Source organism: Homo sapiens, chromosome 20 (assembly GCF_000001405.40).
Source record: "Homo sapiens chromosome 20, GRCh38.p14 Primary Assembly".
Lineage (NCBI taxonomy): Eukaryota > Metazoa > Chordata > Mammalia > Primates > Hominidae > Homo > Homo sapiens.
Genome location: NC_000020.11, coordinates 5,055,455 through 5,339,476, shown reverse-complemented (window position 1 = coordinate 5,339,476; position 284,022 = coordinate 5,055,455). Strand labels below are relative to the sequence as shown.

Genomic DNA, 284,022 nt, shown 5'->3' with positions numbered 1-284,022 from the left:
ATTTCCTTTTATGTACATTCTTTAGCTCTTTTCTTTGAGGATATATTGCCATGGGGATAACATTTAACATCCTAAAGTTATAACACTGTAATTTGAATTTATACTGATTTATCTTCAATAACATACAAAACTCTGCTTCTTTAACAGCTCCATCTTCACCTTTTTCAGTTATCACAATATCTTTATTCATTATGTGTCCAAAAATATAAACTGATAATGTTTTTGATTCATTAGTCTCTTAAATCATGTACACAACAAAATGTGGAGTTACACACCAAAGTTACAATGATATTAACTTTTAAACTAAGGATTTTTTTAAAGTGTTGATGTCTTAAATCATGTAGAAAATAAAATGTGAAGTTACAAGCCAAAGTTACTATATTAGCTCTTAGACTAATAACTTTTAATGTATTAGTATCTTAAATCATGTCAAAAACAAAAAGTATAGCTGGGCATGGTAACTCATGTCTGTAATCTCAGTACTTTGGGAGATTGAGATGGGCAGATTGCTTGAGTACAGAAGTTGGAAACCAGTCTGGGCAACATGGTGAAACCTCGTCTCTACAAAAAATACAAAAATTAGCCAGGCATGGGGGCCATGTCTGTAGTCCCAGCTACTCAGGGTGCTGAGGCAAGAGGATAGCTTGAGCTCAGGAGGTTGAGGCTGCAGTGAGCCAATATCACACCACTGCACTCCAGCCTGAGTGACAGAGTGAGACCCTGTCTCAAAAAAAAAAAAAAAAAAAAAAAAAAGTGGAGTTATATACACCATTGTTACAATAATACTAGCTCTTATAATTACTCATGTTTTCACCTTTACTGAGATCCTTATTACTTCATACAGCTTTCAGTTACTGTCTAGTGTCCCTTTGTTTCATCTTGTAGGACTCCCTTTAACATTTTCTGTAGGGCAGGTCTAGTAGCAATGAATTCCCTCAGCTTTACTTTTTCTATCAATGTCTTAATTTCTCCATTAATATTGAAAGTCAATTTTGTCAGATATGGAATTCTTGGTTTATAGTGGTTTTTTAAAAAAAGCATTTTGAATATATAAGCCCAGTGCCTTTTGGCCTCCAAAGTTTCTGATGAGAAATCTGTTAATAATCTTATTGAGAATCTCTTCTGTGTGATGAATTGCTTCTCTCTTGCTGTTTTCAAGATTCTCTCTTTGTCTTTGTCTTTCAACAGTTTGATTATAATGTATCTCAGTGTAGGTTTCTTTGAGTTCATCTACTTGGAGTTTGTTGAGCTTCTTGGATATTTATATTCATGTCTCTCACCAAACATGGGAATTTTTCAGCCATTATTTCTTCAAATGTTCTATCTGCCCTTTCTCTCTCTGTTCTCCTCTGGAACTCCCATAATACGTATTTGGTCCTCTTAATGATGTCCCACAGGCCCCTTGGACTCTGTTCACTTTTCCTTAATCCTTTTTCTTTCTGTTGTTCATACTCAATAATTTCTATCGTCATATCTTCAAGTTCACTAATCCCTTCTTCTGCCTTTAAAAACTTGCTTTTGAATCCCTCTAGTGAATTTTAAATTTCAGTTATTGTACTTTTCAATGCCAGAATTTCTTCTTGGTTTCTTTTTAGGTTCTCTCTCTCTTTACTGATGTTTCCATTTGGTTCATACGTCAGTTTCTTGACTTTATCCATGTCTTTCTTTGGTTTTTTGAGCATCTTTAAGACAGCTGTTTTAAAGACTTTGCCATCAGGTATTTTTCAGGGATAACTCCTGTTGGTTTGGTTTTTAATCTTTAAATGAACCCTACTTTCCTGTTCCTTTGTATGCCTTGTAATTTGTTGTTGTTTTTGTTGTTGAAAACAGGACATTTGAATCTAATAATGTAATTCAGGAAATCAGATTCTCCCTTTTCCTTAGCATTTCTATTTTTATTTCTGTTTCTTATTTGCATTGTGGTAGCTGTCTCTGGGTTAAAGATCAGCCTGAGGTATAAACTTAAAGTCTTCTCAGATCGTCTCTGAGCCTATGCCTTTCCCTGAACCTGTGTGGTGACTTTCTATTCCCCCCATATATGCAGTTGCTTCTGAATGTCCTAGTCCTCAGACTAGGTTCTAGTGTCTGGTTCCCAAAAGGGGGAAAACAAGAAAAATGAAAGGGTAAAAATAAAGGATGCTGGCTCTTTAAACCCTCAGGAAGTTGCTTCAGCCAGAGAAGGCAGGGCTTGCAGCAATGGGGGAAGGTGCAACAATAATGGGTGCCACCTCTTTGTCTACATCTCTGTGATTGGAAGCAGCAATCAGCAATGAGAGCATGGATCCCCAATATTTAGAGAACAAGGTCCTTTTTGTCCACTCCAACTTCCAAAGGCTGCATGCAACCTGCTCCAGGAACATATGCATGGCTGCCTGCCATGGGGCTTAGGGGTGGATGATGGGTAGCTACTGTGCTAAGAGCTAAAATTGGCCAAAATTAACTGCAATTTATCATCTAAAACCTTCCCCTGGAAGTGGAAAGCCTTCAGTAGACTCCAGAGTTCCAAAATAGTTATACCAGATAGATTCTGCCAATGTAATTGTTACCTAGGTAGGAAGACAGATTTCTGGTGCTTCCTATTCTGCCATCTTCCAGAAATTTTTTAATTGGAAATTTCAGATCTTGCTTTGGAATAATTTTTGTAAGAAACGCATGCCTTCACTTCGTGAAATAATATGTGGACCTTGAGTTGATCCGTGGAGCCAGCCAGAGTTTCACCAAACAGCATCCACTTCCTGTTGGATACTGACTCTAGGATGAGTGGTTTGAGAAGCAGAGGGATTGAGGAGAGATAATGACAGTTCCTGTGTTCCCTGTGGTTTCATGGAGGATGGCACAAAGCACCAAAGCAACATGACCCCAAGACATTCCCAGAAAGGGCAATAGAAGGAAGCACAGAACAGCTTCTGAGGTAAAACTCAAAACCCAAAATGAGCTCAGGCGTAGTGGTCTGCACACGGCAGAGAAGTCCTGACTTTAAACAGAAAGATGCCCCTGGGAGGGATGGAGCAAGTCTTTTGGGGGTGGCCTTTCCCCAGCCTCCTAGGAGAGTTGTGCACAAAGACATCCTGACATGTGATACTTCTTCACTTCCTCAGAGGAAAACTCTGAGGTGTTTGCTCTTGTTCTTGTTTGTTGTTGTTGTTGTTGTTTTGCCTAAAGGCAAACTCAGAAAACTCAGACCCTGATCAATAATGAAAGTCTATCATTTAAGCCTTAGTGCAAATATCCAAAATATTTTCCCCAGTTTTATCTTAGAATGTTAAACCATTAGAATTAAAAGAATAGTATAATGAACACCCATATACCATTTACCTAGACTCACCAATCACTTTCATTTTGTCATATTGACTTGTTTTTCATGCTGAAACTCATTGAATGTAAATTGCAGACATCATGACAGTTAACTTTTAAATATTTAAGTATGTATCTTCAAATGGCACTGTCCTACACAACCACAATATCATTAGTACACCTTAGAAAATTAATATCAATTTAACAATATTGAATATACGGTTTATATTTAAATTTTACCCAGATATTCCCAACAATATCCTTAAAGTTTCTTTTTAAATCCAGAATCCACTCACATATTTTATCTGATTTTCATCATGTCTTTTTAATCTAGAATAGTTCTTCCATCTAGAATAGTTCTCTATTAATTTTTGTCTTTCATCATATGGGCATTTTGAAGGGTCCAAACCAGTTTTTGCATAATGTACTCAACTGTATTTGTGTGGCTTTTTCCTCATGACAAGATTCAGTGTATGTGTTTTTGGCAGGACCTGCAATTGTACCCTTCTCAGTGCATTACATCAGAGGCCACATGATGCCATGTTCCACAGCCTTGGGAATGCAAAGTTTGACCCCTCAGCTAAAGCGATGGCCTCTAGATAACACCCATATAAAGCTACCTTTCCTCCTTTATAATTAGCAAGTAATCTGAGGGCTGATACTTCAAGGCTGAAGCCTGGAAGGAGAAGAGCAATTACTGGTGGTGGAGTGAAACCCATGATTCATTGACAATTCTGTGAAAGAAGAAAATTAATGCAAGAATATTGAGGAGAAAAATAAGTGTTCCAGCAAAAGAAAAGATCATCGGAGTAAACAGACATTCTACAGAATAGGAGAAACTTTGCAATCTATCCACCTGACAAAGGTCTAATATCCAGAATCTACAAGGAACTTAAAAAAATTTACAAGAGAAAAGCAAAGAACCCCATTAAAAAGTAGGCAAAGGATATAAACAGACACTTCTCAAAAGAAGACATACATGCGGCCAACAAACATATTTTTAAAAAAGCTCAACATCACTGATCATTAGAGAAATGCAAATCAAAACCACAATGAGATATCATCTTATGCCAGTCAGAACGGTGATTATTAAAAAGTCAAGAAACAACAGATGCTGGCGAGGTTGTGGAGAAATAGGAATGCTTTTACACTGTAGGTGGGAATGTAAATCAGTTCAACCATTGTAGAAGACAGTATGGTGATTCCTCAAAGACCTAGTACCGGAAATACCATTTGACCCAGCAATCCCATTACTGGTTATACACCCAGAGGAATATAAACCATTCTATTATAAATAAAGATATATGCACACATATGTTCATTGCAGCACTATTTACAATAGCAAAGACACAGAATCAACCCAAATGCCCAATTATAGACTGGATAAAGAAAATGTGGTACATATACACCATGGAATACTATGCATCCATAAAAAGGAATGAGATCATGTCCTTTGCAGGGACATAGATGGAGTCGAAAACCATTATCCTCAGCAAACTAACGCAGGAACAGAAAACCAAACACCACATGTTCTCACTTATAAGTGGGAGCTGAACAATGAGAACACATGGACACAGGGAGGGGAACAACACACACTGGGGCCTGTGGGGGGTGTGGCGGGAGGGAGAACATCAGGATAAATAGCTAATGCATGTGGGGCTTAATACCTAGGTGATGGGTTGATAGGTGCAGCAAATCACCATGGCACATGTTAACCTGTGTAACAAACCTGCATGTCCTGCACATGAATCTGGAACTTAAAATATTAAAAATAAAAATAAAAAGAAGTGCCCCCTATCCTGCATCACTTCCTTTACACACCACACACACACACACACACACACACACACACACACACACCATGGACCTTTGGAGATACCAGGAAGGGGAATAAAGGGATACCCAGAGTTTATGAGATGAAGGCTTGAGCCATTCTATTCTCATATTAAAATAAAAGGTAATGCAGAAGCTGGGAGAATTGGTGGCATCAAGGTGGCAGACCCCCTTGGCAGGCTGTTTGCAATAACGAATCTAATTTGTTTAGGCCTCCAGTACCCCTCGTTCTTTGGCAGTGCGTTCTAACATGGACCCTGAACTTGGCCATATGGCTCGCTTTGGCGGATGGGACAATATCAAAGGATGCAAGCGGAGACTGAAGAAGTGCTCGTACATTGGGGCTGCCTTCTTGCTGCTCTTGAAACCTTAAGACCACCACGTGAGTGAACCCAGGCTAGCCTGCTCAAGGATGAGACTACATGCCCAGTGGTGTTTGGATCATAATCCCCAAAAAACACAATCCCAAATGTCATAATCCCAAATGTTAAAATGCTGCAATATCAAAGTTCCTAAAATCTTAATCCCTAAAGTCTAAAATCCTTAACGTCTAAAATCCCAAAAAATCACAATCATGGGATAGTTGCACCATCTTAGATGAAACTATTACCCTACTATTGTTTTCATTTGGAAATTAAGTGTGGTTTAAGAAGATACATATGGGTGCCAATTTGCAAGGGATGGATTTTTGGAATTAATTTTGGGTGCCAACTTGATCATAGAAGTGAAAATACAGGCGAAAAATATAAGAAATCTCCCCTGCCAAATTATTTAATCATGTATGATTTCTGCCCCTTCACGCATAGCCTTTTTAAAAAATGCCCTTCATCAGAAAATGAAAAAGAATTCAACAAGCTCAGTGACCTTCTGAACCAAAGACACTTCCTGATATTGCGGTTCCTCCAGAGTTAACATGTTAAATGGTAATCTATTCTTGATTAGGGATTTGACTGTTGAAGAATCTAGACTTCTTATATTTACCACTAAATGTAACATAGAAAAACTAGCACATAGTTCATTTTGGTGAATGAATGGCACTTTCAAAACTCTCCTCACTGTTTTTTTTTATCAACTGTATACAATTCATGCTCTTTTGGATTCAATAACTCTAGAACTTGTTTGCTTGTTTATATATTAAGGACTGGGAAAAGTGAAGTACTTTATAAGTATATATTTGAAGATTTGAAATTTGCAGAAGAAAATGGATTTAGAATTAGATCTGATCAAGGCTTCTAAAAGTGAATTTCAAGGTGTTACCAAAAAGTTTGTCTTTTCCATTCAGCACAATTCAATCAGCAGAAAGTTCAGATGAGTGGATTGGCCACGAGATACAGCAATGACAAAATATTTTACATTTTATTAAGATAAGTTCCTATTTAGTCTTTCTGTTTTTTAAGACAGAGTCATGCTCCGTCACCCAGGCTGGAGTACAGTGGCACAGTTACAGCTCACTGTAGCCTTGAACTCCTGGGCTCAGGGGATCCTCCTGCCTCAGCACCCCAGAGTGTTGGGATTATAGGCATGAGCCACCATGCCCAATCCTGTGTTGCCTTTATCAGGTTTTTTGTTGCTTAGGAAAACTAAGCTTTAAAAAGGCTAAGGTTTACATCCATGTAGTTTTCTGTATTGTCTTTGAGGTCTTTTGATTATCATTCTTGGTTAAATGAATAACTATTATTTTACAATGACCTGTGATTCTGTTTTGATGAAATGTTTTGAGGCTTTTAACATCTTTGACAAATGTCCTCAAAATTAAATCCTAAATTAAGTCTCTAACTTACACTTATTGCTGGGAGCTGAAAACGTTTAGAACCTTTTTTCAGTTTCTAGTCAGGTCATGAACTCCAGTATCACCACCTCCAGCCCGATGACTACATATACTGTAAGAGACATCAGTTAAAGCACTCCCTCCAGTACCACCAAAAGGATCCTCACCAGGTGCTATTAACTAATCCTAGTGCTGCTAAGTTACAGGGAGTCGACTCCTGGGTACACATATCTTATCTGAAAGTGTACTGACTCCTACCTAATCTCAAATATTAATACCGGTATCTGACACCAAACTCAAGTGAACCAAAACCTCATCTTCAGACTCGGAAGAAGGCAACAATCAAAATGAACTGCTGTTATGAGACACGGGGCCAGGCCTGGATTCAAAGATATTAAGACTTATTTAATAATTTTGCCTCTTTCTAAATTATTACAATTTGTTCTATGTTTTGATGTTACATAATTCAAATGCTTAGCTAGCTGTGAGCTTCCTTTTCTTGTCACTGTCAAAACTAGACAAAGCTTATAACTTTTTGTTGGAAATGTTGCTGATTCTTTATGTTTTGTTTCCCAGAGTCAAGAAAACCTTTTTTAGCCAGGTGCAGTGGCTAACACCTGTAATCCCAGTACCCTGGGAGGCTGAGACAGGATGACCACCTGAGCCCAGGAGTTCGAGACTAGCCTGGGCAACATAGCAAGACCCCATCTCTAAGAAAATAATAATTTTTTTTTAAAAAAACACCTTTTTTCTTTTGAGCTAAACAGAGCTTACAGCAAGGATCCCCAAGCCTTAGGCCACCAACTGATACCAGTCTGTGGTCTGTTATGAACCGGGCTGCATAGCCAGCAAGCGAGCATTACCACCTGAGCTTTGCCTCCTGTCAGATCAGCCCAGCCTAGATTCTTACAGGAGTGTCAACCCTATTGTGAACTGTGCATGCCAGGGATCTAGGTTACATGCTCCTTATGAGCACCTAATGCCTGCCTGATGATCTGAGGTGGAACAGTTTCATCCCCAAACCATCCTCCCCACCCCACTGCCCGTGGAAAAATTGTCTTCCATGAAATCAGTCCCTGGTACCAAAAAGGTGGGAGACCACTGGCTTACAGCAAGTAGATAAAGTAACAAAGTTTACTTTTGTCTCTCTACCTGTCTCCAAAATTTGAAAACTATTCAATCACGCTGGACCCAATATGTTATCCATTGCCAACACACTGCTATTAATGCTATACAATACCAAGTACCCTCCCTCTAGGCCCAGGGACTATCATGAAAGAGATGGACACATGAGACTCCAGTTTTGAGGGGTAAAATTAGTTCAGACCCTCCAAATCAAAAACAGGCACACCGACGCCTAAATAGCTGACAAATTGAAGGACTTTGCCTCCTGGGCCACTATGTGGCCTCTTTCCATCCATCCTGACCATAAAGAATTTCCTGCTTCCCATAGACTTAAAGAAGAGTTACCAAGACGACATTGAGATACCTGGTGACAAAGCCTACTGGTGTAGGTGTTCCTGGTTATGGGGTTTATACAAATAGAGATATGATAAAAAAAATTTTATCAGTCACTTAGAACAAATTACTAAAAAGATCACAGAAGGCATTACGGCACAACAAAAAATCTCTAAATTCCTTAGCTCAAATGGTTTTAACAAAATGCTTCTGTTTTATAAAGCTAATTGCTACAAGTCTGGCTCGATGAATAAAACTTATAGATAAGTTAATTTTATAAGTTTGCTTTTTTGACTTTTAGTTTTCGGCTCTTACGCTGCTTAGAAAATTTAAGGGTTTAAAATTTAAAAATTTTAATAAGTGCCTGCTCACCTCTATTCCCATATGGCCTGGAATGTGAATTGGCTGTACATCTTTGGCTGTAAGTCTTTTGAACATAGGGGTCCCACCAACAGAATGGATGGATTCAGAGCAGGTGGCCACACCATCCGGGCAATGATATGGAACAAAAATAAAAGTTTGGCAATCAATCTGCTTCTGAAAAATCTCAGCCAAAAGGGGGAAATAAGAAACAAAAATAAAATCTAAAGCCCCCCCAACCAACTAAATGGACCCCTTTTGGCCAAGGGAACCCCAAAGAAACCTTAAAACCTGAGTTCCCAGCTGTGATGGGATGGGAAGTCAGTCACTCCTCATTCTATTCCCTCCCTTTTGTGGTTTGGAAACAACAATTGACCAGCATTAATATTCAAATAGGTATCATGAAACTGACAGAATGGACTTTTTGTGGCAATAAGATACAAATTATTAAGAAGACCTGAGGCCATGCCAGGCAAAGGTTACATCATGGACCTCTCCCTACACTTAAAGAATAAGCAATTTCTAACTGCCACGAGGTTTTTCTTTTTCTCTAGCAGCTAAACGATCACTGGCCTTGAGATAAGCAATATTAAAACAATTTGCAGCTCATCCACCACCAGACGCTGACTAACTAACCCCCTATTCCACAAGCCATAACTACAGCTTTGATGAGACAAGAGACTGGTTTCAGTAACCTCGCCCTGCAAGAGACCACTGACTACGGACTGGTTCTGGCCGGTTTACAGAGGCTGCACACGTGAGTGCCTTCATGCCTCTGTTTCACCCTTTGATGGATAGTGCCTAATTATAATGCACTTATATGTTAAGTCTCCACCTCAAAGTGAACATGGGATGCATGTAACACATATGTTTGCTTATCATGCATGAGTTACGACCACCTTCGTGTATATCCATAGTGCCTCCTATAACCTGTTGAATGTGTATACTTGGCCAGCCCATTCAGCATAAATTTCTTTCTCATCTTTCTTTCCCTCCCATGAATTGCCCGCCTTTGCTTTCTGCTGGAGGCTGTGCTTCCCAGCCTGTCAGAATGGCCACCCTGCAGGCTGTAACCCTTTATAAGAAATAAAGTCTCCTCTCCAAATTTAAGACCACCTTGTGATTTTTCAGTTAACATATCAAACTTAAAATCAACATCTTGTGAATTTCTATATACATACTTATTTTCATACAAGAGGCATATGTGCAGCTGAAAGATACATTGGAACTTCTAAATCTTCTTTAGTTGGGTTAACATAGACACACTGTTCAGTAGAAACACCAGGTTTCGGCCAGGCGCAGTGGCTCATGCCTGTAATCCCAGCACTTTGGGAGGCTGAGGTGGGTGGATCACTTGAGGTCAGGAGTTCGAGACCAGCCTGGCCAACATGGTGAAACCCCATATCCACTAAAAATACAAAAAATTAGCTGGGCGTGGTAGCACACACCTGTCATCCCAGCTACTCAGGAGGCTGAGGCACGAGAATCACTTGAACCTGGAAGATGGAGGGTGCAGTGAGCTGAGATCACATCACTGCACTCCAGCCTGAGACAGCAAGACTGTCTCCAAAAAGAAAAGAAAAGAAAAAAAGAAACACCAGGTTTCAATGAAGACCAATCAAGCCAACCTCAAACACATTTGTTGAAAAAAGTTGTAAGAAAATCTCATAATAGGAGAACTCAAATTTTGCTCCATATTAGAATCATTTGGAGAAGCTTTTAAAAATCCCCAAATCCAGGCCACACTCCAGACCAATTAAGTCAGAATCCCTGGGATTACGCTCCAGATATCAGTGTTTCTTTCACTGCTCCCTGGGTGACTGCAATGTACAGCTAAGGCAGAGAACCAGAGCCACCAAGCGTGCCTGTTTGTAAGCGTGTTTTCAGGTGTAAGATGTAAGTCATTTTGCAGCCTGAGTAATTGAGAGAAATAAGAATAGAGAAGCATAAGAAGACATGTTCACTCATCTCCAGTTTCTACTCACAGCAATTTCACGTCCTAGTGAGGGTAATATAAAATGAGTGCTCTGATGACCAACCTTCACAATTGTTCAATAATGCTTCATTAGATTATTTTTTCTCTGCCAGCGTGCCTCCTAAACTCTGGACACTTACCAAAACACTCCAGAAGATTTCCAACTGTGTAATTAGAAGATTAAATGACTGAACCATTTTCTCAATAACTCTCTCCAGTCTGAGGATTCTCTATTCCATCACTTCCTGCCTGGCAAAAAGCATTTTTAAATCTCTTCATGAATGTTATTCTTGGCTTGCTATTCTGAGTTCCTTGGACTCTACATCCCAACAATTTTATGGCTCAACGAAAAAACTCCTAAACTGTGTGTACGAAAGTCATTGCGTCTACATTGTGACTTTCCCATAAGTGTCTTTTGTTGCTCAGGGATTTCATCTGCATTTTACAACCTGGCTCCTACAAATTCTCCACAGCTTTTAAAACCAAACATCTCTAAAATAGGCCAAACTATTTTTCTCTCTAGACTTTTACAACCTTCCAAGGCACCACTGAATAGTTAGATGCCTAAGTCACATCACACCTACAGTGTAAGACATGACGTATAGCCCGATATTCTCTGAGAAAGAAAATAACACACTAGGGTGGGAAGTTAGAAGAAATTTCGAACCTTTGCAGACGCTTTGCTCCAAATAAGATTGATTCGACCAATTTCGCCCAAGTTGCTAGTGTGACTATAGATATTCCCTGCCAGGAGTGTCCTATCCAGCCCAGAGGTGAGCCTTAAACTGAATCAAGTTAGTTATTTTTGTAGCAGTAAACACACAATACAATCTGAAATAGAAAACCTAGGAGCATCCATAATATCTCAAAAAATAGTCTAAGGTCAATTATAAGTATGTTGACCTCCAACTATAAGAAGAGAAAATGCCTTGTCATTTCACAAAGGCTAATAGGATGACATTTTGAAATACGTGCCCAGCAATATTGGGTCTAAAGGAATGGTGAGGAGAGGAGGGAAGGGCAGTCAGTGGCAATGGAAGTTCCATGTCACCAGAACAGCGGAGAAAAGAAGCCCAGTCACTGGTCATTGTGTTTCTGCTCCATCCTTCTCTTTCCCTGCCTCAAACCCAGCTTGGCCAGTCTTCCTAGTTTTAAAGTGAATAATGACCCATCAGGCAAGCCTGCTCTTGCAGGGAGAGACGAAAAGAGAATCAGGGGCCCTTGACACAGCCTGGAGTCTCATCAAGCACAGGAGGGGGAAGTGAGGCCTGGGTGATGCAGAGGACACCAGCGGATTTCTGGAAAAATGCAGATGGGTTTTTATGTCTGATATGGGAACAAGGCTGAAAATTACAAACAGATTTCAGAAAGCCATGTGCCACTTTATAGGGAAGGGCTTCTAACAGAGTTCAAAGACAAATAGTCTTTCTCTGAGCTGGATATCCTCATTCAGGGTAGGGAGTGGGGGCTGGAGAAGCCATCTAGACATGCCTCCACCTACCCCTGCCCCTCTCCTGGCAGACAGGACCCTGTGCCTTCCTAGGTGTTTCAAGTTTCTGAAATGAAATTTCTCAAAGAAGAATGTCTATTCCTTCCTATAATAAACCACTTGTTTTTCAATGGTAAGTCCCAAAAAATTACCTTTGATTTCACTCATTTATTTGATGGTACAGATTGAGCCCACACGAGCTCTGTTTTTTCCTTTAGCTATACATAGTAACACATTTATCTATGATTCTATTCAATCATATCCTCCACACTTACAAAAAAGGTTTGCAGTTTCTTAATGGAATATGCCAGGACAGAATACCTCCAGCCCCACAGTAGCATGCTCTGCCTGAGAAGGGTAGGGGGGAAAGTTCTAGAGCTGTTTCTGTTCACGGGAATGGAGGAGAGAAGTGCTGCCCTCCCCACCCACCTGCATAGAAGACACTATGTGAATCTGCCAGCCTCTACCCCAATTAGCCACAGCTAATTGGATCGACAATGGACAAGCGTTGTCATGGGCTGTTGCCTGGGTTGTGCTCTGCACAAGGAGAGGAGTGGGTAGGTGCAAGAGAAGCCTAGGTTGTGAGCACTGGCTCAGGGCTGCATCTGCCTGGTGAAAGGGTGCCCTTTTCAAGTAACACAAATGCACCCTGTGGGCTACTGGCTACCCGGGTAAATGCTTGACCCAGCTGGGTCAGTTAAATTCTCTCTCTCTCTTAGGCATGTCAGATTCCTGGGCTTTAAAACTAGGAAGTCTGTCCAAATTGGGTCTGGCACAGGGAAAGAGAAGGACGGAGCAGACACAAAATTAAGATGTAGAGAACCAGGCAGAGCCCCCAGAGAGGGGAGACACAAGCAGCTAGGATGACCCTCAAGCTGTGATTCTGGGTCCCCAAGAGTCCTGACTTGGGTTCTGTGACACACACCACAGCTATCTACCCCAGATTCCTCTCCCCAGCTTGGATTTAAGTGCATTTCTGGTGGTTGCAAAGAAGGATGCTTCCTTGAGGCAAAGGCTTTGTGAAAAGCTACTTCCCGGGCATCTTTGAGATGGACTGCCTGCATCCTATGCCTGGTCAGTATAACCCCACTGATGGGGCCCCCTGACTTATGGAGGGTTCACCAGTATACTCAGCTGTTTCTTCAAGGAGACTTTACACCGGTTAACCATTTGACAAGATGGCTCTTAACCAGTTGTTTGGCTATTAGAAAATATTTGTTCCAAACTACCTGGGGTTTGATCATTCCCCAGTTAAATTTTCAAAGGCACTGAATGTGTCAAAATGAAATGCGTTGTTTACAAGGTCTCACATATCTAACTTTTGTTTTTGTTTTTTATGTATGCAATCTTTGTTACACAAGTAATTCATGACTTCTGTGCATCAGTTTAAAAACAGGAACATTAAAAATTCCTCCATAACTCCACCACCTAGAAGCAATCACTGCTAACACATTGCAGTTTCTCATTCCAAGGTATTTTTCACTTGTCTGAGTATCTAGATTTTAACCACCTTTCTGTTACAAGAATTGCCTTCTTGGAGAGCCTGCCTGCCTTGATGTGCCATTTTCATTAGTAACAGTTTTTAAGGTGAGGCTAAAAGAGCTTAGGGGGAAAAATAATAACTACAGTAGCCTATTTGAGCGACCATCAGGCACAGATGACAGACTCTATCATTTAGTTCTGGGAGTTGCCAGACTTTTGTCTAAACCAATCCAATTGCCAAATTATCCCCCTTAGAGTGTTAAAGTGCTGCCTGCAAAGGAAAACGTGGAATTAATAGCTGTTCCTTTCTTTATTTTTTTATTTTATTATTATTATACTTTAAGTTTTAGGGTACATGTGCACAATGTCCCTTTCAAGAGCTGTTCCTGTCTGCTTTAAGAAAAATAGCAACAATCACTACCTCAAGACATAAAATAGAAGTCAGCCCCCAGCCTGTAAAACTTGAACCCACCAGACAGGCCTCAGAAAGGTTGTGATATTAACTAGCCTGGGAAGGTGCACAGAAGTAAATGGGGAGATGCTGACTTCAGAACTCTCTGAAATTCAATATCCAGAGACTCAGATTTAGTTAGTTGGCATTAAATAACAAGGAAGTTGCAGTCTAAACTCTAGCTTTGCACGTCATGATGCCAAGAGCATTCTGTGGGAATGAACGTGCCATGGGGAAAACAGTGAATATCAGGGAGGGCTTTTGCTGTTTAAAAAAAAAACCAAAAAACTAACAAACAGGCCGGGCGCGGTGGCTCACGCCTGTAATCCCAGCACTTTGGGAGGCCGAGGCGGGTGGATCACGAAGTAAGAAGATTGAGACCATCCTGGCTAACACGGTGAAACCCCGTCTCTACTAAATGTACAAAAAATTAGCCGGGCGTGGTGGCGGGCGCCTGTAGTCCCAGCTACTCGGGAGGCTGAGGCAGGAGAATGGTGTGAACCCGGGAGACGGAGCTTGCAGTGAGCCGAGATCGTGCCACTGCACTCCAGCCTGGGCGACAGAGCGAGACTCCGTCCAAACAAACAAACAAACAAACATTGAGGAGGTGGTAGCATGGAATAGAACCAGAAGAAGGGGCAATCTCGTGGGGCAATCCAACGTGGACAATGTCAGTGGAGGGCTCACTTCTTCACTTCCTACCTTTTGAGGTTTTATAACATGGTTATTTATAAAGTTTCACCTCAGCCATCTCTCATCTACATTTTCCCCTCCTTTCACTCCACCCTCATCTCTAGCTGGGTCTCTCCGTTACGAGGCTGGGGCTCAGCAAATAAAAATGTATGTCTGTGGAATCAACCTAAATGCTCATTAATGTCAGACTAGATAAAGAAAATGTGGTACATATACACCATGGGGTACTATGCAGCCATAAAAAAGAATGAGATCATGCCCTTTGCAGGGACATGGATAGAGCTGGAGGCCACTATCCTAAGCAAACTAACACAGGAACAGAAAACCAAATACCATGTGTTGTCACTTATCAGTGAGAGCTAAACAATGAGAACACATGGATACTAGGAGGGGAACAGCAGATACTGGGGCCTACCTGAGGATAGAGGGTGGGAGGAGGGAGAGGCTCAGAAAAGACACCTATCGGATACTTATGCATATTACAAAATTATCTTTACACCAAACCCGCGTGACATGCAGTTTAGCTATATAACAAACCTGCACATGTACCCCTGAACCTACAAGTTAAAAAAGACGTTTGCCTGTGTGGGGCCTCCTTCTGTCCCCAGTCCTGCTTTTGCTGTACAGAAACCCAGTGGCCCCCGCTGGTCCTACCCATAACATATCCTCATCCTCCCTCCTAAAGAGTCCCCTTGGGTCACGGATGGTGTTGTGTGGTGAAGCGGGTGCATGTATCATAAGATGTGGCTGGAAGCAGGTGTGCAATTCTGGTTCACACACCCTCTCCCCAACTCTCATTTACCATTTCCCTCAAAGGATAGCACAGCACCAATGTCCCATGGCCCTGGATGCCTTTGTCTAGGGATATCTTTTATCTCTTCCACTGAGGATGTCTGCGATGGGAACAGTAAGGTTTTGGAGCTATAGGCTTTATTCCCAGTTCAAACTCAAATGATACAGAGGCCAAAAATGTGCCACCAGCTGCACAATGTGAACTCCTGAGGCTGCAAGCCACCCCAGCACCTCCCAGCTCTCATCCCTACCAAAGGATTTCTGAACTTAAATGCTAGATACCTTCTGTTTTAAAAGACTTGCATGTGTGTGATTCAGGCCATTTATTGGGCATGTAGTTTCTCAAAATCTACTCCCAGTTCCCTGAACAAGCTACGCCTTTGGATAACCTGGCATCTCTCATCTCCCCATCCTTGCCCCAGATCAGCTACACCCCAGCCTTCACTTTTCAAAGTCTTGCAAGCCACGTGTGTTACACAGAGCTGGTCCTCAAAAACAGCATGATGAACTTGTCACTGCTTTTAACTTTCTCTTCCCAGCTTGTGTGTGTTTTTAGTGATGTTTTCAACTGGTAGAGCTTCAAAAAATGTACAAACTGAATTAAATGTAGGAGAAAAGCCCCAAAACCGAATGTTTTACTTTTAAAATGAAAGAAAAGCAGTCACACAATCTTGGCTGATACACAATATTACAAGAGAGAAAACAAAATGCCCCTCTGTTGGGAAGATGTTCTGCTGTTTCTAGGCAGGATTCATTAAGGCCCATTTCTTCTAGTCAATGATTTCCATCAGAGTGTTTTTAGTTTTCCTTTTTTTTCTTTTTGATAGGAAACTTGGTAAAGAATGAATACTCAAAGAAGCCAAGAAAGTGTTATTGATAAGTGGAATAAGAATCTCCCGGCATGGGGCCAATGCATGTGTATTTTGAAAAAGGTCTCAAAACACACACCAGTTTGAGAGCCGCCATTACAGTCTGTCAATACCAGGCCATCTGGGCTGGAATGCCCTTGGCCCCAGGGGCAAGTGTGGGTCTTGGGAAGCTTATTCATTCCTCTCCCATTTTTTTCCAGTTCTTACTTCAATACCACACTCCTCCTGAGGCAGGAAGATTTCATTCAAGTCAGTGCAGTAGAAGAAGCCTAGATTTTGGAGTCTGGTTTGAATCCCAACTCTGCCACCCACCAGCTAGCTGTGTGACATTTAAAACTTAACCTGTCTGAATCTGAATCTGTTAGGATTCCTTGATAGTAAGCAACAGAATTCAGCTCTGAGCAAATGAAGTTAAAAAGAGAAATTACTGAAGCAATAAGGTGGCTCACAGAATCAAAGCAATGCTGAAGGAGCAAGGCAGGCAGCTCTGGGATCCAAGACGGGGGAGCTAAGTGGGGGGATTGCATCATTTGGACCCATTCTTCACCTCTCCCCACATCCATGCCCTTTGCAGGTCACTTTGCAGCACGCACCCATCATGCGTGGGGTGAATTGCCCCAACTCGTGACTCTAGACTCAGGATGTAAACCCTAACCCTACTCCCCGCCCCACAACAATAAACATCATCACTCAAATCTTTGTCTCAAGATCTGCTTTTAGGGAAATCCAACCCAAGACACCTCAGGGCACAAGCCAAAGTCACGTTTTTCAAAATATTCAAGTTAATTAACTCAGAGCTCTATGTTGCTCATAGTGAAAATGGCTTTCTCTCTCTCCTGACTCCTCCCATAATGAGCCCAAGCATACCCAAAGCCCGTTTTGTTTGCGTTGGAACTTATGTAGTAAAGTCCAGGTAACTGGGTCACCTCTCAGGGGCTGCATTGTGGAAAGCGGGCAAAGAGTTTGACTTTTTACTTTCCAAATGTCTACACTATGTGAATTTTTCCCACCTGAGTGTTCCCAAACGCCCCTGCCCCTGACCTCAGGCGAAGGAGGGGGTTCTCATCCTTTCCTGAGCTCAGGGCAAGACAGCATGTGAACACCTGGAGAGAGGGGCTTCAGCTGGAAGAGGACAAGCCAGAGAAGATGAGGCTTAACATAAACTGACACCCAAGTGCCTCCTTATAAAACTAAACCCTTTCTGGCCGGGCGCGGTGGCTCACACCTGTAATCCCAGCACTTTAGGAGGCTGCGGCAGGCGAATCACAAGGTCAGGAGATCGAGACCATCCTGGCTAACACGGTGAAACCCCATCTCTACTAAAAATACAAAAAATTAGCCGGGCGTGGTGGTAGGCGCCTGTAGTCCCAGCTACTCGGAAGGCTGAGAGGCAGGAGAATGGCGTGAACCTGGAGGCGGAGTTTGCAGTGAGCCGAGATCACAGCACTGCACTCCAGCCTGGACGACAGAGCGAGACTCCATCTCAAAAAAGAAAACAAAAAACAAACAAAAAAACCAAACCCTTTCTATAATCTACCAAACATGGATCTGAACTTGGAAGCCTCAGTCTTTCTTATTAGTTAAAGCACCGTCCTGTCCTTCATCTGCCCTGCCAGTGAACAAGGTCGTTTCCACGAAGGGATTTCATTAACCAAACTCGCCATCATAGAATCCAGTTTTGAATGCATCGAGGAGCTGCTTCTTGCAAGAACTTTGCTCTCTCAACCCACCTTCCTCCCACCACCGCCTCTCTCTGAGGGCTCGGAAAACTTCCTGAAACAGTTTTAACAGCAATTACAAATTTCTGACCAAAAGCTCTCTAGCTTTCATGTAAGCTTACCTTTTTCTTGGGTCTTTCTCCATAGACAGGGAGCATGGCTGGCGGGCACTGACCCTGATACCTTGTCTCAGTCTTGACTATCACCTTCCTCCCCTAGAGGCAGATGGAAGCCGAAGAGGGAAAAATACCTGGGCCAGGTGAGTCAGCAGGTGTATCCTACAGAGTCACTCTGCAGAACCCCATGAAAGCCAGCTGGATGGAAGGAAAGGTAGTGCCAGGGTCAATGCACCTTGAACCATTAATTAAGCTTCTCCTTTTCCACCTAGGATTCGTAGAGTTTAATTACATTTACTTTCAAAGTTAAAAAGTTTACCTAACGATATATCTGCAGTCAATAACAAGGGCACATTCTTGATTTGCTGATTAATTACTCCTGGAGAGACACACAGACACGCACAAAAATCACTTGAGGTCATTTTCTTGAGAATAGTGTTGTTTTCAATTTCTTGTTATCCTAAACAATACTACTATCAATATCCTTGTAGAGAAATCTTTACCTGCTTCATTCGTTATCTCCATAGAATAAAGTCATAAAAATAGAATTTCTGGATTAAAGATTAAGAGAGGTATATTTTTAAGACCTTTTTTTTTTTGAGACAGGATCTTACTCTGTTGCCCAGGCTGGAGTGCAGTGACACGATCATAGCTCATTGCAGCCTCAAACTTCTGGGCTCAAGTGATTCCACCTCTGCCTCCCAAGTAGTTGAGACCACAGGCATTTACCACCATGCCCAGCTAATTTAAAAAAAAATTTTGTGGAAACGGGGTCTCACTAGGTTGCCCAGGCTGGTCTCAAACTCCTGGCCCCAAACCATCTTTCCACCTTGGCCTCCTAAAGTGCTGGAATTACAAGCATGAGCCACTCTGCCTAGCCTCAAGGCTTTTTAATATGTATTGGAAAATCAAGCTCCAGAGAATCTGTATTCATTTCTTTACAATTAAGAAAGTTTACATATAAAACCTTTATAAACCTGAAGATCCATGTGGCTTTGTCTTAGAAAGGAGTCACTTTCAAGAAACATAAATCAAATGTCAAAAGTAATTTAGGGGCCAGGTGCTGTGATTCACACCTGTAATCTCAGCATTTTGGTAGGCTGAGGCAGGAAGATCGCTTGAGCCCAGGAGTTCAAGACCAGCCTGGGCAACATGGCAAGACTTCGTTTCTTGTTTTTGTTTTTGTTTTGTTTTGTTTTCTAAAAATTAAAAAAAAAAATGCTGGGCGTGGTTTTGGGCGCCTGTATTTCCAACTGTTAGGGAGGCCAAAGCTGAAAGACTGCTTGAGTCTGGAAAGTCCAGGATGCAGTGAGCCACAATCACACTAGGGCACTCCAGCCTAGGTGACAGAGAGAGACCCTGTTCCCAAAAAGTAAAAATAAAAATAAAAAAAAAATCTGGGGTCAAGCGCAGTGGCTCGAGACTGTAGTCTCAGCTACTCAGGAGCCTGAAGTGGGAGGATCACTTGAGCCTGAGAGTTTGAGGCTGCAGTGAGCTATGATTGTTCTATTGCACTCCAGCTTGGGTGACAGATTGACACCCTGTCTCTAAAAAATAAATAAGTAAATAAATAAATAGTAAAAGTAATTTAAAAGAAATTACCTGAAAATCAAATTTACCTGACACACCCTGAGTTCTCTGTCCCCTTTATACACACGCTGACACATATTCTGAGTAGTGCAGTGGGAGAGGGGATCCTAAATGTGGTTCCATCTGGCAATCTCAGGCTGACCCAACAATTCAACCCTCCCTTTTAGGGAGTATCTTTGAGAGATGTTATTCTGAGGCGGTGTTAACCCACTCCAATCTCCTGGATTTATACTAGTGGAGTGGCTGCCATGGAATAGGATTCGTGGGGGAAATAACAAAAAACATTCAGATTTAATGTTGTCGAAATATTATACCTGTTAAATTTTTATTATTCGTGTCTCTTGAGTGGATTCAAACATATAATCTTCTGGCTCTGTATCAAAGTATCCTTACCTCATCCATTTTCCTCACATCCAGTTGTTTGTAGATAATGCCTCCCCTGAGGCTCTGCAGCAACTCCTGCCTGCATGGATTTTCTTTCCTCCCCTTTCCCTTTTCCCCTCCCTCAGCACTTTATCATGTAGTTCAGCTAAGCCTCCCTCACCCAGAAAGACTTCAGACAGAAAACTCTTTCAGAGACAAGAAGAGACTTTGGACTTGCAATTAGAGAAATCTCTTTGACTAGAAGGGGAAGTCATCTCCATTTCCCCAGTTCTTGCCAGCTTTGTGAGCCCAAGTGGGGATGTAAGTTGCCTCCAAGTATATAATGCAAAGTCTCCAGCCCCTCTCAAAATCCCACTCAGCCCACCCAGTTTCTCTGGGTTCACACCCAGTTCAGTCTATGAACTCCAGCAGAAGTATGGCTCCTGCCCGCCTCATCAAAGGCAATGTCCCCTCTGCTGCCCTCCTGTAGCAGATGTGAGAGTGACGGCCTGCCCAGAATCTCCTCTGCTCACCTGCAGATGCAGTTCCAGGCACCATGACACCTCCCATCCAAGGCCTGAAGCTCTCTTCTTTTCAGCCTTGGGCTTTCTGCACCACACCGGGACACAACTCAAAAGTGAGGGAAATTCTGGCTCTCAGGGAATCTGTCCATCAGTAGGGGGTAGGAATCGATGGCTGAATGTCCAGCCTCCCCGCGCTGCTGTGAACAACCATGAGGCATGTTCTACACGGTCTGCAGGTCAACTGGAGTGAGCCGCAGTGGCACCCTGCTCGTTAGCATATCGTGTATGGGCCCTTCTCCCTTCCCTGCCTCACTTCCCCTCCCCCTGTGTGTGCTTCCCGGGATCTGCTCCCAATAAACTACCTGCACTCAGGTCTTTGTCTGGGAGTCTCCTTGGGGGAAACCTAAACTAAGACAACTCCCCGTAGCACTCTGTTGCACTGTTTTCTAAGCACCCACTGTCTCCCTGGGGACCACATGTCCATCCCCAGAAAAAGCTCCTACTCTGCTGAGGGTGGTCAGGACTTGGAGTTACTACAGCGACATCTGTGGGTCGCCAGATCTGTGTGGAAGCAACCATGCCTTAACTCATCTCAGAGGATTCCATGAAAGCACCAGCGGGCAGATGGTCCCAGGGGTCTGTTTGCCCCCATTGAATAGGGCAGGCATGGTCCATGAGCGAAGAAGCCTCTAGCTGAAGTTGGTAAGTATGCACTATTGCAAAGAATGTGTCCAGGGCGTACAACTGGCCACCCCATCATCTCCCCCACTCAAGCAACAGAGCTTTTTTGCCTCCATATCTGGAAGTTGCCCTGAGCATGTAGAACACCTGCCCAATCGCAGCCCCTCCCCAGGAGGAAAGCAAACAGCTGGCTCTCTTGCCTTTGATCATGCGGGAGAGATGCTAAGAGGTAGGGAGAGTGGGGTCAGGTTCCAGGTAAGGTGGGAAAAGCAGAATCACAGAATGTCACAACCTGAAGGAGTTTGAAGTTCATTTATCCAAAAATTTTTAATTGGCAGCCTTGTGGACTGTGTTCAGTCTGAGACAGGTTCTCTTTGACCAAAACAAGATTTTTGCTTTAACGAACCCAAAGACTATTTTTAAAGTTCTCGAATTCCAGATTCTCTTGAAAACAATGGGAAGCTCTGACAAAGTGGAGTCCATGTTCCCACCTGCCAATAATCCGCTGGCTGGGGTTTAACGATGGGGAACACCTTTTTAGACCTTCAGGGTCCTGCCACAGGTTCAATCCTGTATGCCCAGAGCTTCCTGGGCACCAGTCATTTGAATGGGCAGTTCCTGTGTTTAACCAGGAAGGTCGTGGGAGGATTTCGAACCTGTCAGAAGCAAAGTGAAGGGCTCCAGACTCTCCGGACAGATGGGCTGAGGCACTCCTGGGATTGTCTTTATACGGCCATGGAATCTGATAGTGGTGGTCATCGCAAAGTTTGGGTGAGGACTTCAGGGGCTTTGAGCAGAGCAAACTGTCCCCATCCCCAGCTTCCTCCTGGGGGCCTCCTCCTTCACCGCCATCTCCAAAGGCCCACACCGCACTCGTCGGAGCCGGGCTTTCCTTGAAAGGGTCACCTTCTAGTGGGCGCGGACGCTGGCACTGGGCACCTCCGGAAGACAGGACTCTCCCCTCCTGCGCGCGCGACCCGGGTGCGGTGCCACGACTGGCGGCAGAGGGCGGTGCTCACTGTTCCCAAGCGCACGGTAGAAACCCGGCTACTGTGTGGTCCGATTCAGACGGGATGCGAAGGCGCTGAAATCCGTGCGAGAGGCTGCCCCCGCTGCCGGGGACTCGCGTCAGCGCGGCCGGAGCTACGGTGCCCGCGCCCTGGACGCACCAGCCCGAGAGCACGCGGTGGGGTGGGGGAGCTGGGCATCCACCCTTGGCCTGGACTAGGAGGCAGGCGGGGACCCCGGGGCGGAGTCCAGCGCGGGGCGGGGCGCACAGGTCCGAGACGCTGGAAAGAGCTGTGGGGCCGGAGCGCCAACTCCAGCTGGAACCCAGAGACCCTGACACGCCGGAGGAGCCCGCCGGGGCGAGGAAAAAAGAGGGACATCCCCCACGCAGCGGCTCTGCAAGTGCAAGTCCGGGTCCTCGAGGTGAAAACCGAGCGGCCCGCCTGCGCCCAACCACACTGTGACTCTCGATCCGGCTTCCGGAGCAGCAGAGCGCACAGAAAGGAGGCGCCGAGACAGGTAAGGGCTTAGATCCCTGCAGTCCCGGGACTCAGTCGGTGCGGTGGGGGAGTCGCTAGGACAAGGGCCTCTGACGCCCACTTTTTTCTCGGGCATTCCGGCTGCTTTGCCTCCCGCCACTCTCGAGATATGCGTCGGGGCTGGCTCCAAGCAGGCGAGTTGGTTTCAGGAGATCCCCTCTGGGCCCTCTAGGACCGGGTAGGGTACGGTAAGCGGAGTCTGTGGTGTGCGGGCGCGGGCAGAGGGAGCCAGCGGGTAGCTGAGCTCGCGGACGAGCTCCAAATTGCAGGGGAGGGTGCAGGTAGAGGGGCACCTTCCTGAAAGGTGAGCAGGAAACAGCAAGCGTCCGTGGGGAAATTCCCGCGCACCGCATCCTCCACCCACCCGCCGTTTTCTTCCAGCCAGGAGGCACCGCAGCCTTTGCTTCTAGAGCCTGAATTTCTGACTTGATTCCTGTCTTTGCCAGGATGTCGCCTCTAGACGCCGACAGTGCGGCCGCGTTGATGGGGCGGGAAGGGGGCTGCTGGAACGGGTCGCTCCCGGGCGGGGAGTGCAATCTACGAAAATGCGGCTGGGACCTGTCCCAGCCCGGGCGCGCGCCCTCTTGTCTTGGGTTAGGGGGCTGGAAAGCCGAGGAGGGGTAGGACTCCCCATTCTTGGTCCCACGCTGAGCAGAGGCTGCGGGGATTGGGGTGTCGCATGAGACGGAGGGGCGACCTGGAGAGAAGACACCTCCGGGTGTGGACGCCACTGGGATTTGCATCTCGCCTCTTGGAGGTTTTCACCTTGGGAAAGCAGCTGGCGGGCGCACCCCAGGTTAGGGTGTCTTTTGCTGGCGCGCAGTTCCTGTCCCTCGGCGTTCTCCTCCCCTCGCAGGAGTGGACCAAATGCATTGTTCAGCTGGGTCATCTCCTTGCTACCCAGCATCCCGCGGCGCCCACATGTGGAGTCGTTTCCAGGTGTGCTGAGAGGCGAGGGGAAGGCCACTCACAGCTGGACAGCCAGGGCCCCTTTCTATAGGTGTTGGGATCTGGGCTCTTTTTCCAGCCCCTCGGTGAAGCCTTGTACCCTGGGGTGCCCTATCTCCTGCGGGCTGAGGGCTTCAGAGACTATTTTCCCTATTTTGAGACCTTGGTGACAGGACATGGTGCCTTTCAGGCAGGGTTGACTCTGGGTGGAGAACTAGGGCCAAGTGAAGGAGGTCAGAGAGCAGATCCAAAGTTGGAGTAGGGTGGGAAGGGCGGCAGAGGATTTCTTTCTGGAGCTGGTTCCCACAGAACGGGGAGCAGCAGGGGAATTCCCCTCCCCCACCCCACCACCACCTCCTCCACCTACAGCGCCCTGGTCATGCACTCAACAGATGTCTGTCTAGCCCCCACTATGCACCAGGCACTGGACTGGGCAGCAGGAATTTGGTTTACAGGAAGATTAGGACTCAGAGAGCATAAATCACTGGCCCAGGGTGACTCAGTCTGTCCATGTGAAAGTGAACTTGGTGATTTCCAAGTCTATGGCTTGGTCAGTACAGAAGGAGTGGTGTCCTGCTTTGGAGAGAAGACCCCGCAGCATCCTGGCCCTCCTGCTTCATTGTCCCTGGCCAACAGGTGCCACAACGTTGTGACAGCTGTAGGAGCCTGGCCAGCTCATGGGAGCATCCTTGGAAATGTTCCAGAAGCCCCTGTGGGAGCTGATGTGTTGGGGGCTGGAGGATGTGACTGGGCAGACAAAGAGGCCCTGGCCCCTGGGCAAAGGGCAAAGGTGCACATTCTTCTTGAGAGTTCTGGACAGTCTGATCCATCCTATGCTGTCCTTCCTGACAGCTGGGCAGCCACGGAGGGTTTCCCAACTTACAGATCTCAGGTCTCCTCTCCCCGCATCCCGGGTAGTTCCATCTGGTTAGGCAGTGGGTCTGGTTGGCCTATACTTGGGGAACTCAGGGAATGTGACCAGATGTTCTCCTGCATGTTGCCCACTGGTTGTGCCTCCTTCCAGGATCCAGGACGGTGAGTCAACTCTCCCCAAGGATGTGGGCAGGGTGCTAGGCTCACTGACCCTGAAAGAGCAGAAGGTCTGGACCCTCACCCCTCGCACCTCCCTCACACCACTTTTCTTGCAGACATCACCATGGCAGCCCAGAATGGAAACACCAGTTTCACACCCAACTTTAATCCACCCCAAGACCATGCCTCCTCCCTCTCCTTTAACTTCAGTTATGGTGATTATGACCTCCCTATGGATGAGGATGAGGACATGACCAAGACCCGGACCTTCTTCGCAGCCAAGATCGTCATTGGCATTGCACTGGCAGGCATCATGCTGGTCTGCGGCATCGGTAACTTTGTCTTTATCGCTGCCCTCACCCGCTATAAGAAGTTGCGCAACCTCACCAATCTGCTCATTGCCAACCTGGCCATCTCCGACTTCCTGGTGGCCATCATCTGCTGCCCCTTCGAGATGGACTACTACGTGGTACGGCAGCTCTCCTGGGAGCATGGCCACGTGCTCTGTGCCTCCGTCAACTACCTGCGCACCGTCTCCCTCTACGTCTCCACCAATGCCTTGCTGGCCATTGCCATTGACAGGTGAGGATGGTGGGTGGGGTGAGTGGTGGGGCTGGGCCAGGCTGTCTCTTTCCTCATTTAGGCTCTGACAGGCTGACATTGCTCCAGATAGGAATGCTCACCAATCTTTGGAGGGCAAGAGGAGGTCTTGTTTCTCCAGTTGAGTTCTGTTCCCCCAGATGTGAGCAAGACTGGGGCTGCTGAGTGGCCCATCTCTGGGCCATGCCCCCAGATACCACATGTGCTTCAGATACAGGCATGCCACATGACAGTATGTGGCACCAACACAAAGGGAAAGCAGAAAGGGCAGGCAGCTACTACCTAGAAGCCACATGAGAGTTAACTAGGGCAGCTTCCAGTCAGGAAAACATGTACTAGGCTTTTCCTGTAGCCACCCTCCAGGTGGAGATGTGAAACATTTCCATCAGCTAGAGAACCTTCTGTGCTCCTCACCAGTCAATCCTCCCCCACCAGGCAACCACCAATCTGATTTCTATCATTACAGTTCAGTTTCACCTGTTCTTTAATGTCATAAAAAAACATAACGTATGTGCTGTTGTTTCTGATAGACTTTGTTGCAGAGCTCATTTTAAAATAAGATAACAGGGTTTGTTTGTGCAAAAGAGGAAAGGACACGCTTGCTTTTGCTTTTCTGCATATGTTGGTGTGCTCATTTGCATACATTTGCATGAGATATTTCCAGAAGTCCTTGCTCTATTTTATTTTTTCCTTTCCTTTATGTATTTATTATTTTATTTTTTGCTTTTATTATTTTTAATTGACACATAATAATTGTAAATACTTAATGGCATACAGAGTGATATTTCTATGCATGTATGTATACAATGTGTAATGATCAACCAAGGTAATTAGCATATCCATCACCTCAAATGTTTATCATTTCTTTGTGTTGGAAACATTCAAAATCCACTCTTCTGGCTATTTGGAAATTATATAATAAATTGTGGTAATTATATTCACCCTATAGACCTGTAGAACACTAGAACTTATTCCTCGTCACCAGCCCTTGCTCTATTTTAAATTTATAAAGTAAAATGTATAATAGCAGTTTATGACAAATCTTACACACATTTTGTTTATGTGAACAGTTGCAGGCCAGCATCGGGCCATCACTGGCTCTGTTCGAGGGGGCAGTGGTCACCTTCTCTTGGTTGCTGTCCACCATTGTAAGCTGTGCTCATTAGGATGATCTGCTTAGTCATCTTTTTTCCTTTCATCTTTTCAACTCTTAAATTTTTCCCCTGTTCTCAGTGCTGCTTAGATTTTTTCTCTTTATTCAGCCAGTTTAATATTTTTCATTTTAGTAATAAAATACACAGACGGGTGTAGGAAGCATCCTCCTTCCTTTGTATAACATAATTTCTGCAGGAAAAACGATTTTGCTACAACTCAGGCTCACCAGCCCTGAAACCATCCCTTATGAAATGTGTACCTATCAACCAACTGCACACAATTCTCCAGGGAAAATGGTGCAAAGTATCATTTGATGGAAAGACACAAAGTCAGCCCGGGTGCGGTGGCTCACGTCTGTAATCCCAGCACTTTGGGAGGCTGAGACGGGCAGATCACCTGAGGTCAGGAATTTGAGACCAGCCTGGCCAGCATGGTGAAACCCCTTCTCTACTAAAAATACAAAAATTAGTTGGGCGTGGTGGCGGGTGCCTGTAATCCCAGCTACTTGGGAGGCTGAGGCAGGAGAATCACTTGAACCTGGGAGGCGGAGGTTGCCGTGAGCCAAGACTGCACCATTGCACTCCAGCCTGGGTAACAAGAGCGAAACTCTGTCTCAAAAGATACAAAGTCAGATTCCTGGGCTCCACCCCACCCTCTTGAGTGGGAATCCCTTGGGCAAGGTCCCAGGAATCTGCATTTTTATCTAATTCCTTGAGTGATTCTGATGCTCACTAAAGTGAGAGTATATTAGTCAGGGTTCTCTAGAGGGACAGAACTAATGGAATATAAATATATATAAAAGGAAGTTTAGTAAGTATTAACTCACATGATCACAAGATCCCACAATAGGCCATATGCAGGCTGAGAAGAAAGGAGAGCCAGTCCGAGTTCCAAAACTGAAGAACTTGAAGTCCAATGTTTGAGGGCAGGAAGCATCCAGCATGGGAGAAAGATGTAGCCTGGGAGGCTAGGTCAGTCTCTCTTTTCACATTTTTCTGCCTGCTTATATTCTAGCCAAGCTGGCGGCTGATTAGATTATGCCCACCCAGATTAAGGGCAGGTCTGCCTTTCCCAGCCCACTGACTCAAATGTTAATCTCCTTTGGCAATGCCCTCACAGACACACCCAGGATCAATACTTTGTATCCTTCAATCCAATCAAGTTGACAATCAATATTAACCGTCACAGAAAGTAAGCACTGTTCCCATTCCCCTTGTCCCACTGAAACCTTTGTCTTTATAATGCTGGTTTGGTTTGGTTTCATTTTTTGTAGCACTGGAGTTTCTTGGGAAGCAATCACCTTGTTACAACACCACAGACAACAGAGTGGGTCCTTTTCCACCCCAAACCAACTCTGCCCCAACCAGCTTCCCAGCTCCATCAGCAGTTCCATCATTCTCTCAGCCGTCCAAGCAGGGAAAAGTTACCATCATCCTTACCCTTTCTCCCTATCCTGCCTCCACTCACCCCACCCCATGTGTTCAGCAATACACCAAGTCATGGCAGCTCTCCTTCCAGCTTTATCTCTTAGCAAGTCATAGCTGGGCCATCATAATGCTCTTCTAACCTGTCTTTTCACTCCCCGGGGGCTCCTGACTGTCCCCTGAAATCCATACTCATCCATATTAAGCATAGGAATATCATCATTGATGGATCTTCCTGAAACATTTCATTGCTTACAAAATATCTAGAAATTCAAGTGCTTACGGAATACATGTCAAATCCTGAGCCTAGCATTCCAGGGCGCTTGTAATCTGATATCAATCTTTAATTTGCTGTCTTTCTAAATTCATGCTATGTATGGAGATACTGATAGTATTTTCCAGAAGACAATGTGTTTTAAGCACAATAACGATGTTTTCTATCTTTCTCCACAGTGCCTAGCACAGGGACTTATATCTGAGTCTTAGCTTGGGTTACTCCCAAATCAGACTCTGAGACTAAGATTTATGTGCAGGTAACACCCAAGAAGTAATTAAGCAAGCTTTCACTGTGGCAACTAGAGCATATTCCTGCTGAGGGACTAGTGGAGCCAGCATAGATCACAGCTCTACAGAGAGTTCTTCCAGAGGTGGGAGGTCATTGATGAGGGCTGCTCTGGAAATGCTGTACAGGTGGCAGGTGGTAGGATAGGGAGAAAGAGTAAGGATCCTCTTCTCTGATCAGGTTCTAAACTAATTGAAAAAAATAAAGCAAAATGCTAAGAAAGATGGATGGCCAAACTCTCACCTTTGCCCCAATTATGCTGATTTTGGAGAAGGGAGCTTTTATCACTGGGCACAGTCAATCCCAGAATTAGATAGGCTTGTGTTCCCTAACACATGTAGGGTGGGAGAAGCACAGTCCTCCCTGTCCTACTACAGAGAAATATCAGAAGGGCCACCCAATGCTGTTTCCATGTGCCACAGCCAGGTCCATCCAGAGAGAAGCCCAGAGGAGGTACTATTTCAAGTCATAGAGACCCTAGAAGGAAAGGATTGGCCCAAAGAAACACATCCAAGCAGACAGATGAAAACAAAGACCTTGCCGGTGTCCCTCTTGCAAATGAATGAGTCATAGGAAATGATTAGCTTAAACAATGTGCAATAGCTTTCAACATCCCTTATGTATGTTTACCTTCTCAGAACATGACAAAAAGCCTTAGAGGTTGTCAGTGATCTTATTAATTATCCCCACTTCACAGATGAAGAAACTGAGTCCCCCAACCAAAAGTGATTTATCCAAGTACACAGTTTGAGTCCAGGTACACAGCTGGAATCCAGGTCTTCTGAATAACTCCTAGGCCAGTGTTATTGCTTTCTGATTTATTTGATGACAACTCTGAATTTTGGAACATCATACAATGAGAAAGATGTTATTGGAGGAAAAAGAATGAGAATTTAAGAATTGACAACAGAATAAGGAGAAATGTGGAAATTCCCTTTGGCATGGGTTATTGAAATACTTTTTATGGTGGAACCAGATTGAGAGAGAGCTATAAAGTTGTGAATTTGTTCTGCATTATCTAAGCCCTTTGGATTCAGTATGGGAGGCAGAATAATGTCCCTCACCCAAGGATAACCACATCCTAATCCCCAGGATCTATAAACACATTACATTACATGCCAAAGGGGAATTGAGGTAGCAGATGGAATTAAGGTTGCTAATCAGCTGATCTTAAAATATAGAAATTATACTGGATTATCTGGGTGGACCCAATGAAATCACAAAGATCTTTAACTGTGAAAGAGGGAGGCCAAAGAGTTTGTGTCAGTGATACAATGCAAGAAACTCGATTGACCCTTGCTGGCTTTGGAAAGGGAAAAAGTCATCAGCCCTGGAATGCTGGCATCCCTAGAAAAGGCAACAAAAATAGATTCTCCCCATCAGCACCTCCAGAAAGAAATGCTGCCTTGCCAACATCTTGATTTTAGCACAGTGAAAACCATGTCAAACTTCTGACCTCCAAAACCGTAACATAATACATTTGGGTTGTTTCAAGCCACTATGTTTGCGGTAATTTGTTACAAGCAGCAATAGGAGACTAATTCACTCAGTCATCATGAAGAGTCAGTGACTGTGAGATGTCCCTGCCCCCAACAAGAATGAGCCTGCCCATTTGTTCCACTCTCCAGCCCTGTGAGCCTTGTACCATGCAGGCAGGTCATGCAGGTTAATTTGGCAAGGTCAGGTCACATGCATGGCTGAAGAACCCCAGCAACCACTGTGCATATTAATATACCTAGCTAGGGTGCAGCCAGCGGTTGGGGTAGGATCCAGCTTCATCCTAGATCTTCAGAAAGTCAAAAGCTGGGGAGAGCCATGCTGCTTTGGTATCTCCTCTAATGCAATTCAATGATCAGAGCCACTGGCAGGCAGGGGGCAGGCAAGAGAAGATAAAACAACTTTGTGGCAGAAATATTGACAGGGACAGGAAGAAATAACATGACAGAAGGCCTTCTTAGTCCAGTCAGAGACTTGGAAAGAGTGACTGAAGGGTCTGGTCACAAAGGAAAGGTAAGTGGGATAGAATTTTCTATAGGCAGCTGCTGAGACCAGCTCGGTCGGGGAGACCCTACCCCAGCAGCGCTAGAGGAATTAAAGACACACACACAGAAATATAGAGGTGTGAAGTGGGAAATCAGGGGTTTCACAGCCTTCAGAGCTGAGAGCCCCGAACAGAGATTTACCCATGTATTTATTAACAACAAGCCAGTCATTAGCATTGTTTCTATAGATATTAGATTTAAAGTAGCCCTTATGGGAAATGAAGGGATGGGCCGAAATGAAGGGATGGGCCGAAATAAAGGGATGGGTTGGGCTAGTTATCTGCAGCAGGAGCATGTCCTTAAGGCACAGATCACTCATGCTATTGTTTGTGGTTTAAGAACGCCTTTAAGCGGTTTTCTGCCCTGGGCGGGCCAGGTGTTCCTTGCCCTCATTCTGGTAAACCCACAACCTTCCAGCGTGGGCATTATGGCCATTATGAACATGTCATGGTGCTGCAGAGATTTTGTTTATGGCCAGTTTGGGGGCCAGTTTATGGCCAGGTTTTGAGGGGGGGGGGCCTGTTCCCAACATGTCCCCCTTATTTGATTTGCAAATCGATAAAAGCAAAGGCAGCTTTGTCACAGTGAGCTACTTCTCACAGGAGTCAGGATCCACATCTGCAGACTATACAAAGACAAACAGCACAGATTAAAAGCACAATCATTGAAATCACAGAGCTTCCAAGTGTTTTTATCCATTTTAATGGGTTACTAGCTGCTAACCTGTCTGCAGCTCCTTTAAGCACTCCAGTTCCTGGCATTAAGGTCAGGTGTGGGATGCTTTAAATATTTGTTCTTTAATTTTGCAATATCCAAAGACAAGTTTGTAGAGTGTCTTTCTAGATGCTTTTTTATTATTTCCCAAATTTTGATCTTATTAAGAGCTATTAATAGTTTCCACAAATCTTTATGTTTAGCTTCTACAGCAGGCCATATTATTTGAGGTTGAGGTGCCACTATACCACCAAGGTTCCAGATAATAGGAACTCTTGCCATACTTCTTGCCATTTCTACCATCTGACCATTTTGTTCAGACCAGCTGAACATAGTGTGGCCATGGCACGCAGACTGAGAGGTGCAATTCAAGCTAAACATCCCCTAAGGGGACCAATCAATAATGATTCCATAGGATTCGTTGCGCAGCACCTCTGCCCGTTCTGCAATGCAATCTTCCTAAACAAGTATGTTCATTATTTCTGGCCAGGTTCTATTTTGTTTACAAGTAGTTTTTTGAGGGTGGTATGCCTCAATTATAGGAGCAGATTTATTACGGTAAATACTGAGATCAGAAAGCATGTGTAACTGCATCATAGAGTGATTATATCCAGGCATTATTGCCAGCCAAGATTGATAAATATGCCCAAGAAGTATAATTGTTCTCTGTGTCAGCCGTTGTTGAAGGAATACTCATGGCAATGGTGATCACCGCTATCATAGCTACCATTAAATTACTCATTGTAACTGGTTGTCCTGCTTTCCTCAGGTTTTCTTCCACCATCTATGACAGCTTCTTGATCTGTCCCCAGGTGGGTGGCTGTGTTCAACGGGTGTTGCTTGTGACAGTTGGGGTCCTCCTCAGCATCAGTCTCGACATGACTGCAAATGGGGGGTCCTCGGGATCCTCCTGGAATCTCTTCCTCAGCATCTGGCTCATGATAAGGTTTCAGGTGTCTTGATGGTATCCAAATTGGCTGTTGATTTTGGCCTGGAGAAACACAAGCATAACCTCTACCCCAAGTTATTATTTTACCTATTTCCCAACTTTTTGTTATTGGATCTCTCCACCAAATCAGTTATTCTGCTTTTGTCTTTGCAGCTGGTTTCTGTAGGTGCTGTTCAGCTGCTGATAACATCTGGCCTTTGGGCAGGCTCAAAAAATGTAAAGTTAATAATGCTAGATTCAGTTGTGTATGGGCTGTCCTGTAATCCCTATTTCTCCCCCTTTTTTGTTTTTGTCATCAGTTGTTTATCTCTATGAAACAGTAACTGAGCATTTTTAATTAACGGTGTGGAATGAACCATGTATGAAGAATCAGAAATCACATTAATAGGCATATCAAAAGCAGTCAATACCTCAATTACAGCTACAAGCTCCGCTTTTTGAGCTGAAGTATAGGGCGTCTGGAAAACTTTACTTTTCGAGCCAGAATAAGAAGCTTTACCATTACTAAACCCATCTATAAAACAATGAAAACACTTAACAGGCTGCAGGTTGTTTACTGCAGGAATTGTAAATGCAAACCATTCACAGTCTTGCTCAGCTAAAGGGATAGTAAAGAAACAGTCTTTTAAATCTATGACTATCAAAGGCCAATTTTTGGGGATTATAGCAGGAGAAAGCAATCCTGGCTGTAATGCTCCCATAGGTTGTGTAACTGAATTGATGGCTCTTAAATCAGTTAACATTCTCCATTTACCTGATTTTTTTCTTAATTACAAAAACTGGAGAATTCCAATGGGAAAATGTTGGAGCTATGTGCCCATTTTCTAATTGTTCAGTAACTAATTTCTCTAAAACCTCCAGTTTCTTTTTACTTAGTGGCCATTGTTCTATTCAAATTGGTTTATCTGTTAACCATTTTAAAGGTATAGGTTCTGGAGGCTTAACATTGGCCGCCATCAAAAATGTTATCCTAGTCTTTGGTGGGAACTTTGTCTTTCCAATTAAGTGGTTCTTTCAAATCTTGCAAATTTTTTCCTAGTCTCATACCAGGGACATACCCCATTTCATGCATCATATGTTGATTCTGAGGGCTATATAATTGTTCTGGAATTAGAACTTGTTGTAATAAATCTCTCCCCCATAAATTTATAGGTACAGAAGTTATAATTGGTTGAATAGTCCCAGGTTGTCCATTGGGCCCTTCACAATGCAAAATATAACTACTTTTATATACTTCAGGGGCTTTACCAACTCTAACTATGTTAAATTGAGTGGGTTGAATTGGCCATGCAGACAGCCAGTGCTGTAGAGAAATGATTGAAATATCCGCTCCTGTACCTACCAAACCTTTAAATTTTTTTTTCCTGAATAGTTATTTCACAGGTAGGACGTTTATCAGTAATTTGATTTACCCAATAAGCTGCTTTGCCTTGTTTATTTGTGCTTCCAAATCCTCCTGTTCATTTAATTTCACTTTTCCCCATTTCCACATACGGCACAATCAGGAGCTGTGCCAGACGCTCTCCTGGCTCTGCTTTGCAGGGAACAGAAGCAGATATAACCATTTGAATTTCCCTATTGTAATCTGAATCAACGACTCCTGTATGTATTTGTACCCCTTTTAAATTTAAGCTAGACCTTCCTAGAAGTAATCCTATCGTCCCCGCTGGCAAGGGTCCACAGACTCCTGTTGGGACCTTTTGCGGGGGTTCCCCAGGCAGAAGACTCACAGCTTTTGTGCAGCATAAATCTACTGCAGCACTACCAGCTGTGTCAGGGGACAGACATTGTACAGGGGTCAGGGAATGGCCTGAGCTGGAAATGCCCCAGTTTAGAATGGGGCCCGGGACGGGCCGCTCATGGTGTTTTCCGAAATCAGGTTCCCATCTTTCTCAAACTTAGAGTGAACTGATTAGCCCAATGTTTTCCTTTTTTACATTTTGGACATATTTTGGGCTCAGCAGTTTTCTTTTTTCCCCTATCTGGTGGCCTGACTCACTGATTTTTTCTACATTCTTTTTTAGTATGACCATGCTTCCCACAGTTAAAACAAACTCCAGGAAATAGAGTATTTCCTTTATCCACTCTCAGTCCTGCCACTGCCTGTGCTAGCAGAGTAGCCTTATGCAGATTACCTCCGATACCATCACAGGCCTTGATATAATCAACTAAATGTGCTTTCCCTCTGATAGGTCGCAGAGCAGCCTGGCAATCGGGATTAGCATTGTCGAAAGCTAATAACTGCAACACTCTATCCTGAACAGCCGAATCTGCAATCATCTTTTTAAGAGACTACTGTAACTGAGCTATAAAATCCACGTATGGTTCTTTTGGTCCCTGTTTTATAGCACTAAAGGAAGGGTATTGTTCTCCACATGAAGTGATTTTTCCCCAAGCTCTAATGCACACTCCTCTAAGCTGTTCTATGGCATCATCCTGCATGACCACTTGTGCATCTAAACCAGCCCAGTCGCCAACCCCCAAAAGTTGGTCTGCAGTTATATTAATTTGAGGATGGGCCTGGGCATTGCAAGCAGCCTGAATGGAAGCTTCATCTGCCCACCAAGTTTTAAATTGTAAGAACTGAGCAGGAGTTAGACGAGCTCGAGTAAGAGCATCTCAGTCAGTAGGAATTCATCATCCGACTGGAAAGAGCAGCATTCTTTAACAGTCCCACTACAAAAGGAGAACCTGGTCCATACTGATTTATAGCTTGTTTAAATTATTTGAGTAATTTAAAAGGAAAAGGCTCAAATGTAGCTATAATATTTCCCTGTTGATCTGGGGCGGTGTATTCTAACAGGGAACTGCCAAGCCTCTAAATCACCCTCTCATCTAGGTTGCTGAATTCCTGCCTGAATAGAACTAAGAGCAGTCGCTTGAAGTGCTGCTCGAATAGTCACTGGGGCAACTACTTTTCACCCAGTGTCCTCCAGAAAAGAAAGATCTGGAGGGTCTTTTTCTTCAAAATAATAAGGAGGGGGTGCAGAAGAGTAGGGATGAACCTCTCCCTCCTTTGCCGCTTTAGCTTTAGCTGGCAAATAAACCTGCTCTGTAACCTCTTCTGTTACTTCGTTATACTCTCCTTCCTCCTCATCATCAGTGTGAAAAAGTTCCAAGGTGGAACGAACCAGAGCCCACACTTGTCCCATTGTTACGCTGACGCCAGTTTATGGCCAGGTTTTGGGGGGCCTGTTTACCAGCAGGCGGCATCCTGCTCTTGTTCTCACCTGACTCAAGCTCCAGGTATGAAGTACACGTTCATTTCCAGGGTTGATTTGTTTCCTCCCTGTCCTTCATGCCTCTTATCTTCATCTACCATATCCCAAAGCATTCCTCCCCTACCCCCTACCCCAACCATAAGATGCATAGAAATGATGCCAGGGCACCAGGTGTCTAAATAGGTGTCATTAGGTCTCTCTGGAAAGAAAGTATTCAATCCACACAAATGAGCTCATTTCCCACAAAGGGCTCCAATCTGTCTCCAAGACAGTGTGGCTCATTGGAAAGGGCAAGGATAAAGACTTCACACACCTTCTCATTTGAGCACAAGATGGCCCAGGGAGGTGGGAGCATAAGCTTTGTATCAAGAGCCTGGATTCTGGTCCCTGCATGATGTGAGCTTGGGCAAGGCATTTACTTTTCATTAGAGTCCTTAGATTTCACTACAAGCTTACCTTGACTCTCCTGCCTCTGAAATGCAGGATGACAGCTCATGGGAGGGGAAGCAAATTCTTGCCAACTGCCCTGAGAAAGGCTCCCACCTCTGTCTGGGGGCCATAAGCCCTTCCTTCACCTAAACCGTGAGCTATTTGGAATGAAGAGCTCTGAGAGTATTGTATGTTCTTGGGCAGAATGACAAGATGGAAACCCAAGGTGGTATAATAGGATGCTTAAGAATAATAACAGGACACAAGTATTTATTGAACGCCTACTATACACAAAGCATTTTACAAAAATTGCCATATTTAGTGTTCACAGTAGCCCTGCAAAGTAAGTATCATCTTATTCCAGGTTGCATTTGAGGAAATAAATCTCAGGGAGATTGAATAATTCATCTCAGACCCCAAAGCCAATCCAGGGAAAACCCAGGATTTATTCAGCCTGTTTGACCCAAAGCCTGTGCTGTTTTCACTAAAACACTTCACTATGCCAAATGATGTTGCTAAAATAAGATGAAGCTTGTTAAAGCTGGATAACAAGTACATGAGGATTCACTGTGCCACTGCTTTAGTGTATGTTTGGGGTTAGTTACAAACTAACGTTTCCACGTATTCATCATTACTACTGTTGGCTTCCCTCCCCCACCAGATATCTCGCCATCGTTCACCCCTTGAAACCACGGATGAATTATCAAACGGCCTCCTTCCTGATCGCCTTGGTCTGGATGGTGTCCATTCTCATTGCCATCCCATCGGCTTACTTTGCAACAGAAACGGTCCTCTTTATTGTCAAGAGCCAGGAGAAGATCTTCTGTGGCCAGATCTGGCCTGTGGATCAGCAGCTCTACTACAAGTCCTACTTCCTCTTCATCTTTGGTGTCGAGTTCGTGGGCCCTGTGGTCACCATGACCCTGTGCTATGCCAGGATCTCCCGGGAGCTCTGGTTCAAGGCAGTCCCTGGGTTCCAGACGGAGCAGATTCGCAAGCGGCTGCGCTGCCGCAGGAAGACGGTCCTGGTGCTCATGTGCATTCTCACGGCCTATGTGCTGTGCTGGGCACCCTTCTACGGTTTCACCATCGTTCGTGACTTCTTCCCCACTGTGTTCGTGAAGGAAAAGCACTACCTCACTGCCTTCTACGTGGTCGAGTGCATCGCCATGAGCAACAGCATGATCAACACCGTGTGCTTCGTGACGGTCAAGAACAACACCATGAAGTACTTCAAGAAGATGATGCTGCTGCACTGGCGTCCCTCCCAGCGGGGGAGCAAGTCCAGTGCTGACCTTGACCTCAGAACCAACGGGGTGCCCACCACAGAAGAGGTGGACTGTATCAGGCTGAAGTGACCCACTGGTGTCACACAATTGAAAACCCCAGTCCAGTACTCAGAGCATCACCCACCATCAACCAAGTTCATAGGCTGCATGGGAAATGACATCTGTGTTCATGCCTCCCCCGTGCCCTCAAGAAGCTGAATGCTGCAAAGTCGTAACATACAATGAGACTAGACATGAACCAAATCAGCTGACATTTACTGATATCCGCTCGACACCTACTGTGTCCACAATCCCAACAAGGAGATTAGACACAAGGAGCAGCAACTGACATGGACTGAACATGTACTGTGTGCAAACCACACCAATGAGATTAGACAGGGACAGCAGGAGCTGACATTTACTCTTCACCTACTGTAATAAAAAACACTTGATTTGATTACAATCAAAAACATATAAAAAACATAACAAAGTAGCAGAAGCTATTGGAGTTTCCAAGCTATCTCCAGATATATAGATAGTTCACCCTCCATCTTCCCTAATTCTGTATCTTACCAGTGCAGGAATATCAAAAGGCTATAGGCCAGGCATGATGGCTCATGCCTGTAATCCCAGCACTTGGGGAGGCTGAGGCACGTGGAACACTTGAGGTCAGGAGTTCAACCCAGGCTGGCCAACATGGTGAAACCCTGTCTCTACTAAAAATACAAAATTAGCTAGGCGTGGTGGCGGGCGCCTGTAATCCCAGTTACTCAGGAGGCTGAAGCAGGAGAATAGCTTGAACCTGGGAGTTGGAGTTTGCAGTGAGCTGAGATTGCTCCACTGCACTCCAGCCTGAGTGACAGAGTGAGACTCTGTCTCAGGAAAAAAACAAACAAACAAACAACAAAACAACAACAACAACAACCAACGGCTATAGAAGAAGACTCTTAGACACAATGGAAATGTAACGATAAGTTTGTCAGTGCGTGGTTTACAGCATCATGGGAGGTGTGTTACAGCCATCATACTGAACTTTCCCACCCACCTCCTACTGCCTCCCAGGGCATTCTCTAGGATTTTGGCTTCAAGAAAAAAAAAATTCTTATAGTCAGCCCAGCCTTATGTGGTTATCCACAATGGTGTAATTTCAAAGGAAAGAACCTAAAAATCACTTTCCCACTGATGCTTGAAAGCTTATCATTTTATTTGGGTGGAGATGGGTAATCCTGAGGTGTCAATTTTTGCCTCCTCAGTGCAAAGGATTTCAGTGGCTCTGGGGTCAGGGGGAAAGAGGACAGAGAAAAAAGTGGAGGTTGCCACTGGCAATGAACATAATCTCTGTGGGCATTTTGCTAAGGACTGGACCACTTTCTAGAACACTCCCTCTTTTACAAAAGGAACTCTACCTAGAATCCAAAGACCTGGGTTCAGGTCCTAACTCTAAGACTCAAGTCCTAAATTCATGATGTTTTCTCTCTGTGTCTCAGTTTTGCTTTAATGAAATGGCGATGATGAAAATATCCGCTCTTCATACCTTGCAAGACTGTTGGGAGAGCCCATTGAGGCCATGGTTTGTGAATGTGCTTTTCAACTGTGCACACGATAAGAATGGAGAAGTGATATTGAACAGTTTATTTGGAGGGAGTTTATTTGGAAACCCCATCCACTGTGATTTATTAGAGAAATACCCACACTTTTTCATCCCTGTTCTTTGGATGAAAGACTCCTGAAGACTTCACAGTGTACCTTGTCTACAGTGGGCCAAAAAGGGATCCCTGTTCTTGGTTATAATCTGGGAAATTTAACCTCAGATTCTCAGTGACCCCAAGACTCTCAGCATCCCTGCGGTCTTAGAAGTGTTGACAGTCCTCCCTGCATGTTGCAAAATAGCACCCTAGTGCTGCATAAATATCACTTCTGAATCTGTTTGTATTATACATTTGTGGTAACTGTAGGTACACGTCTTCATTTCTTCTTGATTCATTTTGATGTGGTAGCTATGCAAATGGTACCTGGTTTGGGACTGACCCAACCATATTTGACCAATTCCTAATTTTTTATAGACAAGGAATTAATTGTTTGCTTGTTTGATTGTTTCTATTATTTGTTGATTTGTTTCTCTGACTGAAGTTTCAACCAATATTTCTTTCTATCACCACCCAGCAGACTCACCTTCAGCCCAATCATTGTACTCTCAGAAAATGCAGGCCGGCATGGTGGCTCACATCTGTAATCCCAGCACTTCGGGAGGCCAAGATGGGCAGATCACCTGAGGTCAGGAGTTCAAGACCAGCCTGGCCAACATGGCCAAAAACCCCATCTCTAGAAAAATACAGAAATTAGCTGGCGTGGTGGCACATGCCTGTGGTCCCAGCTCCTCAGGAGGCTGAGGCATGAGAATTGCTTGAACCCCAGAGGCAGAGGTTGCAGTGAATTGAGATCACACCACTGCACTCCAGCCTGGGTGATAGAGCAAGATTCCATCTCAAAAGGAAAATAAAAGAAAATGCAAACACACTATAATATTAGCCTAAGCAAAACTGTTAATTCTGATTTACAAAAATTCTTACTTGCTTGGCTTTGAAATGCATTGTGTAATAATGCATTTCAAAGCCAAGCAAGTAACAATTTTAGGTTATGTACATTTCTATAAATATAATAATTGTATTTTTATTTATTATTCTATCCTGGCTCTTAGCCGAATCAGGAGATTCTTTAGGAATGGACCATGTACCAGTCAAGTCTGTCAGCAGGATTCATCACCCTGTTCCTTTTTGTCCTAGAATATACCAACTTCCTTTCATTGAAATTTAACTGAAAAAACTTTTGTAAATATCAGTGTGTATTTGTGATTTTCCAGTGATTAAAGTGTAATGTTGTTATCCAATTAAATAATTAACATGTGGAATTTAGTCACAGGTTTCAAGTGCTTTCTCTGCTGATCTTTTAAGCATGTTAGTATATTTAGATATGAGTGAAGTAATAGCTACCTAAACAGTCCCACCTTGAAACAGAGAAGGAACTTATTGAAGGCATTTTTAGAACAGTGGTAGCTCATAGCATCAATCAGCCTCCTCTCGGTTATGTCCTTCAAGCTAATGGCCCCGGAGTGTATTCATGCATGCAAATAAGCAAGGAATCACGGTCCTGGACTGATGCGATGCCTTCATTCTAAAACAGTCTTGTTTGTTCCAATGAAAGCTGCTGATTGCACCGTGACTATTCATCCCTCCAACTGGTAATAAATTCATTACACTTGTATTTAGTCTTTTCTTCTCAAGACTAATTAATGGTAAGCTTAAGACACTTTTAATATGCTAAGATGTACACATTTATGCCTATTATTATATACATTGAAAAATTAATCTCATTTAGCAAAACAGATCCATTTCCTCAGCCAGAATAAGAAAAAAGATGGCTCTGTAATGAAGCTATTAAAGCCTTTTCTATCAGCATTCAAAATTTAAAATAAGTTGCTTTACAGATTGAAGAAATCAAAAGATGGCTTCAGGCCCTCAGTCATGAGAAGCAATCCAGACTTAAAGAGGAAGAAAGAATGTGACATGTAGGAGGTAATTAGAAAACTTAAAGTGAGTTCTATTTCTACAGGAAAAATGATGGCTTTGAAACATATCCTTCCAATTTAACAGCTGTCTCTCCTTTGGCTCAAGAGGATGGGTGCGCGCGCATGCGCACACACACACACGCGCGCGCGCACACACACACACACACACACACACACACACACACACCACAGACCACAGACCAGGAAAGGCCTTATAGGGGCATATAATTCAACTCACTCCTTTCTTAGGTGAGGAGATCGGAGTTTCAAAAGGAAATGCCTTGCTTAAGGGTACAGCTAATGCTTGCTGGAGCCAAGATATTGCCCCAAGATTTTCACTCTGATGCAGCGAACTGCACTCGGGGACTGCACTCCTGACTCCTAAGGAGTGGACCCTCAGCTGGTTTCTGGCCTCCCGGCAGAATCTTAAACTGCAGAAAAGATACTGTTCCTCCCTCTGGCAGGCCAAGAGCACATCCAATCCAAGGGACCATAATTGAGACTCCAGGATTCCAGGGAAACCAGAGAGAATCACCCCAGAATCATCCTAGTGCTCCTGCCTTTCTTTTCTCCTATTGAGATAAATGGGCGTGGAGGGGCTCTTAACGCATTAGACTCGAATGCACATGGAGCTGTTTGCAAGTGATTCAGGAGCCAAATGGGAAAGCAGGTTGTGCTGAGAGGTAACCCGGCCCCAGGAAAAGCAGGTGGAGGGGAGGGGGTTTGCTCGCACTCCAAAACAAGGCAAGTACAGGGCCACCCACAACACAACGTGCAGTCTTCACCCAAGCCACTGCTGGCTGACTTAGCTGTGGTTGTGCTTTGTGTCTCCTAGCAGCCAAATGCCTTCTAAAGAAATAAACATCAAACTTTTAAAGAGTTCAAGTTGGTTTTATTCAGAAGTCTGACTGAGGACTATAGCCCAAGAGGAGTCTTTCAGAGAGGTTCTGTCAGACACCTCCAAAGCTATGTTTTAGTTCACAGTTTATATGCGGGTGATGAAGGTTTAGCACGTGTACAATCACATCAAAGCTTGGGTGCAAGAGTACATCTGGTTATAATTACAGAAGCATAATCATTAACCCTGTCAGATGTTATCTTACGTGCAGAAAAAGGCAAGGGCTAGGATCATTCATCTTTCGAGAAATATAGTGACTCAGGCAAGAAGCTTTGTGAAATTTTGCTGGCAAACAGAAATGAGCACACGTGGCTTCTTACATTTGCTACTTTATCTCACATGGTGATGTGAGGCAAATGCAGCAACTCCTGAGGTACACCAACCAGGGACACATCACCTCCTGGGATTGCTGATGCCGTCTTTTTATAATTTTAATTTTTGTGGGTACACAGTAGATGTTTGGCGCCCTTTTTTTTTTTGAGATGAAGTCTCGCTCTGTCACCTGGGCTGGAGTGCAGCGGCACGATCTTGACTCACTGCAACCTCAGCCTCCTGGGTTCAAGAGATTCTCCTGCCTCAGGCTTCCTAGTAGCTGGTATTACAGGCATACACCATCACGCCTAGCTAATTTTTGTATTTTTAGTAGAGGCGGGGTTTCACCATGTTGGCCAAGCTGGTCTCAAACTCCTGACCTCAAGTGATCCACCTGCCTTGGCCTCCCAAATTGCTGGGATTATAGGCATGAGCCACCACACCCAGCCTCATGCCCCACTAAATAGCAGCACAAACACAACTTTTATCTGTTTCTTTCCTGGCAGAAGTTTGGATAGCTGTACCCTAGGACATGGATACAGAAACCCTGAGTGTCCAGTGGCGGAACTACTATGTGAGGAACACATTTATTTAATCAACATACCTTTTGCTAAGCAAGGTCTTCACTTTCAGCCCTCGGCTGGGAGAAACCTCGCTGCTACATGGAGCAATTCATTAGCAAGGCAGCCTGGATTCCCATAGTAAATGTCTTTATTTCCTTCAAGCACAATTTAATCTGACTCCTCCAATGGTAGGAATATGACCACATTAATTGGCAAAGATCCCTACCCTGATCCTGCAAATGACTGCCTCAGAGGCTCTCTAGATCCATCTGCCTTCAATGTTTTACTGTTGAGTCCCTTTATCATTAGGCTATGGGTCATGCCAATAACTTCAAATGCAATATCAATAACAATAATAAATCTTGAGGTGGGGCATGGTAGCTCACACCTATAATCCCAGCACTTTGGGAGGCTGAGGCAGGAGAATCGCTTGAGGCCAGGAACCTTGGCAACATAGCAAGACCTGATCTCTACAAATAAAAAAATGAAAAAATTAGCCAGGTATAGTGACACATACCTCTAGCTCTAACTACTCAAAAGGCTGAGGTGAGAGGATTGCTTGCCCAGGATTTCGAGCCTGTAATGAGCTATAATCACACCACTGCATTCCAGCCTGAACAACAGAGTGAGACCCTGTATCTAAAAAGAAGGAAATAAACAATCTTGAAATCTTGAACCATGTACTACTATACAGATGTTCAAAGAGCTCATGAAACAGGACAATATTTTTCATTTTCCAATAATGGGTTTGGCACTTTCTTCAGATAAAACAAATTGAGGAGCGGGGGTTGTTTTACTGGAACTTAGAAAAAGTTATCACTAAATAGGGAAATAGGCAGAAGGCTTTGCCTCCAAGAAGCAGGGAGGAAACCCAGAGATGCCCTTAGAACAGAAAGCCATGCAGACTCAAGGTCGTTGTATCCCTTTGGTGACTTCTTAGACTGAATTTCCACATGTGAGTCACAGACTGAGACGAAAGAATTAGTCTCTGGAGTCTCACTTCATGCCAACCTCGGATTCCCAGCTCTGGAACCAGCTCCTAGGCAAGGTCCTAACATAAGCCTTTGCTAAACTCTGCTGCAGGCATGGCCCAGTGTGCAGAGAAAAGGGTCTTCTACTCACTCATGCAGCTTCTGCCCCAGATGCTGTGGAGAAACAAAGAGGATGGAGATGCAAGCCTGAATCTCAAGGTGGTTCCCGAGATAATGTGTGACTAATTCCACGTGAAAGTTGAGACACTGGAGAGACACTGCAAAGATAGAGTGAATTTAGACACAAATACCTTCTGGCTGTGGGGATCAGAGAAGGTTTGGGGCCATGGGGAATGGTGACAGGAGGGTACCCCGGGAAAAGGGAACAGAAGCAACAAAGACCTAGAGGAGGGAAAATTAGACGGACTGTAAGTGGAACAGCACGTAGCTTGGTTCGACAGGCACATCAGATTCAGAGTGTTTAGGGGAGAGCCGACTGGGCAGCTGATGAGCTGAATGAAGAAAGAGGCTGATGAGCTGAATGAAGAAAGAGGGGTGGGGACAGGCAGGATGGAAGGGCCTGGGGTCCCAGCCAGCCAGAATTGTGGTCAAATAATAATTCTTTATTTAACCATGTGAACTTGAACAGATTCTTTACCTCCTATCCAGACCTTACTTCCTCATGTGTAAAATAGGAATCGTAATAGCACTGACATCATAGGATTGCATGTGGATTAAATTATCTTAGAAAATGCCTAGCATATCATAAGCAGACAATAGTTATTTTTGTTATTTGTAATAGTTATTTTGTTATGTTTGAAATGATTACTTCCAGGAACAGAATTTCTCCTAGATGAATTCAGAACATTGTGTCACATGTAGTGGATATGTTTTGGGATTATCAAACCAGGGTATTTTTATCTCCTGTGGTCTCAAGTCCCTAGTCATCTTGGACTTCCTATCATACCTGGTCAACTCAAATCACAGAGTTTCTTCCATCATGTAAGAGAAGATGCTCTTCCACCATTAACACTGAACCAGGAAGCTTAATGGCCCTCCAAAGGAGGCTATGATGTAGAGGAAGTCCTTTCGATAGAGGAAGAAGAAAACAGAGCCCATCCCTTCTAGCCTCAGTGGATGGTGGAAAAGAAAGAAACAGAAAATACTTGAAGGCTGAATGCATTTGTCCTTGCTTTCTCCTTCAGGAGCTAAATCTAGGTGGTGGAGGTGGGGAAGCTATAGAAACATCTAAGTGTAGAGAAGCCTGAGATCATGGGGCAGGAAGGCAGCAATGGGATGCTTCCCTGGGCTCACTGAGGAAGGCCCCAGACCTCTAAGAGGAGCCCTGCAGGTGTTCTAGAGAAATGGTGATGCAGCCACGGGAGGAGGCAGGGAGATGGAGGAGTCTGACCAATGCCCTAATATGCCACAGCAAACGGTGAGGTGCAGGGATCCATAAATTCCTGTATGCCCTACTTAGGGGTGGCAGATGGGCAGAGGCCCAGAGTAAGGTCAAAGTGATCATTATGTGTGGTGCCTTTGCTATCAAGGACAAGTGGCCAGGACCACAGACTCCAAAAGACCAGATGGGGCACATTATTCCTCAGCAATCCATCCTGAAATCCATCCTGCAGCAGAGCCAGCAAGGATCCAGAATTCTAGAACAGTATATGATTCTGATCTTCCTCCTCCCCTCCTCCAACATGCAGTCCCTGGAAGCTCAACCATATTAGAAAGTAGCAAGGGCAGGGACTGAAACCCAAAAGATTTCACATGTCCAGAAATGAATGATTTCAACTGAAGGGAGTCTATGTACATTCAAAAAGACTGTATATCATGAATAGCTTCCCCACCTCCCATGAGATGGGGGCTCCTGAAGATTCAATCAATGGTAGAAAAATCAAGAAGGTACAGTTTCCCTGTACATCCAAGTATAGCGTCAGCCAACATTACACATAATTATGATGAGAGGCAGCCGGAGACTGGGGACTGGATTAGGGAGAAAAGAGGAAGAAAAGCTGTCACTCTGGAGATGTATGATAGAAACTGGAATTGTCACACAGGAATTCAGTCCTTCTAGATTCAGTCCTTCTAGAATGGTGCTTGAAACAAAAAGAAGTTGGTATGTCCTCACTGTGGACAGTACAGAGACGTGTCATTGATATAACATATGGTAGCCCTTTATATCAGCAGCTTTGCTATTTGTGACTTTGTGAGCAATCTCAAAGATCCATGATGTGGTCGGTCATTCGTTATTTTGCGAAGTGTAAGTTTCCATCTTGCACCCCAGCAGCTAAGCCTACCCAACAACAAAGCAGCCCCATTTCAATGAGGCTTTCTTGTTCTTTACTCAATATTGTATTTCATGCTCTCATGAAATAATAAAAAACTATATTCCTTTGTGGGGGAATATGCCCCTCAAAGAAAGCCAAGGGTTTTCTCGGAATGGAAGCTGGTGCTGGTTTTGAAAGTAAAGAAAGAAATGAAAATGTTATTAGGTGAAGAGTTAAGGACTCTCTAAGAAAAGGATAGATTTTAGCCCATCTAAAGTTTGGATAACTTTAAAGAATATAATGAATATTAAGAATCTCTAGTTCCAGTCCATGGCATGAGTGAATTTAATATAATACAATTTATAAATTATAAAAATGTAATTTAACATAAATAAGAAGTGATTCATACATTCATGCTCCAGCCTATAGAGGAAAAAAATACATCTTCTGGAAGAAATTGTGTGCCATGGTGGTGGTTATATAACTAGGGGTTTCCAGGGGAATTCTAAGTTCCAGGATGAGTCTTTCATGAATGTCAAGGCTCTATCTTTTCTAGAGTTCTGTTAAACTTTGGATATCTTCCCTCAAGAGAGCCCCGTGGGCAGAGCTGGTGTGAGACGAGACAATCCTGCCCCGCCGCCAGGATAATCAAGAGTTTTGGCCGGACCTTTGAGCATACACTGAGAGAGTGAGGAGCCAGACGACAAGCACACACTATGGCGCTGAAACGGATTAATAAGGAACTTAGTGATTTGGCCCGTGACCCTCCAGCACAATGTTCTGCAGGTCCAGTTGGGGATGATATGTTTCACTGGCAAGCCACAATTATGGGACCTCATGACAGACCATATCAAGGCGGTGTATTCTTTTGGACAATTCGTTTTCCTACAGACTACCCCTTCAAACCATCTAAGGTTGCATTTACAACAAGAATTTATCACCCAAATATTAACAGTAATGGCAGCATTTTTCTTGACATTCTAAGATCACAGTGGTCGCCTGCTTTAACACTTTCTAAAGTTCTTTTATCCATTTGTTCACTGCTATGTGATCCAAACCCAGATGATCCCCTAGTGCCAGAGATTGCACGGATCTATAAAACAGACAGAGATAAGTACAACAGAATATCTCGGGAATGGACTCAGAAGTATGCCATGTGATGTTACCTTAAAGTCAGAATAACCTGCATTATAGCTGGAATAAACTTTAAATTACTGTTTCTTTTTTGATTTTCTTATCCGGCTGCTCCCCTATCAGACCTCACCTTTTTTAATTTTATTTTTTTTTACCTCCCTCCATTCATTCACATGCTTATCTGAGAAGACTTAAGTTCTTCCAGCTTTGGACAATAACTGCTTTTAGAAACTGTAAAGTAGTTACAAGAGAACAGTTGCTGCCCAAGACTCAGAATTTAAAAAAAAAAAAATGGAGCATGTGTATTATGTAGCCAATGTCTTCACTCTAACTTGGTTATGAGACTAAAACCATTCCTCATTGCTCTAACATGCTGAAGAAATCATCTGAGGGGGAGGGAGAAGGATGCTCAGTTGTCACATCAAAGGATACAGCATTATTCCAGCAGCATCCATTCTTGTTTAAGCCTTCCACTGTTACAGATTTGAGGTTACATGATATACTTTATGCTCATAACTGATGTGGCTAGAGAACTGGTATTGAATTTATAGCATCAGCAGAACAGAAAATGTGATGTATTTTATGCATGTCAATAAAGGAATGACCTGTTCTTGTTCTACAGAGAATGGAAATTGGAAGTCAAACACCCTTTGTATTCCAAAATAGGGTCTCAAACATTTTGTAATTTTCATTTAAATTGTTAGGAGGCTCGGAGCTATTAGTTAATCTATCTTCCAATACACTGTTTGATATAGCACTGAATAAATGATGCAAGTTGTCAATGGATGAGTGATCAACTAACAGCTCTGCTAGTAATTGATTTATTTTTCTTCAATAAAGTTAAATAAACCAATGAGTTAGCTGCCTGGATTAGTCAGTATGGGAAATGATCTTTTATAAATGCAAAGCTGTTTTTTGTATATACTGTTGGGATTTGCTTCATTGTTTGACATCAAATGATGATGTAAAGTTCAAAAGAGTGAATATTTTGCCATGTTCAGTTAAAGCGCACAGTCTGTTACAGGTTGACACATTGCTTGACCTGATTTATGCAGAATTAATAAGCTATTTAGATAGCGTAGCTTTAAAGTGCTGCACATGATACTGGCAGCCCTAGAGTTCATAGACGGACTTTTGGGACCCAGCAGTTTTGAAACGTGTTTATGGAGTTTAAGAAATTTATTTTCCAGGTGCAGCCCCTGTCTAACTGAAATTTCTCTTCATCTTGTACATTTGACAGCTGAAAAAAAATAACATGGGAGTAATAATCGGTCAAAATTTGCAAAATAAAGTACTGTTTTGGTGTGGGGAAAAAGAAAAAAAAGAGAGCCCCGTGGGAAGATAGAAACGTACAGACCAGGTCATATTTTGATTAGATAGATTATAGCTGGTTGTAAGAATATTGATTGAAGAAACTGTGTTGATCTTAAGATTTTATCCATTACTTGACTAAACATAAAGAAGGGAAGCTTATCAAAGGTCTGGGTCCCCAAAGGGGACACAAGTCTACAGCAAACACTTCGATGATTTCCTCATCATTTAAGCTGTTAGCGCTACATCAGCTAGCAGGAAAGTTCACAGGAGGCTTCAAGCATGGTCTGGCAAACTCCCCCAAATGATAAGCTGAGGTCCTGCAGTTTGATTTTATTTCAGCAAATGGTCTTTGTGTTATGAAGAGCGAACTGTAGTTGAACTCTGGGAATTAGTCTTCCTCCTTCCTTTCATTATTATCCTCCCCGATGGTGAGGATCAACTCCACCATCGGCAGAGTTGTGGGAATGTCAAGGGAAAGAAGCAGGTGGGGAAGTCGGTGTTGACCCTGGAAGGCATCGCCATCCACAGTCACATTGTCTTTACAACAACATCTTTAAGAATTAACTAATTTATTTTTTAATTGGCTAATAAAAATTGCATATATTTATGGTGTACGGCATGATGTTTTGAAATGTGTATGCATTGTGGAATGGCCAAAGCAAGCTAATGAACATATGAATCCCATCACATGCTTGTCATTTTTTGTGGTGAGAAAACATAAAATCTACCCTTAGCAATTTCCAAAAATACAGTAAATTGTTATCAGCTCTAGACACCATGTTGTACCATCGATCTCTTGAACTTACTCTGCCTGTCTAATTGAAATTTTGTGCACTTTGACCATCATCTCCCCAACCATCACCTTTCTCCTCCCACTACCAGCACCACCTAGCTGCTAGTAACCATCATTCTATTCTCCATTTCTAAGAGTTTAACCTTTTTTTTTTTTTTTTTTTTTTGAGATGGGGTCTTCCTCTGTCACCCAGGCTGAAGTCCGATGGCACAATCACAGCTCACTGCAGCCTCAACCTCCCAGGCTCAAACGATCCTCCCACCTCGGCCTCCCAAGTAGCTGGGACCACAGGCCCATGCCCAGCCCATTTTTGTATTTTTGGTTGAGATGGGGCTTCACTATATTTCTCAGGCTGGTCTCGAACTCCTAGGCCCAAGCAACCCTCTCACCTCGGCCTCCCAAAGTGCTGGGATTATAGGCGTGAGCCCAGCTGAGTGTTTAGATTGCACATATTCACAACAGCATTTTTGTTCATGGTTAGGCCACTGCTTTCCAGGTCTCTGAGCATTTAATGAAGAGGCAGTCCCAGTTTCAGCTCCAAGGTTATTCTTATTATAGCACCATAAACACATATCATGCTTATGTTTCTGGTTCGCAGATTACTCTACCTGAGCCTGACTCCTTTGCTCCAAGCAGGGTTTAGCTAAGAACCTCTCTTAATATCAGGTACACAATTCTACTGAAGTGGCTCTGACTGAGTGAAGCTTCTATACCCCAGTGTGAAGGCTAAATAGTGACACCCTCCACAAATATGTCCACATCCTAATCCCCAGAACCTGTCAATATGTTACCTATGGCAAAAGGGACTTTACATGTGTGATTAAGGTAAGCATCTGAAGATGGGGAGATAATTCTGCATTATCTGGGTGCACCCATTGTACTCACAAGGGTCCTAATAAGAAGAAGGCAAGAATAATAGAGTTATTAAAAAAGAGAGAGAGCGATTGAGTGATAGGCTGGGTGCAGTGGCCCACACTTGTAATCCCAACCCTTTGGGAGGCCAAAGTGGGAGAATTACTTGAGGCTGGGAGTTTGAAGCCAGCCTGCTCAACATAGTGAGACCTCATCTCTATTTTTAAAATAAATAAATAAATAAATAGAAATGTTTAAAATATGATGAGATGTGATGGAAATGTGATGGCAGAAGCGGAAGTTGGAATGTTATGCTTTGAAAGAGCCACAAGCCAGGGAATGCACACAACTTCTAAAAGCTGAAAATCAAGGTAATCTCCAGAAAGAATTCAGCCCTGCGGACACCTTGATTTTATTTTATTTTTGAGACATTTCTATTTTTATTTTACCAATAACTTTTTTTAACCTTGAACTTAATTTTTTTCCATAGGTTACTCGGGTACAAGTGGTGTTCGGTTACATGAGTAAGTTCTTTAGTGGTGATTTGTGAGATTTTGGTGCACCCATCACCTGAGCAGTATACACTGCACCCTATTTGCAGTCTTTTAATCCCTTGCCCCCTTCCACCTTTCCCCCCACGTCCCCAAAGTCCATTGTATCATTCTTATGCCTTTGCATCTTCATAGCTTAGCTCCCACATATCAGTGAGAACATACAACGTTTGGTTGGCTTTCCATGCCAGAGTTACTTCACTTAGACTTCACTTAGAATAATAGTCTCCAATCTCATCCAGGTCGCTGCAAATGCCATTAATTCATTCCTTTTTATGGCTGAGTGGTATTCCATCATATATATATGTGGTATGTATATACGCATATAATCACACATACATATGTATATACCACAGTTTCTTTATCTACTTGCTGATTGATGGGCATTTGGGTTGGTTCCATATTTTTGCAATTGTGATTTTTGCTGTTATAAACATCCTCTGGGTAGATATCCAATAGTGAGGTTCCTGGATCAAATGGTAGTTCTACTTTTAGCTCTTTAAGGAATCTCCACACTGTTTTCCATAGTAGCTGTACTAGTTTACATTCCCACCAGCAGTGTAGAAGTGTTTCCTGATCGCTGCATTCATGCCAACATCTACTGTTTTTTGATTTTTTTTATTATGGCCATTCTTGCAGGAGTAAGGTGGTATAGAATTATGGTTTTGATTTGCATTTCCCTGATCATTAGTGATGTTGAGCATTTTTTCATATGTTTGTTGGCCATTTGTATATCTTCTTTTGAGAACTGTATATTCATGTCCTTAGTCTACTTTTTGATGTGATTGTTTTCTCTTGCTTATTTGTTTGAGTTCATTGTAGATTCTGGATATTAGTCCTTTGTCAGATGTAGAGATTGTGAAGATTTTCTCCCACTCTGTGGGTTGTCTGTTTACTCTGCTGACTGCTCCTTTTGCTGTGCAAAAGCTCTTTAGTTTAATTAAGTCCCAGCTATTTATCTTTGTTTTTATTGCATTTGCTTTTGGGTTCTTGGTCATGAAATCCTTGCCTAAGCCAATGTCTAGAAGGGTTTTTCCAATGTTATCTTCTAGAATTTTTACAGTTTCAGGTCTTAGGTTTAAGTCCTTAATCCATCTTGAGTAGATTTTTGTATAAGGTGAGAGATAAGAATCCAGTGTCATTCTCCTACATGTGGCTAGCCAATTATCCCAGCACCATTTGTTGAAAAGGGTGTCCTTTCCCCTCTTTATGTTTTTGTTTGCTTTGTTGAAGATCAGTTGGCTGTATGTATCTGGGTTTATTTCTGGGTTCTCTATTCTGTTTCATTGGTCTATGTGCCTATTTTTATACCAATACCATGCTGTTTTGGTGACTATGGCCTTACAATATAGTTTGAAATCAGGTAGTGTGATGCCTCCAAATTCGTTCTTTTTGCTTAGTCTTGCTTTGGCTATGTGGGCTATTTTTTGGCTCCATATGAATTTTAGAATTGTTTTCTAATTCTGTGAAGAATGATGGTGGTATTTTTATGGGGATTGTGTTGAATTTATAGATTGCTTTTTGCAGCATGGTCATTTTCACAATATTGATTCTACCCACCCATGAGCCTGGGATGTGTTTCCATTTGTTTGTGTTGTCTGTGATTTCTTTCAGCAGTGCTTTGTAGTTTTCCTTGTAGAGGTCTTTCACCTCCTTGATTAAGTATATTCCTAAGTATTTCCATTTTTTTGCAGCTATTGTAAAAGGAATGAGTTCCTGATTTGATTATCCGCTTGGTCGCTGTTGGTGTATAGAAGAGCTACTGATTTGTGTACATTAATCTTGTATCCGGAAGCTTTGCTGAATTCTTTTATCAGGTTTAGGAGATTTCTGGAGGAGTTTTTAGGGTTTTCGAGGTAAATGATCATATCGTCAGCAAAAAATGACAGTTTGACTTCCTCTTTACCAATTTGGATGCCCTTTATTTCTTTCTCTTGTCTGATTACTCTGGCTAGGACTTCCAGTACTATGTTGAAGAGGAGTAGCGAGAGTGGGCATCCTTGTCTTGTTCCCATTCTCAAAGGGAAAGCTTTCAACTTTTCCCCCATTAGTATTATGTTGGCTGTGGGTTTGTCATAGATGGCTTTTATTACATTGAGGTATGTCCCTTGTATGCCGATTTTGCTGAGAGTTTTAATCATAAAGCGATGCTGGATTTTGTTGAATGCTTTGTCTGCATCTATTGAGATGATCATGAGATTTTTGTTTCTAATTCTATTTATGTGGTGTATCACATCTATTGACTTGCATATGTTAAACCATCCCTGAATCCCTTGTATAAAACCCACTTGGTCATTGTGGATTATCTTTTTGATATGTTGTTGGATTAAGTTAACTAGTATTTTGTTAAGGATTTTACCATCCATGTTCATTAGTGATATCAGTCTGTAATTTTCTTTTTTGGTTATGTTCTTTTCTGGTTTTGGTATTAGGGTGATGCCAGCTTCATAGGATGAATTAGGGAGGGTTCCTTGTTTCTCTCTCTTGTGGAATAGTGTCAATAGGATTGATACCAATTCTTCTTTGAATGTCTAGTAGAATTCTGCTGTGAATCCCTCTGGTCCTGGACTTTTTTTGTTGGTAATGTTTTAATTACCATTTCAATCTTGCGGCTTGTTATTGGCCTGTTCAGGGTATCTAACTCTTCCTGATTTAAGCTAGGAGGGTTGTATTTTCCAGGAATTTATCCATCTTTTCTAGGTTTTCTTTTTTTCTTTCTTTTTTTTTTTTTTTGACAGAGTCTCGCTCTGTCACACAGGCTGGAGTGCAGTGGCGCAAGCTCCACTCACTGCAAGCTCTACCTCCTGGGTTCACGCCATTCTCCTGCCTCAGCCTCCTGAGTAGCTGGGACTACAGGCACCTGCCACCACACCAGGCTAATTTTTTGTATTTTTAGTAGAGACGGGGTTTCATCGTGTTAGCCAGGATGGTGTCAATCTGCTGACCTCTTGATCCGCCCGCCTAGGCCTCCCAACATCTTTTCTAGGTTTTCTAGTTTATGTGTACAAAGGTGTTCATAGTAGCCTTGAATGATCTTTTGTATTTCAGTGGTGTCAGTTGTAATATCTCCTGTTTCATTTCTTAGTGAGGTTATTTGGATTTTCTCTCTTCTTTTCTTGGTTAATTTTGCTAATGGTCTATCAATTTTATGTATCTTTTCAAAGAACCAGCCTTTTCGTTTCATTTATCTTTTGTATTTTTTTGTTTGTTTGTTTCAATTTCATTTAGTTCTTCTTTAATGTTGGTTATTTCCTTTCTTCTGCTGGGTTTGGGTTTGGTTTGTTCTTGTTTCTCTAGTTCCTTGAGGTGTAACCTTAGAATGTCAGTTTGTGCTGTCAGTCTTTTTGATGTAGATATTTTAGGGCTATGAACTTTCCTCTTAGCACCACCGTTGCTCTATCCCAGGGGTTTTGATAGGTTGTGTCACTATTGTCATTCAGTCTGAAGAATTTTTTAATTTCCATCTTGATTTTGTTTTTGACCCAGTGATCATTCAGGAGCAGATTATTTAATTTCCATATATTCGCATGGTTTTGAAGGTTCCTTTTGGAGTTAATTTTTAGTTTTATTCCACTGTGGTCTAAGAGAGTACTTGATATAATTTTAATTTTCTTAAATTTATTGAGGCTCGTTTTGTGGCCTATCATATGGTCCATCTTGGAGAAAATTCCATGCACTGTTGAATATAATGTGTATTCTGGGGTTGTTGGATGGAATGTTCTGTATGTATCTGTTAAATCCATTTGTTCCAAGGTATAGTTTAAATCCATTTTTCTTTGTTGACTTTCTGTCTTGATGATCTGTCTATCATTGTCAGTGGAGTATTGAAGTCTCTCACTATTATTATGTTGCTGTCTATCTCATTTCTTAGGTCTATTAGTAATTGTTTTATAATTTTGGGAGCTCCAGTTTTAGGTGCATATGTGTTTAGGATTGTGATATTTTCCTGTTGGACAAGGCCTTTAACCATTATATAATGTCCCTCTTTGTCTTTTTTAACTGCTGTTGCTTTAAAGTTTGTTTTGTCTGATACAAGAATAGCTACCTCTGCTTGCTTTTGGTGTCCGTTTGCATGAAATGCCTTTTTCCATCCCTTTCCTTTAAGTTTATGTGAGTCCTTTTGTGTTAGGTGAGTCTCCTGAAGGCAGCAGATAGTTGGTTAGTGAATTCTTATCTATTCTGAAGTTCTGTATCTTTTAAGTGGAGCATTTAGGCCATTTACATTCAATGTTAGTGTAGAGATGTGAGGTACCATTCCAATCATCATACTATTTGTTGCCTGTGTACCTTGGTTTTTTGTTTTTGCTTTTTAAATTGTATTTTTGTTTTATATGTCCTGTGAGATTTATGCTTTAAAGAGGTTCTGTTTTGATGTGTTTCCAGAATTTGTTTCAAGATTTAGGGCTCCTTTTAGCAGTTCTTGTAATGGTGGCTCGGTAGTGGCAAATTCTCTCAGTATTTGTTAGTCTGGAAAAGACTGTATCTTTCCTTCATATATGATGCTTAGTTTCACTGGGTACAAAATTCTTGGCTGATAATTGTTTCATTTGAGGAGGTTGAAGATAGGGCCCTAATCCCTTCTAGCTTGTAGGGTTTCTGCTGAGAAATCTGCTGTTAATCTGATAGATTTTCCCTTATACGTTACTGGTACTTTTGTCTCACAGCTCTTAAGATTCTTTCCTTCATCTTAACTTTAGATAACCTGATGACCTAGGAGATGTGCCTAGGAGATGATCCTTTTATGATGAATTTCCCAGGTGTTCTTTGTGCTTCTTATATTTCGATGTCTAGGTATCTAGCAAGGCCAGGGAAGTTTTCCTCAATTATTCCCCCAAATATGTTTTCCAAACTTTTAGATTTCTGTTCTTCCTCAGGAACACCAATTATTCTTAAGTTTGGTCATTTAACATAATCCCAAACTTCTTAGAGGCTTTGTTCATATTTTCTTATTCTTTTTTCTTTGTCTTTGTTGGATTGGGTTAATTCAAAGACCTTGTCTCCGAGCTCTGAATTTCTTTCTTCTATTTGTTCAATTCTATTGCTGGAGCTTTCCAGAGCATTTCACATTTCTAAAAGTGTGTCCGAAGTTTCCTGAATTTTTTATTGTTTGTTCTTTATGCTATCTATTTCCTTGAGTATTTCTCCCTTCACTTCTTGTAACGTTTTTTGGATTTCCTTGCATTGGGCTTCACCTTTCTCTGGTGCTTCCTTGATTAGCTTAATAACTAACCTCCTGAATTGTTTTTCAGGCAAATCAGGGATTTATTCTTGGTTTGGATCCATTGCTGGTGAGCTAGTGTGATTTTTGCGGGGGTGTAAAAGAGCCTCATTTTTTCATATTACCAGAGTTGGCTTTCTGGTTCCTTCTCATTTGGGTAGGCTCTGTCAGAAAGAGGGTCTAGGGCTGAAGGCTGTTGTTCAGATTCTTTTGTCCCATGGGCTGTTCCCCTGATGTAGTACTCTCTCCCTTTCCCTATGGATGTGGCTTCCTGAGAGCTGAGCTGTAGTGACTGTTATTTCTCTTCTGGGTCTAGCCATCCAGCAAGTCTGCCAGGCTCTGGGCTGGTACTGGTGGTTGTCTGCACAGAGTCCTATGATGTGAACCATCTGTGGGTCTCTCAGTTGTGGATACCAGCACCTGTTCTGGTGGAGGTGGCAGGGGGGTGAAATGGACTCTGTGAGGGTTCTTAGCTTTGGTGGTTTAATGCTCTATTTCTGTGCTGGTTGACCTCCTGCTGGGAGGTGGCGCTTTCCAGAGAGCATCAGCTGTGGTAGTATGGAGAGGAACTGGCAGTGGGCAGGACTCTAGAACACCCAAGAGTATATGCCCTTTGTCTTCAGCTACCAGGGTGGGTAGGGAAGGACCATCAGTTGGGGGCAGGGCTAGGCATGTCTGAGCTTAGACTCTCCTTAGGTGGGTCTTGCTGCGGCTGATGTGGGAGACGGGGGTGAGCTTCCCAGGTCAATGGAGTTGTGTTCCTAGGAGGATTATGGCTGCCTCTGCTGAGTCATGGAGATTGTCAGAGAAGTGAGGGAAAGTAACCAGTCACAGGCCTCACCCAGCTCCCATGCAATCAGAAGGGCCAGTCTCACTCCTAACATGCATCACCTAACAGCACCAAGTCTGTTTCCAGGCTGTGGGCAAGCAGGGCTGAGAACGTGCCCCAGGCTACCTGCCTCCCAGCTGCAAAAGAAAAGAGCTTTAGTTCTTCCCTCACCTGTGGAGTCTGCATGCCAGACTCACGCTCTCCCTGGGTTCTGGCCAGAAGGCTTTTCCACTGGTTCGAATTGTTACAAAGTTCAGCTGGAGGCTTCCTTCTCTCTGTGGCATTTTCCCCACACCTCTGGCCGTACTACTGAAGGATCCCTGTGATGCCAGGCAGGAATGGCCTGCTTGGGAACCCAGCAAGCTCCCAGGGCCTTTCCCGCTGCTTCCTCTACCCCTGTATTTCGCTCAGCTCTCTAAATTGATTCAGCTCCAGGAAATGTTGGAATCTTCTCCAGGAAACTGGACCTTCAGTTTCCCCAGTGGGGGGTGTGTGTTCAAGGGTAGAGGAACTCCCTTTCCCAATTCCATGGTTTGGGCACTCACAGTATTTGGGGTGTCTCCTGGGTCCTGCAGGAGCAGTCTGCTTCCTTCAGAGGGTCTGTGCGTCCTCTTGGGATTCCTTATTTATTCCTGCAGTCATTCTGGAGCTAAAAATTCACAATGCAAGCCTCCACACCCTGCTCTGTCCATCCGAGTTGGAGCTGCAATCTAGTCCTGCCTCCCGTCCACCATGATGATTGACACCTTGATTTTATCCTCATAAACTCATTTTGAACTTCTGACCTCCAGGACTGTAAGAGAATAAATTTGTGTTGTTTTAATCCACTAAGCTTGTGGTGATTTGTTACAGTAGCAATAGGAAACTAATACACCTGGGTACCAATTTCCTTGCTACCTTTGAGGGTGAATAGTCAGAAAGCACTTTGGTCCTCCCCAAACTACATCCCTCTGGCTGGACATATATGCTCCTGTCTTAACATCAGTGAGGACAGAGATAGAATGAAGTTGGTGTGGAGGGCACATAACAGGTGGTCCAGAAAAGAACAGGGTGATTCTCCCAGGCAAGGGTTGAATCTACAGACAGCAAAAACTAAAAGCAGGGAGGAACTCACAGAGTGCAGGAGGTCAGATCACAAACTCAACACTGAGGAACAAGACTGACATGCTCAGCTCCTAAGCCAGCAATGGCTCCCTCCTCTGTCTCTGTTTTGCAGGTCAATGGGGAATTGTTCACAATACTTATTTGCCACAGAAAGAGGTTAAAACCCCGCAGGAAAAACTTTGTATTAGGCTGAAATCAAAATAGAACAAAATGGCTGCATTCCCTTCCACCTGGACACGCTCATTAGACTTCTGAGGCCATGAAGATGTCAAAAAACACATTTGGGACCAAGTATTTGCCTCCGTGGCCTTCCCAAGATCTGCTCTTATGTACTAAACCTAGGACGCACTAAACTCTTCTTTGGAAACTTAGAAATTTCTTGGCCAGAATGGTTCACTTACACCCTCCCCACTCCCAACTATGCTCTTACCATTTTGGCACCTCTCTTAAGTGAAGAAAGAAGAGAAAAAAATCAAATGGGAGAAAGGATAGGAAATAAGAACACACCTGCACTGTACACCTTCTTGGTGCCAGGTTTCACGAGGCACATTTGACATATGGAACCATGTTTAAACCTCATTTTCACTTGATCATTTAAAAGTGGTTAAATCTCTTCTCCTGGAAGCGTTTGATATAGGAATGAAGTCGATATGCAAAGTAAAGTGTAGATTGTTAACAGGGTCCCCTTGTAAGTAGCTGTCGGAAGCACACGGCACTTCATCTCCAGGAGATGTTCAAAGAATAACGTCTATTTCTTTAAAATAAGTATTTATTTAAAAGTTTTTACACAGTATTTTAATACATGTTTTCTCATGCACATATTTTCTACATATAGTTAGAAACATATAGTTAGTACATAGTTTCCTCATTCTTGAATTCTGTATTTGTGAATTTTCTTATGAACTAAAATTTATTTGTAACTCCAAAATCAGTATTCATGGTGCTTTTGCAGTCATTTCTGTACATGCACAAAGTGGAGAATAATTTGAGTTGTCCAATGCACATTCCCAATGAGGTTGAACAAGCTGACACTCTGCCTTCTTGTTTCAGCTCTCATACAGTAAGCAATTATCCTTTCCAAGGCCTATTTAGTGCCATGTCTTTTGATGTTTTTGCTTTTTGTTGGTGATTTTGCTGTTTAAAATGGTCCCCAAACACAGTGCTAAAGTGCTGTCTATTGTTCTTAAGTACAAGAAGGCTCTGATGCACCTTACAGAGAAAATGTGTGTTAGATAAGTTTCATTCAAGAATCAGTTATGTTGGTATCGGAGGTGAGTTCAGTGTTAATGAATCAACAATGTACATTAAATAGGGTGTCTTTAATAAAAACACACGTAAACAAAGTTATGTATTGAACTCTTGACAAAAACATTGTGACCAGTGGCTTGCATGAGTTTGACCTGTACTTCCCCTAGGAGCAATGGTTCAGTATTCATTAACTCAGAGTTTGAGATGACTTTGTAGAACATAACTACCATGAGTAATGAGAATCGACTGTCATATTTTAAGTTTAAACTTTGTTTGTCACAAGACATAACTTTGAGTGTTAGTTGAATAAAACCATAGGGTCCAAGATTTGAAAAGGCCAAATGGCCACTTTGCAAGACATCCCTGCCACCCCTCCCTCCTACCCAAGTCTGCCATTTTGATGCAAATTGAAACTCCTTGGAAAAGAAGGATGGCAATGGAAATACACACATTTAACCAAACCACATCCCACACTTTCTGGTGAACACATGTCTAGAAGAGCAGCCCCCATTTTTTTTTCCTTCATTAAAAAAAAAAAAATCACTGAACTTGAAAGTTCCAGCTCATTTGTTCTGTCATATTGCTATGGAACAGGAAGAGGAAAACCACATACTCTCCCCATCCTAGATTGCAAAAGAGGGTAGCCCTTGGCCAAGACTTTAATTGAGCCTTCATGTGGCAATTGCAAAGCTTTTCAATGTCAATCTTAGCAGAGCTGAGGGGACAGTTACTAAGAGATAGTGCTACTTTCTACTCCCAGTGGACCCAGGTATACAAGGGGAAGGGGAAGGTTGAGAGAAAAGGAAGGAGCCAGTGACCTTCCACATAAAAATGTGAAGTTTAACTCCATTGAGGAGTTGTTGTCTGACAATTATGGGACATGAAGAAAAATGTGATTCTTCCTCCTTGTGGGTTTCTACTGTCTGACAATTACCATTTGTCCTTGGAGTGAGAAGGAAGGAGGAGAGAGGGAGAGGGAGAGAGGGAGATAGAGAGGGAGATAGACAGGGAAAGAGGGTGGAGCAGAGAGAGAGCAACACTCACTTGCCTTTCCACTTGATTCAACAGCCACTTACTGGAAAATGTGAAGGATGAAGAAGCTCGCCTGCAAAATATGCAAATGGGGAGATCTGGAAGGGAAGAGCTCATCCTGGGCTATCCTGTGGGTCCTAGAATGTCACCTCGCACTCCCCTCTGGAGCCCCAGGACATTCTCATAGACAGAGCTCAGCAGCAGGGAAAGTGTGGCTAGTGGGGGAAGAATGAATCCTGGGAGAGGCAAATTGCTGGGATAGGCAGTGGAGTTTCTAAAAAAGTGAGTTGAGAGTTTTTAGCATGAAGGGTTGTTGAATTTTGTCAAAGGCCTTTTCTGCATCTATTGAGATAATCATGTGGTTTTTATCTTTGGTTCTGTTTATATGCTGGATTACATTTATTGATTTGCGTATATTGAACCAGCCTTGCATCCCAGGGATGAAGCCCACTTGATCATGGTGGATAAGCTTTTTGATGTGCTGCTGGATTCTGTTTGCCAGTATTTTATTGAGGATTTTTGCATCAATGTTCATCAAGGATATTGGTCTAAAATTCTCTTTTTTGGTTGTGTCTCTGCCCGGCTTTGGTATCAGGATGATGCTGGCCTCATAAAATGAGTTAGGGAGGATTCCCTCTTTTTCTATTGATTGGAAGAGTTTCAGAAGGAATGGTACCAGTTCCTCCTTGTACCTCTGGTAGAATTCGGCTGTGAATCCATCTGGTCCTGGACTCTTTTTGGTTGGTAAGCTATTGATTATTGCCACAATTTCAGCTCCTGTTATTGGTCTATTCAGAGATTCAACTTCTTCCTGGTTTAGTCTTGGGAGAGTGTATGTGTCAAGGAATTTATCCATTACTTCTAGATTTTCTAGTTTATTTGCGTAGAGGTGTTTGTAGTATTCTCTGATGGTAGTTTGTATTTCTGTGGGATCAGTGGTGATATCCCCTTTATCATTTTTTATTGCATCTATTTGATTCTTCTCTCTTTTTTTCTTTATTAGTCTTGCTAGCAGTCTATCAATTTTGTTGATCCTTTCAAAAAACCAGCTCCTGGATTCATTAATTTTTTGAAGGGTTTTTTGTGTCTCTATTTCCTTCAGTTCTGCTCTGATTTTAGTTATTTCTTGCCTTCTGCTAGCTTTTGAATGTGTTTGCTCTTGCTTTTCTAGTTCTTTTAATTGTGATGTTAGGGTGTCAATTTTGGATCTTTCCTGCTTTCTCTTGTGGGCATTTAGTGCTATAAATTTCCCTCTACACACTGCTTTGAATGTGTTCCAGAGATTCTGGTATGTTGTGTCTTTGTTCTCGTTGGTTTCAAAGAACATCTTTATTTCTGCCTTCATTTCGTTATGTACCCAGTAGTCGTTCAGGAGCAGGTTGTTCAGTTTCCACGTAATTGAGCGGTTTTGAGTGAGTTTCTTAATCCTGAGTTCTAGTTTGATTGTACTGTGGTCTGAGAGATAGTTTGTTATAATTTCTGTTCTTTTACATTTGCTGAGGAGAGCTTTACTTCCAACTATGTGGTCAATTTTGGAATAGGTGTGGTGTGGTGCTGAAAAAACGTGAAGGACCTCTTCAAGGAGAACTACAAACCACTGCTCAATGAAATAAAAGAGGATACAAACAAATGGAAGAACATTCCATGCTCATGGGTAGGAAGAATCAATATCGTGAAAATGGCCACACTGCCCAAGGTAATTTATAGATTCAATGCCATCCCCATCAAGCTACCAATGACTTTCTTCACAGAATTGGAAAAAAACTACTTTAAAGTTCACATGGAACCAAAAAAGAGCCCGCATCGCCAAGTCAATCCTAAGCCAAAAGAACAAAGCTGGAGGCATCATGCTACCTGACTTCAAACTATACTACAAGGCTACAGTCACCAAAACAGCATGGTACTGGTACCAAAACAGAGATATAGATCAATGGAACAGAACAGAGCCCTCAGAAATAACGCCGCATATCTACAACTATCTGATCTTTGACAAACCTGAGAAAAACAAGCAATGGGGAAAGGATTCCCTATTTAATAAATGGTGCTGGGAAAACTGGCTAGCCATATGTAGAAAGCTGAAACTGGCTCCCTTCCTTACACCCTATACAAAAATCAATTCAAGATGGATTAAAGACTTAAACGTTAGATCTAAAACCATAAAAACCCTAGAAGAAAACCTAGGCATTACCATTCAGGACATAGGCATGGGCAAGGACTTCATGTCTAAAACACCAAAAGCAATGGCAACAAAATCCAAAATTGACAAATGGGATCTAATTAAACTAAAGAGCTTCTGCACAGCAAAAGAAACTACCATCAGAGTGAACAGGCAACCTACAAAATGGGAGAAAATTTTTGCCATCTACCCACATGACAAAGGGCTAATATCCAGAATCTACAATGAACTCAAACAAATTTACAAGAAAAAAACAAACAACCCCATCAAAAAGTGGGCGAAGGACATGAACAGACACTTCTCAAAAGAAGACATATATGCAGCCAAAAAACACACGAAAAAATGCTCACCATCATGGCCATCAGAGAAATGCAAATCAAAACCACAATGAGATATCATCTCACACCAGTTAGAATGGCAATCATTAAAAAGTCAGGAAACAACAGGTGCTGGAGAGGATGTGGAGAAACAGGAACACTTTTACACTGTTGGTGGGACTGTAAACTAGTTCAACCATTGTGGAAGTCAGTGTGGCGATTCCTCAGGGATCTAGAACTAGAAATACCACTTGACCCAGCCATCCCATTACTGGGTATATACCCAAAGGACTATAAATCATGCTGCTATAAAGACACATGCACACATATGTTTATTGCGGCACTACTCACAATAGTAAAGACTTGGAACCAACCCAAATGTCCAACAATGATAGACTGGATTAAGAAAATGTGGCACATACACACCATGGAATACTATGCAGCCATAAAAAATGATGAGTTCATGTCCTCTGTAGGGACATGGATGAAACTGGAAATCATCATTCTCAGTAAACTATCGCAAGAACAAAAAACCAAACACCGCATGTTCTCACTCATAGGTGGGAATTGAACAATGAGATCACATGGACACAGGAAGGGGAACATCACACTCTAGGGACTGTTGTGGGGTGGGGGGAGGGGGCAGGGATAGCATTGGGAGATATACCTAATGCTAGATGATGAGTTAGTGGGTGCAGCGCACCAGCATGGCACATGTATACATATGTAACTAACCTGCAGATTGTGCACATGTACCCTAAAACTTAAAGTATAATAATAAAAAAAAAAGTGAGTTGAGAGTCCTATAATGAGAATTACAGAGAAGTTGATGCTCCTTTAAAGACAAGAACAAGATACAAACATCTGCTCCCATCCCTTCCATTCATCCTGTACTAAAAGTTGGCACAATAAGAAGAAGAAAAAAATGTTATGAAAGATTAGGAAAGAAAAATCCATTGTCATTATTTGCAGAAAATATGACTGTCTACACAGAAAATCCAAAATAATCTAGTAAAAAGAAATAGACCTAATAAGAGAGTACAGCAGGATAGTTGGCCACAAGATCAAGCAACAAAAATTAATAGAGAACTTGACAATTCCACCCCAAAATTCAAGCCAAGGCAAATTTCTGGAGAGACTTATTCTACCAGGGAACAATACTTATTATAAAGCTGTGGTAATTAAAAGAGTGAGGCATTCAGGGAAGGATAGACAGACAGGCCAATGAAATAGAATATAAAGCCCCAGATGCAGATGCACATATATATGAGAATTGGCAAAATCAAGTTTTCTCCAAACTGTGGAAATCAAGGCTTAAGAGCTAATTTAATTTCAGCTGTAGAGAAATAAAGTGAGATTTTTACACACTTGGCTTTTTTGTTTTTGTTTTTGTTTTTCAAAACATTTGCATCTTCCTACCTACCCAGCACATTCTATGGTGGAGATGTTGAAAGGGACATGAGACAGGATAGAAAAGGAACTGTGGCCTAACCCCCTTCAGCCCCATGCTGATGCCTGGAGAGAAGCAGCAATGTCCAGGGGTCAGGGGTAGAACTGTGTCCAGGCACGCCTGGGTCACCAGCAGTGAAGGGAGCAGAAGGGGAGCTGGGTGCCATCATGGCCTGGCTACTGCCAGCTGGACACCTCATGAAGGACTTAAGAGAAACTCCTCTGTCAGGAGGCCAGGAGGCTGGGAGGCTAGCCTATGAGGAACTCTTCCTAAGCCCAGTCAAATACTGAGTACTACCAACAGAATCCCTCCACTGTGCATAACACACCAGCACCTCACTTCTTAAACGTATTCTGCAATTGCCCTTCCTGTGCCAAAAACACCACTTTCATGAAGACTTCCTCATCCATCTTTATCACAGTAATAATCCCTTCCTTCTCCTACCAACACCAAAGAGTGGCCCAAAGTTGCATCATTCATGGGCTCAGATTCTGTCCCCAAACAGCTGTCATCAGCTAATTTGTGTCCATTCCTACCTGGCCCTGGTCTCTTCCCTACTTAGTCCCCAAGACCATGAGAGTAACCCTGAACCTCATGCCTTGATGTTACCTACTCCAGTTTCTCTCATAGCTCTGAGCCCATTGGCTGGTTATAGCCCATGCTCAGCTCTGGGATCCCCATGCCATTGGGACTGAGTCCTAATGGATGCAGAAGAATTCCCCAGAATGAAGATCCAACTGTGCCCACAATGTGAGCATCTCCATTGCTCAGAGACTCCTGCCTCCTGTCTCACCAGAGGGCAGTCTCTAGGTTTCAGCACCAGCATAGACCAGCAACAATGACTGGTAGTTTAGACTCATGTGACCCAGCTCTACTTTTGGGCTTGATCCCTGGGCCTTGCCCCTGTAGCTCCCCAGTTCACTTCTTCTTCCCCCATCCAACCTGCAACCTCACTATCTCAGAAAGCCAGTGCCACCCAAATTGAGATGCTTGGCACCTTTACTCTTTCTTCATGTGCCCATCAGGATCTTAGAAAGAAACAAATTCAACTCAGCTGGTTCAAATGGGAAGCCTTTAATAAAGGTGCTATTTTCAGCAGTATGGGTGGGGCTAACAAGACCAACAAGGGTAACTGGGTCCCAGAGACAAGCAACAGACTACAGCATTACTGCCTTTAGGACTGGGGGCAAGGGAAGGAAATGGCATCACAGGAGTCCAGTGAGAGCTGGAGCCAGGTTAAGGGACTGCTCCTGGGGGTATGACACCACTGTCAAAGCAGGTGTGGAGGGTAAACCTCTCCTTCCATCTGCCCTTCAGTCTCAGGTACCTCCTGTTGTTCAAACCCAAGCAGAATCTAGCTGTCAAGGGAGCCTCAAAAGTGACATTCACAGGGTCAACCTCTGGGGTACAGAGAAGGTCTGGGGATGCATCCGTGGAGGTGGATGGAAACAGAACAAGCAGCCGACCCCTCTCATGGCAGGCCCTTCATTTCTCCTACAATCATAATAGCTTTTGCCCTATTGAGCCCAGACTCCGACTCTCCTGTCCTCCTGATAGGGGAGCTTCTCTTAAGTACTTCACAAGGTGTCCACCTGGCATCATGACTCTGATGATGCAAATTGCTAAATGTCTATTCCAACCACTCAGCTGCAAGTGAGACCGTGACTCTGATATCCTCCCATTCCTCAGAGGGGAAAGTGGAGAGGAGGGATTCCTGGCACTTCTCTGATACCCGGAGTTACTGGGAACTTATGGAAAGAGAACAGAGAGTCATGTCTCCCCCAGGAAGCTGCCAGTGGAGACACAGGCAGGTGGGACACAGCAAAAGGGAGGAGGACCACAGGAATAAGAAGCCCAAGACAAGACCCCTGTCCAATCGCTTGGGAGAGTGAAGTGAATCGCTTGGGAGACAGTCTGTTCTCTCATTCCAGGGGGTGCCCAACAAGAAGCAAAATGGCTCAGGCAACCCTGAGAGACTGTGTAAAAATGCTTATTCCAAACTCACACCTCTTCTTCTGTCCAGACCAGGGACAGGTTTCTAACCCCCACTTGGTCACATACAACTATCCTATCCTTAATATGTGTTTCTGTACCTGCTTCTCATATTCTTAATTGCTGCTACTACTTCTCTTTTGTAGGTCTATTTATGTCAACCCATCACTTCTTGTTGTCACATAGTCCCAATTTCACGTTCTTTGCCAATTTTGTGACTTAAAAATATGGTTGCCATAACAACTCTTGCAAAAATCATGGGCCAGCTGCATCATTTATCAGTTGGCATGTCCCACTTTGGAAAGACTTCCTGATAAAAGACATCCTGGGCCTCTATTTTATGTTAACACTGAGACTCAGGGACCAGAACCAACATGTTTACCACAGCGGGCACATGTAACCCTCTCAACTGCCCTCTGAGATGTGAACCACTATTAGTCCCATTTTACAGATGAGGAAACTAAGGCTCAGAGAGGTTGAGTAACTTGCCTTAGGTCATACCGCCAGTAAGGGTCAGAAGTGGGACATGTGAATACACAGAAATAGAGCGTGGAGTAGAGACCACCTGGGGTGGAGAGAGGGAAGAAATGGGTGATGCAGGTCAAAGGGCACAAAGTTGCCATTATATAGGATGAAAAAGCCTAGAGCGCTAACTACAGCAAGGTGACTGCTGTTAATAATGTTGTGTTGTAGACTGGAAATTTGCTGAGAGTAGATTTCAGATGTTCTTACCACACAAAAAGAAAAGGTAGCCATGTGAAAAGATGTATCTGTTAATTTGCTTAACTGTAGTCATCTTTTCACTATGTATATTTATATCAAAACATCATGTTGTATACCTTAAATAAATACAATCTTTTAAAAGTGGGACATGAACTCAGATCTGCGTGAGTCTAAAACACATGCTCTTGTGGAGTAAATCAAGGGTCTCCCATGTAAATGTCTTCAAAGATCGCCAAGTGAAGACACAAACATTGGAGATGATGATGCTGACCTCTAGGAGCCCCTACTCCTAACATTCACCCCTCCTCCTCCACCAGAGATCTGCGGTCTTTTCTAAATGACAGTTCTGCTCTGGGGCATGACCAGTTGAAGCTGTTCTCCTTCCTGAGCACCTGAGGTGTTAACTGAAATGCCTTCCTGGGGTTTCCCCACTATCATAATCACATCAGAATCTGATCCTAAGGCAGGGATTCAGGTGTAAGTGGTCAATTGAGAAATAATAAGATAACTAATTAATGAAGGAGAAATCAGTAAGAAAGCGGGGAAAGCAGGATACAGAAGGGGAAGAAGCCAAGGATGGGGTGTATTTCGGGTGGAGCCCCAGCCTCAGCCTGATCCCATGGTGAGCTCTGGAATATATATAACACTCGGACTCTGTCTCACCTCAGGTGCTGAGCTTCTGCATGCTCACACCGGTCCTGGGCTAGGAAGGGAGAAGGCTCGGGAGAGGGCATGAAACTCCAAGGCTCCTCTGGCTCACAGTTAGGCAAGGTGGCTCCACTGGCCAAGACGATCTTCCAAAAGGCACAGGTGCCAGTGTTAGCAACAAAGTACACGGAGCAGAGGATACCCCCAGAGGGATGGTAAAAGGAATCTCAGGGGAGCCGAGTGGCACAACAGCAGTGTCCACCACTGCTGTGGTCTGCACTTGTTTCCCAAATTTCACAGGTTGAAACTGAATTGCCCATGATAATATTAAGAGTTGGGCCCTTTAGGAGGTGATTAAGCCAGGCGGGAAGATCCTTCATGGATGGGATTTGAACCCTTATAAAAAAGCTTGAAGGAATGGGTTTCTTTTCTTCTGCTCTTCCACCATGTAGGGGGATGCAATGTTCAAGGCATCATCTTAGAATCAGAGACCAGCCCTTCACCAGACACTTGGACCCACTGTCACCTTAATCTTGGACTTCCAGCCTACAGAGTTATGAGAAATACGTTTCTATTGTTTATAAATTACCCAGTCTGTGGTATTTTGTTATAGCAGTGCAAACAGACTGTCACAGCAACACATACCAACTTCTCTCTTAAAACCAAGAGCCAAGATTGTTCTGCATCAGGGCAACAGATGGCTGGTCTCTCCTGGTGTTCTTTCTTTCTTTCTTTCTTTTTTTTTGAGACGGAGTTTCACTCTTGTCGCCCAGGCTGGAGTACAATGGTGCGATCTTGGCTCACTGCAACCTCTGCCTCCCGGGTTCAAGTGATTCTCCTGCCTCAGCCTCCTGAGTACCTGGGATTACAGGTATGCACCACCACACCTGGCTAATTTTGTATTTTTAGTAGAGACAGGGTTTCTCCATGTTGGTCAGGCTGGTCTCGAACTCCCGACTTCAGGTGATCCGCCCACCTTGGCCTCCCAAAGTGGTGTTCTGTCTTTCTAGGCAGTTCTGAGAATGTGCTGGTTTCTTTGCCAGCCCTTGTGTGAGTTTTACCCAACCCCTTCCAATTAGTGTCTTCTTCTCTGTCCTGCCAAATGTCTGTGATCTCAGAGTTAGGTACCAAAGCAGCATTTGACAGGATATACTTCTCTCTTCCCTTGTTGCAATTATTTTTCGGGCTTCTCCTCAGATTCTCTGTAGCTCTGCCTCTCCTCCTTGCCTTGTGTTTCAGAATGATACTGAACAAATGAATAGCCAGGAGCAGCTTCCCAGATGGGATGACCTGGGCCCAGGCACCTGGAGCCGAAGCCAGGCCCCCTGCCGCTGAGCCCTTTCAAGCTCAGCTCAACAACCTGCCATTGTGTCTTTGTTCCTTTTTACCAGCCTGCTTTATTCCAAGGACAGAAGAAAGAACCTGCGTTTTCTCCTGGGAGTGAGAAAGGTTGTGGGGAGTCATTCTGGGGAAGTTGAACTGAGAAAAAAATGGGGCAACTCCCAACTACTCTCCCCCACCGACTGCCACTGTCAGTACAGGAGTTGTACAAAATCAAAAAAAGCATGGCAGGTGGCTCTTAACAGGCCATTTCTTGCATCATCTCAGGCAGTTTGGCATCTCTCTTCCATCCCCTAGCACGCACAAGCACACATACACACACACAGAGAGAGAGAGAGAGAGAGAGAGAGAGAGAGAGAGAGTACACTGGATGGGTACACAGAGGACACATGGACAAATGTTCCTGTCCCGGTTGCCCTCCAAAGCTAAATCCATGTATGATATTTGAACAGTCCATAGAATCCTCAATGGTCTCTAAATAGGAAAATCAGGCCCAGAGTCTGCCAGCAACGTGTTCTGTGACCTCGCTGGCAGACTATGATCTGGAATTCAGATCTCCTGATCTTCAGTTCACATGGGGCAGTCCACGTTCTCTGCACCCTACAAGGGCAAGGTGAGGAGAGTCAACAGCAGGTTCTAGCCAGGCCCTGACTGCCATGGTTGGAAGATTTGTAGGGGAAGAGGCCTCCTAAAAACCCAAGAGATTAAACTCACGGCCTTTCTCAGGCCAGAGAGAGGCTTTCCCTGACAGTAGGGCTGCCAGACTTACAAGTTAAAATGGCCGGGCGCAGTGGCTCACACCTGTAATCCCAGCACTTTGGGAGGCCGAGGCGGGTGGAACATGAAGTCAGGAAATCGAGACCATCCTGGCTAGCACGGTGAAACCCCATCTCTACAAAAAAATACAAAAAATTAGCCAGGTATGGTGGCATGTGCCTGTAGTCCCAGCTACTCTGCAGGCTGAGGCGGGAGAACCACTTGAACCCTCTCCTGATTTCCAGTTCAGAGGTTCAGTCTGAAGTCAACAGAGGACTAGGGAGCAACTGGGGAAGTCAGAGATGTAAATAGTTTGAAACTAGAAATTCCAAAACTTCTAACCCACACCACTTCTTTGCCATATGAATTTCTAAGAAAGTGAGAAACAGACTTGCCATGCTGGAAAATCTGCCCATTGGGAATGCCACTCTAAGAAAGATGCCAAGCAGATTACCCTGAAAGTAGGTAGGTGCTCAATACTTATTTCTTAGATGAATGAATGAATGAATAAATGAATGAGCAAGCCAGGGTCAGAGCAGGACGTCAGGATGCCCAACGTCCAAGAGACAGCACTCCCATCCTGAATGGACATCTCCTCTTCTCTCCCAGCCCAGGCCTGAACCATCCCTCAGAGCTCAATAGAATCCTCTCCTCCTCCAAGAGCCAGGCAAGCTCCTGGTTGTCAAGGGCCTGGTTCACTCATTTAGGAATCCAAGGGCCTAGCCCAATTTAAAATTGGATTAATAAATGAAGGAATGAATGGCTGATTTGACCACAAGGACTTCAGAAGTCCAATAAACTAGCAGCTCTCTGGGATTGGAAGTACACAATGATAAGAATCCGTTATCACCAGTCACTCATTCATTCAATATTAAATTACCCACAGGCTCAGCTGAGCTTGCGGAGGTCCAAAGGAAACAGCTGCATCTATTCATGCAAACAGCCGCATTTGTTCCTCCAACCCTTTCTTCAAAATTGTTTCTACGCTTAGAAAACATCTGAGACAGATTGATCACTTTCAATAAGAATAGTCTCATTCTGGCTGGGTGTCAGGGCTCACACCTGTAATCCCAGCACTTTGAGAGTCCGAAGCAAGGGAATTACTTGAGGCCAGGAGTTCAAGACCAGCCTGGGCAACACAGTGAGACCCTGTCTCTACTAAAAATTTAAAAATTAGTCGGGCATGGTGGTGCACACCTGTAGTCCTAGCTACTCGGGAGGCTGAGGTGAGAGGATCACTTGAGCCCGGGATTTCAAGGCTGTAATCACCCCACTGCACTCCAGTCTGGGAAAAAGAGTAAGACACTGTCTCAAAAAAAAAAAAAAAAATAGAACAGTCTCATTCTGACATTGATTCATTTCTTAGCTACTGAAAAGCAGGTTCTGTCAAGTTCAAATCGAAACTACCACCTCGTATGCAATTTGAAACATCAATTCTCCTTCTAGTTCATGCCTAATCTATGGCTCATGGCTTTGCAATGAGGAAGGACTGTGAGTTGTTCTTCTGCTCTTCCTTTACTTCTTCCCTCCTCTGGGACAAAGCAGGAGAAAGAGGGATTAGAGAAAATAGTTAAACTAGGTTAATACTATGGTTGTGGTTTGCCTTTGGCTGGAGTGGCCTTCAGTGTACGGCAGGTTTTCAGCCTGTCTCCTGGTGGGGTGCATTGGTGGGGCCTTTGGAAGTGTCTCCACACAAGCCTCCATACCGTGCAGTTCTCTGCTGTGGGCAATGTACTTTCTGCATAACCTCAGGTGCTTCCTTCTTTCCAATTCTTGGCACAACAGTCCATCCCAAGCCTTCTTCCTGCTGGAGTCGCCTCACCTCTTGGGCAAGCTCCCATCAAGACCACTTAAACCTGGTGATCACCTATAGTATCCACTCACCCATCCCAGCCACACCAAATGCAAGAAGTCCTCACCTCCTTACCCTGCCATTCCAGGAAGTGCCAGCTAACATTCTTTCAGCATAGCTGGTAAAATGTGGGTCGCAGACCTTGTTTCACATGAGTGCCTCAGGTCCAACCTCTCCCAAGATCTCTCACCTTCATCTTCCCTGTGGCTACACCAAGATGGGACCACAGGATTCTGCATCTCAGCAGGCCACAAGCCAGGAAATAAGAAATATGCAGGGCCAGCATGGAAATAAACATGGAGAAAAGAGAGGAGACATCACAGCATCCCACACTGGGCTGAGTTTTCCTTTCCCCATGCCTCTCTAATAATTATTTCAAATATTTACAGTAGTCTTCTCATGAAGACTGGAGGTAGGAGAAGGGGTTGATGGCTGTTGAACCTTTTCTATTATTTTCCATTAAGTCTGGCATAGGGGTGTCTGGTACCTCTCTTTGGAATGAGGTAACCACATCTTGCCTTGTCCATTTTAGTACCTCCCTTTGGAAAGTGAGGGTAACTTTCACCTACCATCCTCACCTTTAGGACTTCACCAGAATCCTATGAGATCAAGAAAAGCCACTTCAGCTTCCTGTTAAGGTTCATTTATTCACTCATTCATCTAGTAATTCATTTGACACATTGTTAGAAAGTTCATTATTGAGTGCAGCAGTTGGAGACCTGACTTAAAAGATCTGTAAGATCTCACTGGGGGAAAGGATCTGGTTCCAACAATAAACTGAACCATCAGTAACAACAGGCTTTAAAAACAAACAAACAAAACAGTATAATCAATGACCACATTCATGTATGCAAAATCTGACTCTAGAGACATAACAACTACCCTGTACTCTGAAATTCAGACACTAAGAATATTTGGTTCCATTTGCAACACCACATTTTCACACAGGATGTTTATAAACCGAAGTTAATTGCCAGAAATAGCTACCCAGGATGGTGAAGGGTCTGAAAAACATGCTCTAGGAAGAAGCAGTAGAAGAGTCCACCAAAGAAAAGAACAGCCCAAAGGGAGAAATGGAAATAGTAGCTGCCCTCAGTCACACAAATAGTAATCATGCATGTGGGGCATAGTCTTAAGGAGTAGAAGTTGGGAGAAAGACAGAGGTTCCCTGAATACAGATTTGAGTTACATATATTGAATCACTTCCTAATGTTCAGAATCATCTAATTATTTGCACAGCCTGCCAATGAAGATCTAAGGTCCGGTTGATCATCTGTCATGGAGTTCTCTACTCCATGGAGTTTCTCTACTGCAGGGAGTTTCTCTACTGCAATAACCTGCAAGCATCATTTGTAGAGCATATTAAAACACAGATTCCCAGGTCCCACTCCAGGCTTGAAATCAGAACGTCTGGGAATGGGGCCCAACTGTCTTTGTGTTTCAATAAGTTCACAGGGGATTCTGAAGGCCCGACCAGGACTGACAATCAGCATTCTGTGAGATGGGGACCCACTCTGTGAACATTGCCAACTTCCAGATTGGACAGTTTTAAAACTATTTGGTAAGAGGAAGTCAGTTCAACTTAAACTAATGGACTGAACACACAAATTATTACCTAACCCTTCCCAAACAACACTTTTTTTTTTTTTTTTGAGACAGAGTCTCACTCTGTCACCCAGGCTGGAGTGCAGTGGTGTGCTCTTGGCTCACTGCAACCTTCACCTCCCTGGTTCAAGGGATTCTCATGCCTCAGCCTCCCGAGTAGCTGGGACTATAGGTATGTGCCACTGTACCTGGCTAATTTTTGTATTTTTTGGTAGAGACAGGGTTTCACCATGTTGGCCAGGCTGGTCTTAAACTCCTGGCCTCAAGTGATCCACCCGCCTTATCCTCTCAAAGTGCTGAGATGACAGGTGTGAGTCATTACACCTGGCCAAAACTTTTTAAAAGGCATAACCACAAAAATAAAGGTAGCGAGAGAGGCAGCACCAGCCACCATGTTTTGGAAGCTTGGTAGCAGTAGCAAGAGGGATAGCTGAATTAGTAGACTTGAGAAAGTGGAATTCAAGGCTAGTAGTGAGGAAATTCAAGAAGCAACCCCCTTTGCTCAGCAGAACCCCTGAAAGTTTCAGGCATTGGCATCATAACAGAAGGTGATGCTGAAAAGAGAATGAGGTCGAGAGTCTGGTTACAAAGCAAATAGACACCCAGATTCTCCTCCTCGGTACCATCCAAATATGGGAGGACTTTCCCCAGAGAGAACAAAGTGGAGGCACTGGGCACAACCAAGGTGCCACAGTGAAAACTGGAAAATAAGCAAAAATCCGTCTACATCCTACATGTGAACACCACAACCCTTGTCCTCCTCTGGCCCCCAGAATTCTGGTTATACATAACAAAGGCAGGGAAGAAACTCCTAGCTGACTGAGTTTACATGTGAAATGACTGAAAAATCTGCAAATAGCTACATTTGCCTGAAGTGACTGAATTAAGCATTAGGTATTCTGGTAGAAAGGGGGGGCTGTCTCGGTTTGGGTTACCCCAGAAGCAGACTGTGAGGCAAAGATTTGAGTGCAAGCGGCTTATTTGGGAAGTAGTCTCAGAAAATACTAGCAAGGGAGTGGGGAAGTGAGGCATAAAGTCAGCCCGTAAAGGCTGGGCAGATACTGCTGTGGGCACCTGGGACATAGTCTGTGAGACCTCTGGGAGACTGCACAGAGCATCCCTTGGAATTCTCACCCACCATCAATAGGAACGAAGAAGCTGGGTCAGTCATTAGCTAAGTCTGCTTCCTGGTTAACTCTCTGGTCCTTCCAGCCCACCCCACCCATCAGGAGTAGCCAGAGAAAGCCCTCAGGCAAGGAGGTACAGTAAGAAGCCACAGGGTTAGCATATACTGGAATAATGAATGCTGAGGAAACATTGTGGGCCATCAACGGTGTCAGCTACAGAGGTTCAAGATGATTAAATTCTTTTAGAAAACAAAGGAAACTTCCATTTTGCAACTCCGAGTTCTGTGGCCTTGAAATATAATGCCCGTTACAAACACAAATAAGAGAATTAAAGATGAAGAAGCGGTAATTTTCACCCCCAACACAGGATATTTTTCAACACCGGATGGAAACTGTGGGCCTCACAGCCTACAGAGGGGTGAAACGAGAGGGCAGTAGTCAGGGGACAGTGGAGTGCACTGCAGTATGGGAAGCATGAGAGGCTGCGGGACACAGACAGCATCCCTCTGGGGACTCCATGTGACTCCAGCCACATCTCAGTCTCTCTACCCTGCCCTGTGGTGCTCTGGGGTCTTGTGCCCATTGCTTTATTTCTCCATGAAAGTATTCTCCTGCTGTCTCCCATGCACGGGTGAACAATCTTCACCACAAAGCTGATGATATACACTTTCTTCTCCATGACTTCCCAGAAATTCCCTCTTATTTCCCTGGCTACTCATCCTTAAGAATTGACTTCCAGGAAGTTCTTGCTAACTTCCATGTTATCCCCAGGCTGGGCAAGTTGAACCTCTTCCAGCAGCAATGCGTATAGATCTGCCTTTTTAATTTAATGCTACATAATATTCTGTTGTATGGATCAACCACAATGTATTTAATTGGCCCCGTATTAACCCAAACGTCTTGTTAAATTCCTACCAAGAATGAAGTGCTAGGGGTACAAAATTTAATGAGACACAGTACCTATAAACAATGAATTCAGCGTGATGTGGTAAGCTGACATTTAACAACTTGATGTCGTTTGAATATTTGTCCCCTCCAGACCTCATGTTGAAATTTGATCCTCAGTGTTGAAGGTGAGACCTAATGTGAGATGTTTGGGTCAGGAGGACAGATCCCTCGTGAACAGATTAATGCCCTCCCTGGGGGCAAGGGTGGGTGAGTTCTCCTTCTATGAGTTCCTGAGAGGACTTGTTGTTAAAAAGAGCCTGGCATCTCCCCTGCTCTCTCTTGCTTCCTCTCTCACCATGTGATCTCTGCACATGCCCAGCTCCCCTTCACCTTCCACCATGAGGGGAAGCAGCCTAGGCTTTCATCAGATGCCCAAACTTTCAGCCAGCAGAATCATGAGCCAGATAAGACTTTCTTTGCATAACTTACCCAGCCTCAGGTATTCCTTTACAGCAACACAAACTAAAACAACAACTAACCATGATTAAATATGATCAGAGCTATGAGGGCATTATTAGCCAAATGTAACAAAAAAAAAAAAAAAGAATTGAAAGCAAATAAAAATGTTTGGATCTGAGAAGTTCCCTAGTGAGATCTTCCTTAAGAAAAACATTTTAAATGCCATATATAAATGATTTTAGACTCTTGCTACTCAAAGTGTATTCTGCAGACCAGCAGCATCAGCATCACCTGAGAGCTTGTTAGAGCTGCAGATTCTCCCCTCAGACTGCAGAATCAGGATCTTCAGTTTAACGAGATCCCCAGGTGATTCCTGTGCACATTACAATATGAGATGTACTAAGGTAAAGGATTTGTTGGTTTTACTATCTTGACCTCTTTCCCATTCCTTTAGAAACACTAATTAAGCCAATTAATTTGATGGCAAACCTTATGGGGGAAGAGTCTTTTGAAAATTGTCTATGTGCTGTACATAAAAAAAAAAAAACTATGAGTACAATACTGGATCTCACAGCTAGCTCTCAGGATCCTTCCTATGTCCAAGCCTCTATCCACGGATGTATTATTCGAGCTCTCCAAGTTTCTAAGTCTTTGTTCTATAAATTCTCAACTTTCCTACTAATGATTCCTTGCTCATTTTAATTCATCACTCACATCCCTAAAGTTGGGGACCAGTGGGAGGTGGAAGATATCAGGAGTGCCAACTTATCTTACAGGTCTTCCTTAATTCTGAATTGTAGGTAGTACAATTCTGGAGGCTAGCTCAAAGAGATATTCTAAAATGAATCATCTGGACAAAAAAAGAGACAAGAAAATGTAGATGTCTGGTCATTCAAAGACATTCTATATTAGGATGCTTCCCAAGGTGCTCTACATCACTACTTATCAGGGGACAGCAAATTAAAACTACAGTGAGATACGTCTACACACCCTCCAGAATGGCTAAAATTAAAGACTGATGAGATCAAGTATTGGTGAGGCTGGAGAGCAACCAGAACTCTTATATATGAAAGCATAAAGCAGTACAACCTCTTTGGAAGACTGGCAAACTCTGCTAAAATTAAACATGAACCTACCCTGTGATCCTTTTCCAGAATGTCATATAATTGGAATCAGCCTTTTCAAATTGGCTTCTAATAATATGCATTTAAGTTTCCTCCATGTCTTTTCATTGCTTTATAGCTCCTCTTTTTTTTTAAGCAATGAATAATATTTAATTGTCTGGATGTACCACAGTTTATTTATCCATTTACATACTGAAGGACATCTTGGTTGCTTCCAAGTTTTGGAAATTATGAATCAAGCTGCTATAAACATCCACAGGCATAATTAAGTGTGGACATAATTTTTTACCTCCTTTAGGTAGATAACAGGGAGTGCGATTGCTGGATCCTATGGTAAGAGTATGTTTCATTTTGCAATAAGCTGCCGAACTGTCATCCAAAGTGGCTGTACCATTTTGCATTTCCACCAGCAATGAATGAGAGTTCCTGTTGGCTCCACAATGTTGCCCCCATTTGATGTTGTCAGAGTTCTGGGTTTTGGCCATTCTTATAGGTGTGCAGTGGTACTTTAATTAATTTTATAATAATTTTGAATTATTTTTAATGTAAATAATCTTTTTATTTTCCTGATATTAACAGTGTTCTCCCTAAGGGGAAGAGAAAGTTGGCCTCTGTTCCCAGGCCTCCCCATAAGAATAAAACGCAAGGAAGAGCACCGTCAGCCTGAGAGGACTGTGGGAAAGGGATAGGGAGCATCTCCTCCTTCCACAACAGTGGTTCCAGCTTTTGGCCTCTTTCTGCTTCTTCCTCTCCCCTGTGTGCCCCTCCTCCAACTGCCTATCAGAGCCTAATGTGTATAACACTCACCATGTGCCAGACTCAACAGACGTTGCATGTACTTATTATATTATTTCCCCAGCATATTCAAAACATTTGAAAACAACTTTAAATAGAAACGAAATACCTTTTAAGTGAGGTTGAGAAAGGAGGTGGCTACATAAAGAAACAGTGAAAACAGTTACCAGGAGGAGAGAGTGGTGGGTAGACAATTTAGCAACATGATTCCATTTGAGTCCTCTGCTGTTTGTGGGTGATATTATGTCACTGAAACTGTCACAGTTAATCCACAAGGAAGTGGGTGGTGTTAACCAAAAGTGTGCTTCCAAAGGATGTTTCCTTAACTCGTGAATCCTGCAAGCCTAGAGAGTATACTGATGGGCCAGTGGGGCTACTTCTCCAGGTCCCCAAATGCAGTTGGTATATATATATGCACAGTACGGGAAATGGAAGCATGTCTGGATAAATCTTTACTCTCTCTGGGAGGCTGAACTTGATAATCCTCTCAACTGTTAATGAGTGTGGGAAAAGAAATTCAATAACATATACATGTGCATATATAAACAGACACATACACGTATGTACAGCATTCCTTAGCAATTACTTTATAAAAATGGAACCACGTTATTCATGCTTTTCTACAGCTAGCTTTTCTTACTCAACAATGCTTGGGAAAATGCCTCCAAGTCATCGGTGTAACTGATATATTTTTAATGGCTGCATAATATCCCATGATGTGGTTATACCATATTCAAGCATGCCTCCATTTACGGACATTCTTTATTCTCTATTTCTTTCAGCACAATAAACAATGTTGTAATAAGTATCTCTGTATCAATGTCTTTATGCATTGACAGTGGTTTTAGTTCCTGGGATAGATTTCCAAGACGGTACTACTGCAGCAAGGGTAGATGTATTTTTTTAATTTTTGTTTACTTTTATTCAGATATAATTTACAAACAGCAAAGTGCACAATTTTTACATGCATGGTTCAATGAATTTATAAAAGATGTTGCCAGATTGCTATTTATAATTCACATTTTCCATAGCAAGAAGCGAAACTGCCTTCTGCCCTCCCATCCCTGCAAGTGATATCCTTTTTTCTCTTTTTTTTGCAAGTCTCATGGGTATAACATAATATTCATTGTTACTTCAATTTGCATTTCTCTGCTGCTGGTGAGTTTGTCACATGTAGATTGACCATTTGAATTTGCTCTTCTGTGAATCATCTCTTCAAATCTTGTCCATTTTTTTTTCCATTGGGTAATTGGTCTTTCCCTCGTGAATCTGTAAAATCTCTTTTAACATTAAAGCTATTAACTCTGCCATCTGCATTACTGATATTTTTCAAAATCTGTCGTTTATTTACTAAAATGGTCTACCACTCATTTTTGCCATAGAAGGCTTTAAAAACAATTAATGGTGGGGGTGATGTGGGTAAAGATGGGTCAAGTAAAAAGAAAGAAAAAAAAAGTGGGGGTGCTGGGTGCCAGTGGCTCACACCTGTAATCCCAGAACTTTGGGAGGCTGAGGCAGGTGGATCATGAGGTCAAGAGATCGAGACCAACTTGGCCAACATTGTGAAACCCCGTCTCTACTAAAAATTCAAAAAAGATTAGCTGGGCATGGTGGCACGTGCCTGTAGTCCCAGCTACTCCGGAGGCTGAGGCAGGAGAATCACTTGAACCGGTGGTGGGTGGAGGTTGCAGTGAGCTGAGATCAAGCCACTGCACTCCAGCCTGGGTGACAGTGTGAGACTCTGTCTCAAAAAAATAAAAAAAAAACACTGTACTTTGCATTTGTGTAACATTACCTATAGGTTCAAGGCAATTAAATACAGAGTTAAAAATATTTTAAAATAGATAATGGCACTGCTTTTTATTTAAATTTATTTATTTATTTATTTTTTGAGACGGAGTCTCGCCCTGTAGCCCTGGCTGGAGTGCAATGGCACAATCTCAGCTCACTGCAACCTCCGCCTCCCTGGTTCAAGAGATTCTCCTGCCTCAGCTTCCCTAGTAGCTGGTATTACAGGCGCATGCCACCACACCCAGCTAATATTTCTATTTTTAGTAGAGATGGGGTTTCGCCATGTTGGCAGGCTGGTCTTGAACTCCTAACCTCAGGTGATCTGCCCCCACTTGACTTCCCAAAGTGCTGGGATTACAGGTGTATGCTACCGCGCCCGGCCAACACGGCTTTTTAAATTAAATTTTTATATTGAAATAATTGTAGATTCACATGAAGTTGCAAGGAATGATAGATTCAATATATCCTTTAGCTGGTTTCACCCTATAATAACATTTTGAAAAACTATAGTACAATATCACAATCAGGATATTGACATTGATACAGTCAAGATACAGAACATTTCACCACCACAAGAATCCCTCATGGTGCCCTTTTATAGGCCCACCCACATTCCTTCCATCCTTACCCCCGCTTTAATCCCTGAAAACCACTAATCTATTCTACAATTTTGTCATTTCAAGAATGCTATGTAAGTAGAATTGTACAGTATGTCACTTCTTAGGATTGGCTTTTTTCACTTGGCATAATTCTCTGGAGATTCATCCAGGCCATTGTAGTGTATCAATTGTCACCCTTTTTTTTTTTTTTTCAACTTTTAAGTTCTCAGTGTATGTGCAGGGTGTGCAGGTTTGTTACAAAGGTAAACGTGTGCCATGGTGGTTTGCTGCAGAGATCAACCCATCACCTAGGTATTAAACCCAGCATGCATTAGCTATTTTTCCTGATGCTCTCCCTCCCCCACCCCCACACAAGCCCCAGTGTGGGTTGTGCCCCCTACACCAGTGTCCATGTGTTCTCATTGTTCAGCTCCCACTTGTAAGTGAGAACAAGTGGTGTTTGGTTTTCTGTTCCTGCATTAGTTTGCAGGATAATGGCTTCAAGCTCCATCCATGTCCCTGCAAAGGACATGACCTCATTCCTTTTTATGGCTGCATAGTATTCCATGGTGTATATGTACCATATTTTCTTTATCCAGTCTATCATTGACAGGCATTTGGGTCGATTCCATGTCTTTGCTATTGTGAGTAGTGCTGCAATGAACATACACATGCATGTACCTTCATAATAGAATGATTTATATTCCTTTGGGTGTATATCCAGTAATGGGATTGCTGGGTCAAATAGTATTTCTGATTCTAGATCTTTGAGGAATCGCCACACTGTCTTCCACAATGGTTGGACTAATTTACATTCCTGTCAACAGTGTAAAAGCATTCCTGTTCCTCTCCAACCTTGCCAGCATCTGTTGTTTCTTGAATTGCTACCCCTTTTTACTCTGAGAAGTATTCATGGCATGAATGTACCACGGCTTGTTTAAGCCTTTAATTGAAGGACATCAGGGTTGTTTTCAGCTTAGGACTATTACAAAGAAACCTTCTGTGAACATTTGTGTACAGGTTTTGGTATGAACATAAGTGCTCATTTCTCATAAATGCCCAGGAGTGCAATTACTAGGTTGTGTGCTAGTTTAGTATTTAGATTTCAGAAAACTGGCCAAACTGCTTTCCATAGTGAATATACTACTTTATATTCCCAATAGCAATGTCTGAATGATCTAGTCTCTCCAAATCCTCACCAGTATTTGGTGTCATCACTATTTTAAGCATTCTGATAGATATGTAGTAACTGACATCGTCTACTGCGTTATCTACTGCAACACCATTGGTACTGACGTTTAACACGTTTTCTTGTCTTATTTGTTATCCTCTTTGGTGAAATGAAATTTGTTATCCTCTTATTTGTAGGTCCTCTTTGGTGAAATGTTCCTTCATGTCTTTTTCCTATTTTCTAATAGGATTTTTTGGGTTTTGTTTTACTGTTGTGATTGATAGTTCTTTATATTTTCTAGATATTAATCCTTTGCTAGGTATGTTGTTTTGCAATTATTTTCTTCTAGTTTCTAGTTTGTCTTTTCATACTCTTAACAGGTCTTTTGCAGAGCAAAAGTTATTAATTTCAAAGAGGTAAAATTTATCAATTTTTAACTTTATAGATTGTATTTTTGGTATCAAGTCTAGCTCTGAATTCACAATATTTTCTCCTTTTTCTCTAAAATTATATAGTTTTGCATTTTACATTTACATGATCTATTTGAGTTCATTTTTGTGTTAGATGTAAGACTTTGGTCAAGGCTTATTTTGTGCCTATGGACGTCCAATTACTCCAGCACTATTTATTAAAAAGGCTTTCCTTCCTCTGTTAAATTGCTTTTGGATCATTGTTAAAAATCACTTGACTCTAACTGTTTGGGGTTATTTCTGAGTTCCCTATTCTGCTCCATTGATCTATATGTTTATCTCTCTACCAATATGACATAGTCTTAATTAACTGTAATTACACAGTAAGCTTTCTGCAACATATGGAATGCTTGTGTACCCGCCAAAATTCATGTTGAAATCCTAACCTCCAGTGTAATGGTATGAGGAGGTGAGGGCTTTGGGAGATAAGTCATGAGGACGAAGCCCTCATGAATGTGTTAGTGCCCTATAAAAGGTACCCCAGAGAGCTCTCTTGCCCTCTTTCCACCATGGGAAAGTACAGTGAGAAGATAGCAGTCTGCAACTAGGAAGAGGGCCCTCACCAGAGCAGAGTCATGGTGACACCCTGATCTCAGATGTACAGCATCCAGAACCATGAGAAATAAATGTTTGTTGTTTATAAGCCACCCAGTCTATGATACTTTGTAATAGCATCCCAAACTGACTAAGATACCTTGGAATCAGGTAGACTGTTTCTTACTGTTTTATTTTTCATTTTCAGAACTGTTTGAGATATTTTAGTTCTTTTGTCCTTTTATATAAAATTTAGAATAAACTTATCTATATCTATTTTTTAAAATCCTTCATGGATTTTGATAAGAATTGTGTTAAACCTTTCAATTTAAGGAGGATTAACACCTTCACTCTGTTGAGCCTTCCAAACTATGAATATAATATGTCCATTTGTATAGAACTCTTCTTTGGGCAATGTTGTCTAGTTCTCAGCATACAAGTCTTGTACATGTTTTGTTAGGTTTCCACCTAAGCATTTTTTGAGGGATTGTAAATGGCATTGGTACCATTCTGGTACCCACATGTTAATTGCTAGTATATAGAAATGCTGCTGATTTTTGTATATTTCTCTTGTATCCTGCAACCTTGCTAAACTCACTTATTAGTTTCAAGAGTATCTTTGTATATTCCTTGTGATTTCTGAAGAAAGCCATCACGTTATCTGAAAATTGAGATCATTTTATTTCTTCTTTCTGGTTTTGAATGTCATTTATTTCCTTTCCTTGCTTTATTGCTCTGGCTAGAACTTCTAGCACTATGTTTAATAAGACTGGTGAGAGCACACATCCTTGCCTTATTCCCAGTCTTATGAAGAAAGCATTCAGTCTTTCATCATTAAGTGTAATGTTAGCTCTAGGTTTTTATAGATGCTTTTTATTAAGTTGAGAAAGTTCCCCTCTATTACTATTTTTCTAAGAGTTTTTATCATGAATGAGTGTTGAATTTTATCTAATACTTCTGCATTAATTGATATGATCATATGGCTTTTCTTCTTTAACCTGTTAATACGGTGGTCGATTTTGTTTTTTGAGATGAGAGCTTGCTATGTTGCCCAGGCTAGACTCAAATTCTTAGGCTTAAGAGATCCTCCCACCTCAGCCTCTTCAGTAGCTGGGACTATGAACGCATGCCACTACATCCAGCCTATGGTGGTTAATACTGATTTCAAACATTGAACTAGCTTTGTGCTCCTGGAGTAAACTCCGCTTGGTGTATAATTCTTTTGATATATTGCTATCTTTCTGTATGTTACTTGGACATTTTTTAGAATTCTGTTTTGATTTACCTATAGTGGCTTTGGGTGTATCACTTTGAATCAATTTTTTAGTGTTCCTCTAGGTATTATATTATATATACATAATTTATCACAGCTATCATTTTACCAGTTCCAGTGAAATGTAGTAACCTTACCTCCCTTCATGTCTCTTTACCCTCCCTAATGATAATTCATGTCTTTTTACCCTCCCTAATGATAATACAATATAATTATCATTAGAGAGGGTAAAAATTAAATATTTGCACTATGTACATTTAGAACCACATCAGATAGTGTTATAATTTTTGCTTCAAATGTCAAATAAAATTTTTAAAACTCAAGAGAAGAATGAAAGTCTATTGTAATTATCTACACTTTTGCTTACCTTGTTTTCTTTCCCCCAATATACCGTGATTTCTATTTTATCATTTTATTTCTGTTTAGATAACTGATTTAGCATTCTTTTAGGGTAGGTCTGCTAGTGACAAATTCTCTTTTTTTTTTTTTCTTCTATCTGAGAATGCTTTGGTTTTCCCTTCATTTTGGAAGTAAGTTTTCACTGGATGTAGGATTCTGTGTTGACATTTCTTTTCTTTCAGTAATTGAAAAATATTGTATCACTTCCTCTTGACTTGCATGTTTTTTTTAATGAGAAATCTGTCATAATGGGTTTTTCCTCTGTACGTAAGGTGTAATTTCTCTCTTGCTGCTTTCCAAGATTATTTTCTTTATATTTAGTTTTCAGAAGCTTGCTTATAATGTGTCTTAGTGTGAATTTCTTTGAGTTTATCCTGTCTGGGGTTTACTTAAACTTGAATTTATAGGTTTATGTCTTTTGGCAACCTTAGGAAGTTTTCAGTCATTACTTCTTCATTTACTTTTTCAGCCCCACTCACTTTTTCCTTTATTTCTGGTACTCCAGTGACATAAATGTTACCTATTTTGTTATAATCATACAAGTCTCTGAGTTTCTAAGTTTTTAAGTCTATTTTCTCTCTTTTGTTCAGATTGGGTCATTTCTGTTGTTCTATCTTCCAGATCATTTACGATTCTTTCATCTCTCCCCTCTATTCAGATGTTAAACCCATCCACTGAGTTTTTTATTCTGATTATTGTATTTTCACTTCTGAAATCTCTATTTGGTTCTTTTTTATATATTCTATTTCTTTTCTAAAATCTTTTTTAAAAACCTTTTTTAAGTACGTTCATAATTGCTTACTGAAGCATTTGTCTAATGACTGCTTTAAAATCTTTGTCAGATCATTTTAATATCTCTATAATCTCAGTGTAGGCATCAATTGATTGTCTTTTTTCTTTGAGATGGAGTCTCACTCTATCACCCAGGCTGGAGTGCAGTGGCATAATCTCAGCTCACTGGAACCTCCACCTCCCAGGCTCAAGCGATTCTCCTGCTTCAGCCTCCCTAGTGGCTGGGATTACAGTCGCGCACCACCACGCCCTGTTAATTTCTGCAATTTTTTTTTTTTAGTTGAGATGGGGTTTCGCCATGTTGGCCAGGCTGGTCTCGAACTCCTGTCCTCAAGTAATCCACCCTCCTGGGCTTCCCAAAGTGCTGGGGTTACAGACATGAGCCACTGCGCCTGGCTAATTGATTGTCTTTTTAAAATTCAGCTTCGGGTCATTCTTGGTCTTGGCATGATGAGTGATTTTTCTACTGAAATCTGAACATTTTGAAACTCTGGGTCTTATTTAAAACTCCTGTTTTAGTTGGCTTCTGACGCTGCTCCAGCAGGGAAGAGGAGAAGAGCGCCGCCTCATTACTTTTACCTGTGGGTAGAAGGCCAGATTCCCCACCTGATCTCTACTGATACCTGATAAGGGGAGGGCAGCCTTATTACTGCCAGGTGGAGGAGGTACCCAGGCTTTCCAAGTGCTTTCCATTGACGCTGTGGTATAAAGAATCACCTCATTATTTCCCAGTGGAGAGGAAAGTCTGGGCTACCTACTCAATCTATTCTGACAGCATCTTGTCCAGGAGGTATGGGGAGTCATTTTATAGCCTGGCAAGGCTGAAAGTGTAGGCCCTCCACTCAACATTTGTTGGCAGGGCTGGGAATGGGGCCATACTTTTTGTGGTGTTTGGCTAGAGTAGAACAGTTATTCTCTAAAATATGTCTGTATTTCTAAGCTTTCCTGGTCCTTTGGCTGGAGAGAGCAGACTTCACTTGGACTTTTTTTTTCTGTCTGCATCCATTGACATTTCCAGGCTGCTAGCTTCTTTGCCTTCCAGTCTGAGATGTATGAAGCAAAAAACAAACAAAACCAGGACAGAGAACTCACCTCCTATCATTCCTTGGGAAAAGTACATCTACATCTTCCCAGAAGCAGAAATCCTCCTGCTTTTCTTTTCTTTTCTTTTTAAATATTTGATTGACAAATAAAAATTGTATATATACCAGGTGTACAGCATGATTTGATGTATGTATACATTGTGTAATGCTTACCACAATCAAACTACTTAACATATCCATCACCACCTAGAGTTACTATGTGTATGTGTGCATTTTGTGTGTGTGTGTGTGTGTTGTGAAGGCACATAAAAACTGCTCTTTTATCATATTTCAAGCAAACAATACAACTATAGTCACCACGCTGTACATTAGATCAACAGAATTTATTCACCTTATAACTTCAAGTTTATACCCCTTGATCAACATCTTCCCATTTTTCATACCTCCCTGCCCCTGGAAACCACAGTCCTACTCTTTGCTTATATAAGTTTGACTTTTAGATTTCACATGTAAGTGAGATCATACAATATTTGTCTTTCTATGTCTGGCTTATTCCGTTTAGTGTACTATTCTCCAGGTTTTTCCATGTTGCTGCAAATGGCAGGATTTTCTTCTTTTTTATAGATGAAGACTATTCCATTACAGGTATAGATATTCTTTACACCAGCAAATTGAATAACCTAGAAGAAATTGATACATTCCAGAAAATGTACAACCTACCAGACAAAATCATGAGGAAATAGAAAAATCTAAACAGACCAATAACTAGTAAGGAGACTGAATCGGTAATCAAAAACTTCCTAACAAAGAAAAGCCCAGATTTGAAGGGTTTCATAGCTGAATTCTACCTAGCACTTAAAGAAATAGGAAGTGATATTACCAAGATAATGGAATAAGAAGTCACTCGCTCACATCCCCCCACAAACCACAACAATTCTCCACCTATCCGCAGACAAAAGTCTTTTCGCAGGAACCATGGGATTTAGGTAGAGGTTATAAAATCTTGATGAAGCTCAAAACCTGAGAGGGTCATTTTGAAACTGCAGACACACACCCAGGCTGCAGTCCTGCCAATTGTGGTCCTGTACTTTGGGAGGTAAGAGAATTGCTTGCGTCCAGGAATTCAAGACCAGCCTGGGCAACATAGTAAAACCTTGTCTCTGCAAAAAATAATTTTAAAATTAGCCAGCCATGGTGGTGCACAGCTGCAGTCCTAGCTATTCAAGAGGCTGAGGCAGGAGGATAGCTTGAACCCAGGTGTTTGAGGTTGCAATGAGCTATGATTGCACCACTGCCCTCTAGCCAGGGTGACAGAATGAGCCCCTGTCTCTAAAAGAAAGGAAGAGGAAAAAAAGAAATGAAGGAGAGATACAAATATTCCAAGACTTACAAAACCTGAAGAAGTTTATCAACACAAGACCTGCCTTACAAGAAATGCTAAAAGGAGTTATTTGAAATAAAAGGATAACTATGAAAACATATGAAAGTATGAAACTCACTGGTAAAGGTAAACATACTCAAATTCTGAATACTGTAAGGGAAATATGAATCAGTCATAATTCTAGACAAATTAATTTAAAAAGTTAAAAGACAAATTGATTTAAAAAACTAGAGCTGTAAAAAAATTGGTTAATGAATACATAATATAAATAGATGATACTAATAGCATAAAATGTGGGGAGAAGGAGAAGTATAATTGTAGAGCCTTTGTATGCTACTGAAGTTAAGGAACTATTAGCTTAAATTAGGACATTATAACTATAAGATGTTAAAAAATAAAGAGAAGGCCAGGCATGGTGGCTCACACCTGTAATCCCAACAGTTTGGCAGGCCAAGATGGGAGGATTGCTTGAGGCCGGGAGTTCAAGACCAGCCTGGCAAACATGGTGAAACCCGTTTCTACTAAAAAAAAAACAAAAATACGAAAACTAGCCAGGTGTGGTGGCACATGCCTGTAATCCCAGCTTCTTGGGAGGCTGAGGCACAAGAATTGCTTGAACCCAGGAGGTGGATATTGCAGTGAGCTGAGATCGTGCCACTGCACTCCAGCCTGGGCCACTGAGCAAGACTCTGTCTCAAAAATAAAAATGAAATAAAGAGAAAAGAATCAAGTCATACCACTATAAAAATACAACAAATTGCAAAGAAAGTGATTGGAAGTGAGGAATAAGAGAAATATAAACTAGCTAGTAAAAAATTAACAAAATGCCAGTAGCAAGTTCTTACCTATCAATAACCACTTTATATGTAAATAGGTTAAATTCTCCAATTAAAAGACACAGAGTGGCCGGATGAATTAAGATCCAATAATATGCTGCCTGTAAGAGATTCATTTTAATCTTAAAGACACACATAGTTTGAGAGTGAAAGGATGACAAAAGATAGTTCAGTCAAATGGTAACCAAAAAAGAGCAGGGGTGGCTATATTTGTATCAGACAAAATAAACTTTAAGTCAAAAACTGTATAAAGAGATGAAGAAGGTTATTATACTATGATAAAGGTATTCATTCATAAAGAGGACATAACAACTTTAAATATATATGCACCTAACATTGGAGCACATAAACATATAAAGCAATATTAATAGATCTGAAGGATGAGATAGACTACAATATAACAATACTAGGAGAGTTAAATACTCCACTTTCAACAGTGAACAGATCATCCAGACAGAAAATCAATAGGGAAATAGCGGATTTGAACAACACTTTAGACCAGATGGATCTAACAGACATATATAGAACTCTCTATCCAACTGCAAAAGAATGCACATTCTTCTCTAGCACCTACAAAGAATTCTCTAGGCTAGATCATATGTTAGGCCACAAACAAGTCTTAACAAACTTTAAAAGACTGAAATAATATCAAGTATCTTTTCTAACCATAATAGAAATAAAACTAGAAATCAATAACAGAAGGAGTCTTGGAAAACACACAAATACATGGACATTAAACTACATGCTTCTGAACCAGCCCAGGCGACAGTGCAAGACTGTCACAAAAAAAAAAAAAAAAGAAAAAAAAAAGAAAAGAAAAGAAAGAAAAAAAAGAAAAAGAAAAAAGAAAGAAACTCTTGGGAGCTTTATGGCCCCACCCATCACCTGAGAAACCAAAATATTTATCCTGGCCAACTTAGGGCAAGCTTAGATCCCCCTACTACTACTGCAGCTGGTACACTCTTCAAAATGCCACCTCCTGGCTGGAGGCCAACAAACACGGACCATCACAGCAACTCATGACTGAATAATCCTGATCCCAGGAAGGAGAAGACAACAATTAATTCCACCACCTGCAGCATCCTGGCTAACCAGAGGTCCTGAGTGTGTCCACATGACAACTTCACTGCTAGCATAACCAGTATCTGAGAAAGCTAGCAGACTAAATCTTTCTACAACCAAGGACTCACAGAGTATACTTCACTTCCCTGCCACCTTCACCAGAACAGGTGCTTGTATCCATGGCTGAGAGACCTGAAGTTGGATCACATCAAAGGACTCTTTGCAGACATTCCCTAGTACCAGCCCAGATCCTGGTAGCCCCACTACCAGCCCCACTAGACCCAGAAGAACAATAACAATCACTGCAGTCCAGCTCTCAGGAAGCCCCATTCCTAGGGGAAAGAGGAGAACACCACATCAAGGGATTGCCCCACAAGACAAGATAATCTAAACAGCAGGTCTTGATTTGGAGACCATTCCACTGAAATAGTCTTCCTAGATGAAAAGGAACCAGAAAAGTAGTTCCGGTAATATGACAAAACAAGGTTCTGTAACACTCTCACAAGATCACACCAGCTCCCCAGCAGTAGATCCAAACCAAAAAGAAATCTCTGAATTGCCAGGTAAAGAATTCAGAAGGTTGATTATTAAGCTCCTCAAGGAGATATCAGAGAAAGGTGAAAATCAATTAAAAGAAATTAAAAAAACATACAGTATATGGATGAAAAATTCTCCTTAGAAATATATATGATAAAGAAAAAAACAATCACAACTTCTAGAAATGAAAGACACAGTTAGAGAAATACAAAATGGAGTGGAAAGTTTCGACAATATACTAGAACAAGTAGAAGAAAGAACTTTAGAGCTTGAAGAAAAGGCTTTCAAATTAGACAATGACAAAGAAAAATGAAAAAAAAAAAAATAGCTTCCAAGAAATTAGGGATTATGTTAAATGGCCAAACCTAAGAATGATTGGTGTCCCTGAGGAAAAAGAGAAACCTAAAAGTTTGGAAAACTTATTTGAGGGAATAATTGAGGAAAACTTCCCTGGCCTTGCTAGAGATCTAGACATTCAAGTATGAGAAGCTCAAAGAACATCTGGGAAATTCATCACAAAAAGATCGTCACCTAGGCACATGGTCATAGGGTTACCTAAAGTCAAGACAAAGGAAAGAATCTTTAGAGCTGTGAGACAAAAGCATCAAGTAGCCTACAAAGGAAAACTTACCAGATTAACAGCAGATTTCTCAGCAGAAATCTTACAAGCCAGAAGGGATCAGGGTCCCATCATTAGCCTTTTGAAATAAAATAATTGCTAGCCAAGAATTTTGTATCCATCAAAACTAAGCTTCATAAATGAAGGAGAGATAAAGTATTTTTCAGACAAAAAAATTCTGAGAGAATTTGCCACTACTAAGTCAGCACTACAAGAAATGCTAAAAGGAATTCTAAATCTTGAGATGAAACCTTGAAATACACCAAAATAGAACCTCCTTAAAGCATAAATCTCACAGGGCCTATAAAAAAAACCACAATGACAAAAAAGGTATTAAGGCAACAACGAGCATGATGAATAGAATAGTACCTCACGTCTCAATAGTAATGTTGAATGTAAATGGCCTAAATGCTCCACTTAAAAGATACGGGATGGTAGAATGGATAAAAATCTACCAACCAAGTATCCACTGTCTTCAAGAGACTCATCTAACACATAAGGACTCACATAAACTTAAGGTAAAGGGGTAGAAAAAGATATTCCACACAAATGGAAACCAAAAGTGAGCAGGAGTAGCTATTCTTATATCAGACAAAACAGACTTTAAAGCAACAACGTAAAAATAGACAAGAAACATAACATAATAATAAAACGATTAGTCCAACAGGAAAAATTACAATCCTAAATATATATGCACCTAACATTGGAGCTAGCAAATTTACAAAACAATTACTACTAGACCTAAGAAATGGGATAGACAGCAACATAATAATAGTGGGGGACTTCAATGCTCCACTGACAACACTAAACAGGTCATCAAGAGAGAAGGTCAACAAAGAAACAATGTACCTAAACTATACCCTAGAACTAATGGACTTAACAGATATTTACAGAACATGCTACCCAACAACTGCAGAATATACATTCTTTTCATCAGCATTTGGGACATTCTCCAAGATATACCACATAATAGGTCACAAAACAAGTCTCAATAAATTTAAGAAAATTAAAATTATATCAAGTATCCTCTCAAACAACAGTAGAATAAAACTGCAAAGTAACTCCAAAAGGAACCTTCACAACTATACAAATGCATAAAAAACTTTTAAGTCTGCTCTTGAATGATCTTTGGGTTAACAATAAAATCAAGATGGTAATTTAAAAATTCTTTGAGCTGAATGATAATAGTGGCAAAACTTAGCAAAATCTTTGGAATAGAGCAAAAGCAGTGCTACAAGGAAAGTTCATAGCATTAAATGCCTATATTAAAAAAGTCTGAAAGAGTGTAAATAGATAATCTAAGGTCATACCTCAAGGAACTAGAGAAACAAGAACAAACCAAACCCAAACCCAGCAGAAGAAAAGAAATAAAAAGGTCAGAGCAGAACTAAATAAAATTGAAACAAAAAATACAAAAGATAAATAAAACAAAAAGCTGGTTCTTTGAAAATATAAACCAAATTAATAGACCATTAGTGAGATTAACCAAGAAGAAAAGAGAGAAGATCCAAATAAGCTCAATTAGAAATGAAATGGGAGATATTACAACTGATATCACAGAAATACAAAAGATCATTTAAGGTTACTATGAACACCTTTACATGCACAAACCAGAAAATTTAGAGGAGATGGATAAATTCCTGGAAATATACAAGCCTCCTAGATTAAGTCAGGAAAAAGTAGAAAACATGAACACACCAATAACAAGTAGCAAGATTGAAACGGTAATTTTAAAACAGCAAATTTAAATTGCCAACAACAAAAAAAGTCCAGGACCAGATGGATTCACAGCTAAATTCTATCAGACATTCAAAGAAGAATTGGTACCAATCTTGATGAAACTATTCCAAAAGATAAAGAAGGAATCCTCTTTAAATTATTCTATGAAGCCAGTATCACCCTAATACCAAAACCAGGAAAGGACATAGAAAAAACAAAACAAAACAGAAAACTACAGACCAATATCCCTGATGAACATGGATGCAAAAATCCTCAACAAAATACTAAATAAATGAATCCAACATATCAAAAAGAGAATACACCATGATCAAGTGGGTTTCATATCAGGGATCCAGGGATGATTTAACATAAGCAAGTCAATAAATGCGATGCATCACATAAAGGAAATTAAAAACAAAAACCATGTGATCATCTCAATAGATACAGAAAAAGGATTTGACAAAATCCAGCTTTCCTTTATGATGAAAACCCTCAGCAAAAAATGGCATACAGGGAATATACCTCAAAGTAATAAAAGCCACCTATGACAAACCCACAGCCAACATTATACTAAACTGGGAAAAGTTGAAAGCATTCCCCCTAAGAATTGGAACAAGACAAGGATGCCCACTTTCAAAACTTGTCTTCAACACAGTATTGGAAGTCCTAGCCAGAACAATCAGACAAGAGAAAGAAATAAATGGCATCCAAATTGATAAAAAGGAAGTCAAACTGTCGCTGTTCACCAAAGATAGGATCATATACCAAATAAACCTTAAAGACTCATCCAAAAAGCTCCTACATCTGATAAATTCGATAAAGTTTCAGGATACAAAATCAATGTACACATATCAGTAGCACTGCTATACGCCAACAATGACCAAGCTGAGAAACAAATCAAGAACTCAATCCCTTTTACAACAGCTGCTAAAAAAAAAAAAATTACTTAGGAATATACCTAACCAAGGAGGTGAAAGATCTCTACAAGGAAAACTATAAAACACTGCTGAAAGAAATCATCAATGACCCAAACAAATGGAAACACATCCTATGTTCATGGATATGTAGACTCAATATTGTCAAAATGACCATACTGTCAAAAGCAATGTACAGATTCGATGGAATTTCCATCAAAGTACTATCATAATTCTTCACGAACTAGAAAAAACAATCTTAAAATTCATATGGAACCAAAAAAAAAAAAAAAAAAAAGGCTCACATAGCCAAAGCAAGACTAAGCAAAAAAACAAATCTAGAGGCATCACATTACTTGACTTCAAACTATACTACAAGGCTATGGTTACCAAAACAGCATAGTACTTGTATAAAAATAAGCACATAGGCCAAGGAAACAGAATAAAGAAACCAAAAATAAAGCCAAATACTTACAGCCAACTGGTCTTTGACAAAAGCAAACAAAAACATAAAGTGGGGGAGGGACACCCTATTCAACAAATGATCCTGGGATAATTGGCAAACCACATGTAGAAGAATGAAACTGGACCCTCATCTCTCACCCTGTACAACAATTAACTAAAGAGGGATCAAAGACTTAAATCTTAGACCTGAAACTATAAAAATTCTAGAAGATAACATTAGAAAAACTCTTCCAGACATTGACTTAGGAAAAGAGTTTATGGTGAAGAACCCAAAAGCAAATGCAACAAAAATAAAAATAAATAGATGGGACCTACTTAAACTAAAAGGCTTCTGCACAGCAAAAGAAATAGTCAGTAGAGTAAACAGACAATCCACAGAATGGAAGAAAATATTCACAAACTATGCATCATTGACAAAGGACTAATATCCAGAATCTACAAGGAACTCAACAAATCAGCAAGAAAAAAACAAATAATCCCATTGAAAAGTGGGCAAAGGACATGAATAGACAGTTATCAAAAGAAGATATACAAATGGCCAACAAACATGTGAAAAAAATGCTCGATGTCACTAATTATCAGGGAAATGCAAATTAAAACCACAGTGAGATAACACGTTACTCCTGCAAGAATGGCCATAATTAAAACATAAAAGAAATAGGTGTTGGCTTGGATGTGGTGAAAAGAGAACACTTTTACACTGCTGGTGGGAATGTAAACTAGTACAACCACTATGGAAAACAGCATGGATATTCCTTAAAGAACTGAAGGTAGAACTACTATTTGACCCAGTAATCCAGCTACTGGGTATCTACCCAAAGGAAATAAGTCATTATATAAAAAAGACACTTGCACACACATATATGGCAGCACAATTCACAATTGCAAAAATATGGGACCAGCCTAAATGCCCATTGACCAATGAGTGGATTGAGAAAATGTGGTATATATACATCATGGAATATTACTCAGCCATAAAAAGGAATGAAATAATGGCATTCACAGCAACCTAGATGGAATTGGAGACCATTATTCTAAGTGAAGTAGCTCAAGAATGGAAAACCAAGTATCACATATTCTCACTTATATATGGGAGCTAAGCTATGAGGACACAAAGGCATAAGAATTATGTAATGGACAATAGATAGGTATTTAGACTAATTTCTAGACTGTAGCACTAAAAATAATGTGGAGGAAAATTCTAAATAAACAGAATGTTTCCATCCTTTGCAAGAAGAGAACATAAAATGCAAAATTTAAGAATTATCCCCTGCAGAATCCCAATTTAAAGATGAGGAAATCAAGGCTCACTGTAGCTAAGATATTTGATAGCTAATAGATTGCAGATATGAAGTTATGATAGTCAGTGATTTGCTGTAAATAAACTTTGTATGACAAAAAAAGAAAAAGAACTATGAAATGGATGTGGAGGACTTAGGGGGAGCAGGTGGGGGAAGAGGGTGAGAGATAAGAGACTACACATTGGGCACAGTGTATAATGTTCAAGTGACAGGTGCACCAATATCTCAGAAATTACCATTAAATAACTTATCCATGTAACCAAAAACCACCTGTTCCCCCAAAACTATTGAAATAAAATAAGAAACAGTTCTTATACAGCATTCAGTGTTCTATTAATTGAAGCTAGCAGAGCACCTAACACTTGGTGAGTGTTCCCAAAATATTTGTTGAATGAATAAATACAATAAATGAATGAATCTATTTGTCCAAAAAAAAAAAACACAAAAAACAAAAAACAAAAAAGAGTGTCTTGGCTATTCTTGGCTTTTTACTCTTCCATGTAAATTTTCAAATCAGCTTGCCAGGTTCCAGGATAACCTTATTGGAATTCTTCTTGGCATTGCATTGAATTTATAACTCCATTTTGGGAAAATTAACACCTTTATGGCATCGCATCTTCTTGGTCATAAACATGGAATTTATCTGCATGGAATTTATCTCATTTATTTAAATATTCCTTAATATCTTTCAGTAAAGTTTTTTCATTTTCCCCATAATCAGTCTTTTTCATACAAATGAAAATTCTGAGTTAAATGGAAAAGTGCCCTGTATTAATTTCCAAAGTGTTTATATAATTAACACTAATTTCCATTAGTAATCAGCTGCTGTTACAGGATTACAAGAAGAGCTCTTCAGGCTAAGTTTTCATCAATGAGGAACAAAGACTTGAAGGAAACCTCAACCCCAAGATGAGATTTTTAATTTGTTGATTTTCTCATCCACTTGTTCAAGGGGAAAAGAGAATGCTCACTGTTCAAGAAACACTCTGGGATTAAAATGGGTTTTCAAAAGTCATGTTCTTTCACTTATTCAACAGATGCTTTTTCTTCACATACCTGGCACCATATTGGGGACTACTAAGGGGCAAGTGAAAAGTACGTTGTAGTTGGTCCCTGTCCTCCTAGAATTTACAATGTCTCTATAGAGACACATCACGACTAAATTTCACAGCCCACAGCTTCAAACATCCTGGCCACAGATTTTGGCTTGTACTTCCCATTTGGTACAATGCAAGGTGTTGACACTGGAAAATGTGGTTCTCCTGTATTCCCACAATGTCCTTTGAAGAAAACTCTTGCCATCTGCCCTCTTTTTTAGGGAACCAATGGCTTCCCTTCTTCAATGATCTCTCCTATACCGTCAAAACAGAAAAGGAGCTGACCTCCTCAATTCACTAACTGATTTTTTTTTTCCTTAACATATGTGAGATTCTTGTATTATGTTGACTAGTATTTCTGTCACAAACTTTTTTTAATTTTGAATTTTTGTGAGTACACAGCAAGCACATATATTTATGGGTTACATGAGATTTTTTTCATAGTGAATGCTCTCTCAATGGGAGCCATTATATTACGTATTTATTAAATAATTCATTCATTCAACAAACATTAATATCCTATCATGCACCAGGGATAGTTAGCTGGCTGGTCTGTGCTTCTAGGTACAATGGTATGTGTCACCTTGTATACAGAAGCCATGGATTGTCAGGCCTGTGGCAGAATTCAAGAGAACTACTCCACAGCTTATTAACATTGCCCACTGAAGGATTTGTTTCCTGATTTGTTTTCCTCAGCAGAGTACTATGGCCAAGAAGATGGATGTCCATACCTCTAAATATATGGAGCCTTTTGGTTGGCACAGAACTATAAGTCAGCCTGCCTGGACTCTAAGCCTGGGACATTCTCAAAACAGAATTCACAAAATCTATATCTGAGTGATTTTTATAAACAAGGTAGTACATAGGAAATAACGTGGTGTGGGTGCTTAACGCACCTTTTTCAGGAGGTAAGCTGGATCTCTGCAAGACTTGAGATTTATTTTTAAAAGAAATCTATGCATTCTCTGAGTTTCATTATGAACCAGACTTGGGCTCACAGTACCAACTGTTGTCCAGAAAATTTTGTCTTTGGAAAATAAGATGTCCAAGGACATTCAGAAGACAATTTTCTTTATTATTATTATTATACTTTAAGTTCCAGGGTATATGTGCACAACGTGTAGGTTTGTTACATAGGTATACATGTGCCATGTTGGTTTGCTGCACCCATCAACTCGTCATTTACTTTAGGTATTTCTCCTAAAGCTATCCCTCCCCCAGCCCCCACCCCCCAGCAGGCCCAGTGTGTGATGTTCCCCGCGTGTCCATGTGTTCTCATTGTTCAACTCCCACTTATGAGCGAGAACATGTGGTGTCCGGTTTTCTGTCCTTGTGATATTTTGCTGAGAATGATGGTTTCCAGCTTCATCCATGTCCCTGCAAAGGACATGAACTCATACTTTTTTATGGCTGCATAGCATTCTATGGTGTATATGTGCCACATTTTCTTTATCCAGTCTATTATTGATAGACATTTGGGTTGGTTCCTAGTCTTTGCTATTGTGAATAGTGCTGCAATAAACATACGTGTGCACGTGTCTTTATAGTAGCAGGGTTACATGAGATATTTTGATACAAGCATGCAATGCATAATAATCGCATCAGGGTAAATGAGGTATCCATCACCTCAAGCATTTATCCTTTGTGTTACAAACAATCCAATTATACTGTTTTAGTTATTTTTAAATGTACAATTAAATTGTTTTTTACTATAGTCACTCTGTTGTGCTAGCAAATACTAGGTCTTATTCATTCTATTTTTTTGATACCCATTAAGCATCCCCCCTTGCCCCCCACCCACCCATCATAAGTCTTTTGTCACTGGTTAGGGAACAAAAGACTTTGTCTGCTATTGATGGAATATTATGTCGGCACTTGAGGGAATATTTTTTGGAGGAGGAGGGTTAACAAAGGAGAAAGAGAAAATTTGAAATTAAGTGGCTGTGTACAGCCATGAAGAGAAAGAGATTGAAGCTGCCCAACTTGCCCTGATAATATAAGAAGCCTAGAGTCCAGGGTAAAAGAAAAGGGGTGTTGGGTGGCTGGCAAGATGGTTGAATGGGAACAGCTCTGGTCTGGAGCTCCCAGCGAGATCAATTTAGAAGGCAGGTCATTTCTGCATTTCCAACTGAGGTACCCAACTCATCTCATTGGGACTGGTTAGACAGTGGGTGCAGCCCACGGAGGGTGAGCCAAAGCAGGGTGGGGTGTCACCTCACCTAGGAAGTGCAAGGGGTCAGGGAACTCCCCTAGCCAAGGGAAGCCGTGAGGGACTGTGCCATGAGGAACAGTGTGCTGCGGCCCAGATACTATGCTTTTCCCACAGTCTTTGCAACCCAAAGACCAGGAGATTCCCTTGGGTGCCTACGCCACCAGGGCCCTGGGTTTCAAGCACAAAACTGGGCAGCCATTTGGGCAGACACCAAGCTAGCTGCAGGAGTTCTTTTTCATACCCCAGTGGCACCTGGAATGCCAGCAAGACAGAACTGTTCACTCCCCTGGAAAGGGGGCTGAAGCCAGGGAGCCAAGTGGTCTAGCTCAGGGGATCCCACCTCCGCAGAGGCCAGCAAGCTAAGATGCACTGGCTTAAAATTCTCACTGCCAGCACAGCAGTCTGAAGTCCACCTGGGATGCTCAAGCTTGGTGGAAGGAGGTGCGTCTGCCATTACTGAGGCTTGAGTAGGCAGTTTTCTCCTCACAGTGTAAATAAAGCCGCTTGGAAATTTGAACTGGGTGGAGCCCACCACAGCTCCGCAAAGCCTCTGTAGCCATACTACCTCTCTAGATTCCTCCTCTCTGGCCAAGTCATCTCTGAAAGAAAGGCAGCAGCCCCAGTCAGGGGCTTATAGATAAAACTACCATCTCCCTGGCACTGAGCACCTGGGGGAAGGGGCAGCTGTGGGCACAGCTTCAGCAGACTTAAACATTCCTGCCCGCCAACTCTGAAGATAGCAGCAGATCTGCCAGCACAACACTTGAGCTCTGCTAAGGAACAGACTGCCTCCTCAAGTGGGTCCCTGACCCCCGTGCCTCCTGACTGGGAGACACCTCATACCGGAGAGCTCCAGCTGGCATCTGGCAGGTGCCCCTCTGGGAAGAAGCTGCCAGAGGAAGGAACAGGCAGCAATCTTTGCTGTTCTGCAGCCTCCACTGGTGATACCCAGCCAAACAGGGTCTGGAGTGGACCTCCAGCAAATTCCAGCAGACCTGCAGCAGAGAGGCCTGTTAGAAGGAAAACTAACAAACAGAAAGGAATAGCATCAACATCAACAAAAAGGATTTCCACACAGAAACTCCATCCGAAGGTCACCAACATCAAAGAACAAGGGTAGATAATTCCAAGAAGATGAGGAAAAACCAGTGCAAAAAGGCTGAAAATTCCAAAAACCAGAATGCCTCTTCTCCTCCAAAGGATCACAACTCCTCGCCAGCAAGGGAACAAGACTGGACGGGGAATGAGTTTGATGAACTGACAGAAGTAGGCTTCAGAAGGTGGGTAATCACAAACTCCTCCAAGCTAAAGGAGCATGTTCTAACCCAATGCAAGGAAGTTAAGAACCTTGAAAAAAGGTTAGACAAATTGCTAACTGGAATAAACAGTTTAGAGAAGAACATAAATGACCTGATGGAGCTTAAAAACACAGCACGAGAACTTCGTGAAGCATACACAAGTATCAATAGCCGAATTGATCAAGCAGAAGAAAGAATATCAGAGATTGAAGATCAACTTAATGAAATAAAGTGAGAAGACAAGATTAAAGAAAAAAAGAGTGAAAAGGAATGAACAAAGCCTCCAAGAAATATGGGACTATGTGAAAAGACCAAACCTATGTTTGATTGGTGTACCTGAAAGTGACAGGGAGAATGGAACCAAGTTGGAAAACACTCTTCAGGATATTATCCAGGAGAACTTCCCCAACCTAGCAAGACAGGCCAACATTCAAATTCAGGAAATACAGAGAACACCACAGAGATACTTCTTGAGAAGATTAACTCCAAGACACATAATATTCAGATTTACCAAGGTTGAAATGACAGAAAAAATGTTAAGTGCAGCCAGAGAGAAAGGTCGGGTTACCCACAAGGGGAAGCCCATCAGACTAACAGCAGATCTCTCGGCAGAAACCGTACAAGACAGAAGAGAGTGGGGGCCAATATTCAACATTCTTAAAGAAAAGAATTGTCAACCCAGAATTTCATATCCAGTCAAACTAAGCTTCATAAGCAAAAGAGAAATAAAATCCTTTACAGACAAGCAAATGGTAAGAGATTTTGTCACCACCAGGCCTGCTTTACAAGTGCCCTTGAAGGAAGCACTAAATATAAAAAGGAAAAATCAGTACCAGCCACTGCAAAAACATACCAAATTGTAAAGACTATCGACACTATGAAGAAACTGCATCAACTAACAGGCAAAATAACCAGCTAGCATCATAATGACAGGATCAAATTTACACATAAGAATATTAACCTTAAATGTAAATGGATTAAATGCCCCAATTAAAAGACACAGACTGGCAAATTGGATAAAGAGTCAAGAACAAATGGTGTGCTGTATTCAGGAGACTCATCTCACATGCAAAGAAACACATAGGCTCAAAATGAAGGGATGGAGGAATACTTACCAAGCAAATGGAAAGCAGAAAAAAAGCAAGGGTTGCAATCCTAGTCTCTGATAAAACAGACCTTAAGCCAACAAAGATCAAAAAAGACAAAGAAGGGCATTACATAATGGTAAAGGGACTGATGCAACAAGAGCTAACTATCCTAAATATATATTCACCCAATACAGGAGCACCCAGATTCCTAAAGCAAGTTCTTAGAGACCTACAAAGAGACTTAGACTCCCACACAATAATAATGGGAGACTTTAACACCCCACTGTCAATATTAGACAGATCAATGAGACAGAAAATTAGCAAGGATATTCAGGACTTGAACTCAGCCCTGGACCAAGCAGACCTAATAGACATCCACAGAACTCTCCACCCCAAATCAACAAAATATATATTCTTCTCAGCACCACATTGCACTTATTCTAAAATTGATCACATAATTGGAAGTAAAACACTCTTCAGCAAATGCAAAAGAATGGAAATCATAACAGTCTCCCAGATCATAGTGCAATCAAATTAGAACTCAAGATTAAGAAACTCACTCAAAACTGCACAACTACGTGGAAACTGAACAACCTGCTCCTGAATGACTACTGGGTAAATAACGAAATGAAGGCAGAAATAAATAAGTTCTTTGAAACCGATGAGAACAAAGACACACTATACCAGAATATCTGGGAAACAGCTAGCAGTGTTTAAAGGGGAATTTATAGCACTAAATGCCCAAAGGAGAAAGCGGAAAAGATCTAAAATCAACAATCTAACATCACAATTAAAAGAGCTACAGAAGCAAGGGCAAACAAATTCAAAAGCTAGCAGAAGACAAGAAATAACTAAGAACAGAGCAGAACTGAAGGAGATAGAGATGTGAAAACCCCCTCAAAAAATCAATGATTCCAGGAGCTGGTTTTTTGAAAAGATTAACACAATAGATAGATGGCTAGCCAGACTAATAAAGAAGAAAATAAAGAAGAATCAAATAGACACAATAAATAATGATAAAGGGGATATCACCACTGATCCCACAGAAATACAAACTACCATCAGAGAATACTATAAACACCCCTACACAAATAAACTAGAAATCTAGAAGAAATTGATAAATTCCTGGACACATACACCCTCCCAAGACTAAACCAGCAAGAAGTGGAATCCCTGAATAGACCAATAACAAGTTCTGAAATTGAGGCAGTAATTAATAGCATACCAACCAAAAAAAGCCCAGGACCGGATGGATTCACAGCCAAATTTTACCAAGAGGAGCTGGTACCATTCCATCTGAAACTATTCCAAACAATAGAAAAAGAGGGACTCCTCCCTAGCTCATTTTATGAGGCCAGCATCATCCTTATATCAAAACCTGGCAGACACACAACAAAAAAAGAAAATTTCAGGCCAATATCCCCAATGAACATCAACGTGAAAATCCTCAATAAAATACTGACAAACCAAATCCAGCAGCACATCAAAAAGCTTATCCACCATGATCAAGTCAGTTTCATCCCTGGGATGCAAGGCTGGTTCAACACATGCAAATCAATAAACGTAATTCATCATATAAACAGAACCAATGACAAAAACCATATGATATCTAAATAGACGCAGAAAAGACCTTCAATAAAATTCAACATCCCTTCATGCTAAAAACTCTCAATAAACTAGGTATTGATGGAACATATCTCAAAATAATAAGAGCTATTTATGACAAACCCATAGTCAATATTATACTGAATGGGCAAAAGCTGGAAGCATTCCCTTTGAAAACCAACACAAGACAAGGATGCCCTCTCTCACCACTCCTATTCAACATAGTATTGGAAGCTCTGGCCAGGGCAATCAGGCAAGAGAAAGAAATAAAGGGTATTCAAATAGGAAGAGAAGAAGTCAAATTGTCTCTGTTTGCAGAGGACACAATTGTATATTTAGAAAACCCCATCGACACAGCCAAAAATCTCCTTAAGCTGATAAGCAACTTCAGCAAATTCTCAGAATACAAAATCGATGCACAAAAATCTCAAGCATTCCTACACCCCAATAATAGACAAACAGAGAGCCAAATCATGAGTGAACTCCCATTCACAATTCCTACAAACAGAATAAAATATCTAGGAATCCAACTTACAAGGGTTGTGAAGGACCTCTTCAAGGAGAATTACAAACAACTGCTCAAAGAAATAAGAGAAGACACAATCAAATGGAAAAACATTCCATGCTCATGGATAGGAAGAATCAATATCATGAAAATGGCCAAGCTGCCCAAAGTAATTTATAGATTCAATGCTATCCCCATCAAGCTACCATTAACTTTCTTCACAGAATTAGAAAAAACTACTTTAAATTTCATATGAAACCAAAAAAGAGCCTGTATAGCCAAGACAATCCTAAGCAAAAAGAACAATGCTGGAGGCATCACGCTACCTGACTTCAAACTATACTACAAGGCTACAATAACCAAAACAGCATGGTAGTAGTACCAAAACAGAGATATAGACCAATGGAACAGAACAGAGGCCTCAGAAGTAATGCCACACATCTACAACCATCTGATTTTTGACAAACCTGACAAAAACAAGCAATGGGGGAAGGATTCCCTATTTAATAAATGGTGTTGGGAAAACTGGTTAGCCATATTCAGAAAACTGAAACTGGACCCTTTCCTTACACCTTATACAAAAATTAACTCAATATGGATTAAAGACTTAAACATAAGACCTAAAACCATAAAAACCCTAGAAGAAAACCTAGGCAATACCATTCAGGACATAGGCATGGGCAAAGACTTCATGACTAAAACACCAAAAGCAATGGCAACAAAAGCCAGAATTGACAAATGGCATCTAATCAATCTAAAGAGCTTCTGCACAACAAGAGAAACTATCATCAGAGTGAAAAGGCATCCTACATAATGTGAGAAAATTTTTCAATCTATCCATCTGACAAAGGGCTAATATCCAGAATCTACAAAGAATTTAAACAAATTTACAAGAACAAACCACCGCATCAAAAAGTGGGTGAAGGATATGAACAGACACTTCTCAAAAGAAGACATTTATGCAGCCAACAAACATGAAAAAAAAGCTCATCATCACTGGTCATTACAGAAATGCAAATCAAAACCACAGTGAGATACTATCTCATGCCAGTTAGAATGGCAATCATTAAAAAGCCAGGAAAAAACAGATGCTGGAGAGGATGTGAAGAAATGGGAATGCTTTTACACTGTTAGCAGGAGTGTAAATTATTTCAACCATTGTGGAAGACAGTGTGGCGATTCCTCAAGGATCTAGAACCAGAAATACCATTTGACCCGGCAATCTCATTACTGGGTATTTACTCAAAGGATTATAAATCATTCAACTATAAAGACACGTGCACACGTATGTTTACTGCAGCAGTGTTCACAATAGCAAAGGCTTGGAACCAACCCAAATGCCCATCAGTGATAGACTGGATAAAGAAAATGTGGCACATATACCCCATTGAATATTATGCAGCCATAAAAAAGGATGAATTTATGTGTTTTGCAGGGACATGGATGAAGCTGGAAACCATCATTCTCAGCGAACTAACACAAGAACAGAAAACCAAACACTACATGTTCTCACTCATAAGTGGGAACTGAACAATGAGAACACATGAACACAGGGAGGGGAACATCACACACCAGGGCCTGTCAAGGGGTGGGGGACTAGAGGAGGCATAGCATTAGGAGAAATACCTAATGTAGATGACGGGTTGATGAGTGCAGCAAACCACCATGGCACGTGTATACCTATGTAACAAACCAGCACATTTTGCACATGTATCCCAGAACTTAAAGTATAATAAAAAAAAGAAAGACAGACAGAAAGAAAGAAAGAAAGAAAGAAAGAAAGAAAGAAAGAAAGAAAGAAAGAAAGAAAAAGAAAAGGGGTACACATCCCCCAGCCCGCAACTTCCCACAGGAAAAATAACTTGAAACTATGAAATATGATAAAACTGGCAAAAAGTATATTCCTTCATAGGCAGGCAAATTGTGCAGGATAAGTTACATTTCCATTTTTCAACAATAGAAATTATATATCTTTCACCAAGATAGGAAAGAAAATCTAAGAGCACTTTTGCATAACCCAAATTCCAGTTATTCCATCTCTGTGTCGCTGCATCAACTGACTTTATGTTGACACGTGTGCAGTTCTACATTGCTGGGTTCATACATTTCATATTTTTCTTTCAATCATGAGACAGTTTAGGTATGTTTAGTTGTGGTTTCTTTTTAGAATAACATTTTTTGGAATAAAATATTTGGAGAGAAATTTAGAAAGTTTCAATGATTTTACTATTTTATTGATAAAAGAAATATAAGTGGGTCATTTGCCAACTCTTTATTCAACAAGAACGATTGTTGACTTACCCATCAGTGTTTGTTTCTGGACTTTCTGCAGCATTGTGCAACACAGTAGTCATTAGCCACATGTGTCTATTTAAACTTTAATTCAGATTAAACAAAATTTAATATTCAGTTCTTCAGTCACCCATGCCACATTTCAAGTGCTCAATAGTCACATATAGCAAGTGGCTACTGTACCAGACAGCACAGATATAGAACATTTTCATCACAGAAAGTTTTGTTATATAGTGCTATTCTTGATCATTCGGGAAAAACATTTTAATATTAGAAAAAAAATCTTTCTGTTTTCTCCCTAGCTCTTTTCCTCCTCCCTCCCTCCCTCCCTCCCTTTCTATCACTGCCTCTTCTTCTTACATGGGATTCAGAATTCCTTGAAGAGATTGGACAGGATTCTCCAGGGTTTGTGGGTGTGAATAAACTTCTGAACTCTATAGCAATGACCCCAAACTTGTTATATTGTGTAACCCACCAGTAAGAAAGCTTGAGCCACATCAAAGAAAATTTTTGAAGGATAACCTAAATAGGAAATAAATATTTAATGTTTTTATAAATTTATTAATAGTTCTGTTCATTATAATGAATAGTTACCATTAAGATAGAATTAAAATATGTCTATTATTTGGATTCTGAATTCAACATAATTCAGTCTCCTTTAATTTTTTTTAAAAAGGCAACATTTTGCAATAAAATAATTTGAAGATGTATTCTTTCAAGGCTTTGATTGCTGTCATAGCTAAAAAATACTTCTCACAAAAAGTAAACATAGTAAGGACATCACTTAATGTGCTGCCCTAAATTATGAAACTCATTTTTCCATCTCTTTCACTGCTTACTATGCAAAGATTCTTGTTGACACTTGGCAAATAAATGACCACGTTCCCTGATGTTCCTCCAAACTAATCATAGGGTGATGTGTTTTTAAATATTTAACAAAGTGTTTCTGTCCAAATCTACTGAAACACTCCATTTGGAAGCTTTTAAAAAAGCTCAGTAATTATGTTCCAAGGTCTCCTGTCCCCCTTGTTTCATTGTGGTAAAAACACATAACAAAATTGACCATCTTAACCATTTTTAATTGTATAGTCCAGCAGTGTTAAGTATAGTCACATTGTTGTTGAGACAGATCTCAAGACTTTCATTGTGTAGATGTGAAACTCTATATCGGTTAAACAACTCCCCTTTTTCCCCCTCCCCTCTCTCTAGCTTCTGGCAACTCCATTCTACTTTATGTTGTATAAATTTGACTACTCTAGATACCTCATATAGGTGGACTCATACAGGACTTGTCTTTCTGTGACTGCCTTCTTTCACTTAGCATAATGTCTTCAAGGTTCATCCATGTTGTAGGATTTTCTTCCTTTTAAAGGATGAATAATACTTCACTGTGTGTATGTATGTGTGTGGATATATATGTATGTGATATATATTATATATATATAACATTTGTTTATTCATTCATCCATCGATGAACATTTGGGTTGTTCCTACCTCTTGGTTATTATGAATAGTGCTACGATAAACACGGGTGTGCAAATATTTCTTTGAGACTCTACTTTCAATTCTTTTGGTTATATACTCAAACGTGGGATTACCATATCATATGACAGCTCTGTTTTTAATTTTTGGGAAACCTCCATACTATTTTTCACAGCACTTGCACAATTTTACAATCCCACCAACAATGCACAAAGAGTCTAGTTTCTCCACATCCTTGCCAACACTTGTTATTTTCCAGTTTTTTGACAGTAGCATCTAATGGGTATGAGGTGACAACTCACTGTTTTGATTTGCAGTTCTCTGATGATTAGCGATGAGCATCTTTTCATATGCTTGTTGAACATCTTTATATCTTCTTCGGAGAAATGTCTATTCAAGTCCTTTGCCCACTTTTAAACTAGGTTATTTGATTTTTGTTTTTGCTGTTGAATTGTTGGAGTACTTTACACATTCTGGATATTAGCCATTATCAGATATATGATTTACAAACATTTTCTCCTATTCATAGGTTTTCCTATCACTCTGTGGATTGTGTGGTTTTTGTGTACAGTTCAGCAGTGTTTCGTTTTGTTTTTGAAACATGGTCTCGCTCTGTCTCCCAGGCTACAGTGCAGTGGCTTGATCTGGCCTCCCAAGTAGCTAAGATACAGGTGCACACCACCACACCCAGCTTATTTTTTTTGGAAATGAGATTTTGCCATGTTGCCCAGGCTGGTCTTAAACTTCCGGGCTCAAGTGATCCTCCTGCCTTAGCCTCCCGAATAGCTTGGTGTACAGGTGCATACCACTATTCCCGGCTAATTTTTTTTTTTAGAGATGGGGGTCTCCCTATGCTGCACAGGCTGGCCTTGAACTCCTGGTTTCAAGCAATCCTCTTTCCTTGGTCTCCCAGAGTGCTGGGATTACCGGCCTGAGCTACTGTGCCCAGCTTGGATTGTGCTCTCTGATGCACAAACTTCTAAAGTTTGATGTAGTCTCATTTGTCTAGTTTTGCTTATGTTATCTGTGCTTTTGGTGTCTTATCTATTCTTGTCATTGCCAACAACGTCATGAAGTTTTCCCCTATATTTTCTCCTAGAAGTTTTATAATTTGAGATCTTACTTTTAGGTCTTTAATGCATCTTGAGTTAATTTTTGTATATGGTATAGGACAAGGGTCCAAATTCATTCTTTTGCATCCAATTTTCCCACTACTGTTTGTTAAAGAAACTGTCCTTTCCCCACTGAATGGTCTTGGCACCCTTGTTGAACATCATTTGACCATAGATGTGGGCTGTCTATTCGATTCCATTGATCTATTTGTCTGTCTTTATGCCAGTACCACACTATTTTGATTACTGTAGTTTTGCAATGTTTTGAAATCAATAACTGCTAGTCCTCCAACTGTGTTCTTCTTTTTCAAAATTATTTTGGCTACTCAGGGTGCCTTGAGATCCCATATAAATTTTAGGATAAATTTTTCTATTTTACAAAAAATGCCATTGGTATTTTAATAGAGATTGTATTTAATCTATAGATCTCTTTGGGTAGTAGTAACATCTTAATAATATTAAGTATCCAATCCATGAACAGAGGCTGTCCTTTTATTTATTTCTCTCTTCTTTAATTTTTTTCAACAATGGTTTTGAAGTTTTCAGTGTACAAGTCTTTCAACTCGTTGGTTAGGTTTATTCCTAAGGATTTTATTCTTCTTAATGCTATTATAAATGAAATTCCTTTCTTAATTTCCTTTTCAGATTATTCATTGTTTTTCCCAAGTTTTTTTTTAATATGGCAGGAGGAGAGTTGGCAAATGATTCACTTATATTTCTTTTATCAATAAAATAATATAATCATAGAAACTTACCAAATATTTATCCCCATATTTTATTCCAAAAAATGTTACTTTCTCCCTCAATACTAAAATACTATTTTCACCTTGATGGTACAGTTTGTGTTTGTTTTTTATTGTATTACTTTCTATAAAATTTTTATTATAAACAATTTTAAACACATAAATGTAGGAGGATAATGGTGTAATGATCTGCCATATAGCCAATACCTACATTTAATTATTCTTAATATTTTACCAGATTTGCTTCATCTAATTTTTACCTCAGTATTTAATATTAAGTATCTAATATTTACCTAAGTATTAATAATAAGCTACAAACAATGACAATTCACCTCGTAATATTTTCATATACATCTCTAAAAAAGCAGGATTTTTCTTACATAACCACTATCTTAGCTTGTTCAGACTTCTGTGACAAAATACTGGTGGCTGGGCACCGTGGCTCCCACCTGTAATCCCAGTACATTGAAAGGCCTAAGAGGGAGGATCACTGGAGCCCAGAAGGTCGAGGCTGCAGTGAGCCATATTCGCACCACTGCACACCAGCCTGGGCAACGGAATGAGAGCCTATCTCAAAAAAAATACCATAAGCTGGATAGCTTATAAACAATAAAATTTATTTCTCACAGTTCTGAAGGCTGGGAAGTGCACAGGGCGCCATCTTGGTGAGGATCCTCCTCCAGGTTGCAGAATGACAACTGTTTGTTTTGTACTCACGTGGTGGAAGGGCTAATGAGTTCTCGGGGGTCTCTTTTATGACAGCACTAATTCCATCCATTAGGGCAGAGCCCTTATGACATAATCACTTTCTAAAGGCCCCACCTCCTAATGAATTTTGGGGGTGACACAAACATTCAGATCATAGCAGCCGCTATATCATTATCATACCTAACAAAATGAACGATCATTCTTTTATATTACCTAGTACCCAATCTGTGTTCCAGTTTCCCCAATTGTTGTCAAAATGTCTTGCAGTTGGTCCATTTGTGCCAAGATCCATGCAAGGGCTATACATTTCAACCTGTTCAGCATCGGGGCACTAAATTTAGCAATGTGTCTGGACAAGACTGCATTAGCCTGGGAAGGCAGAGGGAACATAGAAGGCTGTGTTCCTGCCTGAGAGTCTGGGACCTTAACAACGTGGCATATCATCAACTCTGGGAGTGATGAGGTGCTCCTGGCGGTAGTGCAGAAGTCTGGAGCTGGAAAAACAATTAGGCTTCCAGAAGATCTGATGGGATTCTCACCTGATCAGATGTTACCATCTGACACTGTGTGGCTCTGGGAATAAATATAGTAGACAAGTTTACACCTCTGCATGGTCCCGTTAGTATTCCTAATCTCTTTGCGGTGAATTCTGACCATGCCAGCTTCCTTCCCCATTCATGATATAAGTGAACCTTACTGACTTACCCATCAGTGTTTGTTTCTGGACTTTCTGCCGATCTGAGCCCTTCCTGTCATTTGTCAGTTCTATTGATAGTCACTTGTCTTCCCAGAATAGTTTCCCAAATTTGAAACATTTGACATCTTGTCATAAAGGAAAACTGTGTAACTCATTTTTAAAGAACCTGACCACAAGATAATTAGTGAACTTCCTGTGCAGGCAAAAGATTTTCATCCCCATCCTTTTATAAAACGTCCCTATAAAGCAAGCTACATTAATGGAGCATCTCTTTTATTTCATTTTATTTCATTTTATTTATCTAAAAATTTTTTAAAAACTTAAATCTTTTTTAGTTTTTATGGGGGAAGGGCACAGAGCTTCCATGCCCTCCCTGGGTGCGCCACCTCCAGGAATCTCCACATGTTCAGGTATCCAGAAGCTCAGTATCTCTGGCTTTGATCTCTGTGCTGTAACACCTGGCCTATGAAACAATGGTTATTTATGGGAAAAAATATAACATATAATAATAACATATAACAATAGGTTATTTATGGGAAATTCAATATTCTTACTGCGAAGTCCTTTCTGTTCCCCTTCCAAATCAAAGCAGACGACTCTTGGCAGCGTTTTTGTGTTTCACTTTTCATCAAACACTGTTTTTTCTTTGTTTTGTTTTTTTCTTTTTTTCTAACCACTAGATGATGTGGAACATCAAACACTGGTTTTTTTCCGTAAGTCATTATTATTGAGATTATATCTTATCTGGTTCATCTTTCCTTTCATGGCTTATTAAAAAGTGGCTCTTTCAATCTATGACTGACATAGAGTCTAACAAGCACTGTAAGCTAGGACGTGTTAGAAGCATCTGTACTTTTATCAAACTGTGTCGCAGATTTCCCACCAGTGTAATTTGTTGTAATGTTTTCCAAATCTTTGGCAATATTTTCTATATTTCTTCCACTTATTTGACCAGCAAGGACTGCACTTTAATTTTGCCCCTATGTTGCCTCCAGATATTCTTTCCATTGTTTTTATTCTAGCAGAATGAGACAACTGTTTATAAATAGTGTGCTTTTCATCTTTTACTCTTACATAAGAAATCTCAAAAGAGGCTTTGTAAGTATTTATCATTAAGTTCAATAAAATTTTGTAAAGGTTTATCATGACTTTTAAAATAAAGTAATAAAAAACTGGAGTTTTTTCATCCTTGGGATGCTTTTTTTTTTTTTTTTTTTTTTTTTTGAGATGGAGTCTCATTCTGTTGCCCAGGCTGGAGTGCAGTGATGCAATCTCAGCTCACCGCAACCTCTGCCTCCTGGGTTCAAGCAATCCTTGTGCCTCAGCTTCGTAAGTAGCTGGGACTACCAGGGTGCACCACCACACCTGGTTAATTTTTGTATTTTTAGTAGAGATGGGGTTTCGCTATGTTGGCCAGGCTGGTCTCAAACTCCTGGCCTCAAGTGACCTGCCGGCCTTGGCCTCCCAAAGTGCTAGGATTACAGGCATGAGCCACTGCACCTGGCCTAGGATGCTTTTTTAAAAAAAATAAAAAGTCATATTAATCATGATAACTTTATGTTAAATTGAACTGTATTGAATTCCTAATTTTATATCAAAATATAGATAAATGTTGTCAACTCCATATGATCCAGCCTAATACTATTTGATTTCTTGATTTCTCAAGACATATACACCTAAGACAAGGTTAAACTAGCAAGAGTGGCTATAAAGCCATAATCTAGAAAGAATTCTTAATAGTTTTGACTTTTTTTTAAACCAACTAAACCAACTATTGGTCAGCACTGATTAGACTGTCATTGTTTTGAACCTGATGTTTATTGATACTAGGAATGGAGACTCAGCTCCCCCATTTTCTCATAGAGTCTGCTTGACTTGCCTCATTAGTCTCTTCAATCTGTCAGTTCTTTGAAGCAATTCTTTTTAAGCCACTTGTTCATTTGGAGAGTATAACCCATAAATCTAGTTGGCAGGCACATTTAAACCACAGAGAGGGTGTGAGGATGCCACAGGCAGCACCCCTCTTCTTGGGGAGCACCTCTCTTTCTTTGGGATCCCCCACTCCGTGGGAGCCTCATAACCCGTGACCCAGCGAGGATGTCGGTGTCTGTTGATACATGCAATATTAACAAGGCTTTAAATACAAATTAAATAGCCCTAGGTATTACATTTTATTTCTGCCCTCCAGCATGGGCACTTCCTTTTTAGGAGGTCACTGTTCTAGGTTGGGGGTGGTGGCTCACGCCTGTAATCCCAGCACTTTGGGAGGCCGAGGTGGGCAGATCACTTGAGCTCAAGAGTTCGAGACCAGCCTGGGCAACATGATGAAAGCCTGTCTCTTCCTAAAATACAAAAATTAGCTGGGCATGGTGGCGTGCACCTGTGGTCCCAGCTACTCAGGAGGCTGAGGTGGGAGGATCACTTGAGCCTGGAAGGTGGAGGCTGCAGTGAGCCGACATCACTCCACTGCACTCCAGCCTGGGTGAGAGAAGGAGACCCCATCTAAAAAAAAAAAAAAAAGAGAGTGAGAGAGAGAGATCACTGTTCATTATGACCGTGGGTGCATCCTCTACAACAGGCTGCCCATCACTCTCCAGTCCCACCAGCAACTCATCAGACTCAGCCTGTGGTTGATGGCCCAGCCTCTCTCTTGAGAGTTATGTTCGCAAGAAACCACCTTCCCTGTCTGTTCTTCTCTAGTCTGCCCTTACCCCACATTCTGTATTCTTAACCTAACATGCTTCTGTGGAGTCTCAGGTGCGGCATGTGTACACATTGCATTAGTAAGAACTGGCCTTCAGTCTGGCAAGGGAGGAAACTAATTTCTAAACTGGAAAGCACTACACAGACATTGGAGCAACGTTCTTTTCAGGCCCAGCTCAGGACTACTGGATCCAAGTCTCTGGGGCATGGCCTGGAGGTCTACACCTTTATCCACCTTCCTACTTGTTACACACAGTTATGTGTATTTAAATTTCAGAACTTCAGAATTAGACCTCACATTACCTGCCTACTCTTATTTTAGGAAATTTCTGACAATGCTATATGATGTCAGAGAGCACTCTCTTTATTAAGAGTGAACTTAAAGGCACGTGATCAGCACTGCACTTTTTTTTTTTGTTTGAGGCGGAGTCTCGCTCTGTCGCCCAGGCTGGAGTGCAGCGGTGCGATCTAGGCTCACTGCAAGCTCCATCTTCTGAGTTCACGCCATTCTACTGCCTCAGCCTCCCAAGTAGCTGGGACTACAGGCGCCCACCACCACGCCCGGCTTATTTTTTGTATTTTTAGTAGAGACGGGGTTTCACTGCGTTAACCAAGATGGTCTCTATCTCCTGACCTCATGATCCACCCGCCTCAGCCTCCCAAAGTGCTGGGATTACAGGCGTGAGCCACTGCGCCCGGCCTAACACTGCACTTTTTGAATGAATAATTCCTCTGGGCTTCTGAGAGAAAGATAACTTTTTGTGCTAGTTGGTTAGGGGAAAAAATCTACATTGAGTCTGCTGTTGAGGACTGTAGAATTTCAATTAAGAATCGAGTATCGGAATAACAAAGGGGGAAAGACGTGAAGTCAGGGAAGATTTGTGGTCTTGTTCTTCTGGTTCTCAAAGAGCTGGAAGGATTCCATTCTTTAAAAAAATCAAAATTATTAAGAAAACTTTCTGAACTGTGGATTTATGTCTACTCTTACTAGTTTTAAACCTTGCCTTAGGTTAATGTGTTTTGAGAAATTAAGTAATGATTGCATTATACTGAGTCATATGGGTCCACAGAGAAGGCTTTTTGTGGAGTGTGTGTTTGTCTCTAGACATGGCTTTGAGCAAGGTATCTATGCAGTGCTTGAAACAGAGGAAGAAAAAGGAACTTCTGATGGAATGTGGGCCCCAGGATAGCGTGGGGCTGCTGGCTCCAGGCAACAGTCCAGACACAGCCAGGCAGGACCATGGAAAGGCTAGGCCTGAGTCCCATGATTTTTTTCTAAATCAAGTCCTACAGAGATGTTGGAAGCAGTGCTCAATAAAAAATAATTAGCATAAAGAACTTTAATAACAAACACTCAGGAACTCCCTGGATAGGAGAAGAAACAGAGGAAGGAAATGAGGAAGCAGGGGACTCGCCATTATGACCAACCCCACTCCACCGCAGAGACTGTCTGTCTACACAACCAGCAGTGCTGGGCTGAGATTCCTCCAAGAGCACGGCTTACTGAGCTCCCCCTGACTTTCATTGATCAGGTTGAGGGTCATGAAATAAAGTGGGTATATACCCAAAGGATTATAAATCATGCTACTATAAAGACACATGCACACATAAGTTTATTGCAGCACTATTCACAATAGCAAAGACTTGGAACCAACCCAAATGTCCATCAATGATAGATTGGATTAAGAAAATGTGGCATATATACACCATGGAATACTATGCAGCCATAAAAAAGGATGAGTCCATGTCCTTTGCAGGGACATGGATGAAGTTGGAAACCATCATCATTGTCAGCAAACTATCACAAGGACAGAAAACCAAACACCGCATGTTCTCACTGGGAATTGAACAATGAGAACACTTGGACACAGCGCGGGGAACATCACACACCGGGGCCTGTCTGGGCCTGGGGGGTTGGGGGAGGGATAGCATTAGGAGAAATATGTAATGTAAATGACGAGTTGATGGGTGCAGCAAACCAACATGGCACATGTATACCTATGTATTGAACCTGTACTTTGTGCACATGTACCCTGGAACTTAAAGTATAATAATAATTTTAAAAACTTGTTTTGTTCAGAAGAAAAAAAGAAAGAAGAAAGAAAGAAAGAGAGAAAGAGAGAAAGAGAAAGCAAGCAAGCAAGCATACTCTGTTCCTTCAGCAATGGCTCTGGCGATTTGAAATCCTCTCCTGCTTGTCATTCTGAACTGGGTGTGTGACAAGGAAATCTAGATGCAGATAGCTAGATATGGTGCACAAAGAATTCAGGTCAACCCATAAGCTCTCTCTCCTGGGCTAAAGTGAAATGGAACCAAGGCATGTCCTTGCCTTAAGGTTATAACAGATAATCCATAAAGATGGGCACTTAGCAGAGGCTCTATTAGTTTCCCAGGGCTGCCATAACAAAGTACCACAAATTGGGTGGCTTACATCAGAAATGAACTGTCTCACAGTTCTGGAGGCTGGAAATCTGAAATCGAGGGGTTGACAGGGCCGTGCTCCCCCTGAAAACCTGTAGGGGAGAATTCTTCCTTGCCCCTTTCAGCTCCTGGTGTTGCTGGCAATCCTTAGTGTTCCTCAGCTTGTAGATGTCACTCTAATCTCTGCCTCTGTCTTCACATGGCCATCTTTCTCTGTGTCTGTCTCTCTTCTTCTTTTAAGGACCCCAGTCATGTTGGAGTAGGGCTCCCCTACTCTAGTATGACCTCATACCTATTACAGCTGCAATGACCCTATTTTCAAATAAGGTCACAGTCTAAGGTTCCAGGGGGTAGGACTTCAACTTATCTTTTTGGGGAATACAATTCAACCCAGCATAGGGCATAACGAGTATCTGTTGGAGGAGTGGCAAAAGGTCCTTCCAGCACTGACGTTGTATGTCTCTATAAATGAGACAACCCAACACGAAGGGCTGTAAAAGCAAGAAGCTCCACACGCAGGAACACCATGGCTGCATCCCACGACTGTCCATGGGGACAAGGTCGACTGGTCATATCATTCTGGCTTCTGGCTCTGCCATCAGGTTTTGCGTCATTCAGATCCAGACAGGCTAGGTCCTGACTGCTGTTCAATCAACATACATAATTACATCCTCTAGCCATAGGAGAGCTCTGTTCAAGAATATTTCTTCCTGCCGGGTATGGTGGCTCACGCCTGTAATCCCAACACTTTGGGAGGCCCAGGTGGGCAGATCACTTGAGGCCAGGAGTTCAAAAGCAGCCTGGCCAACATGGCAAAACCCCATCTCTACTAAAAATACAAAAAAAATTAGCCAGGCACAGTGGCATGTACCTGTAATCCCAGCTACTCGCAAGGCTGAGGCGGAAGAATCGCTTGAATCCAGGAGGTGGAGGTTGCAATGAACTGAGATCATGTCACTGCACTCCAGCCTGGGTGACAGAGCGAGACTCTGTCTCAAAAAAAAAAAAAAAAAAAATTCTTCCTACCTGTAGAATTAATTGATGGTCATAATAAGAGCCCAGTGACACTGCACAGTCTAGGGGTATCTTCTGAATCATCAAAGAACAACAAAAATATCTTCGAAAAGTGTTCCTGTGAAGTGTGTTTGAGTGATTTCTTTGAAGTTCACAGTATTAGGTTAAGTCCCTTGAAAGGAGAGACGGAGAGAGGATTTGGGTACAGGGGATTTATTGAGGGTAACTCAGCAGAAGACAGATGAGTGAAGTAGGAGGGGGCAGGGGAAGGAACTGAGCAAAGATGTGGTCTTAGCTGGAGTCCAACTTAGCTCCGAAGCAGGAACTGCACCACAGAGCTGGTCCCACTTTAAGGCAAAAGGGCTGGCCCTTTGTACCCCCATGTCAGTCAGTCATTGGCTGTGGGCTGCGGGAGAGAGGGCAGAACTAACAGAGCAAGGAAGATCTTGCACAAGGAAAAATCTTCAGAGAAGAGGGGCGACTGTGAGCTGATAGCAGCCAACACTCACAGCAGCTGGGAGATGGCTGCACTAGACTGGCTAATACAGGGGACCGGAATACAGCCCCCACGACATCCTCTCCAGTTGGTAATGCATGCATGGAAGAGAAAGGGTGTGTGCCTGGATGTGGTCACCTACATCGACTAGCTCTTGAAAGGCCAAGATTCTGGGTTAGCCTGGAAATCTCACCTCTCAACACTGCTAGAAAACCCTGGTCATAGTGTTTCATTATTCCCAACATCCAGAGGCCACCAATAAAGACCAATTCTCCTAGTGTGTGGAAGCATTGTGAACACTCAGGCGTCTCATTAGTGTATTTCCTACACCCATCTCAGGGTGGTTTATGCCGCAGGGAAGCATTTGAGAGCTCCTGCATTCAGGCTGCTTTGAGTAACAGTGGGCAAGAAATGCTATTAAATCAGGCGTGCTTGTTGATGGAACATCTTCGCCTTTATAATTGTGTCTGGGGATATAAAATGTCATTGGTGGGCAAATGCTTTGTAACAACACAATCTTACCCAAAGACTTATTGATGGTTGGATTATGATGGAGAAGTGCTCAAATAACTATTGATTTCTACTGTATTGTGTGGAGGCGGGGAAGATATATTGCTATGATTTTACCGTCCTCTCCACAATTAACGAGTTGCCTTTTGGTAAGGAACGGCTGGGCACTTGTTTAACCATTAGGTGGCGCTGTCTCCGCGGTAAAGCAGGGCAATGCTGTAGCTACATTGTTAAAATTACTTAGTCACAATGTTACAATGTTACATAGTTGCAATGCTGTAAATCCATAACTGAGGCCATCTCTGAATTAAAAGTAATTTCCCAATTGTCTAAGGTGATGCACAGGACAGGAAAAAGCAAGGTCCACCATAACCACAATGAGCAAGTGGTGGGGTCAAACAGGCTTATTGCAGTTTCTTCAGGGGGCTTCAGGATGGAGAGCCGAGGTCTCAGATCTACTGATGTTTTAACAGCATCCTACCCTTTGAGCACCACCCCTAGCTAGCAGAAGGATGTTAGTATGAACAATGGAGCCACATCTGAGGTTGAAAAAAAGGCAGCTGGGAGAAGAGGTAGTTTTGCTCAAACTATCTGTATCAATAATTATGGAAGCAGGAGGAAAGACAATATTTATTTATATAGCTTTCTATTTATAAAAGAAAAATATGGCCGGGTGCAGTGGCTCACGCCTGTAATCCCAGCATTTTGGGAGGCCGAGGTGGGCGGATCACGAGGTCAGGAGATCGAGACTATCCTGGCTAACACGGTGAAACCCCGTCTCTACTAAAAATACAAAAGATTAGCCAGGCGTGGTGGCAGGCGCCTATAGTCCCAGCTACTTGGGAGGCTGAGGCAGGAGAATGGCGTGAACCCGGAAGGCGGAGCTTGCAGTGAGCCGAGATCGGGCCACTGCACTCCAGCCTGGGCGACAGAGCAAGATTCTGTCTCGAAAAAAAAAAGAAAGAAAGAAAGAAAAATATATCAATGAAACACTGTGAAAACACACAGATAGTATTTTTCCAAACATTTCAAATCACCCCTCCTCTCAGTGTACCTGTTTTGAATATGGTCTACTCCCCTGGTATTTATGTATATATGATTTTTATATGTAAGTAGTTAACACGTATATGTAATATAAGCATATGTATTTATAATTTACATCTCCCTATATGATTTACCAAAATAAGGACCTCCTGTACACTCTGCTTTGCAGTCTGCAATCTATAGCAGTCAATATTATTTTACTGACTCAATATTATTTAGAACCTGACTATAGGACTGTGAAGTAATCCGTCATATTGTCACACTTTGATCACCTAGCTGCTTCCCAGGTGCCTTAGTCCATTTTCTGTTGTTTGGAAAAGAATATCTGAAACTGGGTACGTTATAAAGAAAAGGAATTTATTTCCAACAGTTATGGAAGCTGAGAAGTCCAAGGTCAAGGGGGTGCATATGGTGAGGGCCTTCTTGCTTTGCTAGTGGGGACTCTGCAGAGTCCTGAGGTGGCTCAGGGCATCACATGGTGAGGAGCTGAGTGTGCTAGCCCAGGTCTCTCTTCCTCTTCTTATAAAGCCACCAGTCCCACTCCCATGATAACTCATTGATGTGTTAACCCTCTATTCATGAATGCATTAATCCATTCATGAGGGCTGAGCCCTCATGACCCAACCACCTCTTAAAGACCCCACCTCTCAATACTGCCACATTGGGGGTTAAATGTCAACATGAGTTTTGGAGAAGACAAACATTCAAACCATAGCACCAGGGTTAGATGTTTAGGTGGATAGATTTACAATTAGCTGTTTTGTTTTGTTTCCTTATCTTTGAGGCAAAGAGTTGGACTGCAATGGCCAAGGCAAAGATGAGGACTGAGAAGGAAGGCAAAAACCTTTCTGGTTTGTCCTTCTCCCCCATATCCCCCCTGTCCCCCACCGATTCTTCTACGTCCTCAGCTCCACACAGGGCCCACAGTTCTTGAGTTAATTAGAAATGCTTGAGGAGCGTGGAGTAATGGTAGTAGATTACATCTCTCAAGGCTCCATAGAACATGATGTCACATGGGATTATGAAATGCATTATTTATTTCAAACACAACTTGCCTCCAGGCAGGCAGTTCAGCCTTTCCACAGTCTGTCCATGCTATTACTCTAGTCAAGGACATGGAAGCTAATATTTATACGCTGGATATTCAAGAAAAATTATACATTCAAGTGTGTGCTTGAGGTTGATGGGCAATTTGAGGCTGTATGGCATTTTTTTAAAATAATAAGACCCAGAGTTCTCATCCTATCCCTTTTAGAAAATTTCCAGGAAGAAGGAACATTATTCTTTCGTACAATTTGTCTGTTTCTTTGCTCGTTGTCATTCATGTGGATATGAAATGCGTCATATCCTGGATGCTTTGTGAATAAAACGCAATTTCCAGCTGTGGTATGAAGCCTTCGGGGTAGACTTTGAGCTCACAGAGTCCAACGTGACAAGGAAAACACATTTTTTAACTACTTACAGTTTGTGCAGTAGCTCAAACCCAGAGAAGGAGGCACATGTGCAGGGGAGACCTATTGTTTTGCTTATCTTAGAGTCCTGAAGGGTGGGGCTGGTCAAGAAGGTGAAGATCCCCATGTGAATAGCTTAGGTGAGAGAGGTAAGGATAAAGAAGAGTTAAACTGCACTGCATAGTAATGTTGGCATTGCTTCCTGAGGCTTGGGGGAAAAGTGGAGACTGTGGAAGGGGAAGTGGGAGGAAATGGGTCCTAGCCATATAGGGGAAAGAGGAGCCCATAGAAGGACATATGAAGCAATGGGAAGGGAGGGTGGAGGCCAGTACTCCGCCCATACAGAGAAAGAGAACCCAACAAGCACATGCATGAGGTGCTTTCAGCTGCCTGGAGGCAGCAGGCTCTGTGCCTGCTGAGAAGAAGTCAGCAGGAGAAGTCAGAGTCCCCCAGAAGTTGAGCCCAAGGCAGGGATTTGAGTACAAGTAGATGATTAGGGAGGTGATCCCAGGAAACACTGGGAAGGGGTAGTGGAGTGAGCAATAGAGGGATGATAGGAAGTGTTAATGGGCAGGACAGGACCCTGGGCAACTGGGGCTCAATCGTGTGGGATAACTCTGGGAGACAGGGTAGAACACCCCTGGGAGTTACACCCCAGAGGGGAAAAGGAGCTGGATTATTTATCCAATTCTCACACATCATTGGCTGAAGGCCACTCCCAGGGACACACACTCCTCACACCTTCCAGCCCGCCCATCCCTGGTGGATAGAAAACCCTCCAGCACAAAGGCCCAGGAGCTCACAGTGGAGTACAGTTGGTGTGACCTGGAACAGTCAGTTTCAAGAGCTTAGGCTGGTCACTGATGGCTTCTGCTACAAGCAGTGGAGACAGGGACTCCACAAAGGGAATCACTAACTACTCTGCTAATATGTCCCGTTTATAATATAGCCTGTTTGAAGCTTGGCCATGTGAAGGTAGAGATTTAGACGACAAAAAAATCAAAGACTTGGGAGACTAAAATTCGGATCTGGGAGACTCAAATCATCCAGTTCAAACCCATTATTTTACCGGAAACCACAGCCCAGAGGATTCGATGGCACCCTTTTGTCCATACAGCCAGATGGAGGCAGGAGATGAGAGAGGACCAGAACACCTAGGCTGAGAATGCTTGAGCGAAATGATCACGGTGGCCAGTTGGCATGGTTGCTGAAAAATTCATAGACTGAGCACCTCCAGGTCCTCACTGTTCACATGTGTTCACTTAATGTGTCTTTGCAGGGCACTCACCATGGCCCAGCCACTGCTCTGGGCAACAGGGATACCTGAGGGTGAAAAGAAACTCACCCTCAAGAATCTCACCTTCTAGAGGGAGAGACAGATAAGGAACCAAGAAATATGTAAAATATGTAATATGTTAGGTACCAACAAGCACTAAGAGAAAAAATAAAGCAGGAAAGGGTGAGGGGGTGACCAGGGGTGTAAGTGTGTGCACTGTCAGATGGGTTGTTTGAGAGAGCCCATTGAAAAGGAGGCATCTGAGCAAGGACTTGAAGGAAGTGTGGGAGGAAGCCACGTAGACCGCCTGAAAGGGCAATGCAAGCAAAGGAACAGTGAATGCAAAGACTCCGAGGTGGGATGCAACTTGGACAGCATGCTCTTCCAGGGGCCAGTGCAGCTGGTACAGAGGGAATAAAGGGGACACGAGGAGGAAGGTAAGCCAGATGGGAGGCACTGTAAAGACTCTGGCTTTTCCTAAGCAAGACAAAAGCCCCTACGGGGTTCTAGGTAGAGAAGGGACAGGATCTGAGTGAGCTGTTTCACTCTGCCAACTGAAGACAGGAACAGGGACATAAGAAGTGAGACCAGTCAGGAACAGGTACTATAATCCAGTGGTGAGGTTACAGTGGCACATTCCAAGGTGGTAGCAAGGGAGGGAATGGGATCAGATGAGAAGTGCATCACTTGTAAGAGAAAGTATAAGTAAAACATGCATTTGTTCCCAAAGCGATGTTACAGAGATCCATGTCATAAAAACCTAAATGGCAAGAAGAGAGCCAGGCATGGACACTGCCAGTATGAGACATGAACTCAGAGAGGCAAGAAGAGGGGTGCCCAACTTGGCCAATGCCTCACTCCTTCCTCCCATTTCTTTGCTTATGGCAAAGACCCTCCTTGCACTGTCACTGTTTTCCCCCTGAAGTGCTGACATGGTTTGGATGTGTGTCCTCTCCAAATCTCATATTGAAGTGTGATTCCCATGTTGAAGGTGGGGCCTGGTGGGAGGTGATTGGATCATGGGGGTGGATCCCTCATGAATGGCTTGGTGCATTCCCAGGGGTGATGAGTGAGTTCTTGCCAGTTGTTTACAGGAAATCTGGTTGTTTAAAAGATTCTGGGAGCTCTCCCTTCTGTCTTGCTCCCTCTCACCATGTGACACCACCAGCTCTCCCTTACCTTCTACCATGATTGGAAGCTTCCTGAAGCCCTCACCAGAAGCAGATGCTGGTGCTATGTTTCTTGTACAGTCTTCAGAACCGTGAGCCAAATAAACCTCTTTTCATCATAAATTACCCAGTCTCAGGTATTCCTTTATAGCAATGCAAACCACCAAACACAAGTGTCCACACCTGTAAGATGCCCACAGCTAGAGCTTGGATTGCAACCTTCCTGTTAAATTTCTTAAGGCCAATTAAACCTATGTTCACTGGATATTGAATTACAGGGGGTCCCAAAGTCAGCATTGCCTCATTTATTTCCACACATCTCCCAAAGCTGGTTAGCGTGATGGTCTTTGAGACCCAACTGGTGGGCTCCTGAGTTTCCTTCTGCCCCTTTCTGTAGGGTAAGCGTGAGCTGTTATTTGATGCTTGCTTTACTTTTTTTAAGTAAAAGCTGTTCTTAAAGTGACTGACGTGACTTTCCACTTAGTCTTTTGCAGCTTAATAGTGAACGCCCTCAGAAGGACCAGTCTCTATTTGAACTGATTTGGGAATAAATCTGTTTATTCCTAGAACTAACTATGACTCATCTTCATATCCATGCCGATGCAAATGCAGTGCCTTTATTGTGCCCAATGGTTGATGAAATGACAAACTATGCAGATAAAGCATTCTTTTCTAAACCTTTCCTATTTGGCACTCTATTAATGTGTATGACAACTCTGTCCAAATGATAAAAGGATAGACCCTTCAGACATGACTCCTTGAAGGACACAAGACAAGGTGAGCTGGGCTACATTTTGGTCTCCATGGCCCCAGGCCCCAGCTCCTAGCCCCCTTGTGTAACATGGAATCTGCACCAGAGCATCCAGCAGGGCTGAGCCCACACAAGCCAAGTATCACTAAATTAAAGCTAGCCATATTATGCATTCCTGAAAAAGATCTGCCACTGCCATATATATAATTTCATATATATATATATATATATATATATATATATATATATATATATATATATGAAACTCATATATTTTGGCTGGTTGTGGTGGCTCATGCCTATAATCCCAGCACTTTGGGAGGCCAAGGCGGGTGGATCACCTGAGGCCAGGAGTTTGAGACCAGCCTGGCCAACATGACAAAACCCTGTCTCTACCAAAAAATACAAAAAAAAAAAAAAAAAAAAATAGCCGTGCATGGTGGCCCATGCCTGTAGCCCCAGTTACTTGGGAGGCTGAGTCATGAGAATCACTTGAACCCAGGAGGTGGAAGTTGCAGTGAGCCAAGATTACGCCTCTGTACTCCAGCCTGGGCAACAGAGTGAGACTCTGTCTCAAAAAAAAAAAAAGAAAGAAATTCATATAATATTTTGGAGATGGAACCATTATAGAAGTTCTTTTTCTGTTGTTTCTAAGTTGTGAGGATCTCAAACTGTGAACTGTCACTGGTAGTGACAGCATCCTTTGTATTATGCAGTTGTAGCAGCACCATCAGTGCCCTGCCCCCATGCCCTTGGCCGTCACCATTCCCACACAGGCAATGGCTTCCTACAGCAAGCGCTTCCAACTCATTGCCTAAGAGCTATCTCTCGCTGCAGGAATGTTCTTGGCTGCAGGTGCAGCAGGGAGGATATGCTGCAGGATCTAGTGCCCCTGCCTCATCTCTTAGTGGTGACAACTTTGAGAAGTGCTCTTTATAATCTCCCAAGTTTCTGCAGGGGAATTAAGCTCCAGTTGCCCTTGACAGCAACCTGCTCATTACAGGATCTTGCTCTGTCGCCTAAGCTGGAGCACAGTGGCATGATCATAGATCAGCAGCCTTGAACTCCTGGGCTCATGCAATCCTCCTGCCTTAGCCTCCTGAGTAGCTGGGACTACAGGCACACACCACCATTCCCAGCTAATTTTTTGTTTGTAGAGATGGGGTCTCCCTATGTTGCTCAGGCTCAAACTTCTGGCTTCAAGCAATCCTCCTGCCTTGACCTCACAAAGTTCTGGCATTACAGGTGTGAGCCACTGTGCCTGGCCAGCAACCTGCTCATCAATAAAATTTATCTGTGTCGCCTCTCCACTCCACTGCAAGTTCTTCCTGAGCTCCTACAAATACACTAGTTGCACTCAGATTCTTGTCTTGATGTCTGAAGCCTAACCCAAACCAGCTGCTTACTGGGTTAGTTAAATTGATTCCTCCTTTACGTCTTCCTTTAGGTCCTGTTCTTCAGACTCCAGGATAGACAGGAAGTCATTTTTCACAGAGGAATTTGAAATATGCAAATGACATTCAAGTCCCAGCATAAGAACTACTGTAATTTCTGCCAACCTAATTATGCTCACACCCACAAAATGCCAGAAAAAGAGAAGCTGTCAAAACAAAGATAACAGAAACAAATGCAGCAAAGCAGTCAGCCCTGGCCAGAGTCACCAACTCCTAGATGAATAAGACTCTGCTCTCAGGAGCTCTGATCTCCAAAGCAGGGAGAAATGGAGAAGTAAGGGTCCTCTTCCCTCCGAAACATCCTCATGACCTTTGCCCAGTGATGTTCCTACTCCTTCCCCATCTCCGTAACAGCCTCTGCCCTACACTAAGCAGTAAGAGTCTTACAGGGAAATAATGGTATCCTGTCCAACTGTTGGGCAAGGCTAAAGACTTGTTTGTTTTGTTTTGTTTTGAGACAGAGTTTCACTCTGTTGCCCAGGCTGGAGTACAGCGGTGTGATCTCAGCTCACTGCAACCTCTGTCTCCTGGGTTCCAGTGATTCTCTTGCCTCAGCCTCCCAAGTAGCTGGGACTACAGGCTTGCACCACCATACCTGGCTAATTTTTGTATTTTTAGTAGAAACGGTGTTTCACTAAGTTGGCCAGGCTGGTCTCGAACTCCTGACCTCAACTCAAGTGATCCACCCACCTCGGTCTTCCAGAGTGCTAGGATTACGGGCATGAGCCACCGCACCCGGCTAAGACTCGTTCTTGATTCCTTTTTCTCACCACTCTCATCCAATTCATCAGCAGGCTCCAATGGTGCCTCTAAAATACACCCCAAGGGATTCTGTGCCTCCCTTTCCAGCCTGACCGCTTTGGTTGAAACCATACCCCGCACCAGGGTTACTGCACCAGCTTCTTACCTGGTCCTGTCTGTTTCAACCCTTGTTTCCCTAAAGGGGAGCTAAAGATCAATTTCCCCTGCCTGTGATGCGTGTAGTCCAACTGCACTGTAAGTCCCACTTCCACAATATCTGCTGCTTCTACTAGCCAACACACTCTTGGCAGGATTTAGCTTTCTGCAGAGGTGCAGAAAGTTCCTGGTACCTTAACCCCCACCTCATGAGGGTCAAGTTGGCCTATTTGTGGCAGCAATGCCCTGGTCTCCTCAGCAGGGGGTGTTTGTCGCCAGAGCCAGTCATATGCGCAGTAGCTCCCTGACAGTGGAGGAGGTGGCAGCTCTCTTGATGGCCAATTCTGCAGTGTCACTCAGTAAATTATTCCCAGAGCTCAGGCAGACTTTGATGCTGGTGAATCCCCATCAGAGTCTGATTCTCTAGTTTGTCCAGTGATTTTGCAAGCACCTAATTCACTATATAAATCCCTTTCTGCTTGCCCCAACTGTAAGAATTTGTTACCGATAGCCAACTCTGATGGTCACCACTGCCGTATCTAAAGGGGAATTACAAAGATTGCATGGGTGTATGTTTGAGAACATGTTTAATAAGCCCTTCAAAAGAGGAGATTAAAGTTATGTGTAATTACTCTCCCCATAACCATTGGAAAATATATCCAAGAACTTAAGTCCTTCCCAGGGGGTCTCCATACATATCCCTGGTTCTTGACCTTAGTTTCCAGCCTGAATGCAGCCGCCGCCTCCTCATCTTTGCTGGTGAATCCCCATGCACCTTCTGGAAATCCTGCCCCTACCCAGAGTGCCTGGTCTTACCCGGGGCTATTTCTCTTCCCCCAGGAGTATGCCCAGTGGCTCCCATGTGGCATTCCACAAAATCGTCTGCCACTCCAAGATTGTCCAAATAGTAGGGAGAAAGGAGCTGGAAGCATCGAAGTCCCACCAAGTGGTCCTGTGTGTGCTCATGTCCCTCCCAAGCTCTGCCCCCAGGAGGATTTGCAGAGATGCCTGTTCATGTTTAATTTTCCAGTCAGCTACTGTATCTCCCATAGACATCCATAAATTCTCAAACACACTACCTACAAAGAAGAGGTGAAATAGTTCCCCAGCTGCCTGATTTAGTTAAGCCCACGTATCCATGTCAGAAATTCACAATTCTATGAAAGATTATGACAGTTCCTTTCCTTAATTCCTCATTTCCAAATTGAGCCCCCCCACCCCTTGAACCCGTAGGCTAAAGAAAGGGTTTACTGCTAAGCCACACACTTGCTTATAGCTATTCCATAGCTGCACAAACAGAAACACATTCCACAGTGACCTCTTTTAAGGAGTGGACTAAACTCCTGGCTACCTTACCTTGGAACCTCTGTCTTGTGGGTAAAAGGGGGATTTTAGCCTTTTAGTGATTACCATATTGAATATACAAGTCCAGGAATCTTAATTTATTTTTTAAATAACAATAATGTCTTTAGCAAAGATGTTGTAGCAGAAATGGCATGAAGTGCTCACTGGTTCTATTTGTTTCTAAGAGGACTCAAATCCCTATCCCTAAAGCATCAGCAAAAACTTGCTGTGGCTTCCTAGGGACAGACAGGGAGGATGAGAGGATGAGCTGCTCATACCTTCAGGAAGGCAACGGGGAAGTTGGACTCTGTCTCTCCTCCTCACCGCCCCCTCCCCCCGCCCCCTGCCGCCTCATGCAGGCATACACACACACACACACACACACACACACACACACACACACACACTACCTTTTTTTAAAAAAAATTTATTTGATTTTAAGTTCCAGGATACAGGTGCAGGACGTACAGGTTTGTTATGTAGGTAAACGTGTGCCATGGTGGTTTGTTGCACTTATCAACCCATCACCTAGGTATTAAGCCCCACATGCATTAGCTATTTAAGCTGATGCTCTCCCTCCCCTCCAATCCCTTGGACAGGCCCCAGTGTGTGTTGTTCCCCTCCCTGTGTCCATGTGTTCTCATTGTTCAGCTCCCACTTACAAGTGAGAACATGTGCACACCACATCATTTCTTGGAAGCAGAGGTATCAAAGGCAAGAATTTGGCCACAAAGGTTTGTTCTGCTGGTGAAAGCAGCCTGAAAGGAGACTGGCAACTCATGCTGCCTGTTAATGATGAAATGTGTCCATAGCATTTATCAAGACCCCATTGTGCTTTCACACCAGTCTCCCCAAAGTGGTGTATGACTGTGATAGAGAACAACAGTTGCCTCTCAATAACCATTCTTCCCTTTTTCCTTAGTAACAGAGCTCTTTCATTTCAGCACATTGATGGCCAGAATAAAGGCTGCTTTCCTAGCCCCTCCCTACAACCCTTGTTCTAGAGTTTGCATTTGGCTCAATTCTGGCCAATGGATTATAAGCAGACATGTTGCTGGGACTTCTGGGAAATCTAAAAGGGGATTTAGTAGATATTTCCTCTTCCCTTTCTTTCCCTGCTGCCTGGAATGTAGATGTGATAACAAGCGCTCCTGCAGCCACCTTGGACCACAAAATCAAAGGCCACACCCCAGAACCAAAAGCTGGAAGGAGCTTGGGCTTCTGATAATTTTGTAGCACCAAAATCACAGCACTCAACCTTGGGACTTCTTTTACATAAGACAGAAACAGACAGAGTCATCATGGCAGTGGCCGGGGCCCCGGATGGCATGGAGGAACCTGGCATGGACACAGAGGCCGGGATGTGTCCTGGATGTGTTAGAAAATCCCCATAGATGTGTAGAAGATAAATAGAAATTCCAGGACCCTGAAGACTGCACAGGAGGCAATGACAAAAGGGTGTGGAAGTGAGAAGGCACCAGAAATAAACTTGGCCAACCTGGCTTTTTGCCAATGGCTAATCCTACCTGTGGCCAACATGGCCAGGATCATATAAGCTCACATTGCCAGCTTCACAGGCACCTTTTCTGACATGTACAGAGTAGGCTGCCCCATTAGGGAGAGACACCAATATGTTCCGAGGGTGCGTGCCTCAGCAACCCCATGCACTGCTACCCACCTCACTAAAATAGCTGGAAGAAGACTCACCAGCTGCCCATCAGGAAGGGCATCTAAGGATGTCATTTCCCATGCCTAAGGTTGCAACAGCTGCTGCATGAGGTTCAAAGTTCTCAGAGCCTAGAGGCCACTGGGGGAGGTTTCTTCAGTGAAAACCAGTGGCAGAAGCAATGGGCATGTCCAAAGTACTGCCATGCTGTCCTGCATGTCCAGCAGTTCAGTGTGTGGGCTCTGGACTCAGCTTGAACCTTGATTCCACTTCTTATCAGCTGTCAGACGCTGGGGCTATAACCTAAGTCCTAACTTCCTAGTATGAGGTAAGAGTGGAGCACACAATAACCAAAGGAAATATAATACAAGCTACCAATGCAGCTAAATTACAGACGTAATTTTAAATTTTGTAGTAACCACATTTACAAAGTAAAACGAGGCCAGTTGCAGGGGCTCAAGCTTGTAATCCCATAGCTATGGGAGGCTGAGGTGAGAGGGGGTGGGGAGGGAGGATCACTTGAGGCCAGGAGTTCAAAACCAGCCTAAGCAATATGGCAAAAGCTTGTCTCTACAAGCCTTAAAAATTAGCCAGGCATGGTGGCACACGCCTGTAGTCCCAGCTATTCAAGAGGCTGAGTGGAAGGATCACCTGAGCCCAGGAGGTCAAGGCTGCAGTGAGCCATGATCGCACCACTGCACTCCAGCCTAGGCAGAAAGTGAGACCCCATCTCAAAAGAAGAAATTATTATATAAAATAAAAAGTAAAAAGAAACAGGTAAATTTAGCTTATATAATTTTAACACATTATATCTGAAATATCACTGCAACCAATATTATCATTGCAATCAATATTAAAAATTATTAGTGAGATATTTTACATTCTTTATTCTGTCTACTGTCTTCAAAATTATTGATGTATTTTATGCTCATAGCATATCTCAGCTCCAACTGGCCAAATTTCAAGTACTCAGCAACAACATGCAACTGGTGGCTACCATACTGGACAATAGGGGCAGATGCTGTCAATTCCCTTTACATGTACTGGCCACTAGCAGCTTCTTACTGTAATAACCTTTGACTCTGCCTTGGCACTTCCTCTCAGCTGAACACACAGCAGACCAGAAGTGCTGAGGAAGAAATGCCCCAAGGAACAGCCCTCAATCAATGAAGATTTGCAGTTGGCAGATTAACATCCTACTCCCTGACTCCTTAGATGGAGCAGGACTTCAATTAAATTTTAATTGAAATTAATTTGATGTGATTCAACTTGTCTTTTACTTTTTTTTTTTTTTTTTTTTGAGATGGAGTCTCACTCTGTCACCCAGGCTGGAGTGCAGTGGTGTGATCTCGGCTCACTGCAACCTCCAACTCCCGGGTTCAAGTGATTCTCCTGCCTCAGCCTCCCTAGTAGCTGGGACCATAGGCGCACAACACCACGCCTGGCTAATTTTTGCGTTTTTAGTAGGAACAGGGTTTCACCATGTTGGCCAGGCTGGTCTCGAACTCCTGACCTCAAGTGATCTGTCCTCCTCAGCCTCCCAAAGTGCTGGGATTACCTACGTGAGCCACCATGCCCAGCCATCTTTCACTTTTGTTGCTTATGCTTCTGATTCCCCGTCCAAGAAATCATTGTGAAATCCAGTGTCATGAAGCTTTCCCTCTATGTATTCTCAGGGAAGTTGTACAGTTTCGGGTCTTACGCTTAAATCTTTAATCTATTTTGAGTTCATTTTTGTATATAAGATCCAATTTCAGGCTGGGCGCGGTCACTCATGCCTGTAATCCCAGTACTTTAGGAGGCCAAGGTGGTTGGATCACTTGAGGCCAGGAGTTTGAGACCCTCCTGGCCAAAATGGCAAAACCCCGTCTCTACTAAAAATACGAAAATTAGCCAGGCGGGGTGGTGCATGCCTGCAATTCCAGCTACTCAGGAGGCTGAGGCATAAGAATCACTTGAACCAGGGAGGTTGGAGATTGCAGCAAGGTGAGATTGTGCCACTGCACTCCAGCCTGGGCAACAGAACAAGACTCCATCTCAAAAAAAAAAAAAATTGTTTTATTATTTTGCATGTGGATAGCCAGTTTCCCCAACATCATTTGTTGAAGAGACTATCCTTTCCCCGTTGTGTATTCTGGGTACTCTTTTTGAAGATCAGTTGACCATATGTGCATATGTGTGTGGGTTTATTTCTAGGCTATCTATTCTGTTCTATTTGTCTACATGTCTGTTTTTATTCCATCACACTGCTTTAATTACTGTAGCTTTGTAATATATTCATATTTTGAAATCAGGAAGTATGATGCCTCCAGCTTTGTTCTTCTTTCTCAAAATTGGCTTGGCTACTGGGGGTCTCCTGTGGTTCCATATGAATTTTAGGATTGTTTTTTTCTATTTCTGTTTTTTAAAAAATGCTATTGTGTTAGCCAGGTGTGGTGTCATGTGCATGTAGTCCCAGCTACTGGGGAGGCTGAGGTGAAAGGATTGCTTGAGCCCAGGAGTTCGAGGCTGCAGTGAGCTGGGACGGCACCACTGCGCTCCAGCCTGGGCGACACAGCAAGATCTTGTCTCAGTAAATTTAAAATAAATAAATAAAATCTGTATTTAAAAAAAAAAAGTCTTTGTGATTTTGATAGGAATTGCATTGACTCTATAGATTGCTTTGGGTTGTATGGACATCTCAACAGTATTGTGTTCTAATCCATGAACACAAAATGTCTTTTCATTTATGAATGTATTCTTTAATTTGTTTCATTAATGTTTTGCCATTTTCAGTGGACAAGTCTTTTACCCCCTTGGTTTAGTTTATTCCTAAGTATTTTATTCTTCCTGATGCTACTGTAAATGAGATGGTTTTCTGGATTACCTTTCACATAGTTCACTGCTGATGCATAGAAATTCAATTGACTTTGTATATTGATCTTGTATCCTGCAACCTTGCTGAACTTGTTTATTAGTTCTAATAGCTGTTTAGTGGATTTCTTAGGGCTTTCTATATACAAGTTCATGTCATCTGCAAATACAAATGGGTTTACTTCTTCCTTTTATCTAGATGACTTATGATTTTTTTTCTTCCCTGATTCCTCTAGTTAGAACCTTCAGTACAATGTTGAATAGAAGCAGTGAAAGTAGACATCCTTCTCTTGTTCCTAGTCTTAGAGCAAAAGCAGTCAGTCACCATTAAGTATGACATTTGCTGTGGCTTTTATATAAATATCCTTTATGAGGTTGAGGAAGTTCCCTTCTCTTTCCAGCGTGTTGAGTGTTCTTATCATTAAAGAGTACTGGATGTTGTCAAATGGTTTCCTGAATTTATTGAGAAATAAATGTCTTCTCAGGGGAAAACAGAATTTTAATCAGTGCGTCCTAGTAGATGCAATAATTGTGGCATGGACAGGTTTGTATCCTGTGCCTTGGGTCGCTCCAGAAACACAGCCATTGGGTTTTCTCTATTGGGGACCAGCCAGCTACGGCCCTAAACATTCTTGGAGTGGCTTGCCATCAAGGGGGTGCTGCTCTGGAGCACAAGGCAAGTAGCCACCATCAATCCTTCTGAAATACATAGCTTAAAAAAATCACACTCTGACTTTAAATTTGGCATCAGCACTCAGCCACATTATAATCACACCAGCCAGATTTTTAATTAAGGCCTCAGGCTCCAAATAATTTGGGTGACACATTGATAACAAAATAAGAAAGAGTTATTGCCAAATGACATTTGATTGATGGGCTTGGACCTGTAAAGAGGATTGTCTTGAGACCCTTAACAATATAGTTGACCAAGTTGCTAAATCTTTATAAGCCTCAATAGCATAACCTATTAAATACGTAGAATAATATTTAGCTCATAAGGATGCTATGACGATGAAATGAAATGGTGCAAATAAAGAGACAGTCACAATACTTGGTCCAGGACAAGCTTTGATAAGTGTCATTAATAATTAACTATGAATAAGCCTTCCCACATAGTATTTCAATGATCCATTTTAAATGTCTCTCTTAATAACAACGGCAAGGCATTATTTGTTTTTGTACCTTATTTTTATGAATAAATGAAAGAACAATCCCAGCTAGTAAAGAAAGGAAAAGGAAGGGAGAGGAGGGGTGAGGAGGAGCACTTCTGAGCTCAGTGAATGACTAGGCTGAAGCTCCGTACTATGACTTTTCCATTTCCCTAAAAGCCTTCTGGTTATGTTCTCAGAAGCCACCACCTCTCTCCTCTCCAAAGGACCCCAACAGAATCTTAATCATCACGGATTGGCAACTTCACAACCTTAGCACGCTGACAAACAAAAATCAGCTGTCAATGACACAGAAGAGGCCTGTTTGTCCCCCTCCCACCCTGTTCTCATTCTTCAACCACCAAACCACCTCTCTAAACAGAGGCCGATCTAGGCCAGGCAAGGGAGAAAGATCAGCTATTTGTTGGGGAGCCCTGCTCTCTGGGAACTCAGCGAATTAACAGCAGGATGCCTGAGGGGTAGGTAGTCTACCACCTAGGGAGAGCAGAACAGGGAGGACAGCCAGCTTTTAAAACTCTGCTCTTAACAAAAAAAGAAAGAAAAAGAAAACAATCGGCTTTATTATGAACTTCATAAGGACAAGAACCAGGTTTTGCAATCACTCAAGGTATCTAATACAGTGGCCCTTTAGTCTAATTTATCAATTTTTTTCTTTTATAGTGAGCCTTTTTGTGTCGTGTTTAAGAAATCTTTGCCTACTCTGAGGTCATGAAGGTGGTCTCCTATGTTTTCTTCAAAAGCTTTATTGCTTTACCTTTCACATTTAGATGGATTTAAAAATCCATCTGGATTTTTGTTGTTGTTGTTGTTATGATGTGAGGTAATTTTTCACATGAATATACAATTGATCCAGCACATTTATTGAAATGACTGGTTGGGCACACTGACTCATGCCTGTAATCCCAGCATTTTGGGAGGCCAAGGCAGGAGGACTGCTTGAGGCCAGGAATCTGAGACTAGCCTGGCCAACATAGCAAGATCCTATCTCTATATATTAAAATAACATTTTTTAGAAACCAGATATTTAACACCAATGGTACAGTTTATTTAGAAAAGGCAGGAAACATGCTTCTTTCCTTTCATTAACTAGTTTTATAAATAGAGTTGGTTTGCCCACATCCTCCAATACTGATAACATGAATTTAGGTATTATTATGAATTCATGTACTTAAATATAATCAATGTGTTTCCATCAACTGCAGTTATTACCCTTACTGATGTTCAAAATGTCCCATGTTTAGGAGCCTCTTCTTGCTGGCTCTGCCTCATTTTGACATGACCCTACTGTTTGCTTTTTATGGCTTCCTTGCTTTCCGGTATGTTTGCAGCAATAAATAATGGACAGATAGAAAGTCTTTGGTCAGATAACAATCCCTCAAGGTTGACTGATGGCTCTGTAGAGTTCAGTGTGAGCAGCTACTTGTGCAACAGCTATGTTCAGGGGCAGGGAGACCCAAACCCAAGAGTAACTCCCCCACCCAGAATGGGGCCACCTCGGGGGTGACATGAAAAAGCCAAGCGACCGGGCACGCTGGCTCATGCCTGTAATCCTAATATGTTGGGAAGCCGAGATGGGCAGATCACTTGAGGTCGGGGGTTCAAGACTGGCCTAGCCGACACGGCAAAACCCTGTCTCTACTAAAAATACGAAAATTAGCTGGGTGTGGTGGCAGTGCCTATAATCCCAACTACTCGTGAGGTTGAGGCACCGCTTGAATCCAGGAGGAGGAGGTTGCAGTGAGCCAAGGTAGTGCCACTGCACTCCAGCCTGGGCGATAGAGTGAAACTCCGTCTCAAAAAAAAAAAAGGAAAAGGATAAGGCCAAGCACTCAGATCAGGAAGAAAACAGGGTGCCAGTGGGAGGAGACACTGAAATAATAACAGTAATATTTATGAAAACTCACTGTGTGCCAGAAGCTAGTCTAAGCTCTTTGAAAGTATTAATGTATTTAATCCTCACAATGATCCGGGGGTGAGTATAATCCCCGTATAGTATAAATGGTATTATCTCCTGTTTTACAGACAAGGAGACTGAAGCGCAGAAAGGTTAAATAACTTGCCCAAGGCCACACAGACACTAAGGGATGGAGTCAGGAATCGAACTCAGGCACTTCCCCAGCCCAAATGGAAAAGAAGACAAGCCATTCCTCCTTTATGGATTTGGTAAGGATGGCTGTGGAGGAGGTTCTAGCACCTGGACAATGCCATGAAATAGTCAGCATTCCAGTGTGAATTTCAGTTCGAGCTGGCCTGGGTGGGTTCAATGCAAGGTCAGCCACGGCTACCACTTCATTCCCCTCCCCTTCATTCCCAAGAACTCCCTTCCCTCTCTGTGCCCCTAGCCTCAATGTCCCGCCCTGCCTCTGCCTTTGCTGGAACATTTCTCTGCTTCTTCCCCGGCATCCCTGAGAAATTCACTTCTCAGCCAAGGTGGTAACATTACAAATAAAAGTTTAAAATAGTGCAAATAAAACTTTCTGTTGGATGATTACTAGATGCTAGGAGTAGACACGTGCTTTGCAAATTTTCTCAATTACCCTTATTTTATAGAGGGGGAAGCTGAGTTGTTAAGGGTTTTGTTCCAGATTACAAAGCTAGTGAATGCTGCGCTAGGATCCTCTGCGGATAAGGATGTCTCACTTCTAAGCCCTGCCTGTGCCTCACTCCTAAACTACTACTGCCCTCTGCTGGGCCCGTGACAGCACTGCCTCACTATGCTGCCTCACTATGCTACAGCAGCAGCCCCAGGCGTCTCTATCACAGAAAGGAAGGGGTGGCCAGGAAGAGTATTTCTTGTTCTCAAAGCTCCTGCAGAGCTCCTCAGATTGCACCAGTCAAAAACATATTATTAATATTCTTTGCTATTATGGACACTATTGGGGTAACTGGTGAAATCTGAATAAGGTTATATAACAGTAAAGGGGCATGTCTACGACTTACAAATAATTAAGAAAAAAAAGTGTGTGTGTGGAGTGAGAACATAAACAAATGTGCCAAAATGTTAACATTTGGAAAATTTGGGTGAAGGATGTAGGAAATTCTTTATACTATTCTTACAACTTTTCTGTAAGTCTAAAACTATTCAAAATACAAAGTTAAATAATTACAACTTCAGGAAGCCACCAACCCCAGCTCCCCAGATTCAGGAGGTTCTCTAATAACTGACAGATTACCAGAGGGCTCCCTCCTGGCCCCACTTCCTGATGAACACCATGGTCGACAGGGAATTTAGGGGCCCGTGAGGCTCTGGCGGGGAAGAAGCTCACTCTTGGGCAGTGGCTACGGGTATCGTCAGTGCCCACAGGATCCCATGAATGCCCCCTCTAACACATGCACTGGTGCACAACTACAGGCAGTGACTGGGGACCCCCAAAAAGGATAAGCTTGTGGGTATCCAGAACTGGTCAGCATAGTGAAGGGAGTGGGAGGCATTTCTCGTGAGGAAGAGTGAAAAGAACAAGATGGAAAACTTGGGAAGAGAAGGCTGGGCAGCAAGGGGAAGGCCAGGAGGCACTTAAGAATCATTGTAGACATGTGTTATGCAAAAGAGGAATCAGATTCAGTCTATGAGGTGTAAGAAGACAGAAGGAGGCCGGGCATGGTGGGTCAGGCCCGTAATCCCAGCACTATGGGAGGCCGTGGCAGGCGGATCACCTGAGGTCAGGAGTTCAAGACCAGCCTGGCCAACATGGTGAAACCTCATCTCTACTAAAAAATACAAAAATTAGCTGGGTGTGATGGCGGGCACCTGTAATCCCAACTACTCAGGAGGCTGAGGCAGGAGAATTGCTTGAACCTGGGAGGCAGAGGTTGCAGTGAGCTGAGATTGAGCCACTGCACTCCAGCCTGGGTAACAGAGCAAGACTCTGTCTCAAAAAAAAAAAAAAAAGGCAGAAGACAGGAGTCCTGGGCAAAGGCACTGGGAGGCACACACCATTCTGCCCTATAGCTTGTGATGTAGAATAATAGCACTGGATGGAACAGCAACATTACCTACCCCAGAAGGGTCACCTCGGGACATCCTGAGGCTCACCCTGGGGATGCTCCAGCACAGGGTGCTGACCAGTTATGATGGGTTTCTGAGAGGGGCTGGACTCACTAGAGGAAGTTTCAATCACTGTTTCTCAACCTCAGCTACACTTTGGAGTAAGTCCAGGGAACTGCTTTTTTTAAAACTCATGCCTGCATCCCACCCCCAGAGACTCTTATCTCATTGGTCTGAGATACTGCCTGGGCACTGGTAGTTTTTTAGGTTCCTCAGGCAATTCTAATGTGCAGCCAAGTTTGAGAATCAATGGCTTCAAAGGCTCTACCTCTAAGGCTCCTGGAATCTACGAGAAATAGAGACCATGTGGGCAAGATCAGAGAGCCCATCTTAGCTGCAGGAATAACTTCAGTTGCCTCAGTCAAATCCACCATCGGTCAAATCTTTGCTGCAGGAATAACTTCAGTTCCCTTGGTCAAATCCAGATCAGAATTTACCCTGAACCTAGACTCAGTCTGATGGATGTGCTTTTTACCCTAAAAATGTGTTTAAGTTTGTTAAAATTGAGAAGTGATATTAACGGAAATGGCACAATGGTGTTTATTTCATTTGAGAACTCCCTAAGTTTTGGTTGATTTGGGAACTGGCAGTGTCCTTTGGTAAATATTGGATGGCGTGTAAGTGAGTACGCCATGGCCAGGCCATGAGTCCATCTCTGGGACTTCCCACCCCGACTGCCTGGCCTCTAAATAATCAAATAGAGAAGTTACTCTTGCTTTGTTTCCCTTCCTCTCCTTTCCCAGGAGACCAAAAGGTAAAGCTGCCCTTTCTTCTCAAGGGAAGAGCACTCAGGCCTCTAGAATTCTGGCCCCAGGAGAAAATTAATAGCTGCTTCTGCTGTGAGGTGGGAGTGGGGCCACCTGAAGGCAACTCTACCCAGGCCTTTCCCCAGGCCTGAAGGCTGGATTGTCTTATTGAAGGGAAGGGAGTAGCCCTAGCTAAAAAGTAGATCCTCAAGTCCAAAACGACGGAGGGGCTCATCTCCAGACCTTAGCTCCTCTCCGTCGATGATTTTATCCAGTCTTCCGGCTCCTGGTGTAGAATAACGCGCACACCCTCATCACTCTCAAATTTCTATTTCCATCTCGGACTACTCCCCAGGACTGGACATCCCTGTGTGGGTATCTCACAGGCATCTCAAACCTAGCGTGTCCAAACCCAAACTCCTGACTGACCCTCTCTAATCCACCTCCCACCTGCACCTGTCCTCCCACAGCCGTCCACAGTTTAGAAATGGCAGCACCATCCTTCCGGCCGCCCAAGCCAACTTCACAGCCCTCCTTGACTCCTCTTCGTCCCTCTCCTCCATACCTAATCCTTCTGCAGATTCTGACAATCTGACCATTTCTCACCACCGCCCCACTCCCATATCCCCTGCTGAGCCACGTGTGTGTGTGTGTGTGTGTGTGTGTGTGTCTGTGTGTGTGTGTCTGTGTGTGTGTGTGTCTGTCTCTCTCTCTTCTGGATCGCTGCTGTTGCCTCCTCTCTGATCACCCTGCTTTCACCCTTGGCCCACTGTAGTCTGTTCTCAACATAGCAGCCCTTTGCAAACAAACACCACTTTGACACTCCTAGGCTCTGAACTCCCCAACAGCTTCTTATCTTGCTCAGAGTAAAAGCCAATGGCCTTGGCCCTGTGTAATTCCCCTGGGTTTCCTGCCAGTGCTCCTCCCCACTTCCCTGCTCCATCCACCCTGCAGTTCCTCCACAGCACAGGTGTCTTTGCACTTCCCCAGATACCTGAACAGCTCCCTCCCCCACAGCCTCGAGGTGTGTCCATTTGCCCAAACACCACCTCTGCAGTGAGGCCTTCCCTGTTCACCCTATTTAAAATGGCAACCTCTCCCTACCAGCAATCCCTCTTCCCTCCTTCTGGCTACATTTTTCTCCATCTAACATCCTTTCTCAGGTTTGTCGTTCTTCCCTAAAATGAGCTCCATGAAACAAGGACTTTTTGTTGCAGTGTCTGGACAGGGCCTACCCCAGAGCAGGCACTCCACAAGTGCTGGCTGAACACACAGCCAGCGGCGGCTCACGCCTGTAATCCCAGCACTTTGGGAGGCCAAGGTGGGTGGATCACCTGAGGTCAGGAGTTTGAGACCAGCCTGGCCAACATGGCGAAATCCTGTCTCTACTAAAAATATAAAAAAATTAGCGGGGTGTGGTGGCACATGCCTGTAATCCCAGCTACTTGGGAGGCTGAGGCAGGAGAATCACTTGAACCTGGCAGGCGAAGGTTGCAGTGAGCTGAGATCCAACCACTGAACTCCACCCTGGGCAACAGAGGGAGACTCTGTCTCAAAAAAAAAAAAAAAAAATTGTATTGCCTAGGTTTTCTTCTAGGGTTTCTATGGTTTTAGGTCTAACATTTAAGTCTTTAATCCATCTTGAATTAATTTTTGTATAAGGTGTAAGGAGGGGATCCAGTTTCAGCTTTCTACATATGGCTAGCCAGTTTTCCCAGCACCATTTATTAAATAGGGAATCCTTTCCCCATTGCTTGTTTTTCTCAGGTTTGTCAAAGATCAGATAGTTGCAGATATGCAGCATTATTTCTGAGGGCTCTGTTCTGTTCCATTGGTCTATATCTCTGTTTTGGTACCAGTACCATGCTGTTTTGGTTACTGTAGCCTTGTAGTATAGTTTGAAGTCAGGTAGCATGATGCCTCCAGCTTTGTTCTTTTGGCTTAGGATTCACTTGGCAATGCGGGCTCTTTTTTGGTTCCATATGAACTTCAAAGTAGTTTTTTCCAATTCTGTGAAGAAAGTCATTGGTAGCTTGATGGGGATGGCATTGAATCTGTAAATTACCTTGGGCAGTATGGCCATTTTCACCATATTGATTCTTCCTACCCATGAGCATGGAATGTTCTTCCATTTGTTTGTATCCTCTTTAATTTCATTGAGCAGTGGTTTGTAGTTCTCTTTGAAGAGGTCCTTCACGTCCCTTGTAAGTTGGATTCCTAGGTATTTTATTCTCTTTGAAGCAATTGTGAATGGGAGTTCACTCATGATTTGGCTGTTTGTCTGTTATTGGTGTATAAGAATGCTTGTGATTTTTGCACATTGATTTTGTATCCTGAGACTTTGCTGAAGTTGCCTATCAGCTTAAGGAGATTTTGGGCTGAGACGATGGGGTTTTCTAGATACACAATCATGTCATCTGCAAAGAGGGACAATTTGACTTCCTCTTTTCTCAACTGAATACCCTTTATTTCTTTCTCCTGCCTGATTGCCCTGGCCAGAACTTCCAACACTATGTTGAATAGGAGTGGTGAGAGAGGGCATCCCTGTCTTGTGCCAGTTTTCAAAGGGAATGCTTCCAGTTTTTGCCCATTCAGTATGATACTGGCTGTGGGTTTGTCATAGATAGCTCTTATTATTTTGAGGTACATCCCATCAATACCTAATTTATTGAGCGTTTTTAGCATGAAGCATTGTTGAATTTTGTCAAAGGCCTTTTCTGCATCTATTGAGATAATCATATGGTTTTTTTCGTTGGTTCTGTTTATATACTGGATTACATTTATTGATTTGCGTATGTTGAATGAGCCTTGCATCCCAGGGATGAAGCCCACTTGATCATGGTGGATAAGCTTTTTGATGTGCTGCTGGATTCGGTTTGCCAGTATTTTATTGAGGATTTTTGCATCGATGTTCATCAGGGATATTGGTCTAAAATTCTCTTTTTTGTTGTGTCTAACCTAGGCAATACCATTCAGGACATAGGCACGGGCAAGGACTTCATGTCTAAAACACCAAAAGCAATGGCAACAAAAGCCAAAATTGACAAATAGGATCTAATTAAACTAAAGAGCTTCTGCACAGCAAAATAAACTACCATCAGAGTGAACAGGCAACCTACAGAATAGGAGAAAAATTCTGCAATCTACTCATCTGACAAAGGGCTAATATCCAGAATCTACAATGAACTCAAACAAATTTACAAGAAAAAAACAAACAACCCCATCAAAAAGTGGGCGAAGGATATGAACAGACACTTCTCAAAAGAAGACATTTATGCAGCCAAAAGACACATGAAAAAATGCTCATTATCACTGGCCATCAGAGAAATGCAAATCAAAACCACAATGAGATACCATCTCACACCAGTTAGAATGGCGATCATTAAAATGTCAGGAAACAACAGATCCTGGAGAGGATGTGGAGAAATAGGAACACTTTTACACTGTTGGTGGGACTGTAACTAGTTCAACCATTGTGGAAGTCAGTGTGGCGATTCCTCAGGGATCTAGAACTAGAAATACCATTTGACCCAGCCATCCCATTACTGGGTATATACCCAAAGGATTATAAAACATGCTGCTATAAAGACACATGCACACGTATGTTTATTGCGGCACTATTCACAATAGCAAAGACTTGGAACCAACCCAAATGTCCAACAATGATAGACTGGATTAAGAAAATGTGGCACATATACACCGTGGAATACCACGCAGCCATAAAAAAGGATGAGTTCATGTCCTTTGTAGGGACATGGATGAAGCTGGAAACCATCATTCTCAGCAAACTATCGCAAGAACAAAAAACCAAACACCGCATGTTCTCACGCAGGTAAGAATTGAACAATGAGAACACTTGGACACAGGAAGGGGAACATCACACACCGGGGCCTGTTGTGGGGTGGGGGAGGGGGGAGGGAAAGCATTAGGAGATACACCTAATGTTAAATGATGAGTTAATGGGTGCAGCACACCAACATGGCACATGTATACATATGTAACAAACCTGCACGTTGTGCACATGTACCTTAAAGTATAATAATAAAAAAAAAAAGAAAGAAAGGAGAGAGGAGAAAAAAGAAATCATCAAGACCAGTGTGCGGGGGGCTCTGGATATGGAAGGATGCCAGATGCAGGCAACTGCACAGGTGCTCTGACGCCACTGGCCTAGGGCCTCCTATGGACTTCACAGGGCTGGACAACAGAGCCTTCAGCAGATGGAGTTGAGCCCAGGGACCCTCACCACTTCAGCAACATGTGAGCCCTCGGCTCCTGGTGCAACAAAAGGGAGCAAAGCAGCCAGGGAAAACGACTCATGTTGGTTTTCCCATCAGTCTTGGAAACTGGTGGCTTGCAGTCAGATTTTGTGGGGTTTAGGAAAGTAAGTGAATGCAGTGGGTTTTTCTGCATCTTGAATGTTGGCGAGCAATTCACTGAGGAAATTCCAATGGTAGTAGCTTTCCTATGGGTGAAAATGGCAGAGGCCCCTGTCCAAAAGGTAATCAATCTAGAGGTCCCACTGGCCTCAGACATTTGCCCTGGTAAGGCTGGCCTGCTGGCTCCCAGGAGTTCAGACCCTTCTGTCCTGGGGCAGGAGACACACAGTGAGGAGACAACATAAGGCCTCCCCAAGGAAGTGCTGTTGACGGTGAGAACTGCTAGGAAAAGAGGAGTTAGGCAGGCTGACGAAGAGCTGGGAAAGGAAAAAAACTGGGCAGAGGGCCCACGCCAGGGCCCGGGACAGGCGCACACCTGGAACAAGGAAGGACAAGCGGCAGCTGTGGCTGTGAAGGCAGGGCCCGAATGCGTGGGTCAGGCACTGGCCAGCTCACAGATGGCCCCAGAAGCCTCGTTACCAAGTCTGAACTTTAACCTCAAGACCCAAAGGGTTCCAAGCAGAGAGCTCATCCCAGCTATCATGCAAGAAATGGATTAGAGAGGTGGCCAGGCTGTAGGGAGAGGGCTAGAGGCTGCCTTAGAAATCCTGGCAGGAGATGGGGCCTGGCCCAGAAGGCTGGCAGTAAGGATGATTCCGAGGATGTTTGGAAGGCAGAACGGGCAGGCTTGGGTGACTGATGAGATCACTCCAGTTACTGGCTTGTGTGACAGAACACATGGGTAGTTAGAGAACACAGGACTCAGGACATGGGTCATAGGTTTGGGTTTTATCATGCAAAGTCTGTGTGAGAGGCCTCACAGGCAGCTGGAAATGCAGGCCCACTTGGGCTAGAGACATGGACTTGGGAAGTGTTGAAATGAGTGTGGTGATCAGGATCCTGGGAGGGGGTGGGAACACCTAGAGGGGAGAATTCAGTGGGCGAAAGAGAGCCTCAGGCAGAATGCCACCACCCAAGGGATGGCCCAGAAAAGAGACACCCAGAAAGAAGACCGAGGAGGAGCAACCAAGGGCAGGAGGAAAGCCGGGGGGGCAGGTTGCCAAGGCCAAGGACAGAGGGAGTCTCTAGAAGCAAGCGGTGGTCAGCAGCATCCTGGGAAATAATGCTGGCTCCACATAAGCAACCAAACGTCCACACCCCTGGCCTTCCGCCACCCCCACCATCGAAAACCACACATGATCTAGAATTTAATATATGTTTATTTGTGTAGTAGGAACATTCAGGTATATAAATAAGGTAAATGCTTTCCAACGTACAGTATATCATGTTCTTACATTGCGTGGAAAAAGAACCTACATGTATTGTTCAACATGGATCACGAGTGCACAGAGAGAGAGATCAGCTGCATTTAGTGAAACGCCAAGTTGGGAAAATGGCACAGCAGTAGCGCACAGGCACACAGCTATCTGGGGAGGCTGTGGGGACTGTCACGTGGACTCTACACACCGAGAACTGCTTCAAGGTCGCCTGTGTCTGAGTGCGGGTAAAGTGAATATCAACACCCAGGCTATCAGGGTGAGACAACTGAATTCCATCATGTCCATCCACTTTACAAAGGGGTGGGAGGCACCATGGAGAAACTGACCAGAAATGCTCTGCCCTGTCACAGAGGAGACAGAGCCAGGGCAGACACGGCTGACCTCTGGGAGGCACAGACACTGGCAGTGATGGGTCCCATGGGATGCCTGGCACTCCCAGCACAGACAGCTCCCCAAAGCAGGTGGGGAGGCCCTTTCTGTGTTTGGGAACTTTTTAGTTAAACAAATCCTCAGAATCGAATTAAGAAGGATGTCCACAGCTCGATCAAAAAAAAAAAACCAAAAAAAAAAAAAAAACCACCAAGGTTCCCAAGATCCTTCAACAGAGGGGCTTCCCATCTGATCTTACCCTCCTGTTTCAGAAGGTATTAAACATCAATAAAAATTAAAATATATTATCAGTATCAACTCTAGAAGATAACCCATGGCTTCAAATCTCCCTGGACGGGTTCTCTGAGCCCAGATTTCTGGTCCCCAACTCGTATGACATCCAGGGCCAGCGAGCGTTCAGCTGGCATCTGTTAGAGTCTGCCCTCCACTGTGAGACTCCTGGCCCCTCCGTGGCCCTGGTATTCCTCCTGCTGCTGCCCCTAGGAGTCCTCCAGCTGGATAACAATAAACCAAACCGCTGTCTCCTAATCCCTGACTTGTTCTCCTGACTCCTAGTCCTTTGGTTTCATCGGCCCCTGATGTCTGTTCAACTCTTCCCCTTTGTAATCAGCCCCTAGCACCCAGTCAGCATGACGTAAGACAGAAAAACAGTTTACTAAAGGCCAGAGCCCTGTGCACAGAGGATTTAAAAGAAACAGCACCCAAAGGACACTCATGAAAACATGTATGCACATTCTGCCTGCTAGAAAACATTCTCAACCTCTTTTCTACTCTGCTGTTCCTTTAAGAAAAGCCAGCATACAAGAACCTAGCGCAGGTGTCAAAAAAAGGCATCCAAACTGCGAGGACAGAGGTGGCTATGTGGATGATTATCGGCAAACACAGTTTCACTAGAGACAAAATCACCAGGTGGCTAACCCTTCTGAGTGCTTTATGCAGGCAAGGTCCTCTGGGGGCTGCAAAAGGCTAGGCCCTGCCCAATGCCCGGGAGACCACTGCAAAGGCATTCTCTGCTTGATTTCCAGAGGGCCCTTACCACAACCCCCTCCCCGGCCCAGCAGTGGAGGCTTTCTATGGATACAAGGCTGCCTAGGTCTATTCAACAACACAATGAGGGAGGAAGCACCAGGCAAGGCAAACACAAACCCAGAAGGACAGGAGGGCTCGGGGGCAAGCCTGGGATTGGCCTGTCACAGCAGCTGCTTCCTAGAAACCCCCACAACCATCTTCTCCTGGTTCATGGCATTATCATTACTTCAGCAATTCAATGAAACAGAGGGACCATTATTTCCATACTATTAATAGCAATGTGCTGTTGGGTCCCACTAATACCCAGGAAATAATCCACAGTCAAACCAGTAGTTCAGTTATTATTCAACTGACCTAGGAATTTCATGGATCCTGTTAGCCAACACCATTCCTTCAAAGTGAGGCAGCCTCCCCTTACACACACGTGCCCCAACTCCCCACCCCCATTCAGAAAACTAAGTTCAAGAAACTCTTTTCATTAAGTCCTGTGCCTGTTCTCCCTTCATTCATGAGTCACCCATTTGAGTCTTTGCTAACCTAGAATCCGGCAGAAATACCTCACATCATGTGTCCTCAATGGGTCACCCACTTCTACCCGGTTACTACTTTTAGAAGGAAACATGAAGCTCCAGATTGGCTGCGTCATAAGGATGTGGGCAGAACTTCTAGGCTTTTAGTCTACATAATCCCCTACAAAGCAGGTTTCTGTTGTCCCCATTCTTCTCTTCTTGGCCCCTGAGGACATCCACCCATACAGGGAACTGCTGCAGGCTCCTGAGCTATGTGCACAGAAGACAGCCCTTGGCCAGAGCGGGAAGTGGGGTCCAGAGCGAGTCACAGACAGGCCCTCCCTGCCCAGAGTGGAGGTACCACCAGACAGGAGGAGATGGCCTTCCCACAAGCAGTCCAGACTGTGGGCAGAGGAGGTGAGCTGGATTCTCAGGCCAGCCATTCTCACTAAGAACAGAACTTCTGCACACCCCCATGTCCTCTTGCCTCGTTAGGGTGGCCTCCTAAATGGTGTGTGAAGCACCAAGATGCTGTAGGGGATGTTAAGGTTGGCGTGCTTCTCTCGGAGGGACCCAGACTGTGTGCAGGGTGGTGGCAGTGTGGTGGCTGACAATCCCATCTCTGGCATTGCACCAACGGAGGTCAAACTACCAGCTGAGCTCAACAAAAGTAACTACCATTTATTGAGTGCTTACTATGTGCCAGGCATGGTACTAAATGCTTACATGCATTACCTCGTTATATCCTCACAACCACCCCAGGAAGAAGGTACTATTATCAGACCCAACTGCCTTCAAGGTAGAAGCTTAGAGCAGCCTAGAAACCTGCCCGCACCTAGGGTGATTTGATCCCAAAGTCTGTCTTAACCACTGCTCTCGGCCTCAGTCATACTGCCTCAGTTTCCTCATCTATAAAATGGAGACAACAATACCTAATCAAAGGCTGTTTTCTGGATTAAAAGGGATAACGTATGTAAACCCTTAGCACTATGCCTGGCACATATTAAGCACTATACTATTGCAATCCTTATTAATAAACACACTGATATCTCATTGGCTCAAGAATAAAAAGAGAAGGCGCCTCAGTAGGTAGGCATTTGATGGGAAAAGGAAGGGGAGGGTGGGGGAGGAGACAGGGTCTTTAAACAGCCAACAAATTTGAAACCCACTGGACAAAAAACCCTAGACTTCACAAACTCTGCCCCTCTATTCTCATAAATCATCCGCATGTCCTCAAAATCCCAACACTTCAGCATCCAAAGGATACCTCCTAAACTGCACTCAAAGTGCGTTGGGAAACATGGTCCCTATACAAACAGGTGACAGCCTTAATCAAGAGACAGCCCCAGATGAGAACAGCCTCCATCCACCTGAGAGGCCAGGTAAGGCCACTGCTGGTCAACCTGAAAGGGAAGGGCGCATTCAGATGGCAACAGCAGCCAGGACTCTTCTGAGAATAGGGCCCACCTTCTGCAGGGATGTGGATAAGGAGAGTCCAGGCCCAAGAGAAGGTGGGCCAGGCAGAGCCCTGAGATAAGAATCCTTCGTGACCACTTGGTTTAAACCCTAGCACCCCATGCAGGTTGTGGCACAAGGCCCCCACCCAACAAGAGAAACTGAGTCAGGAAGTGAGAGCTGTTCATCTCTTTAAAAACTGGAAGCTGGGCAGCTGCGTGCAGGGTGATCAAGGGAAAAGGAAGTTTGTTTTGACCAAGTCAGGGAAGAATACGGGGCTCTGCCTGAGTATTAGCCATCATCTTCAGGCCAGAGTTTGTTCCACCTGCTCTTTGGAGTCCAGTGTTCCAAAGCACAAGTGAGAGTCCATCCGCGGCTTACTGTCTTGCAATGTGTCCATAAAAGTCACCTGGACATCCTCCCCACCCTGACCTCAGAAGAACAGAAACCTGTTCAAGTGAAATTGTCCTCCCAACTCCACCCTTTTCTTAGCACATAATCACAGTGTGCAAGAAAGGTGGGCCCAGATATGTTACTCTGGAAGACAAAAGACAATAGTGCCTAAGATATTACTAAAACAGGAAAAGGCTTCAGCAGTGACATACCACATTTAGTAGGGTGATGAAAATCTACCCCCTTGGACATGCAACTAGGACTGGCTTTGTAACTAACAAGACCCCTGCTTCACAGTTTTCTGAGCAAGGACACTCTGTCTCAAGTCACTTATACTCTCCCACTACCCGACTCTGTCAATAGTGGAGATGAACCTGAGCTTTGGGAAACATGGTCCCCATACAAACAGGTGACAAGGGCTGAGCCAAGGGCTCACTGACAGTGTGAAGATCTCAACTCAAAGATCCATTCAAATAAGGCTCCAGTCAACTCAGCAACTAGCTCAGACCAAATCACAAGGTCTGTGTAGTCTCCCTTAAAACATATTTTTGGGATTTTCTTGCATAATATAGGTCAAGTTACAGTGGAAAAAAATTCTATAAAAATGGATTCAAAGTCCACCTGTGTAAAGTCAAAAGTTGTATCCTCCCCAATGAAAGAGATTAGTTTCAAAGGATGTGAAACTAGTTCTCATACATTATAGGGCTGTACAATACTAAGAGTAATTACATTTTAAATGCAAAATACTGTAGCTACTAAAATGCCCAGAATATGAAACAAGTTGCCTAAGAGGGTTTCACTTTCAGGAGTAAAACATAAATGGAACCTTTCTGAATACTAAAAGCAGTTAAGAGGGCAGCATGCGCACACACAAAAGGCAAAGACTCGGTACCCTGTGAGCGGTCATGAGCAGAGCTCCCAGGGGCTGGGGGGTGCCCATCAGCCCTGGTTTCTATGACCCCCTTGTTCCACCAGGCAGGAGCCAACAGCAATTTAAGCTCCAACCTGGCTCAGGCCAGGCCTCCTGAGCTAGAGGGAAGGAAAGCTGCAACACCTCGGTGTACTCACACGACGTTCACAAAAGCAAGCAGGGCTGGGGGACCCTCCAGGTGTCCTGTGGGTAAAGTGCAGGATGGAGTGAGTCCTGACTCCACCACACTATCCTGGGGAAGCTCCCTGCCTGGTAAGGTGCTCATGACTCTCACCCGAGGTAAGAAGGCTGTTGTGAGAATGTAGGGATACAAGTTGGAAAGCAAAGCAAAAGTCTCTGAATCAGGACTATGCAGTATTCATGAATACATAAACAAATGAGAAGCATAAAACCATGCATGGAAGTGATAAACAGGGAATTCACGACAAGGGAGGGCACACAGTTGCAGTCACATTTTATTTCTGACCAATAAAAAAAAAATGGGTCTAAAGCAAGTGATGCCATTCATGAAGATTTGAATGTACACACGTAAAAATGGTTTCTTGAATCTTGTCTGTGAATAGGAAAGAGAAACATTGTGCTATATGGACACAAGGTGGCAGTGCTCTCCTAGCTACCTGACAAAAAATCCTCATCTCCAGAAAGCATGCAGGAGAAATCAGAAAATAAAACACAAGCTGACCCTCTGGCCTGCCTGCTAGCAGCTCTAGTGCGCACTCAGCTTCGGCTTCCTAGACCCCCCTTCCCCACCCCACCCCCACCAAGTAACCACTTCCACAAAGGAACATGATGAGCCTTGCCCAGTATGCTCGGCTCCCTGATCCCAAAGGCAGCCCTATTCAAGAGCAGGTCTCTGCAGCCAGGCCCCAGCTGAGACTCCCTCCTCTCAAGGAGCCCACCATATGCCCACAATGGGACAAAAGAGACAAATGAGGAGCCCTTTCGGTATCTAGTTTGGTGATCCAGGTTCATTCTTCAATCTGAAAACTACAGTTTCGTTATTGATCACCTTTACTGTTCGGGTGTGCTGCTGAGATACCTACTCACCTTAAGGATAAGCATGTAAGGGCCTGAAAACACTTCCTGTTTGGGGGGTGCCCAGGACCTCACTTAATGAGCCTCTACCGGCATGAACTTGCTCAGCCAGAATCACAGAAGAGTGGAATTGGGAGTAGCTCCGAAAAAGAGGCCCTGGAGAGTGATGCATCCTGCCAGTGACACAGCCAATACTGAAATGAAAGCCCTTGCGATAATATGTTTTGTTTTTAAGGGGCCTTGGACCTGAATAAGAGAAGCCACGAGGCTGAAATGGAAATAAAAGTTCAGCGGAAAGAAGCCGCTTCAGCCCCACACACATATGGGAAGTCACTCAAGGATGTGTGAGCTGAAACATCCCGAGGGCTCCATCCTCTGCTGGACACTCTAGAGACCTGGGCTGACTGTGCACTTTCAGGGAGGCAGTGAGGCTAATTTACAAACAAAAACACCACAAACCAGCACTAGACCAAGGTGCAGAAGCAAATCATTACACCCTCGTTGGCAATGAAAACATCCACGGCACGGAATAGTTTGATATATTTGGGTGCCAAGTTCTCTCTCCCGCACTCCATCACTTGTTGGCCTGACAAAGAACTAATCTGTCTTCCCAAAGTCAATCTCACCCCTGAAATTAGGGAGGGGAAAAAAAATCACAGTTTAAGCAAACAACAACAACGAAAGGTCCCCCAGTACAATACAAACTACATTTAAACTGGTCACATTATATAAAAAGTGTGCATTTAATCTTCAAAATAGTCAAGGCTCTAATCAGGTTAGGTTTTCCATAGTTTTAAGCAGGACTTTGTGGTTTTAGTGAAGAAGTCATGGTGCAATTGAAATCACTGTAAGAAATAAGTGACTTTTAAAACAAACACAGACACACACACTCCTCTTAAGAGTAATATATACACAACACAGCAGCTACATGGGTGTTCAGGCAAAGGGTGCATGAACGAGAAGCCCTCTGCTCCCTGCCCGATGAGAAAGTCCCCAGAAAGGATTCAGCAGCAGCAAGTCTACAGCACAAACATGGATGGCATTGTCCCTGAAAACACACAGTTAGGTGGACCTACAGGAGACATTGGAGCCTAGACATGTGGGAAAGGGCTCAGTTACAGTACATTCTACTGCATACACTTGAAATATTACAGTGTGTTTTTTCTCCAGACTATTATAAATAATTTTTCGTGCTTTCTGAAAAAAATAAAAACTGAAACTTTCAGTCTGCGATGAAGGTGAACCCATCTTATAAAGCAGAGCTTACTTACATTCTGCAGGATTTTGGTGTGGATGCATAGAAGGCTTACCTGGTTAGTAAGCCTCCATTCCTCCGACCTACAGAAGGCAACCCTTCTGCAGCTCCAAGCAGGGATTTCTAGAAAAGACCAGGTGTACAAAACATCTAAGCTGTGCCTCCCACCACAGGTGGGGAAGTCCCCTGATTTGGTCAGACACAGATGAATGTCTGTGTCTGACTGAGCCCAGAAACAGTTCAATTGATGGGGGCTGGAACCACCAAGAAAACACTCCTGACCTGGGCAACACTGTCTTCCAGATTATTAATACTTTTGTTTTAAAAAAATCCAAATGGTTTTACAACCCGTGACTTCTTTCCAACTCAAAGCTGTAGTTTACTTACAACACAAATTCTAAACACATAGACTGTATATACAGATTTTTTGAACCCACAAATAAAAAATACCCTCCAAAAAAAAAAAAAAAAGACAGTGAGTTGAAGCCTCGTCATTGTCTAAGTCACACCAGCTGGGCTTGCCTTGGAGACCTGCCCCTGCTCAGTTCTGTTCCTGTTCTCCTGGCCCTGGGTGGCCCCTACTCGTCCTCTGTGGTGGATGTCAGCATCCCTTTGTCGATCAGATGAGACCGCAGCGTGTTGAAGATGTGGAGCTGCTGATCTGGCCGTAAAGTCAGGAACTGCTGAATCAGTTTGCTTGGGTTAGGGCCTCTGGAACAGAATGTGAAGAAACAGCACTGAGCTAGGGCCCGGAAGCTTCCAGGGCCTGATTATCTGAGTGGCTGCTCTGATCTCTGGATCAGAGAGTTATCTATTAACAGATGACAGGAGGCCTCAGAAAATCTGTAAGCAGAAACAACTGAAAACTGCATTATTTGGGATGCTTTTCACTGGAACTTAGATGCCGCTAAAATTCTAGAATTGCACCGTACTTAAAAATCCACCAACTTGGTTCAGATGGAAAGGTACTATACCTGATAAAACTGGCGATGTATACATTGACAAAGGTGGCCATCAGATACTGGCAGTCAAAGCGATCCATGATGCCTCCATGGCCAGGAATGGTATTGGCAAAGTCCTGTTAGAGGCAGGGGAAGGATGGGTGAACTTGGGCTCAGCCACTAACCAATCCCAGCCTAATGGTCCCACCCCAATGTCAGGCTTCTGTGCTGAGTAGCTGAGGGCAATAGAAGGTGAGAAGTATGAAATCTAATGGTGAGGCTATATTAGGACACAATTTTATTGCATTACAAAATGTTCTTATTTCATTTACTTAATAAAGACAGGAGTCTTGCTATGTTGCTCAGGCTACTTTCTAACTCCTAGCCTCAAGTGATCCTCCCGCCTTGGCCTCTTAAAGTGCTGGGGTTACAGACATGAGCCACTGCCTGGCCCAAAATGTTCTTTTGAAGAAAGATATATTAACAAATAAACTGAAAAACAACGATTGCATTTTCCTGAAAATATTGTTATTAATTAACTCACCTAAATTCAGTGCATGGGTCAAGATCACACATTAAATGCCAGGGTGTACAGCCTAGTATTTTGGAGGGGGCAGGGAAGGGGGAGAAAGGCAGAAGATGGGTGAGGGAGTGAGATGAGAGGAACGTAAGACGGTTTTCCTACTTTGATTTTAAAGGCTCGTTTGAATCCACTTGCGAAGAATCCTCCAAAGGGGCCAATGAGCGAGGCAAAGGTGGAGAGAGCGATGCTGTGAATCTGGAAGGGGTACATCCGGACCGTTTTCTGAGAAGAGTAAATGAAGTAAAAGTTTAGGTGCATACATGCCCAGTGTTACGGTTTGAGTTGTCAACTCATGTTGAAATTTGATCCTCATTGTGGCCTCACTGGGAGGTGATGCCTAGTGGGAGGTGTTTGGGTCACAGGGGCAAATCCCTCATGAATGGCTTGGTGCCTTTCTCCTAGTAGTGAGTTCTGTCAAGAGACTAGATTAGCACTGGCATCCCGAGGGAATGGGTTGTTATGAAGTGATGAAGCCCCTGGTTTTGCCTCTTTGCATGTGTCTGCTTCCACCTTTGACCTTCTCCGCCATGTTACAATGCAGCATAAAAAGCCCTCACCAGAAGCCAGGCAGCAGCCAATGCCACACTTCTCACACTTCTCAGCCTGCAGAAAGAAGCTAAGTAAACCTCTTTTCTTTGTAAATTACCCAGCCCCAAGTGTTCTATCAACACTAGACAGACCAAGACATCCAACCTCGTAACTCTTTATGAAACTAATTATATACATGTAGGTTTTAAATCAATAAGAGGAGTGAATTTTTCCCATTTTGTAAATTTCTAATATCTAAGTTAATGGAAAACATTAAAATATTCTGCATTCAATCTGTTGCAACATGCTGTTTTGGTGGAAGTATATAAAGAAAATCCAGCCGTACGCAGATACATAGTTGAAAAGAGTATTTTAGTCGTAGCCTCAGATGGTTTTGGGTATTCTCTGACACTACACCAGAGCTTGACAAGTAGTCATTTCTTGAATATTAGGTGTGATATGGAATCTAGAATTCTATCAATGGACTTTGTTCTCTCTTACATTAAAATCCATTGGTCTATCTTATACTTGAACGGATCTTTTACCCATGCATGACTATATAACACCATGCATCAGCCATTTAGAAAATAATGGTTCACTGAGTTATGTAAATCTTCCAAATGTAGACACATTTCATTATACCGTGTCAAATATGTTTGTGTTTTTTCTCATGTGATCAACACACACACACACACACACACACACGTACGTTAAGAATCATCACAGACCTCATCAGAAAAGGCTTTTAAGTATTAGGAAGCTGTCAAGTTCACAGTGGCAGGTTAAGCTTTCCAAAATTCTAATTTTCATTTGAAAGCCAAATTTTATCCTTGGTAACAATTACTGTCAGTCATTTTTCTTTTCTTTTTTTTTTTTTTTTTGAGACAGTCTCACTCTGTCACCCAGGCTGGAGTGCAGTGGTGCGATCTTGGCTCACTGCATCCTCCGCCTCCTGGGTTCAAGCAACTCAACCTCCTGAGTAGCTGGTAGCTGGGATTACAGGCACACGCCACCATCCCCAGCTATATTTTTTTGTATTTTTAGTAAAGACGGGGTTTCGCCATGTTACCCAGGCTGGTCTGGAACTCCTGACCTCAAGAGATCTGCCTGCCTCGGCCTTCCAAAGTGCTGGGATTTCAGGTGTGAGCCACTGTGCCTAGCCTCAGTTGTTTTCTTTAAAGTGATAGGCTCACTTCATCCTTTTCAAGAAAAATGTCTGCCAAATACCCAAGTCTGAAAAATTATAATTTGTTGGTTCTTTCCAAGTAAAATTTACTTTCTTTTCTAAAAAAAAAGCAGCTAATTTAGCTCACAACTCAAACAACTGCACACATGCTTTCCCTTTAGGCAAGCACTGTACTACAGTACTTAGCAGAAATGTTTTACACATACTTTCCATTTCAGTAGAGAGTGTTAAAAAGGTGTGTGTACAAAGGTCAAGATTTAACAAAATTAGTAACTTTACTATTTCATAGACATTCATTAGAACTGGCCTGTTTGTACTGTGAGTGTGTGGCATGAGGAACCCACTGCCTTAACGCAGTTTTAACCACTGCTGCTTTTGCGCCGTATCACAGCAAATGTCAACACATTGAAAAAGGAAAATAATGTCATAGTCTAATTATGAAACAGTTGTGACCTCACAGACCCCCCCACCCTACCCCCGCAACTAAAAGGATCCCAGGGCCCTCCAGGGATCCACAGAACACACTTTGAAAACCACTGGTCTAAACAATCTGATGTTGGGGGAAAGCTGTCCTGCCCATACCCTGACCTGGCGTGAGCAATTCTCCTTCATCCTGGGGCTTACAGCTTTGGGAAGGAGGAAGCTAGCTTTTTTCAGAGGGCAGGTGATGGAGGGGGATCTCTCTTTGTAGCCACTGTCCATGGAGGCCGCTCACCCCCTGTGAGTGGCACATACCCAGCCAATGACTGACTGGATCACCCCAGGAATGTTGTACTCCTGCAGGCGAAACAGGTCCGAGGGCTCACAGTCCACAGTGAAGCTGTTGGTGTCATTGTTGTACTCCACAGGGCAGACAAAGCATCTGTACCCGGACATCACATAGGACAGCTGAGGAGGAATAACAGAGAGACCGGCAAGGAAGTAAGTTCCAACCATCCAGCCCAGACACAGGCACCTGGTTTGGCCATGTTCCTGAGGGTGCCTAGTACCCTGCTAACTGCGAGCTATGTGCTCAGAGGTTCATGTTTTACCATACATATTTTACCTCAATTAAAAAAAAAAAAAGAGGCTCATGACCCACCAAGGTTACATACAGGAACCCAAACACCCAGGCCCCGAAAGAATCCGGGAAAACCTGAAGGGACTGGGGCAAAGAACTACAAGAAGACTCTCCCCATTTGGGGAGCTAGGACCACTTTCCTCAAGATCTCTGAAGTCAGTGATAACTGGAGAGAGGCCATGGGGAAGGGGCACAGTGAGAGGCAGATCTCAGGAGGAACAAGGCTGGAAAGCAACAAAGCTGGGCGGTGAGCACTGAAGGGCAGCCAGACAGTGCTGAAGAAGGAGGACTGGCCCAAGGGTCAGAAGCAGAGAATGGTGCTCTGGAAAGGGCAGGAAAATCACCCACCTCTGGGCAAGGCACACATAGGAGAAAAGCTGTGTATCTCATCTTCCCTTGGGTGCACTCACCCTGACCTTGGAACATCAAATGCCTGACAAGAAGGCTACCTGCTGATGTCACCATGCCTGGGCGCGAGAGGGCATAGAAGGTGCTCTCCAACTGCTAGCACCCTGCCTGAAAGCTGGTGGATGGCTGGCATGGCCAGTGGCCCTCTTCAGGGCAAGGTTGCCATTCAGCAGGACAGTCCTGGCCTCCAAAGACACTCTCCAGCTCTGGACAGGCCTTGGAAGGTGGTATGAGGCCTCTGTCCACCCAATCCCTTACACAGCTGAAAGCCACCACCTACCAGAAGGCCAAACACCACAGTAGCAAAGAAGCCCCCAATGAAGCCTTCCCAGGTCTTCTTCGGGGACAGCTGTGGACAGAGAGCAAGTTCTCAGCAAAGGGTGTTTTGATAACTATAGCTTTGCGAACAATGATTACTTGTTAAGAACCTTTCTTTCATAAAACCCCATTCTCTTAACCATGTCACCTTTTAAAGCTCCCCCAAATATGGTTTCCTTGTTCCCTATCTTATATCCTCCTCCCTTTGGTTCCCTTTCTGTTTCAATCAGTCATTCGAATAGTTTTATATTAGAAAACGATATACTAATTAAGTGACTACACTCAAATCCAGATCAAAGTCCCAAAAAATGTGTCCCCAAAAAAGATTATATAAATCTGTAAAAATATTTTCCTTTCTTTTTTCAAGACACGATCTTGCCCCATCACCCAGGCTGGAGTATAGTGGCACTATCACAGCTCCTTGAAGCCTCAACCTCCTGGGCTCAAGAGATCCTCCCATCTCAGCCTCCCAAGGAGCTGGGACTACAGGTGCATGCTACCACCATGCCTGGCTAATTTTTAAATGTTTTAGTAAAGGCAAGGCCTCACTAAGTTCCCCAGGCTGCTTTTGAACACCTGGCCTCAAGCAATCCTCCTGCCTCAGCATCCCATAGTGCTAGGATTACAGGCATGACCCACCACGCCCAGCCTATTTTCTTTATTATCTTTTTTTTTTTTTAATCAGTTGTCAGTGTTTTCCTTTGGCCTTTCTCCAGGAAGACATGAAGACATGGCCACAATACAACACAGCTAGATTTCTTCTGTCTGCCAGGCTGATCTACTCACATTGAGAGCACCACCCTCCCCTCACAGTGGTATTTCACATTAGGGTAATCCATTTACCTTGATGAGTGGGGTCCGACCAAAGAAAAAGCCAAACATATAGGCCATGATGTCATTACAGATCACACAAGATATGGGGACAATGAACCTAGAAATGAACCAAAGTAAGGATCAACTCAAGCAAGGTGACAGTACCTCAAAAGTACACAAAATAGTGCCATTCTTAAATTCCAGCACCAAAATCACCCATAAAATTCTGGTAACCCATTAAGGAGTAAGTTAAAAACATAAAAAATACCAAAAAAGTCATACCTAGTACCTAGCACAGAGTACATATTCAAGTGTTTACTGAATGACTACTGAATAAGTGGAGGTTGCAAACTAAAAGGTCATCTGTCCTTTTTTCATGATAAAGAAATATACGTAAACAATGAGAGAAATTTAATTGTAAAAGGAACAAAAAGTTTTCCTTCTTTCTCCCATCCCTATCTCCATTCCCAAAAATAACCACTTCTAATCGTTTCTAATTTTTATTTTTCTAGTGGTTACCTCCCCAATTCTAAATAGTATGCTTTAATGACTCTTTCATTATTTACTGACTTTTCTTGCTGTTTATTACTAGCTCTAGTTGGCCCTATCTTTCCCCAGGACTGTATTTGAGTGTGAAACCCCAACACGCACAGCTAGATTTCCCCTCTGCCCACTCCCCTGCTGATCCAGTCATCCTCACTATGAAAGAGGTGGTTTCCACACTTGTTCTCTCTCTCCTCACCCTCCACTCCCTGACACTGACACTTTTTAAAAAGTTCTTTGATTACAGGTTTGTTTGTTTGTTTCTGTTTTTGTTTTTGAGACAGAGTCTCTGTTGCCCAGGCTGGAGTGCAGTGACACAATCTCGGCTCACTGCAACCTCCACCCCCAGGTTAAGTGATTCTCCTGCCTCAGCCTCCGGAATAGCTAGGATTACAGGCACCTGCCACGCCACCACACCAGCTATTTTTTTGTATTTTTAGTAGAGACGGGGATTTCACTATGTTGCCCAGGCCGGTCTTCAACTCCTGACCTCGTGATCCGCCTACCTTGGCCTCCAAAAGTGTTGGGTTACAGGCGTGAGCCACCGCGCCCGCCCTTTAACCTTTTCACTAAGATCACCTAGCTGCTTCAGTTGGCCAGTGATTTCTATCAATGCTGATACATGAAACCACTGCATTTTTGGAATAAAATCCACTCGGTATTTGCATATTATTCCCTTGACACACTGCCAGATTCTATTTGCTAGTATTTTATTTAGAATGATTTATCTATAATCGTAGCAGAAATGGGTTTATCATTCCTGCTTCTCTCTCCTCATTGGCTTTGGTATAAAGGTTAGATAAAACTCAGCTGTTAACCCATTTGGTCCTGTTTCTCTTTCCAGATATGGAATCTTACATAATTTTCAAAGCTCATTTACAGTTACTGATCTATTCACGTTTTCTTCTTCATGACTTTTAGTATATATTTTGTCAGGAAATCATGAATATTTCCTCTAGGTTTTCAAATCTGTTGCCATACATGTTGCATTGTCTTTGAGTCTTTAAATATTCCTGTACCTATTAGTCTAGAACAGTGGTTCTCAGAGCATAGGTCCTGTCCAGCAATATAAGCACCACCCAGGAATGTACTAGAAATTCAAATTCTCAAGCCTACCCCAGATCTAATGAATCAAAAAGTCAGGGGTGGGGTCCAGCAATCTGTGCTATAATGAACCCTGCAGAGGATTCTGATGTGGCTCAAGGTGAGGGCCACTGGCTTAGAGGGGGGTATCTGTACACGAGAAACACTCACAAAATAAAAGGGAAAATCCAACTCCCAATTCTCACCAGATCATTCCTTCAAATAGGTTGTGGATAACAAGATGTGACTGTGTTACAACAATCAGCAATGTCACATGGGTCCAGCCAAACTGCAAAAAAAAGAAAAATAAACACTACTTACCAGTTTACCTTGAAAGTAACTTCAAAGAACAATCAATACCAAATAGAAAACTGCTGAGAAGCAGGTAGGAAAAATATCTGCTTTTGTATCTGACTTATTGAAAGTGAACAGGTAAGATCAGGCTTCTGAGAGTAATACTTTGTCCCCCACAGCCCACTAGTGAGTGAGCTCTCCCATGCTCTGAAAGCCTGGGTATTTTTCATTTTCTTAGTAGTTATTGAGCACCTGGAGCACTCAGAGAGGAGCTGTTCTCTAGTGAGTCAGGGAATAAGTGGTAGCAAGTGATGTACCAGACAGGACATCTGTGGGCAGTGTCTGAAGCTTCAGCTTGTGCCTTCTCTGGAGCCCACCTCAGGGTCCTAGTGGAGAGGCTGCTTAAGGTGTAAGTAACAGTGACTGGGTCTAAGTCAACGTAGAGCCATTAAACCTAAATGGGCATTCTTCCTTCATGCTCTAGATGCATACATATCAGACCATGTTCCTGAGTTTTGATTTGTCACAGAAAGCATGAAAGGCTTGTTGAGTTCCTGAAAAACTTCATTTAAATCAAGAATTCTGACACACACGCATGCATTTCCTTTACCATGTAGAACTGCAGTCGATAATGCTTCTTGACCAGACTCAGTACAAACATGCAGAATCCTAGTTTGAGGTGGGAGGAGAAAAGAAAAATGAATTATGTTCTGCATTTATCTTTGCCCTCCTTTAGCTATGTTAAGTGGTTCTTTGGCTAATTTATTCCCAGCAGCTAACCAGTGCACAATGTCAAAGCCCAGGGGAGAAAAACATTACCCAGATAAACAGTCACAAGGAAAAAATAACTCCTCCCAAACAGTAAAAGGAAGGCAATATTTTATAATCATGCAGACCACACTAAACTTAGAACATGGTTCATCAGATAGGAATGTTTTATTCCTAGAACATGGGCCAGCAAACAGTGGTCAGGCCAGCTGCTTGTTTTTATAAATAAAGTTTTATTCAAACACAGTTATGTCCATTTGTTTACATATTGTCTATGGCTGCTTTCAAGCTACAACTCAGCAGAACTGAGTACAGTCATGCTCTGAACAACGAGGTTCTCGTCAACAACACACCACATACACAACAACAGTTCCCTAAGGTTATAATACCCATAGATTATAATACCATAAGATTTACTAATTACCATATAGTACCTTTTCTATGTTTAGATACACAAATACTTACCATTGTGTTATAATTGCCTACAGTATTTATTTAGTAAGGTAACATGCTGTACAGGTTTGTACTCTAAGAGAAATAGACTACACATTATAGCCTAGGTGTGTAGGAGGCTATACCATCTAGGTCTGCATAAGTACACTCTACAATGTTTGCACAATGACAAAATGACAACAATGCATTTCCGAGAACATAGCCCATGGTTAAACGATGCATGACTGTAACTGCAAGAGACCCTATGGTCCCCAAAGCCTAAAATATTTACTGTTTGGAACTTTAATAAAAAGTTTGCTGCCTGTTGTGCCTACAGAGTAGCAATTCTTTTATTCCTTTACTTTCTTAATAGACTTGCTTTCACTTTCCTCCACAGACTCGCCCCAAACTCCTTCTTGTATGAGATCCAATAACACTCTCTTGGGGTCCGGGTCTGGACCCCTTTCTGGTAACATCTTTCTGGTGAACCCCAAAGGGACAATACTGAGGAGACCCCCAACCCAAAGGAAATAGACTGCAGCACTGATTGGCTGACTTTGGTTTTTTTCTGCAATTTAGACTGCTTGTTCCTGTGAACCAACCAGTGATCTCTGGCTGCAGCTCAGAAGAAACAAGAGGGATTGGTGATGTAAAAATCTGAATCAGTATTCTAATTCTGGGAACATATTGCAATCAGCTACCGACCCCGTATCAGCTTGGTTCCAACAATTACCCAGTTCATGGAAAGCCTTCTTTAGTTTACTTGGGATAGTTTTGCTTATTTTGCTTTACTGATATGGAATAGTTGTACTATTTGTGTAGGAATGCAGGATAAGCTTACTCAATGTTCTCTTAAACACTTACAAAATCTTCCAGATATCACTTTGTGTCCGAGCTGTGAATAGCCCTAACCATACTGACACTTTCTGACTGAGCTCCTCTCTACCCTGAATACAAGAGACCTCGATAGGTAGGCAGGAATATCATTGCCCCTAATCAGCCTGAAGAAGTTACAGAGGATGGATCTTCGTCCCTCTGCAACCCTTAGGATTAAGGGTTCTCTTATAAAAGTGATGGGGGAAATGTCAGAGGCATTTGAGCTAGAGCAACTCCATCCTGAATAGGAGCTGGGTAAAATGAGGCTGAGATCTACAGGGTCTGCATTCCCAGACGGTTAGGTATTCTAAGTCACAGGATGAGATAGGAGGTCACACAAGATACAGGTCATAAAGACCTTGCTGAGAAAACAACTGCAGTAAAGAAGCTGGCCAAACCCCTCCAAAATCAAGATAGCAATGAGAATGACCTCTGCTTGTCCTAATTGCTACACTCCAATCAGTGACATGGCAGTTTACAAATGCCATGGCAACATCAGGAAATTACCCTATATGATCTAAAAAAAGGAAACATGAATAATCCACCCTTTGTTTAGCATATAATCAAGAAATAACCATAAAAATGGGCAACCAGCAGCCCTCGGGGCTGCTCTAAGGGCCATTCTTTTATTCCTTTACTTTCTTAATAAACTTGCTTCCCCTTAAAAAAAAAAAAAAAGTTTGCCAATACCTGTCCTAGTATTCATAGGGCTGGGAGAAGAGGGATCCACATGGTATAGGGTCAAGACCACCTTTTTATCTCTCTCACAGTGACCTAGATGGTAGCACAACATGTCCGCAGACCCCTTCTCCAGGAAGGAAAGGAACCTTTATCCATAAACATGCGGAGATCCTCAAAAGCAGTTCTGCCCAGAAATAAGCATGTCGCTTTTCCAGACCCCTTACCTCCCACTGTGGAAGGCTGCTTTCGGGGTCTGCAGCATACTCTCTGAATATCCTCAATGGCAGCAGACCCCTTTGCAGATTTTATATTTTAATAGTCAGGTGTCATTCACAGAAGTATTGCTATCAAGCTGATCAAAAATAGGTCAGATTGACATTGAGGTCAGAACAAATTTTTCGTGCACCTCAAACTAGCTTTGAAGGTAGCTATGAAAAACCATCAGCATTATTAGAATTAGTACGTGGCCTTACCTGAATGTATACTAATATAACGCTTTAATGTTTGTGAAGTTTTAATGTATTTGATTTAATCCTCACAGTAACCCTGCAGTTTTAGCTCTAGATTACAAAAGAGCTGAGACTCAGAAATATTATGTTCCTAGCTCCCCCTGAGGTTGCAGAGTCTACGCCCAAATCCAGTAAAATTTCCACCATGCTACAATGTCACCCAAGGCGGTCTCCTAAAATGACTCCCCTAAAGATGGTAAGTTCCTAGATGATTTTTGTTTCGGTCCCACTGCAGAATCTTTGCCAACAGGAGAGTCAGGACAGGACCATGCTGTGCTGTTCCTCAATGGTGGCTGAAACACAGGGGCAGGTGGCACAGGCCACAGTCCTGCCCCTACACTCTGCTTCTCTTAAAAGAGCTCCTACAAGGCCGGGCGTGGTGGCTCACACCTGTAATCCCAGCACTTTGGGAGGCCAAGGCAGGCGGATAAGTTAAACTCGGGAGTTCGGAACCAGCCTGGCCAACATGGCGAAACTCGGTCTCTACTAAAAATACAAAAATTAGCTGGGCATGGTAGCAGGCACCTGTAGTCCCAGCTACTTCGGGACCTGAGGTGGGAGGATCGCTTCAACTTGGGAGGTGGAGGTTGCAGTCAGCCGAGATGGTGCCACTGCACTCTGGCCTGGGTGACAGAGTGAGACCCTGGCTCAAAAAAAAAAAAAAAAAAGGTAACAGCTGCTACAGCTTAACATAGAGCATCAGCTCTGCTCCCCTGCATGGTCACAGTTAATGTCACAAAACTGTATACTAACCAAGAAATTCCCCAATTCCTACCTGACAGACATACAAAAACAATACAGACACAAGAAATGGTGAACTGCTTAATGCATACCTATTAGATAGAGAGTAAAGGAAATGAACCGGTGGTATTTACTGAGAATCCGCAAAGGCTCTTCTCTCTGGACCAGGGTGAAGAAGTAATCCGTCACTGTCTCACCATAGAAGAAATAGTTTACACACAGGAGAAAGTACCTGTAAATGAAGACAGGTCATTGCCGTGGGGAGCACCCTTGCCTTCACAGCAAGGCAGTCAGACATCCCAGAGGAAGGGACAGAGGGCAGCAGAATACCCCCCACCCTTGAGTCCCCCGGGACAGCTCACAGAGCAACAGGCAGACCATGGTTTCCTGCTCTCTGGTGACACCGTAGGTGAGAAATTTATCTAGAAACAGACAGCAGCTTTCATTCACTCTCCATTTCTCCCAAACTTGAGACTCCGTTTTTGCCCCTTTTGTAGCATTCCCATACCTAACTGAGGGATCCTTGAACCATATGACCTTCAAAAACACGCCTCATCCTGCTTCCCCAGTCTCGTTTCCACTCTTCCCAACAGGAACTCCTTCACTCCTATCAAAATGGTTTCTTCCGGCTTTGCCACACCTGTCTGCTGTTCTCCTGCCTTTTTCCTGCTCCTGACATTCTCTTTGCTTCTCCATTTCTTCACTCCTTGCTCAAATGCCATTTTATTCATAAAACTTTGCATGACCTAACATGACATCTGCCTCCCCTGCATTTATTTCTATAGCAAGTAATATGTGATTATCTGACTAAGCAATTAATGATGCATCTGCCTCTCTGAAGCCTGGCTCTGACAAACAGACCTTCCATTAGCGTTAACTCTTCACTTGTGTATTCTCTCTCCTCAACTGGCGTTCATGAGAAGAGAAGCCATCCCTTGCAGCCTCCACAGTACTGCTGAGTATGGCACCATGCAGCCATCACTGCAAACCCCCAGCAAGGATCCTGAGATAGAGAAGAAAGTGGAGAGCTTTTCTTTCCCATTCTTTTTTTTAAATTATGAAGTACAAAAACTCCCATATTGGGTTTCTTTTCTGTTACATGGAAAAAACTTTCTTTGTAAAGTGACCACAGCCAGGAGTCAGGCCTCCTGAGTATGTTAACAAAATGCAAAACACTGCTTTCCAGCTAAAGAACAGCCACAAAAGGGACCTGCATCTTAAGCCAGGTGGCAATCCCAATTCCATCTGGAGGCTGGGAGGCAGCCTGTCTGTTGGGTGACAGGAAACACCTCAGGAAGGGGGTGCCCAGCCTACATCTGAGCACATCGGCTTCCTTGACAGTGACCAGGTTGCTGGGGCAAAAACCACTGCTCTCCAGCCGGCTAAGTCATGGCTTCAACCCCTGTATCCCTGCACAGTGGGGTGAGAAGGTCCACATTTGCCCCAGGTCCTCTCAGCATGGTGCAGTGCTCTGCTCAAAAGTCACCACCTGAGAATACTACGGCCAATAAAGCAGAGTTTCAGATCAGAAAGGGGTCTCAGACATGTGTTACAGGTTTTTCTTTTTGCTTTAAGAAAGCTGAATCCTTTCCCAGGAAACGGAGAAAGCCAACTTTCCCAGCGGAGCCCAGATCCCATGCATTCAGCCTCACTCCTGCCCACTCTGGCACTCAAAACACCTCTGATGAAGTAGGGCTCAAACACCACAGTCTGGAAACCAGTAAGTCTCAACCATCTGTCTTAGAGATAAGGAAACCAAGTTCCAAGGATAACAAGCAAAGCCGGCAGCAGAACCTAACAACTTCCAGACAACTCTAGTGGGATGCTGAGATATGACGGCATGAAAAATATACTGATCTAGAAAAACGGGATCATCATGCAGAGTTTAAGGAATCCAAATAGCGAGGCAAACACAGTCACAGAATGCAGCCCATCTGGTTTCTTCTCAGGAAGATTCCAGACTTCAAGTAACTATAAGACTCCTGCAAGGCCAACCACACAGTCTGGCCTATGAAATACTCAGGTCTCAAAGGCACTGTGCGAGTCTGTGGCAATCACCTCTTTTCTCCTGCCTTTTTCTCTTAACTTTCTCTTAACATTCTCCTAACATTCTCTTACCCATTTCTTCACTTATTGCTCAAATACCATTTTCTTCATGAAACTTTGTATGACCTAACATGATAACTGCCTCTCCAGCATTTATCTCTATAGCAAGTGATAGAAATACCCACCGTCACTGTAAGTACCTGCCACAAAGCACATCATCCAAATTCTAAAAGCCTCTGTGGGGCCGGAGAGCTTACCAGCTGAGCGTCCTGAACCAGGGCAGATCATATGAGTGGTAGACGTTGTAGCCAATAGTGATTATCTCATGGAAACACTTAATCTGAACGCACATCACCTGCGGGACACAAAACATTCACTGACACCCCAATTCTTATGATTTTTGGAAATGGAAACCAACAGGTCATGAGCCTTCCAGAAAACCCATTATACTTAAGAAAAATATCGGGCCTCCAGTGGTTCTGCTTCCCTCCTTCTTCCTCTCTCATACCATCCCACAGAGCAATGCAGCCCTCTATGTCACAGGGAGTAGATCCAATTTTCCACTCACAATAAAATACACACCCTGATGTTTCAATTAACTTTTTTTTTTTTAAGACAGGGTTTCACCGTGTTGCCCAGGCTGGTCTTGAACTCCTGGGCTCAAGCAATCCACCTGCCTCAGCCTCCAAAAGTGCTAGGATTACAGGCGTGAGCCACCGCACCCAGCCAAAAGGATTTTTTTTTTAAGTAGAGACGAGGTTTCACCTTCTTTCCCAGGCTGGTCTCGAACTCCTGGGCTCAAGTGATCCTCCCGCCTTGGCCTCTCAAAGTGCTGGGATTATAGGCGTGAGCCGCCATGCCTGACCCTCAATTAACTTTATTCTAAAACCTCCTTTTTAACTTTTTATTCTAGAACCTCCCAGGATTCAACCAATCCATTCTCCTTTTGACTCTGAATACTTGAAAAGTCTCAAGTATTCAAAGTCAAATGCTTTGCTCACATGCAGCTGATGGTCACCTGACCCTGTCCAGGACAGTGGGAAGACAGACAGAGCAGCTCTGTGGACTGGGATTTCCTTAACAAAAGCTCTAAGCCCAGAAGGGAGGCCCCAGGAAAACAGGAAACGAAACCAGGAGTCATATAGAGACATGCCCAGGGTAAAAGTTTACAGAGTTGGAATAATAAAGTCAGTTTTGTTTGTTTGTTTGTTTGTTTTGAGATGGAGTCTCACTCTGTCACCCAGGCTGGAGTGCAGTGGCATGATCTCGGCTCACTGCAACCTCTGCCTCCCAGGTTCAAGGGATTCTCCTGCCTCAGCCCCCTGAGTAGCTGGGATTACAGGCGCGTGCCACCACGCGTGGCTAATTTTTGTATTTTTAGTAGAGACAGGGTTTCACCATGTTGGTCAGGCTGGTCTCAAACTCCTGACCTCGTGATCCGCCCACCTCAGCCTCACAAAGTGCTGGGATCACAGGCAATAAAGTCAGTTTTTTAAAAGAAAAGACACTGAGACATCTTCAACCATAAACAACCAGCCTACACCAATGACCCTCCAGGTGGCTACTGAGAAGTGGGAAGTCACAGATGTTCTATGGCAGAGGTTTTCTGAGAAGCCTGGACCCCCGTCAATTCCCACAACCAACCCAACACCTCGCACTTAAGACAACCGGGCCTGCAGCAAAAACTGAAGGGAAAACTAAAATAGTGTGAAATGGCACTTACGATTATCATCAAAACCATTGGTCCCAGGTAAATGATGATGAAGAAAAATGCAATCATGGCCAAAGTCAGGATGCCTCTCACCCACCAGTTCTTCCATCTAGGTCAGAGAGCAGGGGAAGGAGAAAACACCAGTTAGGAGCCCAGAAAAAAACCAATGCACAAACTCAAGGGATATGGATCTTCCTGAGATGAGGGCCCTGAGCTCAGTCCTTTCCAGATTCACCGTGACGGAGGCACCAGCCACATGCTGGCAGGAGCAGGACCACTAGTACCAATGCCTAAGTCACAACCAAACTTGGCAAAAAATAAACCTAGCTTATATCTTAAAGAAGGTATCAGGCAAAACACAAACAAACAAAAAAACCAAGGGAAATGTAGTGCCCTCTGCTTCTGTATCCACTTGGATGGTTTCTACAGCTGACTATCTGAAGAAAAAAATATTTTTTTCCAGCAGCAGGATCCTACACTGCACTGCCCTGAATAATTATGGGAATAATAGTAACATTATGCAATGATAATAACAGCTACCATAAATATGCATAATTTTTTTTTTTTTTTTGAGACAGAGTTTCCTCTGTAGCCCAGGTTGGAGTGCAGTGGCACAATCTCAGCTCACTGCAAGCTCCGCCCAGGTTCATGCCATTCTCTTGCCTCAGCCTCCCGAGTAGCTGGGACTACAGGCGCCTGCCACCACACCCAGCTAATTTTTTTGTATTTTTAGTAGAGACGGGGTTTCACCATGGTCTCGATCTCCTGACCTCCTGATCCACCCGCCTCGGCCTCCCAAAGTGCTGGAATTACAGGCGTGAGCCACCATACCCGGCCTGAGTAAGGTAATTTTATGAGGACTTTACATATATTAACTCCTTCAATCCTCAACACACTTCGCTTTTACAGATGAGGAAATGGAGGCACAGGTCAAACAGCTGGCAAACAGTAAAGCTGGGATCTGAATCCAAGGGTCTGGCTGCAAAGTCCACGCCCTTAACCACTGCACAATTCAGACTCCCAAGGGGACAGTTGGAGGCACACATAGGAACACTGAGATAATGCTTTGGGGTCTTATAATGTGTTTTTGATCTACTCACATAGCTGTGTTAAAAGAACCAGGTTCTCAAGGGCCAAAAGTTTTAACACTAGATTCACCTAGGTTAAGATGTTTCCCAGTTCTTCCTGGAGAATTTAAGGAACTGTTCACAAAGGATGTGAGAGAAACTAAACTCTGAACTGGAAACGTGGACTCCTCAGTGAAAAGCAGCCTGCCCATTAATCGCAAACCCAAGGCTGGTTTCCTGTGCTGTGCAGTGTCAGCTGACCTCACCCACCTCCATCCCTCCTGTCCCCTCTTCCTCTTTGAACTGCACTTCCTAGTCCAGTCTGAAGCACCCTTCCGGGGCCAGATCCTTCCAGCCTTGGTTGCCCTCCCCTCCTGGTCACTGTGCTCACTGCCACTGCTAAGCACTAGATTACACTCAATGGAGCCTGGAGCAGTGGCATGGGAGGCTGAGGCAAGACAGCGGGCCTGCTCTGCAAGACCACGGGCTCTCTGCAGGCTCTTCCAGGGCACTTGGACATGGTGCAAAGCCCCCAACAAGCACCTGCATCATTAAGCCAGGTTACCTTGAAGACAAGTTGGAAAGGGCCCTATTGAGGACCTCCGGGGTATCATCTGCAGAGACTGGCAGGGGTGCGGATTCTGCCCGGCTCTCACTGTCCGATGCAGTCTCTCCATCTACCTTTGCTTCTGACTCTGACTCCTAAGTGGCAGAAATACAGAAGAGAAAAAGGTCAAAAGTGCCGAGTAGACCATTGAGAAGTCTATGCCTGTCATGAGAGATCTGTGGGGAAAGACTCCAAACAGGGCCTAAGAACCTGGCACAGTCAGGTGATGGGACTGACAGGACTAGCAGCAATCCTGACACTGTTGTGACATGTGCCAAGGTGGCCAGCCACACTCTGCTGGAAGAGAGGTGTGCATCTGCACCGCGTACCATCTGCTTAACCGCAGAGGGCAGATCCAAAAGAGAGAGAACATGGCTCCTTTGTATCCAAAGAATGCAAAAGGGAGGCTGGGACCGGTTTTAACAGGAGGTTATCCCTGAGCCTGCTAGGGCAGCCAATGGCACTGACCAGGCTCTCTCAGGGGAAGCCAGGTGGTGAGGCTGTTGCCCCTGTAGACCTGTTAATGTCAACATGTCCCAAGTCCAGAGTGTTATTTCCGGACTTCACTAGAGCACTCTGTGAGGAGGTCAATCACAGTCAGTGTGGACAACGAACCAGACAGCCTACTCCAGACAACGCTCGAGCCAGGACTGGTGCACCTCAGTCCTTTCCCTGCCACCAGGCCCTGGGTGACAAAAGACCCACAGGAAGTCACCCTGCTCCCAGCCTGGGTGAGGGAACCAGAGCCATGCCAGCAGCAAGCTCTTTACCCAAAGTATCAAGGGACAGGCTATTCTGAATCCTAGGAACCATCCTACCACTCAAGTATTTTCTTTCATAGGGGAATTCAGAATAGTTGCTATGAGAAGAGGTGGAGGAGAAAGTAAATCACTTAGAGTAACAACACTACTTAGTATCTGTATAGCCCTGCAAGGTCTGAAGAGCCTTTCCCATGCAAGCTTCAGAGCAGTACTGGGAGGAAGGGAAGGGACAGGAGAAGCCCCATTTACAAATAAGAAACGGGATCTGGGAAGTTCAATGCGTGGCCCAATGTCTCATATTAACCCAGGTCCTCTGACTTCCCTGATGACTGATGAATACACGGAATTGTGACTGTCTCACATGTTCACTGGCCACTTGGTATCTTCTGTCAAGTGTCTGTCAAATCACTGGCTAGTTTTTCTACGGAGTTTTCTGCCTTCCTTTTTTTATTGATTTGTAGTGGTTTATGTGCTCCAGATTTGAGTACTTTGTGTTACTAATATGTTCTCTCAGACTGCTCTAACCCCCACCTTCACCTCAGGCGAGGTTAGACACCCCAGTGATTTGCTCTCTTAACACTAGAACCTTCTCCCTCTCAGCGCTGACCACAACGGGGACTTTTGTAAATGTCTCCTTGGCTGACGACAAACTCCTTAAAGACAAGAACATAACTTCTTGTTCTCATTATCCCCATGCACGGCACACAGCAAAACACTTACTAATGGATGGAAGAAGAGAAGAATTAGGTCCAGGTGTGTAAAGAAAAACCCAGCCCCTGCCCTCAGGGAGACAGCTCTTTCTAAATTAATTTACAACTGTGACAAGACAGAGGGCCTTAACTAGTGCAGATGAGCAAAACAGAAAAACAAAACAGATTAGCAACACAGAGGGCCTCGCCTAGTGCAGACTGCTGATAAAAAAGAGACAGCTGGCTTTGGTAAAGGCCCAATAAAGACGGCCTCATCATTAGGATCCAAGGGAGAGAGCCACAGCTTCTGAAGACACAGACTGCTCCCTACTCTGCCACAGTCGAGACAGGTGGCTCTGGATAAGTCACCCAAGTGCCTCTGTACTTTGGCGTCTTCACCTTATATAAGGTAAGGACCCTCCTTCCCATGGGGATTCCTTGAAGCGACATAACCAAACTCTCACCCAGGGCTGTGTCCCAGTACACCACTCCAGAGTTTCTGAAACACAGTAAGGTCTCCAGAGTCGTCCCTCTCCAGGGAGACTAAATGAAGACAAAGCATTCACAACAGCTGTCCAATCTTTATTTCAACATTGACACCCACACACCATCGGCAACCACCAGTTGCCAGTAATATTACGGTAATCATTGCGAGTTACAAGGTAATGATGCTGCCTGATCACCTGGCTTTGACCTCTAAAACCTCGGGGCTTCAAAATGCTAGCACCTGGACCCCACTGAGGCTCCCACAGATGCATTCAGGAGCCTCTAGAAGCTGCAGGGACTGCGCTCCAGAGCAGCAGGGGAGAGGGCACTCACACACAGAAAGCCCGGCACAAGGTTATTTTTAACTTATCCATCCTGTTGTCAAGGAGACTCACAAAGGCTGCTAGTTCCCCAGGCAGGGAAGGACAGGAACGGAACCCAGGCAGCGTCCTGCGAGGGAGGAGCAGGCAGCTCCAGCTCCGTGCTAAGAGCCTCTCTGGACCTTCCGTTAGCCCAGCACTGCATCCTGCAACACTGTCAGACCTGACTCCTTCCTTGTAGGAAGGGGTGAAGTGAAGAGGGGTATCCAGAGGCAGAGAGTAGTAAAAGGAGATAGAGAACTGTTACAAAGATATCGCAACTATTGTTACCAAGACCTCAGGCGGACTGAGCTGAACAACTAAGAAATGAAGTATGTGTCGAGGAATTTATCCATTTCTTCTAGATTTTCTAGTTTATTTGCGTAGAGGTGTTTATAGTACTCTCTGATGGTAGTTTGTATTTCTGTGGGATCGGTGGTGATATCCCCTTTGTCATTTTTTACTGCGTCTATTTGATTCTTCTCTCTTTTCTTCTTTATTAGCCTTGCTAGCAGTCTATCAATTTTGTTGATCTTTTCAAAAAACCACTGAACAAACAAGCCTGAAAGAGATTAACTTTCTAGGTTTTTGCTACCTTTAAGTGAGTAACTCCAGGTTCCCTGGGCCTCAGCCGGGCCTACTGAGGAAGCATCCTCTGAGCAGGAAACCAACACCAACCTACAGACCACTCTCTCCCACATGCTGAGACAGGGCCGAACAGGTGCCAACGGCAAATCCCTGTGAGCGGGGAAACTGCACAGCCTGGGGAAGACACAGAGGAGGAGGGGGACAGGTCAGCCAGCCACCTGGCTCCTGATGTCCTGTGGACGCCAAAGGGAACAGAAACCTGAGAGAAAGAACCTGGAGGCCTGCAGTCTTCCAGCTCCTCCCCACCCCGTGGACAAAGGCATTCTGCTTGGAGACACAGTTGCTCATACCCCGGAAAAGGAAGCTGAGTGCCAGCGGCAGCTTCCACAGAGGGTCTGGAAGCAGGCAGGGACCTGGAACCCATGCTCCTTCCCACAAGAAAGGTGGTACATGCTGAACACATTCATCAGTTTGCTCCTCTGGGCACAGCGAGGTGGGGAGATGTCAAGAAAAACTTTCTGCAGAATAAGGCAGTGGCCAGTCCAGGAAAGCAAGGCCCAGGGCCAGCTCTGACACTCATGACACACAGCACAGGCCTCCATCCTCTGGTCTTCAGCGGCGAAGGAATCCCTGTCTCGGAAGGTTGTTGGGATGACCAATGCGACCCCGATGAAAGGCTATGAAAACTATAAAGTACTGAATAGCAGCAGGTGCCTGCCGCACTCCCCTGAGTAGCCTGACCACAGCACACAGGACAGAAGCACGAGACCCTAAAACACCCACCCCAGACAAGCTGGGCACCCTTCCCAAGGAGAGCATCAGGCCTTGCTGGGGCCAAGTGCTAATAAATGATCTGGGCACAGCATTTGCCTACCTTGCTTCAAGCTCTTTCACACTGGTAGCCCCGACTCAAAACTGTGTAAGGTGGTGTCTGAAACACAAAAGCTACCCATTAAAGCAACAGTCCATGCTAGTAGACTCTGAAGCTGAACCATCTGCCAAAGTGTGGGAGGAAATCTTAGAACTCATCTCTACTTACCTCATTCTTCTTTTCTTTCCCATGTATGCTTTGTAATGGGCATTATCAAGACATATGCATATGTTCATGAGTGTAAACTGGGAACATGGTAAAAACACCATATACATGTCAGACACGGCAGTGTGTCAGAGGCCAGGAGTTACCTGTTCACCACTGCACTGAGCAGTGCCTGGAACATAGCAGGTGCCCCAAGATTTGTTGAACTAATGAGCTAATTAATTCTACTTGACCTATGATGGACCAAAGTGTCCAGACTACACTGAGATATGATAGTACCCACTTTCCTGCTCATGTGCCTGACTGGTGCCCCTGCAGCAGCCCTGGCAGCAGGACCAGACCAGCATCCACTCCTGCCTCACTCCTGGTGGGTACTGAGACCAGCACAGCAGGGAGAGGCTGCCCTGCCTCTTCTGACTCATATCCACCCAGCTCCCAGGCACCCCTCCTCCTTCCTTCCCTTTCAATCCCGAGGGCCGGGAACAGAGGCCAGGTGGGGCAGACCCTCTCAGGTTCTCTCTCAACCACCGCCTCCCACAGTTCCTCAGCCATTTCCCAAGGGGGTTGTAGTGCTGGTATAAACAGGAAACAAGAGTGCTGCTTTAAAGGAAGGGGGAAGCTCCTCTGAGGGTCCACCCCTTTTGGTTTACACAGACCCTCTAGAGAAAGGCAGAAGCACTTAGGATGAAGGACACATGGAGTGTCCTGTGTACCAGGGGCTCAGTTAAGAGCCATTAGCATTTTTGGAGAAACTCATGCTCAGAAAGCTTCTCCACCAACTGCCCAGAAGCTTCCCCACACCCAGCACTGACCCAAAGATCAGAACATAACAGAAGCAAGAGAAGGCAGTGAGGGAGGGCCAGAGGGAGCAGTGGGCAGGAGGGGATGTTCCTTGTGGTTAAGGTCTGGCTTTTCCTGGGGAGGGACCTAGCTCAGTCCAGAACAGCATTTGTGGAACTCATTTTCACTATCAACTCTCTGGGAAGAAAACCCTGCTGTTTGGGTTTCCTGCCAGCCTGGTGGGAGGCTTCCTGGACAGCATCCTTCTGAGGCTCCCTTTCGGTCTTCACTTGGTGCCAGGGGCCCACCCTCCTACCTGGATATTTCTCAAGACTCTGACACCCAAAGTAGTGATGGTCAGTGTTTGACCCAAAAAAGTGTGGCTGTGCCCATGGCTAGAGAGAATCCCTTGGGCACTGTGTCAGGCTCCACACCGGTGGAACCTATCCTACCCTATACCCCATTTCTTTTTTTTTTTTCTTTTCTTTTTTTTTTTTTTTTGGGGGGACAGAGTCTTGCTCTGTCATCCAGGCTGGAGTGCAGTGGCACAATCTTGGCTCACTGCAGCCTCCACCTCCCGGGTTCAAGCGATTCTCCTGCCTCAGCCTCCCAAGTAGCTAGGATTACAAGTGCCCGCCAACACGCCCAGATAATTTTTATATTTTTAGTAGAGATGGGGTTTTGCCACATTGGCCAGGCTGGTCTTGAACTCCTGACCTCAGGTGATCCACCTGCCTCGGCCTCCCAAAGTGCTGGGAATACAGGCGTGAGCTACCGTACCCAGCTCCATACTCTATTTCTTTACCAGATAATGACTCAGCTCTGGACTACACTAAAGAAAACATATTAATATTCTGTTCATATTTGCCTAAGAGGAACTAAAAACTAGGGAAAGAAAATAAGCAGTACCATCATTCAGCTTTTCTTCTCTTTTTCTTTCTTCTTCAAGGAAATTTCATTAAAAGGCAGACTTCAAGGCACTGGTGGGTTATGCCTCCAACAACTCTGCCTTTCCCACTGACACTGCATTCAAATTCACAAGTTTCACTGACTAACTTCATAACCTACACAATTTTTTGCACTGCTTTATATGCAAATTATCAACTTTCTCCTGGAGGAAAGTCATTAGTCTAAGCCTAACTTTTCTGCTGAATACCATGGCCTCCATCTTCTAGATCAAGCCCTGTGACCAGCTGCCAGGGAGGGCAACTCCCCACTCACACAGGATCCTAGGAGAGAAATTACCAGAGATGGGTTTATCCTTAATAAGCATCCTTAATAAGTGTCAGGGACTTAGGTGGCCCTCTCAATGAAAAAGCCAAGTAGGCTTTCATCTGAGTTCCTACTGAAAAAAAATATACATATATACATATATATACATATATCTGGCCAGTGTGTGACAGCATCCATTTGTGTGTGTATATTGTTGGGAATAACAAAGAAATACTTTTAGCCCTAATACTAACTCCATTTGACAAGTTCAATTGTCAGAACAAAACACCAAACAGAAGGAGGACCCCACTCTGAATGAGTTCACAGTCATCCCCAGTATGGCCATACCCTGTCCTTCAAAAGCCTCACAGCAATAATGGGATTCAAAGAAAATGTATTCAGCTACCCAGATGGACAGCTTCACTTCCGGCATCTCTAACAGGTTAACTGCACTCAGAGAAAGGACAAGAAAATACATGAATGTGGCAGATTCAGCTTCTTAAAACCTAACTGGCTGTGAGCCATTCTGTCTCCAGATAAAGCTATTTACAAAGGACCACAGGGGACTTGGTAGAGGACACAACACTGATGGCAAAGGACAACTGTCCCCAGGACAGCCACACTCGGAGTCAGCCATGTGCTTGCCATGCCTTCTCCTCCCACCTCCTTAGAGACTCACTCCATTGCCCTCTCCATCTTCTCATCTCTCTCCCTCACCACAGCCCTACTTACAACCATCTAGGCAGGCTCAACAAACAACTTCTGACAGCTCATCCAACCAATGCACTTTCTTCCCCACTTCATGGGTAAACCTCTGGGAAGAGCTGTCGACATTTCATGTCCCCTCCCTGGCTGTGCATCATTCCTCAAACCACAACAACCCAACTTCAACCCCACCTGTTCCACTGAAGCAGCTCTCCCAGGTCAACAAGGACTTTGTCACGAAACCCAGCAGGGACTCAGTCCTCACCTCGTTCAATCCCTCAGCAGCTTTTAATGCTACTATTGAAAAACACTCTTCCTCTGGCTTCCAAGCAGCACCTCCCCCTGGGTTGATGCCTGCCTCTCTGGCCAGGCATCTTTAGCTGACCTTCTCCTTAGGAACTGCCTCTTCATCAGCCTGTCCCCGCATTTGAGGGTTCCTTGGGGTTGGTCCTAAGCTCTCTTATTCTTCTGCTGCCTCCCACTCTCCCTGAGTTTCCCCATTCATTCTCATGCTCCCTGCTGTCTCTTCTTGAGCTACAGACCCTAAATCCAAATAACTACTAGATGTCTCCACAGACACCTAAAACTCACCATGTGTCCAAAACCAAGCTCATCATCTCTTCCCACAAACCTCTTCCTTCTACTATGTGACTTATCTTAGCAAATGGTACCCTTTCCCCGAATTTTCAAGAGAACAAGGTGGCCATCACCCTTAGTGGCTCCTTTCTCAGCTTGTAGATCTGTCACCAAGCTTGTTCATGCTACCTCCAAAACAGCTTTCAGTTGCATCCACTCCTTATGCCACCTGTCATTCCCTTAATTCAAGCCAACATCATCCCTCCTGAGTAACTGCAACAGCCTAACTGGCTACCTCACCTTCAGCCTAGAGTCCACTCCCACCTACGCTCTCGCCACTGCAACACGAGGACCTTCCCAGAAATTCTGATTGTGTCACTCTCCATCCTGAACCCCTTCCACAGCTCCCCAGTACCTAGATGACAGGTCTTCAAAATGGCATACAAGCCCCTTGAGATCAGGGTCTTATCTACTCATCCAGCCTTATCTCTTACAGCCATTCTGAACTAGAGTCAGTTTCTAGAACAGGTTGTACTTTCTTACCTTTAGGACTTTTGCTCCTGTGTTCCTACTTAAACAGTCTGCAAACCACCCTCTACTAAAACCCACTTCTCTTCCAGCAAATTTTCCTTGATCTTTTAAGAGTTCCCTTTCTCTCCAAATCTTCCCCAACTGCCTGTGTGTCCCAGCGGCCCCTGTCCTTCCTTAGGAGTGCTCCCCACCGTGGTTCATGCCTGTAATCCCAAAACTTTGGGAGGCCAAAGTGGGAGGATCGCCTAAGCCTAGGAGATTGAGGCTGCAGTGAGACCTGATCATGCCACTGCATTCCAGCCTAGATGACAGAGCAAGACCCTGTCTCAAAAAAACAAAAAAACAAAAAAAGACGGCTTCCCACACCGCATAGTCTCCGCCTCGAGACCATCATCTCTGTGGGGGAGCCATGTTGACTTCCTCACCACTGTACCCCCAGCACCTGGCCTGGCACCTAGAACCACATCTGCAGAGGCAGCCAGAGCCAATGATGCTGAGAGAATCCAGGGTTTGCTGAAGTGGCAGGTGTAGCTGGGCTACATGTCGCGTAGGCTGACAATTCATTTTTGCACTCAGTAGCACTAGAGGAGGCATTTTAGGGCTGCAGCCAGCTGTCCCACTGTTTATCTCCCCTTCTTCTTAGACATTTGTGGCCAAATGTATCCTAAGCAATACGGGGGTTTCCAAAAAAAGTACAGAATCTGTATGTCTCAGAAAGGATGAGGAAATCCTGTCTGAAATCCAGCTTCTAGGAATGCAAGGCTTTCTAACTCAAATACGTACAGTTGTACTGAGTCCCAACCTCTGCATGACTGCCAGTCTCATACATTAAACCCATAATTTTTGTGACAAGGAATGACCAGGAATCCTTTCTCCCAACACTCTCTCCCACCTTGCCCATTGAAGCCTCCTTCTGGAGTAGATGCATCTGTTTACTAACAGCAAGCATATGACTATAAATATGAAATAGCTGCAGGAAGTACCAACCTCCATCACAAGCCATTACTTAATTCAGAACAGAGACTATCAGAGACAAGAAAACCACTCAGGTCCCCAGGAGGCTCTGCCAACGGCTCTGTTCCGATGACATCACTTGTTTTCCTATTGTCTTCCAGGGTTAGGGGAAAGACACCAAAAATCAGAAGCCCCACTGGAGTCCAACGGGTCCTTCTATTATCAGTTCCTTAGTCGGGCATCTCTATTTAGTATTTAAGGGAAAATGAGTTTTCAGCGCTACTGGGGAAGGAAGGAATTTTTTTTTTTTTTCAGTTTATTAAGATAAAGCTCTCCCAAGGAGGGAGTATGTCTAATACTGCCAAAAGATCTAGTAAGATGGAGAAGAAAAATATATTCGCAATCTCAAAACTGGGCTCAAGTGTGCTCCCCAGACCTCTGTCAGGAAGTAGAACCAGGACAGCTGCTGGGCTCCACATGCGACGAGCCCCTAAATCATAAATCGCCATCTGGTACCTGCTTCACTGTCACTCACCTCACAATAGTGTTTTCTACAAAGATTCCTAGACAAAATAAGTAGACATGAGAGCAAATGTCCCCAGTGTCTCATGCCCCAACCTCCCCTACTCCTGTGGGCAGACAAGCACCCTGGGGCTGTTTACCATATTGGAACATTATATTGTCACTTTTGTAGTATTCCTGGTTTATAACCAACCATCATGGAATCAAGTACCAATCAAATAGACTGTAACTATTCAAGGGAGAAACTAGTATGTTTCTCCCTTGAAGAACATGGAATTAACAGTGTTCTCAATCCCAAATGTGTCATATTAGTTATAGAAGAAATTATGGGGTGGGTGCGGTGGCTCGTGCCTCTAATCCCAGCACTTCAGGAGGCCAAGGTGGGCAATCACCTGAGGTCAGGAGTTCAAGACCAGCCTGGCCGACATGGTGAAACTCCGTCTCTACTAAAAACACAAAAATTATCCAGGCGTGGTGGTGGGCACCTGTAATCCCAGCTACTTGGGAGGCTGAGGCAAGAGAACTGCTTGAACCTGGGAGGTAGAGGCTGCAGTGAGCCGAGTTTGCACCACTGCTTTCCAGCCTGGGCGACAGAGCTAGACTCTGCTTCAAAAAAAAAAAAAAAAAGAAAGAAAGAAATTATGAAAGCCACAATGCTAAATAGTTTCTTTCTCTTTTTGATAAATCACTAAGGATACCTGGGGAAAAAATTAAATTGAAAATGAGAAAGTCTTTGAAGAAACATTCCTAATGGCCAACGATAGGACAATTTGAGCATTAAAATAATAAACAAAAAGTGATTTAAACACAAGTATATGAAAATTTATGAGTTCATAATGATAACTGTAAGAAACTACTGGCCAGGCGCAGTGGCTCACGCCTATAATCCTAGCACTTTGGGAGGCCGAGGCGGGTGGATCACCTGAGGTTGGGAGTTCGAGACCAGCCTGACCAACAGGGAGAAACCCTGTCTCTACTAAAAACACAAAATTAGCAGGGAGTGGTGGCCCATGCCTGTACTCCCAGATACTCAGGAGGCTGAGGCAGGAGAATCGATTGAATCCGGGAGGTGGAGGTTATGGTGAGCTGAGATGGAGCCATTGCACTTCAGCCTGGGCAACAAGAGCAAAACTCTGTCTCAAAAAAATAAATAAAAATAAAAACGAAACAAAAAAAACTACTTTGGCCACCTCTGAAGGGTGCTGAAACACCAAATCTTTTTTTGAAAACCAGTAATTAAAAGGAAAGAGCCTCTCTACATTGCCCAGGCTGGTCTCGAACTTCTGGCCTCAAGTGATCCTCACGCTTTGGCCTCCCAAAGTGCTGGGAGAATAAGCATGAGCCACAGTACCTGGCCATCAAATTACTTTCAAATATCCATTACCCCAGCAAAGAAAAGTCAATGTGGCCTCAGTATGATCTCCCTAGGCTCTGGAGACTAAAGTGCATCTTCAAACATAAGTAAATAAAACAACCTCCATGCTGCCAAATCAGACAGATTCCCCTGCCTTCATCTTATCATATATCTTGGCAATGTCAGATCTAGTTGACCATTTCCTCCTTGAAACATTCTCCTCTCAGCTACCTCCATACCATACTTATCAGGTTCTCACTCTACCTGACTGGCTGCTCTTTCTCAGTCTCCTGTGACTTTGAAGTCTACCTGACTTCAAAATGTTGAATGGGCCCTGGGCTCAGTTCTGGACCTACCACACTCTCTCCCTAGGTATCATCATCCAGCCCCTTGGCTTTAATTACCAATTCCATGCCAATGACCCCAACATTTGTATCTCCAACCCCAACTTCTCCCCCAAGCTTCAGATTCATATTTCCAACCACTTACTGACATCTCCACGAGAAAGTTCTTACAGGCATCTCAAAAGTAACACATCTAAACAGAACACTTTTGACATTGTCCGTAAAACTACTGATCCTGAAGTCTTGCCTAGTCAATCAGTTGACAGCATGCGAGTCTATATACCCTGCATAAGCCAGAAACCTGAGAGGTAGCGATTGAATACCCCTTAACCAAAATGCTTGAGACCGGAAGTGTTTTGCATTTCAGAGTTCTTTTCAGAATTTGGAATATTTGCATTATACTTACTGGCTGAGCATCCCTAATCAGAAAATCCTAAATTCAAAATGCTCCAATGAGCATTTCCTTTGAGCATCACATTGGCACTCAAAAAGTTTCAGATTTTGAAAATTTCAAATTTTTGATTTTGGGATGTTCGACCCTTAATTCTTATCTCCCTATCTTCCCCCAGGTACTGGACACTGCAGTTGGTTCCCTCCTAAAAATCCATAAACTATTTCATGGTATACAGCAGCTTGTACAGTCTACTTATTTTTAATTCTGCCCCTCTGCCACAGTGATAGGTTCACGAACAGGCATTTACCCCAGCCTAAGGCAATGTGCACCTTGACTGTTTTGGAGTAGGCACTTGACCCAAGATGGTACAAGCAGTTCAAACAGCAAAAATAGCTAATGGCATTTTAGGCTATATTAACACAGGCATGGTCTGGTTCTAGTTAGCGTTAGTCAAACTTTACTTAGAGGCCAAGTACGTCCAATAGAGTGGTTAAAACAGTAAGGAGACAAAAAAGAGCAAGACGATAAAATGAACAGATGAAGAAACCAGAAGGGCTAGGCCTGGAGACAACTGGGAAATGAGCATACTCTACTGCAGTACTGAAAAGGAGAAACTGGTTTTATGTCCCTAACAAGGAAAAATTATTAGGTAAATTACGGTAAATCAACTTTCTGTGCAGCTATTAACAAGACTACTATAAACACCGTGCAGCAACATGAAAAAGGCAGAATATAAAACTATGTCTATACTGGATTATACTACTTACACAAAGTATGTGTCAGTTATCAATGGATTGCCTCTCAATGTATGTGTCAGTTATCAATTGATTGAATCCTTGGGACTCTGCTGGGCTTGGATCAATCCCTTTCAGGTCCACTGCTACCTCCAGGTTTTGTCAGTATAGAACTTTCTGCAATAATGGAAATGTTCTCTCTATACTGTCCAATATGAGAGCCACAGCTGTGTGTGGCTTATTGAACAATTAAAATGTGGCTAGCGAGACTAAGGAAGTGAATTTATGTATTTATTTTTAATTAAATTTAAACTGCCACACACTTCACATCCACTAGAGTGGCTATTTTCAAAAAAGAAAAAAGAAAAACCAAAATAACAAGTACTGGAGAAGATGTGAAAAAACTGAAACCCTTGTGCACTGTTGGTCAGAATGTAAAATAATGCAGCTGCTATAGTAAACAGCCTGGCAGTTCCTCAAAAAATCAAATATAGAATTACCACATGACTCAGCAATTCCACTTCTGGGTATATACCCAAAAGAACTGAGGGCAGGGACTCAAAGAGATATTTGTACACCCATGTTCATAGCAGCCTTATTCACAATAAACAAAAAAGTAGAAGCAATCCAAGTATCTATCAACAAAGGAATGAACAAAATGTAGTATACATATACAGTGGCATATTATTCAGCCTTAAAAAGGAAGGAAATTCTCACACATGCTACCACATGGATGAACCTTGAGGACATTGTGCTAAGTGAAATAAGCCACACACAAAAGGACAAATATATGATTCCACTTACATGAGGTACCTAGAGTAGTCAAATTCGTAGAGACAGAAAATAGAATGGTGGTTGTCAGGGGCTGGGGGAGTGAGAGGGGAGAGTTGTTTAATGGGTACAGAGTTTCATTTGGGGAAGATGAAAATATTCTGGAATGTTTGTTCTGGTGACAGTTGCAAAACAATGTTAACGTACTCAATGCCATAGAACCATACACTTGAAAATGGTTAAAATTATCAATTTTATGATATATATAATATTTAGCCACAGTAAGAAAAGGTTTAATTGGCCACATGTGGCTAGTGGCTACTATACTGGACAATGCAGACAGTCTAACAGCTGTATCCACCCCAACCTGCAACCAGGAAGAAAACTGCTAAGGCTCCCCAAAACTCTGGTTCCCCTACTACTGTGAGGAGGGGGCTAGAACCCCCAACACCACCTCAGCAACCTACAACTTCTAGTCCTCAACAGCCAGGTGAACAGGATTCTGAACAAGGTTCAACCAGTCAAGGGCAGACCTACCCCTTCAGCAAGCATATGAAGTGTTAAGTAGTTGCAGGGCTAAGAAAAGACCTAAGCAAAGCCATCCTCAGCAGAGATGCCGGCTCTCCCCTGCCTTTCTTTTAAATTTAATTCAGTGGCCAGTTACTACTCTGCCTTTTAATAGCAGCAGCAACAGATGAAACAGTTGTGATTCTCGCAGCATCAAATGGCAGTGGCACAAACAGCTCAGCTTCATCATCATCGGCATATGAGCAGCCAGTCAAAAACTAAAATGAAGAAGGCATATCAACCACTCCAATATTCTGAATCTTGCATTATTTTTTCCTCTTTTTTAAAAACATAAGGGCACTGAATCACAAGGATTCTGAGTTTTTACTTCATTTTTAAAAATGTGTCAGTAATTTATACTGCTAAGATGTACAAACTTTACACAGGTGCACAACCCCATTTTTTTTAAGTAAAAACAGGGTAATTATTTAACAAACTAGGGTTGGTTTGCTTTTTAAACTGCACATAATATATATGGAAATGACCTAAAAATTACTAGAAAAATCTTTCAAAAGAACCCAGTTTGGTATATATTTTGTAGAAAAGGTTTGTGAATAATGTAACAAATACAATTTTTACAAATCTGTTTTGGGGGAAAAGAGGAACAGAACAAAGCAGTTACCATCTGCACAGGCATTATTATTCCTTTGACATCTTGCTAATAGTCTGTTAATGAACATCAAAACACCTAAAATTTTCTTCTGATGCTTTACAAAGATTCCTTACACTTGTTTACATGCAAATCATCCAAAACAAAAAGAAAAAAACTATAATATACTTTTAAATTACTGAACTATAAAATTTTAACATAATTTCATCTTCAAATGAATTTATCAAGACCATTGAGTCATTTTTTGATGCTTCTCTGTTCTACATTATCTGACATAAAATTTATGTCACACACTGGGGCCTGTTGTGGGGTGGGGGGAGGGGGAGGGAAAGCATTAGGAGAAATACCTAATGTAAATGACGAGTTAATGGGTGCAGCACACCAACATGGCACATGTATACATATGTAACAAACCTGCACGTTGTGCACATGTACCCTAGAACTTAAAGTATAATTTAAAATATATATTAAAAAAAAGAAAATGTAACACATTAGATTTCTGATATTAATTTGAAATGAATAACAAAATTTAGTCAAGTTTGTAAAGGTCTTAAATGTTTGATAAAACTTTACTACAAAAAAAAAATTCAATCTGATTTTCAAAGCGGCTCGCTTATCCTTCTGTTCCATCGCAAAGACACATGGGTTAAAGCAAGGTTTTCCTAACATCAAGTGCCTCACCCTCACCTGTGCTGAGATAACAGCGTGAAGGAGTCTCAATTCATCTTCACTGTCAGATTTAAATTTTGTTTGGAGAACCCCTAACGTATCAGCAGAGAACACAGTTTGCAAATCACTGCAAAACACCACCATATATCTCTGACAAATGAGTTATTACTACTTGAGGATGCACCTTGTAAGATACAACGATCACCCAGTATTAAATTCCTACTGTGTCCCCAAACCGCTAGCTGCTCAGAAATTGGCTGTGTTCTCATTCTGTCACTCCAACCAGAAACTGGGGTACATAGTGGTGGCTCTGTTTGTACATATCAAACCAAGATTCACAAGCTTTACTGTTAATAGAAAAGTCTACTTATAGTCTTATATCCTGAAAATATGTCATTTGACAACCTGGAGACCAGAGTCAAACAGAATCCATTATAATCTGGAAACAAGTGAAAAATCTTGGTGAGATTTTACAGGGTTGTTTAAAAAATGATGACCTAGGCCAGGCCCAGTGGCTTACACCTACATGTAATCCCAGCACTTTGGGAGGCCAAGGCAGGTAGATCACTTGAGGTCACGTGCTCAAAATCAACCTGGACAACATGGTGAAACCCCGTCTGTACTAAAAATACAAAAAAATTAGCTGGGCGTGGTGGCAGGTGCCTGTAATCCCAGCTACTCAAGAGGCTGAGGCAAGAGAATCACTTGATCTCGAGAGGCAGAAGTTGCAGTGAGCCGAGACTGTGCCATTGCACTCCAGCCTGGGCAACCAAGAGCAAAACTCTGTCTTAAAAAAAAAAAAAAAAAAAAAGACCTAAAGCAGGAGCCAATCTTTTGGCTTCCCTGGCCCACACTGGAAGAAGAATAACTGTCTTGGGCCACATATAAAATACACTAACACTAACGATAGCTGATAAGCTAAAACAAGCAAACAAACAAAAAACAAAAAACTCATAATGTTTTAAGAAAGTTTACGAATTTGTGTTGGGTCGTGGGTCAGACAAGCTTGAACTAAAGGACCTAAAATGATAATCTGTCAGTAACAAGCTCCTTCAGAAAGAAGTGAAATAAGTGCCTGCCACCTACCCCAATCTGAAGTCTTGGCCTACGGTGGTCTGCATATTTATGTCTCCCCAAAATTCATACGCTGAAATCCTAACCCCCATCTCAATGGTATTAGAAGATGGAGCTACTGGAAGGTGATTAGGTCATGAGGCTGAACCCCTCATTAATGGGATTAGCACCCTTATAAAAGAGGTCCCAGAGAAATCCTTCTTCCACCACATAAGGACTCAGTGAGAAGCCCTGGATGAACCAGAAAGCAGCTCCTTACCAGACACTCAATCTGCTGGCGCCATAATCTTGGACTTCCCAGACCCCAAAACAATGAGAAATAAACTTCTGTTGTTTATAAGCCACTGAGCTCATGGTGTTTCATTATAGTAGCCCAAACAGACTGAGACATGGCCTCTCTTTCCCTGCCCAGGCCCCAGGTCCCGCATCTTCCAGTGCTCTCCTATGCCAATCAACTCCTCCTTTCTCTGCCTCTACCATCATGATCCTTTCTCTCAGATTTTTTTCCACTCTTCAGATGTTTGTCCTAAAACCATTTTTCTTTCAACTCCATTTGGCCTGGAGCCACCAATCCACTTCTCCCCCTCTTTACTTCCAAACTATTTTACAAAGTCTGCACCTACCATATGTCCCCAAACTTCCCGAGTCTGGCTTCAGCCTACACTGTGTCAGAAAACCGTTTCCTGAAAGATTAACTGCTGACTGTCAAGCCCCACACACTGTTCTCCAGCATCCTCACAGCCATCTCAGTAGCATCCAACCAATCCTTGCTTTGCGTACCACCATTCCCCCTCCCACCCAGATCCCTGGTGCCCTGAACATTTAGTGTCTTACTACCTAGCTTTGTTCCACTCTGTGCAGTAATGGTCCCTTTATTTTGCTTTGGAGTACTCTTCCCACCCCCTACTCCAAGTGTAGGCACATAATTTAGACCTGATTCATCAGAGCACTGTGCTCCCTTGACCACAGTGACCAGGTCAGAGATGACAAGAACACGTAACAGCAATTTCCTGTGCTTCTGGAGCCACCAGGAGGAAGGCATGACCTTTCCCATGGGACTTTCACCTGCTGGCCAACATCTTGCTACATCTAGCTACTACCATTTAAAACCCAAAAATGAAGCCAACATGAGGGGGAGCCAAGAGATGGAGGGAGACCAAAGCTTGGTGACATTTGAGCCCCTGGATTAAACCAGGCCTGAAGCTAGAATTACCTTAGTCTTCTAAGTTACATGAGCCAATGGATTCCTTTTTTTCTTTTTAGTCAATGTGACTGGCTGCCTGCATTTACAATTAATCGCATCTGAATCCTCTCCAATGACATCTTCTCAGTTCTTCCTCCTCACACTTCCTAAATGCCAGTAACTCCCCCAGGCTGTATCTCCACACTGCCCCTTAGTGAGCTGACCCTGCCATTCAGCCTCTCTTCTGTGGACCAGCTCCCATAACACGAGTTATGTCCTCTCCTCCAAGCTCCAGTGCAAACTTTCAACCTGCCAACAAGATACCTCCAACTCAGTGGGTTCAAAAACAACCACCATCTTTCCCACCCACACTAGTTCATCCTTCTGCTTTCCTTCAAGACCCTAATCTCCCTGAAATGTGCCCCATGGAAAACACTGTCCGCATCACTGTTGCCAAATCCCCTACCCTACACACCTCCTCAGTTCTCACACTATGCAGACCCTTTCATTTAGGGTCTTTCCCATTCTCACAGCTAGCACCCTTGCTGAAGCCTGCAGATCAACCCTTCACTACTAAGCTGGCCTCCTAATTGGCATCTCCACAAATTCCTCCCTTCTCTCATTTATTCTCCATACACTACCATATTAATCTTCAAAAAGCACAGCTCTGATTACATCCCTCCCCCATTCATTTTTGCCTAATGAATTAGACAAACTGTTCCCATTCGAGGTCCTCCACAATCCATCCTAGTCCATCCCTCACACCACCTGCTCCAGCCAAGCAAAACTGCTGCTCTCTGTTCCTGATTACATCTCACCCTTCCCTCATCTCCCCCTTTACTCTCAGTCTTTTCTCCTCCCTGTTCACATCCCTAGAAGCCACTAAGAAAAACCTCCTGTGATTGCTGTCTATGGGTAGGCAGAAAACTCCCCCCAACAAAATTAATTCACTTCCTAATCCCTGGAAACTGTGAATATTATCTTACATGGCAAGAAGAGTATTACCTTACATGGCAAAAGATATGACTAAGCTAAGAGAGAAGGGATTTATCCTGGAGTATCCATGTGGGCCCTAAATATAATCATGTATATCCCTACGAGAGAGGCAGGAGATTAGACACAGAGGAGAGAGCAATGTGAAGACAGAGCAGAGATCGACATGGCTACAGCCAAGGAATGCCAACAGAAGCCAGAAGGGAGACAGCTACATCCTCCCTAAAGCCCCCATATGATTTTTTATGAGTTATATTTACAGTAAGAGGGCACCTTCCATAATTTTAGACTTTGAGATTATAAAAAGTAGGGACTGCCTTATTCATCTTTGTTTACCTTGAGAGCTCCTTGCCTTGAACCTGTTAAAAGCTCAAGGAGTAATTTTTTAAAAAGAATGAAATCCGTCAACCTTTATCTACAAGGCCTGCAATACTGGCTTTGCCGGCATTTGTGCGGGAAAGACAACCTTAGAGCTACAGTTACATAAATGCAACTAATGACTAAAAGCACAGCATTTCAGCCCTTCCCAAAGGTTAAAATGACTTGGGGTGGGGGAGTGCCTCCAAGGAACCACCATAAAATGGAGGGTGGTAATAAATGAGTTGCATTTCCCACAGCAGCAAAGGTGCTGCCAGGGATAATGACTAAGTAGGCAGAGTAAAAACTTTTAGAGTCCTAAGCGGTTCAATCTTGCCCTATGGAACATATAGGTCTATAGATGTTTCCATTTGTTTCCCTTGAATAACAGGAAATGCTCTAAGCAGAATCGGAACAAATCAGCTGAGCGCAACGGCTCATGCCTGTAATCCCAGCACTTTGGGAGGCCAAGGCAGGCGGATCGCTTGAGCTCAGAAGTTTGAGACCAGCCTGGGCAACATGGTGAAACCACATCTCTACTAAAAATGCAAAAATTAAATGAGTGTAGTGGCACGCACCCGTAGTCCCAGCTACTCGGGAGGTTGAGGTGGGAGGATCTCTTGAGCCCGGGAGGTGGAAGCTGCAGTGAGCCAAGATCACACTACTGCAGTCCCACCTGGGTGACAGACTAAGACCTTGTCTCATAAAACAAACAAACAAACAAACAAAAAGACATCTGTCCTTTGTGCCAACTGGACAGCACACTGGAATGCTCCTTCAGACACTGGCACTTCAAAAGGCTACATCCTATTAAGAAAAACCAGTTTTATTCTTCTAACATCACTACCACCTGAAATGACTGCACATTTGTCTATCTCCTCCATTTGGACGAATGCTCAGAGTGGAAGAGACTTTGTTTATTCACTGCTATATCCCCATGGCCTACAACACAGCCTGGGACACACTTGCCCTGACAGTGTTTCCAAGCTGCCTCTCTCCCAGAGAGGCAGAGAACTACCAAGGGTGGTGAACCCAGAAGGTCAAGGCTCTTAGAATGAAAGCCTCGGCTGTGAACTACCACAGCCAGTGAACACTTCACAGCCCAAGAGAGCCTCCAGGCTCGGCAACTGGGGAAAAAGTTTCCAGGTATGGGCTATGGGACTTCTACTCCCAGAGGTGCTGGCTGGGAACAACAATCTCACAATCAGACAAGCTTGCAGATGACAGGACAGCTTAGCACTCAGGCCCTCCACATAGGTATTCTGGAGCCTAAGGGAGACATGAGGTGGGAACGGGGTGGAAAGAAATCTCTCTATAGGAAAAGCCTACAGGCAAGGAAGGAACTGCAGGTCAGCACAGTGAATGAAGGTGGGAAGCTGTGCACAGTCATCATTTGTCATACCTGCATGCCACCTGAAGAGCTTCATCCTATTAGGGGGAGGCCAAAGACAAATATCATGAAAGTTTCCAAGCCACAAACCTCCAAAGCAAAAGCAAATGTCTCTGACTCAGTCACAAAAACACAAACCAAAAACATTCTCAGTACTTAAGAATGGTAAGATCAGGAACTCACTAAAGCTACATTAATAATGAATATCAATCTTGTAAACACATTAAGGGAGAGTGATAAACAAGACATAAAACAAAAAGGGCTGCAACTGTCTTTCCAAAGCAAGTCATTCCTCATCTCAGGAAGAAGAGTAGCTCAAATGCATGGGAAAAAGCAAACAGTACAAGCTATACGATCTTGGGAGAAATCTGACCACTGGGCCTTAGCTTTTTCATCCATAAAAAGGAATTCCTAAGAGTTATTGGGAAAATAAAACAAGGTTGTGTTGTTTAAACTATAGGTTGAGACCTACCGGGTCTTGAAATCAATTCAGTGGGTCACAACTAGCAAAATATAAAATAAGATATGGAGCCAGAAGTCAGGCTAGTGGCTCCCCTGAGGGGAGCAGTGATTAGGAGACATCAGGAGAGACGCTTCCCTGGGACTGGTGCCATTTTGCTTTATCTTGATTGCAGAGATGTGCTTACTTTATGAAAAGTCATTGTAAAAATATGATATGTACGCACTCTATACATATGTTATACTTTAATAAAAAGTGTACATAAAAAGTATAAGATAGACTCAAACAGAAAAGAAAACTTCCGAATATATCACAAACAGTAAGTACTGCTTCCTGAAACTTTTGTTTCCAAGTGATCTGTGCATGCAAGGTGGTATTGGGACACACTGTAAGTTGTATTTACTCCTGTGGATCAAAGTTCAAAACTAGCCCCAAAGGCCCCAAGACAATCCAGACAAAATATTGTAAACTAAACTACACAAAAGCCGGCTATTATTGTGGGACAAAACAGGAGGGACAGGAGATATAGTATTGCTGACCTTTTACAGATGAGAACCTAAAACACAAAGCAACAATGCCCGTGTGGTACAAATGCATACTAAATGGCATGCTTTTCCAGTTACTCCACTTATATTTTGAGACTTACCCACACCAAGCTGTCCTCATTTAAAAGGCTTCCTCTTTTCCTCCATAATCCTCAAGAGGAGGAAGAAAACCAATCAATAAAGCAAAGTTTCTGCCTAGAGACTAATTCATGTGTGTGTGCGTGTGTGTGAGAGACAGAGTCTCACTTTGTCACCCGGGCTGGAGTGCAATGGCGCAATCTTGGCTCACTGCAACCTCCGCCTCCCGAGTTCATGCAATTCTCCTGCCTCAGCCTCCCGAGTAGCTGGGATTACAGGTGTGTGCCACCATGCCTGGCTAATTTTTTGTATTTTTAGTAGAGACAGGGTTTCACCATGTTGGCCAGGCTGGTCTCGAACTCCTGATCTCAAGTGATCCACTCGCCTTGGCCCCACAAAGTGCTGGAATTACAGGCGTGAGCCACCGTACCTGGCCTGCCTGGAGACTAATTCTTATGCCAGTTCAAAGAGTATCCAAACTAAAGATGAAACGAAAGTACACCAAGATAAACAGGAAATGCTGTCTTTGAAACAAAAACCATAGGACACTAGCAATTAAAAGGCTGCAATCTTGGCCAAAAAAAGAAATCCTTAAAGTTATCAAACAAAAGGGTGGGATTCTTTAGAGATGAAAGCTTAAGAGGAATGAGTTGCAGTTCAGTGCTCTCATCACTCCCCTACTCCTAGTTAGTTTATCAGCACCAGGAAAAAAAGAAAAAAAAACTTGAACAAAAATATACTTGTATCAATGTCACCAACGATGCGTATTTTAAAAGATCATTGCCTGTTTTTGTTTTTTTGTTTTTTTTTTTTTTAAAAAGCCATGGAGTCAGACCAGGCGCAGTGGCTCACGCCTATAATCCCAGCACTTTGGGAGGCTGAGGCAGGCGGATCTTCTGAGGTCGGGAGTTCAAGACTGGCCTGACCAACATGGAGAAACCCTGTCTCTATTAAAAATACAAAATTAGCGGGGCATGGTGGCACATACCTGTAATCCCAGCTACTCAGAAGGCTGAGGCAGGAGAATTGCTTGAACCTGGGAGGCAGAGGTTGTGGCGAGCCAAGATCACACCATTGCACTCCAGCCTGAGCAACAAGAGCGAAACTCCGTCTCAAAAAAAAAAAAAAAAAAAAAAAAAAAAAAAGACATGGAGTCTAGGCCAGGCATGGTGGCTCATGCCTAAAATCCCAGCACTTTGGGAGGTGCAGACAGAAGGACTGCTTGAGGCAGGAGTTCGAGACCAACCTGAGCAACACAGCAAGACCCCACCTCTACAAAAATTTTATTTATTTTTTTTTTAAGAGATGGGATCCTGCTATCTTACCAAGCTGGACTCGAACTCTTGGGCTTAAGCAATCCTCCCACTTCAGCCTCCCAAGTAGCTGAGACTACAGGTACATACCACCTTGCCCACTGATCACTGCATTTTAAATCTTAGTTTTAACTTTGAATTAAATGTAGTAAATGAAGTAAATGTAATTTAGTACATCTTAGTAAACATTAATTTTTATCTACTAACTTACACAGGAATGGTAATTTATGTTGTGCGTTTAATTTGTATCAAATTTGATTTTTACTTGATATTCTCTAATGTGTCCAAACTTGGTACACTTGCATCAGTTTTACTTTTTCAGTTTTATAAATTCTAAGTACTTTTTAATGAAATATTGGGACTGATACTAAGTATATCATATGTCAATGTAGCATTAACACTGTCAACTTAAGGTGGCATTTCAACACTAAAAATAAACACTAACATGGCAATATTTTATTTTGCTGCACAACAAATTCCTCCCGAAACCAGAGGCCTGGTTCTCACTGCCCAGGCAGTTGCTAATCTTCACAGCTGATTTAGTACCAACTCAACCTCCTGACAACCATACGTGCTAGGAACAGCCAGGTCTGACCAGCAAGGAGTTCTTGACCAAGTCAGAAGGTGGCTCCGCATGTGATCTCTGGCTACTTTGTTCCCCTGATAGTTTTGCCCTTCTGCCAGGAACCCTATGATGAATCAGCATGCCTTTACTGAATCACGTGGGAGCTACAGAAATCGAAGACAAAGAACCTGACTCCAGAGACCATCTGCTGAGGAGACAGCACCTAATGAGGGTTTGGACAGTCAATTTCCAAAGAAGCCTAGAGAGGAGACAGAGATGAGGAAATGGGGTGGGAGCGTCAGGAATGCTCCACAGCAGAGGCTGGGGCTGGGGCTGAGTTGGGCCTCGGGATGAGGGCACTGTGCCACACAGGCCTGCACTGCTCCAGGGTGCCCTTGCTTTCGGCCTGCAGGCCCCATGGAACCCAGTGGCCCCTGTCACCTCCCCTTCTCTCCGAGACTGGGTACAAAGTAAGGCAAGGGCTGCCCCACTCCTCATGGCCCTGCTGGCTGACCCTGAGAAACTTGCAAGTCTTCCCTGTGTTAGGGGCTCTTTGGCCAACCCGTGGGAGAAAAATGACTGGCGGAGACCAGGAAGCTAGGAAGGCAGAATCGTAACGCAAAGAACATGGAACTGAGATTCAGCACACCTGGGTTCAAACTCCAACATGTCAAGTTACTGAATTGCAGGTCTGTTTGCTCATCCCGGTAAAACAAGGGCCAATGCTTCTGATAATCCAGTGAGCCTGTTTCTAGAAATGGACACAGGCAGACAACTGGTCATTGCATGGTCAGCCCTGCTGAGCAGCCAGCCAACACAAAGCCACACCCTGCCCCAAGCCCTCCTCAGTTATCACAGTGGCAGCACTTTGAAAAATGGATCGTTTTTTAAGATCCTTTAAGAAAATACCACATTTTAGATCTCTACTTCACACCCCATTAAAAGATATTCCAGATGGATGAAAGATTTCAATGTCAAAAGCAAACTATAAAAATACTAGGAGGGCCAGGAGCAGTGGCTCACACCTGTAATCCTAGCACTTTGGGAGGCCGAAGTGGGTGGATCAACTAAGGTCAGGAGTTCGAGAACAGCCTGACCAACATGAGAAACCCCATCTCTACTACAAATATAAAAATTAGCCAGGCGTGGTGGCAGGCACCTGTAATCCCAGCTACTCAGGAGGCTAAGGCAGGAGAATCACTTGAACCCGGGGGGCGGAGGTTGCAGTGAGTCAAGATCACGCCACTTCACTCCAGCCTCGGCAAAAGAGCGACGTTCTGTCTCAAAAAAACAAAAAACAAAAAACACTAGGAGAAGGCTGTGCATGGTGGCTCACACCTGTAATCCCAGCACTTTGCGAGGTCGAGGTAGGAGGATCACTTGAACCCAGGAGTTTCAGACCAGCCTGAGCAACATAGTGAGACCCCATTTCTAAAAATAAACTAAACATATAAATTAAGTACCTATATGGTGGGGGAAGCAAGGAGAGGAGGACTAAGGCCCTTCTAAGCATGTCATCACAAGCAGAAACAAAGGAAGACTCATAGGTTTAGCCAAAATAATACTTCAAATGGAACAACACTAAAAATGACAAATTGAGAAAAATCTGCAGCATGTAACAAAGGGTCCAACTTCTTCAACTATTTAAAAACCTTACAAGTCAATAAGAAAAATGTGAACATGCCAATAGGAAAATTAGCAAAAAAGAAAAGCCATTTACCAAATACAAATAGCATGTATATTTAAATATTCAACCTCACTAATAATCCATGATATAAAAAATAAAACGGCCACGAGAAACAATTTTTCTCACATCAGGTTGATGGGCCAGGTTTGGAGAAAACTAGTATACTATACTCAAATAGTACTCATGGAAATGGAAATTGGCACCATTTCATAGGATCGCTTGAGCCCAGGAGGTCAGGGCTATAGTGAGCCATGATCGTGCCACTGCACTCCAGCTTGGGTGACCACAGCAAGACCCTGTCTCCAGGAAAAAAAAGAAAAGAAAAAGAAAAAAAAAGTCCCTAGAAGAGACTAGTACCTCTGAAGAAACAGTCCTTGGTAAGTTTTCAAAACAGTTACTCCTTAGTGGTATGTTTTCAACAGAGAGACCACTGCGTACATACTGAAAAAAAATCTCTGTACCGAGAATTCTGTGGAACAGACAGGAGATAGAAATAGCAACTGTTCAAGAGAAAACTGGGTGTTTGGCTGACATCCCTGTGAGAAAACAAAGCTCAGGCGGCTTTTACGCTCCCAAAATCACAAGAGGGGACAGATATTGACCCAACCACGGTGCAAACCGCATTGTAGGGGGAGATTCTACTCAAAGTGCCAAAAGATCAGCAATGAGGAGGGATTGCAGGGCATCTACATGCCACCCTCACACTGGAAGCAGATTTATGGGACACCATAAACCTACAGTTGAAGGGACTAAAGACTCATTTTTTAAGCCGTCAGAGTTAAGCCCATGGAAAAAAACTGGCCAGAAGCAATCAGACATCTGGCCAGCCTACCAGTCTCCATGAGCCTCAGTTTCCACATGTAACAAAACAGATGGCCTAGACCTATTTCCTAACCTTATCCTTTCATATTGTTGCACCAAAGACCTCTTATTTTGAAGACTGTCTACTAAACTGCATTAGTGACCCATTCATTTCCCCAGAGAGAAGTGCCCCCATAAAGCTGATAAGAGCCTAACCATGGCATCCTCAAAAGGCCCTTTAGACAGTAGGACACCTGGGTTTCAATCTCAGCCACACTGGTACCTGTGCCACCTCCAGCAAGTCATTTTGCAGCATCTAAGGAGGAGATATTTCTGTTGCAATGGCAGGAAGGGGGTGCAGCTGCAATAACTTGAATCCAAAGTCATCTTGTTAAAGCAGCCCCATTACTAGCTCTCTTCAACAGGTCATTTCCACACAATTTTGTAAGAGCTCAAGATCATGTTAGATAACAATTACTGCTCTTAGAGGTTGCAGTGAGCCAAGATCATGCCACTGCACTCCAGCCTGGCCGACAGAGTGAGACTTTGTCTCAAAAGAAAAAACAACAGCAACAACAACAAAAAAAAACAATCACTGCTCTTAGAGATCAAAAGACACAAATCAGACAATGAGGGACACAGAGCTGAAAGACTGGTTTTTCCTCTACTTTTAGAAAAGTGTGCCCTGCCGGGTGCAATGGTGTGCCACTATAGTCCCAGCCACTCAGGAGGCTGAGGCAAGGAGTTCAAGACCAACCTGGGCAACATGGCAAGACTCTGTCACCAAAGAAACAAAAAAAGAAAGAAAAAAGAAAAAAAAAAATGTGGCCAGACAGGGTGGCTCACACCTGTAATTCCAGCACTTTGGTAGGTTATGGAGGGTAGATCACCTGAGGCCAGGAGTTCGAGACCAGCCTGGGCAACATAGGGAGCCCCTACAAAAATAAAAAGAAAGAAGTGGGCCTGGACATACTTGAGAGCTACTGAGATGCAGGGAGTTTTCTGCAGATTAATCCCTCTATTTACCACACGTTTATGTACCACACACCAAAGGACCTGCAAGGCCTGTGCTCTCCTGGGCTCCACTACTGATGTGCAGGCAGCTGCTTATGACTATACTTGACCCCCCTCTTTCCTATCCCCAAACCTACAAAACAGTTCCCCTTCCCTTTCTGCCTGGCTGTCATTGAATCAGCTCTTACCACTACTAATGAAGACTCCCAGCAACCACAACTGGTCTCATCTACTCTCCATCCTTATAATCTCCCAGCATCTCCTCTGTATTGCATCTTAGATCTGTCCATTTTTAACAGGCATCTTCAGGCCTTTAAGAGTTCTCAGAGACTGCTAGTTGTCTCCCAACATCCATTCTCCTTTTCTTCCACTGTAATAGAAACCTCAATGCTTAGCCAAGCACATGACCCCTCAGGAGGGACATTTCCCAGCTTCCCTTGCAGTTAGGTAAGAACATGCAAATTAGTTCTGGCCAATGACATGTGAGCAGAAATCATGCGTTTTTCAGAAAGTATCCTTACAGGAAAGGAGCAGACCTCTCTCTCCTTCCTCCTTACTGAAGTATGAAGTGATGGCTGGAATTCTAGCAGCCATCCTATACTAGAGATAGAAGCCACACACTCAGGAAGGTAGAAGGGCAAGAGAGTCAAAACCTGAATCCTACACACTGTGAAGCTGCTAGAATTCTGACCTCCAGACTTCTTTTAAGTGAGGAAAAATAAACTTCTAGCTTGTTTATTATATTTAGTTTTTGGTCATTTGCAGTTAAACAGACATGGACTATTTTTTGGTATAAAAGCCTGAAATTTTGTTGTAATGGTTTAAAGAAACAGGTTATAAACGCAAAGTGGTAGTTATTTCATAAAAGAATAGACGCTAAAAAAATCATAAATAACAGCAACATCCAGAAAATAGCAAATGTATTTTATAAAGGTTTACTGCTCAAAAAAACTTAGGTCCTATTACCTAAGATGACAGCATCTTCATCTGTCATCTGGGCCACCGTGGGAAGCACACAAGGGTGGGATAAACCACGTCTCCTTACGCTACTCAACACCCTCCCATTGCACTTGACACTGACCTCTTCCTCCCTCTCAAAAACATTCAGGCTTTGGTAGCACCCCAAACTCTCCTGACTCTTTCATCGGTTTCCTTCCCTGACTCCTCTGCTTCATCACCCACCTCAAACTAAACACAAGCAATTCCCAGGGTCATTGTCAGCACCTGCCTATCTTAATGCCAAGAGCAGAAGCCCAGAATTCACAAGTGTCATCAATCAAGAGGAACCATTTTTATCCTTCATCACATACACAAAACAAAACTAAAAAATGTCAACAAAAGTGTTGCAACTGCCTGCTTCTATGTTGTAATGCCAGCTCAGTTTCTCAAAATTGGATGGGCGCAGTGGTTCATGTCTGTAATCCCAACATTTTGAGAGGCCAAGGTGGGAGGATCACTTGAGCCCAGGAGTTTGAGACCAGCCTAGGCAACATAGTGAGACCCCATCTCTACAAAAATTTAAAAAATAGCTGGGCATGGTGGCGCATGCCTATGGCTCCAGATCCTCCATAGGCTGAGATGGGAGGGTTGACTGAGTGTGGGAGGTCAAGGCTGTAGTAAGCCATAATTACACCACTGAACTCTAGCCTGGGCAACAGAGCGAGACTTTGTCTCAAAAAAAAAAAAAAAAAAACACAAAAAGCAAAACACACAACTTGGAACTTCCTGCAGAAGATAGGAGATAAAGCCCATGCTTTGGGCCCCAATATCCCAATGAAATGAATGTCAGTAAGTACAGCAAGGAAGGACACTATGGCCTTAGAAACAGCAGGGGACAGGCATCACCAGTGGATGTGAGATTTCAGCAAATTTCTGGATGACAAAATAGTCTGAAGAGCTAAGATGGATGAAACAAAACAGAAAATGCAGCCAAGAGTGTACTTCAGGAAGGCTCTGGAGGAAGAAGGAGCGTCTGCCCTCTGAAACCCTGGAGAAGCTCCAGACCAATATCTGGCAAACGGGATAGTGGATGAGAGCAAGAACTAGGGATTGTAACAGAAATTGAAGGTCTGTACACTGAAACAACTATGCAAATTACAAGCTCTATTCCCAGACTCACCTGCAGAGAACGTGGCTATTCCTCCAGGCTCAAAACTAGTTTTATCTTTAAATAAACCAAACAGACCATCTGGGTTAATTTAAGCTTCCAGCATGAATATTGAGCGCTAGAATGGAACTCTCCCAATTCTTGGATTTGGTGGCGGGGGCGGGGGGGGGGGTCTTTCCTTTCTACCCATTCGCCCTAAAATGAGGTCTACCGGGCAAAAGACTCCATCTACGCGCCCAGAGATCTTAGTCCAATTTCCACTCAGGAGAGAGGTGAGCCAAGACACTACTGTGTCTTGTCTCCCCATTCTTTCCTTGTCAGAATAGGAAAGCTTATTTTGGTTATTCTGCCCTACTCCATCCTGTTCCTCTTCCACAAATGCAGTTGGAGGGGAAAGGGAGGACAGATAACCCTTTGGTGCACAGTCACTAGACCTAAGAAGGAGACTACTGGGCATTAAACTGTGATGCTGAACTCTGAGCCACTCACAATAGTAGTAACTGGATGGGGCTTCATGCTGCCTCACTTAGGGAGGAAGTGTTATGTTCTGCAAGCCAGAGGGGAAAGGACCGGATCAAGCCAACACAGTTGGAAACCCTCTGCAGTTAACATTTTCCTGGGAAGACATACACGGATTGTTAATACACAAACTTCACAGAATGCATGTAATCCTCAACATGATGGTTTCAATGTTTATATGAAAAAAATGTACATTTTGTCTCAAAATTTACTCAACATTTTTAACAAAGAAACATGTAGGAAAAGTTTCATGTTGAATTTCAAATAACACTGGAAGAACGTCAGAATCATTACTCATTTTGGTAAGTATGTCAAATCTCAAAAGAGATATGTAGTCTCCAAAGCAATTTCTTTCATTCTAAACCTTGGTCCACCAAGGTTGGCCATCATAGGAAGATTAAAGTTTGCGAGTTCAGGGAGCTCCACAGGAACACCAACACTAAGGCGACCTCATTACCAAGTGTGACCATCTGCCTAATATGAACTCCATTACTAGGGGGGCCATATAATATATCACCCAAACTGGGTCACTTGAGAGCAAAAGAGTATGTCACCCAACTCACCCACGTTATCACTTTCTACACTCACTGACAATGGCTGCTTCAACCCTCTCCTTGATAATACAGTTCATTAAAGTAGTTCTTGAATTACTGAGGATCCCAATAGTTGTTTATGTAGATTATATCTACAGAAGAAATTAAAACCAAGAAGTTTCTAAAATACAAGAATACCCAAGTGTGGCAGTTCCCCAAAAATTAAACAGAATTACCATATGATCCAGCAATCCAGTTCTTCTGGGTATATACCCAAAAGAACTGAAAGCAGGCGGGGGCGTGGTGGCTCATGCCTATGATCCCAGCAGTTTGAGAAGTCAAGGTGGGCGGATCACTTGAGGCCAGCAGTTCAAGACCAGCCTGGCCAACATGGGAAAACCCTGTCTCTACAAAAAATACAAAAATTAGCAGAGCATGGTGGCACAGTCCTGAAGTCCCAGCTACTCGGGAGGCTAAGGCACAAAAATCGCTTGAACCCAGGAGGCAGAGGTTGTAGTAAGCCAAGATCATGCCACTGCACTCCAGCCTGGATGACAGAGCAAGACTCTGTCTCAAAAAAAAAAAAAAAGAAGAAGAAGAAAAAGAAAAAGAACTGAAAGCAGAGACTCAAACAGATATTTGTACACTCATGTTCCTAGCAGCATTATTCACAGCACTCCAGCCTGGATGACAGAGCAAGACTCTGTCTCAAAAAAAAAAAAAAAAAGAAGAAGAAGAAGAAGAAAAAGAAAAAGAACTGAAAGCAGAGACTCAAACAGATATTTGTACACTCATGTTCCTAGCAGCATTATTCACAATTTGGATTGTTTGAAGTTTGGGGCTACTACAAAGAACACTGCTTTGAATGTTCTGGAACTTGACTTTCAGTGAATACATGTACAGATTTCTACTGGGCAATCACCTAAGAGTGGAACTGCTTGGTCACAAAGTCTGTGTATATTTAGCTTTAGTAAATATTGTCAAGCAGTTTTCCAGAATGATTGTGCCAATCTATACTCCCTCAAGCAGTCTATGAAAGGTCCTCTTGCTCCATATACTTGCCAACCGTCAAAGTTTTCATTCTTTTTAATTTTAGCCAATCTAGTGGGTGTGCAGTTGTATCTTATCGAGGGTTTTAATTTTGCACCTCTCAGATGGCTAATGATACTAGGCATCTTTTCATGTTTATTGATCATCTGAAGTGCCCATTTTTGGCTGGGCATGGTAGCTCACACCAATAATACCAGCACTGTGGGAGGCTGAGGCAGGAGGAATGCTTGAGCCCAGGAGTTCAAGACCAGCCTGGTCAACATAGTGAGACTCTGTTTCTACAAAAAAATACAAAAATTAGCCAGACATGGTGGTGTTTGCCTGTATTTCCAGCTATTAGGGAGGCAAAGGCAGGAGGATCCCTTGATCCCAGCAGTTTGAGGCTTTGGTGAGCCACTGCACTCCAACCGGGCAACAGAGTGAGAACCTGTCTCAAAAAAAATAAAAAAACAAAGTGCCCATTTTTCTACTGAGTTGTCTTTTTATATACATTTATTTTGAAGTAATTATTTATAGATTCTAGAAATTAGCCCTGCATCAGATACATTTGTTATAAATATCTTCTCATTGCCTGTGGCCTTCCTTTTCACTCTTAATACTGTGGTTCAATAAACATAAGTTCTTAATTTTAATGTTGCTCAATTTACCAACAGTTTCTTTTATGGTTAGTGCTTTTTATACAGGAGGAATATACATCACCATGCCAATATCACACCTAAAAAATTAACAATTCCTTTATTTTAAATATCCAATATTCAAATTTACCCAATAACTTCAATTCTTTCTCTTTATTGCAGTTTGATTGGATCAGGATCCAAATTAGATCCAGAAATCATTAATATGCCTTAAGTTTTTTTTTTTAGATGGAGTCTTGCTCTGTTACCCAGGTCGGAATGCAGTGGCGTGATCTTGGCTCACTGCAACCTCCACCTCCTGGGTTCAAGCGATTATCCTGCCTCAACCTCCCGAGCAGCTGGGATTACAGGCATGCACCATCATGCCAGGCTAATTTTTCTATTTTTAGTAGAGATGGGGTTTCACCATGCTGGCCAGGGTGGTCTCAAACTCCTGACCTCAATTGACCCACCTGCCTCAGCCTCCCAAAGTGCTGGGATTATGGATGTGAGCCACCGCACTCGGCCTTAAATATTTTATTTAGGAGATAGGGTCTCACTCTATTGCTCAGGCTTGTCTTGAACTCCTGGCCTCAAGCCATCCTCCCACCTCAGCCTTTAGAGCGCTGGAATTACAGGCACAAGTGAACCAGCACCTAAAGTCTTTTAATCTATATGTTTTACCTTTCATATCTATCTCTATCACTCCCCACTCTTCCATGTTTTTTGAAATCAGAGAGAGTAGTGTGTGAAAGTGGTAAAACTCAAACTCGTTTTTTTTCCCTCTGTTCTCACACTGTAACAACAATCACAGAAGACTTCTGTGACCAAATGTTTTGGATGTCTCCCCACACACTCAACAAGCAATCAATTCTGCAGCGGACAGTAGCTGGGTACCATCCAATTCAATTCACTTCAGCCACTATTTGCCTAGAGATAGCTTCAGAAACCACAGGTTGAGAGCTCAGTCCCACATGACCACCCCCTCTTTTCCATCAGTTGTAGATCTGAGGCTCAAGAATTTCTGATCTACCAGTTTCAAGCTGGAGTCCCCATCACCCCCCACCCAATACAATATTGTATATTGGATACAAATATACAATATTTGCATATTGGATACAAATATACAGCCAGATGAAGAGATATATAGGGAGAGGTCTGGAAGAGTCCCCATTGCAAGAGCTTCGGAGTCTCCAGTGCAAGAGCTTCTGTCCCAGTGGAGCTGGGGTGCACCACCCCCCCAGCATGTGTTCACCTTCCTGTAAGCCTCCACATGTTCAGCTACTCAGGAGTTCCCTGAACCCTGTCCTCTAAAGCCTTTTATAGAGACTTCATTAGATGCACACATTGCATGGACAACCATGCAGAAATGTGACTAAACAAAAAGGATACTATCTAATACTAATAGACTAAGTGGGGAAACCCAGCAAGGCCTGTCTGTTCAGATTCTTCTTAGCCTCCCTGTGCAGCAGTCTTTCCTCCAGGATATAGGGTTTTGAAATGAGGGTCTTATAGCAATCAAACAAGGAAAGCCAGATAATTTTTTATGGCCAGCTCCAAGATAGAAAGGCAGGAGAAGATTCCTGCCTTGGGGAGAGAAAGGAGCAGGAGAAAGGGGAGGAGGAGATGGTCAGAGAGGGAGATTTTATTTTTGGAGGCCTGCTTCTGAGTTTCCAAGTGCCCCAAAGTTATAACAAGAGACTTTAATAAGGGCTTTCAGAATTATAAGCCAGGAAATCACAGACATGGAAAAAGAAATTTACACACACACACTTATTTACTAAAGCAACCAGGTCCATGTGATCTTCAGTCTCTTGAATTTCCTATAAACCAGCACTTAGAACTAGAGTCTTGATCAAGCTCAAATATGATTTTATGACAAGATTTCTCCATCAGGAGGTACATAGTATTTGGTTGTTTCTGTGATGGTAGCAGCATTGATGATTACTGCCTCATTCTATCAATTCATTGGGGATTGGAAATTTTAAGTATTTTAATTATATCACTTCATCATCTATTCTATGAAGAGAAACTTTCCCTAATCAACTACTTGAGCTCTAAGACACAATTTGTAAAGGAAAGAAATGATAATGCCTCGGAACAACCCTATAAGGTTGATAGTATTCTCAGCCCTATTGTTCAGGTGAGAAAACAGACACAACTTAATGATTGAACTAGGCTATAAACCAAGGAGTCCAACTCCTGAGTTTATGATTGTAATCAGTAGACTAAAATGCCTCTGCTAAAATCAAGAAACAAGTGAATACTCAGTATTACTCTGCAGGGAGGAGAGATCACAAAGACAGGCATTCAGAGTGGCTACAAATTTACTGCAGAAGGGAATATATTAATTGTATCAAAACCTAAACAAAGTACATCCCTTTGAGTCAGCAGTTCCAAACAAAGGCACTTATCTAAGAATACCATACTGCAGCATTACTTACAATAGCAAAAACCTTAAAACAACTTAAATGCCTGCTTGGTTCAATAAGGTGAGATACAGCCACAAAATGAAAATGGCACATCAATAAAAATGATGCTATATCAACAGAATAAAGGACAAAAACCATATGATCATTTCAATTGATGCTGGCCGGGTGCAGCGGTTCACGCCTGTAATCCCAGCACGTTGGGAACCCAAGGTGGGCAGATCGCCTGACGTCAGGAGTTCAAGACCAGCCTCGCCAACATGGCAAAACCCTGTCTCTACTAAAAAATACCAAAAATTAGCTGGGCGTGGTGGCAGGCGCCTGTAATCCCAGCTACTCGTGAGGCTGAGGCAGGGAGAACTGCTTGAACCCGGGAGGTGGAGGTTGCAGCGAGCTGAGATCGTGCCACTGCACTCCAGCCTGGGCAATAGAGTGAGACTCCATCTCAAAAAAAAAAAAAAAAAGGATGCTGAAAAAGCACTTGTAAAATTCAACAACGGTTCACAATAAAAACTCTCAATAAATTAAGTACAGAAGGAACCTACCTCAACATAATAAAGGCCATATATGACAAACCCAAGGCTAACATCATACTGAATAGGCAAAAGCTGAAAGCCTTCCTCTAAGCACTAGAAGACAAGGATGTCCACTTTCACCAATCTTATTCAACATAGTATTGGAAATCATAGCCAGGGAAATTAGGCAAGAGAAAGAAATAAAGAGCATCCAAATTAGAAAGGAAGAAGTCAGACTATCCTTCTTTGCAAATGGCATGGTCTCACATATAGAAAAACTGAAAAACACCAAAAAACTCTTGGAACTGATAAACTAATTCACTAAAGTTGTAGGACACAAAAACAACATACAAAAATCAGTAGCATTTCTTTTTTTGTTTGTTTTTGATACAGAGTCTTGGCTCTGTTGCCTAGGCTGGAGTGCTATGGCATGATCTCGGCTCACTTACAGCCTCCACCTCCCAAGTTCTAGCAATGCAATTCTAGCAAATCCAAGTTCTAGCCTCAGCCACCCAAGTAGCTAGGATTACAGGTGCAGGCTCCCACACCGGGCTAATTTTTGTACTTTTAGCAAAGATGAGGTTTCACCATTTTGGCCAGGCTGGTTTCGAACTCCTGGCCTCAAGTGATCCACCCACCTTGGCCTCCCAAAGTGCTGGGATTACAGGCATGAGCCACCACGCCCAGCCTGTGTGTCTGTTTTTATGCCAATACCATGTTGTTTTGGTTGCGATAGCTTCACAGTACATTTTGAAATCAGGTAGTGTGATGTCTCCAGCTTTGTTCTTTTTGCTTGGGATCACTTTGGCTATTTGGGATCTTTTGTGATCCCATACAGATTTCAGGATTTAAAAAATATCTGTGAATCTGCACATTGTTTTAGGTAGTACGGTCATTTTAACCATACTGCAGTGCAGTGGTGCGATCTTGGCTCACTGCAACCTCCACCTCCCAGATTCAAGCGATTCTCCTGCCTCAGCCTCCCAGGTAATCCCAGCATTTTGGGAGGCTAAGGCATGTGGATCACCTGAGGTCAGGAATTCGACACCAGCCTGGCCAGTGTGGTGAAACCCTGTCTCTACTAAAAATACAAAAATTTGCTGGGCATGGTGGTGCATGCCTGTAATCCCAGTTACTTGGGAGGCTGAGGCAGGAGAATGGCTTGAATCTGGAGGGCAGAGGTTGCAGTGAGCCAAAATGGCGCCATTGCACTCCAGCCTGGGTGACAAGAGCAAAACTCCATCTCAAAAATAAATAAAATTAATTAACAAATTAAATTAAATTAAAACAGACACCCAGACAAATAGAACAGAACTGAGAACTCAGAAATAAATCTATGCATTTACAGTCAACTCATTTTCCACAAAGGAACCAAGAACACACATTGGGAAAAGGACAGCCTCTTCAATAAATGGTGCTGTGAAAACTGGATATCTATATGCCAAAGAGTGAAACTAGAACCCTATCCTATCTCTCTCCATATACAAAAATCAACTCGAGGCTGGGTATGGTGGCTCATGTGTAATCCCAGCACTTTAGGAGGCTGAGGAAAGAGGATCACTTGAGGCCAGGAGTTCGAGACCAGCCTGAGCAACACAGCATGATCCTGTTTCTACAAAAAAAAAAAAAAAATTTAAAGAAATGATAAATGTGGCCAGGCGCGGTGGCTCATGCCTGTAATCCCAGCACTTTGGGAAGCTGAGACATGCGCATCACGAGGTCAGGAGATCAAGACCATCCTGGCTAACATAGCGAAACCCCATCTCTACTAAAAATATGCAAATTAGCTGGGCATGGTGGCGGGTGCCTGTAGTCCCAGCTACTCGGGAGGCTGAGGCAGGAGAATGTCGTGAACCCGGGAGTCGGAGCTTGGAGTGAGCCGAGATCGTGCCACTGTACTCCAGCCTGGGCGACAGAGCGAGACTCCGTCTCAAAAAAAAAACAAAAAAGAAATGATAAATGTTTGAGGTTATGGTAGTGCAGTGGGCTACACTGCAGCCTCAAACTCCTGGGCTCAAGTGATCCTCCTGCCCCAGCCTCCCATGTAGCTGGGACTACAGGCGTGCACCACCACGCCCAGCAAATTTTAAAAAATATTTTTGTAGAGACCTACTTCTGTAATTTTTAATAATACATGCTTACGTCTCTTCTAGCCAGAGATGCTCTGAGATAATTTTTGAAAAAATAAGACTTAAATAGGTAGAAAGGTCAGGTGTGGTGGCTCATGTCTGTAATCTCAGCACTTTGGGAGGCCAAGGCGGGCAGATCACTTGAGGTCAGGCCTTCGACACCAGCCTGGCTAACATGGTGAAACCCAACTCTACTAAAAATACAAAAATTAGCCAAGTGTGGTAGCAAGCACCTGTTGTCCCAGCTACTAGGGAGGCTGAGGCAGGAGAATTGCTTGAACCTGGGAGGCGGAGGCTGCAGTGAGCCGAGATCACGCTACTGCACTCCAGCCTGGGCGACAGGGCGAGACTCCATCTCAAAAAAAAAAAAAGGGTAGAAATGAGGGAGGGTGACAGAAAGAACACATTTCAGAGGTAGGAAAGAGCAAGAATCAAGATCCATGACACAGAGGCACCAAGCAGGGAGAAAGGCCAGTTAAGAGAGAAGGCTACATAAAAAAGAATAAAATCATATCCTTTGTGGCAACATGGATGCAGCTAGGGGTCATTATCCTAAGCAAATTAATGCAAGAAGAGAAAACCAAACACTACATGTTCTCACTTGCAGAGTGAACTGGGAGCTACACATGGACACAAAGAGGGGAACAAGAGACACCAGGGCTTGAGGGTGGAGAGTGGGAGGCTGGTGAGGATTGAAAAACTACCCATCTAGTACTATGCTCACTACCTAGGTGACAAAATCATTTGTACACCAAACCTCAGCAATGTGCAATTTGCCCGTGTACCAAACCTGCACATGTATCCCCTGAACCTAAAACAAGAATTGGAAGGAAATGAGAGACAGAAGACTACAAAGGATCTTAAAGTTTAAGCATTATGAAAAAGAGCCAGAATTCTATCACTCCACCCCACCCCCCCAATAATTATTAGGGCAGTTTCAGAACTCCTGAAAGATACAAAGAACAAGATGGATTAGGAGGGACCTAGAGCAAATCCTAACAGGAGGGAGCTCAATTCACAGGGTTTACAATAAGGCAAGCAATAAATCCTGAAATTTGGGAAATCTCAAAGAGTAAAAGACAGATAAGGATTCCAGGAGAGGTAAGGAATTCGGATTTAGGATACTGCAGGCATTTACAATACTGCAGTCCTGAAATGTTGAAGTCTCCAAGAGCAACAAACAGACAACAAACAACAAACAGATAAGGATTCCAAGTCACACCTGGTTAGAATCTGCATCCTGCCCTGGGCACGGGAACAAAGGAATAGGAGATTTCAAGCCTGAGTAACCGAGTCATCTGGGATTTTATCGCAGAAGAAAGAAACTGAAGGAGGGTGGTAAGAGTAGAATGAGAGAATTCAGATTTGAGACAAAGTCAGTTTGTGTGGACTGAAGGGCATGCACCTAGGAATGTCTTGTAGACCACTGAAACCACAGGACTAGCCAGGCATGGACTGTGGAGATATGGCTCTGAGAGTTGCCCACTCAGGGGTTCGGTGTCAATGGCAGACATCCTCTCCACATCAGAGACCCAGGGGCAGAGAGTGTTGCCCGTAAATCCCAAGTCCCAGGAACTCTCAAAACCTCAGCAAAGTCTTTACAGAGAAGCCCCAAGCTGGCCCTATGGAGACCTTAATACAAAGGAGCTTCTGCCAAAGACAACAAATCAAAAAGATGTCTGACTTTGGTAGGACAGGTCAGGTCCTTCCACACAGACAGCAGTGCTCATGAGAACCACAGTGTGGCATGAGGCTGTCCCTGGGGAGAGGCAGGCGGGAGAAAGGAAACTTCACAGAATACCCTTTGCTGCCTACAAATTCTGCACCACAGACTGCCTACTCAAAATAACACCATAAAGTTTAACTTTCTTCAAAAGGTCAGTCAACTTAGTGGGCTCAATGCCATCCCTACTGTTGGGGCAAACAACATGAGAACAAATATCAGTGACTGGCATAGGAAGCTGCCCGGTGGGGACCATACGTGGGGGTGGGGAGGGGGTGCCTCACTATTACCCCAGCCAAGTAACCACCACATGACAAGACTTGGAAGGCAGGAACCCTGCCCAGTGCCAGGAACAAATTAGCATTCTTTCAAGGAGACTTTGGCAAAATTAATAGTGAAGAGTCAGTGTCCGTCTCTTTTCTGAACCAGAGGCAGTATGACACACAAACAGCTGTACTTTTTCACCCCCAACAGCCTCTAGTGCCAGTCCAGAAGGGCTGGGAGACCTTAACAACATAGAATGTAGCTTAACAAACTGTGGAGAGGAATCTCCTCCACCTACGTGGATCCTAGAAAAGATGGAAAAGTGTGAAAACCAGAAACAGTAACACTCAAATCTTTTCAAACAGTTTAAAGGATGATTATCTGCCCTGTGAAATTAGTTACAATGGCCGGGCACGGTGGCTCACGCTGTACCAGCCCTTTGAGAGGCCGAGGCGAGAAGATCGCTTGAACCCAGGAGTTCAATGGTCAACATTTTAAGACCCTGTCTCTATTATAAAATAAGTATGTATATATTTATATATATAAATTCAAAAAAGAAATTAGTTACAAGATTCATTTTAAAAAGAGTTTCTCAAATATATTCAAGATTATATAATTTCTGGCAGTTGTAAGGTTGAGAATAAAGTGAGGGAGGAGAAATGCTTTACATTAGTAGGACAGTGCAGGTTTTATACAATCTTCTTGTTTATCAAACATATTCTGAATGATTTTATCAAGTATTATGTTCCCATATCCATCAGCTGTTAGACTCTCATGCTCATTTTCTACCTTACCAATTTAAATATGCAGTCGGCTGGGTACGGTGGCTCATGCCTGTAATCCCAGCATTGTAGAAGGCCAAGGCAGGCAGATCACCTGAAGTCAGGAATTTGAGACCAGCCTGGCCAACATGGTGAAACCCTGTCTCTACTAAAAATATAAAAATTAGCTGGGTGTGATGGTGGGCGCCTGTAATCCCAGCTACTCGGGAGGCTGAGGCAGGAGAATCACTTGAACTCGGGAGGCAGAGGTTGCAGTGAGCTGAGATCACGCCATTGGACTCCAGCCTGGGCAACAAGAGAGAAACTCCATCTCAAAAAATAAATAGATAAATAAAAATAAAACTCTTAAATATTATTGATTTAAAAAAGATTGTATTATTTCTTTAAATCAGTAGGGAAAAAATTGATTATGTGGAGTCAAAACAGGCAATAAAATTCTGAATAATATCCTTATGAACACTGATAACACCAGCCCCTCTCAGAAATACAGACACCGTCCATAGCAGACCCTACAGTCAGTGAATGTTCTAAAGAGAAGCGTTGAATACTGAATGACTGCTTATTACTAGAACAAATGGTTCTCATGCTAACAGTCATTAACTGGAAAGCATTTCTTCCAAGCACCCTCACCCACTGCCTGGGTAAGGCGCCTTGTGGTCTTCAAGCACTGCGCCGGGAGTGCCTTTCAAGGATACCAGAGTGGCCACTCCCAGGAAAGTGCTCACAAATGTCTAAATCACAGTCATCCGATAACCAGGAAAACTGAAACTAATCAACTTTCTCTATAAAACACATACATTTTTTTCTGCAAAGAGTCTCCACATTTACTCTGAGACCTTTTTAACATTTAACATTTTGAAAGATTTATATAGTATTTTTTTGATTTTGTAGCCAAATAAGAAAAATAGGTAACATTTGGGTATCATATCTATCAATGTTAATCAATAAAGAAGCTTTTAAAGTCTGTAAATTAATTCTATGAGAAAAAAATAAAAAACAACAACCGGGAATTAGAAGACCTTCATAGGCCAGGCGCGGTGGCTCACGCCTGTAATCCCATCACTTTGGTAGGCCAAGGCGGGAGTATCACCTGAGGTCAGGAGTTCGAGACCAGCCTGACCAACATGGAGAAACCCCATCTCTACTAAAAATACAAAATTAGCTGGGCGTGGTGGCATGCCCGTAATCCCAGTTACTCAGGAGGCTGAGGCAGGAGAATTGCTTGAACCCAGGAGGCAGAGGTTGCGGTCAGCTGAGATTATACCATTACACTCCAGCCTGGGCCAACAACAGCGAAACTTCGTCTCAAAAAATAAATAAATAGAAGACCTTCATAATACGAACCATTCTGTATCTAACCAACTAAGTCATCTTGAGCTAATAACTTAAACTCTCTGAGCTGTGGCATCCTCTTCTATAAAATAACTACCTCAAGCCGGGTGCCATGGCTCAGGCCTGTAGTCCTGAGCTACTCAGGAGACTGAGGTAGGAGGATGGCTTGAGCTCAGGAGTTTAAAGCTGTAGTGAGCTATGACTGTGCCACTACACTCCAGCCTGGGCAACAAGGTGAGACCCTGTTCCTAAAAATAAAAAACACCTTTAAAGTCCCTTCTAGTCCTAACAACCAAGGAGAGCAATTTAACATTTTTTAAAGATGATAAAAATTCTTTTTTTTTGAGATGAAGTCTCGCTCTGTCCTCCTGGCTGGAGTGCAGTGGTGGGATCTCGGCTCACTGCAAGCTCCGCCTCCCGGGTTCACGCCATCACGCCATTCTCCTCAGCCTCCTGAGTAGCTGGGACTACGGGCGCCACCACACCCAGCTAATTTTTTTTTTTTTTTGTAGTAGAGAAGGGGTTTTGCCGTCTTAGCCAGGATGGTCTCAATGTCCTGACCTCGTGATCCGCCCGCCTCAGCCTCCCAAAGTGCTGGGATTACAGGCGTGAGCCACCGCGCCCGGCCGATAAAAATTCTTCTAATGAAATACCATGTTAACCTGGGCAAACACAAAACATTTTTTAAAAATAGATTTTGGAAAAACTAATTTTAAATAGTCAAAAATCATGCAGTAATTGAGTTTTTAAAATAAAATCATACTGTTTGAGCAACAAAAATAAGAAACATAAAATAATTGGTTATATGAGAAAATAATCTTTCACCTCCTCTCCCTGTTAAGCCTGGGAATCATAGTTAAGGTTTACTGATTTTTTTAATTCCTAAATTATTTCTCAACATAAAAAAATTTTCTTGAAAAAAATTAAGCATTTCTCTTATACCTGAAGTAGTTATAGTTCTTTAATATTTTATTTGAGTAGTTCAATCTCAAAGTCTATTGAAAACCATTTTTAATTATAAAAGAAGGTAATTGCATACAACAGTGTTCAGTGGTCCTTCTACAGTTAAAGCCTGTGATTCGGAGTACTGAAAAATTCCACAAGAAAATAAACCAAAAAGAGGCCGGGCGCGGTGGCTCACGCCTGTAATCCCAGCACTTCAGGAGGCCAAGGCGGGTGGATCACCTGAGGTCAGGAGTTTGAGACCAGCCTGACCAACATGGTGAAACTTTGTCTCTACTAAAAATAAAAATATTAGTTGGGCGTGGAGGTATGTGACTGTAATCTCAGCTACTCGGGAGGCTGAGATGGGAGAATCACTTGAACCCAGGAGGCAGAGGCTGCAGTGAGCCAAGAACACATCAATGCACTCTAGCCTGGGTGGCACAGCGAGACTCCATCTCAAAAAAAAAAAAATTAAAATTGAAAATAAACCGAAGATAGGTCATAGAAGGCTAAGTCCTTTCTATAAAACTTTCCTTAAAAGGTAATGAATATGAATAGGTTCTACAAATATATATAACTTGAAGATTTAATCACCTTTCAAGTGTGTAAGATGAATATTAAAGTTTTTTCTATAAAAATCTATTTTAATCAGTAGCAACATAGCTAACATATTATGTGACAAGCTCTGCTGTCAGCCCATACATACGTTTAATCCACATGAATATCCTGTAAAGCACATACAATTTTATGACCCCCATTTTAATGATGGACAAACTGAGGCTGCCACAACTTCCATGATCTACTCAAAGTTACACAGCCTTTATGTGGCGGAGCCCAGGCTCAAGGTAGATGTAACTGACCCAAGCCCCTGCTCTTACACGCTATCTTCAGTTAAGATTTAAACTCCCCTTTCTAAATGATGTCACTATTTCCTCTCCATATGGGTTTCATCTATCTAGAAAGGAAGCCTTGAAATAAGTAAAGCTCTAATTTAAATAGCACTTCAGCAATTAAGTAAAGCAGAAAACCCCAGAACCTATACGCTAACTTCCGAAACAAAATCTCCTGAAATGCCAACTCAATCATAAATTTTAAGATGCCAATCTTTCAGACCATATCTCATCCTTTGCTTTCCTAAGCTCCATCAGAAAAATATGGTTGGGTAGGAAGAGGATCATTCCCAAAGCCTAAACTCCAAGTTTCTTAGTTTGGCAACTATACTGTGCTTTGGGACTTTAAAATTATAAGCACAGTTCCCAGAGGAGAACATTTCCTTTATTAGCAATTGGCTTTGAAAATTCCATTCTCAGATGCTAAATATAACAAAATACCTTCTGACTTTTATAAATAAACATGCTCCAGATTATTTTGATACTAATGATTTTCTATTTACAAGACAGTTTTGCCACAGCAGTTAAGCAACTGTAACATTTTGAGGAATCTTTCAAGTTTACTCCAGAGCTTTTTTTTTTTTTTTTTTTAAGACAGAGTCTTGCTCTGTCGCCCAGGCTGGCGTGCAGTGGCGCCATCTCGGCTCACTGCAAGCTCCGCCTCCCAGGTTCACGCCATTCTCCTGCCTCTCAGCCTTCCGAGTAGCTGGGACTACAGGCGCCCACCACCACGCCCGGCTAATTTTTTGTATTTTTAGTAGAGATGGGGTTTCACCATGTTAGCCAGGATGGTCTCGATCTCCTAACCTCGTGATCCACCCGCCTCGTCCTCCCAAAGTGCTGGGATTACAGGCGTGAGCTACCACGCCCAGCCTCCAGAGCTTTTCTTTTCTTTTAAGACGTTGTTTGGCTCTTGTTGCCCAGGCTGGATGGAGTGCAACGGCGCAATCTCGGCTCACCGGAACCTCTGCCTCCCAAGTTCAAGCGATTCTCCTGCCTCAGCCTCCTGAGTAGCTGGGATTACAGGCATGCACCACCACGCCCGGCTAATTTTGTATTTTTAGTAGAGACGGGGTTTCTACTAAAACCCCGTTGGTCAGGCTGGTCTCGAACTCCTGACCTCAGGTGATCTGCCCACCTCAGCCTCCCAAAGTGCTGGGATTACAGGCGTGAGCCACCGCGCCCAGCCTATTCCAGAGCTTTTAAAGCACTGACTTGAAAATTGTTCACTGGATTCTTCTACTATGAAATTAAAAAGTTCTTGTTTCATAATGCATTTCCTTAAAATTTATTATTTCTAATTTCCTTGGGTTCTAACACAAGAATATTGGCAAAGCCAAAGTCATGGAAGTAGGTGTTTCCCAAACTATGAAACAGAATAAATCAGGATTTTTTAAAAGTTTACTATGGGCCGGGCACGGTGGCTCACACCTGTAATCCCAGCACTTTGGGAGGCCAAAGTGGGTAGATCACCTGAGGTCAGGAGTTCGAGACCAACCTGGCCAACATGGTGAAACCTCGTCTCTACTAAAAACACAAAAAAATTAGCCAGTCGTGATGGCAGGCACCTGTAATCCCAGGTACTGGGGAAGCTAAGGCAGGAGAATTGCTTGAACACGGGAGGTGGAGGTTGCAGTGAGCCGAGATTGTGCCATTGCACTCCAGCCTGGGCAACAAGAGCGAAACTCTGTCTCAAAAAAAAACAAAAAAACAAACCAACAAACAAAAGTTTACTATATACATTCAAAGACAAATAATAGATTTCACAGTTTTTAAAATGTTCCCTTATTAAAAATCCCAAACATGGCCAGGTGTGGTGGCTCACGTCTGTAGTCTCAGCACTTTGGGAGACCGAGGCGGGCAGATCACGAAGTCAGGAGTTCAAGACCAGCCTGGCCAATACAGTGAAACCCCATCTCTACTAAAAATACAAAAAAAAAAACGCCAGGTACAGTGGCTCATGCCTATAATCCCAGCACTTTGGGAAGCTGAGGCGGGAGGATCACCTAAGGTTGGGAGTTTGAGGCCAGCCTGACCAACATTGAGAAGCCGTGCCTCTACTAAAAATACAACATTAGCCGGGCATGGTAGCACACGCCTGCAGTCCCAGCTACTCGGGCGGCTGAGGCAGGAGAATTGCTTGAACCTGGGAGGTAGAGGTTGCGATGAGCCAACATCATGCCATTGCACTCCAGCCTGGGCAAAAGAGCGAAACTCCCTCTCAAAAAAAAAAAAAAAAATTAGCCGAGCGTGGTGGCGGATGCCTATAGTCCCAGCTACTCAGGAGGCTGAGGCAGGAGACTAGCTTGAACCTGGGAGGCAGAGGTTGCAGTGAGCTGAGATCGTGCCACTGCACTCCAGCCTGGGCGACAGAGAGAGACTCCGTCTAAAAAAATAATAATAATAAAATCCCATACATGACAATTCAGTGACAATTGAGAAGTTCTGAATAATGGGGTGAGGAACTGATTGTCTTGTTCTCGGTAATGAACATCAGGCTTTTAACAGAGTGCATAGCAGCTGTCTTTTAGGAAACAACACGCCACAAGTGGACCTCATGACCCCAGGCATTCTGTCACTGTATAAGTGATATAAGTGCACCTCTAGCTGGACAGCTCCTCAGGTCCTCCCAGTCTAAAGTACAGGATGTGAAAGTAAGACGGTTCAACTCGCACTTTATCTCTGGGGGATGGATCCAACGAGTCCGGGAAGGAGGGTAGAATCTTTATGTTGCATCTCATAATCCCAAGGTTGTTTTTTGACATTCTAATTATTGTACATAGTTAGCTTTTCAAAAACATGGCCCACCAGCTATCATGCCTTCTTTCTTCTCTCTCTCCTCACACCTTCTAGGTCCACAAAGTCCCACTAACATCAAGCATGATCTCACCCTTAAACAGAGCTACAGAGCCTCCAAACATCTGCATACTCACCAACTAGTAGTACAAGGTAAGTCAGAATTCTTTCAGGCTGAACCAGGATAGCCAAATGAAAAATTAGAGACTTCAAAGTATCTTGTCTCTGCAAGCGACTGCTAAATCCTCAGCCCCAGCCCTAAATGTTCTCCAAAATATGTTTTTGTTTTTGTTTTTTGAGACAGGGTCTCAAACTCCTGGGCTCAAGCGATCCTCCTGCCTCAGCCTCCCTAGAAGCTAGGATTACAGGCGAGCAGCACTGTGCCTGGCCAAAATATATGTTCTAAAAATCGGTAGGAACAGTTCTCTTTGGATAGTCCACTGTCAACTGCAATAACACGAAAGTTGTTTAAAAAAAACCCATGATCTCATTATCTTTCACCAAAAACATTCCTCCTAGTGTAACTGCTCTGTTGACATCCTGTCACCAAATCTTGTGCTTTCTTCCTTCTGGGTGTCTCCCTAATGTCCGTTGCGTCCAGTCATCAAAAAGTTACAGGCTGCATTAGGGGAAGCCGTGAGCCTGGTGTAAGGCAACAGGGATTGGTGGGAACCGATGATCCTCAGCTCCAGCCAACCATTGAGCAGGTGACAAAGTGATGGTGGACCCTCCAATTATCTAAGACAGGCAAGAAATTTAGATTGTTAGGAGAAACTTTCTGATTTTTAAGGCAATATGTGGGCCAAAGAAAACATCTACAGGTCACTCATGGGCAATCCCGAGTGAACCAGGCTCCCTCAGTCTGGTCCAGGCTCCCTCAGTCCCTTCTACACATCACTGTCTGATCAGTTTCCCAAACACAGGGCTCCTGATCACTGCTATCTCGGAAAGCACAACTACTGCTACAAAGTCCTATACTGCCATTCAACCTCCACAGTAATAAAACCAATCCCTACCTTCCTTAACTCCCCTACACAGATCTTTCACTTCACCCAAAGGAGTCCACTCCCCCACCCGTCACCCCCGCCACTGTCCCCGCCAAGATGGCCTCCTTCCTACTCTCCTCCCCTACCCACCAGAGCCCACACGGTGCAGGAAACAACCCATCAACCGGGAGGACGCCCTCCAACACCTGCTGATGACGGACTGGCTCACTGGGTAACACCCCTTTGCTCAAAGCCGATGATTTCATGCCCAAGAAGGGATTTACATCTCCCAGGAGGCAAATGCTATGGCCTTGTCCTGATTCCCCCACCCCCCAAAATAATAACATTGTAAAAGGGAACGGAGAGCCTAAGTTGCGCTCAGAGGAGCCGCCTCCCTAAGAAGGCTCTGCATATCTTCACCTCCAGGAAGGCCTCACGGAGTTGGGGGAGAGGGGAGTCCCCGCAGCCAGCCCAGCGAGGCAGGAGGCCGTGCGCCACTCCCGAGAAGCTCCTTCCTGCGCCCCGGGGGAGCCACTTCAGTCAGACCCTGAGCCGGGACCCCGACCCGCCGACCCCTGACGCGCGCGCCGCGAAGGCCGGGCACCCGAGGGCCCTTCGCGCTACCCGGGCCCGGGGCCGCCGTCGGCTGCGACAAAGGGTCAGAGAACAAGACGACCCCTCTGCGCGCGTCCCCCGCAGGCCTCCCGGATGCGCCGCTGTCCCGGCCGCGCCCACCCCGACGCTGCCGCTACCTTGTCCTCGGGTGGCGCAACCGGCTCATGGGCCACCCTCTGCCTCAGCTCTGTCATCCTGGGAAAATCGGCCCGACGTCGCCGCGAGCTAGCAGCGAAGCCGCCGGAGCAGGCAGCTCGGCGCGGGCACGCGCGGACTCCCACGGCCGGCCCCGCCCCGCCCGGGAGGCGCGCGGCTCTGAGCGGCTCACAGTTCCCTTAGCAGCCCAGCAGCCAGCCCTGGAGCTCGGCCCCACCCAGTGCCGTCACCGCCCTTTCACCCGGGCCGAGCGGGGTCAGCCTTCCCTAGCCCCGACCCGAGAGCTCCCTCTCCCGGGAGCAGGGCTCGGAGCGAGTGCGCACGCGCAGCGCCACCATCACGGTCCGGAATATCCACCAATGGCGCAAATACGCCAGGGAGGCAGGGCGACGGGGGCGGGGCGGGGCGGAGCAGAGTCGAGAGGCGCGCATTGGACGGCAGCGTCAGGGGCGGGAAAAGGCGTGCGTTTCAGTGTGCGATTAGCCAATGGGAGCTCCCGCTTAACCGCGGATGGCCGGAGCTGGCGCCCTGGTTCTGGAGGTAACCGGTTACTGAGGGCGAGAAGCGCCACCCGGAGGCTCTAGCCTGACAAATGCTTGCTGACCTGGGCCAGAGCTCTTCCCTTACGCAAGTAAGTAGACGTTATTTAGGTCGAATGGAAAGGCCAGGTGAGCCGACCTGGTTAAGAGCATTTTATCACTTATCACATGATGAGAAATGAAACCCACGCTTCAGTCTGCTTTGCTTTGCCAAGCGGTCGCTAGTACTTGTTAAGCACTAATTGTATACTAGGCACTGAGCTGAGTAATCGCTTTAGTTGGCTTATCTCGTTTAATCCACACATGGCTTGGAAGTGGGTATGATTTGAATTTTACAGTTAAGATCTTCCTCAGTGGTTTGTTTGTTTGTTCGTTTGTTTGTTTGTTTTGTGACGGAGTCTCGCTCTGTCGCCCAGGCTGGAGTGCAGTGGCATGATCTCGACTCACTGCAACCTCTGCCTCCCGGGCGCAAACAATTCCAAGGTGCGCGCCACCACGCCCGGCTAACTTTTGTATTTTTAGTAGAGACGGGGTTTCACCATATTGGTCAGGCTGGTCTCGAACTCCTGACCTCAGGTGATCCGTCCGCCTCCGCCTTCCAAAGTGCTGGGATTACAGGCGTGAGCCACCGAGCCTGGCCCTTCCTCAGTTTTTCAAATTTGTCTTCTGGACTATGGAAAGACCTTTTTTGGGACAGAAGTGCTGTCTACTTTGTTTACTGTGCATCCTCTATGTCTTTGACACATCCATTGTAAGTACTTGTTGGATGGATTTAAAACTTTTAAAAGGACCTTAGCCAAGGTCTCCCAGCTAGAAAGTGCCTAGTAAGAATTAGAACACAAACAGGTTTGTTACCAGCCCACACTCTAACCACCATACTATACTGCCTGCCTGCATTTATTAATACTTGTGTTGCTCCAGCATTGCCTTTGGTGTTTCCTGTTCTTTCTATTCACTGCCCTGTAAGTGATGTAAAACACATATAACACTGCGTCCCCAACTTAAGCATACTGTAATCTCACAATGAGACACTTGCACACAAAAGAATTGCAATTTCGTTTTTTAAAAAAATATAATTTTACATTTTTCTTCTTTTCAATTTTTAAATTTTAATTAATTTATTTCTCCTTTTTTTAGAGACAGGGTCTCACTATGTTGCCCAGACTGGTCTTGAACTCCTGGGTTCAAGAGATCCTCCCGCCTAGGTCTCCCAAAGTGCTGGGATTACAGGCATGAGCTACCATGCCTGGCTAAAATTTCCTATTGGTAATTTTGACCTGAGCTGTGAGTTTTGGGGCAGGTAGTGAGAATTCTGAAAACAGCATTATATATTCCTGATTTCTATATGAGTATATGCCCGAGTAGCTTGGACTACAGGTGTGCAGCACCACACCCAGCTAACTTTTAAATTTTTGTGTAGCGATGAAGTCTCACTTTATTGCTTAGGCTGGTCTTAAACTCCTGGGCTCGAGCAATCCTCCCACATAGGCCTCCTAAAGTTCTGGGATTACAGGCATGAGCCACAGCACTCGAGCAAGATGATCTTCTAAGACAGGTGAAGATGTTAGTGTCTAGAACTTCACCTTCAGGGGCACGTAGGTATGAAAGGTCATATCTAAGTGAGTGTCATGTCAGTCCTTCTAGAAACTCAGCTGCTCCTTTTCAAATCCAGCCTAATAAAAGGAGGCTTGGAGAATCAATGCACATAAGTCAGAATTATAGAATGCACAGCATGATTACTAGGATGGATAACATGTGGTCTGAACAAACTTCTCATCCATTACACTCAGCCCTCTCAGGTTAATGGAACTCAGATCAAGTATATTCCTGAAGTCAGTACTGTGTGACGAACAGGGGTCTGGTGGAAGTGATGCTAATAGGGCTTTAGGCCAGCTTTAGAGCCCTTCTCTCTCTCTCTTTTCGTTTTTTGTTTTCTTTTTGTTTGTTTTTTGTTTTTTTTTTTTAGACAGTTTCCCTCTTGTTGCTCAGGCTGGAGTGCAATGGTGTGATCTCGGCTCACTGCAACCTCCGCCTCCCAGGTTCAAGCAATTCTCCTGTCTCAGCCTCCCGAGTAGCTGGGACTACAGGCGCCCGCCACCACAGCTGGCTAATTTTTGTATTTTTAGTAGAGACAGGGGTTTTAGGTCAGGCTGGTTTTGAATTCTTGACCTCAGGTGATCCGCCCACCTGGGCCTCCCAAAGTGCTGGGATTACAGGCATCAGCCACTGCACCTGGCTCAAGAAACATTCTTAAGCATGCTTGATCTTGGTAAATGCCCCTGATTTCTTCTGTAGGAAAAAACCCTAGAGATCGAATTTCTGTGTCAAAGAATAAGTAAAATTCTAAGGCTTTTGATACACATTTCTAAGTTTCCACCAGAAAAATTATACCAATGTATACTCCCACTTGCAATGTATTTAAGTGCCTACTTCCTTGAATCCTTCCTAACACACCAGGTGTTAACATGATTTTTATTAATTTGGTAGGTTAAAATTCTGTCTCCATTGAATTTACATTTCTTTGCTTATTAATGTGGCTAACAAACTTCACGTTTATGAAGACTAGGACTGGACAGTGGAGGCCAGATACCTCTGGCTTTTTGTTTAGATGAATAAATTTTCTATTTCTCTTAATCCATTCAAGTTGAGTTCTCTGTCACTGAAACCTAAACTATACTAACCAATATAATCCTTTGAGGCATACTGAAGTCTTAAAACTTGTATGGTTATTCATTATGTTTTATGGGTTTTTTTCTTATGTTTGGAAGCCCATAGGAAGATCTCATAAATATTTACCAAAATATTTTTCCATTTCTTATTGGGTCAAGATTTGAATTTGAATTCTTTATCTAGAATTTAGTGAATAATTATTAGGAAAAGTCTTTTTTTTTTTTTTTGAGATGGAGGTTTGCTCTGTCACCCAGGCTGGAGTACAGTGGCGCAATCTTGGTTCACTGCAACCTCTGCCTCCCGGGTTCAAGCAATTCTCCTGCGTCAGCCTCCCTAGTATCTGGAATTACAGGTGTGCACCACCACGCCCAGCTAATTTTTGTATTTTTAGTAGAGACGGGGTTTCACCATGTTGGCCTGGCTGGTCTCGAACTCCTGACCTCAGATGATCCACCTACCTCAGCCTCCCAAAGTTCTGGGATTACAGGCATGAGCCACTGCGCCCATCCAGAAAAGTCTACAGCTTTTATTCTTTTCTAATAGTTTAACCAATTATCTGATCAAAATTTACTTCATTCTTTCTCCCACTGATCCAATAGTACCTTTACTAGATGTTAGAGTAGCCACTTAAAATGTAAATTGGATCACATCAAAGATCTGCTGTTGACCACATTCCCTTGCACTTTTAGAGAGCCTACAAAGTCCTGCAAGAGCTCACCCCAGCCTCTCTGCAACCTCACCTTGCACCACTCTTGCTTCAGACACATCAGTCTGAGTTCTACATCAAACTTGTCTGAATATATTCCAAGTATGCTGACCTTTATAATCATGCTATTCTCTCAGCCTAGAATGCTTTTTTCCAACTCTCCAAGCAGCTGTCTTCTCTGATAAGATGCTACCTCCTCAGAGAGGCCTTCTCTGACCACAGTCATAGGCATGTTTATGTCCTCATTTCAGTTTAACATAAAATTTACGTAACTGTACACCTCTTTATCATTTGACACTTTTAGGAGGACATCACTTCTGTAATAGAGCAGAAATAAACAGATTGATGTACATGGTGGATCCCCCATGGATAGAGTTTGTCATTTAAAATGTCTTCAAATCTATTACATGTAATTTGGCATTAAACCAAAATGTTATTATGTAAGCAGACAGAACTGAAACAGAGTAGTGGAGCATATGCATTTGTTTTTAGTGAAGCAAATGTTCCTCACTGGAGGAAGGAACACATTCCACATTTTGCAAAGGAACTGAGATTTTAACGGACCCAAGAAAGGAAAAGAACCACAAACAGATGATGCTGTATTATGTTTTGATATTGAGATGTATGCAAATGGGTAGTCCATCACACATAAAGCAAGAAAGTGCCAACATCAAAACTTACAAATGAGTAGCAGAGGCTTGCAAGAAATTCCAGAGACAATAGAATAGCACTATTGAAAAATACTGCATCATCAATACCCTTGACAACACAGAGTAGGATATTATACAGAAAAACAGCAGAATCAGCAACTAACTGAGTGGAGAAACAGTAGGAATGCCTTAACCAATGTAGCTTAAATTTTTTCATGTTTGCACAAGAGTAATATATAATAAGAATGTTTTTAAAGTCTAAAAGTTCTTTTAAAACAAAATAGACCCGGGCGCGGTGGCTCATGCCTGTAATCCCAGCACTTTGGGAGGCCAAGGCAGGCAGATCACATGAGGTCAGGAGTTCAAGACCAACCTGGCCAACATGGCAAAACCCCGTCTCTACTAAAAATACAAAAATTAGCCAGGTGTGATGGCGCATGCCTGTAATCCTAGCTATTCAGGAGGCTGAGGCATGAGAATTGCTTGAACCCAGGAGGCGGAGATTGCGGTTAGCCAAGATCACACCACTGCACTCCAGCCTGGGTGATAGAGTGAGACTCTGTCTCAGAAAAAAAAAAAAGAAAAAGAAAAAGAAAAAAAAAAAGAAATTCTAAGTGATAAAGCATTGTGTAACAGTTTGAGGCTGGGCACAGTGGCTCATGCCTGTAATCTCACACTTTGGGAGACCGATTGGGAAGATTGCTTGAGCCCAGGAGTTGGAGACCAGCCAGAGCGACATAGTGGGACCTTCTCTCTACAAAAACATTTAAAAATTAGCCAGGTACAGTGGTGCACCCCTGTAGTCCCAGCTATTTGGGAGGTGGCAAGAGGATCTCTCGAGCCTAGAAGTTGGAGGTGGCAGTGAGTAGTCATCTTGCCACTGCACTCCAGCCTGGGTGTCAAAGGGAGACTCCCCTCTCTAGAAAATAATAAAAAAAAAAGTTTGACAGTTTTCTTGCTTGTGCTACATAAAATAATGGTACATATTACAATTGAAGGCATCTTATAATAGAAATGCCCTTTCCTGTTCCCTTTTAAGGCTGACCCAGTGCTTTAAGAGGCTGATACAGAAGGGTAAAGTTAAGTCTCCACAAAATCCAGGGAAGAGACTGTGAAACTCATCTTAGAACCTTGTATGGAGTCACAGCTGAACTAGGAAAAAAAAAAAAAAAAAAAAAAGGAAAGAAAGGCATTCCAGAGATAAAGAATAGACTAAGGAGAGGAGATATTTGAAGCCATAATGATTGAGAATATGTCAGACTTGAAATGAATCTTCAGTTCCCTCAACAAGACAAATAAAACTAACTCCATACCTAGATACATGGTAGAAAAACTAAAGAATTCTGCTGACCAAGGTATTAAAAGTAACTAAAGAGAAGTGGTGTGAAGAAAGCAAGAGAGAAACAACAAATCCTGTCCATCCTGTAACAATTGAAAATTTCTGGCTGGGCGTGGTGGCTCACGCCTGTAATCCCAGCACTTTGAGAGGCCGAGGCAGGTGGATCACCTCAGGTCAGGTGTTCAAGACCAGCCTGGCCAACATGGTGAAACCCCGTCTCTACTAAAAAAAAATAATAATAATAATACAAAAATTAGCCGGGGGTGGTGGTAGGCACCTGTAATCCCAGATACTCGGGAGGCTGAGGCAGGAGACTCACTTGAACCTGGGAGGCGGAGGTTGCAATGAGCTGAGATCGCGCCACTGTACTCCAGCCTGGATGACAGAGCAGGACTCCATCTCAAAAAGAAAGGAAAAGAAAAGAAAAAATATTAAATGTGTACGCTCTTTGACTCAGCTGTATTACTTCAAGGAGTTGATATCACCAAAATTGCCTAAGTGCTCAAAGGTGTTTGTAGTTAAACAACAGGAGATTGATAAATTATGTTATATACATGTGATGCTATGTTTTAAAGAGGTACTGATATGATAAAAGATGTACGTGGCATAAAATTAAATGTACTTTATTAAGTACTTTTCCAAGTGTTTACGGAATGAGTGCATTTTTGAAAAAAAAAAAGTGTATTCGAACTTTTAAAAAAGCTTTAAAAGCTTTATACAATGAACGATTGAGTGATTATAAGAGCTGGCGGGGGAATGTTAAGAGGATGATAGGGAGCTAAGTTTAACAGAACAATTCACCTCTTTATCTTGTGACACCTACGAGCGCATCAATTCTGTAATTGAAAAATAAAGTGCATATTTGCAGCAGCTGTACTCTCTTCAGGCTGCAAGGAGGCTTTTCCTCCCGGTAGGCTTGATTTGCATTTCACTTTCACTTTCGTGGCTGGAAACTTTCTACCCACGTAGTGGGAGGCTGAGGAGCCACCATAAAGCTGGGGCTTGACGAGCCGGGACCGGGACCCGATCTCCACATATGCCCGGACTTGTTCTGCGGCCGGGTTCAGGAGTCAAAGAGGCGGGGAGACCTGCGCGACGCTGCCCCGCCCTGCGCCCGCTTCCTCCAATGTATGCTCTAGGGGGCGGGCCTCGCGGGGAGCATGGACACGATTGGCCCTAAAGTCTTCCCCGCAAGGCCGTGGGCTGGACAGCGTGGTGACGTCGCAACGCGGCGCAGGGTGAGAGCGCGCGCTTGCGGACGCGGCGGCATTAAACGGTTGCAGGCGTAGCAGAGTGGTCGTTGTCTTTCTAGGTCTCAGCCGGTCGTCGCGACGTTCGCCCGCTCGCTCTGAGGCTCCTGAAGCCGAAACCAGCTAGACTTTCCTCCTTCCCGCCTGCCTGTAGCGGCGTTGTTGCCACTCCGCCACCATGTTCGAGGCGCGCCTGGTCCAGGGCTCCATCCTCAAGAAGGTGTTGGAGGCACTCAAGGACCTCATCAACGAGGCCTGCTGGGATATTAGCTCCAGCGGTGTAAACCTGCAGAGCATGGACTCGTCCCACGTCTCTTTGGTGCAGCTCACCCTGCGGTCTGAGGGCTTCGACACCTACCGCTGCGACCGCAACCTGGCCATGGGCGTGAACCTCACCAGGTGAGCCTCGCGGCCCCGGGAAGCCGGCCCCGGCCCGCCTGCACCTCCGGTGCTTGGCGGGAGCGCTTTCGAGCCTAGCCCTCATTGGCTGGCGTGGGCCATCCGCGCCTTCTCATTGGCCTGCCACGCAGTGGGGTGGGGCCCAGCTGAGCGCGCGGTTCGGAAAAGCCCGCGCTGGCTGCTGCGCGAACCTGCTTTTTCGCGCCAAAGTCACAAAGCGGGTGGTGGCGGGAAAATCAAGGGTTTTTCCGCAGTGCCAGGAACACTGTTCCAGGGCTCTTTGCTCACTAAATCCTGTTGGCCTTGAATGGACGCTTTAGCTGTGGCTTTCTTGTTTCTGAGACGGTCTCGGTGTGTTGCCCGGGCTGGTCTCCAACTTCTGGGCTCAAGCGATCCTCCCGGCTCAGTCGCGGTTGACTTTAAATGCTTTATAATGCCCTTGCGAGAAATGTGGCAGCCTGTCATCCTACTTAGTGGCAGGAGATTGTTTCTATCCAGAAGGGACACTGCTGGTGGTATTTTAGTATAAATACTGCCAGATGCGTCCCAAAACGTCTGCATTAATAATGGCATCCTCCAGCAGTCCGCTTACCCTCCACCAGTTCTGAGACGGCCTGATGGGTGAGAGTGGTAACCCCTTCTAACCGCGTTCGAAATACAGCCCTTCAGCAGACGGCGTTGATTTTAAAGCATGTGTCTCCTGTCTTCTAGTATGTCCAAAATACTAAAATGCGCCGGCAATGAAGATATCATTACACTAAGGGCCGAAGATAACGCGGATACCTTGGCGCTAGTATTTGAAGCACCAAGTAAGTCGTACCTTTTTACCGAGTCACGAAGCTACAGAAAATCAAAACTCTGTGTCAGTATTTCTCAAAAGCATCTGCTTTCTTTTGGTAGACCAGGAGAAAGTTTCAGACTATGAAATGAAGTTGATGGATTTAGATGTTGAACAACTTGGAATTCCAGTGAGTATCAGTTTCTCATTGTAGAGAGTGCTGTACACAGGCACGATAGTTATGTCATAGAATGTTTGTTTATTTTTACAGACAGGGTCTTGGCTCTGTTGCCCAGGCTGGAGTGCAGTAGTGCCATATAGCTCTCTCTAACCTGGGATTCCTGGGCTCAAGCAGTCCTCTTGCCTTAGTCTCCTAAGTGGCTAGGAAGGACTACGGGCCTGTCCCACCACACCTGGCTAATTTTTTCATTTTTGTGTGTGGGCGTGGGGGCAGTCTTGCCCAGGCTGGTCTGGAACTCCTGGCCTCAAGTGATCCTCCTCCGTCAAGATATGTTAATATAATTTAAGCCTACTTCATAACAACTTTTTCTAGAAATATATCTACTGGTGCATGTTTCAAAGAGAGATTTTAGTATTTGGATAGTTGTTCACCACAAGTCTAAAACTCACAGGTTAAATTTATTGTTTACTGCCAGTTGTCTATTTGCATTAACTTCCATGAACCTCTTTTAAAATTTGTTTCCTTCTAGAATGCTTGCTTTTTATTAAGTGGATTTTAAAGCTGACTTGGAAGAAATTTATCCAGGTTAGGTTTATAAACACCAAAGGAGAGAAGAAATGTTTGAATGTTGAAAATGCCTAATATATTCTCTTGCTTTCTTTTAGAAAGTAGTTAGGCCTGCTTGCGCCATCATGATTTCTGTGCCATACTCTAATGTTCTCTTACTTTATCCCTGGAGGATGAGGAGGAGGAGGCTCTTGTTCCCTGGATGGTGCATTTAATAGCCATTTATTTTTTTGAGTGGAGTTTGTTAAGAAATTACGCAAGTCATATTTTAAAGTAATCAGAAAATATTGATTCTGAGTTGTTTAGGTGTTGCCTTTTAAGAAAGTGAGGGTGCCAAATCATTAAATTTCTAACAATTAACTTTTGGAAAATTTTTGTTCTTAATAGGAACAGGAGTACAGCTGTGTAGTAAAGATGCCTTCTGGTGAATTTGCACGTATATGCCGAGATCTCAGCCATATTGGAGATGCTGTTGTAATTTCCTGTGCAAAAGACGGAGTGAAATTTTCTGCAAGTGGAGAACTTGGAAATGGAAACATTAAATTGTCACAGACAAGTAATGTCGATAAAGAGGAGGAAGCTGTAAGTAGTTTTTAAGTAAAAAGAAAATAGTTTGAAGAGAATTATAATACTGCTTATTAGGTTAATTGCTAAAATTAAAAGTAGACAGAATTGGATCCCAAGTAATTTCTGAAAATTGAGATACTGTTGAAATCTGCGAATGATTTATAAGTGTCATCCAATTTAGAATTATATTTGCAAGAAGGGAATACAAATTCAGCACGTGTACATACCACAGAACAGTGGTTTATGGATCAAGTCCACACCGGCTCTTAAGGGTAGGATTGGGAAGTTAGGCGTATAACCTTTAGCTTTCTGGAGATACTTACTCTCTTACCAAATAATTGAGCATAGGACAGCAGCTCAATAGAAGGATATGGTTAGGAGTAAAAGTCTACCTGTTTGGAGCACTTATGTAATCCTAATATTAGCTTACATGTTGTGGGTCCAATTGGTAGCCCATTTTAAAGGTGGAGAAGCAGGCTGAGCAACCTTAAGTGACAATTTAGCCAAAGTCACAGGCTGTAGGAATCAAAGGTTAAACAGGAAGGAGACTTCTCACTAAGGCTAGAAAGCAGACTCCATGCAACTTTGAGAGTACCTAGAGAGCCCTTGTTTAACCAAAATAGAAAGAACATGGCAAAACCCCATCTCTACTAAAAATATAAAAATTAGCCGGGTGTGGTGGCGCACACCTGTAATCCCAGCTACTTGGAATGCTGAGATGGGAGAATGACTTGAACCGAGGAGGCGGAGGTTGCAGTGAGCCCAGATCATGCCACTCCCCTCCAGCCTGGGTGACAGAGCAAGATTCCATCTTAAACAAACAAAAAAAACTCGCTAACCTGGGCATAAATTAAAACTTTGTAAATCAAGGACAAAGGTCCTAACCTCATAACCTTGTTAGGATTAAATACGGTAGCATTAAAGAGCTTAGCATATGCTGTGTGTGGCATATTATAAGCTTACAATAAATACTATATATTGCTCTCTTGTCCCTTGAATGGGTAGTCAACATTTAGTTTAAATAAAGGTAAAATTCAGTTGAAAGGTTTTTTTTTAAATTAATAAAGTCTAGGAGCTGATTCTTTATCTGTTTCCTGAATCACATTTCCACTCCTGCCAACCTCGTTTTTTTCTTTTTCTGTTTTTCTTTGTTTTTGAGACAGGGTCTTGCTCTGTCCACCCAGGCTGGAGTGCGGTGGTGCAGTCGGTTCACTACAGCCTCAAACTCCAGGGCTTAAGTGATCCTCCTGCCTCAGTTTCCCAAGTAGCCGGGACTACAGGTGTGTGCCAACACACCTAGCCTGGTTTCCCCTAATTTCATTTTCCCCCTTCCATTACAATCTATTTGTTGAAGAAATTAGATCATTTATTAAGTTTTCCAGAGTTTGGATTTTGCTGATTGCATTCCTGTGTATACATAAATTCCTCTACCCTGTGTGTCCTACAGACTGGTAGCTATAGCCCTGGAGCCTTGATATTCAGGGTGTTTTGTTTCGGGGGTGAGAGAGCAAGAATATAGGTGGTGGTGTGTGCCTCTAGTAGGAGGCACAGGGTGTCTGGATGTGTTTGCAATGTTAGCAGCTATAATAGTCATTGTCTAGATCCATTAAGTCATTAATTAGAGTTTGCAGAGCTGAAATTAATACGTTTTATTCACTTATTGGCTGCTTATTAGAAAAACTTCCATAAAGAAAAGCTTTCCCATATTATATAATTTGGTTATCTAAATTATAGCTATAGGAAAGACAAGCTAGATAATCGAGTCTTTTGCTTTATGTATCAGTCTTCAAAATTTTCATAGCTCCCTCCAAAGTGACCAATACAAGTGTTTGTGGGTTTTTATAAATATATAATGAGCTAATAGATTGCAACTTTCTTGATGTTTTTCAATGATGAATCTTTTGTTTTGTAGGTTACCATAGAGATGAATGAACCAGTTCAACTAACTTTTGCACTGAGGTACCTGAACTTCTTTACAAAAGCCACTCCACTCTCTTCAACGGTGACACTCAGTATGTCTGCAGATGTACCCCTTGGTAAGATAATAAATTTGAACCTTGTTTTGTAGGTAGTCATATGTGATACATACTCCTCAGTAATTAACCATCTTCCTGTCTTTCAGTTGTAGAGTATAAAATTGCGGATATGGGACACTTAAAATACTACTTGGCTCCCAAGATCGAGGATGAAGAAGGATCTTAGGCATTCTTAAAATTCAAGAAAATAAAACTAAGCTCTTTGAGAACTGCTTCTAAGATGCCAGCATATACTGAAGTCTTTTCTGTCACCAAATTTGTACCTCTAAGTACATATGTAGATATTGTTTTCTGTAAATAACCTATTTTTTTCTCTATTCTCTGCAATTTGTTTAAAGAATAAAGTCCAAAGTCAGATCTGGTCTAGTTAACCTAGAAGTATTTTTGTCTCTTAGAAATACTTGTGATTTTTATAATACAAAAGGGTCTTGACTCTAAATGCAGTTTTAAGAATTGTTTTTGAATTTAAATAAAGTTACTTGAATTTCAAACATCACAGGGCAGTGTCTTCATTTTGACCAGGACTGTTGGAAGTATCCTACTGAATTCCCAGCTACAGCTACCCTTTCGTTTAAATGGTTTTTCAGTTTAGAGCAGCCTGATGGAGATCAAAAGGATTTCAAATACAGTAGGTTACTAGATATTTTAGGGGATTCACTTGTCAAACTTGTTATTCCAATTTGAGCTCAAGGAACAAGTGAGAGAGTAGTACAAATCCTGTGTATTTCATTTTACTTGGCAAAAATTAATACTCTTCAGAAGCTTAATGTACCGAAAGTCGTGTGGGCTTTATAAGATGTTAATGGAGTGTTTCTTTTTAGCCTGGGGAATCTTACAAGAGTCTTGGATGTTTCAGTAGAGCTGTAATGGGGCCCAAGGAGTATGGTTGTACAAAATTTCTCTAGTATAAGTACACTTTGCAACTTCACTCAAAGGATGAAGATGTCTTAAATTCCACGGATGTTGGATCCAACCAAGAAAGTGAAAAAGCCCTGAAGTTGTGAAGAAAGACTTAAAAACATTCCCACTAATAGCTACAAGTTCACTGTGTGCTGTGTATTAAGAATTTTTTGCCAGGCACGGTGCCTCACACCTGTAATCCCAGCACTTTGGGAGGTAGGCGGATCAACTAAAGTCAGGAGTTCGAGACCAGCCTGGTCAACATGGTGAAACCCCATTTCTACTAAAAATGCAAAAAAAAAATTAGCCAGGCATGGTGGCACATGCCTGTAGTCCCAGCTACTTGGGAGGCTGAGGCAGAAGAATCACTTAAACCCAGGAGGTGGAGGTTGCAGTGAGCCAAGATCATGCCACTGCACTCCAGCCTGGTCAACAGAGTGAGACTCCATCTCAAAAAAAATTATTGGCTGGTTTAATAGTAGTAGGTTATCAGAACTTACTAACATTAGTATCACTAAAGTAGGTATACAACCCCTGCTGCTCAATTTGGCTTTAGAAAAAACATTTTTAAAAACTGCTTTATCATAATCCTTTTTTCCAGTGCATTTTTGTGTTTGGTAGATTAAATGACTGATTTCTTTCTTAAATTACTTGGACTGAGTTCTAGTTACTGGACATGAGAATTAACCATGTCCAGTAGTAAGTTCATTTTCCTACAGTGTGCCTGTGAGTGGAGAAGGAAATAGGCTGCAAAAGAGCCCGATGGAACTTTGGGGTGATGGATATATTTCCATCTAGATTGGTGATGGTTCTAGGACCGTATGTATTTTCAGAGCTCATCTATTTGTACTTGTGTATAAATACTTCAATAAACCTAACTTTTTAAAAAGCTTCATTTGCCGCAAAATGTCCCTTGTGGGCAGGCCTTTTACCTGGACAAGCCCTAAAGATAAGCACAAGTTTGTGGGGCTATTCAAGGGAAGTATAGTGGGGTGCTGACAGCACAGACAAGTGTGCTATTCAAGGGAAGTGTGGTAGTGGGGTGTTGACGGCGCGCGCCCATGGAAGGCTGGCGCCTTGCAGCGGATATCTGGCCGCTCTGACTGCTGGTCCTGAGGCTCGACGGACTCGGCTTCTGCCTCCCTGGGAAGCCACGGCGGTCTCTAGCCTGGCCCCTGTACTGAGGAGGGGAGAAACCACGTAGCCGGCTTGCCCTGGACCTGACTGTGACCCAGGTAGGTGAGGACCCTAGGTGCTCGCCCGCCACAGCGGAGGTAGCCGGCGGCAGGCACAGGTCGCGGCTGCTTAAACAAAACCCACGAAGAAGCATTCGGGCCGTGCAGCCCCGGAGTCCCGGTGCCTCCTGCAGGTGACACTCGGTAAGGGTTAGCCCGGGAAGCTGGGTAAAGAGACAAACGCTTCCGGAGACGCAACTTCCGACGCGCCTGTTTCCGGCACGCCACTTCCGGCGCACTGATCCCGCCTGGGGCCGGCTGAGTGGCACTTAAGCGGGCCATGCCATGCAACCTTGGGCGCTGCCAACCGTGGGCGAGCTCTGGGTGTGCGGGCGGCCTGGCGCGGCGCTCCGGTAAGGCGTGTGTGCGGCAGGGCGGGGACAGAACCGTCCTCTCGGGCTCTGGGCGTGTCCGAGACCGCGCTCCCCGCCGAAATCAAGCTCCGAGTCATCCGTGTGGGGCATTCGTCCCCCCTGGCACAGTTGGCCTCTTTCCAGAAGCCCGTTTTGTTTGTTTTACGTCTAAATTCGCGTCGGTTCTTATTTCTCTCCCTGGCAAGGTCTGAAGACGGGTAGGAGAATAACGTATGTAGAGGCGCGTAATGCCAGGCACTGTGTGCCAAACGTTTTATGATGCTTTTAGAACTCTCGTAACATTCAGGTGCTGAGGGAGTTTGGGGGTAGCGGTGAGCTGGTAAAAAGCCTGTTGGCAACGAAGACTGATACTTTGAAAATGCTCGTTTTTATTTTTCCCGTCTTTTAGAATCCTCTTTGCCAAGAGTAAACATTCGTCTCCCCTCTCCCTCACGCCCCTGCGATGTATTGTTTTGATGCGGATGTATGAACAGTTAATGTCAGGGGACGTACTTTAAAAAAAAGTCTAATTGCAAGTTAGATGTGGTTAAATGCCCTCAAAAACCACACATACTGGTAGTTTGAACTTTGTTTTATAGAATTAAATGCAGCCGGGATCACAACACTAAAAACCTACTATTTGACACAGTTTGATCCAATCTTTTTTGAAAAGTATAGAGATTAACATTATGCTAATTTTTAAATACTTGATTTCTAGACCAGGATGTAATCAATAAAAACGGATATTAATATTTAGCACCAATTATTTAATTATGCTAGTTATTTTACATTGACTGCAAGCCACGTAAAACAGTTAGGCCGGGCGCGCTGGCTCACGCCTGTAATCCCAGCACTTTGGGAGGCCGAGGCGGACGGATCAAAAGGTCAGGAGTTTGAGACCAGCCTGGCCAATATGGTGAAGCCCGTCTCTACTAAAAATAGAAAAATTAGCCGGGCGTGGTAGCAGGCTCCTGTAGTCCCAGCCACTTGGGAGGCAGATGCAGGAGAATCGTTTGAACCCTGGAGGCGGAGGTTGCAGTGAGCTGAGATCGGGTCCCTAAACTCTAGCCTGGGTGACAGAGCGAGACTCCGTCTCAAAAAAAAGAAAACACCAAAAAAAAAGAAAAACAATTTGTTATTTTTTGGAATTAGGTATGTACAAAGTACTTAGAACAGCTGGCATCTAACAAAGACTAGGTAAGTACTAACCACCATTATTGTGATGATGATAATGATGAATTTTAAAAATGCCATCCCAGAGAAAAACTAGTCCTTTTTTTATGTTGCCCTTATGCCCTTATTGAAATACTGAATTTTTTTTTTTTTTTTTTTTTTTTTTTTTTTTTTTTTTTTAGATGGAGTCTAGTTCTGTCGCCCAGGCTGGAGCCCAGTGGTGTGATCTCAGCTCACTGCAATCTCCACCTCCTGGCTTCAAGCGATTCTTCTGCTTCAGCCTCCCGAGTAGGTGGGACTACAGGCACCCACCACCATGCCCGGCTAATTTTTGTATTTCTAGTAGAGACAGGGTTTCCCCATATTGGCCAGGCTGGTCTCGAACTCCTGACCTTGTGATCCATCTGCCTTGGCCTCCCAAAGTGCTAGGATTACAGGTGTGAGCCACTGCGCCTGGTCAGTTTTGTCTTTTTTAAAGATATGTTTTTGAATTTAGAATTTAAAAACCCTGACTAAAATATATTTACCCATTTTGATCATATAGCTTTGTTACTTTATGGAGGAAAAGTGGACAAATTAAAAAAAAAATTTTCTTTTTTTTTTTTTGACTCAGGGTCTCATTCTGTCGCCCAGGCTGGAGTGCAGTGGTGCAGTCTCGGCTCACTGTAACCTCCGTCTCCCAGGCTCAAGCTATTCTCGTGCCTCAGCCTTCCAAATAGCTGGGATTACAGGTGTGTGCCACTGCACCTGGCTAATTTTTGTAGTTTTAGTAGAAATGGGGTTTCACCATGTTGGCCAAGCTGGTCTCGAATTCCTGACCTCAGGTAACCCACCCACCTCAGCCTCCCAAAGTTCTGGGATTACAGGCGTGAGCTATCACGCCCGGCCTATTAATACAAATGGTCTTAATTTAAATGTTATGATTTTTCAAACTTACCCACTGTCTCTTAAACTAGTGACATAATAGCCATGATTTCATTACTGCTGTCTGCTTTGAATATTTTGAACAAGAAGCCAGGTTGTTATTCCATTTTTTTCTTTCTTTCTTTAAAATTTTTTGTAAGATATTATACCATATTCCGTTTCTTAAGGTTGGTACAGAAGTAATTAGGAAAATGAAATCACTACTTTCAGTGCTTGGGATGGGACAGAGAGGTGGGCGCTTCTGGAGGCACTAGTATAGCCAGGCCTGTATCCAAATTTACAAGGGGCCCGGCACAGTGGCCTGTAATCCCAGCACTTTGGAAGGCTGAGTTGGGCAGAACACTTGAGGTCAGAAGTTCGAGACCAGCCTGGCCAACGTGGTAAAACCCCATCTCTACTAAAAATGCAAAAATTAGCCAGGCGTGGTGGCACACGCCTGTAATCCCAGCTACTCAGGAGGCTGAGGCAGGAGGATTGCTTGAACCCAGGAGGCAGAGGCAGCAGTGAATGGAGATTGCGCCACTGCACTCCATCCTGGACAGCAAAGTGAGACTATCGCAAAGAAAAAAAAAAAAACTGAGTTCAAGACCAGCCCGGCCACCATGGTGAAAACCAGTTCGTTACTTAAAAAATACAAAAATTAACTAGGCATGGTGGTGCATGGCTATAATCCCAACTACTCGGGAGGCTGAGGCAGGAGAATCGTTTGAACCTGGGAGGCGGTGGTTGTAGTGAGCTGAGATCAACCCACTGCACTCTAGCCTGTGTGACAAAGCAAGACACCGTCTCCAAAAAATACAAACAAACAACAACAACAAAAAAACCCCACAAATTTACGGCAAGAAACTTTACAGATCTTTTGCATTAAAAGGTTGATCTCTATCAAGGGGAAATAGGCAAAATGCTGATGTGAGTGTATTCCATTCTCTGCCCTCTTCTCCCTCCCTGTCAAACAAGAGAATCATTTGAGTATATGCTCCTCTTGCTTTTTCTTAAGAGCGGGAGCAGGGGACAGGCAATGCTGTGGTGTCAGGTGGACCTAGATTTAAGTCCCCATTATTCTACCTAGTCTCTATGTGACTTTGGAAAAATTAAAAGTCAGGGAATCTTGGTGGCAAAATAAACTGGAATGTGATTCTTGGTGAGTGTCTTCACTGTCATTCTACAAGGACAGACCAGACTAGATATTTAATACATAGTGAGAATCTTTTCACTGTGTCAGAGGCATATCTGGTTTTCCATATGCATATGCCTCTGACACAATGAAAATTTAGCAGTGAAGTGTAAATTGCCCATTGCTAGTCTGACATGGCAGCCCAGAACTCCAGTGCACAGCATCTAATAATCCTGAACTCATTGGCTATAATGCACCATTGTCATCTACAGACAATAACGGGTTTTTTGTTTTTAAACTGTAGCTGTGTCAGCGTGTTATGATGCCGTCCCGTACCAACCTGGCTACTGGAATCCCCAGTAGTAAAGTGAAATATTCAAGGCTCTCCAGCACAGACGATGGCTACATTGACCTTCAGGTAAATGCAGAAGAGAACTGACAAGACTGACTGGCTGTGTTTCTGTTAAGTTAGCAGGAAGACCTTCCAGATGGAGATTTTGCTAACTGTCCTTGGGGATTAGAAGGAGCAACAAGAAGAAAACTCAGCTCTGAGACCCTTTCAGCCATAATCGCAGAAGAGGGCCGTGGCAGGGTAGTTTCAAACCAATTCCAGTATTGTCCATTTCTAAGAATTTTTAGTTGTAATGCGAGAGCCTTGTAGTTACAGGTTTTATTTACTTTATTCAGAAACTAATCAGATTGTGTTTTGTTAAGTGGAGTTTTTTGTTGTTGTTTCTTTTTTTAAGGAACTTTAAAATTTTTGTTAGGTGGAATTTTTTTTATCACTGTTTATTTACACTTTAGTCAAAGCCCGTTCACCTTTTAAGGGAGAAACTTATTACTAAAGCCAGCAGATTGTGGGAATCTTCCTTCTTTCCTGATGTCATGAGATCCAATTTATTAAAGGTATTCTTTGTGATAAATAGTAAGTAAAACACAGTATTTATTAAGTTTGTATCCTACCCTAACCATTTATAAACTAGTCAATACTACAGCATCTCCTTTTGCACACTTCCCCTTACAATAGAATGTTCTACGTGGAACTAGGGCCAACGAGGAAGTAGCAGGAAACCATCCTTTATAAATAAATAAATTACTCTTTGGACCCACATTTGAAGGAGAGATAAAAATAGATCTGGAAAGATCTGGGAAGCTTCCAGCCACTTAGGTCAGATACAACGATGAGCCAAACCTTGGAAAATTTGTCTCTGAATCTTAACCTTGAATTGAATTTGTTCATAAGGCAGGTTTACTTGCTATGTGGAACAAACAACTAATCATTTGGAATAAGCTGAAATTGCCTTCTTTTCCTTTTTTTTTTTTTTTTTTGGAGACGGAGTTTTAGTCTTGTTTCCCAGGCTGGAGTGCAGTGGCACAACCTCGGCTCACTGCAACCTCTGCCTCCCAGGTTCAAGCGATTCTCCTGCCTCAGCCTCCCAAGTAGCTGGGATTACGGGCATGCGCCACCACGCCCAGCTAATTTTGTATTTTTAGTAGAGACAGTGTTTCTCCATGTTGGTCAGGCTGGTCTTGAACTCCTGACCTCAGGTGATCATCCTGCCTCGGCCTCGCAAAGTGCTGGGATTATAGGCGTGAGCCACCTTGCCCAGCCTCTTGTTTTGTTTTGTTTTGTTTTTAAGATGTAGTCTTGCTCTGTTGCCCAGGCTGGACTGCAGTGGTGCAATCCTGGCTCACTGCAACCTCCCCCTCCTGGTTCAAGTGATTCTTGTACCTCAGCCTCCCTAGTAGCTGGGGGATTACAGGCATGCACCACCATGCCTGGCCAATTTTCGTATTTTTAGTATAGATGGGGTTTCGCCATGTTGGCCAGGCTGGTCTCGAACTCTTAACCTCCAGTGATTCACCCACTTCGGCCTCCCAAAGCGCTGGAATTACAGGCGTGAGTCACCGCGCCCAGCCTTTTTTTTTTTTTTTTGAGACAGGGTCTTGCTCTTTTGCCCAGGCTTGGGTACAGTGGCACAATCAAGACTCACTGTAACCTTGACCTTCTGGGCTCAAGTAGTCTTTTCACCTCAGCCTCCTGAATAGCTGGGACCACAAGCATGTGCCACCACACCCAGCTAATTTTAAAATTTTTTGTAGAGACAGGATCTCTTAAATCCCCATAAGTTAGTACAGCCATCTATGTGCCAGGCAGTTAATAAATATATATCTAACAAATGAATGACTGTAAAGTCATTTCTGTTTTTGTTTTAAAGAAAAGTTTCTTATGATACAATGAATGATTTATGGAATGAGATTCGAACTAGAGTGAATGACATTCCTCTGAGATTCCTTTGAGTAACTGTGAGAGCAATAACTAGAGCTTCATCTCTTGCCAGTCCCTTTTATTTCTCAGAGCTGCACTGGGTGGTAGGACATACTTAAGACACATAAAGTATCTAGTTTGGTTCTTAATTACCCTCCTGTTTTTGCTGTTGTTGTATTTGAAACAGGCTCTGGCTCTGTCACCCAGGCTGGAGTGCAGTGGTGCAATCTCAGCTCGCTGCCTCTTCACCTCCTGGGCTCAAGCCATCCTCCCAGCTTAGCGTCCCAAGTAGCCGGGACTGCAGGCACATGCCACCACGCCCGGCTAATTTTTGTATTTTTTGTAGAGACGAGGTTTCACCATGTTGCTCAGGCTGGTCTCAAACTCCTGAACTCAAGTGATCCGCCTGCCTCAGCCTCCCACATTGCTGGGATTACAGGTGCGAGCTCTCCTCCCTGTTTTAAAGTGTTTGAGACTGGGCTTGATGGCTTATACCTGTAATCCCAGCACTTTGGGAGGCAGAGGTGGAAGGACTCCCTTGAGCCCAGGAGTTGGAGACCACCCTGGGCAACATAGTGAGACCTCGTCTCTACAGAAAAATTTAAAAATTAGCTGGGCATGGTGACGTATACTTGTAGTCCCAGCTACTTGAGAGGATGAGGCAAGAGAATTGCTTGAGCCCAGGAGTTCGAGGCTGCAATGAGCTGTAATTGCACCACTGCACTCCAGCCTGGGTGATAGAGCAAGACTCCGTCTCTAAAATCATAAAAATTAGGCCGGGCGCGGTGGCTCACGCCTGTAATGCCAGCACTTTGGGAGGCCGAGGCGGGCGGATCACCTGAGGTCAGGAGTTCAAGCCCAGCCAGGTCAACAAGGTGAAACCCTGTCTCTACTAAAAATACCAAAAAAATTAGCTGGGTGTAGTGGCGGGCACCTGTAACCCCAGCTGCTCAGGAGGCTGAGACAGGAGAATCACTTGAATCCAGGAGGCAGAGGTTGCAGTGAGCCAAGATCACGCCATTGCTCTCTAGCCTGGGCAACAAGAACGAAACTCCATCTCAAAACAAACAAACAAAAACATAAAAATTACAAATAATTAATTAAATGTTTGAACCCAGGTATTTGCATTAATGTTCTTCGTTGTCTTTTTCATCTCTATTTCTCTTCCAGTTTAAGAAAACCCCTCCTAAGATCCCTTATAAGGCCATCGCACTTGCCACTGTGCTGTTTTTGATTGGCGCCTTTCTCATTATTATAGGCTCCCTCCTGCTGTCAGGCTACATCAGCAAAGGGGTAAGCTGACGGGCATGTGGGAATAAGTTGTGAGATTTTTAAAATGTTAGCCAAGGCTCTAGTGTGCGTGTGTGTGTGTGTGTGTGTGTGTGTGTGTGTGTGTGTGTGTTTGTCCGTCCCAGTGGTCTGTTTTTTTTGAGACAGGGTCTTGCTCTGTCATCCAAGCTAGAGTGCAGTGGCACAACCTTTACCTCCCTGGGCTCAAGCGATCCTCTCACCTCAGCCTCCCGAGTAGCTGGGACTACACGTGTGTGCCACCACACCCAGCTAATTTTATTTTTTATTTACTTATTTTTGTTTGTTTTATTTTGTGTAGAGACAGGGTTTCACTATGTTGCCCAGGCTGATCTCTAACTCCTGAGGTCAAGCAGTCTGCCTGCCTCAGCCTTCCAAAGTGCTGGGATTGCAGGTGTGAACCATTGCCCCTGGCCAATTTTTTTTCCAATTTTTATGGGTACATAGTAGGTGTATATACTTAGGGGATACATGAGGTATTTTGATACAGCCATGCATTCATAATAATCACATCAGGCTAAATGGGGTATCCATCCCCTCAAGCATTCATCATTTGTATTACATTCCAATTATACTTTTATTTATTTATTTATTTTGAGACAGAGTCAGGCTGGAGTGCAGTGGCATAATATCGGCTAACTGCAACCTCCGCCTCCCAGGTTCATGCTATTCTTGTGCCTCAGCCTCCCGAGTAGCTGGAATTACAGACGTGCGCCACCGCACCCGGCTAATGTTGGTATTTTTAGTAGAGATGGGGTTTCGCCATGTTGCCCAGGCTGGCCTCCCAAAGTGTTGGGATTACAGGCATGAACCACTGTGCCTGGCCTATTTTTAGTTATATATATACATATACACATACATACATACATACATATATATATATTTTGGAGACAGAGTCTTGTTCTGTCACCCAGGCTGGAGTGCAGTGGCAGGATCTCAGCTCACTGCAAACTCCGGCTCGTGGGTTCAAGTGATTCTCCTGCCTCAGCCTCCTGAGTTAGCTGGGACTATGGTGGCAAGCCAGCACACTTGGCTTATTTTTGTATTTTTAGTAGAGATGGGTTTTTGCCATGTTGGCCAGGCTGGTCATGAACTCCTGACCTCAAGCGGCCTGCCCGCGTGGGCCTCCTAAAGTGCTGGGATTACAGGCGTGAGCTACCACGTCCAGCCTTAGTTATTATATTTTTAAATGTACAATAAATTATTCTCTAGTCACTTTGTGCTATCAAATACTAGAGCTTATTCATTCTATGTAACTATATTTTGTACCCGTTAACCTTCCCCATTCCCCCCTACCTTTCCCAGCCTTTGGTAACCATCATTCTACAATATCCATGAGTTCAATTGTTTTAATTTTTAGTTCCCGCAAATGAGTGAGAACATGGAAAGTGTGTCTTTCTGTGCCTGGCTTAATTTCACTTAACATAACGTTCTCCAGTTTCATCCATGTTGTTGCAAGTGACAGGATCTCATTCTTTTTAGTGGCTGAATAGTACTCCATTGCATATATGTACCATATTTTCTTTATTCACTTGTCTGTTGAAGAACACTTTGGTTGCTTCCAGATCTTGGCTGTTGTGAATAGTGCTGTCATAAATATGGAAGTGCAGATACCTCTTTGATAAACTGATTTCCTTTCTTTTGGGTATATACCTAGCTGTGATTGCTGGATCATATGGTAGTTCTATTTCATACTGTTCTCCATAGTGGCTATACTAATTTACATTCCCATCAACATTGTACGAGGGTTCCCTTTTCTCCACGTCCTCGCTAGCATTCGTTATTGCCGTTTTTTTTGGATAAAAGCCATTTTGGCTGGGTGCAGTGGCTCACGCCTGTAGTCCCAGCACTTTTGGAGGCCGAGGCAGGAGGATCACTTGAGCCCAGGAGTTCGAGACCAGCCTGCGCAACATAGCGAGACCTTGTGTCTATATTTTTTAAAAAGCCATTTTAACTAGGATGAGATGATATCTCATTGTAGTCTTGATTTGCATTTCTTTGATCAATGATGTTAAGCACCTTTTCATATACCTATTTGCCATTTGTATGTCTTCTTTTGAGAAATGCCCATTTTTGATTGGATTATTAGATTTTTTTTCCTACAGAGTTTGAGCTCCTTATATATTCTGGTTATTAATTCCTTGTCAGATGGATACTTTGCATATATTTTTTCCCATTCTGTGGGTTGTCTCTTCCTTTGCTGTACAGAAGCTTTTTAACCGGATGTGATCTCATTTATCTGTTTTTGTTTTGGTTGCTTGTGCTTTTGGGGGCATTACTCAAGAAATCTTTGCCCAGTCCAGCATCCTGGAGAGTTTCCCCCATGTTTTCTTATAGTAGTTTCATAGTTTTAGGTCTTACATTTAAGTGTTTAATCCATTCTCATTTGATTTTTGTATATGTCAAGAGATTTGAGGGGTCTAGTTTCATTCTTCAGCATATGGATATCCAGTTTTCCTAATACCATTTATTGAAAAGACTGGTTCTTTCCCCAGTGTATGTTTTTTTGTTTTTTGGTTTTTTTGTTTGTTTTTTTTTTTTTGAGACAGAATCTCACTGTGTCATCCAGGCTGGAGTGCAGTGGCACCATCTCGGCTCACTGCAACCTCAGCCTCCCAAATAACTGGGACCACAGGCATGTGCCACCACACTTGGTTAATTTTTTTTTCATTTTTTGTATAGATGAGGTTTTGCCGTGTTGCCCAGGCTGATCTCGAACTCCTAGACTCAAGCAGTCCAGGAGTACAGTGGTGTGATCACAGCTCTCTGCAACCTCAATCTTCAGGGCTCAGTCGATCCTCCCACCTCAGCTTCCCAAGTAGCTGGAGTTACAGGTGTGAGTCACCATACCTAGCTAATTTTTTTGTTTGTTTGGTAGAGATGAGATCTCATTATGTTGCCCAGGCTGGTCTTAAACTCCTAGGCTCAAGCAATCCTCCTGCCTCAGCCTCCCAAAGTGCTGGAATTACAGGCTTTAGCCACTGCACCCCTCTGACTATGTTTCCCGTTGTGTGTTAATTATGGTCAGTGTGAGGCCCACCCTAGCCTCCCAAAGTACTGGGATTACAGGCGTGAGCCACCACACCCGGTGGATGTAGAATTTTATCAAATGCTTTTCTAGCATCGATTGAAATAATCATATGGTTTTTGTCCTTCATTCTGCTGATACGATTTTATCACATTGATTGGTTTGTATAAGTTGAACCATCCTTGCCTCTCTGGGATAAATCCCACTTGGTCCTGATGAATGATCTTTTTAATGTATTGTTGAATTCAGTTTGCTAGTATTATCCTCCTTATTGAGGATTTTTGCATCAATGTTCATCAGGGATATTGGCCTATTTTTGTTTTTTCGATGTGTCTTTGCCTAGTTTTGGTATCAGGGTAAAACTGGCCTAGTAGAATCAGTTTGGAAGTATTCTCTCCATGTCTGTTCAGAATAGTTTCAGTAGGATTAGTATTCTTTTTTTTTTTTTTTTTTTTTGAGACAGGGTCTCATCTGTCATGCAGGTGTAGTGCAGTGGTGCGATCTCAGCTCACTGCAACCTTTGCCTCCCCGGCTTATGTGATCCTGCCACCTCAGCCTCACTAGCAACTGGGACCACAGGCATATACCACCATGCCCATCTAATTTTTGTATTTTTTGTCAAGACAGGATTTTACCATGTTGACCAGGCTGGTCTTGAAATCCTGAGCTCAAGCGATCTGCCTGCCTTGGCCTCCCAAAGTGCTGGGATTACAGGAGTGAACCACCATGCCCAGCCAAGTATTAATTCTTTAACTGGTATAATTCAGCAGCGAAACCATCTAGTCCCAGGCTTCTCTCTGCTAAGAGACTTTTTATTATGGCCTTAATCTCATTACTCTTTGTCTATTCAGGTTTTAGATTTTTTTCATTGTTCAATCTTTGTTTTTATATTCATGTCTGGTACAGCAGATTCCAGCAGAAAAACCAAAAAGATTTTCTTTTACATTTTGTTCTCTGTTGGCAAAACATGTTTTTCTTCCTTTGAGCAACAGTAAACTTCCATAGTTCCTATAGGGGAGGTGGTGGCAGGTAGGCAAACTTGGCCTCTGAGATATTAGACAGTTTGCCCTGTCATAGTTTGGAACAACATGGCTGAGCCTGGCATACAGGAGTCCTGATTGGTAAAGGGCTGTAGCTGGAGCAGCATGCTGTCATTGTAGCTGTGCAGTGCCATGGACATACTGTCAGTATTTGGAGAGAAATAGCAATTCTGTTATATGTGTGGGGTCACTGTGCCTCGTAAGTCAGTTCCTTCTTACAGTAGGTTTGGTTGGAGTTCCTGTTGAGCTTCAATATGAAACCTTAGAAACCTAAAGTAGTTGGTGGTTCTTTCTCATGGGCTGTCCCCACATACACAGTGTCCAAGTTGTCTTGAACCAATTCTGACTATAATTAACACACAACAGGGAACACAGCCAGCCAGGTGCAGTGGCTCAAGCCTATAATTCTAGCATTTTGGGAGGCTGAGGCAGGAGGATTGCTTGAGCCCCAGAGTTCGAGACCAGCCTGGGCAACATAGCGAGACCTCATCTCTACCAAACAAACAAATGTACAAAATGAGCCAGGTATGGTGACTGACACCTGTAACTCCAGCTACTTGGAGGCTGAGGTGGGAGGATCACTTGAGCCTGGGAAGTCGAGGTTGCAGTGAGCTGTAATCACACCACTGTACTCCAGCCCGAGCAACAGAGCAAGACTCTTACCTCAAAAAAAAAGAAAAAAGAGAAAGAAAAGAAAACCTGAAAGGCTGAGAAAAACACAGAGTTTATTGTAGTGGTATCTGTACAATTACAAAAGGTGAAAAACAACCAAAGTGTCCAGCAGCTGTATGTGGGGCAGTTAGGTAAAACTGTAGTATGTCCATTTCGGTGGAATGTTACACATCCTTACAGTTTAAATGTATGAAAAGGTTTTAATAATATTGGCCACAGGACACAGAGTATGGTGTGTTCACAACTAAGAGCTTTAAAAAAAGGAAAAGAAGCCAAAATATCTGGATGAGAATGGGTCATTTTTTTCTTTATAATTGTTAATATTTTGTAGTTTGTCTTCAATTTATAATCAGGAGGAAACCTTTTCCCTTGGTGGTATACAACTCAAAGAAAAAGTACTGAAGAGTATAAAATACTGATCTAAGGATTAGGTCTGTGACGTTTTATTTTAAAATGTGTAACTCTTACGGTACTAATGTGTTTGCCTCCTTCTGCCACCAGGGGGCAGACCGGGCCGTTCCAGTGCTGATCATTGGCATTCTGGTGTTCCTACCCGGATTTTACCACCTGCGCATCGCTTACTATGCATCCAAAGGCTACCGTGGTTACTCCTATGATGACATTCCAGACTTTGATGACTAGCACCCACCCCATAGCTGAGGAGGAGTCACAGTGGAACTGTCCCAGCTTTAAGATATCTAGCAGAAACTATAGCTGAGGACTAAGGAATTCTGCAGCTTGCAGATGTTTAAGAAAATAATGGCCAGATTTTTTGGGTCCTTCCCAAAGATGTTAAGTGAACCTACAGTTAGCTAATTAGGACAAGCTCTATTTTTCATCCCTGGGCCCTGACAAGTTTTTCCACAGGAATATGTATCATGGAAGAATAGAGGTTATTCTGTAATGGAAAAGTGTTGCCTGCCACCACCCTCTGTAGAGCTGAGCATTTCTTTTAAATAGTCTTCATTGCCAATTTGTTCTTGTAGCAAATGGAACAATGTGGTATGGCTAATTTCTTATTATTAAGTAATTTATTTTAAAAATATCTGAGTATATTATCCTGTACACTTATCCCTACCTTCATGTTCCAGTGGAAGACCTTAGTAAAATCAAAGATCAGTGAGTTCATCTGTAATATTTTTTTTACTTGCTTTCTTACTGACAGCAACCAGGAATTTTTTTATCCTGCAGAGCAAGTTTTCAAAATGTAAATACTTCCTCTGTTTAACAGTCCTTGGACCATTCTGATCCAGTTCACCAGTAGGTTGGACAGCATATAATTTGCATCATTTTGTCCCTTGTAAATCAAGATGTTCTGCAGATTATTCCTTTAACGGCCGGACTTTTGGCTGTTTCCTAATGAAACATGTAGTGGTTATTATTTAGAGTTTATAGCCGTATTGCTAGCACCTTGTAGTATGTCATCATTCTGCTCATGATTCCAAGGATCAGCCTGGATGCCTAGAGGACTAGATCACCTTAGTTTGATTCTATTTTTTAGCTTGCAAAAAGTGACTTATATTCCAAAGAAATTAAAATGTTGAAATCCAAATCCTAGAAATAAAATGAGTTAACTTCAAACATTTCAGAAAACATTTTAATGATTTTATGATATCTTTAATCCCAGTACCTAGATCTACCTTAGTTTCTAGGTAGCTGGCATTGTGGGTCACACTCAACTTTCCCTAACTCTGAGGTTATGGACTTGGGCAACTGGAAGCCTGGACATGCCATCAGCTGAGTTGCAAGGCTGTGGGAAGAGCAAGTTTTAGATGTCTACTCAATATCCAAGTGGAGCTGTTGAGGAGGCAGTTGCGATGCATGTGTGTGTCTAGAGTTTAAGAGTGGGTCTTGGATGGAAATAGAAATTTGGGAGTCAGCATTTGGACAGTATCTTAAAAGCTAGAGGGCTGTTTGAGATCACCAGTAGAGTGAGTATAGTTGGAGGAAAAAAAAAAAACTCAGGAAGTGAGGGACAAAGAGAGGGTGACCTGAAGCAGCCTCCAAGATTAGGGACTTTTGGTAATGGGAATGTTGACTGGGGAGTCCAGTAATCTAGAGTGCCTGAGCCTTGACAGTGAATATGTGAGGTGATACATAAAGCTTTATCTTGGAGAGTGGTTGCCGAGCAAAGCTCAGATCAGAAGGTTTTGGCCAACCAAATGATTTGGTTTTTTTATTTATTATTGATTGATTGATTTATTTATTTATTTATTTATTTATTTATTTATTTATTTATTTTGAGACAGAGTCTTGCTCTACTGCCCAGGCTGGAGTGCAGTGGCACAGTCATTTCTCACTGCAGCCTTGAATTCCTGGGCTCAAGTGATCTTCCCACCTTTGCCTCCCAAAGTGTTGGGATTATAGGCATGAGCTACTGAGCCTGGCCTATTTGGTCCTTTTTTAAAAAGTTGATGCTGCTGGTCAAAAAAATAAACAGAAGGGTATAAAGTGAAAAGTAAACATTTGGGCATGGAGTGGAGAGTGTACATTCACTCCAGCTTACCTCTCAAGATTTTCCAAATAAATTTCTTAATATACCCTTCCTGAAATGCTCTAAGCACATAAATATATATCTGGTTTTTAAAACTTGGGCTCCCATTGTATGGTTCTATAATTTCCCCCCCCCAATTCTATTTTGTATATCTTTCCATATCCATGGAGATCAGTCATATTCTTGTTAATGCACATTATAAGTGTAGTTTTTCATACTATGCATTTAGTAGTCATAGGATCAGAGCAGAAATCAACCAACTTCCTACCTGGGGTAGGAATCTCCTCCAGAGTCCCCTGAGGAATGACCTTTGCTGCTCTGTTTGAACATTCACACTTGTAATCTCATTCCAGCTGGCATTGTTACAGAAGTATCATTTATGAAGCCAAAATCAGACTCCCTGCAACTTCTGTGTTTTGACCATAGTTGTATTATTTGGTGTTTTATAGAAAAGACCTAAACCTCTACGGCCATACTACCCTGAATGCTCCCGACCTCATCTGATCTTGGAAGCTAATCCGGGTCAGGCCTGGTTAGTACTCGGACGGGAGAAAAGATCTAAACCTCCATAATAATGTTGAACATTTCTTGACCCCTTTGCCAGATATTCTGCCAAATACTTTCATTACATATCTCATTTTAATCCTTAGAAAAATCCTGAGTTAGCCGGGCACAGTGGCTCATGCCTGTAATCCCCGCACTTTGGGAGCCCGAGGCGGGCGGATCACCTGAGTTTGGGAGTTTGACCGTCCTGACCAACATGGAGAAACCCCATCTCTACTAAAAATACAAAATTAGTTGGGCGTGGTGACACATGCCTGTAATCCCAGCTACTTGGGAGGCTAAGGCAGGAGAATTGCTTGAACCCGGCAGGCTAAGGTTGCGGTGAGCCAAGATCGCACCACTGCACTCCAGCCTGGGCAACAAAGCCAGACTCCGTCTCAAAAAAAAAAAAAAAAAAAAAAAAAATCCTGAGTTAGATAAGATTCTTAGGTAGGAAGTAGGTGAGATATTTGGGATTAAAGCCTGGGCCTGGTACGGTGGCTCACGCCTGTAATCCCAGCACTTGGGAGGCCGAGGTGGGTGGATCACTTGAGGTCAGGAGTTCAAGATCAGCCTGGCCTAAAAATACAAAAATTAGCTGGGTGTGGTGGCGGGCACCTATATCCCAGCTACTCAGGAGGCTGAGGCAGGAGAATCACTTGAACCCGGGAGGTGGAGGTTGCAATGAGCCTAGATCACACCACTGCACTCCAGATGGTGACAGAGTGAGACTCCGTCTCAAAAAAATAATAAAACAAAAAAAAATTATAAGGCAAAGCCTGAATTCCCTTTACCAGATATGACAGCCAAATGCTTTTAGGTACTGGGCCAGTGAAGAAATGGGGGAGGTGGGTATGGACAGTAGAAGTAGTTGGGGAACCGTGGTCAGTTGTCAGATGTATATTTTACCTGAAAGTAACCTCCTCCCCACTCCAAAGTGTTGACCAGACTATATATCCTAACTTTTTTAAAGGATGTTCTTATTTGCAACAACTCTTATGCCTCCTGTTAGTCATTTCCAAGGCTAAAAACCCTCTCCAGTTGCTTCAGCTGTTCTGCATATGATGGAAATTTCAGATCCGTTGCCACTCTGGTGGGTCTCTTGGTTGAGCTTCACGTGGTCATACCAGAGGCACTTCTGTTCTGCCAGGAATTGTGAGGTGCTGGAGGTACAACAGGAAAATATAGGACTGGGGTAATGAGGAGCACAGGTTGCAAACTAGCAGCCACATGTTGGCCTGCGTTTGAGGATTTATTTTTTGAATTGTTCCATTTTATTTTCTGACCACCTATCCCCAAGTTCTTTTCGTTTCTAAAAAGGGAAATGTTCACATGATCTTGATTTGGGACTTGAAAAATCAGGTAGTCCTTCATTGCAGAGAGGCTCCAGCCAACTAAAGTAAGGTAGTACAAGTTTTAGCTGAGTAGCATTCTCCAGTTCACTAAAGTTTCCACCACTCTTTTATATCCAGCATGCTAATTTTCCTCACTAAGGGCAAAGACTGTGTTTTAAACCCTCCCACAAAGCCTAGCACAGTGCTTGTGGGCACTTAGGTTTATCAAATGAAGAGCTGGAATCGTGTGCATTTCCATCCCAGGACACCATGTTCCTTTGAGGTATGGATAGGTAGGCAAGTACCTACCTACATTTACGTCAGACTCCTAAATGGCCTTCCACCAGCTGCCTAGCAGGCCAGCTGCTCTTCACACAGTTGGTGCTGCCTGGTCAGTCATGCCTCTGCCTGGCACCCTCTGCCCAGGCCAAGGAGCCCAGTTCATGACCTACCTGTACCAGCTGGCACAGGAGAACCTCCTGCCACTGGTGTATGGTAAGGGAACCTGGTAGAAGGACAGTAACAGCACTGGCTTTCTGCTTACCTTTGAAGGGTCCTATACCAATCAATGCACCTTAGTTGCCTTGATTTTTCATTAAGTTCCTATCCTGAGGCTTCTCTCCTAGATTCAGTCCCATAGGCTCCTGGCCTCACAGGTATGTAGTTCAGTGATGGGGCCTCAGTTTCCTTCTAAAGTGGGGATAGAACAATTCCTACCTCACAAGGTGATTGTGAGGATTAAATAAAAACAGTTCCAGATGGTGGTTCACACAGCCTGGCACAAAGTAAGCTGCTGTTTGAGAAAGTAAAGAGGATCACTGCTTTGGCTTCAGGGAGCAGAGCCTGGGATGAGGCAGAGGTGGAGGGAAGAGAGACCATCTGTTACCCTGTTGCCATCTTGAACCTGCTGTTCCATGGCAGAACCACCCCAGAGCCAGCGGCAGGAGCGAGGGTTGATTGCCAGCCCAGGCAGGGCTCCTCTCCCTGACAGCTGCTGACGGAGGGTGTGAGGAGGTCTCAGGCCCCTGGCCCTTTACCAGCATGTGGCTGGGCCTGGAAGGCTGTGTGCTCCAATCCTCTGGAAAAAGTGAAAGGCCCTGCAGGGAAGTCCTTGAAGACAAGAGGTTTTAGATCTGGAGCATCATCAGATCGCCTCTCATGGAGCTTGTTTTTCCTCTATTTTTTCACCTCCCCTCAGTCTTGCTCCTTGCTATGCAAATGCAGTCTGGTCTGTGGACCGGCAGCATCAACATCACTTGGGAAATTTGAAATGCAGAATCTTGGGCTCCTCTCCTAAATCGGTATCTGCATTGTAGCAAGAGCCCTGTATGTCAAGAACCCTACCTGTTAGTTGCATGTCAGTGTCTGAGAAGCGCTGACTGATGGGGGCCCAGTTTCCCTCCTAGTCCATCTCCTCACCTTGAGACTGGACCTCCTCAGGCAGTGCCAATGGGTGGCCCTGGGTGTGGGGGCACTTAGAGGGTATAGTCTGTCCTCTTTGATCCACTATTATTCTCTAGCTAAGACAGTAACTCCCAAAGTCTGCAGAAGCTTCATAGAAATGGCAGAGAAACAATGCAGGAAGACTTTGTGAAGATCATTTTTTGTGATCAGTGAGAAATCGAGACAGGAGTCCCAAAGATGAGGAAGGTCGGTGGCAGGAGTGGAACATGCTTCGGTTCCCTGAAGGCTCAGGGAAGGGGACGATGTGTAATTTATGACCCAGTGAGAGGCAGGATAGGTTTTCTTTCGATTTCTGTGGGAGGCAGGCCTGGTGCCTCAGGAGTTTACTCCGAACACTGGAGGTGCTGGCTTGCCTCCATCCGTGGGTCTCTAATGCCTCCGTTCTTTCATTCCTCTCACTAACACAAGAAGAGCCAACTAGAAAATGCTCCAACCTGAGGGTTAAAGTTTCTTGGCTAAGATGCTAATCCTTCCAGAGGGTTTTCTCTAGAATTAATGTCTACAGAGTTTGCCCTGAGACCACCATCCACCGCGCTGCTTTTGCCCCACAGCTGAACTAATGGCAGCAGCAAAATCACCAGCACATCCTGGGAGGGTCTGTGGCCTGGTAGAGTTGAAGAAAAGCAGTGCCCCTTTGCCCGTAGTTGTGAGGAGATGACTTACATTAGGAAATAGGAGGTGACCATGAGGAACCTGGGCAGTAAGACCAGCTGTCCCTGTAGCTGTGATCAGAAAAGTGTAAGCCTTAGCTTACTGATGGCACTGGGCATGGTGGCGAGCAACTGTAGTCCTAACTACTTAGGAGGCCAAGGTGGGAGGATCCCTTGAGGCCAAGAGTTCGAGACCAGCCTGGGCAGCAGATGTACAAATTTTTTTTTTTTTTTTTTTTTTTTGAGATGGAGTCTAGCTCTGTCCCAGGCTGGAGTGCCGTGGCGGGATCTCAGCTCACTGCAACCTCTGCCTCACATGTTCAAGCTATTCTCCTACCTCAGCCTTCTGAGTAGTTGGGATTACAGGCACGTGCCACCACGCCTGACTAATTTTTGTATTTTTAGTAGAGATGGGGTTTTACCATGTTGTCCAGGCTGGTCTCAAACTGCTGACCTCGTGATCCTCCCGCCTCAGCCTCCCAAAGTACTGGGATTACAGGCGTGAGCCACCATGCCTGGCCAAAAATTTTTTTTTAAAAATTAGCCAGGTGTGGTGGTGTGTGTCTGTAATCCTGGCTACTCAGGAAGCTGAGATGGGATCAGTTGAGCCCAGGGTTTGAAGCTACAGTGACCTGTGATGGTCCACTGGACTCCAGCCTGGGCAACAGAGTGAGACCTTGTCACTTAAAAAGGCCAGGTACGGTGGCTCACGCCTGTAATCCCAGCACTTTGGGAGGCCGAGGCAGGCGGATCATGAGGTCAAAAGTTCGAGACCAGCCTGAGCACCATGGTGAAACGCCGTCTCAACTAAAAATACAAAAATTAGCCAGGTATGGTGGCACGTGCCTGTAATCCCAGCTACTCAGGAGGCTGAGGCAGGAGAATCGCTTGAACCCGGGAGGCAGAGGTTGCAGTGAGCCAAGCCAAGATTGTGCCACTGCACTCCAGCCTGGGCGACAGAGCGAGACTCCATCTCACAAAGGAAAAAGGGGAAAAAAAAAGCTCACTGATCGGATTTGTTGATCGCTCCAAGTTTCCCCTGTTTTGGGATATCAGAGTTATTTCTAAGTATTTTACATTTTATATAGCTTTGATAAATGGGACCTTTTAGGCTGGGTGCAGTGTCACATGCCTGTAATCCCAGCACTTTGGGAGGCCAAGGCAGTCACATCACTTGAAGCCAGGAGCTGAAGACCAGCCTGGCCAACATGGCAAACCCTGTGTCTCTACTAAAAATACAAAAATCAGCCAGGCATGGTGGTGTACTCCTGTAATCCCAGCTAGTCGGGTGGCTGAGGCATGAGAATCACTTGAACCCGGGAGGTGGAGGTTGCAGTGAGCCGAGATGGTGCCACTGCACTCCAGCCTGGGCGACAGAGCAAGACTCCATCTCTAAATAAATAAATAAATCAGGCGCAGTGGCTCATGCCTGTAACCCCAGCACGTTGGGAGGCTGAGGCAGGCAGATTGCGTGAGCCCAGGAGTTCAAGACCAGCCTGGGCAACATGGCAAAACCCCATCTCTACAAAAAAATTAGCCAGGTATGGTGGCATGTGCCTGTAGTCCCAGTTACTCAGGAGGCTGAGATGGGAGGATAGCTTGAGCCCAGGAGGTGGAGGTTGCAGTGAGCCAAAATTGCACCACTGCACTCCAGCCTGGGCGACATAGACCCTCTCTCTACAAAATAACAAAATTAAAATAAAATAGGAAATAAAATGGAGGTTTTCTTATTCTTTTTTTTCTTTGAATAGTTCTTCGTTAATGTATAGAAACACTACTGATTTTTATATGTTAACGTTTGTATCCTACAACTTTATTTAGTTCTAACAGGTTTTTGGTGGTGTCTTTAGGGTTTTCTATATATAAGATCAGCCATCTGTAAATAGAGACAGTTTTACTTCTTCATTTCCAATTTGGAGGCCTGTCATTTCTTTTTCTCACCTAATGCTCTGGCTAGGATTTCCATTACTATGTCAAATATAAGTGGTGAGAGTGGGGATCCTTGTCTTGTTCCTGGTGTTAGTGGAAGAGCTTTCAGTATGTTCACTGCGAATTTGTCATGCAAGGTAAATTCCAAGGTACATCAAAGTACATTCCTTCTATACCTAACTTGTTGAGAGTTTTTACCATGAAAGGATGTCAGATTTTCTCAAATGCTTTTCTGCATCTATTGAGATGATCATGTGATTTTTGCCTTTCATTCTCTCTCTCTCTCTTTTTTTTTTTTTTTTTGAGACGGAGTTTTGCTCTTGTTGCCCAGGCTGGAGTACAATGGTGCGATCTCAGCTCACTGCAACCTCTGCCTCCGGGTTCAAGCGATTCTCCTGCCTCAACCTCCCAAGTAGCTGGGATTACAGGCATGTGCCACCACCTGGGCTAATTTTGTATTTTTAATAGAGACAGGGTTTCTCCATGTTGGTCAGGCTGGTCATGAACTCCCGACCTCAGGTGATCCGCCTGCGTCGGCCTCCCAAAGTGCAGGGATTACAGGCGTGAGCCACCGTGCCTGGCCTGCCTTTCTCTTAACGTGTGTATTACATTTACTGATATGCATATGTAGAACCCGGAATGTCAGAAAATGCCAAGTATTTTCCCCATTTAATGGGGAGTGAAACCACAGTGAGACCAAAAGCGCCATGGACTGATGCTGGCCCAGGATCGAGGACTCCTCATTCTGAACATCGACTCAAGATGATCTTCCACTATATTTTTCTCCCTGGTGTTTTCATCTCCCCACCTCCAGCAAGGGACAAGAAACTAATCTCTCTCTTGTCAATCGTATCAGACCAGCAATAAAAGAAGTTCAGTATCTCAGTGTGTGGAGATTACGACTTTGCAATCTAGGAAAACAAAGGAGGCAGGCACAAAGTCTCGAAAGTCACATAGGGTGTTGGCAGAGTAAGCTCACGTTTATATACCAAGTCCCAGGTCACCAAAACTTGAAACTTGAGAGTACTTTGGGAACAAAAGTATCTCTTCATTAAAACAAATAAACATTAACCAAAAAAGTAGACCACAGAACTTTGAATGCAGCTCTGTCTTGATGTACTTAGGTTCTCCAAATGTCTTAACTATTTACAGTGTCAGCTTTAATCTAACCTTGGTTTTTATCTCCAGACTTTGACTTAACTTTGCATATCAAGTCACCTTGAATTTGACCTTTATGTTTATCCATGAATTATTTTGGGGGCATCTACTACGGACATAGCTTTGGTAGGTATCAAAAAGGAATCGTCCACCATGCCCATCCTCCAGAAGTTTGCAATATACTTATGTAGAAATAGATCCATATTTGAAATAACTGAACAAATATAATAAGTAATATTAATAAATGAGTACAGTCAGCCCATCATATCCTTGGGTTCCACATCTGTAGATTCAACCAACTGCAGATCAAAGATATTTGGGAGAAAAAAAACAACAAAAATAGCAATACCAGCTGGGTGCGGTGGCTCACACCTGTAATCCCAGCACTTTTGGAGGCCGAGGTGGGTGGATCACCTGAGGTCAGGAGTTCAAGACCAGTCTGACCAACGTGGTGAAACCCCATCTCTACTAAAAATACAAAAATTAGCCAGGTGTAGTGATGCATACCTGTAATCCCAGCTACTTGGAAGGCCAAGGCAGGAGAATCACTTGAACCGGGGAGGCAGAGGTTGCCGTGAGCCCATTGCACTCCAGCCTGGGCAACAAGGGCGAAGCTCCATCTCAAAAAAACAAAAAACAGTAAAACAGTAACAAAATAACAACAACAACAAAAATCCTTACAAAGAATAAAAAAATTAGCTGGGCTCTGTGACCCATACCTGTAGTCCCAGCTACTTGGGAGGCTGAAGTGGGAGGTTCGCTTGAGTCCACGAGTTCAAGGCGGCAGTGAGCCATGATCTCGCCACTGCACTTCAGCCTGGGTGACAGCGAGACCCTGCCTAAAAAAAAATTCAACAAGGCTTATCATGAAAATCAGTAGTTCTTGGCAACCCCTCTTTCCTTTCTCTCCAAGAGACAACCACCTTCAGTTCTTCCAGATGAATATTTTAGTATTAACTTTCATTTCCATGTGAAATATTTTTATTACCATTTCACAATTGTTCAGTATTAGGCCTTATCAATTGACTATATCTAGTGGTGCAGATTGGGCTGCTCTTTGGTCATCCTTCATCGCAGACACGTGCTTTCAGTCCCTCCATTTGTCCATATAATTGTGTCATTTTGGTTGGATCAATATTAATATTGATATTGCTAAGGATACACAAACGCTATTCATAGCTGAACCAGAACACTTAGTATGACTTCTTTTCCTTCTGACACAACTTTTAGTTTCTCATTGGAGTTAATAATCATGTTTATTTGCATGATTTTCTATGTATCTGTCTCTAGTTAAGCCCAAACTGACCCCATTTGTATATATCCCCTAGTCTCCCATCCGTTTCATCTGAAAGAACTCTCTCCATAAAGGAGGCTGCTGCCCTGTCCTCTTCCTGCCCATTGTCCCTCTGAGGGGAGGAAGTGACTGTAGTGCCTTCTGGCTTCCTGCGTGACTTCTGATTCTTGGTTCCTCCTTTGTCGTCATTTTTCTCTCTCGATGCTTGTAGAATTGTCTTCAGTGTTCTGAAATTTCACAATGCATGTCCTGCTGTTGGCCTATTTCTATTCAGCACCCATTACCCATTGTGCCAGGTGCTCTTGGCCCTTTCAGTCTGGAAACTCATGTCCTTTAGTGTTAGGGAATTTTCTGAAATTAATTTATTTGATAATTTATTTCACTCATACCTTGGTTTCCTATTTCTGGAATTTTTTCATTAGATGTCAGTCCTTTTCTATTTTTCATATTTTTGTCTCTTTTCCATATTTTGTCTTTTTGATCTCCTTTGTGGAAGATTTCCTCAGTTTTTTTCTTTCAACTCCTCTGTCATCTTTTCTTTTCTTTTCTTTTTTGAGATGGAGTCTTCTGCCACCCAGGGAGGAGTGCAGTGGCACGATAGCCCACTGCAACCTCCGCCCCCCAGGTTCAAGCGATTATCCTGCCTCAGCCTCCCAAGTAGCTGGGATTACAGGCACGTGCCACCATGCCTGGCTAATTTTTGTATTGTTTACTAGAGATGGGGTTTTGCCCTGTTGGCCAGGCTGGTCTCGAACTCCTGACCTCAGGTCTCGTCCTCCCAAAGTGCTGGATTACAGGCATGAGCCACTGTGCAGCCCTCTGTTATACTTTCCACTACTGTTTTTTGTTTTTGTTTTTCCTTTTTTAAGACAGAGTCTCACTCTGTTGCCCAGGCTGGAGTGCAGTGGGGCGATCTCAGCTCATTGCAGCCTTTGCCTCACAGGCTTAAGCAATTCTCCTGCCTAAGCCTCCCAAGTAGCTGGGATTACAAGCCTGTGCCACCACACCCAGATAATTTTTGTATTTTTAGTGGAGACGGGGTTTTGCCATGTTGATCAGGCTGGTCTCAAACTACTGGCCTCAAAGTGATCTTCCCACCACGGCCTCCCAAAGTGCTGGGATTACAGGCATGAGCCACTATACCCAGCCTTCTACTCTTCTGTTACTATTTTTTTCTTTTCTTTTTTTTTTTGGAACAGATTCTCGCTCTGTTGCCCAAGCTGGAATGCAGTGGGGTGATCTTGGCTCACTGCAACCCCCGCCTCCCAGGTTCAAGCGATTCTCCTGCCTCAGTCTCCCTAATAGCTGGGACTATAGGTGCGTGCCACCACGCCCGGCTAATTTTTTTGTATTTTTAGTAGAGACAGGGTTTCACCGTGTTAGCCAGGATGGTCTTGATCTTCTGACCTCGTGATCTGCCTGCTTCGGCCCTGCAAAGTGCTGGGATTGCAGGCGTGAGCCACCACACCCAGCTCTGTTACTTGCTATCATGGTTTTAATGTCCAAGGACCCTTTTTCACATTTTACAGCAATCAGTTTTTATTTCGTGACCATAACATTTTTATCTCAGTATATTATCAACATAAAATAGTCACTTATCAGCACAGCAGTCAGAGTGATCCCTTTAAAATCTATTATACTAAGTTCCCACCCACACTCAGATGAACTTGATGTCATTTAACAGTATCATTCCACCTGCTGCTTAGACTGCCTATCACCGTTGCCTCCTCTACAGTTATTAAACCTGGTTCTGGGTTGGGCATGGTGGCTCACGCCTGTAATATCAGCACTTTGGGAGGCTGAGGTGGGAGGATCTCTTGAGCTCAGGAGTTTGAAACCAGCCTGGGTAACATAGTGAGACCCCATCTACAAAAAAATTTTTTTTAATTAAGCCAGGCATGGTGGCATGTGCCAGTGGTCCCAGATACTCAGGGAGCTAAGATGGGAGGATCCTTGAGCCCAGGAGGTGGAGACTGCAGTCAGCTGTGATCATGCTACCGCACTCTAGCCAGGTGAGTGCAGTAGGCTCATGCCTATAATCCCAGCACTTTGGGAGGCTGAGGCAGGAGGATTAAAAAAACCACCTGATTGCTTCCCCATTGCCCACCCTTCTGCTGACCTAGCTGAGTTAGGAGACACGAACACAGCTTCATTTTTCAAATCTCTGTCTCCCGTGGAAAATGCTGGCTTTTTTTCCCTTTTAAGGGAGGTTGGTTTGAATTAATTGTGTTTGAAACCTTTTTTTTTTTTTTTTTTTTGAGACAGAGTCTCCCTCCGTTGCCCAGGCTGGAGTACAGTGGCACGACCTCGGCTCACTGCAAGCTCTGCCTCCCGGGTTCAAGCAATTCTCCTGTGTCAGCCTCCAGAGTAGCTGGGATTACAGGCATGCGCCACCACGCCAGGCTAGTTTTTGTATTTTTAGTAGAGATGGGGTTTCACCATGTTGGCCAGGCTGGTTTCAAACTCCTGACCTCAGGCAATCCGCCCACCTTGGCCTCCCAAAGTGCTGGGATTACAGGCGTGAGCCACCATGCTTGGCCTTGAAACTTTTTTTTTTTTTTTTAGGTATATCCTGGCTGGGTGTGGTGGCTCATGCCCGTAATCCCAGCACTTTGGGAGGCCACCGCGGGCAGATCACTTGAGGCCAGGAGTTTGAGACTCACCTGGCCAACATGTTGAAACCCCATCTCTACTACAAATATAAAAATTAGCCAGGCGTGGTGGTACACGCCTGTAATCCCAGCTACTCCACCGAATGCCTCTTCTCATCTTTACCCAAAGGAGCTTGTTTTTCTCTGGTGTCAGGAGTTGTGATATGGATTTCCTATTCTAATCTTCTAGTCCCAGGAAAAAAAAAAAAAAAAAAAAAAGCCATACTTTCTTTGGCCTATTTACCAGATTTAGGTGATAAGCTGAGAGTGAAGAGAAGGGCTGGACCCCCAGCTAGGGTAGGGGACAGGAAGCCAGGCTCTACCCAGGCCAGGGGAGAGGAGGTAGAGGTTGTAGATTGTACCACTGCATTCCAGCCTGTGAGACAGAATGAGACTCTGTCTCAAAAAAAAAAATATGTCCTCTTACTCCTTCCTTACTCCCATCCCCTACCTTAGCTGGGGGACCAGCCCTTCTCTTCACTCTCAGCTCATCATCTAAATCTGGAAAGCACCTGGAGTGTACAAAGCCTGGCAAAGACCTAGCAATGATCAGGTCCCAAAGTTTAAAACCCTGTGAGTAATTGATACTTTGGAGTGAAGGCTGGAAAGGAAGGTTGTTGTCTAGGAGGGAAACAGCTACATGTTGAAATCTGGACACAGCTGAGGCCGTGATGGTGTCTCTGTCTTCTAGGGTCAGTCTTGGGTTTTCCTGTCATCTTCCAGACTTTGAAAAATAATTGTTGGCCGGCCATGGCGGCTCATGCCTATAATCCCAGCACTTTGTGAGGCTGAGGCAGGAGGATTGCTTGCATCTGTGAGTTCGAGACCAGCCTGGGCAAAATAGCAAGACCTCATCTCTACAAAAAAATCAAAAATTAGCTGAGCATGGTGGTGCATGCCTGAAGTCCCAGCGACTTGGAAGGCTGAGGCGGGATGATTGCTTGAGCCTGGGAGGTCGAGGCTCCAATGAGCCATGGTCACACCACTGCACTCAGCCTGGGGGACAGAGTGGGACTCTGTGTCAAAAAAATAACTAAACAAATAAGAAATTAGCCAGGCGTGGCAGTGTGCATCTGTAGTCCCAGCTACTTGGGAGGCTGAGGTGGGAGGATTGCTTGAGGCTAGAAGGTTGAGGCTACAGTGAGTTGTGATTGTGCCACTGTACTCCACTCTGAGCAACAGAGCAAGACCCTACCTCAAAAAAAAAAAGATAAAAAGATAAATAATTGTTTATTTAAATATGGAATTATAGTAAGCAAAATATTAAAGACTCCATATTAACAATCTGTCATTGTATTCTTCCAGAAAAAAAAGCATATATAAAAATATATACAGATACTTTTTTTTCTTTTTCTTCTTTTTTTTTTTTTTTTTTTTGAGACAGAGTCTGGCTCTGTTGCCCAGGCTGGAGTGCAGTGGCGTGATCTCGTCTTACTGCAAGCTGCGCCTCCCGGGTTCATGCCATCCTCCAGCCTTAGCCTCCCAAGCAGCTGGGACTACAGGCGCACGCCACCACGCCTGGCTAATTTTTTGTATTTTTAGTAGAGATGGGGCTTCACCATGTTGGCCAGGCTGGTTTTGAACTCCTGACCTCAAGTGATCCACCCGCCTCAGCCTCCCAAAGTGCTGGGATTACAGGCGTGAGCCACCGTGGCTGGCCAATACTTTTTTTTTTTTTTTTTTTTAATAGAAATGAGGTCTCACTATGTTGCCCAGGCTGGTCTCAAACTCCTGCTCAAGTGATCCTCCCACCTTGGCCTCCCAAAGTGCTGGGATTACAGGCACGAGCCACCGCACCCAGCTGCATATTAAAACCCTTTTCATTGTGAACTATAATACATACATGGAAAAGCACATGAACCTAAATGTATAGCTTAAATTATAAAAGTGGAAGTTCAAGGATGTACTACCCAAGTCAAGAAGCATGACGTGGGCATCTGGACTGATGGAGCAGCCTGTGAGAGGAGCACCTGTGAGAGGTGACACGGCAGGTATGGCCTGACAACCACCTGCTTTCTTATGGCTAAGAGGTTGTAACACGAGGGGCCTTGGGAGAGGATGCAGGCAGGTGAGATATTGGAGAGTCCTTTATGTCATGGAAAAGAGCCTGGCCTCCCGTCCCCTACCCTAGCTGGGGGTCCAGCCCTTCTCTTCACTCTCAGCTCATCATCTAAATCTGGTAAATAAGCCCAAATAAAGTATGGCTTTTTTTTGTCTGGGACTACAAGATTAGAACAGGAAACCCATATCACAACTCCTGACACCAGAGAAAAACAGGCTCCTTTGGGTAAAGATGTAAAGAGGAACTTGGCTCATGAAAAGATTCAGGAAGCCAGGCGCAGTGGCTCACTGTAATCTCAGCACTTTGGGAGGCCGAGGCGAGCAGGTCACTTGAGGTGAGAAGTTTGAGACCAGCCTGGCCACCATGGTGAAACCCTGTCTCTACTAAACATACAAAAATTAGCAGGGCATGGTGGCGCATGCCTGTAATTCCAGCTACTCAGAAGGCTGAGGCATGAGAATTATTTGAATCCAGGAGGCAGAGGTTGCAGTGAGCTGAGATTGTGCCACTGCACTCCAGCCTGGGTGACAGAGTGAGACTCTGTCTCAAAAAAAAAGAAAAAAAGAAAAACAAAAAAAGATTCAGGAGCATGAAAAAAAAAATGGAACAGGAGAATTGGAGGAGAGTTGCTACCTGCAACAGGAGAAACTTGTACAAAAAGAAGGTTTGTACCTACGGTGAGATCAGAGAGGATGTTGTAGGTGGCAATCTGGAGTCCAAGAATACAGCCTTCAGATGAAATTCTGGATTCAGGGATAAACTTTCAGGTAACAGGATATTAGGTACAACCTTGTGTGTGAGTTAAAAAATGGAAATGAAGTGGACTTTTTAAAAATAAATGAAATGGACTATTTTAAAAATAAAATATAAATTACTAAAATTGACTCAGGAAGAAATAGAAAATTGGAATAAACCAGCTAACTCTGGAGGATGGGAAAAGAGTCACCAGAGATGTTATGTTGCATCAACAGTGGCCTGGATAAAGAAAACGTGGTACATATACAACGTGGAATATTATGGGGCCAGACGCAGTGGCTCACGCCTGTAATCCCAACACTTTGGGAGGCCGAGGCAGGCAGATTACCTGAGGTCAGGAGTTTGAGACTGGCCTGGCCAACATGGTGAAACCCCATCTCTACTAAAAATACAAAAATTAGCTGGCTGTGGTGGCACACGCCTGTAGTTCCAGCTACTCAGGAGGCTGAGGGAGAGAATCGCTTGAACCCAGGAAGCGGAGGTTGCAGTGAGCAGAGATTGCGCCACTGCACTCCAGCCTGGGCAACAGAGCAAGACTCCATCTCAAAAAACAATAATAATAAAAATTAAAATAGAAGACGGGCGCAGTGGCTCATGCCTGTAATCCCAGAACTTTGGGAGGCTGAGGTGGGTGGATCACGAGGTCAGGAGTTCAAGACCAGCCTGACCAATATGGTGAAACCCCGTCTCTACTAAAAATACAAAAATTAGCCAGGCGTGGTGGCGTACGCCTGTAGTCCCAGTTACTCAGGGGGCTGAGGCAGGAGAATCTCTTGAACCCAAGAGGTGGAGGTTGCAGTGAGCCGAGATTGTGCCACTACACTCCAGCCTGGGTGAGAGAGCAAGACTCCGTCTCAAAAAAAAAAAAAAATTAAAATAGAATATTATGCAGCCATAAAAAGAATAAGATCGTGTTCTTTGCAACAACACAGATGGACCCGAAGGCCATTATCCTAAATGAATTAACGCAGGAACAGAAAACCAAATACCACACATTCTCACTTATTACAAGCAGGAGCTAAACCTTCAGCACACGTGGGTACAAAGAAGGGAACAGTTGACACCGAGGCCTACTTGATGGTGGAGAGTGGGAGGAGGGTGAGGATCAAAAAACTACCTTTCAGGTACTATGCTCATTACCTGGGTGACGAAATAGTCAGTATACCAAACCCCCACGATACATAATTTACCCACGTAACAAACTTGCACATGTATTCCCTGAACCTAAAATAAAAGAGAGAGAAAAAGATCTTATGCCTCCAAATTTTCAGACCTAGTTGAACAATATTATGGAAATTTTCTACTAAACATTGAAGAAAGACTGTAGGTAATTTGGCATTCTAGAATCTAAAGCAAGAGAAAAGTTTAGAAGCAACACTGTCCATTTAACAAGCCTAGTAGAATGCTTATATCAAAGCCCATCCAAACGAATGTGTTAAGAAATGTACATGCCAACTTCATTTATAAATATTGATTTTAAGATTGTAAATAAATTATAATAAGATAAAACCAAGCTGTGGGTTAAAACAAATGGGCAAAGTCAAAGGTATATTAAGGAAATCTGTGTGTACTTGAGTGCCCTAATAGGTTGAAGGAGAAAAATCATATGACTCTCTTCTTGATAGAAGCCAAAAAACCATCAGACAAAATTCGACAGCTATTCCTGATTTAATAAAAAGGCATATTAAAACTCCCTAGCTGGGTCTTTCCTCTCAGAGGTCCCCACTCTCTCAATAGAGAGAGAGAACTGTTTTTCTTTCTCTTTCTTCTATTAAACCTCTGCTCCTAAAAAAAAAAAAAAAAAAAAAAAAATCTCCCTAACCAACTTCAAAAAGATGGGCCCTAACATCATCAAGTATATGAAGAATTAGGCCGGGTGCGGTGGCTCACGCCTGTAATCCCAGCACTTTGGGAAGCTGAGGCAGGCGGCTCATATGAGGTCAGGAGTTCGAGACCAGCATGGCCAATGTGGTGAAACCCCATCTCTACTAAAAATACAAAAATTAGCCAGTTGTGGTGGTGCACGCCTGTAATCCCAGCTACTCTTGAGGCTGAGGCAGGAGAATCGCTTGAACCCGGGAGGTGGAGGTTGCAATGAGCCGAGATCGCGCCATTGCACTACAGCCTGGGCGACAAGAGTGAAACTCCATCTGAAAAAGAAAAAAAAAAAAAAAACAATATGAAGAATTAATCACAAATGCCATAACTAATAATAAAATACCAAATACCTTCCCATTAAAATCAGAAACAAGGTAAAAATGCCCACTAACGTCTATCATTTTGATTGAACAAAGCCAAAGGAGGTATGAATGTCAATATACAGATAGCCTTGCAAGAAATAAGGGTTTCCTTAAGGCTGGGCATGGTGGCTCAAGTCTGTAATCCCAGCATTTTGGGAGGCCAAGGTGAGCGGATCACTTGAGAGTCAGGAGTTTGAGACCATCCTGGCCAACATGGTGAAACCCTGTCTCTACTAATGGTACAAAAATTAGCTGGGTGTGGTGGTGGGCACCTGTAATCCCAGCTACTCAGGAGGCTGAGATAGGGAGGATTGCTTGAGCCCAGGAGGTTGAGGTTGCAGTGAGCCTAGATCGTGCCACTGCATTCCAGCCTGGGCAACAGAGCAAGACTCTGTCTCAAAACAAACAAAAACTATGTAGTTATTTTTTAAAAAACTAAAAATACAAAAATTAGCCAGGCATGGTGGCATGCACCTGCAGTTCCAGCTACTTGGGAGGCTGAGGCAGGAGGATCACCTGAGCCTGGGAGGCAGAGGTTGCAGTGAGCCGGGATTATGCCTCTGCACTCCAGCCTGGGCAACAGAGCAAGACCCTGTCTCGAAAAAGAGAGAGAGAGAGAGAGAAAGAGAGAGAGAAACAAGGCTTTCCCATTTTCTTCTTCTTTTTAAAAAATTTCAGTGAATGGCTGGGCGTGGTGGCTCCCAGCACTTTGGGAGGCCGAGGCAGGTGGACCACCTGAGGTCAGCTATTTGAGACCAGCCTGGCCAACATGGCGAAACCACATCTCTGCTAAAAAAGAAAAAAAAAGACATAAAAATTAGCCAGGCGTGGTGGTGGGTGCCTGTAATCCCAGCTACCCGGGAGGCTGAGGCAGGAGAATTGCTTGAACCCGAGAGGCAGAGGTTGTAGTGAGCCGAGATTGCACCACTGCACTCCAGCCTGGGTGACACAGCAAGACTCTGTCTAAAAAAAAAAAAAAAAAAAGAAAAAAAAGAAAATCAGTGAATTTCAAACATGAGTGACCATTCTCCCAGGTGATGGAAATTTACTCCTCGTCATAATGAGAGTGTTCCCCTTTCTGACAGCAAGCAGGGAGGGCTGTCATTTAGTGTCAAGGCCTCCAGAAAGGAGGATCATCTGACTCTTGAGTGTCCACACTGGCTAAGATGTATTTTGTTTTGTCTAGGCTTTGGGTACTGGTGATACAGGTAGCTGTGGTTTTGTTCCCTGTTCTCAGCTATGAACATTCTTCTGATCTGTGTCTCTTAGCTCCTTCTGCACCCCATTTGGGCATGTGGGAGCTTTAGGTGGCGTGTGTGCCTACTTCGTGGGAGTGTTCAAGGTTCTTTGCTACCTTTGGGCTCCTTCTGGACACACATCAAATTGTTCTGCTGCTCCGCCGGGGTGCGTGAGAACCATGTGGGCTGCCAGACCCAGCTCCCCTGCTGTGCCCATAGCCTTTTCACTGTCTTGCCACTTCCCAGACTCTACTTAGAAAAAGGGCATGGGTCCCTTCCGATTCCAGCTTTCTGGCTTGTCAAGGATATCTCTTGTTCTCCTGCTGGCAGCTCGCCCCTTCCATCCCCCACCGCCCACTTACAGCAGTTTTTTGGGCTTCTAGGGGAGGGGATAAGATGCAGGGACACATCTCAGATTCAAACCCACATGCTTCTCTCTAATTCTCCTCTTTCTCTGCATCTAGAGACTTCTAGTTAAAGAAGCACTTATCAAACAATCTATGATGGAAGACCAGTTTTGTTTTATTTCCAATTGTCATGAATTAATCTTTTTGGCCTGTACACTGTTGAATGAAATGAGTCTGCCAATCATGCACTTGGATATTGTGACAACATCATATTGCTGTAACAGCTGCTAAATGTTTGTTCTCAATATCTGTACTTAACTCATCATGGACAGTAACAGACAGTTCATGGATCAGCAGGGGTCCAGGGGCCACAGTGTGTAACCTGGTATAGAGTGTCACTCGCCTCATCTGCTATTTCAAGTCTGAGAAAGATGGCTGGGTGCAGTGGCTCATGCCTACAATCCCAGCTTTGGGAGGCCAAGGTGAGTGGATCGCCTGAGGCCAGGAGTTCGAGACCAGCCTGGGCAACATGGTGAAAATTAGCCTGGCGTGGTGGCGCATGCCTGTAGACCCAGCTATTAAGGAGGCTGAGGCGGGAGAATCACTTGAATCCGGGAGGCAGAGGTTGTGGTGAGCCGAGATTGCGCCACTGCACTCCAGCTTGGGCAATAGACTGAGACTCCATTTCAAAAAAAAAAAAAGACAGAAAGACTTTAGAAACTAAAAATTTCAAGAACTTGACTTCCTTTTTCTACATTCTGCTGTGTCATTCCTTCCCTAAGCCAGTAGGCACTGAACACGCTAGCTGCTGCCAGGCTGGAGAGAAGCAGTCATGGGGTCACAGAAGACAGTAGAAATTAAATTGTATCAGTTAACACAGCAACTTTCAGTCTTGCTGTAGAAATGAGAAGTATGAAACTGGTACAAAAAGAAAAAGGAAAGAAACAAAGATGAGCAACTAATCATAATTTGTGAACACATTAATTGCAACTTACAAAAACCAAGAGGATTTTTCTTCTTTATTTTCCGGCGTCTACATTAAGGACACAGAGATTTTTTCAAAAAGCTGTTTGCACTAATAAGAGAGCTTAGCAGCAGGATAGATGATTACAAATAATATCAAAATTGAGAGAACTTCTACTCTACTAGAATAACATTTAGGAACATTGTCTCATTCACAATAACTATAAAACAAAATACTTGAAGATCAAATTAATAGAAAGTTACTGAAGATAGTAACCCAGCTTTTATTAGTTTTATAAAATAATCTTCTTAAGTATCTCAGTAAGATGTAATGATTTTTTTCAAACAAACAAAAACTATGCAGTTTTTTAAACTAAAAATACAAAAGTTAGCCAGGTATGGGGGTGCATACCTGTAGTCCCAGCTACTCGGGAAGCTGAGGCAGGAGGATCACCTCAGCCTGGGAGGCAGAGGTTGCAGTGAGCCAGGATCGCACCTCTGCACTCCAGCCTGGACAACAGAGCAAGACCCTGTCTCAAAAAAGAAAGGAGAGAGAGAAAATAAGGCTTTCCAATTTTTTTTTCTTCTTTTTTAAAAATTTCAGTGAATTTCAGTCGTGAGTGACCATTCTCCCAGGAGATGGAAAGATTATTTCATTACACTAGTAAAAGCTGGGTGCAGTGGCATGCACCTGTAGTCCCAGCTGAGGTGGGAAGATGACTTGAGCTCAGGAGTTGGAGGCTGTAGTGATCTATGATTGTGCCATTGCACTCCAGCCTCGGTGACAGAGCAAGCTGTCTCTAAAAACAAAACAAAAACCTAAAGTCTCAATATTATAAAGAAATGCAAATTCATCTACAAATGCAATTCCATTCTAATCAAAATCACATAGAAGGAGTGGGGGAATTCAACAAAGTGGTTCTGAAATCTATCTAGAAATAAAAGATTAATATAATAGCCAAGGAAAAGTCAAAGGGGAAACTTGAGAATACTTAACCTCTTTGATATTAAATGACATTACAAATCAGGCATGCTGTCTTGTGCCTGTAGTCCCGCTACTCAGAAGGCTGAGGCAGGAGGATTCCTTGAACCCAGGAGATCAAGGCCAGCCTGGGCAACATGGCAAGACCCTGTCTCTAAAACAATAAAATAAAATGGCATTATAAACCTACAGAAATTAAAACAGGGTGATTCTGCATAGGCATTGAAAGAAAAATCAATGGAACAGAAACACTATGCAAAAAGAGTCACAAATATCAGCAAAATTTTGTATGTGATAAATGGGCAATTAAAATCACCAGAGAAAGGATAGCTTGTTTAATAAATAGTGTTGGAATAACTAATTAACAAATGTAGGCTGGGCCCATTGGTGCATGCTTGTAGTCCCAGCTACTTGGAAGGCTGAGGCAGGAGGATTGCTCGAGGCCAGGAGGTTGAGGCTGCAGGGAACCATGATCACACCACTGCAGTCCAGCCTGGGCAACAGAGCAAGAGTCTGTGTCTCAAAAAAACACACCAAAAGACAAGTGGCCCAGTTCTGTGGGCTCATGTTTGGATTGAACTTCCTCATCTCTTAAAGGAGGGCGTCGCCACATGACTTGCCTTGGCGAGGAAATGTGAGTTCAAGCAATATGTGTCATTTCTGAGTAGCGGCTCTAACCGCCAGTTTCACTTTCCCTCTGCCACGGTCCTAGAGTGATCGTGATGCACAACAGAGCCCCGCGTTGACCCATAATGAACACAAAGTGCGAGAGTGAAGTACACCTTTGTTGTGTTAAGCCACTAGATTTGGGGGTTTCTGTCATGCAGCATATCCCAGCCTACCCTGGATGATACAGTCTCTATCTCATACTTCACACCTGTTAGAGGAAAAACAAGTCACCCCAGGAAATTAGAAACATGAATGATTAGCATTTGCTGGGAGTATCTGTGCTTCCAAAGAGGGTGATAGGGAGAAGCCATTGTTTATTCAACAGAGTGAAGGACCGGCTACATAACTTGTAACTTGTGGGGCCCAGTGCCAAATGAAAATGCGCAGTCCCTTGTTTAAAAACTGATTAAAAACTTCAAGAGGGTGACAGCAGAGCATTAAATCAAGCACAGAGTCCCTCTAAGCATGGGTCCCTGGGCGTCTACACAGGTCACACACCCAGGAAATCATGAAGCATCTTTGGCTGTGTCTAATTGACATGTCTGCATCCTCCCTTTTCTCCTGAGCCAGTTTCTACTGCTCTGCCTCAGATTATACTTCCATGGGGCAGTGAGGTTGATGTCTGTGTGTCATTCATGAAGTGTTGATACAAATATCACCTCAGTGAAGCTAAGCCCCCAGGCCCCATGCTACTTATCTCTGATCCTGATTCATTTTTCTCCTTAATACTCACTACCATCATAGTATATATTTCACAAATTTATCTTACTTACAAGTATTTCCCCTAGTAAGATGGAATCCACAAGGGCACAGATTTTTTTTTTTTTAGTTGAGTCTTGCTCTCTTGCCCAGGTTGGAGTGCGCTGTTGCAATCTCAGCTCACTGCAACCTCTGCCTCCCAGGTTCAAGTGATTCTCCTGCCTCAACTACCCAAGTAGCTGGGACTACAGGCGCCTGCCACCACACCCTGCTAATTTTTGTATTTTCAGTAGAGATGGAGTTTCACCATATTGGTCAAGCTGGTCTTGAACTCCTGACCTCAAGTGATCCACCCACCTCAGCCCCCCAAAGTGCTGGGATTACAGGTGTGCGCCACCATGCCCAGTTAATTTTTGTATTTTTAGTAGAGACGGGATTTTGCCATGTTGACCAGGCTGGTCTGGAACTCCTGACCTCAGGTGATCCACCCACCTCCCAAAATGTTGGGATTACAGGCGTCAGCCACCACACCAGGCCAAGGACCAGATTTTTGTCTATTTTGGTCACTGTGTAACCTCAACATTTAGGATAGCCTGTCAGATAGCTGGGACTCAGTAAATGTTTGGTTTTTGTTTTGTTTTGTTTTGTTTTTGAGACAGGGTCTTGCTCTGTTGCCTAGGCTGGAGTGCAGTGGCACAATCTCAGCTCACTGCAGCCTCTACTTTCCTGAGCTCAAATGACCCTCCCACCTCAGTTTCCCGAGTAGCTGGGACTACAGGCACATGCCACCATGTTCAGCTAATTTTGTTTGTTTTTTGTAGAGATGGGGTCTCACTATGTTGCCCAGGCTGATCTCGAACTCCTGGGCTCAAGCAATCCTCCTGCCTTGGCCTCTCAAAGTGCTGGGATTACAGGTGTGAGCCACTGCACTCTGCCAATATTTGTTGAAAGAATGTATGAATGAATTTAAAGAATATCAATTGACTGGGCATGGTGGCTCACACCTGTAATCCCAGCACTTTGAGAGGCCAAGGTGGGTGGATCACCTGAGGTCAGGAGTTCGAGTCTAGCCTGGCCAACATGGCGAAACCCCGTCTGTACTAAAAATACAAAAATTAGCCAGGTGTAGTGGCGCTTGCCTGTAATCCCAGCTACTCTGGAGGCTGAGGCAGGAGAATCGCTTGAACCCAGGAGGCAGAGGTTGCAGTGAGCCAAGACTGTACCACTGCACTCCAGCCTGGGCAACAAAGCAAGACTCTGTCTCAAAAAAAAAAAAAAAAAAAGAATATCAATCCAAGAATATAAACAGGCAAAGTATACACAGAGAATATACATAGATGCCTGTTACATAACAGACAAATACAAATTGGTGAGTCCATCCATTCAACGATATTTATTTATTTCATTTTATTTATTTTTTTGAGATAGAGTCTCACTTTCAGCCAGGCTGGAGTGCAGTGGCGCGCTCTCAGCTCACTGCAACCTCCACCTCATGGGTGCAAGTGATTCTCCTGCCTCAGCCTCCCGAGTAGCTGGGATTACAGGCGCCCGCCACCATGCCTGGGTAATTTTTTGTATTTTTAGTAGAGACGGGGTTTCGCCATGTTGGCCAGGATGGTCTCGAACTCCTGACCTCAGATGATCCGCCTGCCTTGGCCTCCCAAAGTGCTGGATTACAGGCGTGAGCTACCATGCCCAGCCAACAACATTTAATGCTTGCCTCTCAAGTCACTGCATCACATCATCCTCTGGGGCACAATAACAACCAGACCATAGAAAGTACCCTTAGGACACTTCCTGTCCAGTGAAGGACTTGGGTGCTTGAGCTATTGCTGCAATTTTTTTTTTTTTTAGACAGGGTCTTGCTCTGTTGCCCAGGTTGGAGTGCAGTGACACTATCTCAATTCACTGCAACCTCCACCTCCCAAGCTCAAGCGACCCTCCCACCTCAGCCCCACAAGTAGCTAGTACCACAGGTGCGCACCACCACGCCCAGCTAATTTTTGTATATATATTTTTGTAGAGACAGTGTTTTGCTATGTGGCCCAGGCTGGTCTCAAACTCCTGGACTCAAGTGATCTGCCTGCCTCGGCCTCCAAGTGTAAGCCACTAAACCTGGTCTCATTGTTAGAAACCTTGACAGCAATTGCAAAACATGATTTCATAGGATGTCATGAGGTTGGGCCCCTATAGGAAAAAGATTATTTTTATTTATTTATTATGATTATTATTTTTGAGGCGAAGTTTCTCTCTTTCGCCCAGGCTGGAGTGAAGTGGTGCGATCTCAGCTCACTGCAACTTCTGCCTCACGGGTTCAAGAGATTCTCCTGCTTCATCCTCCCGAGTAGCTGGGATTATAGGCGTGTGCCACCAAGCCCGGCTAATTTTTGTATTTTTAGTAGAGATGGGGTTTAACCATGTTGGCCAGGCTGGTCTCAAACTCCTGACTTCAGGTGATCCATCCACCCTCAGCCTCCCAAAGTGCTGGGATTATAGGCATGAGCCACCGCGCCTGGCCTCTTTTTAGTTTTATTTTATTCTTTTAAATCAGCTTTACTGGAGTACTATCTGTGTTCCATAAAATGTACCATTTTAGGCCGGGCGCGGTGGCTTACGCCTGTAATCCCAGCACTTTGGGAGGCCGAGACGGGTGGATCACCTAAGGTCAGGAGTTCGAGACCAGCCTGATCAACATAGAGAAACGCCATCTCTACTAAAAATACAAAATTAGCCAGGCCTGGTGGCGTATGCCTATAATCCCAGCTACTCAGGAGGCTGAGGCAGGAGAATCACTTGAACCCGGGAGGTAGAGGTTGCAGTGAGCCGAGATCGTGCCATTGCACTCCAGCCTGGGCAACAAGAGTGAAATTTTGTCTCAAAAAAAAAAAAAAAAGTACCACTTTAACTATACAGGTTGATGCACTTAGATAAATGTATATACCTACATTCTGTATGCCTTTTTTATTGTGGTAAAAAAACATATAACATTAAATTTATGGCTAGGTGTGGTGGTTTATGCCTATAATCCCAGCACTTTGGGAGGCCAAGGCGGAAGAATCGCTTGAGGCCAGGAGTTCAAAACAAACCTGGGCAGCATAGCAAGGCCTGTCTTTATTTTAAAAAGTAATAAAAATAAAATTTTTTTTAAAAGGCAATAAAATGTTTTCATTATTTTTATTTTTCTATAGAGACAGGATCTCACTATGTTGCCCAGGCTGGTCTCAAACTCCTTAGCTCAAGTGATTCGCCTGCCTTGGCCTCCCAAAGTGCAGGGATTACAAGCATGTACCACCATGCCCGGTCTCCTCTACTCTTAAATTCTATAGCTGGGCCTGAGAGTTAAACTGTCAAAAGACAGATTGACAGGAGGAAAGTTTTATTTTGTGTTTACACAGGGACTTCACAGAAAAGAAGTGAAACCTAAAGCAGTGGTTAGGCCTGAGAGTTTATATCATTTTAACAAAGGGTGACAAATTGTGGAGAGGTAACTAGACAAAGAAAAATGGGTTTGGGCTTCTAGGGGTTGTAAACTGTGGGAAAGTAAATATAAGGGGGAAACTATAGATAGGTTAGATAAGGGGTATCTAGTAAGGTTCATTTACGCAGATTCATCTTGGTACCATCTCCAGTGATAATGGTGATTAAGCGTTATTCTACTCTTCCTGGTAGGGAGAGAAAGACACCCTTACAAATGGAAATTTATGTTCTGCTTTTAGGCAGAAATGGGAGGGGCAGTGATATGGTTTGGATGTGTGCCCCCTTCAAATCTCATGTTGAAGTGTGATCCCCAGTGTTGGAGGAGGGGCCTGGTGGGAGGTGTTCGGGTCATGGGGGCAGATCCCCCATAAATGGCTTGGTGCCATCTCATGGTAATGAGTGAGCTCTTGCTCTGAGTTCAGGCAAGATCTGGTTGTGCAAAAGTGTGGCCCCTCCCCCGCCTTGCTTGTTCCCACCATGTGACATGCCTGCTCCTGCTTCACCTTCCACCATGAGTGGCAGCTCCCTGAGTCCTCACCAGAAGCTGAGCCCTGGCTGATGCCATGCTTCCTGTAGAGCTTGCAGAACTGTGAGCCAAATACACCTCTATTCTTTATAAATTCCCAGCTTCAGGTATTCCTGCAAACACAGTAACACAGGCAGAGAGTTCTTCCGGTGTCTGCTATTTCTTAATTGGCTTCAGCTCAAAATAATTCTTGTGCCAATGTGGCATATTTTGGGGTGGCATAATCTGATTCCCTTCAAGGAGGACAGTCTAAGAGTGAAAGGAAGAGAGAGGAAGCCGTTGTTCAGTCTCCCCCACTTTGTTGCATCAACTCCCACTACCCAAGCCTTAGGCTAGCCTTTGGGCTTTCCTATCTCTGGCGTCTGAGCTGGCACCTCACATCACTGCTCTTCATCCAGGGCCCAGGCAGCCTCGCCTGTACAGTCCCTGGTGCCAGGCCTCAGCCAGGCCCTGGCTCTGGTCCTGCCCTCCAGCAGCTCTGACCACACCCTGGAGTCCCAGCCAGTGGCACCAAGCCAGGATACACAGTGAAGTTCCCTCAGTGTGAGCCACCAAAGCCAAGCCCCAGGGCAGGAAAAATGCAGAACCTCCAGGCTGCTTCAACTAGGGCTCCCTGTGTCCACATTCTCTCTCATTGTCTTTGTGTGCCCCACCTTCAGAACCTTCCTGGTTCTTTCCCACACCTGTGACGTTCAGGAGAGTCTTTCTGGAGTTTTTGGAGCTGTTGTGTAAGCGCTGGGATTTTATATTTACCAGGGTGATAGTGTGGGAGGAAGAAAGTCCAGATCTCTTGCTTTGAAGAAGGATAACCCTGAGGCATAATTGACACCCCACAGCTTCCCAAGGGACAAGACTGAGACTGGAACCTCACATGAAATGCCACCCTAGCTCAGTTTTCTCCTTTTCCCTGACCTGCCTCCTTCATTCCCTTACTGTTTCCCCTGGAAGCACCTCCTTCATAATCTCTTGTACATGAATCCTCACTTCAGAGTCTATTTCTGGGGAATCCAGACTAAGTTACTGTGCTGTTTGGCTCCTGTTTCTCAAGTCATCAGTCTCCACAGAGAAGTTGGAACTGATCTTTTTTTTTTTTTTTTTTTTTTTTTTTGAGGTGGAGTCTCGCTCTGTCTTCCAGGCTGGAGTGCAATGGCGTGATCTCGGCTCACTGCAACCTCCGCCTCCCAGGTTCAAGCAATTCTCTTGCCTCAGCCTCCCGTGTAGCTGGGACTACATGTGCCGGCCATCACGCAAGTCTAATTTTTGTATTTTTAGTAGAGACAGGGTTTCACCATATTGGTCAGGCTGGTCTCGAACTCCCGACCTCAGGTGATCCGCCCACCTCAGCCTCCCAAAGTGCTGGGATTACAGGCGTGAGCCACCATGCCCGGCTGGAACTAGATCTTCAGGAAACTTCAAGTTCATGTTCTTATAGTCTCACGGCCAAAAAGGAAAAAAACACTCTTTCCTACCAGCTCCAGGTAGAAAGATGCCGGGGAGAGTTCTTCTTGGCCAACATGGGTGGCTATCCTTCCCTGGAACCATCACCATGGACAGGGAACTATGGTCCTGCAAACTCGCCAAGAACTACTTGATTCGAAAGGGGCTGAGTATGGAGGCTCATGCTTGTTTGTAATCCCAGCTACTGTGGAGGCTGAGGTGGGAAGATCGCTTGAGGCCAGGAGTTCAACACTAGCCTGGACCACACAGTGAGGCCCCATTTCTACAAAAAAATACAAAAATCAGCCAGGCATGGTGGTGCATGCCTATAGTCCTGGCTACTCAGCCGGCTGAGGTGGGAGGATCACCTGAACCTAGGAGGTCAAGGTTGCAGTGAGCCATGATGGTGCCACTGCACTCCAGCCTGGGCGACAGAGTGAGACCCTATCTTCAACAAAAACTCAAAAAAGGCTGGGCGCAGTGGCTCACACCTGTAATCTCAGCACTTTGGGAGGCTGAGGCAGGTGGATCACTTGAGGCCAGGCATTCAAGACCAGCTTGACCAACATGGTGAAACCCCATCTCTACTAAAAATACAAAAATTAGCTGGGTGTGGTGGCAGCGTGGTGGCACACACCTGTAATCGCAGCTACTTGGAGGCTGAGGCATGAGAATCACTTGAACCCAGGAGGCAGAAGTTGCAGTGAGCTGAGATCACACCACTACACTCCAGCCTGGGTGACAGAGTGAGACTGTCTCAAAAAATAAAAGAAGACATTTTTCTACGTCCTGTATATCTTTCTCTAAATGCACATATTAATGTCTGTATTCACCTTGCTATATACGTATCACTATAACTATAAATCTATGTACCCTTTTTGTTTTTTTTTTTTTTTGAGACGGAGTTTCGCTCTTGTTACCCAGGCTGGAGTGCAATGGCGCGATCTTGGCTCACTGCAACCTCCGCCGTCCGGGTTCAAGCGATTCTCCTGCCTTGGCCTCCCAAGTAGCTGGGATTACAGGCATCGCCACCATGCCTGACTAATTTTGTATTTTTAGTAGAGACGGGGTGTCTCCTTGTTGGCCAGGCTGGTCTCGAATTCCTGACCTGAGGTGATCTGCCTGCCTCGGCCTCCCAAAGTGCTGGGATTACAGGTGTGAGCCACCATGCCCGGCCAAATCTATGTACCCTTACATGCATATTCATGCTCCCATCTTTCTCCAGCTTCCCGTCCCTACACGTCCATTCCCAGTTCTGCATCTGTCTGTCTTTGAGTGTTCTTGATTGGCTCTGCCCTGCTTTAGGCCCCATATAGCCCAGTGATGCTGAGCTGAGGCATTCGCTAATAATTAGAATCAAAGGTATCCGCACTCCCAAGCTTTACCATCATTTCTGGTGCATCTAAGGACATGATCAGCTGACTCTTGAGTATTGAGTACCCTCGGACAACTACTCCATTGCCATTCACCTGGAAATGGGGCATTGTTCACTCCTAGAAAATAAGGAAAAATGAACAAGTAAACAGAAGATTCTATACATCTTCTGGGAAGCCAATTTCTTTTATTGTGCCACATTTGTTTCAGAGCAACCAAAAAAAAAGTTAATCAGGAGTGGTGCTGTGCTATTTGGGAGGCTGAGGTGAGAGGATCGCTTGAGTGCAACAGGTCAAGGCTATAGTGAGCCTTAATCGCACCGCTGTACTCCAGCCTGAGCAACAGTGAGATCTTGTCTCAAAAGCAAAATAAAGAACCAACCAACAAGCAAAATCTGCCAGGTTATTTGCAAAGGGTAAACAAAAATTCTTTTATGCAAATATTTGTTAGGTCTTCACCCTCTCAATAATTAAATACTGCTTTCACTTACACTTGAATTAGTGGAACCATTGTGGTGAAAGGAGGCCACCTGTCACCTACCACAGCCCTTTGCGCATCTGGATCAGGAATATGGCAGAGTAGGTCAGCTGGGCAGTGCTTTCTCACCAGTAAGACTCCTCGGTGATCAAGACAACTTCTTCCAGGTTCTCTTCCTGGCTTAGTCACTCTTCCGGTTATCTATTTCTGCATTACAAATGGCCCCAACACTTCATCACTGGACAATTGATTTTTGTGTCTTATGGTTCTGCGAGTTCACTGGGCTCAGCTCAGCAGTTTTCATGTGGGATCTCTTAGGTGATTGTTGTTAGATATTGGTTAGTGCTACAGTTAGCGCAAGACTCAACTGGATGCAAATACAAGATGGCTCATTTATGTGGCCGGTAGGTGATGCTAATTGTCTGCTGAGAACTCAGCTGGGACAATCAACTGGAGAGTTGATGCACGGCCTTTCCAGGTGGCTCAGGAGTCCACTTAGCATGGGGGCTGGGGTCTGAGAAGGAGTGTCTCGAGAGCAAAGTTCCAAGAGAGCTAGATGAGACCCGTAAGGCTTCTTAACTCCATGCCCGGGAAGACACAAGATGTCCCTTCCACTCTTAAGTCACTAAGGTCAGCCCCAATTCAAAGAAAAGGGAATTTGCTGGGCGCAGTGGCTCACACCTGTAATCCCAGCACTTTGGGAGGTCGAGGCAGGCAGATCACTTGAGGCCAGGAGTTCAAGACCAGTCTGGCCAACATGGTGAAACCCCGTCTCTCCTAAAAATACAAACATTAGCCAGATGTGGTGGTGCATGCATGTAATCCCAGCCACCTGGGTGGCTGAGGCACAAGAATCACTTGAACCCTGGAGGCGGAGGTTGCAGTGAGCCGAGATGGTGCCACTGCACTCCAGCCTAGGTAACAGAGGGAGACTGTCTCACAAAGGAAAAAGGAAAGGAAAAGGAAAGGGAAGGGAAGGGAAGGGGAGAGGAAAGAAAGGAAAGGGGAGAGGAAAGGAAAGGAAAGGGACTTAGACTCTACCCCTTGAAATGCATTGCAGCATTCATCTACGGGGAGGGAAGGAAATGTCGGTGTCTGCTCTCTTCAGAGGTAGTTTCCCTTGGTCACTCACTGAGTGACAGATCACAAACAACCATGCAGTGAACAAGTAGATCTTGAGCTCCTGCCTCACACAGGCCTTCAGGAAGTGTTGTGGAGCACCAAAATGCATAAGATGTGATTTCTTGACAATTAGGATTTTTTGAGGGTTGAAGAGGCAGAACTTGTGGTGGAATTGAGAAGGGGTGTTTCTTTCTCAGAGTCTCGAATCCACCTCACGGGAACAAAAGAAAGCTGACCACAAACATCTACCAGCATCCCGTGGGTACATGATGGGAGGCATCAGTGGGAGGAGTCCCGAAGGAGGACTCAGCTCAAGGCTTCCAGAAGGAAGAGGAACACAGGTGTCATCACCTGACTGAGGTTGGTGCCTCTAATTTGAGATAAGCATCTTAAAAGGGCTAAACTGAAAATGTCCTAGGAATAAGTACGTCAGCATGAAAATGACTGATTGTAAAATGCAGCAGAGAGCTTCTCCTACTAAGAGCAGGATATGTGGAGGGAATGTTCCATATGCCTAGAGGAGCAGGCCAAAGGAATTCCAGCTGCCCTCTACCCCCTATGCAACTCCTCTTGTGAATGGTGAGAATGGCGCAGACCACTCCCCATGGCCCCACCTCTGTTCCTGAGGGTAGGAGGATTCCTGTCCCCTTCATACCATCCTTGGTACTGAGAGCGATGCTGAAGAGACTGGGATGCTCATATTCTCACAAAGGGACTGCAGGGTGGTACAGATGGCTGGATGCCCAGTACTACATCCATTCTCCCCTTTTTCTTTAGTAATAGAACCACTGAACCTTAGCTGGATGAGTAATAAAACCGCTGGATAATCTTGGCCTAACATGGTGATATGATTTGGCTCTGTGTCCCCACCCGAATCTCACTTTGAATTGTAATCCCTGTAATTCCCATGTATCAAAGGAGGTACTAGGTGGAGGTAATTGGATCATGGGGTGGTTTCCCCCAAGCTGTTCTTGTGATAGTGAGTGACTCTCATGAGATCTGATGGTTTTATAAGCATCTGGCATTTCCCCTGCTTGCACTCACTCTGTCCTGGTGCGCTGTGAAGAAGGTGCCTGCTTCTCCTTTGCCTTCCACCATGATTGTAAGTTTCCTGAGGCCTCCCTGGCAATGCAGAACTGTGAGTCAATTAAACTTCTTTTCTTTATAAATTACCTAATCTCGGATATTTCTTCATAGCAGTGTGAGAACAGACTAATACGCACAGCCATTAATAGAAAAGCTACGTTTTCCAGCATGCCTTCTAACTAGGTATGGTCATGTGGCTAGGTTCTGACCAATGGAACACAGGTGGAAGTTGTTGGAGAAAACGCCTTAAAACGGGAACAGCTGCAATATCAGCTGCAAGACATTCTTTTACCTTTCCACCTGCCTGGGACCTGGATGTGGAACTGCAGTGTGCCTTGCAAACTTGAAGAGAACGACCTTGATAATGGATGGTGAAGCAAGAAAGAGGAGCCTGAGGCTGAGCGCAGTGACTCACACCTGTAATCCCAGCACTTTGGGAGGCTAAGGTGGGCAGATTGCTTGAGCCCAGGAATTTGAGACCAGCCTGGATAACGGTGAGACTCCATCTCTTGTCTCTACAAAAAAATTTTAAAAATAGCCAGGTCTGGTGGTGCATGCCTGTACTCCCAGCTACTCTGGAGGCTGAGGTGGGAGGATCACTTGAGCACAGGAGGCGGAGGTTGTAGTGAGTCATGACTGTGCCACTGTACTTCAGCCTGGGCAACAGAGTGAGACTCTGTCTTAAAAAAAAAAAAAAAGCAGAGGGGGGCTGGGTGGGGAGGCCGGGTGTGGTGGCTCATGCCTTAATCCCAGAACTTTGGGAGGTTGAGGTAGGTGGATCATGAGGTCGGGAGTTCGAGACCAGCCTGGCCAACATAGTGAAACCCTGCCTCTACTAAAAATACAAAAATTAGCCGGGTGTGGTGGCACGCACTTGTAGTCCCAGCTACTCGGGAGGCTGAGGCAGGAGAATCGCTTGAACCCAGGAGGTGGAGGTTGTGGTGAGCCAAGATGGCACCATTGCACTCCAGCCTGGGTGACAGAGCAAGACTGTCTTAAAATATATATATATATATATATATATATATATATATATATATATATATATATGAGCCTAAACACTGTTGACATTGTGGCATATTCATCTGCAGCGTGGTGGGCAGTTCCAGGACACCTGACATGTTCCCACTGCAGAAACCACACGGGTTTCTCCAGCACCACTGAGACTTGCTCAGCCTGTGTAGAGTAGCCTGGACATACTGGGGCTTTATTTTCCTGAGGACAACCCTCAACCAATGAGTGCCAGGAATCAGTGAGTAACTGCCCACCTGTTTTCCCCCCTCACCGGATAATTCTGAAGCATCTTTTACCCAGCTCTGCAGAGGATCCCTGCAGGACTGAGCCTGGTGCCCGCAGTGATCATCTGCACTTCAATGCACCTTTCCTTGGCTTTCCGCCCTGCGCCGTTTCTCACTTCTCCACTACTTGGAGTCCTTTCCAAAGAAACTATCCATACCTGAAATCTACTTTTACGTAAACCCAAGCTAAGACGGTGGAATATTGCTTCATTTTGAAGTCAGTGGGAGCAATTAAAAGCTTAAACAGGGGCTTGGATGTATGTGGATTGGCAGCTGAGGACCCCAGGGGTGGGGGCCAGAGACTGGAAACAGGTGAGTGAGGGGATGAACACCCTCCTGCCTGTGAGGGATGATGAGCATGAACCCGGGTCAGCGAAGTTCTGTCTGACCCAAGGGACAGTCAAGGTGTGACCTCGTTAATCACAGGTGTGAATAACCAGGAGGAGGGTCCTTGGGTATGTTTGGGGTTTTGATTTTTTTTTTTTTTTTTTTGAGACAGAGTCTCTCTCGCTCTATCGCCCAGGCTGGAGTGCAGTGGCACAATCTCACTGCAACCTCTGCCCCCCGGGTTCAAGCTATTCTCCTGCTTCAGCCTCCCAAGTAGCTGGGACTACAGGCATACGCCACCACACCCAGCTAATTTTTTTGTACTTTTAGTAGAAACGGGGTTTCACCATGTTGGCCAGGCTGGTCTCAAACTCCTGACTTCAGATGATCCTCACACCTCAGCCTCCCAAAGTGCTGGGATTACAGGCGTGAGCCACCGCGCCCAGGCAACATTTTTGTTTTTTAAAAAATGTTCTCTTTCCTCTGCTCCCTAGTTTTGCCTTTTCTGGGATGCTCCAGAACTCTAGGAGGACAAAAAAGCCCTTCATGTCCAACATTAGAGGAAGGCAGCATCCTCCAAAGAAGAGTGACTCACCCTGACCAGCTGGCAGAGAAGCCCAAGGCCAGGCCCTGGGATGTGGAGAGCCAGTCCCAGCCTGGTCTGGAAGGAGGCGTGCCAGGGTGGCAATGATGCATCACCCACGTGGTTTACTGGCCTTGACTAACCTGACCATGACTTAGCAAAGCTGTGAGGTTTCCCAGTCTGGGCCAATATGGGTGTGCGGGTAGAATACAGCCAGCATGGGGAGGCGAAGGCCTGAGCAGCATGCCAAAACCGGGAACTTGTGGCCTCCTTCGCCATCACCGCAGCCCCTCTCCACCCTTCCTCACATCAGCCCCTGCTTCCCCGGTCATTCCAGGGACGGGGGTCTCCAGTGCAGCCCACTCCTCGTCATGGTATTACTCCAGTACAACTCCAATCTGACCTACAGTTTTGGTGTTTGGCATGGCAGGGGCGTGATCCCTACTACATACAACCAGTGAGTCACAGACCTTTGGTCCAGTCTGTGGACTGGTCACTTCCTGTCCTTCATATGAGCTCCCACAGAACCCGGGTCCTGCTCCAGAGCCCAGGCGTTAGACAGGCCCTGGCCTTAACCCGGTTATCTCAGAGGCATCCCACATGCGTCCAGGACACCTGGGAAGCTGGTGGTAGTGAGGAGTGAAGGGCAGTAGGGGGCCTCTGCTCTGGCCCCCTGGCTTCCTGCAAGCCAGGAAAATAGGCCCCACTCACAGCCACTTCTCCCCTGCTGGCTAGCCTCAAAGAGATCATTAGAGGGACTTTGCTGCCCATAACAACAAGGACCATTGGTGAAAACAAGCAGCTCAGGGAAATGGATCATGGAAATCACAGAAACAGAGATTTCTCTGTTCCCATCCCCTAAGATCACCAGTGCCCCTGCTCCTGACAATTGGTCACCTCTCAGCCAACATCTGAGCCTCTGGTGTCCCTTCCTTGTGACAGAGTTCATGATACTCATGGGTTATTTCAATGCATTGGGAAGTTAATCTTTTTTTTTTTGAGAGATGGGGTCTTGCCATGTTGCCTAGGCTGTTCTCAAACTCGAGCTCAGGTGATCTTTCCCACCTCGGCCTCCCAAAGTGCTGGGATCACAGGTGAGAGCCACCACACCTGGCTGAGGAAGTTAGTCTTTATAATGAGACTAAACCTGCCTTCCTATATTTTTCATCTTTTCATGTGCTTATTGGATATTTGCATTTCATTCATGGAAAAAAAAAGATATCTTTTTGGTTTTTGTTTTTTTAATAGAGATGAGATCTCACTTTGTTGGCCCAGGCTGGTCTCAAACTCCTAAGCTCAAGTGATCTTCCCACCTTGGTCTCCCAAAGTGCTGGGATTACAGGCATGAGCCACCACGCCTAGCCCCTGGTATTTTTTTAATCTGTACAAGTATCTGTACTTTGGTTTTCTTTCTTACTACAAATGCTATCTTTGTTTTCAACTCTTTTTTTTCTTTGATCACCTTTTTCAAAAATGTCCATTTTATTATTTTTCCTTCATTGAATTAGCATTTGGTTTGATAAAATTTATTATTGAGTTTTGTTTTCATTTGATTTATTTTTGTTTTCATCTTTAGTAATTTTTGCTTATACTTCCTTTGGACTTATTTTGCTATTCACTTGTCAGCCTCCTAGGTAGAAAATTTAATTTACTTAATGTCAGTCTTTTTTTATTTTGAGACGGAGTTTCGCTCTTGTTGCCCAGGCTGGAGTGCAATGGCGTGATCTTGGCTCACCGCAACCTCCACCTCCTGGGTTCAAGCGATTCTCCTTCCTTAGCCTCCCAAGTAGCTGGGATTACACCCACGCCCCACCACACCCAGCTAATTTTGTGTTTTTAATAGAGATGGGGTTTCTCCATGTTGGTCAGGCTGGTCTTGAACTCTCGAACTCAGGTGATCCACCTGCCTCGGCCTCCCAAAGTGCTGGGATTACAGGCGTGAGCCACTGCACCCGGCCTGATAATGTTTTTGTTTTTGTTGTTTTTGAGATGGAGTCTTGTTCTGTTGCCCAGGCTGGAGTGTAGTGGTGCAATCTCAGCACACTGCAACCTCCGCCTCCTGGGTTCAAGTGATTCTCCTGCCTCAGCCTCCCGAGTAGCTGGGACTACAGGTGTGCGCTACCACACCTGTCTAATTTTTGTATTTTTAGTAGAGACAGGGTTTCACCATATTGGCCAGGCTGGTCTCGAACTCCTGACCTCAGGTGATCCACCTGCTTTCAGCCTCTCAAAGTGCTGGGATTACAGATGCGCACCACCACTCCCAGCCAGTCTTTCTTGTTTCGTTATCTGTGAGCCTGTGGGTATGCATTTTCCTAAGTACCACTTTGGCCACATTTTCCAGATTTTGACATGTAGCTCTCTAATTATGTTTTATTTCTAGGTTGTAATTTGTGTTTTTATTTCCCCTTGGAACCAAGAATCATTTAGAAATTTTTCCAAGTTAACAAATTTTGGGATAATTTTTTGGATTTTTGTTATAAATTCTATTTCATCATGGTCAGAGAATACACATGTATGTGTACATCTGTATGTATATGCAGCTTGTATGACTTTTCACTTTTCTGTAACTTTAATCCACCTGTCTCAGGTCTGTTCTCCGATCCCCCTCAAAGAAAGCTTAGTTCCTTTTCCACAGGATGTGCCATTAAGTATTTCATAGCAGGCCGGCCATGGTGGCTCACACCTCTAATCCCAGCACTCTGGGAGGCCGAGGTGGGCAGACCACTTGAGGTCAGAAGTTCGAGACCAGCCCAGCCAATATGGTGAAACCCCATCTCCACCAAAAAATACAAAAGTTAGCCAGGTGCGGTGGTGCACCCCTGTAATCCCAGCTACTCAGTAGGCTGAGGCAGGAGAATTGCTTGAAACTGGGAGGCAGAAGTTGCAGTGAGATGAGATCACGCCATTGCACTCCAGCCTGGGTGACAGAGCGAGACTCCATCTCAAAAAAAAAAAAAAAAAAAAAAAAAAAATTCATAGCAGCTACTTAGTGATTCCTGTTGAGGGGGATGGAGGAGGATTATGCAGTCCTCCCCTGGAGACTTTTGGTCCTCTGGGGCCTTCTTAAGCACTCAGATCCACCAGCCTCCCTTCCTCCTCCCCAGTTACTGCGTTGAGACAGGATAGGAAAAACTGCTCTAAGTTAGACATTCACAGTAGGACAGCCGTGGTGAGGCTTCACTGTCCTGGAGTCCATCTCTGAAGACACTGGAGTCTCTCAATGTCCCTCCCTCGTAACTTATGAAGGCAATATGGTGCTCAGAATGCAGGGAGCAGAGCATCTCCTCTCTCTGTCCCTGGAGACTATACTTCTCTTTATGTGCTTCAAAGCTAGTATTGTCTTCTTCATAGCTCAGTCTATAAACCAAAGCCCCAAGCCAGTGTTTCCCACATTGTATTCCATAGAATACCAGCTCTGTAGATATCAATAGGTAATATACAGTTCTGTTTAGGGACTGCTGATTATTTATTTATTTATTTATTATTTATGACAGGGTCTCACTCTGTTTCCCAGGCTGGAATGCAGTGGCACTGTCAGGGCTCACTGCAGCCTTGAACTCCCGGGCTCAAGTGATCCTCTCACCTCAGCCTCCTGAGTAGCTGGGACTACAAGCATGCACCACCACACACAGCTAATTTTTTGTATTTTTGTTTTTAGTAGAGACAGGGTTTCGCCATGTTGCCTAGTCTGGTCTTAAACTCCTGAACTCAAGCAATTGGCCTGCCTTGGCCTTTCAAAGTGCTGGGATTACAGGTGTGAGCCACTGTGCTCGACCTAGGACTACTGATTTAAACAAAGAGAAATTTACTTCTTTACCATGGGCATCCAGGTCTCTGTATTTTCTAGTGCATAAATTGACTTTTTTTTTTTTTTTTAATTGAGACAGAGTCTCACTGTGTTGTCCAGGCTGGTCTTGAACTCCTGGGCTCAAGTAATTCTCCCACCTCTGCCTCCCAGTGTGCTGGGATTACAGGTGTGAGCCTCCACACCCAGCCACATAAATGGCTTTTTTTTTTTCTTTTTTTTGAGACGGAGTTTCACTTTTGTTGCCTAGGCTGGGGTGCAATGGTGCGATCTCGGCTCACTGTAACCTCTGCCTCCTAGGCTCAAGCGATTCTCTCACCACAGCCTCCTGAGTAGCTGGGATTACAGGCACCCGCCATCATGCCTGGCTAATTTTTTTGTATTTTTATAGAGATGGGGTTTCACCATGTTGGCCAGGCTGTTCTTGAACTCCTGACCTCAGGTGATCTGCCCGCCTCGGCCTCTCAAAGTGCTGGGATTACAGGCATGAGCCACCACGCCTGGCCTATAAATGGACTTTCTAAGAGGAGGAAAAAGCACAGTGGTGCTTCCCAAACTAATCTGTAATAGAACCCTCTTAAGAACACCAGGTACCTGTTCCGGAACAGATGCTGTGAACCCCCTAATGCCCTATTTTCAAGTATACTCCTGTGAAGTCTTTTTTTTGGTTGAACTTTATTTAGCCAATTGTTGAAATTGGTCCTTTGCTCCATCCTCTCAGTGGGTTTGTATCATGATTCCCCAATCCAGTGTTTCAGCTTTCCCCTGAGATTCTTACTGTCAGCAAATCAGATCAGCCTATGACCTATGTTCTCATACAATGCATAGATAAGCGCTTGGAAAAGGACAGGAGCAAGGACAGAGCCATGTAGTGTGCCTCTGAAATAGGGAGGACACACACATTCATCCCATAGAATGGCTTTGATTGATTGATAAGGGCAGCCTAGGCTAGCACTTCCCAGCCTTCCTTGTGGTGAATCACCTGAGAATGCAGGATGTGACTCAGGGAGTTTGGGGTGGGTCTGAGATTCTGCATTTCTCACAGACTCCCAGGTAATGCTGATGCTGCCAGTTCGGAAACTACATTTTGAGTAGCAAGGTACTAGAGCACTGCATTGAAAGGGATCTGAGGCTACATCTGCACTCAGTGGCAAAGAGTGTTGTGATCAATTAGTAATGTCTGCCACAGGCAGAGAAATGAGCTGTGAATAATGTGCCATCTTTGCCCTACAAGTCTATGTTGAAAATGATGCATTATTCAAGAAAGAGGAGGGAAAAAGTAAGGTATTGATATCATAATATGTTATACAAGCATACAAATGAATGTCTTCATATTTTTGATAGCATAAATTCCAGGCTGTATTGTGTTTTTTAAAAGGCAAGTTTGGAGAATAAACTGTATACTACACTCCCATGTGTTTACAATAATCAATAATCATATACTCTGACAATGCCAAGATTTGACAAAGGTAGAGAGAATGCGAACATTTTTATACTACTAGTGAGAACATAAACTAATATGGCTTTGGAAAACTATCTGGTATTATCAGTAAAACTGAAGACACACTCTATAACCCAGGAATCCTTCTCATGCACATGTGCACCAAGACCCATGGATAGAAGTACTGCATGTAATAGCCCCAAGTTGAAAACTCAAATGTCCCCCAAAAGGAAAATTGATAAATTACGGTATATTCATAATGAAATACTACACAATAATGGAAATGACAAAACTCTAACTATATGTGGATGAATCTGAGAAACAAAATGTTAACTGAGAAAGACAAGACACAAAAGACAATACAGTGGGCCAGGCACAGTGGCTCACACCTGTGATCCCAGCACTTTGGGAGGTTGAGGCAGGCAGATCACTTGAGCTCAGGAGTTTGAGACCAGCCTGGCTAACCGGGTGAAATCCTGCCTCTACTGAAAATACAAAAACTAGCTGGGCGTCGTGGTCTATTCCCGTAATCCCAGCTACTCAGGAGGCTGAGGCAGAAGAATTGCTTGAACCTGGGAGGTGGAGGTTGCAGTGAGCTGAAATTGTGCCACTGCACTCCAGCCTGGGTGACAGAGCAAGACTCCATCTCAAAAAAAAAAAAAAAAAAAAAAGACAATACACTGTATAACATATGATTCCAGTCCATACATTTCAAAAATAGAAGAACCTATATTATTTGGGGATGTGTACACAGGTGCTAAAACTATTCTTTTTTAAAAGGTAAGGTAACAGGGCTGGGTGCAGTGTTTCATGCCTGTAATCCCAGCATTGTGGGAGGCCAAGGCGGGAGGATTGTTTGAGGCCAGAAGTTCAAGACTAGCCTGAACAATATAGCAAGAAGTCATCACTACAGAAGATTAAAAACATTAGCTGGCTGGGAGCAGTAGCTCATGCCTGTAATCCCAGCACTTTGGGAGGCCAAGGCGGGTGGATTACCTCAGGTCAGGAGTTTGAGACCAGTCTGGCCAACATGGTGAAACCCCATCTTTACTAAAAATACAAAAATTAGCCAGGCATGGTAGTGGTTGCCTGGCTACTCAGGAGGCTGACGCAGGAGAACTGCTTGAAACTAGGAGGCGGAGGTTGCAGCGAGCCGAGGTTGCACCACTGTACTCCATCCAGCCTGGGCGACAGAGCGAGACTCTGTCTCAAAAAAAAAAAAAAAAAAAAAAAAAAAAAATTAGCTGGAAGTGGTGCTATGGTCCCAGCTACTCTGGAGGCTGAGTGGGAGGATCCCTGAGTGGGGGTTGAGGCTGCAGTGAGCCATGATCAAGCCACTGCACTCCAGCCTGGGCAACACTGAGACACTCTCTCAAAAACAAAAATAAAATAAAGGCAAGGATAAAATAAAGGCAAGGATATGGCTATCACTAAAGTCAGAATCATGAGCATGTTTAGGAATAAGCTGGCTATGTTCAGGGAGGCACAGACAGGGGCTTTGGGGAGGGATCTTCTCACTTCTATTCCTTCAACTGGGTATTAATGAGTTATTTTTTAAACCTTACATACAAGTTTTTTTTGCATTTTTCTAGGTACTATATACAACATGTGCTATATACAACAGACTCATGTATATAAATGTGTATTTGTTGTTGAGAATTTTTTTTGGAAGGAGACACAGGAAATTGGTAAGCCTGATTACTTCCATAAAGGAGAACTGGGGTTGGGGTATCTGAATGACAGAGGCTGGGAGGTGGAAGCTGTAGTGAGCCATGATCACACCACTGCACTCCAGTCTGGGCAACAGAACAAAACCTGTCTCAAAAAAAAATAAATAGAAAATAAAAGAAAGAAAACAAAAATAAAACATGTAGTTTTGAGCCACTTAGATTTTGGATTTGTTTGTTTTTGTAGCATTACCTAACCTATACTTACTAAAATAGAGCCTTTGTTTTTTCAAGTACACTGTTTCATGAGGGCTTGAGCTCCAGGTTTATTTTCTCCTTCTTGTAAATTGTATTCTTATTACTATTATTTTTAAAGATAAGGTCCTGCTCTGTCACCCAGAACTCCTGGGCTCAAGCAATCCTTTCCGCCTCAGCTTCCAGAGTAGCTACCACTACAGGCATGTACCATCATGCCCAGCTAATTTATTTTATTTCATTTTCATAAAGACTGGGTCTCACTATGTTGCCCAGGCTGGTCTCAAACTCCTGGGCTCAACCTTGTCATCCCACCTCAGCCTCAGCCTCCTGAGTAGCTGGGACTACAGGTGTGCGACACCATGCCCAGCTAATTTTCCCTTTGATGAATATACCCACATACCTAGTTTTAAACATGTTCTCTCTAAGAAAAGATAGTTGACCATGAGTGACCATGGTGGGTCTGTAGGTGCCGGAAGGGTGAAAGTCAAATTCCTTTAAAGTTTAAAGGAAAACCCAAACTGGCAGTTCTCTGCAGAAGAGGACTGTCTTGCATACCTCCCCACAGGTAGACTCTTGGGTGAGGAATGGTCCGGCTCCCTGTGAGGAGAAAGAGGGCAGTAAATAGGAGAGGGACAAAGTAGGCTGGTGGGGCCTACTCAGTCATGAAGGGATTTTTCTTTCCTAGGTCCTCTGCGTCTCCTTCCTCATCTTCCTGAAGACCCTCCTAGTCCAGCCCTGGAGAGAGGATGTAGGACCTGGAGGAGGGTGTACCTATCCAAAGGAGGGATCAGAAATAACAGGGGACGCCAGGCACAGTGGCTCATACCTATAATCCCAGCACTTTGGGAGGCCAAGGGGGACAGATCACTTGAGATCAGGAGTTCGAGACCAGCCTGGCCAACAGAGCGAAACCCTGTCTACTAAAAATACAAAAATTAGTTGAATGTGGTGGTAGGTGCCTGTAGTCCCAGCTACTCAGGAGGCTGAGGCAGGAGAATTGCTTAAACCCAGGAGGCGGAGGTTGCAGTGAGCCGAGATCAGGCCACTGTGCTCCAGCCTGGGTGACAAAGTGAGACTCTGTCTCAAAAAATAAAAAGGAGGGGGGAGGGGGAAAGTGGGGGCATTTCTCAAGGGATGGGCCATGCATGCTTTCTAATAGAAGAGTCAGGCAGGTTGACTTAAAAGATTTAAATAAAAGGCCGGGTGCGGTGGCTCATGCCTGTAATCCCAGCACTTTGGGAGGCTGAGGCGGGCAGATCACTCAGGAGTTCAAGACTAGGCTGGCCAGCCTGGTGAAACCCTGTCTCTACTAAAAATACAAAAAATTAGCTGGGCATGGTGATGCACACCTGTAATCCCAGCTACTCGGGAGGCTGAGGCAGGAGAACTGCTTGAACCTGGGAGGCAGAGGTTGCAGTGAGCCAAGATTGCGCCATTGCACTCCAGCCTGGGCAATAAGAGCAAGACTCCATTTCAAAAAAATAAAATAAAATAAAATAATTAAGTGAATCTGAATATAGGCTTTTTCACATATCCCTGTTAAATTTGATTTTACTTGTTCAGTCCATCATTCTGGATCACAGAGATTGCCCTAAACCCTACTTGGTGTTATCATCTCTCTCTCTTTTTTTTTTTTAGAGACAGTGTCTCACTATGTTGCCCAGGCTGGTCTTAAACAATCCTCCTGCCTTGGCCTCTCAAAGTGCTAGGATTACAGGTGTGAGCCACCGTGCCTAGCCATTATTATCTCACATACTGATTGTTCCTTCAAGCTTAGAGTCATTTACAATTTGATAAACATTTCCTCCATTTTTTTCATTGATAATGCCACTGCAGTCTAGCCTGGGTGACATAGCAAGACCCTGTGTCAAAAAAAAAGATAACAATGTTGTAAGTCAGGCTCCCTAGAAGCAGAGCCTGAGGCGGGGATTCAGCTGCACGTGATGTCTTCGGGGAGTGCTCCCATGAGAAGGAAGTGAGGGAAGCCACATGTGACAGAGGAAGAAGCTGAGCAAAGATGTGGTTTTCATCTAGAATCTAGCCTTAGCATGATCCCACAGAGAGCTCAGAAGTATGAATAGCACCACAGTGTTGGTCTCACCCTGGGGCAAGAGGACCAGCCTTTATACAACAGAGTCACACAGCACTGTTTGCAGGCTGCTGGGGGTGAGTAACCTCCCAGACAAGGCGACCCCTGTTGGCCAAAAATAACTCTCTAGAAAATGGGGCAGTTGTGAGTCATTATCAACCATCACTCCCTGCAGCTGGGGGAAAGATGCACCAGGCAGCTGTATGAGCTTAATTGTGTCCTCCAAAATGTCATATGTGGAAACCCTAACCTCCAGTACCTCAGAATGTGACTCTATTTGGAGACAGAGCCTTTTTTTTGTTGTTGTTTGTTTTGTTTTGTTTTTGAGACGGAGTCTCTCTCTGTCGCCCAGGCTGGAGTGCAGTGGCGCGATGTCGGCTCACCGCAAGCTCCACTTCCCGGGTTCAGGCCATTCTCCTGCCTCAGCCTCCGGAGTAGCTGGGGCTACAGATGCTCGCCATCACGCCCAGCTAATTTTTTGTATTTTTAGTAGAGACGGGGTTTCATCATGTTAGCCAGGATGGTCTCGATCTCCTGACCTCGTGATACACCCACCTCGGCCTCCCAAAGTGCTGGGATTACAGGCATGAGCCACCGCGCCCGGCCGACAGCGCCTTTAAAGAGGTAATTAACTTAAAATGAGGCTGTTAGGTTGGCCCCTAATCCAGTCTGACTGATATCCTTATAAGAAGAGGAATTAGGACACACAGAGAGACACCAGGAATACATATGCACAGAAGAAAGACCATTTGAGGACACAGAGAGACTATGGCCATCTGCAAGCCAAAGAGAGAGACTCAGAAGAAACCCATCCTGCACGTGCCTTGATCTTGGACTTCTAGCCACCAGAGCTATGAGAAAACACATTTCTGTTGTTTAAGCCAAAGCTAGTGGTACTTTTTGGTAGCTTGAGCTGACTGAGACAGCAGATGAACAGGATCTGGATGGCACCAACAACATCCACTACATCTTTTTTTTTTTTTTTTTTTTTTGAGATGGAGTCTCACTCTATCATCCAGGCTGGAGTGCAGTGATGTGATCTCGGCTCACCACAACTTCCACCTCCCAGATCCAACTGATTATCCTGCCTCAGCTTCCCGAGTAGCTGAAATTATAGGTGTGAACCACCATACCCAGCTAATTTTTAGCAGAGACAGGGTTTCACCATGTTGGCCAGGCTGGTCCGATTTTTTTGTATTTTTAGTAGACACGAGGTTTCACCATGTTGGCCAGGCTGGTCTCAAACTCCTGACCTCAGGTGATCTGCCTGCCTTGGCCTCCCAAAGTGCTGGCATTACAGTTGTGAGCCACTGCGTCCAGCCTCCCCTACATCTTCATGTATGCTCTCCACCCAAATCATCTCTCCTTTCCTTCCCCACCTCCTCCCAAAAACAGCTCATTTAAATCTGTCTGCCCTCTCTTCATTGGGAGCTACAGTGCCAATTATAGGAACCAGCTAATTTCCTCTATCAGCTGCCTGCCCCAGACAGGAGCCAACCAGTTTTCCCAGCCTCCTTTCAGCACTTTTGACATCT

The 284,022-nt window shown here is 43.7% G+C and overlaps 4 protein-coding genes, 1 long non-coding RNA gene, 1 other non-coding gene and 2 pseudogenes across 22 annotated transcripts, besides 35 other annotated features; 6 read left to right on the top strand and 2 right to left on the bottom strand.

Annotated features, from left to right (window-relative positions):
- Positions 22,523-40,259, top strand: PROKR2 (prokineticin receptor 2). Of its 2 annotated transcripts, XM_017027646.2 has the most exons (4): positions 22,523-22,983; positions 25,100-25,565; positions 36,741-39,621; positions 40,046-40,259. In XM_017027646.2, exons 2-3 carry the CDS (start codon positions 25,108-25,110, stop codon positions 37,435-37,437), a joined length of 1,155 nt encoding a protein of 384 aa, XP_016883135.1. In that variant the 5' UTR covers positions 22,523-22,983; positions 25,100-25,107; the 3' UTR covers positions 37,438-39,621; positions 40,046-40,259. The 2 variants fall into 2 exon arrangements, with proteins under 2 accessions (XP_016883135.1, NP_658986.1); NM_144773.4 differs by having other exon boundaries at positions 36,741-40,259.
- Positions 46,524-47,689, top strand: UBE2D3P1 (ubiquitin conjugating enzyme E2 D3 pseudogene 1; annotated as a pseudogene).
- Positions 73,322-73,823: an enhancer, noted in NCBI's record as "OCT4 hESC enhancer chr20:5246300-5246801 (GRCh37/hg19 assembly coordinates)". NCBI's record gives its function as "activates a minimal SCP1, AML or CMV promoter by ChIP-STARR-seq in primed H9 embryonic stem cells {active_cell/tissue: H9 hESC(primed)}" and the evidence as "EXISTENCE:reporter gene assay evidence [ECO:0000049][PMID:30033119]".
- Positions 103,970-107,648: a meiotic recombination region, noted in NCBI's record as "this region was identified as a recombination hotspot within the HapMap YRI population. Increased recombination rates are also observed in the HapMap CEU population, but over a very broad sequence range.". NCBI's record gives the evidence for it as "EXISTENCE:nucleotide sequencing assay evidence [ECO:0000219][PMID:20981099]".
- Positions 104,442-107,560: a meiotic recombination region, noted in NCBI's record as "meiotic double-strand break mapped by DNA meiotic recombinase 1 chromatin immunoprecipitation followed by single-stranded DNA enrichment and sequencing in the germ cells of some male individuals with the PRDM9 A/A, PRDM9 A/B and PRDM9 A/C genotypes". NCBI's record gives the evidence for it as "EXISTENCE:chromatin immunoprecipitation-seq evidence [ECO:0000229][PMID:25395542]".
- Positions 105,443-107,342: a meiotic recombination region, noted in NCBI's record as "crossovers mapped in sperm cells of males of European ancestry". NCBI's record gives the evidence for it as "EXISTENCE:DNA detection assay evidence [ECO:0005519][PMID:18650392]".
- On the bottom strand, positions 141,590-212,469 carry CDS2 (CDP-diacylglycerol synthase 2). Of its 2 annotated transcripts, NM_003818.4 has the most exons (13): positions 212,328-212,469; positions 165,818-165,954; positions 164,198-164,294; positions 162,732-162,829; positions 160,521-160,660; positions 157,032-157,090; positions 156,334-156,416; positions 154,532-154,619; positions 153,651-153,719; positions 152,638-152,790; positions 150,291-150,410; positions 149,639-149,742; positions 141,590-149,375 (listed from the first exon to the last, which is right to left on the bottom strand). In NM_003818.4, exons 1-13 carry the CDS (start codon positions 212,382-212,384, stop codon positions 149,243-149,245), a joined length of 1,338 nt encoding a protein of 445 aa, NP_003809.1. In that variant the 5' UTR covers positions 212,385-212,469; the 3' UTR covers positions 141,590-149,242. The 2 variants fall into 2 exon arrangements, with proteins under 2 accessions (NP_003809.1, XP_006723723.1); XM_006723660.3 differs by lacking the exon at positions 141,590-149,375 and having other exon boundaries at positions 152,618-152,790.
- Positions 146,377-146,426: an enhancer, noted in NCBI's record as "active region_17517". NCBI's record gives its function as "activates an Ori minimal core promoter by ATAC-STARR-seq in GM12878 lymphoblastoid cells {active_cell/tissue: GM12878}" and the evidence as "EXISTENCE:reporter gene assay evidence [ECO:0000049][PMID:35858748]".
- Positions 147,200-147,289: an enhancer, noted in NCBI's record as "active region_17516". NCBI's record gives its function as "activates an Ori minimal core promoter by ATAC-STARR-seq in GM12878 lymphoblastoid cells {active_cell/tissue: GM12878}" and the evidence as "EXISTENCE:reporter gene assay evidence [ECO:0000049][PMID:35858748]".
- Positions 148,858-148,927: a silencer, noted in NCBI's record as "silent region_12655". NCBI's record gives its function as "represses an Ori minimal core promoter by ATAC-STARR-seq in GM12878 lymphoblastoid cells {active_cell/tissue: GM12878}" and the evidence as "EXISTENCE:reporter gene assay evidence [ECO:0000049][PMID:35858748]".
- Positions 163,181-163,816: an enhancer, noted in NCBI's record as "NANOG-H3K27ac hESC enhancer chr20:5156307-5156942 (GRCh37/hg19 assembly coordinates)". NCBI's record gives its function as "activates a minimal SCP1, AML or CMV promoter by ChIP-STARR-seq in naive and primed H9 embryonic stem cells {active_cell/tissue: H9 hESC(naive and primed)}" and the evidence as "EXISTENCE:reporter gene assay evidence [ECO:0000049][PMID:30033119]".
- Positions 166,240-166,534: an enhancer, noted in NCBI's record as "tiled region #2649; HepG2 Activating DNase matched - State 5:Enh". NCBI's record gives its function as "activates a minimal TATA promoter and a strong SV40 promoter by Sharpr-MPRA in HepG2 cells {active_cell/tissue: HepG2}" and the evidence as "EXISTENCE:reporter gene assay evidence [ECO:0000049][PMID:27701403]".
- Positions 166,240-166,534: a silencer, noted in NCBI's record as "tiled region #2649; K562 Repressive non-DNase unmatched - State 23:Low". NCBI's record gives its function as "represses a minimal TATA promoter and a strong SV40 promoter by Sharpr-MPRA in K562 cells {active_cell/tissue: K562}" and the evidence as "EXISTENCE:reporter gene assay evidence [ECO:0000049][PMID:27701403]".
- Positions 167,177-167,316: an enhancer, noted in NCBI's record as "active region_17515". NCBI's record gives its function as "activates an Ori minimal core promoter by ATAC-STARR-seq in GM12878 lymphoblastoid cells {active_cell/tissue: GM12878}" and the evidence as "EXISTENCE:reporter gene assay evidence [ECO:0000049][PMID:35858748]".
- Positions 168,685-169,184: an enhancer, noted in NCBI's record as "H3K4me1 hESC enhancer chr20:5150939-5151438 (GRCh37/hg19 assembly coordinates)". NCBI's record gives its function as "activates a minimal SCP1, AML or CMV promoter by ChIP-STARR-seq in primed H9 embryonic stem cells {active_cell/tissue: H9 hESC(primed)}" and the evidence as "EXISTENCE:reporter gene assay evidence [ECO:0000049][PMID:30033119]".
- Positions 205,907-206,406: an enhancer, noted in NCBI's record as "H3K4me1 hESC enhancer chr20:5113717-5114216 (GRCh37/hg19 assembly coordinates)". NCBI's record gives its function as "activates a minimal SCP1, AML or CMV promoter by ChIP-STARR-seq in primed H9 embryonic stem cells {active_cell/tissue: H9 hESC(primed)}" and the evidence as "EXISTENCE:reporter gene assay evidence [ECO:0000049][PMID:30033119]".
- Positions 206,407-206,908: an enhancer, noted in NCBI's record as "H3K4me1 hESC enhancer chr20:5113215-5113716 (GRCh37/hg19 assembly coordinates)". NCBI's record gives its function as "activates a minimal SCP1, AML or CMV promoter by ChIP-STARR-seq in primed H9 embryonic stem cells {active_cell/tissue: H9 hESC(primed)}" and the evidence as "EXISTENCE:reporter gene assay evidence [ECO:0000049][PMID:30033119]".
- Positions 211,631-211,720: an enhancer, noted in NCBI's record as "active region_17514". NCBI's record gives its function as "activates an Ori minimal core promoter by ATAC-STARR-seq in GM12878 lymphoblastoid cells {active_cell/tissue: GM12878}" and the evidence as "EXISTENCE:reporter gene assay evidence [ECO:0000049][PMID:35858748]".
- Positions 212,061-212,980: a silencer, noted in NCBI's record as "silent region_12654". NCBI's record gives its function as "represses an Ori minimal core promoter by ATAC-STARR-seq in GM12878 lymphoblastoid cells {active_cell/tissue: GM12878}" and the evidence as "EXISTENCE:reporter gene assay evidence [ECO:0000049][PMID:35858748]".
- Positions 212,297-212,798: an enhancer, noted in NCBI's record as "H3K27ac hESC enhancer chr20:5107325-5107826 (GRCh37/hg19 assembly coordinates)". NCBI's record gives its function as "activates a minimal SCP1, AML or CMV promoter by ChIP-STARR-seq in naive H9 embryonic stem cells {active_cell/tissue: H9 hESC(naive)}" and the evidence as "EXISTENCE:reporter gene assay evidence [ECO:0000049][PMID:30033119]".
- On the top strand, positions 212,855-224,524 carry PCNA (proliferating cell nuclear antigen). Of its 2 annotated transcripts, NM_002592.2 has the most exons (7): positions 212,855-212,977; positions 219,563-219,899; positions 220,611-220,708; positions 220,800-220,867; positions 221,813-222,007; positions 223,905-224,028; positions 224,115-224,524. In NM_002592.2, exons 2-7 carry the CDS (start codon positions 219,679-219,681, stop codon positions 224,192-224,194), a joined length of 786 nt encoding a protein of 261 aa, NP_002583.1. In that variant the 5' UTR covers positions 212,855-212,977; positions 219,563-219,678; the 3' UTR covers positions 224,195-224,524. The 2 variants fall into 2 exon arrangements, with proteins under 2 accessions (NP_002583.1, NP_872590.1); NM_182649.2 differs by lacking the exon at positions 212,855-212,977 and having other exon boundaries at positions 219,519-219,899.
- Positions 217,938-218,060, top strand: LOC124900464 (small nucleolar RNA SNORA26). The gene has a single exon (XR_007067767.1). It is a non-coding gene; the product is annotated as a small nucleolar RNA SNORA26 (small nucleolar RNA).
- Positions 218,986-219,435: an enhancer, noted in NCBI's record as "active region_17513". NCBI's record gives its function as "activates an Ori minimal core promoter by ATAC-STARR-seq in GM12878 lymphoblastoid cells {active_cell/tissue: GM12878}" and the evidence as "EXISTENCE:reporter gene assay evidence [ECO:0000049][PMID:35858748]".
- Positions 218,986-220,064: a biological region, named in NCBI's record as "NANOG-H3K27ac-H3K4me1 hESC enhancer GRCh37_chr20:5100059-5100939".
- Positions 219,184-220,064: an enhancer, noted in NCBI's record as "NANOG-H3K27ac-H3K4me1 hESC enhancer chr20:5100059-5100939 (GRCh37/hg19 assembly coordinates)". NCBI's record gives its function as "activates a minimal SCP1, AML or CMV promoter by ChIP-STARR-seq in naive H9 embryonic stem cells {active_cell/tissue: H9 hESC(naive)}" and the evidence as "EXISTENCE:reporter gene assay evidence [ECO:0000049][PMID:30033119]".
- PCNA-AS1 (PCNA antisense RNA 1) lies at positions 219,508-219,891 on the bottom strand. Its single transcript, NR_028370.1, has one exon. It is a non-coding gene; the product is annotated as a PCNA antisense RNA 1 (long non-coding RNA).
- Positions 219,566-219,735: an enhancer, noted in NCBI's record as "active region_17512". NCBI's record gives its function as "activates an Ori minimal core promoter by ATAC-STARR-seq in GM12878 lymphoblastoid cells {active_cell/tissue: GM12878}" and the evidence as "EXISTENCE:reporter gene assay evidence [ECO:0000049][PMID:35858748]".
- Positions 219,926-219,985: a silencer, noted in NCBI's record as "silent region_12653". NCBI's record gives its function as "represses an Ori minimal core promoter by ATAC-STARR-seq in GM12878 lymphoblastoid cells {active_cell/tissue: GM12878}" and the evidence as "EXISTENCE:reporter gene assay evidence [ECO:0000049][PMID:35858748]".
- Positions 220,065-220,945: an enhancer, noted in NCBI's record as "NANOG-H3K27ac-H3K4me1 hESC enhancer chr20:5099178-5100058 (GRCh37/hg19 assembly coordinates)". NCBI's record gives its function as "activates a minimal SCP1, AML or CMV promoter by ChIP-STARR-seq in primed H9 embryonic stem cells {active_cell/tissue: H9 hESC(primed)}" and the evidence as "EXISTENCE:reporter gene assay evidence [ECO:0000049][PMID:30033119]".
- Positions 220,176-220,325: an enhancer, noted in NCBI's record as "active region_17511". NCBI's record gives its function as "activates an Ori minimal core promoter by ATAC-STARR-seq in GM12878 lymphoblastoid cells {active_cell/tissue: GM12878}" and the evidence as "EXISTENCE:reporter gene assay evidence [ECO:0000049][PMID:35858748]".
- Positions 226,401-280,361, top strand: TMEM230 (transmembrane protein 230). Of its 14 annotated transcripts, XR_007067454.1 has the most exons (8): positions 226,401-226,516; positions 227,872-227,977; positions 230,032-230,145; positions 233,167-233,289; positions 270,128-270,290; positions 271,218-271,510; positions 272,108-272,268; positions 280,066-280,361. XR_007067454.1 is itself a non-coding variant. In NM_001423980.1 (5 exons), the coding sequence occupies exons 3-5, from the start codon at positions 230,047-230,049 to the stop codon at positions 238,684-238,686; spliced, it is 363 nt and encodes a 120-aa protein (NP_001410909.1). In that variant the 5' UTR covers positions 226,401-226,516; positions 227,872-227,977; positions 230,032-230,046; the 3' UTR covers positions 238,687-239,627. The 14 variants fall into 14 exon arrangements, 9 of the variants coding, with proteins under 9 accessions (NP_001410909.1, NP_001009924.1, NP_001317913.1 ...); XR_002958476.2 differs by lacking the exon at positions 280,066-280,361 and having other exon boundaries at positions 272,108-272,563; XR_002958484.2 differs by lacking the exons at positions 227,872-227,977; positions 280,066-280,361 and adding an exon at positions 227,669-227,713 and having other exon boundaries at positions 226,401-226,747; positions 272,108-272,563.
- Positions 226,626-226,685: an enhancer, noted in NCBI's record as "active region_17510". NCBI's record gives its function as "activates an Ori minimal core promoter by ATAC-STARR-seq in GM12878 lymphoblastoid cells {active_cell/tissue: GM12878}" and the evidence as "EXISTENCE:reporter gene assay evidence [ECO:0000049][PMID:35858748]".
- Positions 241,001-241,090, top strand: RNA5SP474 (RNA, 5S ribosomal pseudogene 474; annotated as a pseudogene).
- Positions 249,126-249,175: an enhancer, noted in NCBI's record as "active region_17509". NCBI's record gives its function as "activates an Ori minimal core promoter by ATAC-STARR-seq in GM12878 lymphoblastoid cells {active_cell/tissue: GM12878}" and the evidence as "EXISTENCE:reporter gene assay evidence [ECO:0000049][PMID:35858748]".
- Positions 249,186-249,245: an enhancer, noted in NCBI's record as "active region_17508". NCBI's record gives its function as "activates an Ori minimal core promoter by ATAC-STARR-seq in GM12878 lymphoblastoid cells {active_cell/tissue: GM12878}" and the evidence as "EXISTENCE:reporter gene assay evidence [ECO:0000049][PMID:35858748]".
- Positions 257,205-257,705: an enhancer, noted in NCBI's record as "H3K4me1 hESC enhancer chr20:5062418-5062918 (GRCh37/hg19 assembly coordinates)". NCBI's record gives its function as "activates a minimal SCP1, AML or CMV promoter by ChIP-STARR-seq in primed H9 embryonic stem cells {active_cell/tissue: H9 hESC(primed)}" and the evidence as "EXISTENCE:reporter gene assay evidence [ECO:0000049][PMID:30033119]".
- Positions 258,826-258,985: an enhancer, noted in NCBI's record as "active region_17507". NCBI's record gives its function as "activates an Ori minimal core promoter by ATAC-STARR-seq in GM12878 lymphoblastoid cells {active_cell/tissue: GM12878}" and the evidence as "EXISTENCE:reporter gene assay evidence [ECO:0000049][PMID:35858748]".
- Positions 260,491-260,560: an enhancer, noted in NCBI's record as "active region_17506". NCBI's record gives its function as "activates an Ori minimal core promoter by ATAC-STARR-seq in GM12878 lymphoblastoid cells {active_cell/tissue: GM12878}" and the evidence as "EXISTENCE:reporter gene assay evidence [ECO:0000049][PMID:35858748]".
- Positions 265,452-265,970: an enhancer, noted in NCBI's record as "H3K27ac-H3K4me1 hESC enhancer chr20:5054153-5054671 (GRCh37/hg19 assembly coordinates)". NCBI's record gives its function as "activates a minimal SCP1, AML or CMV promoter by ChIP-STARR-seq in naive H9 embryonic stem cells {active_cell/tissue: H9 hESC(naive)}" and the evidence as "EXISTENCE:reporter gene assay evidence [ECO:0000049][PMID:30033119]".
- Positions 265,971-266,490: an enhancer, noted in NCBI's record as "H3K27ac-H3K4me1 hESC enhancer chr20:5053633-5054152 (GRCh37/hg19 assembly coordinates)". NCBI's record gives its function as "activates a minimal SCP1, AML or CMV promoter by ChIP-STARR-seq in naive H9 embryonic stem cells {active_cell/tissue: H9 hESC(naive)}" and the evidence as "EXISTENCE:reporter gene assay evidence [ECO:0000049][PMID:30033119]".
- Positions 273,100-273,600: an enhancer, noted in NCBI's record as "H3K4me1 hESC enhancer chr20:5046523-5047023 (GRCh37/hg19 assembly coordinates)". NCBI's record gives its function as "activates a minimal SCP1, AML or CMV promoter by ChIP-STARR-seq in naive H9 embryonic stem cells {active_cell/tissue: H9 hESC(naive)}" and the evidence as "EXISTENCE:reporter gene assay evidence [ECO:0000049][PMID:30033119]".
- Positions 277,485-278,684: an enhancer, noted in NCBI's record as "P300/CBP strongly-dependent group 1 enhancer chr20:5041439-5042638 (GRCh37/hg19 assembly coordinates)". NCBI's record gives its function as "activates an origin of replication core promoter dependent on BRD2, BRD4, P300/CBP, MED14 and CDK7 cofactors, with strong dependence on P300/CBP, by STARR-seq in HCT116 cells {active_cell/tissue: HCT116}" and the evidence as "EXISTENCE:reporter gene assay evidence [ECO:0000049][PMID:35650434]".
- Positions 282,502-282,551: an enhancer, noted in NCBI's record as "active region_17505". NCBI's record gives its function as "activates an Ori minimal core promoter by ATAC-STARR-seq in GM12878 lymphoblastoid cells {active_cell/tissue: GM12878}" and the evidence as "EXISTENCE:reporter gene assay evidence [ECO:0000049][PMID:35858748]".

What these genes read in the sequence shown, in the direction of transcription:
- CDS2 (NM_003818.4), bottom strand. Translation starts at nt 212,384, where the DNA reads ATGACAGAGCTGAGGCAGAGGGTGGCCCATGAGCCGGTTGCGCCACCC. An exon ending in CAATGGTTTTGATGATAATC is followed by an intron (nt 162,830 to 164,197) that starts GTAAGTGCCATT and finishes TGTGTCCCGCAG; the next exon opens with GTGATGTGCGTTCAGATTAA. An exon ending in TACATCGCCAGTTTTATCAG is followed by an intron (nt 149,376 to 149,638) that starts GTATAGTACCTT and finishes ATTCTGTTCCAG; the next exon opens with AGGCCCTAACCCAAGCAAAC.
- PCNA (NM_002592.2), top strand. Translation starts at nt 219,679, where the DNA reads ATGTTCGAGGCGCGCCTGGTCCAGGGCTCCATCCTCAAGAAGGTGTTG. An exon ending in ATGGGCGTGAACCTCACCAG is followed by an intron (nt 219,900 to 220,610) that starts GTGAGCCTCGCG and finishes CCTGTCTTCTAG; the next exon opens with TATGTCCAAAATACTAAAAT. An exon ending in TCGATAAAGAGGAGGAAGCT is followed by an intron (nt 222,008 to 223,904) that starts GTAAGTAGTTTT and finishes TTTGTTTTGTAG; the next exon opens with GTTACCATAGAGATGAATGA.
- PROKR2 (XM_017027646.2), top strand. Translation starts at nt 25,108, where the DNA reads ATGGCAGCCCAGAATGGAAACACCAGTTTCACACCCAACTTTAATCCA. An exon ending in CTGGCCATTGCCATTGACAG is followed by an intron (nt 25,566 to 36,740) that starts GTGAGGATGGTG and finishes CTCCCCCACCAG; the next exon opens with ATATCTCGCCATCGTTCACC.
- TMEM230 (XM_047440132.1), top strand. Translation starts at nt 226,449, where the DNA reads ATGCAACCTTGGGCGCTGCCAACCGTGGGCGAGCTCTGGGTGTGCGGG. An exon ending in CGGCCTGGCGCGGCGCTCCG is followed by an intron (nt 226,517 to 227,871) that starts GTAAGGCGTGTG and finishes TTTTTTTTTTAG; the next exon opens with ATGGAGTCTAGTTCTGTCGC. An exon ending in CTTCTGCTTCAGCCTCCCGA is followed by an intron (nt 227,978 to 230,031) that starts GTAGGTGGGACT and finishes TTTAAACTGTAG; the next exon opens with CTGTGTCAGCGTGTTATGAT.